Consider the following 258230-nt stretch of genomic DNA (forward strand, 5'->3'; position numbering starts at 1 on the left):
TTTTGGTTACTTTCTGTTGGAAATATTGTATTGCTGTGCAATATTTGCTTATGAATTCTCCACACTAAATGCATTCCATCATTGTCAACATTAAGATTTCTATCAAGGAGTAGGTTTGATAACTCCCAAATATCGGCCCTATTTCTAGCTAAATTTTAAATTAGGATTGTTTAGCCTTTATCACAAGGAATCATAACTAAAACAGTTACATTGTACCAATTATGAACATATGCTATGAATGGTGCATATATTTATTTAGTAACTCTGAATTTTCAAGCATACAAAATTGACCCTTACTAAAATGCACATTATGTATTAACAAAATGAAATTAAACAACTGAATGAATAGATTTCAATAAAGACATGATAGTCACTTACTTATTACAGAACACCATTGTAAATGTGTAGATCAAACTCATTTGCAGTGATAATTTGACTTAGACAATTAATATTTATACACATGTTTTATTTTCTAAAAAGTCTAAATCTTTTTAAGGATGAAAAACTACGTCTAAATGATATAATGACTTTTAACTACTTGTTTGACTTGAAATTATAATTGACCTGTAAATTTGAAAACAGACAGTGTTCAACAGGCATAGAATCTGAGGGAGTATATTACAATTTTGTGTGACCTGAAATAGTTATTTTAGAAAGAAAAAATATCTTTTTGAAGTATGTACTTTTCTTGTCTTGTGAATGTATGTTTGAAAATGTATGTGAATGTTTCATGATTATTATCTTTTTAGCTCATCTGGCCCGAAGGGCCAAGTGAGCTTTTCTCATTACTTGGCGTCCTTCGTCGTCCTTCGTCCGTCGTCGTCCCTCGTCAATAACTTTTAGAAAAATCTTCTCCTCTGAAACTACTGGGCCAAATTAAACCAAACTTGGCCACAATCATCATTTGGGTATCTTGTTTAAAAAATGTGTCTGGTAACTCGACCAACCAACCAAGATGGCTGCCATGGCTAAAAATAGAACATAGGGTTAAAATGCAGTTTTTGGCTTATAACTCAAAAACCAAAGTATTTAGAGCAAATCTGACATGAAGTGAAATTGTTGATCAAGTCAAAATCTATCTGCCCTGGAATTTTCAGATGAATCGTATAACCGGTTGTTAGGTTGCTGCCCCTCAATTGGTAATTTTAAGGAAATTTTGCTGTTTTTTGTTATTTTCATGATTATCTTGAATATTATTATAGATAGAGATAAACTGTAAACAGTAATAATGTACAGCAAAGTTAGACCTAAAAATAAGTCAACATGACAAAAATGGTCAATTGACCCCCTAAGGAGTTATTGCCCTTCATAGTCAATTTTTAACAATTTTCATAAAATTTGTAGACGTTCACTAACAATTTCCACTGAAACTACTGGTCCAAGTTCCTTATAGATTGAGATAATTGTAAGCAGCAAGAATGTTTAGTTAAGTTAGATCTACAAACACATCACCATCACCAAAACACAATTTTATCATGAATCCATCTGTGTCCTTTGTTTAATATTCACATAGACCTAATATTCACATAGACCAAGGTGAGTGACACAGGCTCTTTAGAGCCTCTAGTTTATGTTTATTAAATGAATGTTTTGTGCAATTTTATTTTCATACATCTGTCAACACCTCACATATGGTATCCTCTTGTCATAATTTCAGTTATTTCTGTATGGCATATACTTATAATGAATTAATTTGTGCATGTCTTAGAAAAATTTACTTCAACCTTTATCAAAATAAACTCATCATAGATACCAGGATTGAAATTTTATATTTGCACCAGACGTGTGTTTGGTCTACGTCTGACTCATCAGTTACACTCAAATCAAAAAGTGTAACAAAGGTCAAATAAAGTACGAAGTTGCATAGCATTGAGGACCAAAAATTCCTTTAAGTTTTGCCAAATTATTAAAAATGGTTGTTTTAAATTTCATTCTAGACTGCCTCAAGAAGTATTCTTGATACTAAAAAATTATTGGATGTTTAAATTATTAAAAAAAATGCTGACTACCTAAAACATGCTTTGAGTGATTTACTGACATGAGTTGGTTGACCATTATGGAATATCTGTTTCACATAATATAGAGGATATGATTCTTATGTTGTTACTACAATCCCTCCCCATATTCCAAAATTTGATCCACTAAATTAGACTTTGTACTAACATGAGCAACATGCAGCATGACCGGTAACACATGTTGAGCAGGATCTGCTTACCCTTCCATAGCACCTGAGATCACCTCCAGTTTTTAGTGGGATTAGCCTTGCTAGACTTTAGTTGTCTATGCTGTGTTTTGTGCACTTTTGTTTGACTGACGGTCTTTTTCTTTTTTAGCCATTTCATTGTCAGTTTATTTTTGACTTATGAACTTGAATGTCCTTTTGGTATCTTTTGCGTCACTTTTACTTCAAATTTTACCAACAAATTAACAGTGGTGTCCTCAGGGTCAATAAATACTTTTGACAATTTACAAATACTTTACAATTATTTCATGACTTTCTTATGGATAGGCTAATCATATGCCTGTAGTTAAGTTTGTTTATTAGTCATGTCTTTTATACACCATTCTTTTACTTTGTACACCAACGAAGGAAATAAAATGTTTTCAGTATTTTTTGGTTAATATCATTACAACAGTTCAACATCTAGAAAATGTATGTCAATGGTGATAAAGTTTTAGGACTTGTTATTAGTTTATTTATACGATATACATAAATTTCAAAGCATTTCATTTGTAATTTTGTGTTATTTGCATCATTTATGTAAAAAAAAATGTAAAATTGTGAAAAATACAAGCATAAGAAAAAAGTAAAATTACAAAAATACTGAACTTAGAGGAAAGTCTAATCGGAAAGTCCATAACCGCATAATCAAAATCAAACAACAAAACACATCAAAAACGAATGAACAAGAACTGTCATTCGTTTTAGTGTAAAAGAGACCTGGTTCTTGTGGCAAAGAAAGCCCATACTGCATAGTCAGCTTTAAAAGCCGCCGAAAAGACAAATGTAAAACAATTCAAACGAGAAAACTTTCGGCCTTATTTATCTCAACAACAAAAAGACGCTTAGTACTGATCTGAGAATACTGAGAGCCCTCGTAGTTACTGACAGCTAGTTCAAAGCCACTACCAACTTATACAAAAAGATCATTCATCGAAGACTAAATTATGAATTAGTACAAATCCAACATCCAATGGTTTTTGTGCAAAGACGTCATAAACAGTCAGAGAAAAACATGACCTTTGTAATGCCAAAATACAGGTACCGACAGGTTGTAGATCCATGAATGTGTAAATGTATATAACGATAAGAATTAGTTTGTTTTTAATTTACTGATAACAAAATCAATATTAATACCAATAAAAACAATATTCAATGATCTAATTACAGTGTTGAATTGGTAACTTTTTAGAATAAGTTTATTTAAAGGATCGATCAGTTTACCAGGATCGTGTATAAGTTTCCAGGCACGGTAAACAACATTTCAGTAAAAATGCGGATGCGCTAACCCGTTTGAAATAAGTTTTGTACATGTACAACCAAACTTCAAATCCAAATCTATATATATATGAAAGAAGTTAATAGTAAAGGTTTTAAGTAATTTTTTGTAACTAAAGCCTGTAACTCTGTACCTGTTACCCTCGAGTATACATTAGTTACATTGACGTTGATTTTAATTTCACAATTTTTTAGTTTGCTTTTCATTTAATATGACAAAGCCTTGCATGATGAAGGTTGCAAATTCAGATGTATGTCTATGTTATATTAGATCAAAGTAGAATAATGAAGTAAATCGGAAAAACAGGTATACTAATTACTATGTTTACTTAAGAAGTTGTCTTAGTTCTAATTAATTTTATGTTTTTTGGATTAACTATAGCGATCATTATACTGTCTATACTGGACAATTGATTTGTCAAATTAATTAACTCAACAATAGTTTTTAAATAGAACAAAATTATTCAATGATTTCAATGCACATTTTTATCAAATCTTTTAATATTGAAAAGGCAAGTTCGATTAACCGGTTACCGTTTTTGGTATTCGATGTTCGGTCCGTCCGACTGTTGACAACCCTAATTTAATTACCTATATCCTAATGAATCATAGCTAATACAGTGACTAGATAGGAATAAGCTCTTTTGTTGAAAATTTATGTTCCTGCGTTTTATTTATTACGTCACAAATAGTTAATAGAATTACAGTGTTCTCCCCAGGCCGTTTTAGCGCCGCGATTTTCAGCGCTATTTCAATTTCCCGCTGTCCTATTGCACTGACCGCGTCGCTATCCCGTTCAACCGCGTCGCTATATTTTTTTTTCGTATTTTTTAAAATTTCCCGCTTATTTTTCTTTTCGGATCACGTGATTGACTGGTTAACGATTTTTGAAAGAATTATTTCCGTTGTATTAAAGTAACTCCGCGGGACCAGTCTAATAAATTTTACAAAATGGCGTCGTGGAGAGATCAAAATAAACAAAGATTTCAACATTGACATCTATTTAATGAATATATAGAGGCATATATGAATGAAATGAGAAGAAATAAATTGACCGCATTTCCCAACGACATTCACAAACTTGTTTAACGAACTTTGAACAAACACTGATTTTAACAACGATCAAATTGGCTTCAATGAGCTAGTCTTTGAAGTATTAATTATCACCCAATCGAACTAATAACTGTTTAATCAGCAATTCTACAGTAATGAATTTTACCCTTTGAAAACAATTAAGAGGATATGATTAGAAAAACAAACCCCAAGCTGATACTAGACTGGAGAAATTCACTTTCTCGATGTCCAGCTTGGGTGAAGCCAAGTTAAACGTCGCAAGGTTAACAGAACACTGCTACATTTTTTCGCTTTATAAAGATGCCGAAACGTATGAAAGGAATGGACAGTGCTAACAGAGACATATAATACATGTCTCGGGTGCTGAAAAGTTCATTTCTAAATTATATAAGGGAAGTTTTACCCCCTTCTCTGACAACGTTGTCTCGACCATTTTTTGAACCATCTACGATTATATCATTACTTTTTTTGCGTTTACAACCGAACTGTCGAACCTGTATTGCTTGAAAGAAGCATCCCTGTTATCAAGGGATTCATTATAAGCCCGTATTTTACGATTACTTGACCATACATGGCTCTTTTTCAAATGGATAAGGGAATAAAACAAAACGAAAATTTTGTGTAAATATATATAAAATATCGATATTTGTCAACCAATCATCAATATATCTTAATTAAATATTGCTTTAAATTTAATGTAAACAGAGGATGGCTTTGATAAGGAATAGTATTTAATGCTAAAAAAAGACACAGGTGTAAACAGGAAGTTATGTCAGCCAGTAAGGGAGATAATTTGGGAGGGAAAGACCTAAAAGAAGTATTGTCAAACCTTGACAAACTTATCTGGTGGCATGAATTCAAATGTTTATAAAATTATCAAACAAAACCTTTAAAGGTGGTAGTTGTTTCAATTGCCATACATAATGTATTTGATTGGTAATTCACCTTTGAAATAAAAAAATCTCTTTAAAATATTTTTAAAGGATTTCTTTCATATTCATAATTGGAATATTCTAGCCTTTTTTTTAAGCAAGTCTTTGATAAGATTTGAATATTATTAAAAGGGCAATTTCATTTCTTCCTTTGAAATACTATACTCATTTTTATTGAAAAGTTGTACTTTGCTAGAAATGTTAATAAAAGTAAATGTAAAAAATACCAATCTTGTCATTGAAAACTTTCTCACAGAAGCTGACAATGACTTTATTGTTGGTCCTACATGTTCTGCAACATCACCTGTTAGTGATAAGAAATCTTCACATCTAGGTAGTCTGGTATATACCCACCATGGAAAAGACTTCTCCTTGGGTTTTATAGACATATGATATGAGGATTATATGTAATACTATTTACAATGGAGACAAAAAGACTTCTTCTATCATGTCTATATCCAGACAATAACATTAGCAAACAAAGGGGTAACTTCCATGAGCATGATGAGGACATCATTACAAGAGAAAACATCAATAGCATTATATAAGAAAAACACATAACAAATCAATTACAAACCAACCACGCGCCGCGACAAAAGTTACTGAGAATTGTCGAAAATCATGTGCTTACCACAGCGCTATCCAAAAATCCTGGGGAGAACACTGGAATATATATTATATTTCGACATATTGGAAAGCCAATAATATCAAGGAATTGTATATTTAAATATTCAATTCCTTGATATTTAATATACAATTCCTTGATAATATGGAAATAACATACGGATTTTATTTTAAAAGGTTAAAATGCAAAAATTGGAGAAAATATGAAAAATATGAAAATACAAAGTTGTCTCTTTTGTGTAAATTAGGGCCATAAAAAATGAAATTTCTAACTGGATACCATATATAACTGTTGAGCATAGCCAATTTTTGCCAGATTATACTTCAGTTGCCGTATTTAATTTGTTCATTTGTTATGATGTACAGTTTATAGATTAATTTTTGGGAGGTGTTCCAAGTTCTTTAATTTGGCAATCATAACCTTAGCTCTATATCAGAAACTGAGATATCAGCCGATTACTCTTACAAATAATGAAGTTTACGCCAAGTAAACCATATTTTTTTTATACAAAATAGTATGGCAACAACAATTAAAATCCAATTGTTCAGAGAACAGTTGAAGGTCTTTCCACCAATAAGGATCTATTTTGATATGAAAATATTAAAATTCAGTTGAAAATGTCAGTTCCTATGGCTTAATGATGTATAAATATGAATTTTGAGCAGAGGTCAAAATCTAGAACGTCAAATTTACTGATGACCTTGACTTATATTTCAAGGTCATAAACCAGGGACCCCAAATAAAAAGACCCTAGGTCTGTAATATGTATAGTTAATGAGTTATATCACTTTACGTTTAATTCTTAATATAGGAGGGGCAAAAACTCCCATTTTATGTCTACACACCCTTTTAACCAAAATATATAAGTTACAACATGTCGCAACTAACAATTTAGTAAAAATAATTTGTCGGTATCTTATAAGGTTAATGAAAATTAGTGAAAATAGGCCAAAATCAAAATTTAGAATATGACCTTGACCTTTGACCTTTACCTAATTTTCATTTTTTTGGACCAATGATCTCAAAACAAAAGCCCTAGGTCTCTATCACTTATGGTTTTCCAGTTTAAAATACATTTCAAAATTTCAAATACAAAAGGGGAACTAATTCTCATATGGAGTCTCTATACGGTTTCGGTCAAAATAAAACAGAACATCCTGAGGATGTAACGAGCAATTTGGTAAAATAAATTTGTCGTAATCTTTTATGGTTGCGAAGGAGTAGTGGCCACAAGAAAAACAGTGTTTGGGGAGATAACTCTTACAACGTAAAGTATTTGGTTACACAGTGGTTAGTTTTAAAAGTGCATACGCTTTACGATATCATATTCCAAATATTTAATAAATAATTTTGTCGTAATCTTTTACGGTTGCGAAGGAGTAGTGGCCACAAGAAAAACAGTGTTTGGGGAGATAACTCTTACAACGTTAAGTATTTGGTTACGCCATTGTCAGTATTCAAAGCGTATAAACTATATGATATCATATTCCAAATATCTAAGCGACATCTTTTGAAACATCAATATTACGCAAGAAAAGAATTAGGCGGAAGAAAAAAAAAAAAAATAATAATAATTAAAAACCAATTGTTCAGAGAACAATTGAAGGTCTTTCAACCAATAAGGATCTATTTTGATATGAAAATATTAAAATTCAGTTGAAAATGTCAGTTCCTATGGCTAAATGATGTATAAATATGAATTTCGAGCAAAGGTCAAAATCTAGAACGTCAAATTAACATATGACCTTGACCTCAATTTCAAGGTCAAAGACTAAACATTTCAAATCAAAAGACACTAGTTCCTTAATATGTATGGTTCATGAGAAATATCACTTTACACATAATTCTAAATATAAGAGGGGCGAAAACTCCAATTTTTTGTCTACGAACCCTTTCAACCAAAATTTATAAGTTACGACATGTCGCAACTAACAATTTAGTAAAAATAATTTGTCGATATCTTATAAGGTTAATGAAAATAAGTGAACATAAGCCAAAATCAAAATTTAGAATTTGACCTTGACCTTTGACCTTGACCTAATTTTCATTTTTTTGGACCAAGGATCTTAAATCAAAAGACCCTAGGTCTCTATCACTTATGGTTTACCAGTTAGAAATGCATATCACTTATATCATATACAAAAGGGGGGATAACTCTCATATGGAGTTTCCAGATAGCTTCGGTTAAAATTAAAATCCTAATCCTGAAGATGTAACGAGCAATTTGGTAAAATAAATTTGTCGTTATCTTTTACAGTTGCGAAGGAGTATTGGCCACAAGAAAAACAGTGTTTGGGGAGATAACTCTCACAACGTAAAGTTTTTAGTTGGGCCTTTACCAATTTTTAAAGCGTATAAACTTTACGATATCATATTCCAAATATCTAAGCGACATCTTTTGAAACATCAATAATACGTAAGAAAAAAGTTAGGCGGAAGAAAAAAAAAAAATAATAATTAAAAACCAATTGTTCAGAGAACAATTGTAGGTCTTTCCACAAGTAAAGATCTATTTTGATATTGAAATATGAAAAAATCAGTTGAAAATGTTAGTTCCTATGGCTTTATGATGTATTTATATGAATTTAAAGCAAAGGTCAAAATCTAGAACGTCATATTAACCTATGACCTTGACCTCAATTTCAAGTTCACAAACCAAGGACCTTAAATCAAAAGACCCTAGGTCTTTAATATGTTTGGTTTATTAGTAATATCACTTTACGCGTGATTCTAAATGTAAGATTGGCAAAAACTCCCATTTATTGTCTGCGCACCCTATCAACCAAAATATACAAGTAAGGACATGTCGCAACTAACAATTTATGAAAAATTATTTGTCGATATGTCATAAGATATTTGAAAATAAATGAAAATAAGCCAAAATCAAAAATTTAGAATATGACCTTGACCTTTGACCTTGACCTCATTTTTATCATTTTGGACCAAGGACCTCAAATCTAAAGACCCTATGTCTTTATCACTTATGGTTTACCATTTAGAAATGCATATCACTTAATTAAATGGAAAAGGGGGAATAACTCTCATATGGAGTCTCCGTAAAGCTTCGGTCCAAATGAATATCCTAATCCTGAAGATGTAACGAGCAATTTGGTAAAATAAATTTGTCGTAATCTTTAACGGTTGCGAAGGAGTAGTGGCCACAAGAAAAACAGTGTTTGGGGAGATAACTCTAACAACGTTAAGTATTTTGTTATGCAGTTGTAAATTTTTAAAGCGTATAAACTATACGATACCATATTCCAAATATCTAAGCGACATCTTTTGAAACATCAATAATACGCAAGAAAAAAAATTAGGCGGAAGAAAAAAAAAAAAAAAAAAAATAATAATAATAATCAGAACAAATTCAATAGGTCTTTCCACGGAAAAGTGGAAAGACCTAATAATCAGAACAAAACCTATAGGTCTTTCAACCGAAAAGGTTGAAAGACCTAATAATCAGAACAAAACCTATAGGTCTTTCCACGGAAAGGTGGAAAGACCTAATAATTAAAAACCAATTGTTCAGAGAACAATTGAAGGTCTTTCCACCAATAAGGATCTATTTTGATATGAAAATATTAAAATTCAGTTGAAAATGTCAGTTCCTATGGCTTAATGATGTATAAATATGAATTTTGAGCAAAGGTCAAAATCTAGAACGTCAAATTTACTGATGACCTTGACCTATATTTCAAGGTCATAAACCAGGGACCCCAAATAAAAAGACCCTAGGTCTGTAATATGTATAGTTAATGAGTTATATCACTTTACGTTTAATTCTTAATATAGGAGGGGCAAAAACTCCCATTTTATGTCTACACACCCTTTTAACCAAAATATATAAGTTACGACATGTCACAACTAACAATTTAGTAAAAATAATTTGTCGGTATCTTATAAGGTTAATGAAAATTAGTGAAAATAGGCCAAAATCAAAATTTAGAATATGACCTTGACCTTTGACCTTTACCTAATTTTCATTTTTTTGGACCAATGATCTCAAAACAAAAGACCCTAGGTCTCTATCACTTATGGTTTTCCAGTTTAAAATACATTTCAAAATTTCAAATACAAAAGGGGAACTAACTCTCACATGGAGTCTCTATACGGCTTCGGTCAAAATAAAACAGAACATCCTGAGGATGTAATGAGCAATTTGGTAAAATAAATTTGTCGTAATCTTTTATGGTTGCGAAGGAGTAGTGGCCACAAGAAAAACAGTGTTTGGGGAGATAACTCTTACAACGTAAAGTATTTGGTTACGCAGTGGTCAGTTTTAAAAGTGCATAAGCTTTACGATATCATAATCCAAATATCTAAGCGACATCTTTTGAAATATCAATACTACGCAAGAAAAGAATTAGGCGGAAGAATAAAAAAAAATAATAATAATTAAAAACCAATTGTTCCAATTGTTCAGAGAACAATTGAAGGTCTTTCCACCAATAAGGATCTATTTTGATATGAAAATATTAAAATTCAGTTGAAAATGTCAGTTCCTATGGCTTAATGATGTATAAATATGAATTTTGAGCAAAGGTCAAAATCTAGAACGTCAAATTTACTGATGACCTTGACCTATATTTCAAGGTCATAAACCAGGGACCCCAAATAAAAAGACCCTAGGTCTGTAATATGTATAGTTAATGAGTTATATCACTTTACGTTTAATTCTTAATATAGGAGGGGCAAAAACTCCCATTTTATGTCTACACACCCTTTTAACCAAAATATATAAGTTACGACATGTCACAACTAACAATTTAGTAAAAATAATTTGTCGGTATCTTATAAGGTTAATGAAAATTAGTGAAAATAGGCCAAAATCAAAATTTAGAATATGACCTTGACCTTTGACCTTTACCTAATTTTCATTTTTTTGGACCAATGATCTCAAAACAAAAGACCCTAGGTCTCTATCACTTATGGTTTTCCAGTTTAAAATACATTTCAAAATTTCAAAAACAAAAGGGGAACTAACTCTCACATGGAGTCTCTATACGGCTTCGGTCAAAATAAAACAGAACATCCTGAGGATGTAATGAGCAATTTGGTAAAATAAATTTGTCGTAATCTTTTATGGTTGCGAAGGAGTAGTGGCCACAAGAAAAACAGTGTTTGGGGAGATAACTCTTACAACGTAAAGTATTTGGTTACGCAGTGGTCAGTTTTAAAAGTGCATAAGCTTTACGATATCATAATCCAAATATCTAAGCGACATCTTTTGAAATATCAATACTACGCAAGAAAAGAATTAGGCGGAAGAATAAAAAAAAATAATAATAATTAAAAACCAATTGTTCCAATTGTTCAGAGAACAATTGAAGGTCTTTCCACCAATAAGGATCTATTTTGATATGAAAATATTAAAATTCAGTTGAAAATGTCAGTTCCTATGGCTTAATGATGTATAAATATGAATTTTGAGCAGAGGTCAAAATCTAGAACGTCAAATTTACTGATGACCTTGACTTATATTTCAAGGTCATAAATCAGGAACCCCAAATAAAAAGACCCTAGGTCTGTAATATGTATAGTTAATGAGTTATATCACTTTACGTTTAATTCTTAATATAGGAGGGGCAAAAACTCCCATTTTATGTCTACACACCCTTTTAAACAAAATATATAAGTAACGACATGTCGCAACTAACAATTTAGTAAAAATAATTTTTACCAATGATCTCAAAACAAAAGACCCTATCACTTATGGTTTTCCAGTTTAAAATACATTTCAAAATTTCAAATACAAAGGAGTAGTGGTCACAAGAAAAAGTGTTTGGGGAGATAACTCTTACAACGTAAAGTATTTGGCTACGCAGTGGTTAGTTTTAAAAGTGCATACGCTTTACGATATCATATTCCAAATATCTAAGCGACATCTTTTGAAACATCAATACTACGCAAGAAAAGAATTAGGCGGAAGAATAAAAAAAATAATAATAATAATAATTAAAAACCAATTGTTCAGAGAACAATTGAAGGTCTTTCCACTAGTAAAGATCTTTTTTGATATTGAAATATGAAAAATCAGTTTAAAATGTTAGTCTCTATGGCTTTATGATGTATATGATGAATTCAAAGCAAAGGTCAAAATCTAGAACGTCCTTTTAACCTATAACCTTGACCTCAATTTCAAGGTCACAAACCAAGGACCTTAAATCAAAAGACCCTAGGTCTGTAATATGTATGGTTAATGAGTTATATATTTTTAGGCATGATTTTAAATATAAGATGGGCGAAAACTATCATTTATTGTTTAAGCACCCTTCCAAGCAAAATTTATAAGTTACAACATGTCGCAACTCACAATTTAGTAAAAATAATTTGTCAATATCTTGCACGGTTGTTGAAAATAAGAGAAAATAAGCCAAAATCAAAATTTAGAATATGACCTTGACCTTTGACCTTGACCTTATTTTCATTTTTTTGGACCATGGAACTTAAATCCAAAGACCCTAGGCCTATATCACTGATGGTTTACCAGTTAGAATTGCATATTACTTATATCAAATGCACAAGGGGAAATAACTCTCATATGGAGTCTCCGGATAGCTTCGGTTCAAATGAATATCCTAATCCTGAAGAAGTAACGAGCAATTTGGTAAAATAAATTTGTTGTAATTTTTTAGGTTGCGAAGGAGTAGTGGCCACAAGAAAAACAGTGTTTGGGGAGATAACTCTTACAACGTAAAGTATTTTGTTACGCAGTTGTCAATTTTTAAAGCGTATAAACTAGGCGGAAGAAAAAAAAAAAAAAAATAATAATAATAATAATAATTAAAAACCAATTGTTCAGAGAACAATTGAAGGTCTTTCCACTAGTAAAGATCTATTTTGATATGGAAATATGAAAAATTAGTTTAAAATATTAGTTCCTATGGCTTTATGATGTAATAATATCAATTTAAAGAAAGGTCAAAATCTAGAACGTCCTATTAACCTATGACCTTGACCTCAATTTCAAGGTCACAAACCAAGGATCTTAAATCAAAAGACCCTAGGTCTTTAATATGTTTGGTTAAAGAGTAATATCACTTTACGGGTAAACCTAAATATAAGATGGGCAAAAACTCCCTTTTATTATCTGCGCACCCTTTCAACCAAAATATACAAGTAAGGACATGTGGCAACTAACAATTTATGAAAAATTATTTGTCGATATGTCATACGGTATTTGAAAATCAGTGAAAATAAGCAAAAATCAAAATTTAGAACATGACCTTGACCTTTGACCTTGACCTTATTTTCACTCTTTTGGACCAAGGACCTCAAATCTGAAGACCCTAGGTCTCTATCATTTATGGTTTACCAGTTAGAAATGCATATTACTTATATCATTTACATAAGGGGAAATAACTCTCATATGGAGTCTCTGAAAAGCTTCGGTCCAAATGAATTGCCTAATCCTGAAGATGTAACGAGCAATTTGGTAAAATAAATTTGTCGTAATCTTTAACGGTTGTGAAGGAGTAGTGGCCACAAGAAAAACAGTATTTGGGGAGATAACTCTTACAGCGTAAAGTATTTTGTTACGCGGTTGTAAATTTTTAAAGCGTATAAACTATACAATATCATATTCCAAATATCTAAGCGACATCTTATGAAACAACAATACTACGCAAGAAAAAAAATTGGGCGGAAGAAAAAAAAAAAAAAAATTAAAAACCAATTGTTCAGAGAACAATTGTAGGTCTTTCCACTAGTAAAGATCTATTTTGATATTGAAATATGAAAAATCAGTTTAAAATGTTAGTTCTTAAGGCTTTATGATGTATTTATATGAATTTAAAGCAAAGGTCAAAATGTAGAACGTCGTTTTAACCTATGACCTTGACCTCAATTTCAAGGTCACAAAGCAAGGACCTTAAATCAGAAGACCCTAGGTCTTTAATATGTTTGGTTAATGAGTAATATAACTTAACACGTAATTCTAAATGTAAGATGGACAAAAACTCCAATTTATGGGCTGCGCACCCTTTTACCAAAATATACAAGTAATGGACATGTCGCAACTAACAATTTATGAAAAAAATATTTGTCGAAATGTCATAGGGTATTTGAAAATAAGTGAAAATAAGCCAAAATCAAAATTTAGAATATGACCTTGACCTTTGACCTTGATCTACTTTTTATTTTTTTGGACCAAGGACTTCAAATCTAAAGACCCTATGTCTCTATCACTTATGGTTTACCATTTAGAAATGCATATCACTTAATTAAATGGAAAAGGGGGAATAACTCTCATATGGAGTCTCTGTAAAGCTTCGGTCCAAATGAATATCCTAATCCTGAAGATGTAACGAGCAATTTGGTAAAATAAATTTGTCGTAATCTTTAACGGTTGCCAATGAGTAGTGGCCACAAGAAAAACAGTATTTGGGGAGATAACTCTTACAACGTAAAGTATTTTGTTACGCGGTTGTAAATTTTTAAAGCGTATAAACTATACGATATCATATTCCAAATATCTAAGCGACATCTTTTGAAACATCAATACTACGCAAGAAAAAAATTAGGCGGAAGAAAAAAAAAAATAATTAAAAACCAATTGTTCAAAGAACAATTGAAGGTCTTTCCACAAGTAAAGATCTATTTTATTATCAAACTATTAAAAATAAATCTAAAATGTCAGTTCCAATGACTTTATAATGTATAAATATGAATTTAAAGCAAAGGTCAAAATCTAGAACGTCCTATTAACCTTTGACCTTGACCTCAATTTCAAGGTCACCAACCAAAGACCTCAAATAAAAAGACCCTAGGTCTGTAATATGTATGGTTAATGAGTTATATCACTTTAGGCATGATTTTAAATATAAGATGGGCGAAAACTCTCATTTATTGTTTACGCACCCTTCCAACCAAAATTTATAAGTTACAACGTGTGGCAACTCACAATTTAGTAAAAATAATTTGTCAATATCTTTCACGGTTGTTAAAAATAAGAGAAAATAAGCCAAAATCAAAATTTAGAACATGACCTTGACCTTTGACCTTGACCTCATTTTCATTTTTTTGAACCAAGGACCTCAAATCTGAAGACCCTAGGTCTCTATCACTTATGGTTTACCAGTTAGAAATGCATATTACTTATATCATTTACATAAGGGGAAATAACTCTCATATGGAGTTTCTGGAAAGCTTCGGTCCAAATGAATTGCCTAATCCTGAAGATGTAACGAGCAATTTGGTAAAATAAATTTGTCGTAATCTTTTACGGTTGCGAAGGAGTAGTGGCCACAAGAAAAACAGTGTTTGGGGAGATAACTCTTACAACGCAAAGTATTTGGTTACGCAGTTGTCAGTTTTAAAAGCGCATACACTTTACGATATCATATTCCAAATATCTAAGCGACATCTTTTGAAACATCAATACTACGCAAGAAAAAAATTAGGGGGAAGAAAAAAAAAAAAAAAAAAAATAATAATTAAAAGCCAATTGTTCAGAGAACAATTGTAGGTCTTTCCACTAGTAAAGATCTATTTTGATATTGAAATATGAAAAATCAGTTTAAAATGTTAGTTCCTATGGCTTTATGATGTATTTATATGAATTTAAAGCAAAGGTTAAAATCTAGAACGTCCTTTTAACCTATGACCTTGACCTCAATTTCAAGGTCACAAACCTAGGACCTTAAATCATAAGACTCTGGGTCTTTAATATGTTTGGTTAATGAGTAATACCACTTTACGCGTAATTCTAAATGTAATTGGACAAAAACTCCAATTTATTGTATGCGCACCCTTTCAACCAAAATATACAAGTAAGGACATGTCGCAACTAACAATTTATGAAAAATTATTTGTCGATATGTCATACAGTATTTGAAAATAAGTGAAAATAAGCCAAAATCAAATTTTAGAATATGACCTTGACCTTTGACCTTGACCTTATTTTCATTTTTTTGGACCAAGGATCTCAAATCAAGAGACCCGAGGTCTTTATCACTTATGGTTTACCAGTTAGAAACACATATCACCTATATCAAATACATAAGGGGGAATAACTCTCATATGGAGTCTCTGGATAGCTTCGGTTAAAATTAAAATCCTAATCCTGAAGATGTAACGAGCAATTTGGTAAAATAAATTTGTTGTAATGTTTTACGGTTGCGAAGGAGTAGTGGCCACAAGAAAAACAGTGTTTGGGGAGATAACTCTTACAACGTAAAGTATTTGGTTACGCAGTTGTCAGTTTTTAAAGCGCATACACTTTATGATATCATATTCTAAATATCTAAGCGACATCTTTTGAAACATCAATATTACGCAAGAAAAGAATTAGGCGGAAGAAAAAAAAAAATAATAATAATTAAAAACCAATTGTTCAGAGAACAATTGTAGGTCTTTCCACTAGTAAAGATCTATTTTGATATTGGAATATGAAAAATCAGTTGAAAATATTAGTTCCTATGGCTTAATGATGTATTTATATGAATTTAAAGCAAAGGTCAAAATCTAGAACGTCGTATTAACCTATAACCTTGACCTAAATTTCAAGGTCACAAACCAAGGACCTTAAATCAAAAGACCCTAGGTCTTTAACATGTTTGGTTAATGAGTAATACCACTTTATGCATAATTCTAAATGTAAGATGGACAAAAACTCCCATTTCATGTATGCACACCCTTTCAACCAAAATATACAAGTAAGGACATGTTGCAACTAACAATTAATGAAAAATTATTTGTCAATATGTCATACGGTATTTGAAAAGAAGTGAAAATAAGCCAAAATCAAAATTTAGAATATGACCTTGAACTTTGACCTTGACCTCATTTTCATTTTTTGGGACCAAGGATCTCAAATCAAAAAACCCTAGGTCTTTATCAATTATGGTTTACCATTTAGAAATGCATAATACTTAATTCAAATGGAAAAGGGGGAATAACTCTCATATGGAGTTTCCGTAAAGCTTCGGTCCAAATGAATATCCTAATCCTGATGATGTAACGAGCAATTAGGTAAAATAATTTTGTCGTAATCTTTTACGGTTGCGAAGGAGTAGTGGCCACAAGAAAAACAGTGTTTGGGGAGATAACTCTTACAACGTAAAGTATTTTGTTACGCAGTTGTAAATTTTTAAAGCGTATAAACTATACAATATCATATTTCAAATATCTAAGCGACATCTTATGAAACAACAAAACTACGCAAGAAAAAAATTTAGGCGGAAGAAGAAAAATAATAATTAAAAACCAATTGTTCAAAGAACAATTGAAGGTCTTTCAACCAATAAGGATCTATTTAGATATGAAAATATTAAAATTCAGTTGAAAATATCAGTTTCTATGGCTTAATGATGTATAAATATGAATTTTAAGCAAAGGTCAAAATCTAGAACGTCCAATTAACCTATGACCTTGACCTCAATTTCAAGGTCATAGATAAAACATCTCAAATAAAAAGACACTAGTTCCTTAATATGTATGGTTCATAAGTAAAATCACTTTACGCATAATTCTTAATATAAGAGGGGCGAAAACTCCCTTTTATTGTTTACGCACCCTCGCAACCAAAATTTATAAGTAACGACATGTCGCAACTAACAATTTAGTAAAAAAAAATTGTCGATATCTTATAAGGTTAATGAAAAAAGGTGAAAATAAGCCAAAATCAAAATTAAGAATTTGACCTTGACCTTTGACCTTGACCTAATTTTCATTTTTTTGGACCAAGGATCTTAAATCAAAAGACCCTAGGTCTCTATCACTTATAGTTTACCAGTTAGAAATGCATATCACTGATATCATATATAAAAGGGGGGATAACTCTCATATGGAGTCTCCAGATAGCTTCGGTTGAAATGAAACAGAACATCCTAAGGATATAAAGAGCAATTCGGAAAAATAAATTTGTCGGTTTCTTATACGGTTGCGAAGTAGTAGTGGCCACAAGAAAAACAGTGTTTGGGGAGATAACTCTTACAAGGTAAAGGTTTTTGTTACGCGGTGTCAGTTTCAGAAGCGCATCAACTGTTCGATATCATATACCAAATATCTAAGCGACATCTTGTGAAACAAAAAAACAGCAAAGGAAAAAAAAGTTGGCGGAAGAAAAAAAAAAAAAAAAAATAATAATAATTAAAAACCAATTGTTCAAAGAACAATTGAAGGTCTTTCAACCAATAAGGATCTATTTAGATATGAAAATATTAAAATTCAGTTGAAAATGTCAGTTCCTATGGCTTAATGATGTATTAATATGAATTTTAAGCAAAGGTCAAAATCTAGAACGTCCAATTAACCTATGACCTTGACCTCAATTTCAAGGTCATAGACTAAACATCTCAAATAAAAAGACACTAGTTCCTTAATATGTATGGTTCATGAGTAAAATCACTTTACGCATAATTCTTAATATAAGAGGGGCGAAAACTCCCTTTTATTGTTTACGCACCCTCGCAACCAAAATTTATAAGTTATGACATGTCGCAACTAACAATTTTGTAAAAAAAAATTGTCGATATCTTATAAGGTTAATGAAAAAAGGTGAAAATAAGCCAAAATCAAAATTAAGAATTTGACCTTGACCTTTGACCTTGACCTAATTTTCATTTTTTTGGACCAAGGATCTTAAATCAAAAGACCCTAGGTCTCTATCACTTATAGTTTACCAGTTAGAAATGCATATCACTGATATCATATATAAAAGGGGGGATAACTCTCATATGGAGTCTCCGGATAGCTTCCGTTGAAATAAAACAGAACATCCTAAGGATATAACGAGCAATTTGGAAAAATAAATTTGTCGGTTTCTTATACGGTTGCGAAGTAGTAGTGGCCACAAGAAAAACAGTGTTTGGGGGGATAACTCTTACAAGGTAAAGGTTTTTGTTACGCGGTGTCAGTTTCAGAAGCGCAGTAACTGTTCGATATCATATACCATATATCTAAGCGACATCTTGCGAAACAAAAAAACAGTGAAGGAAAAAAAATTTGGCGGAAGAAAAAAAAAAATAATTAAAAACCAATTGTTCAAAGAACAATTGAAGGTCTTTCAACCAATAAGGATCTATTTAGATATGAAAATATTAAAATTCAGTTGAAAATGTCAGTTCGTATGGCTTAATGATGTATAAATATGAATTTTAAGCAAAGGTCAAAATCTAGAACGTCCAATTAACCTATGACCTTGACCTCAATTTCAAGGTCATAGACTAAACATCTCAAATAAAAAGACACTAGTTCCTTAATATGTATGGTTCATGAGTAAAATCCCTTTACGCATAATTCTTAATATAAGAGGGGCGAAAACTCCCTTTTATTGTTTACGCACCCTCGCAACCAAAATTTATAAGTTACGACATGTCGCAACTAACAATTTAGTAAAAAAAAATTGTCGATATCTTATAAGGTTAATGAAAATAAGTGAAAATAAGCCAAAATCAAAATTTAGAATTTGACCTTGACCTTTGACCTTGACCTAATTTTCATTTTTTTGGACCAAGGATCTTAAATCTAAAGACCCTAGGTCTCTATCACTTATGGTTTACCAGTTAGATATGCATATCACTTATATCATATAAAAAGGGGGGATAACTCTCATATGGAGTCTCCGTATAGCTTCGGTCAAAATAAAACAGATCATCCTGAGGACTTAAGGAGCAATTTGGAAAAATAAATTTGTCGGTTTTTTATACGGTTGCAAAGCCTTAGAGGACACAAGAAAAACAGTGTTCGGGGAGATAACTCTTACAAGGTGAAATTTTTTGTTACGCGGTGTCAGTTTCAGAAGCGTATTAACTGTTCGATATCATATACCATATATCTAAGCGACATCTTGTGAAACAAAAAAACAGCGAAGGAAAAAAAAGTTGGCGGAAGAAAAAAAAAAAAAAAAAAAATAATAATAATAATAATTAAAGTTCAATTCTTCTTGAATAATTGATAGGTCTTTCCTTCCATTTTCTTTTAATTATACTGTCATAAATAAATATATCATATATATCGATTGATTAATTTATTGATTAGTTGGTTGGTTGGTTGGTTGGATGATTGGTTTATTAATTAAACACTTGATATAGGGTCTCTTGAAACAAGCGAAAAAAAAGAGACCTTGGATTCCGTATTAAACACATGAAACGGAAACATGCATTGATTGATTGGTTGGCTGGTTAAACACGTTGGTTGGTTAGTTAAATACGTTTGTTAAAAATGTTGGTTAAACACGTTGGTTAAACATGTTGGTTAAACACGTTGGTTGGATAGGCTCAATTAAAACAAGCGAAAAAAAACCTTGGATCCCGTTTGAAACACATGAAACGTGACATGCATTGATTGATTTTTTGGTTGGTTGTGTTAAACACGTTGGTTGGTTAGTTAAACACGTTGGTTAAACATGCTGGTTAAACACGTTGGTTGAATACGTTGGTTAAACACGTTGGTTGGATAGGCTCAATTAAAACAAGCGAAAAAAAAACCTTGGATCCCGTATGAAACACATGAAACGTGACATGCATTGATTGATTGATTGGTGGGTTGGTTAAACACGTTGGTTGGTTAGTTAAACACGTTGGTTAAACATGTTGGTTAAACACGTTGGTTGGATAGGCTCAATTAAAACAAGCGAAAAAAAACCTTGGATCCCGTATGAAACACATGAAACGTGACATGCATTGATTGATTGGTTGATTGGTTAAACACGTTGGTTGGTTAGTTAAACAAGTTGGTTGGTTAGTTAAACACTTTGGTTAAACATGTTGGTTAAACACGTTGGTTAAACACGTTGGTTGGATAGGCTCAATTAAAACAAGCGAAAAAAAAAACTTGGATCCCGTATGAAACACATGAAACGGAAACATGCATTGATTGATTGGTTTGTTGGTTGGTTAAACACGTTGGTTGGTTAGTTAAACACGTTGGTTAAACACGTTGGTTTAACACGTTGGTTAAACACGTTGGTTAAACACGTTGGTTAAACACGTTGGTTGAATAGGCTCAATAAAAACAAGCGAGAAAAAAAAACTTGGATCCCGTATGAAACACATGAAACGGAAACATGCATTGATTGATTGGTTAGTTAAACACGTTGGTTGGTTAGTTAAACACGTTGGTTAAACATGTTGGTTTAACACGTTGGTTAAACACGTTGGTTAAACACGTTGGTGAAACACGTTGGTTAAACACGTTGGTTAAACACGTTGGTTGGATAGGCTGAATTAAAACAAGCGAAAAAAAACAACATTGGATCCCGTATGAAACACATGAAACAGAAACATGCATTGATTGATTGGTTGGTTGGTTGGTTGGTTGGTTAAACACGTTGGTAAAACATGTTGGTAAAACACGTTGGTTAAACACGTTGGTTAAACACGTTGGAAAGTGTCAATTAAAACAAGCGAAAAAAAGAGACCTTGGATCCCGTATTAAACACATGAAACGGAAACTTGCTTTGATTGATTGATTGATTGATTGATTAATTGATTGATTGATTGATTGATTGATTGATTGATTGATTGATTGATTGATTGATTGATTGATTGGTTGGTTGGTTGGTTGGAATTCAAACACACATAAAACTGTTTAAATAGTGCCAAAAAACACATAATTTGATGACCTTGACCTTTGACCTTGTGACCTTCGTCAAGGTCATTGCTCCACAAGGTCATTGCAAAAGACCGTATGGGTCAAGGACCTTTTGTTAAAGAGTTTTGCCTAAAAATGGCTTTTTAAAAACCATCAATGGGAGTTATGTCCCTTACATGATGGTAAAATCAGTATAGTCATAATGTAAAAAAGTTGCCCCTTGAAGTACCAATCATTTTCAACTGCTTAATTTTTCTGTATCTATAACCGTTCAATAGTTATAGGGAAATGAAAAACTTTTGAAAATCTAAAATATGACCTTGACCTTTGACCTTGACCTATATTTTCTAGTTTTGGTCCAATGAACTCAAATCTGAAGACCCGCAGTCTTTATGACTTACGGTTCATGAGATTTATATGCATATCGAAAATTTAAATATTCAAGGGGAAATAACTCCTATAATAAGTCACCGGATCGCTTCGGTTAAAATTATTTGAACTTGTATCATTTGGCAAGGAACATTTAAAAAAAAACCATTTGCCGCTAAGTCTTATAGTTTATGAGATATAGCGATAACAGTGTTTTTTGTAATTAGGGAGATAACTCCTATAAAGTAAATAGTACACTTCGGTGCCCCTTTTACAAGATAGCTTTTATTAACCCGATACTTGATACCAAAGATCATTTTGATATCTTGCGTACTTTTATCACCGATTAACTTTGAAAAACGGCGGAAGAAAAAGAATAATAATAATAATAATAATAATAAACAAACGAAATACAGTAAGGTCTTTCCATTTAAGAAAGGAAAGACCTTAATTAAAAACCAATTGTTCAAAGAACAATTGAAGGTCTTTCAACCAATAAGGATCTATTTTGATATAAAAATATTAAGATTCAATTGAAAATGTCAGTTGCTATGTCTTTATGATATAAAAATATGAATTTCGAAGAAAGGTTAAAATCTAGAACGTCCAATTAACCTATGACCTTGACCTCAATTTCAAGGTCATAAACTAAGGATCCCAAATCAAAAGACCCTAGGTCAGTATTATGTATGGTTTATGAGTAATATCACTTTACGCATAATTCTAAATATAAGAGGGGCAAAAACTCCCATTTATTGTCTACGCACCCTTCCAATCAAAATTTATAAGTTACGACATGTCGCAACTAACAATTTAGTAAAAATAATTTGTCGCAATCTTATAAAATTAATGAAGTAAGTGAAAATAAGCCAAAATCAAAATTTAAAATTTGACCTTGACCTTTGACCTTGACCTAATTTTCATTTTTTTGGACCAAGGATCTTAAATCAAAAGACCCTAGGTCTCTATCACTTATGGTTTACCAGTTAGAAATGCAAATCACTTATATCATATATAAAAGGGGGGATAACTCTCATATGGAGTCTCCGGATAGCTTCGGTCCAAATAAAACAGAACATCCTGAGGATATAACGAGCAATTTGGAAAAATAAATTTGTCGGTTTCTTATACGGTTGCGAAGCTTTAGACATAACAAGAAAAACAGTGTTCGGGGAGATAACTCTTACATGGTAAAGGTTTTTGTTACGCGGTGTCAGTTTCAGAAGCGTATGAACTGTTTGATATCATATACCATATATCTAAGCGACATCTTGGGAAACAAAAAAACAGTGAAGGAAAAAAAATTTGGCGGAAGAAAAAAAAAAATAATAATCAGAACAAAAACAATAGGTCTTTCATCCGAAAGGTTGAAAGACCTAATAATTAAAAACCAATTGTTCAAAGAACAATTGAAGGTCTTTCAACCAATAAGGATCTTTTTTGATATGAAAATATTAAGATTCAGTTGAAAATGTCAGTTGCTATGTCTTTATGATATAAAAATATGAATTTGGAGCAAAGGTCAAAATCTAGAACGTCCAATTAACCTATGACCTTGACCTCAATTTCAAGGTCATGAACCAAGGATCCCAAAACAACAGACCCTAGGTTTGTATTATGTATGGTTCATGAGTAATATCACTTTACGCATAATTCTAAATATAAGAGGGGCAAAAACTCCCATTTATGGTCTACGCACCCTTCCAATCAAAATTTATAAGTTACGACATGTCGCAACTAACAATTTGGTAAAAAAAAATTGTCGAAATCTTATAAAGTTAATGAAAATAAGTGAAAATAAGCCAAAATCAAAATTGAGAATGTGACCTTGACCTTTGACCTTGACCTTATTTTCATTTTTTTGGACCAAGGATCTTAAATCTAAAGACCCTAGGTCTCTATCACTTATGGTTTACCAGTTAGAAATGCATATCACTTATATCATATATAAAAGGGGGGATAACTCTCATATGGAGTCTCCTGATAGCTTCGGTCAAAATAAAACAGATCATCCTGAGGATATAACGAGCAATTTGGAAAAATAAATTTGTCGGTTTCTTTTACGGTTGCGAAGCCTTAGTGGCCACAAGAAAAACAGTGTTCGGGTAGATAACTCTTACAAGGTAAAGGTTTTTGTTACGCGGTGTCAGTTTCAGAAGCGCATAAACTGTTCGATATCATATACCAAATATCTAAGCGACATCTTGTGAAACAAAAAAACAGCGAAGGAAAAAAAAGTTGGCGGAAGAAAAAAAATAAAAATAATAATAATAATAATAATAATAATAATAATAATTAAAAACCAATTGTTCAAAGAACAATTGAAGGTCTTTCAACTAATAAAGATCTATTTTGATATGAAAATATTAAAATTCAGTTGAAAATGTCAGTTCCTATGGCTTTATGATGTATAAATATGAATTTAAAGCAAAGGTCAAAATCTAGAACGTCCAATTAACCTTTGACCTTGACCTCAATTTCAAGGTCATAGACTAAACATCTCGAATCAAAAGACACTAGTTCCTTAATATGTATGGTTCATGAGTAATATCACTTTACACATAATTCTAAATATAAGAGGGGCGAAAACTCCCATTTATTGTCTACGCACCCTTGTAACCAAAATTTATAAGTAACGACATGTCGCAACTAACAATTTAGTAAAAATAATTTGTCGAAATCTTATAAAGTTAATGAAGTAAGTGAAAATAAGCCAAAATCAAAATTTAAAATTTGACCTTGACCTTTGACCTTGACCTAATTTTCATTTTTTTGGACCAAGGATCTTAAATCAAAAGACCCTAGGTCTCTATCACTTATGGTTTACCAGTTAGAAATGCATATCACTTATATCATATATAAAAGGGGGGATAACTCTCCTATGGAGTCTCCGGATAGCTTCGGTCAAAATGAAACAGAACATCCTGAGGATATAACGAGCAATTTGGAAAAATAAATTTGTCGGTTTCTTATACGGTTGCGAAGCCTTAGTGGCCACAAGAAAAACAGTGTTTGGGGAGATAACTCTTACAAGGTAAAGGTTTTTGTTACGCGGTGTCAGTTTCAGAAGCGCATTAACTGTTCGATATAATATACCAAATATCTAAGCGACATCTTGTGAAACAAAAAAACAGCGAAGGAAAAAAAAGTTGGCGGAAGAAAAAAAATAAAAATTAAAAACCAATTGTTCAAAGAACAATTGAAGGTCTTTCAACCAATAAGGATCTATTTAGATATGAAAATATTAAAATTCAGTTGAAAATGTCAGTTCCTATGGCTTAATGATGTATAAATATGAATTTTAAGCAAAGGTCAAAATCTAGAACGTCCAATTAACCTATGACCTTGACCTCAATTTCAAGGTCATAGACTAAACATCTCAAATAAAAAGACACTAGTTCCTTAATATGTATGGTTCATGAGTAAAATCACTTTACGCATAATTCTTAATATAAGCGGGGCGAAAACTCCCTTTTATTGTTTACGCACCCTCGCAACCAAAATTTATAAGTTACGACATGTCGCAACTAACAATTTTGTAAAAAAAAATTGTCGATATCTTATAAGGTTAATGAAAAAAGGTGAAAATAAGCCAAAATCAAAATTAAGAATTTGACTTTGACCTTTGACCTTGACCTAATTTTCATTTTTTTGGACCAAGGATCTTAAATCAAAAGACCCTAGGTCTCTATCACTTATAGTTTACCAGTTAGAAATGCATATCACTGATATCATATATAAAAGGGGGGATAACTCTCATATGGAGTCTCCGGATAGCTTCCGTTGAAATGAAACAGAACATCCTAAGGATATAACGAGCAATTTGGAAAAATAAATTTGTCGGTTTCTTATACGGTTGCGAAGTAGTAGTGGCCACAAGAAAAACAGTGTTTGGGGAGATAACTCTTACAAGGTAAAGGTTTTTGTTACGCGGTGTCAGTTTCAGAAGCGCAGTAACTGTTCGATATCATATACCATATATCTAAGCGACATCTTGCGAAACAAAAAAACAGTGAAGGAAAAAAAATTTGGCGGAAGAAAAAAAAAAATAATAATCAGAACAAAAACAATAGGTCTTTCAACTGAAAGGTTGAAAGACCTAATAATAATAATAATAATAATAATAATAATAATAATCAGAACAAATACAATAGGTCTTTCAACAGAAAGGTTGAAAGACCTAATAATCAGAACAAATACAATAGGTCTTTCAACAGAAAGGTTGAAAGACCTAATTATCAGAACGAATTCAATAGGTCTTTCAACAGAAAGGTTGAAAGACCTAATAATCAGAACAAAAACAATAGGTCTTTCAACTGAAAGGTTGAAAGACCTAATAATCAGAACGAATACAATAGGTCTTTCAACAGAAAGGTTGAAAGACCTAATAATAATAATCAGAACAAACCCTATAGGTCTTTCAACTGAAAGGTTGAAAGACCTAATAATTAAAAACCAATTGTTCAAAGAACAATTGAAGGTCTTTCAACCAATAAGGATGTATTTTGATATGAAAATATAAAGATTCAGTTGAAAATGTCAGTTCCTATGGCTTTATGATATATAAAAATGAATTTCGACCAAAGGTCAAAATCTAGAACGTCCAATTTACCTTTGACCTTGACCTCAATTTCAAGGTCATAAACATAGGATCCCAAATCAAAAGACCCTAGGTCTGTATTATGTATGGTTCATGAGTAATATCACTTTACGCATAATTCTAAATATAAGAGGGGCGAAAACTCCCATTTATTGTCTACGCACCCTTGTAACCAAAATTTATAAGTAACGACATGTCGCAACTAACAATTTAGTAAAAATAATTTGTCGAAATCTTATTATGTAATTGAAAATAAGTGAAAATAAGGAAAAATCAAAATTTAAAATTTGACCTTGACCTTTGACCTTGACCTAATTTTCATTTTTTTGGACCAAGGATCTAAAATCAAAAGACCCTAGGTCTCTATCACTTATGGTTTACCAGTTAGAAATGCATATCACTTATATCATATATAAAAGGGGGGATAACTCTCATATGGAGTCTCCGGATAGCTTCGGTCAAAATGAAACAGAACATCCTGAGGATATAACGAGCAATTTGGAAAAATAAATTTGTCGGTTTCTTATACGGTTGCGAAGCCTTAGTGGCCACAAGAAAAACAGTGTTTGGGGAGATAACTCTTACAAGGTAAAGGTTTTTGTTACGCGGTGTCAGTTTCAGAAGCGCATTAACTGTTCGATATAATATACCAAATATCTAAGCGACATCTTGTGAAACAAAAAAACAGCGAAGGAAAAAAAAGTTGGCGGAAGAAAAAAAAAAAAATTAAAAACCAATTGTTCAGAGAACAATTGAAGGTCTTTCAACCAATAAGGATCTATTTAGATATGAAAATATTAAAATTCAGTTGAAAATGTCAGTTCCTATGGCTTAATGATGTATAAATATGAATTTTAAGCAAAGGTCAAAATCTAGAACGTCCAATTAACCTATGACCTTGACCTCAATTTCAAGGTCATAGACTAAACATCTCAAATAAAAAGACACTAGTTTCTTAATATGTATGGTTCATGAGTAAAATCACTCTACGCATAATTCTTAATATAAGAGGGGCGAAAACTCCCTTTTATTGTTTACGCACCCTCGCAACCAAAATTTATAAGTTACGACATGTTGCAACTAACAATTTAGTAAAAAAAAATTGTCGATATCTTATAAGGTTAATGAAAAAAGGTGAAAAAAAGCCAAAATCAAAATTAAGAATTTGACCTTGACCTTTGACCTTGACCTAATTTTCATTTTTTTGGACCAAGGATCTTAAATCAAAAGACCCTAGGTCTCTATCACTTATAGTTTACCAGTTAGAAATGCATATCACTGATATCATATATAAAAGGGGGGATAACTCACATATGGAGTCTCCTGATAGCTTCCGTTGAAATGAAACAGAACATCCTAAAGATATAACGAGCAATTTGGAAAAATAAATTTGTCGGTTTCTTATACGGTTGCAAAGCCTTAGTGGCCACAAGAAAAACAGTGTTTGGGGAGATAACTCTTACAAGGTAAAGGTTTTTGTTACGCGGTGTCAGTTTCAGAAGCGCATTAACTGTTCGATATCATATACCAAATATCTAAGCGACATCTTGTGAAACAAAAAAACAGCGAAGGAAAAAAAAGTTGGCGGAAGAAAAAAAAAAAAAAAAATAATAATAATAATAATAATTAAAAACCAATTGTTCAAAGAACAATTGAAGGTCTTTCAACCAATAAGGATGTATTTTGATATGAAAATATAAAGAATCAGTTGAAAATGTCAGTTCCTATGGCTTTATGATGTATAAAAATGAATTTCGACCAAAGGTCAAAATTTAGAACGTCCAATTTACCTTTGACCTTGACCTCAATTTCAAGGTCATAAACATAGCATCCCTAATCAAAAGACCCTAGGTCTGTATTATGTATGGTTCATGAGTAATATCACTTTACGCATAATTCTAAATATAAGAGGGGCGAAAACTCCCATTTATTGTCTACGCACCCTTGTAACCAAAATTTATAAGTAACGACATGTCGTAACTAACAATTTCGTAAAAATAATTTGTCGAAATCTTATTAAGTAATTGAAAATAAGTGAAAATAAGCAAAAATCAAAATTTAAAATTTGACCTTGACCTTTGACTTTGACCTAATTTTCATTTTTTTGGACCAAGGATCTAAAATCAAAAGACCCTAGGTCTCTATCACTTATGGTTTACCAGTTAGAAATGCATATCACTTATATCATATATAAAAGGGGGGATAACTCTCATATGGAGTCTCAGGATAGCTTCGGTCAAAATGAAACAGAACATCCTGAGGATATAACGAGCAATTTGGAAAAATAAATTTGTCGGTTTCTTATACGGTTGCGAAGCCTTAGCGGCCACAAGAAAAACAGTGTTTGGGGAGATAACTCTTACAAGGTAAAGGTTTTTGTTACGCGGTGTCAGTTTCAGAAGCGCATTAACTGTTCGATATAATATACCAAATATCTAAGCGACATCTTGTGAAACAAAAAAACAGCGAAGGAAAAAAAAGTTGGCGGAAGAAAAAAAATAAAAATAATAATAATAATAATAATAATAATTAAAAACCAATTGTTCAAAGAACAATTGAAGGTCTTTCAACTAATAAGGATCTATTTTGATATGAAAATATTAAAATTCAGTTGAAAATGTCAGTTCCTATGGCTTAATGATGTATAAATATGAATTTTAAGCAAAGGTCAAAATCTAGAACGTCCAATTAACCTATGACCTTGACCTCAATTTCAAGGTCATAGACTAAACATCTCAAATAAAAAGACACTAGTTCCTTAATATGTATGGTTCATGAGTAAAATCACTTTACGCATAATTCTTAATATAAGAGGGGCGAAAACTCCCTTTTATTGTTTACGCACCCTCGCAACCAAAATTTATCAGTTACGACATGTCGCAACTAACAATTTAGTAAAAAAAAATTGTCGATATCTTATAAGGTTAATGAAAAAAGGTTAAAATAAGCCAAAATCAAAATTAAGAATTTGACCTTGACCTTTGACCTTGACCTAATTTTCATTTTTCTGGACCAAGGATCTTAAATCAAAAGACCCTAGGTCTCTATCACTTATAGTTTACCAGTTAGAAATGCATATCACTGATATCATATATAAAAGGGGGGATAACTCTCATATGGAGTCTCCGGATAGCTTCCGTTGAAATGAAACAGAACATCCTAAGGATATAACGAGCAATTTGGAAAAATAAATTTGTTGGTTTCTTATACGGTTGCGAAGTAGTAGTGGCCACAAGAAAAACAGTGTTCGGGGAGATAACTCTTACAAGGTAAAGGTTTTTGTTATGCGGTGTCAGTTTCAGAAGCGCATTAACTGTTCGATATCATATACCAAATATCTAAGCGACATCTTGTGACACAAAAAAACAGCGAAGGAAAAAAAAGTTGGCGGAAGAAAAAAAATAAAAATAATAATAATAATAATAATTAAAAACCAATTGTTCAAAGAACAATTGAAGGTCTTTCAACCAATAAGGATCTATTTTGATATGAAAATATTAAGATTCAGTTGAAAATGTCAGTTGCTATGGCTTTATGATATGAAAATATGAATTTCGAGCAAAGGTCAAAATCTAGAACGTCCAATTAACCTATGACGTTGACCCCAATTTCAAGGTCATAAACCAAGGATCCCAAATCAAAAGACCCTAGGTCAGTAGTATGTATGGTTCATGACTAATATCACTTTATGCATAATTCTAAATATAAGAGGGGCAAAAACTCCCGTTTATTGTCTACGCACCCTTCCAATCAAAAATTTTAAGTTACGACATGTCGCAAATAACAATTTAGTAAAAAGAATTTGTCGAAATCTTATAAAGTTAATGAGAATAAGTGAAAATAAGCCAAAATCAAAATTTAGAATTTGACCTTGACCTTTGACCTTGACCTAATTTTCATTTTTTTGGACCAAGGATCTTAAATCAAAAGACCCTAGGTCTCTATCACTTATAGTTTACCAGTTAGAAATGCATATCACTGATATCATATATAAAAGGGGGGATAACTCTCATATGGAGTCTCCGGATAGCTTCGGTTGAAATGAAACAGAACATCCTAAGGATATAACGAGCAATTTGGAAAAAAAAATTTGTCGGTTTCTTATACGGTTGCGAAGGAGTAGTGGCCACAAGAAAAACAGTGTTCGGGGAGATAACTCTTACAGGGTCAAGTTTTTTGTTACGCGGTGTCAGTTTCAGAAGCGTATTAACTGTTCGATATCATTTACCTTATATCTAAGTGATATCTTGTGAAACAAAAAAACAGCGAAGGAAAAAAAAGTTGGCGGAAGAAAAAAAAAAAAAATAATAATAATTAAAAACCAATTGTTCAAAGAACAATTGAAGGTCTTTCAACCAATAAGGATCTATTTAGATATGAAAATATTAAAATTCAGTTAAAAGTGTCAGTTCCTATGGCTTAATGATGTATAAATATGAATTTTAAGCAAAGGTCAAAATCTAGAACGTCCAATTAACCTATGACCTTGACCTCGATTTCAAGGTCATAGACTAAACATCCCAAATCAAAAGACCCTAGGTCTGTATTATGTATGGTTCATGAGTATTATCACTTTACGTATAATTCTAAATATAAGAGGGACGAAAACTCCCTTTTATTGTTTACGCACCCTCGCAACCAAAATTTATAAGTTACGTCATGTCGCAACTAACAATTTAGTAAAATAAATTGTCGATATCTTATAAGGTTAATGAAAAAAGGTAAAAATAAGCCAAAATCAAAATTTAGAATTTGACCTTGACCTTTGACCTTGACCTAATTTTAATTTTTTTGGACCAAGGATCTTAAATCAAAAGACCCGAGGTCTCTATCACTTATAGTTTACCAGTTAGAAATGCATATCACTGTTATCATATATAAAAGGGGGGATTACTCTCATATGGAGTCTCCGGATAGCTTCGGTTGAAATGAAACAGAACATCCTAAGGATATAACGAGCAATTTGGAAAAATAAATTTGTCGGTTTCTTATACGGTTGCGAAGGAGTAGTGGCCACAAGAAAAACAGTGTTCGGGGAGATAACTCTTACAAGGTACAGTTTTTTGTTACGCGGTGTCAGTTTCAGAAGCGTTTTAACTGGTCGATATCATTTACCATATATCTAAGCAATATCTTGTGAAACAAAAAAACAGTGAAGGAAAAAAAAGTTGGCGGAAGAAAAAAAATAATAATAATAATAATAATTAAAAACCAATTGTTCAAAGAACAATTGAAGGTCTTTCAACCAATAAGGATCTATTTAGATATGAAAATATTAAAATTCAGTTGAAAATGTCAGTTCCTATGGCTTAATGATGTATAAATATGAATTTTAAGCAAAGGTCAAAATCTAGAACGTCCAATTAACCTATGACCTTGACCTCAATTTCAAGGTCATAGACTAAACATCTCAAATAAAAAGACACTAGTTCCTTAATATGTATGGTTCATGAGTAAAATCACTTTACGCATAATTCTTAATATAAGAGGGGCGAAAACTCCCTTTTATTATTTACGCACCCTCGCAACCAAAATTGAAAATAAGCCAAAATCAAAATTAAGAATTTGACCTTGACCTTTGACCTTGACCTAATTTTCATTTTTTTGGACCAAGGATCTTAAATCAAAAGACCCTAGGTCTCTATCACTTATAGTTTACCAGTTAGAAATGCATATCACTGATATCATATATAAAAGGGGGGATAACTCTCATATGGAGTCTCCGGATAGCTTCCGTTGAAATGAAACAGAACATCCTAAGGATATAACGAGCAATTTGGAAAAATAAATTTGTCGGTTTCTTATACGGTTGCGAAGTAGTAGTGGCCACAAGAAAAACAGTGTTTGGGGAGATAACTCTTACAAGGTAAAGGTTTTTGTTACGCGGTGTCAGTTTCAGAAGCGCAGTAACTGTTCGATATCATATACCATATATCTAAGCGACATCTTGCGAAACAAAAAAACAGTGAAGGAAAAAAAATTTGGCGGAAGAAAAAAAAAAATAATAATCAGAACAAAAACAATAGGTCTTTCAACTGAAAGGTTGAAAGACCTAATAATAATAATAATAATCAGAACAAATACAATAGGTCTTTCAACTGAAAGGTTGAAAGACCTAATAATAATAATCAGAACAAACCCTATAGGTCTTTCACCTGAAAGGTTGAAAGACCTAATAATAATAATCAGAACAAACCCTATAGGTCTTTCACCTGAAAGGTTGAAAGACCTAATAATAATAATAATAATCAGAACAAACCCTATAGGTCTTTCACCTGAAAGGTTGAAAGACCTAATAATAATAATAATAATAATCAGAACAAACCCTATAGGTCTTTCACCTGAAAGGTTGAAAGACCTAATAATAATAATCAGAACAAACCCTATAGGTCTTTCACCTGAAAGGTTGAAAGACCTAATAATAATCAGAACGAATTCAATAGGTCTTTCAACAGAAAGGTTGAAAGACCTAATAATCAGAACAAACCCTATAGGTCTTTCAACTGAAAGGTTGAAAGACCTAATAATAATAATAATCAGAACAAATACAATAGGTCTTTCAACTGAAAGGTTGAAAGACCTAATAATAATCAGAAGAAATCCAATAGGTCTTTCCACGGAAAAGTGGAAAGACCTAATAATAATAATCAGAAGAAATCCAATAGGTCTTTCCACGGAAAAGTGGAAAGACCTAATAATACAAGACTAGTCTAACAAAGGCCAGAGGCTCCTGACTTGGGACAGGCGCAAAAATATGTATGTGACTAAAACTTTAAAATTATTTTTGAATTTTGGCATCACAGTAAAAAAATATTATTGGTCCAGAAAAGTTATTATACAAACTTTAAAAATTTAGATAAACGTAATGTAAAAAAAGTATAAATTATCTGCTAAAAACATCTAAGATTGAGGACTGTCTCTTCATTTTTACACCTTAATTAACATCAAAGAAATCAATCAAATAATTAGCGATTGTTGATTACATGTTCATTGTATAAACATACCTGTCAAAGTACAAGTCATGTATTTACAATGTAGCCTTAAGGTAAGTAATGACAACTTTATGACTGGTGATTACGATAGACAAATTGATTTGATCGACGAATTTATTTTTCAAAATGTTCAAGGTGCACCATTTTTTGGTACATGGTGCACCATTTTTGCAAACCCAGGGGGTGGTCACCGGCACCGGGTGACCACCCCCTGGATCCGCCTCTGATATTAATAATTTTTTACTTACTAACAAGTATATACATATAACAAAATATTATAATATCAATTTTCTTCTTTAAAAAGGTATTTGATGCGAAATGAATTTATAACAAGCGATAAGGAATGTTAGTTTGCACTTGATGATGTCTACGTATTCATCATGTTTATAGATCGGTTTAAAACCCAAAACTAAAGTTAGGTAATGGAAATCTAGGCGGTCATCCACTGTAAAAAGTCTAAAACAAACTTTATATATATCTCGTAGCTATTCGGCAATCCTCGGTAGAATCCGCTACTATCCTTCTATCTTTAGACGAGGGTACGGAATCGGCCGAGTTGAGACGAATGATTTCGTAGCTAGTGACCCTTTAACATATAAGCGTGCATTGAATGATGAAAACTGAAAGAATAAAATCATCTACGACTGTATTTACCTGTTTTAACATTGTCTGAATTTTAGAATCTTCTGACGTATCTAGAGAAGAATCAATGAACATATTGTTGTCAATCTGTAAATAAAGGAGACACACTTTAATTTTAGATATCAACATGTGTTCTTCAAATTTCTAAAATTTCTAATTTTCAATGATGATAAATACTCTTCTCTAGGGTTATGAATTCATACAGATAAAAAGTTAAATAAATAGGAAACGAAATATATTAAAATTAAAAACCAATTGTTCAAAGAACAATTGAAGGTCTTTCAACCAATAAGGATGTATTTTGATATGAAAATATAAAGATTCAGTTGAAAATGTCAGTTCCTATGGCTTTATGATGTATAAAAATGAATTTCGACCAAGGTCAAAATCTAGAACATCCAATTTACCTATGACCTTGACCTCAATTTCAAGGTCATAAACATAGGATCCCAAATCAAAAGACCCTAGGTCTGTATTATGTATGGTTCATGAGTAAAATCACTTTACGCATAATTCTAAATATAAGAGGGGCGAAAACTCCCATTTATTGTCTACACACCCTTGTAACCAAAATTTATAAGTAACGACATGTCGCAACTAACAATTTAGTAAAAATAATTTGTCGAAATCTTATTAAGTAATTGAAAATAAGTGAAAATAAGCAAAAATCAAAATTTAAAATTTGACCTTGACCTTTGACCTTGACCTAATTTTCATTTTTTTGGACCAAGGATCTAAAATCAAAAGACCCTAGGTCTCTATCACTTATGGTTTACCAGTTAGAAATGCATATCACTTATATCATATATAAAAGGGGGGATAACTCTCATATGGAGTCTCCGGATAGCTTCGGTCAAAATGAAACAGAACATCCTGAGGATATAACGAGCAATTTGGAAAAATAAATTTGTCGGTTTCTTATACGGTTGCGAAGCCTTAGTGGCCACAAGAAAAACAGTGTTCGGGGAGATAACTCTTACAAGGTAAAGGTTTTTGTTACACGGTGTCAGTTTCAGAAGCGCATTAACTGTTCGATATAATATACCAAATATCTAAGCGACATCTTGTGAAACAAAAAAACAGCGAAGGAAAAAAAAGTTGGCGGAAGAAAAAAAATAAAAATTAAAAACCAATTGTTCAAAGAACAATTGAAGGTCTTTCAACCAATAAGGATCTGTTTTGATATGAAAATATTAAGATTCAGTTGAAAATGTCAGTTGTTATGGCTTTATGATATGAAAATATGAATTTCGAGCAAAGGTCAAAATCTAGAACGTCCAATTAACCTATGACCTTGACCCCAATTTCAAGGTCATAAACCAAGGATCCCAAATCAAAAGACCCTAGGTCAGTAGTATGTATGGTTCATGAGTAATATCACTTTACGCATAATTCTAAATATAAGAGGGGCAAAAACTCCCGTTAATTGTCTACGCACCCTTCCAATCAAAAATTTTAAGTTACGACATGTCGCAACTAACAATTTAGTAAAAAGAATTTGTCGAAATCTTATAAAGTTAATGAGAATAAGTGAAAATAAGCCAAAATCAAAATTTAGAATTTGACCTTGACCTTTGACCTTGACCTAATTTTCATTTTTTTGGACCAAGGATCTTAAATCAAAAGACTCTAGGTCTCTATCACTTATAGTTTACCAGTTAGAAATGCATATCACTGATATCATATATAAAAGGGGGGATAACTCTCATATGGAGTCTCCGGATAGCTTCGGTTGAAATGAAACAGAACATCCTAAGGATATAACGAGCAATTTGGATAAATAAATTTGTCGGTTTCTTATATGGTCGCGAAGGAGTAGTGGCCACAAGAAAAACAGTGTTTGGGGAGATAACTCTTACAAGGTAAAGTTTTTTGTTACGCGGTGTCAGTTTCAAAAGCGTATTAACTGTTCGATATCATCTACCTTATATCTAAGCGATATCTTGTGAAACAAAAAAACAGCGAAGGAAAAAAAAGTTGGCGGAAGAAAAAAAAAAAAAATAATAATAATAATTAAAAACCAATTGTTCAAAGAACAATTGAAGGTCTTTCAACCAATAAGGATGTATTTCGATATGAAAATATAAAGAATCAGTTGAAAATGTCATTTCCTATGGCTTTATGATGTATAAAAATGAATTTCGACCAAAGGTCAAAATCTAGAACGTCCAATTTACCTATGACCTTGACCTCAATTTCAAGGTCATAAACATAGGATCCCAAATCAAAAGACCCTAGGTCTGTATTATGTATGGTTCATGAGTAATATCACTTTACGCATAATTCTAAATATAAGAGGGGCGAAAACTCCCATTTATTGTCTACGCACCCTTGTAACCAAAATTTATAAGTAACGACATGTCGCAACTAACAATTTCGTAAAAACAATTTGTCGAAATCTTACTAAGTAATTGAAAATAAGTGAAAATAAGCAAAAATCAAAATTTAAAATTTGACCTTGACCTTTGACCTTGACCTAATTTTCATTTTTTTGGACCAAGGATCTAAAATCAAAAGACCCTAGGTCTCTATCACTTATGGTTTACCAGTTAGAAATGCATATCACTTATATCATATATAAAAGGGGGGATAACTCTCATATGGAGTCTCCGGATAGCTTCGGTCAAAATGAAACAGAACATCCTGAGGATATAACGAGCAATTTGGAAAAATAAATTTGTCGGTTTCTTATACGGTTGCGAAGCCTTAGAGGACACAAGAAAAACAGTGTTCGGGGAGATAACTCTTACAAGGTAAAGTTTTTTGTTACGCGGTGTCAGTTTCAGAAGCGTATTAACTGTTCGATATCATATACCTTATATATAAGCGACATCTTGTGAAACAAAAAAACAGCGAAGGAAAAAAAAGTTGGCGGAAGAAAAAAAATAAAAATAATAATAATAATAATAATAATTAAAAACCAATTGTTCAAAGAACAATTGAAGGTCTTTCAACTAATAAAGATCTATTTTGATATGAAAATATTAAAATTCAGTTGAAAATGTCAGTTCCTATGGCTTAATGATGTATAAATATGAATTTCAAGCAAAGGTCAAAATCTAGAACGTCCAATTAACCTATGACCTTGACCTCAATTTCAAGGTCATAAACCAAGGATCCCAAATCAAAAGACCCTTGGTCTGTATTATGTATGGTTCATGAGTAATATCACTTTACGCATAATTCTAAATATAAGAGGGGCGAAAACTCCCATTTATTGTCTACGCACCCTTGCAACCAAAATTTATAAGTTACGACATGTCGCAACTAACAATTTAGTAAAAATAAATTGTCGATATCTTATAAGGTTAATGAAAATAAGTGAAAATAAGCCAAAATCAAAATTTAGAATTTGACCTTGACCTTTGACCTTGACCTAATTTTCATTTTTTTGGACCAAGGATCTTTAATCAAAAGACCCTGGGTCTCTATCACTTATGGTTTACCAGTTAGAAATGCATATCACCTATATCATATACAAAAGGGGGGATAACTCTCATATGGAGTCTCCAGATAGCTTCGGTCAAAATAAAACAGATCATCCTGAGGATATAGCGAGCAATTTGGAAAAATAAATTTGTCGCTTTCTATAACGGTTGCGAAGCCTTAGTGGCCACAAGAAAAACAGTGTTCGGGGAGATAACTCTTACAAGGTAAAGGATTTTGTAACGCGGCGTCAGTTTCAGAAGCGCATTAACTGTTCGATATCATATACCATATATCTAAGCGACATCTTGTGAAACAAAAAAACAGCGAAGGAAAAAAAAGTTGGCGGAAGAAAAAAAAAAAAAAAAATAATAATAATAATAATAATAATAATAATTAAAAACCAATTGTTCAAAGAACAATTGAAGGTCTTTCAACTAATAAAGATCTATTTTGATATGAAAATATTAAAATTCAGTTAAAAATGTCAGTTCCTATGGCTGTATGATGTATAAATATGAATTTAAAGCAAAGGTCAAAATCTAGAACGTCCAATTAACCTATGACCTTGACCTCAATTTCAAGGTCATAGACTAAACATCTCGAATCAAAAGACACTAGTTCCTTAATATGTATGGTTCATGAGTAATATCACTTTACGCATTATTCTAAATATAAGAGGGGCGAAAACTCCCATTTATTGTCTACGCACCCTTGCAACCAAAATTTATAAGTTACGACATGTCGCAACTTACAATTTAGTAAAAATAATTTGTCGATATCTTATAAGGTTAATGAAAATAAGTGAAAATAAGCCCAAATCAAAATTTAGAATTTGACCTTGACCTTTGACCTTGACCTAATTTTCATTTTTTTGGACCAAGGATCTTAAATCAAAAGACCCGGGGTCTCTATCACTTATGGTTTACCAGTAAGAAATGCATATCACCTATATCATATATAAAAGGGGGGATAACTCTCATATGGAGTCTCCGGATAGCTTCGGTCAAAATTAATCGAATCATCTTGAGGATGTAACGAGCAATTTAGTAAAATAAATTTGTCGGTTTCTTATACGGTTGCGAAGCCTTAGAGATAACAAGAAAAACAGTGTTCGGGGAGATAACTCTTACAAGGTAAAGTTTTTTGTTACGCGGTGTCAGTTTGAGAAGCGTATTAACTGTTCGATATCATATACCATATATCTAAGCGACATCTTGGGAAACAAAAAAACAGTGAAGGAAAAAAAAGTTGGCGGAAGAAAAAAAAAAATAATAATAATAATAATAATAATAATTAAAAACCAATTGTTCAAAGAACAATTGAAGGTCTTTCAACCAATAAGGATCTATTTAGATATGAAAATATTAAAATTCAGTTGAAAATGTCAGTTACTATGGCTTAATGATGTATAACTATGAATTTTAAGCAAAGGTCAAAATCTAGAACGTCCAATTAACCTATGACCTTGACCTAAATTTCAAGGTCATAGACTAAACATCTCAAATAAAAAGACACTTGTTCCTTAATATGTATGGTTCATGAGTAAAATCACTTTACGCAGAATTCTTAATATAAGAGGGGCGAAAACTCCCATTTTTTGTCTACGCACCCTTCCAATCAAAATTTATAAGTTACGACATGTCGCAACTAACAATTTAGTAAAAATAATTTGTCGAAATCTTATAAAGTTAATGAAAATAAGTGAAAATAAGCCAAAATCAAAATTTAGAATTTGACCTTGACCTTTGACCTTGACCTTATTTTCATTTTTTTGGACCAAGGATCTTAAATCAAAAGACCCTAGGTCTCTATCACTTATGGTTTACCAGCTAGAAATGCATATCACTTATATCATATATAAAAGGGGGGATAACTCTCATATGGAGTCTCCGGATAGCTTCGGTCAAAACCAAACAGAACATCCTGAGGATATAACGAGCAATTTGGAAAAATAAATTTGTCGGTTTCTTATACGGTTGCGAAGCCTTAGAGGACACAAGAAAAACAGTGTTCGGGGAGATAACTCTTACAAGGTAAAGTTTTTTGTTACGCGGTGTCAGTTTCAGAAGCGTATTAACTGTTCGATATCATATACCTTATATCTAAGCGACATCTTGTGAAACAAAAAAACAGCGAAGTAAAAAAAAGTTGGCGGAAGAAAAAAAATAAAAATAATAATAATAATAATAATAATTAAAAACCAATTGTTCAAAGAACAATTGAAGGTCTTTCAACCAATAAGGATGTATTTTGATATGAAAATATAAAGAATCAGTTGAAAATGTCAGTTCCTATGGCTTTATGATGTATAAAAATGAATTTCGACCAAAGGTCAAAATCTAGAACGTCCAATTTACCTATGACCTTGACCTCAATTTCAAGGTCATAAACATAGGATCCCAAATCAAAAGACCCTAGGTCTGTATTATGTATGGTTCATGAGTAATATCACTTTACGCATAATTCTAAATTTAAGAGGGGCGAAAACTCCCATTTATTGTCTACGCACCCTTGTAACCAAAATTTATAAGTAACGACATGTCGCAACTAACAATTTCGTAAAAATAATTTGTCGAAATCTTATTAAGTAATTGAAAATAAGTGAAAATAAGCAAAAATCAAAATTTAAAATTTGACCTTGACCTTTGACCTTGACCTAATTTTCATTTTTTTGGACCAAGCATCTAAAATCAAAAGACCCTAGGTCTCTATCACTTATGGTTTACCAGTTAGAAATGCATATCACTTATATCATATATAAAAGGGGGGATAACTCTCATATGGAGTCTCCGGATAGCTTCGGTCAAAATGAAACAGAACATCCTGAGGATATAACGAGCAATTTGGAAAAATAAATTTGTCGGTTTCTTATACGGTTGCAAAGCCTTAGTGGCCACAAGAAAAACAGTGTTCGGGGAGATAACTCTTACAAGGTAAAGGTTTTTGTTACGCGGTGTCAGTTTCAGAAGCGCATTAACTGTTCGATATAATATACCAAATATCTAAGCGACATCTTGTGAAACAAAAAAACAGCGAAGGAAAAAAAAGTTGGCGGAAGAAAAAAAATAAAAATAATAATAATAATAATAAATATAAATCAATTGCTTTTTTAAAGCAATTGTAGGGGGTCTTTCCCCCTTTAAAATTAATTGAATTTGGGGGGGAGGGTTTGTTTGTTTGTTTGTTTGTTTGTTTGTTTGTTTGTTTGTTTCTGTATGGGGTCTATATTATTGTTACCGGAGAAGTTTCATGTTTAGTTTGGAAAGTTTTTCTTTTATTTTAGGTACAGCGCGCGCGCCACATCACGTGACACGGGTTTATAATAACGAAAATATAGTCTTTTTATTCCTTTTTAGGTGGGGACTTTGAACAGACAACATGTATAGAGACGGAATGCACACAATGTAATTTCTTTTGTCATTGTAGGAAATTGACATTTTGATGACAGTTCACAAGCAGTGCATGTTTTGGATTTAATTGTTCCGGTGTAACTTTAATACACATTTAACGATTATTTTCTTAAAATGTACATTTTTCAGCACCAGTTTGTAACACAGATTAGTATTTTAATCTAGGAGCGGACATTTTATTGTAGGATGTCACTGAGATTTACGGACCTAGCAAGCGATTTTTACAGCATTGCCATTTTTTTTCTCTAGGAAAAGTCTTGAGAGATATCCGCACCAAGTTTTTTTATGAACCTTTAGTACATGTATGCCCTGCTGCCTGCAAATTTTCAGGTCGATTGGACTTGTAGTTTCAGAGTACATGTGGATTTTTTTTTCAGAAGTTACGCAAGAACAATATTAAATTTCAATTTTTTATGAAACATGATTGATTGATCATGATCATGATTGATTGATTGATCATGATCATGATTGATTGATTGATTGATTGATTGATTGATTGATTGATTGATTGATTGATTAGTTGGTTGGTTGGTTAAACACGTTGGATAGGGCCAATTGAAACAGCGAAAAAGAAACAAAGAAGATCTTGGACCCTATATTAAACACACGAGACGGAAACATGATTGATTGATTGATTGATTGATTGATTGATTGATTGATTGATTGATTGATTGATTGATTGATTGATTGGTTGGTTGGTTGGTTGGTTGGTTGGTTGGTTGGTTGGTTGGTTAAACACGTTGGATAAGGTCAATTGAAACAGCGAAAAAGAAACAAAGGAGATCTTGAACCCTATATAAAACACATGAGACGGAAACATGATTGATTGATTTATTAATCATGATCATGATGGGTTGATTGATCATGATCATGATTGGTTGATTGATCATGATCATGATTGGTTGATTGATCATGATCATGATTGGTTGATTGATCATGATTGGTTGGTTGGTTGGTTGGTTGGTTGGCAAACACACATAAAATTCTTCAAGTCGTGCCCCAAATCACATATGTACATGACCTTGACCTTTGACCTTGTGACCTTTGTCAAGGTCATTGCTTCACAATGTCATTGCAAAAGACCCTATGGGTCAAGGACCTTTTGTTTAAGAGTTATGCCTAATAATGGCTTTTTATAAACCATCAATGGGGGTTATGTCCCTTACATAATGGTAAAACCAATACAGTCATAGTGTAACAAAGTTGCCCCTTGAAGTACTCAACATTTTTCACTGCTTAAATTTTCTGTATCTATAACCATTCAAGAATTATAGGGAAATCAAAGACATATGAAAATCTAAAATATGACCTTGACCTTTGACCTTGACCTAATTTTTTAAGTTAGGACCCAGGGGACTCAAATAAAAACATTCCAGGGTTATACGGTTAACCGTTTATGAGTTAAAAAAACATACCGACAAATTTATTCCGTAAAGGTACATAACTCCTATAAAATTTCATCGAATCGCTTCGATCCAAATTAGCCAAAAATTTCTGAGGATGTAACGAACAATTTGTAAAAAGAATTTTGTCGCTTTCTTATTTTGTTACGAAGGAGATGCACACACATGACAAACAGTGAATAGGGAGATAACTCTTACAAAGAAAATGGTTCGGCTTAGCAGGGTGAAATTTAAAAGCGCATAAACTATACGATACAATATGAAAAAAATCTAAGCGACATATTGCGAAACAAACATTTATCGCAAGAACAAAATTTGGCGGAAGAAAAAAAAAAAAAAAAATAATAATAATAATCAGAACAAATACAATAGGCTTTCCACAGAAAAGTGGAAAGACCTAATAATAATAATAATAATCAGAACAAATACAATAGGTCTTTCAACAGAAAGGTTGAAAGACCTAATAATCAGAACAAATACAATAGGTCTTTCAACAGAAAGGTTGAAAGACCTAATAATCAGAACGAATACAATAGGTCTTTCACCTGAAAGGTTGAAAGACCTAATAATAATCAGAACAAATACAATAGGTCTTTCAACAGAAAGGTTGAAAGACCTAATTAAAAACCAATTGTTCAGAGAACAATTGAAGGTCTTTCAACCAATAAGGATCTATTTAGATATGAAAATATTAAAATTCAGTTGAAAATGTCAGTTCCTATGGCTTAATGATGTATAACTATGAATTTTAAGCAAAGGTCAAAATCTAGCACGTCCAATTAACCTATGACCTTGACCTCAATTTGAAGGTCATAGACTAAACATCTCAAATAAAAAGACACTAGTTCCTTAATATGTATGGTTCATGAGTAAAATCACTTTACGCATAATTCTTAATATAAGAGGGGCGAAAACTCCCTTTTATTGTTTACGCACCCTCGCAACCAAAATTTATAAGTTACGACATGTTGCAACTAACAATTTAGTAAAAAAAAATTGTCGATATCTTATAAGGTTAATGAAAAAAGGTGAAAAAAAGCCAAAATCAAAATTAAGAATTTGACCTTGACCTTTGACCTTGACCTAATTTTCATTTTTTTGGACCAAGGATCTTAAATCAAAAGACCCTAGGTCTCTATCACTTATAGTTTACCAGTTAGAAATGCATATCACTGATATCATATATAAAAGGGGGGATAACTCACATATTGAGTCTCCGGATAGCTTCCGTTGAAATGAAACAGAACATCCTAAAGATATAACGAGCAATTTGGAAAAATAAATTTGTCGGTTTCTTATACGGTTGCAAAGCCTTAGTGGCCACAAGAAAAACAGTGTTTGGGGAGATAACTCTTACAAGGTAAAGGTTTTTGTTACGCGGTGTCAGTTTCAGAAGCGCATTAACTGTTCGATATCATATACCAAATATCTAAGCGACATCTTGTGAAACAAAAAAACAGCGAAGGAAAAAAAAGTTGGCGGAAGAAAAAAAAAAAAAAAAATAATAATAATAATAATAATTAAAAACCAATTGTTCAAAGAACAATTGAAGGTCTTTCAACCAATAAGGATGTATTTTGATATGAAAATATAAAGAATCAGTTGAAAATGTCAGTTCCTATGGCTTTATGATGTATAAAAATGAATTTCGACCAAAGGTCAAAATTTAGAACGTCCAATTTACCTTTGACCTTGACCTCAATTTCAAGGTCATAAACATAGCATCCCTAATCAAAAGACCCTAGGTCTGTATTATGTATGGTTCATGAGTAATATCACTTTACGCATAATTCTAAATATAAGAGGGGCGAAAACTCCCATTTATTGTCTACGCACCCTTGTAACCAAAATTTATAAGTAACGACATGTCGTAACTAACAATTTCGTAAAAATAATTTGTCGAAATCTTATTAAGTAATTGAAAATAAGTGAAAATAAGCAAAAATCAAAATTTAAAATTTGACCTTGACCTTTGACTTTGACCTAATTTTCATTTTTTTGGACCAAGGATCTAAAATCAAAAGACCCTAGGTCTCTATCACTTATGGTTTACCAGTTAGAAATGCATATCACTTATATCATATATAAAAGGGGGGATAACTCTCATATGGAGTCTCAGGATAGCTTCGGTCAAAATGAAACAGAACATCCTGAGGATATAACGAGCAATTTGGAAAAATAAATTTGTCGGTTTCTTATACGGTTGCGAAGCCTTAGCGGCCACAAGAAAAACAGTGTTTGGGGAGATAACTCTTACAAGGTAAAGGTTTTTGTTACGCGGTGTCAGTTTCAGAAGCGCATTAACTGTTCGATATAATATACCAAATATCTAAGCGACATCTTGTGAAACAAAAAAACAGCGAAGGAAAAAAAAGTTGGCGGAAGAAAAAAAATAAAAATAATAATAATAATAATAATAATTAAAAACCAATTGTTCAAAGAACAATTGAAGGTCTTTCAACCAATAAGGATCTATTTAGATATGAAAATATTAAAATTCAGTTGAAAATGTCAGTTCCTATGGCTTAATGATGTATAAATATGAATTTTAAGCAAAGGTCAAAATCTAGAACGTCCAATTTACCTATGACCTTGACCTCAATTTCAAGGTCATAGACTAAACATCTCAAATAAAAAGACACTAGTTCCTTAATATGTATGGTTCATGAGTAAAATCACTTTACGCATAATTCTTAATATAAGAGGGGCGAAAACTCCCTTTTATTGTTTACCCACCCTCGCAACCAAAATTTATAAGTTACGACATGTCGCAACTAACAATTTAGTAAAAAGAAATTGTCGATATCTTATAAGGTTAATGAAAAAAGGTGAAAATAAGCCAAAATCAAAATTAAGAATTTGACCTTGACCTTTGACCTTGACCTAATTTTCATTTTTTGGACCAAGGATCTTAAATCAAAAGACCGTAGGTCTCTATCACTTATGGTTTACCAGCTAGAAATGCATATCACTTATATCATATATAAAAGGGGGGATAACTCTCATATGGAGTCTCCGGATAGCTTCGGTCAAAATGAAACAGAACATCCTGAGGATATAACGAGCAATTTTGAAAAATAAATTTGTTGGTTTCTTATACGGTTGCGAAGCCTTAGAGGACACAAGAAAAACAGTGTTCGGGGAGATAACTCTTACAAGGTAAAGTTTTTTGTTACGCGGTGTCTGTTTCAGAAGCGTATTAACTGTTCGATATCATATACCTTATATCTAAGCGACATCTTGTGAAACAAAAAAACAGCGAAGGAAAAAAAAGTTGGCGGAAGAAAAAAAATAAAAATAATTAAAAACCAATTGTTCAAAGAACAATTGAAGGTCTTTCAACCAGTAAGGATCTATTTAGATATGAAAATATTAAAATTCAGTTGAAAATGTCAGTTCCTATGGCTTAATGATGTATAACTATGAATTTTAAGCAAAGGTCAATATCTAGAACGTCCAATTAACCTATGACCTTGACCTCAATTTCAAGGTCATAGACTAAACATCTCAAATAAAAAGACACTAGTTCCTTAATATGTATGGTTCATGAGTAAAATCACTTTACGCATAATTCTTAATATAAGAGGGGCGAAAACTCCCTTTTTTGGTTTACGCACCCTTGCAACCAAAATTTATAAGTTATGACATGTCGCAACTAACAATTAAGTAAAAAAAAAATGTCGATATCTTATAAGGTTAATGAAAAAAGGTGAAAATAAGCCAAAATCAAAATTTAGAATTTGACCTTGACCTTTGACCTTGACCTAATTTTCATTTTTTTGGACCAAGGATCTTAAATCAAAAGACCCTAGGTCTCTATCACTTATAGTTTACCAGTTAGAAATGCATATCACTGATATCATATATAAAAGGGGGGATTACTGTAATATGGAGTCTCCGGATAGCTTCGGTTGAAATGAAACAGAACATCCTAAGGATATAACGAGCAATTTGGAAAAATAAATTTGTCGGTTTCTTATACGGTTGCGAAGGAGTAGTGGCCACAAGAAAAACAGTGTTCGGGGAGATAACTCTTACAAGGTACAGTTTTTTGTTACGCGGTGTCAGTTTCAGAAGCGTATTAACTGGTCGATATCATTTACCTTATATCTAAGCGATATCTTGTGAAACAAAAAAACAGCGAAGGAAAAAAAAGTTGGCGGAAGAAAAAAAAAAAAAAAAATAATAATAATAATCAGAACAAACCCTATAGGTCTTTCAACTGAAAGGTTGAAAGACCTAATAATAATAATAATAATAATAATAATAATAATCAGAACAAATACAATAGGTCTTTCAACAGAAAAGTTGAAAGACCTAATAATTAAAAACCAATTGTTCAAAGAACAATTGAAGGTCTTTCAACCAATAAGGATCTATTTAGATATGAAAATATTAAAACTCAGTTGAAAATGTCAGTTCCTATGGCTTAATGATGTATAAATATGAATTTTAAGCAAAGGTCAAAATCTAGAACGTCCAATTAACCTATGATCTTGACCTCAATTTCAAGGTCATAGACTAAACATCTCAAATAAAAAGACACTAGTTCCTTAATATGTATGGTTCATGAGTAAAATCACTTTACGCATAATTCTTAATATAAGAGGGGCGAAAACTCCCTTTTATTGTTTACGCACCCTCGCAACCAAAATTTATAAGTTACGACATGTCGCAACTAACAATTTAGTAAAAAAAAATTGTCGATATCTTATAAGGTTAATGAAAAAAGGTGAAAATAAGCCAAAATCAAAATTTAGAATTTGACCTTGACCTTTGACCTTGACCTAATTTTCATTTTTTTGGACCAAGGATCTTAAATCAAAAGACCCTAGGTCTCTATCACTTATAGTTTACCAGTTAGAAATGCATATCACTGATATCATATATAAAAGGGGGGATAACTCTCATATGGAGTCTCCGGATAGCTTCGGTTGAAATGAAACAGAACATCCTAAGGATATAACGAGCAATTTGGAAAAAAAAATTTGTCGGTTTCTTATACGGTTGCGAAGGAGTAGTGGCCACAAGAAAAACAGTGTTCGGGGAGATAACTCTTACAAGGTCAAGTTTTTTGTTACGCGGTGTCAGTTTCAGAAGCGTATTAACTGTTTGATATCATTTACCTTATAACTAAGCGATATCTTGTGAAACAAAAAAACAGCGAAGGAAAAAAAAGTTGGCGGAAGAAAAAAAAAAAAAAATAATTAAAAACCAATTGTTCAAAGAACAATTGAAGGTCTTTCAACCAATAAGGATCTATATAGATATGAAAATATTAAAATTCAGTTGAAAATGTCAGTTCCTATGGCTTAATGATGTATAAATATGAATTTTAAGCAAAGGTCAAAATCTAGAACGTCCAATTAACCTATGACCTTGACCTCAATTTCAAGGTCATAGACTAAACATCTCAAATAAAAAGACACTAGTTCCTTAATATGTATGGTTCATGAGTAAAATCACTTTACGCATAATTCTTAATATAAGAGGGGCGAAAACTCCCTTTTATTGTTTACGCACCCTCGCAACCAAAATTTGTAAGTTATGACATGTCGCAACTAACAATTTAGTAAAAAAAAATTGTCGATATCTTATAAGGTTAATGAAAAAAGGTGAAAATAAGCCAAAATCAAAATTAAGAATTTGACCTTGACCTTTGACCTTGACCTAATTTGCATTTTTTGGGACCAAGGATCTTAAATCAAAAGACCCTAGGTCTCTATCACTTATAGTTTACCAGTTAGAAATGCATATCACTGATATCATATATAAAAGGGGGGATAACTCTCATATGGAGTCTCCGGATAGCTTCCGTTGAAATGAAACAGAACATCCTAAGGATATAACGAGCAATTTGGAAAAATAAATTTGTCGGTTTCTTATACGGTTGCGAAGTAGTAGTGGCCACAAGAAAAACAGTGTTTGGGGAGATAACTCTTACAAGGTAAAGGTTTTTGTTACGCGGTGTCAGTTTCAGAAACGCATTAACTGTTCGATATCATATACCACATATCTAAGCGACACCTTGTGAAACAAAAAAACAGCGAAGGAAAAAAAAGTTGGCGGAAGAAAAAAAAAAAAAAAAATAATAATAATAATAATAATAATAATAATAATAATAATAATAATCAGAACAAACCCTATAGGTCTTTCACCTGAAAGGTTGAAAGACCTAATAATAATTAAAAACCAATTGTTCAAAGAACAATTGAAGGTCTTTCAACCAATAAGGATCTATTTAGATATGAAAATATTAAAATTCAGTTGAAAATGTCAGTTCCTATGGCTTAATGATGTATAAATATGAATTTTAAGCAAAGGTCAAAATCTAGAACGTCCAATTAACCTATGACCTTGACCTCAATTTCAAGGTCATAGACTAAACATCTCAAATAAAAAGACACTAGTTCCTTAATATGTATGGTTCATGAGTAAAATCACTTTACGCATAATTCTTAATATAAGAGGGGCGAAAACTCCCTTTTATTGTTTACGCACCCTTCCAACCAAAATTTATAAGTTACGACATGTCGCAACTAACAATTTAGTAAAAAAAAATTGTCAATATCTTATAAGGTTAATGAAAAAAGGTGAAAATAAGCCAAAATCAAAATTTAGAATTTGACCTTGACCTTTGACCTTGACCTAATTTTCATTTTTTGGGACCAAGGATCTTAAATCAAAAGACCCTAGGTCTCTATCACTTATAGTTTACCAGTTAGAAATGCATATCACTGATATCATATATAAAAGGGGGGATAACTCTCATATGGAGTCTCCGGATAGCTTCGGTTAAAATAAAACAGAACATCCTAAGGATATAACGAGCAATTTGGAAAAATAAATTTGTCGGTTTCTTATACGGTTGCGAAGGAGTAGTAGCCACAAGAAAAACAGTGTTCGGGGAGATAACTCTTACAAGGTACAGTTTTTTGTTACGCGGTGTCAGTTTCAGAAGCGTATTAACTGTTCGATATCATTTACCTTATATCTAAGCGATATCTTGTGAAACAAAAAAACAGCGAAGGAAAAAAAAGTTGGCGGAAGAAAAAAAAAAAAAATAATAATAATAATCAGAACAAACCCATTAGGTCTTTCAACCTTTGGTCTTTCAACTGAAAGGTTGAAAGACCTAATAATAATAATCAGAACAAACCCTATAGGTCTTTCAACTGAAAGGTTGAAAGACCTAATAATAATAATAATAATCAGAACAAATACATTTACAATAGGTCTTTCAACAGAAAGGTTGAAAGACCTAATAATAATAATCAGAACAAATACAATAGGTCTTTCAACAGAAAGGTTGAAAGACCTAATAATCAGAACAAAATCAATAGGTCTTTCCACGGAAAAGTGGAAAGACCTAATTAAAAACCAGGTCTTTCCACAAGTAAAGATCTAATTTATTATCAAAATATTAAAAATCAATCTAAAATGTCAGTTCCTATGGCTTTATAATGTATAAATATGAATATAAAGCAAAGGTCAAAATCTAGAACGTGCAAATTACCTATGACCTTGACCTTAATTTAAGTTCATAAACCAAGGATCTCAAATCAAAAGACCCTAGGTCTTTATTATATATGGTTAATTAGTTATATCACTTTACTCATAATTCTAAATATAAGATGGGCGAAAACTCCTATTTATTGTTTACGCACCATTTCAACCAAAATTTATAAGTAATGGCATGTCGCAACTAACAATTTAGTGCAAATAAGATGTTGATATGTTATAAGGTTTTGAAAATTAGTAAAAATAAGCCAAAATAAAAATTTAGAATATGACCTTGACCTTTGACCTTGACCTTATTTTAAATTTTTTGGACCAAGGATCTCAAATCAAAAGACCCTAGGTCTCTATCACTTATGTTTTACCAGTTAGAAATGCAAATCACTTATATCAAATACATAAGGGGGAATAACTCTCATATGGAGTCTCCGGATAGCTTCGGTCAAAGCCAAACGCTGAATCCTGAAGAAGTAACGAGCAATTTGGTAAAATAAATTTGTCGTAATCTTTTACGGTTGCGAAGGAGTAGTGGCCACAAGAAAAACAGTGTTTGGGGAGATAACTCTTACAACGTAAAGTATTTTGTTACGCAGTTGTAAATTTTTTAAGCGTATAAACTTTACGACATCATATTCCAAATATCTAAGCAACATCTTTTGAAACATCAATACTACGGAAAAAAAATTAGGCGGAAGAAAAAAAAATAAATAATTAAAAACCAATTGTTAGGTCTTTCCACTAGTAAAGAGCTATTTTGATATTGAAATATGAAAAATCAGTTTAAAATGTTAGTTCCTATGGCTTTATGATGTATTTATATGAATTTAAAGCAAAGGTCAAAATCTAGAACGTCCTTTTAACCTATGACCTTGACCTCAATTTCAAGGTCACAAACCAAGGACCTTAAATCATAAGACCCAAGGTCTTTAATATGTTTGGTTAATGAGAAATACCACTTTACGCGTAATTCTAAATGTAAGATGGACAAAAACTCCCATTTATTGTATGCGCACCCTTTCAACCAAAATATACAAGGACATGTCACAACTAACAATTTAGGAAAAAATATTTGTCGATATGTCATACGGTATTTGAAAATAAGTGAAAATAAGCCAAAATCAAATTTTAGAATATGACCTTGACCTTTGACCTTGACCTTATTTTCATTTTTTTGGACCAAGGATCTCAAATCAAGAGACCCTAGGTCTCTATCATTTATGGTTTACCAGTTAGAAACGCATATCACCTATATCAAATACATAAGGGGGAATAACTCTCATATGGAGTCTCTGGATAGCTTCGGTCAAAATTAAAATCCTAATCCTGAAGATGTAACGAGCAATTTGGTAAAATAATTTTGTCGTAATCTTTTACGGTTGCGAAGGAGTAGTGGCCACAAGAAAAACAGTGATTGGGGAGATAACTCTTACAACGTAAAGTATTTTGTTACGCAGTTGTAAATTTTTAAAGCGTATAAACTATACGATATCATATTCCAAATATCTAGGCGACAACTTATTAAACAACAATACTACGCAAGAAAAAAATTAGGCGGAAGAAAAAAAAAATAATTAAAAACCAATTGTTCAGAGAACAATTGAAGGTCTTTCCACTAGTAAAGAGCTATTTTGATATTGAAATATGAAAAATCAGTTTAAAATGTTAGTTCCTATGGCTTTATGATGTATTAATATGAATTTGAAGCAAAGGTCAAAATCTAGAACGTCCTATTAACCTATGACCTTGACCTCAATTTCAAGGTCATAAACCAAGGACCTTAAATCACAAGACCCTAGATCTTTAATATGTTTGGTTAATGAGTAATACCACTTTACGCGTAATTCTAAATGTAAGATGGACAAAAACTCCAATTTATTGTATGCGCACCCTTTCAACCGAAATATACAAGTAAGGACATGTTGCAACTAACAATTTAGGAAAAAATATTTGTTGATATGTCTTATGTTATTTGAAAATAAGTGAAAATAAGCCAAAATCAAATTTTAGAATATGACCTTGACCTTTGACCTTGACCTTATTTTCATTTTTTTGGACCAAGGATCTCAAATCAAGAGACCCTAGGTCTCTATCACTTATGGTTTACCAGTTAGAAAAGCATATCACCTATATCAAATACATAAGGGGGAATAACTCTCATATGGAGTCTCTGGATAGCTTCGGTCAAAATTAAAATCCTAATCCTGAAGATGTAACAAGCAATTTGGTAAAATAATTTTGTCGTAATCTTTTACGGTTGCAAAGGAGTAGTGGCCACAAGAAAAACAGTGTTCGAGGAGATAACTCATACAACGAAAACTATTTTGTGACGCAGTTGTAAATTTTTAAAGCGTATAAACTATACGATATCATATTCCAAATATCTAAGCGACAACTTATTAAACAACAATACTACGCAAGAAAAAAATTAGGCGGAAGAAAAAAAAAAATAATAATAATAATAATAATAATAATAATTAAAAACCAATTGTTCAGAGAACAATTGAAGGTCTTTCCACAAGTAAAGGTCTATTTTGATATTGAAATATGAAAAATCAGTTTAAAATGTTAGTTCCTATGGCTTTATGATGTATTTATATGAATTTAAAGCAAAGGTCAAAATCTAGAACGTCCTTTTAACCTATGACCTTGACCTAAATTTCAAGGTCACAAATCAAGGACCTTAAATCATAAGACCCTAGGTCTTTAATATGTTTGGTTAATGAGTAATACCACTTTACGCGCAATTCTAAATGTAAGATGGACAAAAACTACAATTTATTGTATGCGCACCCTTTCAACCAAAATATACAAGTAAGGACATGTCGCAACTAACAATTTAGGAAAAAATATTTGTCAATATGTCATACAGTATTTGAAAATAAGTGAAAATAAGCCAAAATCAAATTTTAGAATATGACCTTGACCTTTGACCTTGACCTTATTTTCATTTTTTTGGACCAAGGATTTCAAATCAAGAGACCCTAGGTCTCTATCACTTATGGTTTACCAGTTAGAAACGCATATCACTTATATCAAATGCATAAGGGGAAATAACTCTCATATGGAGTCTCCAGATAGCTTCGGTCCAAATGAATTGCCTAATCCTGAAGAAGTAACGAGCAATTTGGTAAAATAAATTTGTCGTAATGTTTTACGGTTGCGAAGGAGTAGTGGCCACAAGAAAAACAGTGTTTGGGGAGATAACTCTTACAACGTAAAGTATTTGGTTACACAGTTGTAAATTTTTAAAGCGTATAAACTATACGATACCATATTCCAAATATCTAAGCGACATATTTTGAAACATCAATAATACGCAAGAAAAAAAATAAGGCGGAAGAAAAAAAAAAAAAAAAATAATAATAATAATAATCAGAACAAATTCAATAGGTCTTTCCACGGAAAGGTGGAAAGACCTAATAATCAGAACAAAAACAATAAGTCTTTCCACAGAAAAGTAGAAAGACTTAATAATCAGAACAAAACCTATAGGTCTTTCCACGGTAAGGTGGAAAGACCTAATTAAAAACCAATTGTTCAGAGAACAATTGTAGGTCTTTCCACTAGAAAAGATCTTTTTTGATATTGAAATATTAAAAATCTGTTTAAAATGTTAGTTCCTATGGCTGTATGATGTATTTATATGAATTTAAAGCAAAGGTCAAAATCTAGAACGTCATATTAACCTATGACCTTGACCTCAATTTCAAGTTCACAAACCAAGGACCTTAAATCAAAAGACCCAAGGTCTTTAATATGTTTGGTTTATTAGTAATATCACTTTACGCGTAATTCTAAATGTAAGATGTGCAAAAACTCCTATTTATTGTCTGCGCACCCTTTCAATCAAAATATACAAGTAAGGACATGTCGCAACTAACAATTTATGAAAAATTATTTGTCGATATGTCATAAGGTATTTGAAAATAAATGAAAATAAGCCAAAATAAAAAAAATTTAGAATATGACCTTGACCTTTGACCTTGACCTCATTTTTATTATTTTGAACCAAGGACCTCAAATCTGAAGACCCTAGGTCTCTATCACTTATGGTTTACCAGTTAGAAATGCATATTACTTATATCATTTACATAAGGGGAAATAACTCTCATATGGAGTTTCTGGAAAGCTTCGGTCCAAATGAATTGCCTAATCCTGAAGATGTAACGAGCAATTTGGTAAAATAAATTTGTCGTAATCTTTTACGGTTGCGAAGGAGTAGTGGCCACAAGAAAAACAGTGTTTGGGGAGATAACTCTTACAACGCAAAGTATTTGGTTACGCAGTTGTCAGTTTTAAAAGCGCATACACTTTACGATATCATATTCCAAATATCTAAGCGACATCTTTTGAAACATCAATACTACGCAAGAAAAAAATAAGGGGGAAGAAAAAAAAAAAAAAAAAATAATAATAATCAGAACAAATTCAATAGGTCTTTCCACGGAAAGGTGGAAAGACCTAATGATAATCAGAACAAATACAATAGGTCTTTCCACAAGAAAGGTGGAAAGACCTAATAATAATCAGAAGAAATCCAATAGGTCTTTCCACGGAAAGGTGGAAAGACCTAATAATAATAATCAGAAGAAATCCAATAGGTCTTTCCACGGAAAGGTGGAAAGGTGGAAAGACCTAATAATCAGAAGAAATCCAATAGGTCTTTCCACGGAAAGGTGGAAAGACCTAATAATAATCAGAAGAAATCCAATAGGTCTTTCAACGGAAAGGTGGAAAGACCTAATAATACTCATTTCACTTGTCAGAATGTATGACAATATTTATCAAAAGTACCAGGATTATAATATGTCTATATGAGACAATTCATTTTTGAAATTATCAATTTCTCCCACTTGAGTAGCAATATACCAACTTCACCTGCATATGGTTAATACATTTCCCAACTTATTTGGTGTTCCAGAGCTTGCAGCTCCTACTCAGACTTTGTCAAATATCACCAGTGTCTGAGCAGAAAGTTGATTAACCAGTGGTATGTCAAGGAACGTCTAGTCCTTCTAATAAAACAGTTCATCAGTAGGTACCAATACCTTGTTAATAAATATTCCGTATCACCTTCACAAATAATACACGATGGTCTTGAAGTATCGATTCTGGGTACTGACGTTGTTTATCGTCCTAATAACTTGTTATATTATTCTTATATTTGTCTTTATGTATATTTCTTTAACTGTTTAATTTGTTTTTGGTGTTATCCATTAGACGTAACTCTGTACTTCTTTATTTCTCATTGTGTTATTGTTCTAATAATTTTTGAATTCTTGTCTTTCATTTTTGCTAATATGCCCATGTGAAATTTAAAATTATTTGTATATACATTGAACGACAAATATATGTGACGTATGAAATTTTCTGACGTCAGACACGCGAATCAACGAATGTGTTTGTAGATAGATGTTTTTGTGTTTTTATTCAATTGTTCCTTTCAAAATTGTTACACGATGATGACTGCTGTACCCATATTTTGACTATTTTATTTATTATGTCTGTTTAGTTCACGCATTATTGTAAATATAACGGAATATGATGAGACTGTCATCAAGCACTTTAAAACCAGGTTTTATCCACCATTTTCTACATTTGAAAATGCCTGTACCAAGTCAGGAATATGACAGTTCTTGTTCATTCGTTTTTTATGTGTTTTATCATTTGATTTTGCCATGTGATTATGGACTTTCCGATTGGATTTTCCTCTGAGCTCGGTATTTTTGTAATTTTACTTTTTGTCTACATGCTTTTTTGTGTTTCTTTGATACAGATGACGTGGCTCTGTACTAATACATCCAGTAATGTGTTATTGTGCTACTGTGATTTTTTGTTAATGTGCTTTGTCTATATGCCTTTTTGTGCTTCTTTGTACCATATTTGTTTGTTTGTATAGTGATTAAGGTTATAACACAATTTTGACTGCTGTTCCCCTATTTTTGACATTTTTACCTATTATGTCTGTTTGTTTTGTTCACACATCGTTGTGAATATAATTGAATTTGATGCGACTGTCTTACAAGTGAGAGGTTATAGCAAGCTATAAAACCAGGTTTTATCCACTCCTTATTACATAAGAAAATTACCATACCAAGTAAGGAATATGACAAATATTATCCATTCGTTTGATGTGTTTGAACTTTTTATTTTGCCATTTGATTAGGGACCTTCCGTTTCAATTTTTCCTCGGAGTGTAGTTTTTTTATTTTAGTTTTTTTCGCAAACATTGATTATATTTTATCTAGATTGTTCAAAGAATTGTCATAGCCAATGAGAAATAAATAATTGATATGGGTCTGCACAATCAATAATTTACAATAGTCATTTCTGGATTATTTATTATAATTATGTACATCTAAAAAAATAAATTTTATCATAAGCAAACACTATGAACTAGTTACAGTATGAAATGGCATAGTATATATACTAGACTGTACTGTTTTTTTACTCTACCAGTCTGAATTGGTCTGAATTATATTTGTCATGAATCAAACCCACTCTTAACCAGACTCGACTGTGTATAATATGACGTATTTTTATGCCCCATTTATGGGCATTATGTTTTCTGGTCTGTGTGTCCGTCTGTTCGTTCGTCTGTTTGCTGTTCGTCCGTCCGTCTGTCCCGTTTCAAGTTAAAGTTTTAGTTAAAGTTTTGGTTAAAGTTTTTGGTCGAGGTAGTTTTCGATGAAGTTGAAGTCCGATCAACTTGAAACTTAGTAAACATGTTCCCTATGATATGATCGTTCTGATTTTAATGCCAAATTATGGATTTTATCCCATTTTCACGGCCCACTTAACATTGAAAATAATAGTGCGGATGGGTCATTTTTGTACTTGGGACACATTCTTGTTTTTTCAAAGTTGATGTTTTTCTGAAACTGTTTTGCATTTCACAAATACGGTATAATACTTTTACTTTAAATATTCATCCCTTAATCTTGTTAACTTTGTATTCACATTCTATCATAGATCACTTTTAATCGTTCAGTGTATGTTAATCTGTGTTACCACGTTTTTTTGATTGAGTTAATCCATTCCAATTGATATTTTATAGTGTGTCTTTCTAGCTTGTGATGTTACACTATTATTTCAGATAATGGAGACGGTTTGGTACCATTAAAACGTTTAATCCCGATGCAATTGTTTGCACCTGTACTAAGTCAGGAATTTGATGTTCAGAAGTTGTTGATGTGGTTCATAAGTGATTCTTGTTTCTCGTTTTTTTATATCGATTAGGCCGTTGGTTTTCTCGTTTGAATGGATTAACTCTAGTATCTTTGGGGCCCTTTATAGCTTGCTGTTCGGTGTGAGCCAAAGCTCCGTGTTGAACACCGAACCTTGAATTATAATTATTTTCTTTTATTTATTATGACTTGGATGGAGAGTTGTCTCATTGACACTCATACCACATCTTCCATTCTCGATCTGTACTCGACCTATTTTTTCAGTCTAAACCATACTGGTCGAAATAATACTCGACCAGTCTGAACCATACTTGACCAAATAACCTCTACTTTTTTAAATATTAACTGTTAAAAAGATTTTCTTTTACCTTAAAAACACACATATACTGAGGCAATTAAACCTTATTAAGGTGTTTCTTGTTCGGCATGTGTTTTTTTTAAACTTAATTTCCCTTAATTCCTGAATAAAACTACAGTTTTACAGTTTAGCAGTTTTAATTAAGACCTCTTCTGATAAACTTTGGTAAAATGTGCATTAGAGGTTCCATGGAATAATGGTTCTCGCCGGCGATTACTGCTGTCAGTGTAAAAGTGCGTCTATTTTTCAGTAAAATACAGAATTTAAAAAAAATCACAAATTTTCATTGGACAATCTCTCTTGGTCTTGAATGTTGGCTACTGTCAAAGTTTCGCAAGGTTACAAATTCATTATATCAAAAACTTTCATCCCAGAATGTCGAAGTCCATTCTTTCAGAAAAATACATTGCTTGAGACATAGTTTCAGACGACTCTACGAAGGTCTGACGAAGTATTTGTTGTGGGACAAACTTTATCCCCAGACTCCATGTACTTAAATACCTTTTGAAAAAGTCAATTTATCAGCCAACTGAAAATATTTTCAGAATATGGCTCTGGATACTGTCTTTTGGTAATACTAAAATTTCATAAATTTCAACGAATGTTTGAGTTATTGATGACTGAAAAACATTAACTTCAGACTTAGACTGAAAGTTTACTGTATGAAAACCTAAAAAAGAACTCAGTTCAATACAGAAAAATCAAAATAAATATTTACAAAATTTCGTTCTGGATACAATTATTTGAAAAGTAAAAATTACAAAAGTACTGAACTCCAAGAAAGATTCAAATCGGAAAGTCCCGAATCAAATTGCAAAATGATTCACAAAGTTCTGTACAAATTTCATTAATTTCCAATGGGTTTGCAAATATTGGATATTGATGACTATAAAAAATTATCACAGTCTGAAACGAAATGTTGACAGCGGCTTTATCGATGCCTCGCTTTTACTCGCTTTCTCGCAAAACGTTTTGCAGGCTGGACAAAAATAACTATATCTATCATGAAAAACACACAAAAAAAAACCAACAGTCCGATAAATTGATGAGATTATATTGATATTGAAAAAATATTAGCTATTCGACAAAAATATGACATTACTGGGCTCACTTTCACTTATTTGAGCCTTTATACACAGCTACTTTTGCATTGGTACTATTTCTGTACTAAAAATTTGTAGTACTGGAAATCTACTTTTAATATTCAGTACCAAAATATTTAGTACAAATCAAGTACTGTACAATACAAGTACCTAAATATTACAATAGTTTTAAAGTAAAGAAATAGTACTAAATATAAAATGTAAATTTCCAGTACTGCATTGTTTTAGTACAGAAATAGTACCTATGCAAAAGTAGCTGTGTAGCACATGTTTATATGTATATTAAAGTTAAATACCATATACAATATAGATTGATATTAACAGATGTTTTGTTATCTGGATAAAAGGTGAAAAATATTAAAACACTTAGTGTATTTAAACTTTATATATATAATTGATAGTTCCTTATATTTTTTTATTTTATTTTTCACAAACTAATATAGATCTACAAATTATCTATCAATGCCAACAACTTTATCTTCACAATGTTATATACTGAAATATATCCTTAAATGAAAAAAAGATTATAATTTTATGAAAATAGTATTTGCAAATATTGACCCCAAACAGGATCAAATACAAATTTAAAACATTAACACACACAACAAAAATAAAATACCACATACTAACTGTGACTTCTACCTTCAAAACTAACATGACTAAACAAAATAAATATCAATTGATTATATACAATCTTTGATAGACTATCTATCTATATATACGTATTTATTACACAATTTCTGTACAAAGGGAAATAACTTAACCAAACAATTATATTGCTTTATGCTGAAAGGTCTACAACTCAACAATGAGAAAAGCCAAAAGGGTGAATTTGTAATAGACCTTCATTTATTCCTAGGACACAACATATTGATTGAAAGACTGATTGAAAGTATTTGATCTATTAAAAATATTGAATGCATAAGTAAAATGTAAACTAAAATGTTTTAAACATATGCAATATTAAATTTATAAAACATGCAAAACATTCAATAAAAATAACTACTATAAAGTAAACAATATTTTAGAAAGAAAACCAAAATAACTCGTCAAGGGAAAAGTAGAAAAAAAAGTACTAGTATATCAACACTGAATTAAAAAAATATATATCACTAAAATAATCTGTCTGAACTTAGGTTTTACCTTTTGATTTTGTCTGTGTAACTTTGAAAGTGTGGCATTCCAACTTACTTGATTCCAGTGTCATTTACAAGTCTTACCAGAACAAACGCGTTCATCATGTAATAAATCAAAGGCTGCTATCTTTAATTAGCTTTTGCATATATTTAAAAAAAAAATCAATATATTTTGACAAACTAACATGGCATCAAATTAGGTAATTAGCATCAGAATAATTGTAAGGTAAATTATGTTTATTGACGATAATGAGTATCTGCTTAGTGATAATATTAAGAAATATAAAATAGTACCCTTTTCATGAAATGCTGTATTATACTAGTAATCAAACAGTAATGATTTTCAAGTTTCAGGAATTTTGCACTACTTTTTGAATTTTTGAATGCTTTATATTAACACTCGGTTAAGCCTGCTTATACACTTTGTTTTATGGTTAATTTTTCAACTTTCTTAATTATGATTAAACACTGAAACTGAAAACCAAGAATTTAAACAACTAACAAATAAATTATCTTAAAAAGTAGGTTCCAAACTCTTCTAATATCAAAGAGTTAACGCATGCACTACATATTAATAATTAAGAGGACCTAACTGCGTAATTTACAATCATTATAAACAAATTTTTCTACAGAATTTTCGAATACCAGACACGCAGAATTAAAATATCTCACATATAAAATCAGATGAGGGAAACTTCAAAATTGTACGGTAAGGTCTGTATGGTTGTTTTTTCCGCCCACGTTTTTATTTTTTTTTGTAAATGCATGGTTCGTACAAAGACTCACTTAATCTTCATCTGGAGCTTCCAGATTGATATTCTTTCTAAGGTCGCTAAGAACCTTTACAGCTGAAGGCCGCATATTAGGATCTGAATCCCAGCAATTGTCTATCACACTGACCAAAAGCGTTTGAGGTAAAGGTTTTAAAAACATAGGTCGGTCCCCTCGCATTATAGAGTCTATGAAGTCGTCATATGTAGTTCCCCCGGTCCATTTTTCATCACAAAATGCACGTTTTTTATACCATGTTTCCCAAATTACAACACCAAATTGAAACATATCAGATTCACATCCACAGTATGACTCCAAGTAAACCTCTGGTGCTCTGACGATAGGTATTCCTTCTATAGTACCACGAGCGACTTCTTCAATGATTCCACAGCTCGATAACTTCGCATCCTTTCCTTTAATCTTTAAATAGATTTCACATTTTTTTATTCGGATTTTATACATTTATATTTTTAAATAAATCAAAAGACAAAAGATGAGTAAAGAGTATGAAGAAATGTGCTATATTTTAAAGACAATATGAGATGGAGAAAAAAATTGCGATCTACTGGTGCTTTCACAAATAATGTTATTATCAAATTAGATAAGGAGGCATTTGGAAAAAATGTCTCACTTCCGGGAAAATCTAAAATGGCGGACATCATACTTAAATTAGCCCAATATCGAAGGTTAGTATATGAAAAGGTGTTATAAACATGCTACTATCATAATATTTGGTACAAACCTTTATTATGTACTACTTTCGGATATATGATATAGATTTGATGTCTTCAAAAACCCTACTTCCGGTAAAATCCAACATGACGGACATTGTACTAAAATAAGCTTATTTTTAGGGAGGGTAATTGAAATGTGTTTTAAAGTTTTGCTACTATCATTATATTGTGCAGGAACCTTTCTTTTGTGATTTTTATCCATACAATGTATAAGACATATGTCTTAAAAACCCTTACTTCCGGTGATATCCAATATGGCGGACATAGAAATATTGATATTTTTATATTTTGATATTGAGCTTTTTTCAAATTGGAAAGAAAATGATTTGTTTTTTTAGCTGGTCATTAAATTTTTGGCTTTCAGTCATCCTCAAAACCACTAATGCTATTCAGCTTTATATGATTAAATACAAAGTTAATAACTCCGGTACAAAAAAAACCCAATATGACGTAAATTTCAAAGATGAGTCCTCAATCCATATATTCGATGTTGAGTTCTGGATAGATTGATTAAAACAAAATAAAATCACAAAAGTTCTTAAACATCTTAAGAATGTCTAATTTATGGCCGCAAATACATGTTTATTTACAATCGGAGAGCTTATTTTCCAAATTTAAAAAAATCGTGGTTTTGTTTCTTGCATCTATAATGTACAAGCTCCTGATAAAGAGGCCTCACAAAGAGTTGTCCAAAAGGTTCCCATAGATCATACTTTCCCTTCGCCATTTATAAGCATCTGGACTAGTTAGCATAGGAACCAATACTTGCTGAAAAAGACTAGACCGAGTAGTGGGAATAGCCTCAATAAGTATTTCCTCTTCCAAAAACACAATGCTTTCTTGCTTCGTTAACCACATCTGATAAGTTTGTTCGATCTTACAACAAGACCAAGTATTGTTCGATCTTACAACAAGACCAAGTATTGTTCTATCAATGACATTGTCAAATCCATATCTGGTGATGTTAGCTGATCAATCATCATTTTTAATCATAGAGTCACATCTTCAAACACCATGCATGTCACCAACGCAGTTCCTTTTCCAGCAAACGTGTAATCTCTCAATGCCTAGTGTATTTGAAAGGTCATGGATAGATATATATCTGAAGCTTTTTTTTCACTTCAAAATGCAAGCCAAAGTTTGTCTGCCCCTATGTCACTGAATAGTGAAACAGCAATGACAGCAACATCAGTATCTACTGTTCGAGTCATGACTCATTAAGTCTGTGTTTCACTGCATCAGGCACATGCATCTTGATTCAAGTTCAGCCTCTTTATGTAAACATAGTGCTAAGCTTGAAACATCATCATGTGGTGGTTAAAATCTATTGAGCAAGCTGTTGCGAATGAAAACTTAAAAGTTCTTTCTTATTGTCGTCATCTCTCAGCAAACTTTGCCAATTTGAGGATTTTGTTTCGACTCTGGATTCGTCTGTGTATTCCATTTCCCCTAAATCATGTACATGTGGCTCTTGCTTCTTATAACACATGATCAGGATATTCTATCTTATCTACCTCGTGAAGTTTATCACCATGTTCACATTAAGAGGCTGCCAATAGAATCATGGTGCATGTGTCTGATGCAATGAAACACGAACTTGCACGAGTCATGATTCGAATAGTCGTTACTGATGATGCTGTCATTACTGTTTCGCTATTCCATGACATGGGTAGAAAAAACGATGGATTGTGTTTGGGAGGGCAAAAAACTTTGGATAAATATATATCTATGACCTTTCAAATGCACCTGGCAATGAATGATTACACACACTTATTGTGATCTATGTCTTTACCGGTTTTGATATGGTTCTCTGATTGCTTGAAAAGGAAAAAAACAAAAACTACGTGGGAGACATTGATGGTATTTGAAGATATGACTTTAACATAAAGTATGATGATTGATCAGCCTAAATCACCGAAGTTTAACTGTAAGATCACACAAACTTATCAGATGGGGTAACATGGTTAACGAATCAAGAAAATAACTATTTGCGCAAAAGAGAAGACTAATTGAGGGTATTCCATCAATTTGGTCTAGTCTTGTCCAGCATGTAAAACGTGCAAAATACTAAGGCAGTTGTTTAGGGTGGCGAGCTTGGAATGGGCTATTATGCTACCCAGTTCAGGCAATAATAAGGCCTCATCATTTTGTCTGAAGCTTGTGCATTGTGGATGTTCTAGGGAATGTGGTCCAATGCCAACAAAATGCTTCATCCTAAGCATCAGAAACAAATTCCATAAAATCAACAGTTTAAATGACACGTACTTCAACAAGTCAAGCATAACCTGTACCTAGACCTACAAATTTCGAAAGACCTCAAATGGACCACCCACATATTAAACGTGGCAAAGAAAGCAAATTCATCACTAGACTTTCGAAGAAGAAATTTGAAATACGATTACAAAAAAAAAACCAGCTTACATCTCGATCGTCAGATCAACGATGGAATATGAAGCCATAGCACGGGACCTCTACATGGTAACACACACAAATAAGCTAGAAAGGATACAACGTCACCGTCAAGATTTATCACCATAGATTACAAGTCAAGGGAGGACGGGTGTGTCTCCAATATGCTTGCCCACCTGGAACTACAAGACCTCCAGAAATTGCAAGACAAACAAGCTAGAAGTTGATATTTATGTACAAAGTGGTTTAGGTGCTGATTCCCGCTATTGAACCAGACGAATTTCTTTAAAAAGCACGTCCTAAGAGAAACATAACTGTCAAGAAGTTCGAAGAATACCACGCAACAAATATTGTGGAAAAGCAAGTAAAGAATTACTCTAAGTGTTTTGCCATTCCACTAAGCAAAACATCACAATACTCAAACTCATTCTTTGTAAAGATAGTGATCGCGTCGAATCAGGTAGACGACAGTGTAGTGCGCGCATCAAATCTGCTGTTACGCCTCATCAATAAATCGGCGGCATTCTCTCAAAATGTTATATTAAAGCAAGAATTGTTATCGACAACGTATTCATCAGAATACAGATACAGAGGATGTCGCGGTCGTTGTTAATGCGGAAAATCGGGTCTTCCGTGCACTGCTTTGTTTGCATGTGGTGGTGACTGTAAATAAACATGTTTTAGCTAAATAGTAGTAAATTGAAAAAAATGTTTTAGTACTTTTAATTAGTAATTTTATATTGTTTTAATCAATCTATCTAAAACTCAAAATCAAAGATATGGATTGAGGACTCATTTTTGAAATTTACGCCATATTGGGTTATTTTTACCGGAAGTGTTATTTAAAAATTTACAACAGAATAAAATAAGTGGTTTTGAGGATAACTAGAAGCCAAAAGTTTAATGAAAAATCAAAAAATCAAAAAAAAACCAACATTTTCTTTACATTTTTAAAAAGTTGAATATTAAATAGAAAATTGATATTTCTATGTCCGCCATTTTGGATATTACCGGAAGTAGGGTTTTAAAGAGATATGTCTTATACATTGTATTCGAGAAGCACAAAAGAAAGGTTCCTGCACAATGTAATGATAGTAGCAATACATTTAAAGACATTTCAATTACCCTCCCTAAAAATAAGCTTATTCTAGTAGAATGTCCGCCATGTTGGACTTTTACCGGAAGTAGGGTTTTTGAAAACATCTTATCTATATCATATATCCAAAAGTAGTATATATAAAGGTTGTTACCAAATATTATGGTAGTAGCATGATAATAACACCTTTTCACATACTAGCCTTCGATATAGAGCTTATTTAAGTATGATGTCCGCCATTTTGGATTTTACCGGAAGTGAGACATTTTTTTCAAATGCCTCCCTATCTGAAATAAAAGAGTAATAGTTGAGGAAGGTCTATGTAAGATTTCATGCTTGTAGCAGGATGTGCACAATTCGTCTGAAATATGCTTGTAGCCGCCGGACTAAATAGCATGTTGTGCCTTTTCATTCAAAACTCAGAAGAGTAAATCTCACGTATAAATTATCCTTTCTTTAAGTCAAGTAAACAAATGTTACAAATACTATTTAATTATTTTAGCGGATTTCGTATGGCTGATGCATTCGCCTGACGTATTTTATTTCGCGGTATTTCCGAAAATATCAAACATTAAGTAAGGAATAAAAGTATTCAGTTGTTCATAACTAGGTTTTCATTAGTTTAACAAAAGAAACAAACTAAAAAAAAAGATTAACCAATCATTAAAACAATCTTATTTTCGATATATTTTATCATCTGATTATGTTGTTATTTACACAAAAAAAGATATGTCGTATTACTTGAGGCATTATTTGTTAAATTTATCCAGTTTTTCTTACTTGGTTTTCTGCATGGATCGTTTTTGCTGTCTTAACATTTGAGTACAATTGAGGTTATGTAATGTCAAACAATCAACATGATATTAATGCAATGGTTTTTTACTGCATTTGTTTAGCGTGTATATATAGAAAAAGAAGATGTGGTATGATTGCCACTGAGAAAACTTTCCACAAGAGACAAAATGAAATAAACAACTATAGATCACGATAACGTGATTTCAGTTTTCCAATGCCAAATCCTTTTCTATTATCAATTTTACGTCATCGGGAATCTGATATTCTGAAGTTGTGGTTTGTTGATGTGGTTCATAAGTTTTATAGTTTTTATACGCCCGTCAAAATTTTGACGGGACGTATTATGGTATACAAATGTCCGGTGTCCGTCCGTCTGTCTGTCCGTCCGTTTGTCCGTCTGTCCGGCGTAAACATGTCGCACCGTAACTTGAGAACGACGTATCCAAATTTCATGAAACTTAATATAGTTGTTTCTTATGATGGTCAAATGATCTGTATACTTTTTGGTGAAAATAAGATTTAAACTTTTTGAGTTACAGCACTTTGTAACTAAAACAGGGGTGTGTTTTTTTTTCACATGTCGCACCGTATCTCAAAAACGTTTCTTGATTATTGCTTAAAACTTTACACACTTCTTAGTTATATTAATCTTAATATCTGTATTCTTTTTGGTGATGACTCAAAATTTTATTTTTGAGTTATTGAGTATTTTGTAAAAAAGGGGAGGTTTTTTTTTACATGTCGCGCCGTATCTCAAAAACAATTTATGATTATTGCTTGAAACTGTACACACTTCTTTGTTATACTAATTTAAAGATCTGTATACTTTTTGGTTTGATTCAAAATTTTATTTTAGTGATATTTGTAAAAAAAAACAGGGTGTGGGGTTTCACATGTCCCGCCGTGTCTCAAAAACAATAAATGGTTATTGCTTAAAACTTCCTCAGAAACTATTTATGATTATTGCATAAAACTTCCACACAAGACGTCGGGCGTATCATGCGCTCATGGCGCAGATGTTTATTTATATGGATAAGACCGCTGGTTATCTCGTTTTAATAGTTTAACTCTAGTTATTTTGGGGGCCTTTTTTAGCTTGCTATTCGGTGTGAGCCAAGGCTCCGTGTTGAAAATGCCTGTGTCAGGAATATGACAGTTTTTATCCATTCGATTGATGTGTTTAATCATTTAATTTTGCCATTCGATTAGGGACTTTCCGTTTTGAATTTTCCTCGGAGTTCAGTATTTGTTTGATTTTTCTTTTTACACGAATACTTAAACTCCCCGGCAGTTCAAGTTCCGAATGAATGAAATCGATACTACGTAATTTTTTCCTTCTTTTTCTTTAACCCTTTCCCTTTCAGACCGGTACAGCTTACCGGTAAAGCTAAATTTTAAGATGTTTTGGGGCATTTAATCTCGTTCCATCGCCATTTTCTGACGTACAGATGTGGTTAAGCTCAAATTAATCCTCAGAATACCAGCAATGTGATTTAATGTGCATCACACTTCTATCATTATCAGTTTATAGTCAAGTAGCCTCTTACTGACATGTGATTTTTCTGTAAAAAAAACTTTTTTTTCTTCGAATTATAAGGAATATTTTAAAAAAAAGTGCATTTGAAACTGTTATTATGGGGGGATTATGATTTTTTTTTCAATAAATGTGCAGTGAGTTTTTGAAAACTAGTATTAAAATAATAGTTCTTACTTGTACATTAGTTAAAAATGTAAATTTAAGTGTACCAGCGCAATCACAAACTTGAAATGCGCTAAAAATCATAGTCATTTCTTTTAAAGATTTTATCGTAAAAGAGACAAAAAACACTAAAATATCCTGATTTTTTTTTTGTAAAATTGACATAGATGTAACAAAATATGATTTGTTTAAAGGAACATGCATATTTCAATGACAAAATTACAGACTAATGAGTGGATTCCTCCAATATATGCGTAAAAATCATGCATTAGGCACAAACATATATCATCTGAACACATCATTTGTAAAAGAAAACTAGCTGGGGTGAGGATCTTCATACGTTTTTTTTGGTTGTACTTTTCAAGTCTTATATTTTGGTATTTGATTTGACCTTTCAAGTGTTTTGAGTCAAACATCACTTATTTTTCTCTTATATATGCATGGCTAACAAAATTATAATTCTGATATGTGTATGTCTTTTTTGACAAGCGGCATTATTAATATATTTAGATATTTACCAAAATATTGCTCAATCTGATGTTCTTATGAACAAATCCTGTTTGATGCAGGTATTCAATACCATTTAAGACACCCACAAGGTATCTCTGTCGAATTCGCCATGTAAGTTGTTTACACAATATTTCATCTTCAAGTTTCTTATCACACACTTCTGTAAAAACATGAAAACTTTTTCCAGGACTTTCATCAACAACTGAAAAACCATAAAGGGCCACTATATTCTGGTGTCGTAATTTTCTGAAATGAATATTGAAAAAAAGTTTAGTATCTACAATATTCTACCTCGTTTATTAGAATACACTAGTCCTGGTACATCAAATGAAGACCTGATGCTAGTAAAATAACTTGAAGATAGTCATTTCTATTTATGGGGGAGCTATGCATAACCGTATGTCACAGTGGATTCATACACGTAACAGGTTTAGCTAGCTTTGAAACCAGATTTAATCCACAATTTTCTACATAAGAAAATGCTTGTACCAAGTCAGCAATATGACATTTGTTGTTCATTCGTTTGATGTTTTTGAGCTGTGGATTTTCACACTTGATCAGGACTTTCCATTTTGAATTTTTCTCGGAGTGTAGTATTTTTTTGATTTACTTTTTGTTACATCCGTACTTCTATTCTGCATATAGATTACAGTTTTTATATCAAAACCTAGAAAAATAAGATTTAAAATCAATTTAAGTGTTTAATTTTGTAAAGGCAGATCACTTAGCGCAAATCATTTTCATGTGATTGGATCGTGAAAGCTCTTGTATGGGATTGTGAATGTAATTAAATGTTAATTTTACTTCAAAATATGTGAAAAAAATTGCTAAATTTTCAAAACGTGGAACAAATCCGAACAAACAAATATGTCTGTCAAAATGATTCAACATTACCGTGCTATAAAATAAAGAAAATATGCAGTACTTGATGAGAAAACACAAAAGGCGCAATACATATCTATGGGATTCATATAAAAACACATATGACTGGCACGTTTTTTGTACCTATAATGGGCATATTCAAATATATCATTTGAAACTTAATCTTTGGTGTGTCCGATAGAACAGTCAAATGAAAGTATGCTCTTCATTGAAATCGTTCATATGCTTATAAAAACCTTGAAATTTGTTGACTTTTCATCAAACGTGATCGTGAAAGATCAGGCAACGCATTATTTTGATCGTGAAAGTCAATGCATGACCACTTTATGACCAGCAATCAATATTGCTTTTACCACTTGATGTACTCGCAAATGATTGAAGCGTGTAACTTTTTTGATAAGAACGAACACTGAAGCTATAAAGTTCATAAGAATAACTAAAAGCGTGTCTTGATTAGTTGATTTAAAAAATAGAAGGACATCCAGTAGCGCACGTTGTCGAAAAGAAAAGGTATATATGTATCTTTAAATGCATCGGTGTAGATTTCCTATGATAGCTTTTTCTTATATTTTTTCAAAACATAAATTTTATCATGCTTTTTTTCAAAAATATAATAAAAACTATGAGTCACCGTGCTTTTTAAAGCTTCTAAAGAGTCGTGTTCAAAATTGCCAAAAAAAAAAAGAAATAAAATATGAAAGGATAGGTTTTATGCTTTTAGAAAATGAAAAGAAAAAAAAAATGGTGTTACAGAGATTGAAATTGAAAGTTTCTTTAACATTCCTTTATTAAAATTGTTTACTGTTAATGTTATCTTCCCTTACATGGCATGCTGAACAATTGATTCGAAGAAACACAGTATTAATTGTGTTAAAATATTCTAAATAATGCAATAAATCTCTTATAATTCTATGTTAAAATTAACATCTCACACATTAATTGCTACTCGTTTTAAAAATTTGCAGATTTTTAAAGCAAAGAACTAAACCGATTGTGTCTTGCTATTTTACATTCAAAGGTGGTGATATACAGTTAATCTACCATACTCTGTTGGTTATTGTCTGCCCTAAGACTTAACGTGGTTAAAAACTTATTCATCTGTACAGTATGAAATGATTGAATAACTATTAACTGCATAGTTTATTACATACTATATTATCAGAACTTAATTGAAAGCCGAATTATATTTTCACAGCAATCAATTTACATGCGATGTAAATTTCGTTCTTCTTGTAAACTGTTATTACTGCGACGGCGTTGTATTCAAATCAGTTTACAAAAATAATTGAAAAATTATGTAGCAAGAAAAAGGAATAAAAACTAATCATTTTAATTTCACATATTTTTTGGATCAAAATTGAAAACTATCATTTTCCCCCTTAATTTTACCAAAACTGTATTCAATAAACATTGACAATAAAATAAATTTAATTCAGAAACTGATATTTTGTATATTTCGAAATCACAGCACACTATTTCTCATAAAAAAAAATCAAACAAACACACTGTCAATGGGTTTGAATAAATCATTAGTTTGAATGCAATAAAATTTCGGTAAAGTTAATAATCAGAATCCTACTGATGTAATTCTGTATGATCATATTTTGCCTTATTGTTACAAGTATATATTTTAAACCTGTTAAAAAGGGAAAAATATATATAATATTATCGATTCACTTAAACAGAAATAAAATGAAATAAACCAAAAGATATAAAATTCACAACTCAATTGTTTTTATTTGTTTTAATATAGTGCAGCACTGAATGTTGTCAACGTTTTCATTCAGGTAAAAAAACCTTTTATTAGCTTATTTATTTTCATCTCACTTTATAATGTTGTCAACTCAGCATATAAGAAAATAAAAATAAAAACATGCTTAATTGGATGAAGGATGCCATAAACTATTTTCTCGGGGAAACAATCTATTTTATTAAACTTCACGTTAAAATGCCATATTTTTATTAAAGTTATTAAAGATAATACATAAGTTTCTACGTTTTGGCTCAGATTCTATAATTTGACTGTAAAAAAATAAATAAAACATCTTGCTTCACTTTTGATTTTTCTAATACCAGTAACGTAGTTAAGTACGTGACGTCATAGAAAATACTGTTCAATAAAATTCATCTGTAAAAGACAATAATGATGATAAATTTAATAATACATAGCTGGAAAGGGTGATAAAGAAGATTGGTACCCCTCAAAAAAGTAGTGTCAATCTTGGCTTCGCCACGGTTGACAACTCGGAGTAACAATATGCTCAATCACTCTCTCACCTATGTGTTACTTAAGAAATAATTCTTTCATGCCATGATCTATGCTCATTTTTACATGGGTAGGCATAAATATGTCAATATCTTAATACTGAGCGTTAGCGAGGTAATACATACTTACAAATATAAATTTTGAGAAATGATACCAGTATTATGTTAGAGGCTGGATGTAAAACAACCGTTTTTGATTTTTAAGATGCCATGAATTCACTGTAATGAACCAGTTTGATCCTGAATGTCACTTATGCTGCAATGTTTTGCAAATCACTACCGACTGTATTTTTGTTACTCTTAAAAAGTAAAAACTAATTCTTTCAGACAAGGAATAACTATTCCAATTTACAGAACAGGTTATATTATATGTCCTGTTTTGTCTACATTGAAATACCATGAGTTGAGGCAGTCACACAGAGTCCTTTTTTTATTTTTAAAGATAGAAAACCTTTAAATAGTTTTTTTTTTCATTTCACATGTCAAAATTTTACTTGATAAGTTATGCATATCTAGTGATTACTACAATGGTCATTATTTTCGAATAGGTGCTGCTACTTCTGCCCTTGAGGCCCGTCTTGAAGTTCTTTTAATTTTAATACTTGGTAGATGGTCTTTAAATTGCTACACAATATATATTCATACTTCCTCTAAGGATGATCAGACAGACTTAAATTCAGGTTAAAAGTATTAATTCAACTTACAACAAAGGTTCCGCTATTTAACTTAGGGCTACACCTACTTTGCACCTGTATTTGTATTTGGCCGATCCGATACAAATTCTACACATAAGTCTTTGTATCTTTTCCCCAAATTTAAATTTTTATATTGATATGAAAAGAAGATAACTCAATTTTAACTTCAAATTGCCAAACAGCTGTTAGTCTCCAGTTTTGTAATTATTTTGCATATATATTAGTTGTAAGATTATACATGTTTTACTTGTAATAATTGTTTTCATTTATCTTATTATTGTCGGTTTACTATTCAATCAAGGGATATATCCATTTTACATATGAATAAAGAGATGTGGGTATTCATCAGTGAGAAAGCAATATGCGAATAGAATACCGTACTCTTTATACATGAAATAGTATCAGTATAAACTTGGCAACTGGTCTATTAAATACAACAGAACCAGACACGATCACTATTCTGTTCCACATTCAATGTTTATTACATGTTTTCATATTTATCCGGAACAAATTGAACTGGGCCGATTTCTTAAATCACCGTATTTATCGACCACCTTTAATTTCTGTGACACCGTCCGCATCAATATTTCAACTCATGGAAAATGGACGACATTTCTACTTTTTGAGGAAACCGAGACATACCACTGTCAAGTACGTTTGATTCATTCATAAACTGTGATAAATTAATCTGTTTTTTAACTCCGATATTTTTGGTTAAGTGATTTATAAATACATAAAAACTGTAAGTTATCTATTTCCGAGAAATTCGAACTGTAAACTCTACTTTCGTTTTTGACTCGATTAATCATGTTAATAATCTTGTATTTAACTTTCATATTTAATTTGTACACATTGCAAAATATTGTATTTTTATTTCTTTCAGTTTACTAAAATACTACTTTGTAAACCTTTCTGGTGGAATTTATAATTACAATTTCCATACAAGTTGTGTTCGTTATATATTCATCGAGATTGCGATTGCAGTCACCTGGTTAAACTAGTTGAGTCCGGCTCAGCATAGTAAATTGACAACATCTTGTCTACACATCTCCTGATCAGGAAATACAACGGAGCATCGTTCGTAGCTGTTACATCGACACTACGCAACACAGCTTGTGCGTCATAGGCAGCAAACCAACAACGTTGAACAAACATTGCCGATTTACATCATGGATCCCAGTCACGCGGAACAGCAAGAAGAGGTTCAGCTCCCAGAGGGAAATGTCCCAGATCTAGACCTACTACAAAATCCGTCTAACACAACACCTTCAAATGAAAATGTCGAGACTAGGCGAGTGCGTTACCGCACAGAAAAAGGTAAAGGAGTTTACACAGAAAAACGTAACAAGTTCTGTGAGGAACTAGAGGCCCTTTGGTCAGATATAACAACCCAGTTATTGGAAATCACCACACCTCCCAATGAACTTCAGCAAGTCTTAACAATTCAGGACAATTTTGTAAAAGCCTGTACAAATTATCGTAGGCTCACAGACGACTATCTGGACTTCCTAAAAAGGACAAGAACTTTGGACAGTCAAAAAGACATAGACGCATGTAACCTCACATTGGATCTTCGTCTGTCCGAAGTGGAACTGGCCATGGAATCTCTACACGAGCATCGCCTTGCCCTCACTAAGGCTAAATCAACTAAAACAAGGACCCCAGGCTCAAAGGGTAAGAAAACCTCCCACAGCGGTAGCTCTAACGTATCGGATATGTCAAGCCTAGCACGGAGGAAGCGTGCCAAAGCAGACGGAGGCCGCTAAATCAAAAATAGCCTTTGTTGAACAACATTCACTTATCCTACAACAAGAAGCAATGTTAGAAAAACAAATCAAACAAGAGTCTGCACGTGTAAGCCGAGAAAAATCCGAGCTGAAGGCCAAGTTAAACCTTATAGAAGCACGCAAAGAGGCTACAGCCGCAGAAGCCGAGGCTCGTATCCTGGAATACGATGACAGCCAAGCGTTTAGCGATCTCCCTGACGAAAAGAAGGACCCGCTCCAGCGTGTGCAAGATTTCGTCAATAAACTTCCTGTATCAACTGCTGTAAAGGAAGTAGCAGGACCTCAAAAGAAAAAACAAATTCCTGTTAAGATTGAGCTGAGTTATGAAGCACCAGCGTTCGTGCCATCCGTGGCACTGAACTTACTGTCAGACATCTGCTGTCTTGCCTTCCGATACTAAGTCACCGGAAGTTACCTTAATCTGGGATTAGTAAATGGCATACAAAAACTAGGCCTTTCAGGTGAGATCCCTGCTGAACACCAAAACAGGGTGTTAAAGAAGCGATCCCTGTCTTATACACAAAACAAGACGTTATAGAAGAGATCTCTGTTTCACACCAAAAATAAGGCGTAATAGAAGAGATCCCTGTTGCACACCAGCGTCAAATCAACCTTACATCGGAGATAACTAGATTCCTCTTACGTAAGGACCTGCTTTTCTCCCGATTAACAAGCTTTAACGATCGGGCAGAATCCTTCCATACTTGGAAAGCAAGCTTTAAGAACGTGACTGATGAGTTTCAAGTCTCTGACTCAGAACAGATCGATTTACTGATCAAGTGGCTCGGTCCAGAGTCTGCTAAACATGCCATTAGCATAAGAGCATCGAACGCCAACAATCCTACCCTAGGTATTCAAAGATTATGGAAGAGGCTTGACGAGCGGTATGGTGCTCCAGAAATGTTGGAAGCCTCTCTCATGAGTAAACTTGCCAAATTTCCAACCTTGACGAATAGGGACAACGCACGTCTCTATGAACTGTCAGACATTCTATCAGAAATAGAATATCACAAGGAAAATCCCAAGCTGGGATGTTTGCTAGCATATTTTGACTCTTCGTCCGGGATAAATCCTATTGTTGAAAAATTACCGTACGGACTCCAAGAAAAGTGGATAACGAGGGCTACAAGATACAAGTCAAAATATGAAGTTGCCTTTTCACCTTTCACAAAATTCTCTGCATTCATCAGGGAAATAAGCAAAACGAAGAACGATTCTGGGTTCGTCTTTGGGTCAAAAGCAACACCAAATACAAAAGGTGCTGCGCCAAAGGCTACGTCTTACCCCTAGACTAAAGTTGGTGCTCATAAAACAGCGGTTGAGCAGCAATCTGGAGACGCCAGCAAACAAGGTCTTTGTATTCTGCACAATACAAAGCACTCACTAAATGAATGTCGAGCGTTCCGAACCAAGTCAATAGAGGAACGTAAAGGACTTTTGAAAGAGAGCAATGTCTGTTACAAGTGTTGCGATTCTATCACACACAGGAGACGGGAATACAATGCACGCATAAGTTGTAAAGAATGTGGGAGTAAACAACACACTACCGCACTTCACATCACTAGACCACAGCAACCTGCAAGTTCTCAGTCTAGCTCACCTAAGTAAGCCTACGGCGGGGAGCCTACAGAATCGGCTGAAACTAAGACAACCATCTGTACTGAGATCTGCAAAGATACATATAGCGGGAAATCGTGTGCTTAAATACTTCCTGTGAATGTTTATCACAAAGATAACCAGTACAAAGTTATTCGCCTGCACGCCATCATTGATGACCAATGCAACCAGTCACTAGCATCGCCCGAATTCTTTAATCTTTTCGACGTCAAAGATAAACCGGAGAACTATACTCTATCAACATGCTCCGGCAAAGTAGTCACTTCCGGGAAAAGAGGAAGAGGTTTCGTCATGGAATCAATCAATGGTAATGACAAGTTTGACCTTCCTGTACTGATTGAATGTGATCATGTTCCCAATAATAGGGACGAAATACCTACTCCTGAAGTAACAATGCATCACCCTCATTTAAAAGAACTTAGGGGTAGCATTCCACCAATAGAGGAAAATTGCCAAATTCTTCTCTTAATTGGCAGAGACCTTATAGAGGCACACCATGTCCTTGACCAACGCATAGGACCACCCAGAACTCCATATGCACAACAATTGAAACTGGGTTGGGTAGTGATAGGAGAAACTTGCATTAACAAACAGCATGTGCCTCTTGAGTTAAATGTCAAAATAACTAACATTTTACCTACAGGACAACCTTCAACGTTTCAACCATGTACAAGCTAATTTGACATTCGGGAAAACTACACAGACCCCGTTAAGAAAGATTTACAATCGCCACTCTTTGAAAAAACAAGGGACGATGATAAGCCTGGACAGTCATATGAGGACAAAATGTTTATGAAGCAGATGGACAACGAATTTGTGAGAGACTCGGAAGGAAGTTGGTAGCACCGTTGCCGTTCCGAGTGCCAAGACAGCCATTGCCAAGCATAAGACAACAAGCTCTTCATCGTGCTAATATGTTAGACACCAGTCTGAATAGAAACCCAGTTAAACGGGAACACTTTCTTACATTTATGAGTAAGATCCTAGACAATAATCATGCAGAGCTCGCTCCACCATTGCACGAACATGAGGAGTGCTGGTATTTGCCATTGTTTGATGTTTATCATCCGAAGAAACCCGATCTTCCGCCAAATGTAATGGAGTTTCACTCAACAGCGTCCTGCTAACAGGTCCAGACTTGACCAATGATCTTTTGGGAGTACTGCTGCGTTTCCGGAAAGAAATGGTCGCAGTAACTGCAGACGTTCAACACATGTTTCACTGCTTTGTGGTGAGAAAAGACAACCGAAATTATCTGAGATTTTTATGGCATAAAAACAACGACCTACAAGAGAACCCTGTCGAATTCCACATGAGAGTTCATATTTTTGGAAATAGTCCGTCGCCTGCCGTTGCTACGCTTGGACTCAGAAAAGCAGCTCAGGCATCAAGACAAGAGTTCGGCAGTCACGTGACTAGCTTTGTTACAAGAGACTTCTACGTCGACGACGGTCTTACGTCATGTCCTACTAAAGAGGAAGCTGTTAAGCTCATGAAGGACACATAGCAAGCATTAGCAAAATATGGAAACTAACGCCTTCACAAGTTTGCCTCTAATTGTGCGGAAGTTATGTCTGCATTTCATGCCAGTGATTTGGCTTCAAATCTTAAAGATTTAGACTTAGAATGCGATAGCAAACCCTTACAACGTAGCCTTGGACTCAGTTGGGATTTAAACACTGGCAACTTCTTATTTCAATTATCATCTGAAAACAAACCAATAACTCGAAGAGGAATTTTATTGACGATAAACAGTCTCTACGATCCTCTTGGATTTTTTGCTCCTGTGATTATAAAAGGGAAACTACTATTAAAGAAAATAGTATCAGAAACCGTCGATTGGGACCAACCTCTCTCTGATGACACAGAAGCTGAGTGGAAATCTTGGAGAGATACTTTAAATGCTATCGAAACATTGCGCATTCCACGTACTAACGTGCCGTATCTCAGCAAAACAGCCACAAAGGAGTTGCATCAGAAAAAGCCATAGCAGCTGTTGCATATCTACGCACGACCGACAGTAGGAGTGAACCTAACATAGGGTTCATTCTTGGGAAAGCTAAAGTTGCACAAACAAGTGGTCACACTATTCCACGACTTGAATTATCTGCTGCTGTATTAGCAGTTGAGATTACACAAACCATTGAGGATAATTTAGATTTACAAATAGACACCGTGAAATTCTACACAGACAGTAAAGTGGTCTTAGATTACATCAGTAATGAGACAAGAAGGTTCTTTATCTATGTCGCTAATAGAGTAGAGAAAATAAGGAAATTTAGCTCTCCAAGTCAATGGAATAGACGTACCAACTAACCGTAATCCCGCAGATTCGGGAACAAGGTCCGTACCAGCCCACGAAATTCATAGCAGTGAATGGTTATTGGGACCAAGACAACTTTTTTCCTCAGAACAGAAGAATTCTGAGGACATATATCAGCTAATAGATCCAGAGGAAGATGGAGAAATTCGTGCAACTGTCAATGTTGCAAAAACATTTGCCACATTTGAGCATAAAGGTATCGGAACTGAAAGATTCAAAAGATTCTCCAACTGGACATCACTTGTGCGAGCGATAGCCTTTTTAGAACGTTTCTCCCGTTTACACGGGTCAAAACAGGCAGCACCAGTGACTTCTCTGGAAGACTTTTCGAATGCCGAAAATTTCATCTTAATATCTGCTCAATATGAAGTTTACGGCGATGAAAAAGATTGCATTAAACGTCGGGAACAAATTCATAGCGGAGCCCTATAGCCAACCTCAATCCGTTTGTGGACGAACGAGGACTATTACGAGTAGGAGGCCGTATTGCCAAATCTGACTTAGACCTCCGTGAAAAGAAACCATTGACCTGGACGCCATCATATAGCGACATTATTAGTTCGACACTACCACGACACGATAAACCATCAAGGTCGCTATTTTACAGATGGAGCGATTCGTTCCGCAGGATTCTGGATCGTCGGAGCTAAACGCTTGATCTCTTCTATCATTCACAAATGTGTGACATGCCGCAAACTAAGAGGAAAAACTGAGTGTCAAATCGTGTCTGATTTGCCAGAGGACCGTCCTGAACCGTCACCTCCTTTTACCAACGTTGGAATAGACACATTTGGACCCTGGACAATTGTTTCGCGTAAAACACGTGGTGGATACATAAACTCAAAACGTTGGGCAATTCTTTTCACATGCTTAGTGACTAGAGCTGTTCACATCGAACTAATCGAGGAAATGAGCTCTTCAGCCTTCATAAATGCCGTCAGAAGATTCGCCGCTATAAGAGGTCAAGTTAAGATTTTCCGATCCGACCGTGGAACAAACTTTATTGGCGCAATCGACGATTTAAAGATTGACTCAATCAACGTTGAAGATGGACCCTTCAAGAACTTTCTGTACAATTCTGGTACAACTTGGATCTTCAATCCGCCACATTCTTCCCACATGGGTGGAGCCTGGGAAAAAATGATTGGTATCGCAAGAAGAATACTCGACTCTATGCTTATCAACGCCGCTGGAAGGAATCTAACGCATGACGTGCTAAATACATTCATGGCAGAAGTTTCAGCAATAATCAATTCAAGACCTCTGGTACCAGTATCAACAGATCCAGAGAATCCGCTAATCTTAACACCAGCTATGTTATTGACCCAAAAGACCGATTACATCTTCACTTCAGCATGTTCAGATCAGCTTGGAGAATTCGACAAACGGGACCTATGTCTAGCCGAATGGAGACGTGTACAGGCTCTGGCCAGTGTTTTCTGGTCCCGTTGGAGAAAAGAGTACCTGCCGTTACTACAACCACGACGAAAATGGATCGAAGATCGCCGTGATCTTATCAAGGGAGACGTCATTCTCCTAAGGACAAAAACCTTTGCCGCACTCAATGGCCCATAGGAGTTATATTAAAATCGTTCAAAGGTTCCGACGAACATGTCCGGAAAGCAGAAGTATTAATAATCGTAAATGGAAAAACATCCGTCTACACACGACCGATCGTGGACATGATTCTTCTCATCGAGAATGACTGTGTATAATTAATATTATAGTGATACTTTGGATTTATATAATCAGATATTCAAGTGTGTGATATATTTAAAATATTGATATCAGTTAGACATCAGACGGGGAGTATTCTGTTCCACATTCAATGTTTATTACATGTTTTCATATTTATCCGGAACAAATTGAACTGGACCGATTTCTTAAATCACCGTATTTATCGACCACCTTTAATTTCTGTGACACCGTCCGCATCAATATTTCAACTCGTGGAAAATGGACGACATGATTATCGATGTTTATAATCAATTTCCTTACATTAACATGAAGGCTACAGGAAAATTACAGAACAGGTCTTTGCAAACGTCTGTCTGTAGAATTACGAGGAGAACAACCTTGTTGAACATGGTCTTTAGGTATAACGGCATATTCATACAATTAAGATTGTTGCATTTATTCTTTGTAGTAATCAAATTGATTTTTCCCATAGTTTCAACTTTAAAAACTCACAAGCAATCTTTGAAAGAGAACCCGTTTCATATTTCGAAAATCCAGAAATTCTATTTGTATTTATTTAGGAAAGTACGGTCCTGGAATATTATCAGAATAAATTTGATATGATTAAGGTATAGAGAAACCTAATCAAACTATGTTACCTCAGAAGATATATTTCAGCAAGTTCAGCACATTTATCTTTGTCATCAGGTTTACACTTAATTGTAGAAAAACGAACAGGTATCCATTGGTCATCAAGTTTTAGCTGAGCTTGGAAAAGATGTATTGGATTTCTCGATCCTGTCAGTGAAACTCTTACATCAGAAGTTGGAAATACTTTTTCGTCAAAAAGGTCTGTATATGCCAGAACTAAACGTCCATAAATCGGCATAATTTCCTTCTCTACTCGATGGCACTGCTTGCGGATCTCACAAGGAGATCGAATATCTCGTTCGATATTTTTAATGAGCAATTCGCCAGCTGCAATTCTCTTTGGAATGACATCACTGAAACAGATATCTATTCTATCTTTTATATTCTTCAAAATACCATTTTGTATCAGAGACATCAAATTATCAAATGTTATTTTCTTTAGATATTTTTCAGCTCTTTCATTTGCATATTTGATCCTATTTTTATTATACATGTTATATTCTTCAACTTCGTTTTTGTTTTCCATTATAGTTTTTGCAATCAAAACAGGGCCAATGAAGATTGCACCTAGTAAAGGTCCTATTAAAGGTCCCAATAGATATCCTACTGGTGCCCATATAGGTGAACTGACAACCAACGCAACGTTTTGTGCGATTTCTAAGCGCCTGTTGACGGTTAGACTATACATAGCTTGTTCAGCGAACGTAAATGTAATATCTGTTTCGCCTTGAAATACCCGGTCAAGTTCTCCACACTCCAGTCCTATAGCCAGCTGCTGCCACTTAAATAAGTCTTGTACAAAATCTGATAGACTTTCTATTTCGATACTTTTCATTTTGCTCTTTATTTCAGCTGAAACATGGTCTCTAATCTGCGAATCTATCTGTGTTTTAATTTCACGTATGTTGTCGCCCCGAGGTAAATCCTCTTCAGTCCAATTTAACATCTTAGAAAATGTTTGTTTGTTATGAAGATGGTTAAACATCTCAGAACCAATTTCTCTACACTTCTTTTTTGCCATGTTGTAAAGAGTTTTCCGTAGCTGGAAAGGAAAGAATTATTTTCAGTATTATCATGTCAAAAAATATTGCGTTTTTTATTTGTTACTATCATACCTTATTCTTCAGACATAACAGGAGCTTACACAATTTGTTTTCAATTGAGTAAAGCACATTATTTCTTTTTTGATATTTTATCAATCTTACAGAATTTTAAAGTGGCTTCAGTTTTCTAATTTTCATCCAACATTCAGCCAACTATTGTACAAAAAACAGGTCAACAAATATTTGGTTGGTTAAAAATAAAGAGTCCTCTTACTCCGCTTCCATGTTGAGTAAGCGGTAATGTGGGAATTTCTGTTTGAGTAACATTTATTTAGGAGTTCTCTTCGTGATTTGCGTTTAAACTATGTCAATTTAAAAAAAACCCAGAGATAATGATTTGGATTTAAACAACTAATTTAAAACTTAAAGTGCCGGGTGTATTTTGAAGGATAAAACAATATCTGTACATTGTCAGATATGTACAGTTTATTTGCTCGAGCGTTAGAAAGAAGATGAAAAGTGATGCTCTCAGAAGCACTTTATATATAAAACGTGCGCACGATCAATGCATTTTTTATACATATACAATTATAAAAAGAAACATTTCATTCTCATTATAGCATTTTGTATGTTTCAATCATGAAATTAAGCTGTGCGCGTGATTTTTAACGCACTATCAAATAATCAATGAATGTTGGATGTAACACGTCTTCTACTTGGCTGAAAGGTTTATGTCTATCATGTGTGGTGCACACTATAAAATTTCAATATACACCAAATTTTTCTATTTTATTTCTTCATAGGCATACAAAATAGCATTCTTTTGCAAAACGAAATTAGAGAACACAAAACAATGCATAGAGCACAATTAAGGGATAACAAATTAAAGCCATCTAGAATCTATAGTTTTTTACACAAAGAGTTTTGACTGAATGTAAAGACTAATCATATTTCAATAGTTAAATTTATAAAGACAACCATACTGGCTGATAAAAAGGATAACTATTCTAAGATTAAAGAAAATGAAACAAAAACTTCACAGAAACCAAGCTTTTATAATTTAGCACTCCAGGCGCGTGTTATGTCTTCATGAGCGTAATTTATTGACACTCAAACAGTTGGAATGCAACTATTAGTATAAACATGAAATCAGTTCTTCATATGGGCTGATTAGTTGGCATCATCACATTATCTGCATAGAATAATGTAAGTACTTTACAAATGGCGTGCGTCTAAAGCGCCTTCGGGTTACCTTCATTAGAATCAGTCAAAACCAAACAAAACAAAAATGAAAGCAAAAGATGTATTTTAAAATAAAAACACAAATCTACGCTAGCCTGAGGGGATGGAACCTTAGTTTCTTTAAAAACTACAAATAGTTTTAAAATGATATCAAATACTGTTTACCTTGTTAAAATTATATTGCAGGTTTTGGCAACAATATTACACATATTTTTAATGTATATATAAATTTCTTCATCAGACAAGTTTAAAAACATACCATTATGACACAACATACCAATAAACAAAGCATGTCTAATACTGAGGCTTTTCTATCTCAGGAATAGATTGCTTTAGCTGTATATGGCAAAACATTTAGGAATTTTGATTCTCAATGCTCTTCAAATTTTTTGGGCCTTTTTAACATTTTTTTTATTCGAGCGTCACTGACGAGTCTTTTGTAGACGAAACGCGCGTCGGGCGTAAATATGAAATTTCAATCCTGGTATCTATGATGAGTTTATTTAGATCTTCATACAATGGACAATTTAAGACTGCATGTTTTTCACATCCTCTAAAATATTGCAGATAAAACAAACTCTTTCGTCTAGATTTTTTTTCCTATCGACCAGTTTCAATTTTTAATGGTGCTACACCATATCTCAATATTGAAAAAACACTACGATTACGCATAGGCATTTTCTGTAGCAAATATTGGTGAGTGTTATAAGTATGTTTTAAAAGTTTATTTGTTCTAAATTTACAACCAGTACTATATGAAAAATTCTTGTACAACAGTCTTTTTTTTTATATTAATCAAACATTTTCTCTTCTTACTGAAATATACTATAACTATCCAAAACAAACCATTTTGTTTACAATTATCTTTCAAAATCAAAATATTTTTAATATCTCCATAACTTTGTAAACACCAATTTATCAATATACAACTGCCTTTCATCACTGACCATTTGAAAACTTTAAATTTAATTCTATTATTGTCCATTTTTGTACATCTGGACCAGTTTCTAAAAATATTTGTCAACTGTTTAATACATGGTGGCTTCTAGCCCATATCACCCGAAACAGCATCGTTCGGGGTATATTTACCAACACCCATGAAAAAATGCTTGGTGCAATTCTGTACTGCCGTAATGCACGAGTAAGTTATCTCTATTGCCCAAGATAGATGAGCCATAATTTATGACTGACCAAACCATCGTAACAAATAGCATTGTGTAGATATTGTGCTGAAAACTACTATGTGCTTTACATTTAGCAATAAATAAACCTAAAACCCTACTTGCTGACATGGCTACAGCTTTTGCCATTAACTGGAAGTCTAAAAATTCTGGTATCAATAAACCTAAGTACTGGTTACTTGAAAAATTATTACACCAGGGTTTTCGATATCACATACTAGTCAAAACATTTACTAAATTTTATCATCGGTATAAGGACATCATTCGTAAATATAGCTCAACATGCAGACTTCTTATACGTTCAGGTATTTCACATCCAATTTTTTATGGAAATATTCTTTTTAAAGCACAAAGGCGTCAGTATTCACATCAAAAACTTACAAAACCTTTGAATAGACTTATTAAAAAGGGATATAGTTACGATACTGTTGTCAGGTCATTAAAGATTGCATATTTTGGCGTTAATATTGATTCACTTATAGGGTCTTTGCATCGGAACTAAACACATTTATTCAAAAACCAGTTGTTGGCATGACACGGGTTATGTTTTTCTCATATATGTTATGATGGTATGATACTAAACCCCTAACGGGAAGGATTGTGCCTGATGTTCATATAATGAAATCATAATCTTTCAGTCAATTTAATTGAAGTCTGGAGCTGGCATGTCAGTTAACTGCTAGTAGTCTGTTGTTATTTATGTATTATTGTCATTTTGTTTATTTTCTTTGGTTACATCTTCTGACATCAGACTCGGACTTCTCTTGAACTTAATTTTAATGTGCGTATTGTTATGCGTTTACTTTTCTACATTGGCTAGAGGTATAGGGGGAGGGTTGAGATCTCACAAACATGTTTAACCCCGCCGCATTTTTGCGCCTGTCCCAAGTCAGGAGCCTCTGGCATTTGTTAGTCTTGTACTATTTTAATTTTAGTTTCTTGTGTACAATTTGGAAATTAGTATGGCGTTCATTATCACTGAACTAGTATATATTTGTTTAGGGGCCAGCTGAAGGACGCCTCCGGGTGCGGGAATTTCTCGCTACATTGAAGACCTGTTGTTGACCTTCTGCTGTTGTTTTTTTCTATGGTCGGGTTGTTGTCATGGTTGTCTCTTTGGCACATTCCCCATTTCCATTCTCAATTTTATCAATATTTCATCACATTTTAAACTGAACTGAAAATCTGATCTGGCTACAGGAGGATTTCTAAATTGTATAACATTTGATTTTCTTAAATTTACTTTTAAACTATTATGATTACACCATACATTTAAAACATCTAACAATTTTTGTAAATCCTCAGCATTTTCTGCATATAAAACTATGTCATCGGCATACATCAAGATAGACAATTTTTCACCATCAATATTAATACCAATGTCTAACAACTTAATATCATCAATTAAATCATTAATAAAGTTTGTACTTCCACCAAGTTTTTCTGATTTATTAAATAACAAAACTCTATCAGTAGAATCATAAGCTTTCTTAAAGTCAATGAAAGATACAAATGTTGACAGCTTACATTTTTCCAAGTTTCATTAACAGATATTACTCTACTGATATGATCTATTGTACTTCTACTTTTAATAAACCCATTGTGTTCATCATTTATTATCTCCCTTTGGTCTAACCACTCAGTTAACATTTTATTTAAAACTCCACAATAAAGCTTATATGCACAAGGTGCTGAGGTAATACCTCTATATGATAAAAGATTTCTAGGATCTGTAGTTGAATATTTAGGTATAGGAGTAATAATACCTTTATTCCACATATTTGGAACCTTGCCAAATTTAAAACAAATATTAAACAAGTCAAAATAACTGTATAATTTTTTGCATAAATCTGCCTGAATACAATCGACACCTTTTTCCCATTCTTGGCTATCATAGCTACACTATAAACCTCATCAAAAGATATATTAGCATCTAAATCATTACAAACTATATCATTCTTTACAATTAATTTTTCAACACTATAATTCTTATTGTTATCTGGATTGGAATTCAACAAACAATGAAAACGGTCTTTCCATTTTTTTAAAACATCGCCCATATTATTTGTAACAGATCCATCACTTTGCAACACCCCATTTGGAATTTTCGACTATCTTTCATTAACAATAACAATATTGCCTTTTTCACGCCAAAATTGTCTGGGATAATTTTTGTTTAAATTTACAAGTTCCTCTTGACGACTATGCCAATACTGTCGATTACTTTGTTGGACTAGTTCATAAATTTTTTTTCGCTTACTAACATAAATTTGTCGTAAATATGTGTTACTTTTTATTTAGGTACAATGTGAATACTGTTTTTTTTCTGCCAGGCATACCTGATTCCATTTTACAGTTAGTTCATCGGTTCACCCTAGATTTTTAAAACGGCGCTTTTTGTTATTTATACTGTAAGTTCATAATTTTTATCTTTATCTCCAATTTATCTTTCATCTCATTATGCATAATATTAACAAAATCATTATATATATTATCTTATTCAACTTAAATTCGTTACAGCTTTCTATATTAGCAATGCATGAATTGATAAGATTAATACTATTTTCATCATTCATCTATGTTTAAGGAATATTTTTCACATTATTTCAACATGATTTCTTCCATTATCACAACTATTTAAACTTTGCTTATTGGTATATTCACATATATAATATTTTTTAGTGGACTTATACTGACTTAATCACAATACGGTCATAAATTCACGAAATGTACAGAAAAATCACGTTCATATGCCTTGTTCCCTTAGTTTAGAAAATCGGATTCAACTTGATAGGTAAACAGTATTCAGACTTATATTTACATAATAGTTATTGAAAAAACTGGTCGTAATCGTGATATTTGGAATGCCCAAAGGACAGGGGTATTGACTAAGACAGCGATAATGACTGATCCGTATGTGATGTCATTATCAATGTCACAATCAATACAACTGTCCTACAGGCAGTCCATGTATTACGATAATGGCCAGTTCTTCAATAACTTTTATGTTTGTTTCATTGGGGAACCATGTTTTTAATGATTCTCATACATTTAAATTGTTCGAAACAAACTAGTTATTGTACGTTGTCCATAGGAAAGAGTGAATACCAGTCATAGTGTACTTTAAGTCACTTTCATTCATTTAAGTGTAATTTTTCAGGATATGAAAACAAAATAAAGTTTTCCATAATTTTATAGTTAATAAAAACATGTGGTCAATTGATGGTAAACAATTCAACAACTTTAATATAAAATTGAAATCAGATAACTTTTTATTAAAGGGACATCTCTCTAATCAGAAAAATTCCGCCCATCGCTTATTAACATGTTAACGTTTAATAACGACCGGTTTTCTGGTCCGTGTTTTCCTGTTCAAAACCGATAGAAATTATTACTGAAGAATAAAGAATGTGATATCAAATAAGAGAAGCTAAATCTTTACCGATATGAAATGAATACAAAAAACAATCACTAAAGATCGGAAACATACCGCTTAAATGACTTGCATGAGTTGACGGTAAATTTTTAACATTTAAAACTTCAAATAAATCGTCTGTAAGATAACTTTTTTTTAAAACTGAGGGGTACATTATCAAATTTTCAAAATAATATATTTTTTCTTCATTTTTGTAATTATTATTTGTTTTTTTTTTATCAGTAAATAAACCTCTTCAAATAATAGCATAGACCTAGCGAAAGGTGAAAATGAATATTTTGTCAATCGAAAGTCCTCGATTGTGATATAAAATGTTGATGTTTATTTGATAATATGTATAATCATTGTTTATCAAACAATTACATTGAAGTGTGAAATAAATAATACATTTAAATAAACAGTTTTAACAGGTAATTTCAAGTACTTACTAAATATGCGTATGACCTAAAAGTTCAAATAAAAACATGTTTTTGCTTTCAGAATAGTTTATAACTGAATTTATTTATATATGTTTTATATTTTTGACTTTACAAATTTTTTTGATCGAATGTTCTAAATGACGGTTTGTACAATCACGTGTACTTTAATGGATCCTCAATGCTCTTCAACTTTATACTTGTTTGGCTTTATAAAAACTTTGATATGAGCGTCACTGATGAGTCTTGTGTAGACGAATGCGCGTCTGGCGTACTAAATTATAATCCTGGTACTTTTGACAACTATTAATAAGACTTTTAGAAATACTTCTGTTTAAAACATCAATATCAACTATATATTTATAGTCAATGAGCATCATTCACATGAGACCATATTTGCGCTATTTTAATCAATAATTTAGATATTTCCTGTTTGTTTAAAACAGAGTCGACAGTCATGACTCTGGAAGGGTATCACGAATGGATACATGCCTCTCTATAACTATCAGTGCTTTTTATTCAATGTTGTCTAATTTTAATAAGAAATTAATGGCGGAAATATGTTAAAGATAGAAAAATGTTATCATAGTTCCTTGAATCTTCATAGTAATTTTTTTTCACTAAAATATTGTTTTCTAGTTACTCTAATGTCATTCAAATATGCGTTTGTCCTAATACCTTTGTAAATATGTATGGTAAATTTTCGACCATGTTTGAAAATAATCAAGAGTTTTTTTATTCTTTTTGACCACATATAAAAATCGTAATGACGTTGCGCACGATGTTGGTACCAATTCCATTTTGCTATAGCTATATATTAGCATGATAATAAAACTGTAAACTGGTCAGTTCGATAAAAATATAGTGATTTCTGATTTAATTCATTACATTAGACTTGAAATTAAAGAAAAAAAGGAACCGGAATTTAAAATACCAGGAATTATAACACTTAATTTTCCCATTTTTACGCAAAAACGTAATGTCCAACGTTTCTTTCCTATGGTATTTTTTTCTCTAATCATCGTAAAACTTCACAAGAATATTGCTATTGTTATAGTTATTCGCGTAATAAGCAAAATCAATATCACTGAAACCGTAATCCGGAAAAGGTTATTTTGTAAACAGTCTGAAAAATCTCCAAGCATATGAAAGGTGGGTATATTTCGGTTTTGCGCATTTATACCGTGAAATTGAAATAGCTGAGAGGAAAACTATTTATAATATTTTGAAAGTTTTTTACTTTTCTCATAGTTCATGATTTTTTTTTTGCCGCAGACCATGCGTATAGTTTCTATTGCAATGACTTCAAAAAGTATAGCCATCTTGTCCCAACGACAAAAACGCTGTATTTTAATCAGCTGTTTTTCGAATAAGCATAATTAGATCATAGAAAATAAAACTTGACGGTAAAAGTTTTTCTGTTTTTCTTTTTAAACAATATAGTGTTTAATATTTTCCCGTTAGGCAGCAAGGTTTTGATATCGTTTTAGAAAGTATAGCCGTTTTGTCCCAACGTTCTCAAAATGTTATTGATGTCAAGACATGCTCTGGTTTTTAATTTTATATCGTAATTATTTGTTTCCAGTTTAATTAGAATGAAAAAAAAATACAGGTATACATTAAAATACAATAAATGTATGAGAAAAGAATAGTTTGAGTTTAAATTTAAATGTTGTCCAAATGAGATTGACATGAAAAAAATAATCGGGATCTTACAATGTAGGTTTTTTTAATAGCATATTTGTTTTGTATAAGGAACATTGTCTATTTGCAAGTTTTAAATCGTCAAAAGTAACATGTATATATTTTTTTTATATATAAAATAGAGAAAAAACATTACTGGCATTTATAACAAACAAAGGATATGCCACAAAAATACGAAAATTTAAAACATGAATCCAGAATATTTAACTTCCTGGTTTTTTTTTGCGACAAAGGAAGCATCTAGAAATGATAAATAAGCTCATCATAGATACCAGGACTAAATTTTGTACATACGCCAGACGCTCGTTTCGTCTACAAAAATATAGAAATGCAACAACAATAGTCTGTACAAATGTAAAAGATATGCAAAAATAGGAGAATATGAATTCAAAATCTAATTTCTATTAAAAATAAATCTGCAAATTTGGAAATTAATGTATCGGATTCATAAATGCGAATGCTGCCGAAAGGAAACTTATCAATTATGTCCTAGGCCTGGAAAGACTGACAACTCTTGTAAATGAATATTCATTAAAAAATATCTATATGAACACTTTGAATTTTATTTGAAAAACTATGCAGTTTTTCAGACAAACTAAATCGTTTACCAAATTCACAACAGTTAATTGACCACATCCTTATTTTGCTTGAACGCCTGAAACTTTCTTAGAATCGTCGAAATCACCTTTTTTGGATGAACGTCGTGAAACGCTCAAGTAGTACCAACATCGTGCGCAACGTCAATAGATTGATGATTGATTGATTGTTGGCGATCTTATCTTATAAAGTACTCATGAAATCATCATGGCGACTAGTTTTCAGAAGCCAAATAAGAACTATTCAATTTGGCAGAAAAACTGTCAACTCCAGTCAATTCAGATCTGAGTCGTTTTTTAAAGCAATCTCGTATTGGAATCAGTTTTATTTATCATTAAATACAAATATTATAGGTAGAACCGTGGTACTTAAACCGAGGATATTAACTGCATTTGAAATATCTTATAAGAAGTACTTATTGGAGAAGCAGATAATGTCGCCATAACTTCATCGCATATCAGATCAACACTAACATTTTTACTTATGTTGTATTCTGTAAACACATTTTGGCACTACGAATTGTTTAATATTATTAAAAAAATACAATATGAAATGTTGAAAATCTATAAGAAAAGATATACATGAACAAAAGGAACTTCAAATACAGTTAAAGAAAAATTGTTTTACAGATAAATAGAGTCAAAAACGAATTCGAATAAGCTTGCATATACAGGGTGATGTCAGTGATCTTATCGATAGAAGTATTGGGATTTAGGTAATCAAACACAAGGTTTAAAAGGAAAAACGAATTATAATTTTCACCAAGTTTTCAAGAAAAAATAAAGGCACAAAGTAATTCTTATAATGTTTTTTTCTTTTCTTACAAAAGCGACGATTTTTTTTTCTTATAAAAACAAGGGTATTTTACGGAAGCGTATAATGGACAAAGTAAAAATAAAATTTGCTGTGAACATGTTTTCAAAGTCGAAAGTTTAGCATGTCAAATTCTTAAATTTGCTGCTTATATGTTTTCAAAGTCGAAAGTTTGGCATTTCAAATCCTAAAATTTGCTGTGAATATGTTTTCAAAGTCGAAAGTTTGGCATTTCAAATCCTAAAATTTGCTGTGAATACGTTTTCAAAGTCGAAACATGCGAAAGTTTGGCATTTCAAATCCTAAAATTTCCACTTCAACTCGAAATTTTAACTTTTCAGATATCGAATTTTTTACTATAACTTGAAGTTTTGAGTTTGAAAAAAGCGAAATTTTGAGTTTATAAAGTCGAAATTTCGAGTGTAGAAAAAGTCGAAATTTGCCAAAATGTGCGTATGATGCTTTAATAATACGAGTCCATGCTTCCTCCTTCTAAAATTGTAATAAATGTGTTTGAATACCAACATCAAAGTTTAAATACTGAGGAAAAATAATGTTGAAATTTTTAGTTTTAAAATTTAAATTTTTAGTTGAAGAAAAGTCGACATTTCGAGTTTTATAAAAGTCGAAATTTTTACTTTTTAAAAAGTCGGAATTTCAAGATTTTAGAAAGTCGAAATTTCGAGATTTTAAGATTTGAAAAAAAAGTTCACTCCCAATTTAATTTTTACTATGTCCCTAATACGCTTTCGTACTATTTCCAAGGTAATATTTATATTTTGAATATAGGTCGTTGAAAGAAATGAAAGAAAATAACCCTTAAAATGATAAGCTAAAAAAAAGTTAACTTAGGATACAACGCAGGGAAATCAAATGTTTTAAGTTTCTTTATTTTACACAAGAATAAACAGTTTTCAAGTTAAAATTGTAAAATAAACCTTCCCGAAATTTCTCTAAAACTTCTATTTCATCTTTTAACAAAACTGTATATATTGTAGTATTTCTAATCTTCGTTTCACAAATTGAAAAGAAATGTTTTCCTATTTCCCAATCTGTTTCCAATGTTCTCAATAAATCAAGGAATATTTACCTTCAAGTATAGTTTACAATAATTTAACCACACTGATGCCAACGATAAGCACATTACTTAAAACCTTTATTAAAATTTTTCATAGCTACAAATATTTGGTTTTGAAGTTTGTCCGTCCCAGTAGAAAACTTCAAACGGCATACCCTTACCGAAAAAAAAGCCCTGCGGCAAACATTTGCCGCAAGTTTGCAGCAAATGTTTGCTGCAAACTTGCGCCAACCATTTTACCATGCAAATGAAGTTTGCGGCAAGCTTGCTGCAAACATAATTATGCAAATTAGATTAGCTTGTATCACTGTAACTGGATATTTAAAAAAAATTGTATTGATATGGATACTGATTTTGTTATTAGTAAATTAAAATCATCTTAATATTATTATAATTAGGTCTTTCCACTTTTCTGTGGAAAGACCTATTGTTTTTCTTCTGATTATTAGGTCTTTCCACTTTTCTGTGGAAAGACCTATTGTTTTTCTTCTGATTTTTTTTTTTTTTTTTTTTCTTCCGCCTAATTTTGTTTTTGCGATAAATATTGGTTTCGCAATATGTCGCTTAGATATTTGGTATATGATATCGTACAGTTTATGTGCTTTTTAAATTTACCCTGCGTAACTGAATAGTTTTCTTTGAAGGAGTTATCTCCCCAAACACTGTTTTCCTTGTGTCCACTACTCCTTCGCAACCGTAAAAGATAACGACAAATTTATTTTACCAAATTGCTCGTTATAATCCTTCGCATGATTTGTCCTATTTCGACCGAAGTGATATGAACGCTCCATATGAGAGTTATTTCCCCTTATGCATTTGATATAAGTGATATGCATTTCTATCTTGTAAACCATAAGTGATAGAAACCTAGGATCTTTTGATTTGAGGTCCTTGGTCCAAAACAATGAAAATTAGGTCAAGGTCAAAGGTCAAGGTCATATTCTAATTTTTGAATTTGGCTTAATTCCACTTATTTCCAGAAACCGTATAAGATATTGACAAATTATTTTTTCTAAATTGTTAGTTGCGACATGTCGTAACACATAAATTTTTATTGCAAGGGTACGTTGAACGTAAAAGGGAGTTTTCTCCCCTCTTGTATTTAAAAAATACGTGTATGGTGATATAAATCATTAACCAAATATAATTAAGACCTATGGTCTTTTGATTTGAGGTCCTTGGTTTATGACCTTGAAATTGATCTCAAGGTCATAGTTTAATTTGACGTTCTAGATTTTGACCTTTGCTTTTACCTCATAGTGTAATTTTTTGTTTTTATAACAATGAATAATTACCACGTGAATCACAGTTTACATTTACTCGGAAGAAATTGTTCCGAGTATTCCTTATTTTGATTGGTCAATTTGTTACCTGGATACAGGACGCTCTTATATATTTCTTTGTTTCGGGATTCGCGGTACATTTGAAATTTTTCAATGAAATTATTTACATGAGTAGCGCTAACCAGGAATTCCGGGCAGTTTTACCCAGGCGTGTCAAGAAAAGTTTTAATTACAGAGTTTTCGACCAACTGGGAATGCAGTTCGATACACTTACCGCAGAATCAGAGGTTGGTGACGAGCTTGTGTACGGTGCGACTGGTGGAAATGACAGTATGTCAAAGTTGGATTTTGAAGATCTGAAAGATCGTCTTTCGATTTATATGGATTCCGAGGAGTCGGACACTGATGAGGAAACAAAAGAATTGGTGAGGAAACTCAAGGAGGTTAAGAAGAAGGAGAAAGTTATGAAGAACAAGAAGAGAAAGGTGGAATTACGACAGGAAATAGAGAAGAGAATGAAGGAATTGGAGGAGTTGGAGGAGCTCGAGTTAAATGGGGCTTCTAAGCCGAAGAAGGAGAAATACGACAAGAAGGTGAAACAGGCCAAGAAGAGCAAAATTGGTAAAAGCAAAGATACAGATAAAGATAAAGATAAAGGTAAAGATAAAGACAAAGACTCAGTAAAAGATAGCAAACTTTCTAATTTAAATATTAAACATTTGAGAAAAGATACAAAGACTAAGAAAATTGTAGATAACATATGAAGCAAATGCTAGCCACAGAGTCTAAATCGGAGTCTGATTCTTCTATAAGTAGTAGTTCAAGTTCTGATAGTAGTACGGGTAGTGGGTCAGAGCCAATTTTTTTGTCTAGTTCTGATTCTGATAGTGAAACAACACATAAAAAGACAAATAAGCATAAGAAAAAGAAGGTCAGATCAGGTATCAAAGATAGACCCCATGATAAAGTTAAAATTAAGATGAACTGGCCTCAATCTGAGCTTAAATATGAGTTTACAAATAGAAAGGCTGTGGAGTTTAGACAGCTAACTATGAGTCAGTTTTGTCCTGGAGAACTAGAAATTATAAGGCATTGTAAAATTAGTAAAAAAGAAAGAGAAGGTAGATTATCATTATTGAACAAAATTTGTTATTATGCCAGTGAATTTGAATGGTCTGTCCTGTTAAATTTTTATGCAGCATGGGTGAAGCTAATTGAGAAAGGTGATAATGTATGGTCAGATGATACTTCTCTGTTAGAGGTTAGAATGTTAATAGGAAAGAAAGTGTTGAATAAAACAGCAAGTAAATATTCAGATAAATCGTCTGAAAAGAATTTTGATAGAAAAGTTTGGTATTGTCCTTTGTATCAGAGAAATAAATGTAATATTTCGAAGGATGGACATAATTTGGATATTGCAGGCAAAAGTAGATTTGTCCAGCACATTTGTGCCACATGTTTAAGGGAGGAAAAGGCTAAAATGAAACATCCAGAGAGTTCATCGGCTTGTCCTCATATGTCATGACTAGAATTAGAAAAAGCTGTTAATAGCATTGGGAATTTTAATTCAAAAGTGATAGATACTTTTTATCCTGAATGGTTACTGTTAGATTCAAATAAAGAAATGCTGATTGATAAAGGTGAAATCTCTAAGTCAATGGAGGTTTCTAAATAAAGGCAACAGTAGTATACCGCTGTTCAAAACTCATAAATCCATGGACAAAAAACAAAATCGGGATAACAAACTAAAACCGAGGGAAACGCATTAAATATAAGAGGAGAACAACGACATAACACTAAAATGTAAAATTGATACTTGTACAGTTAATAATGAAAATTATAGAATTTCTAGTAAACGGGTGGTAAATAAATCTTTACCAGTTCAATCAGCTTTGAATTTAAAAATTGATGAATTTTGTCATAAACACAAAAAGTGTTTAATTTGTGATTTGAATGTTAATTCTTTAGATTTGCAGTATTTTGTGGATATTCAGAGAGAAATTAAATTGTCAGGTTTACCGAATTATCAAGGTTGTAGAATACCAGTGTTTTCAAAGTTAAAAATAGATTTTTTTTAGATCTATGTTAGTTGATTATAATGCTTATTTTTTGTACTTTATTAATATAAAAGTATATAGAACCAGATATTTTTGGAATCAGTGTCAAGTAAATATTCAAATATTATTGGAAGTAACATTTTTCAAACCGGAAGTAACAAATTATCTCCCTTATTTAAAAAATATTGTATAGAAACCATATATTGTTGGAATCAGCGCACTACGATCTGTAAAAAATGCAAATTTTGATGATCGTAGTGCGATCGTGCAGATCGCAGTAAGGTCGTAGTACGGTCGTGGTGAGGTCTTCATGATCGTGATGAGCATAGCCAACTTTGAACATGTTCAAAACAATCGTGGTGCGGTCGTGGCGAAATCAGGTCGTAGCAGATGCGTAGTGAGAACGCAGCAAGGTCGCGGTAAGATCGCAAAGGCCTCCGTTCCATCGTAGTGAGAGTGTAGTGAAAACGCGAATCTTTTCTGAGATATTGCGCTAAGATCTCACAGCGACGTTATTACGACCTTTCTACGACTATCACGTCCTCACCGCGACCCAATCACGCTTCCACTACGACTATATCACGTTTATACCACGCTGTTCAAGACCAAAGTACGATTCTAGGACGTCCATGCTGTCCTCATCACGCTCTTCTTACGACCGGACTACGTCCATACAACGACCACCATGTTCATCTTCGTTGTCACATGAAATATATAAAAGCTCTCCAGGTTTTGTTTGTCTGTATGTAATTTGGACCTCTTGTCCTTTTTCTCCAACGGCTCAACCATGTTTGACAAATCTGTATCATCCCTACTATTGTTTTCTTAAACATCGTCATTTGATCTGGATGTATCAGCAATAAATTGTGAAAGCGTTTGTATTTGTCAGTCCGACATCTCTACTGGACACAGACACTTGTCTCAGAAAAAAATTCCTATATACCTGTTGTATCAAGGTTCATAGGATTTTTTTTTCTGAGACAGGTGCCTGTTTCTTCTAGTTCAGGATTCGTTACTGCATGGCTATCAGAGCTCCCTCTGCCTCTATCCCAACCCCTACCACCACGCCCACGAGTTCTGTTAGATTTTGGTGACATGACTGTTTCTTTTCGAGAAATCTAGGTACGTATTAATAAGAAATAGAAGGAATGGAACAGTATTCATATATGGAACTCGACGTTATTGCTGAGAGCGTAGTATGATCGCGGTATGAACGTTGTACAATCGTGGCAAGAGCGTGCTATGATCGCAATAGAAGCGTGGTAAGATCTTGTTGCAATAGGATAAATCGTGGTATGGTCGTAGTGAGAACGTAGCAGGATCGTTGTAGAAGCGTAATGAGAACATAGTAGCATCGTGAAAACAATAAAAATTAACATTTTCATTCCGCTCATACCGCAACCTCACCACAATCTGAATTTATTTTAGATCGCAGTGAGCGTGGTGCGATCGTGGTGTAGTGGGACTGGGGTTTAACGTCAATATCGTGTTCCGAATCATTCCTTCTATTTCTCATTGATACGTAGAGTTTGTCGGAAACAATGCAGTCATACTACCAAAAGTGTAAGGGTAGACGTAGTGGCAGAGGAAGATTTGATAGTTACGAATCTTGATCCAGAAGATATATGTCGGACCGACCAATCTAAGCTCAATCACAACTAATTGCTGGTCCATCAAGTTCAAATGACGATGCCTTAGTGAGCGATAAAAGGGATGACACAGATGTGTCAAAAAAGATTGAGCCGTTGGCGATAAATGACAAGATGTCCAAATTACATATAGACAAACAAAAGCTGGAGAGCTTTTATAAATTTTATATGACAATGAGCATGATGTCATGAATCTAAAATTTACATTTTGATGCCGCTCGTATTGCGAGTCCACCACGATCTGAATTTCTTTTAGATTGCAGTGAGCGTGGTGCGATCGTGGTGTAGTGTGACATGGGCTTTACTGGGATTTTAGCAATTAGAACGTTATTTAAATGACATTAGGGTTGTATTGGTGGTGTTTTAAAAACAAATACTCGTTTGTATTTTTATATTGTAACTAATGTTGGGTTTCGGATGGAGGATTATGTTTGTAAGAAATTCCGGAACATGCGTCATACAAAGAAAAGTAAGGCAAAGTTAGTTGAATAAGCTAATACTAATACTAGTAGTTTGAAAACAAATTGTGATACAATGTTGAAATATATATATATATATCTGATAGCTCTTGTATTACGGGATCTTATAGTTTATAGTTTATATGTCATTTGGTCTAATTAGCATTCATTGTCTTATTTTTATAAGCTGTTTGATGCACATTGATTTAAATGTAATTGTAAAGCATTCAATTTTTCATTGACTTTATCCCTTTTATATGCGTTATTATAAGACGGTGTTCGTAATCGGTTATTGTTTAAAATATATTGTGTGTAGATTAAATTCAGAGTTGGTACAGTGTTTAAGATGGGGAAAAAACGACACTAGGGACAAAGGAACTTTTCAAAAATTAATGCGTCTGAAGCTCTTTTCTGAATGACGCTCAAAGCTAAAATAAAAAAAGCTGGAAAACTGAAAGCCAAGGATGTTAAAGTTTCAAAGCATGTGAAGCATGATATGACAAAAGGCACAAGGCAGTCTTTATAGTAATCTATTTTTTTTCTAATTTCAAGGGTGACTGGGGAATAGAAATATGGTCCCTATCCAATATACCCTCATTTTCCATTGGCAGTCCAAATTTCCCCGACCATCATCCCAAATGGCCTCTATTATGACGAGACCTACCTATTGTATTTATTGTGATCTTGTTCTCGTCCTGAATATGCATGAACTATTTGCCACTGGACGTTAAGCAACAACAATCAATCAATCGAATTATTTTCACATGTTGTTCGCATTTCGTCCACATCAGAACAATCAATGTCGCTAGGAAATTTGAAAGGGTAAATCAATATAAAATTTGAAGAGCACTAAAAATCATAAATGAAAAGATGTTGTGTCATATAATAATATCATTTTAAATAGTTTCTTCAAATAGGATAACATTAGTTAGTACATAATTAATTAATTTTTCTTAAGGCCCTCTTCATAACTCAAAGTTTCAGTTGGAAGAACAGTAACTATAGTTATTCGAACAATAAAACAGGACATTCGGCATTCGATGATTTTTAATTATTGTCAAATTTTTCTGTCCATATACTTTCTATATTAGGGTTTTGTTAGGCATACAAATGAAAAAACGCAACTCTTTTCATAATAGCTGTCGCTCTAATAAGAAGAAATCAAGATGGTAAAAATATAACAGGAGGTAAGTTATGGTTTAGATAACATTCCTATTTCATGTGTGGGAAATGAGAGAACGCAACACGTCGTCTTTTTTTCTGATTTCTTTTCGACACGCAACTCTTCACATTTATTTTTTTGTCACTGATCTAGTTACGATAGAAACGATGCATTATACCTACCACTGACTGAGCTCTTTTAATTTTATCCACACGCTTTGCTATAATCTGTACCAAATCCTGTTTTTCTTCTTTTGACCTATAAGTGTTTCGGATACGTGTAGACAGTTTTATGAGCACTCTGTCAAAGAAATGTTGTTGCCATCTACAAAAGAAAATTGGACTAATGTGATCACTAATTCATTCCTGAATATAAATAACATTTCATTCTGTAGTATCGTCTAATTGTTTCAATTGTCAGACATCTAGCCCAACAGAATTTTATACCATTATCTTAAATGTTTACCCGTCTGCCGTCAACAAATTACATAAAATTCTAATACGACGTGCTTCTTTCGCTTTGTGAATAAACCCATGATCTAAATCCAATAAAATTTCTTTGCACATGCGTATACTGACTACTGCAGAATAATGAATTTTATCAAATTGGCATGCATTTGATATATTTCATTAACTTAAAAAACTTCCAAACTCTTTTAAATGATGCACATGTTGTTACTAATTCATTTATTATGACTGTAATGTGTTGCAATTGGAAATTGACATATTTGACCTAGAAACAACACCCGTTCATGCTGGCTATCCAAACTCCTCCCTCTGAAAAATCACAATGCCAGTCGTTTGCTTGTTTACAAACAAAAAAGAAAGTTTCATGGAAGAACATACACAAACCTTCTGCACTTATACACATCGGACATAGAAATTACCTTAATTGTCCTAATCAGAATCGAAATAATTGATGCAAGCTATTCTTCATTGTAGTTTTAACATGGGTAAGTTTCATATTCGTGTCATTTGAGCCTTCACTATCGCTCGGGCAAAAATAATCACGAATATAATGCCTACCCATGTTAAAACTACAATAAAGTATAGCTTGCATCAATTTTTACTTTAAAATATTGGTTTGTCATTTCAGTCGACTTGCAAAGACTCGGCGCAAAACGGGGGAAGGGCTCGGTAGAACCTCGCTCTTCCCCAGTTTCTCAGTCTCATACAAAAAAGTTTATTATTTTTCCTTCATTGACCTAATATTGTATATTTATCGTCCCCTTCCGACGGACTATCATCGTTTCTTCAAGACCATACTTGCAAATGGTGTCAAGGAAGAGCCGAAAATTCAGTCTCTGAAATTTTCATCCCGAACCTTTGAGTTAGTAGGCCGAAATACACTAAATATAGTTTACTATTGCTTATAGTTCCTAAGAATCAGACTTAACCAGGAAAAATAAACATTGACCAATGAACCATGAAGATGATGTCAAGGTCAGATGAACCATGCCAGGTAGACATGTACAACGTAAACGTCTTCCATACAACACATATAGTTGACCTATTGCTTATAGTTTAAGAAAGACGGACCAAAACACAAAAACTTAACACTGAGCATGAACCGTAAACATGGGTCAAATAAAACCTGCGAGACTGTTATCATAAAATATTTCCATTCACCTAATATAGTTCACCAATTGCATATCGTATTAGACAAAAAGACTAAACTCTAAAACTTTACCTTGTTTACTAAAAACGAGGTCAAGGTCAGATGGCACCTGCCAGCTAGACATATACACCTTACAATCATTCCATACACCAACTATAGTAGACCTATTGCATACAGTATAAGAAAAAAAACATGCACCAAAACACAAAAACTTAATTGTAACTGAACAATGAAAATGAGGTCAAGGTCAGATGTTACCTGCCAGTTGGACAAGTACACATTAGTCCTTCCATACACCAAGTATACTAGATGTATTGCTTAAAGTATCCGAGATATGGACTTGACCACCAAAACTTAACCTTGTTCACTGATCCAAGAAATGAGGTCAAGGTCAAGTTAAAACTATCTGACGGACATAAAGACCTTGCAAGGTACGCACATGCTAAATATAGTTATCCTATTACTTATAACAAGAGAGTTTTAAAACATTACAAAAAACAGAGTTTAACATTACATTGTGCGTTTTACTCTTAACAGACGCATAACCAACCCGATTAACAGACCAACCGCCGATATAGCCGCATACTCAATATAGTTTTACCGACCAATCCCTCGGTTAGCCGAGTGTCGACCGTGAATTAGAACGTCGTTGGCGATCAAATTTCCAATCTGTTAAGAGCTCTACTGAGCTCAGATTTACTATGCTAATTTGTATATATCATGTCCGACTCTAAAGAAAATGTACTTACTTACTAAAGACTATCATAATATGACTTAAACTTCGTATTTACTGGAGTAACAATTATTATATCGGCAAGCTGATAAAAAGTCCCATGTTCGCAGTTCTTTTAGGGAAGGAATTATATGTAAAGTAGTGTTTAGTCAGTGGTTTACCATAATTAAAAGGCAAACATAAAATGAATTGTGATAAAGTGATCAAAATTCATTTACGCAGTTGATCTTAAGTGAGATACGACATGATTAAAACCACATAAAAATGCAATATCTCAACAAATTAAAGTACAATACATTACATTTTATGAAAGAAGACGAGAAAATATACATACTGCAAATGCCGGTGAATTTTTTCGTCGACTGATGCTGGCAACATGCTTTCAATACTGCAAAGGATATCTCTAAAATCGTCTGATATCATAGCATTCTTCATTTCCTGCAATTTTATGTTTAAACTTTGATAACACAGGAAAATCAACAGAATCAATTCATTTTGATAACTTATATATATTGGGTATAAAAACAACGTTGGATATACATCAGCAAGACAACGATAAAATGATACATTATCAACAGAAATCTAGATGCTATATTTCTGAAGTAAATAAATGTTTACTTATATTTAAGATAAGCAAACGCAATAATTTTGAGTTCATTTTGATATTACTCAATTAATTACTCTGTATGTGCACGTACACTATTTGGATACGTCTTAGGGTAAGGAAATGCGCATATGATGAAGATTGATTACTTTGGTAATGCCAAAGGGCTAGACTAGAGACATTTACAAATTTTCTGTGGGTGTACCTTATAAACACATTATTTCACCAACAAATTTACCAGAAGTTCCATGACAGGTATCATTAGTTAAACAGAGACTATGACTTGATGACTTTCAAGGATTAGGACGATGTACATTTCCTCCATAGCAACAGTCATTTATGATCTCTTCTAAAGCATACAAAATACTCACACTTTCCACCCGAACAACTTGTTTACAACAAAAGAGTTTATCATAAGAGAAATAGGTTTAGCAACTCGTGATAATTGGATATCGCTTGATTTAATAATAATAATAAAATCGCCACTGGCTCGTTTGTCATCATATTGAAATTAAATAACCCGAGTTGATATCAAGCGATCAATATATAAATAACACATAGCTGAGAGGGTGATCGAGCAGATTGTTACCCCGAGAAAACATTGTCAACCGCGGCGAAACAAATATGTCGAATCGTTACATATTTTTTTTCAAATATCTTAATCTTTGTGTCCCATGTTCTTAAATCATACATTTTATTTGATTTTTTTTATCATTAATAAATAATTATGTAAATCAACCTCATAATGATTACGTAAGGGATAAACTGCTGTTATGTCCGGTTTAATTCTATAAAATGAAAGGCCGCATTGCAATTTTGTTATATCAAATGCATATTGTAGATCTGACATTTGATTAAAGATAAGCAAATCTGTATTTTATTATGTACCTCTCTTGCACTCAGTTTTAACAATTTATTCTTCTGGAATCCAGACCATGTATTCTTCAGAGTTTTTGTAATGGTGGCAAATACTTCTTGATTGTCTTCATATATAAGATCCCATTTATTGCAGATGAATACTGCTCGTCTAGAGTCGAACACTGTTTTCTTTTCTTCGTCCCTTATTCTCACTAATTCCTCCTGTATCTTTAATAACTGCCATAAAAAAAAAATCCAAAAAGTTTCAATTAAGTCATGGAATGAGATTAAGTATATGTAAGAGAATGATAACCCCTTTCTTTATGGTTAAGTAGACAAGACAAGACAATATTCTATTTAAGTCTAACCTCTTCATTATATAAAACACTAGAGCACACCCGTGATATCGCGGGTCCGTGACTGAATTAAAGTATATAACTATGCGCAAGCATTATTTTAGTATTAGTATTGTCATCTGATATTTTTTAAGTCATGCCGATTATAAGATACACAGTTTTCTCTGCTTTCAAATCTTTCTGTTTGAACCCGTCAAACTGGAACTTATCAATTATTGGTTATATTAATTATTTGGAAAACAAAAGGTCCTGGAATGGAGTATTTTTTTAATCAACAGCATTGTCCTATATTAGTTATAAATAAAGTTGAATTCTTTGATTCGCTGTTTTATGTCATGCCCGCTAACAAATTGAAAACTGTACACCTATACGCTTTATTTTTAGTCGCAGATTTTTAGTATTCGTATTCTTATCTTAGAAAGTCTTACTGATTAAAATACTACAATAGGTAACAATTTGACAATTTAGTAGTGTCAAACCTGTGATTATGACCCGTGTATATAGCATATTAATCCTGAATACACCGTTTGGTGGTGCGCCTGTCAGATGCGGAACGTACAGATAAGGTAATCGGTAACAGGTGAATATACTATTGGTATCGGTATCGGACTCGACCCGGAACTTCTTAATTATTGGCAATATTAATTACGTGGAAAACAAAAGGGCCTGGAGTGGTGTAATTTTTAATCTACACCTTTGTACTATATTAGTTATATATAAAGTTGAATTCTTTGATTCGTCGTTTTTACGTGATGACGGCTGACAAAATGGACCTCGTAATTTTAGTATTATAGATTGTTAAAGTTGATAGATGGTCTATGGTACTGCGACTCTTTCTGAAACCATTCTGTTCGTCATTGAAACACTTCAAGATCGGTAAGTTTTCCGGTCAGACGCCACAGTATAGTTTATACGCCACTGGTGCTAGACTTATTCCTCTATAGGACATCGGATCTCTGGGATCTGCCGTGGATGACTTTGGGATCGGTGTAATGATACATTTATTCCACATAGCTGGCACTTTACCGGAACTATAACATATATTGAAAACACGGATAAGCGCATTCAATGCCGTAGGATTTTTATATAATCCAACTGGAATATCATCAACGCCAGGAGATTTGCCTCATTTTGATATTTTCACTACATTATACACTTCGCTACTGGTAATTTCACCATCTATAATTTCATCACAAATTATATCACTATTACAATTTTCTATTTCATTACTTATACTAGTATCGCTATTTTATTTAACATTTCTTCAAAATCACATTTCCATTTATTTATAACTATATCTTTATCATCACATATTGATCCATCATTTAATTTAATCTCCAATGGAATAGTATTTTGACGCTCGCTCCCTACTCCGAGTCTGCCAATTTTCCGCCAAAATTCTTTCAGGTTTCCTTGTGAATTAATTAATTTCTCTTGCATTGAATGGCAATATTGACGTTTTGATCCTTGGACACCTCGATCAAATAGTTTTCGGTTTTGGACAAAGATATGACGCAGTTCCCTTTTTTTGTTACTAAGAAGACATTTATTCCAATTTTTTTCCGCTTTACAAACATCATTCCACAACAAATTAAGCTCGGAATTCCACCACGTTTTTTTTAATTTTTTTTTAGCTTTGTTGTTAAACGCATTACTAATTCGAATTTCTTTACTTGATAACTTTTCGGACATTTCTGTTTTCAGTACCGATACAAAATTTTCATACATTTTATCGATATTTTGTTGTGAAGATTCAGATTGTTTCAACTGCAATATCACACGATTAATTTCTGTTACAATAGAATCACCAAGCGTTTGCCTTTCAAAAAGGCTATTCGACTCTTAGCTGATGAAAATGGAAAGTGCTCTAGCTTTGTAGATTAATTCATTTACTAGAATAGCCACGTGCATCAATCAACAAATTTTACCACACACGTGAGGTCACACGCTATGAAGTAGTATCGTTTAACGTTTTTGTTTACTCCAGAAGATTCCACTATTTATAGATAAAGGTTACCTGTGTAAAATCCAATTGCTAAAATAGAGAGGAAAATTCCGATACTCTACGGGATTGAAGGACATTTACGTGGTTTGGATTGTCCTAATTAATCAATAAACTTTGATTACTCACGTCTCGTAATATCTGCCAATCAGGTAGCAAGAAAAATTCACGCACTAACTGTCCATCGTTCAATTCTTAATCTCGAGTCGAGAACAATAAGCCAATTTTCCGGTAAACTTTTAGTTTCATATTTGATTTTGGTAACAGTTTGATGTTTGTCTTTATTTTTACTGACTTGGTCTTCAATTGGAAAATATAGGCACATATTCCATGTCAATAGTGAATGGTTAGGTACTATTTTACGAAGGTCATATCTACCGGGCTCGCCAAAACTTTGAATGATAGTAGTAGCTCTTGTTACGATAAAAATTACAAAAACTGTTCCCATACCCGTTTGTCTGAAAATCGACTTTATCGCGCTCTGGTAAGCACTCTATTCCTTCGATTGAATCCGAGAAATCAGAACAACGCCTGTTAAAATCACCACACAGATAGAACAAATTACCTTGTGGGATTGTGTATAAATGTGTCATTAATGTTTCCATAAATTCGTGTACATTGATTGCTCTAGTTGAGTTTTCTGGTGGCAGGTAGACGACGCAAACGTAAAACATATTGGCATTACAACGTTTATCTTTAAACTGTACCCACATTATACCATCAGTGTTATCATCAACGATTTTAATGTGAAATTGTTGATCAAAGTCATTGCGGACCAAAAGTCTTACCCCACCCGATCCATTCTTAGCTCGAATAAGTATATTCCGTCGGCTATGGCCGTACCAGCAGTAACCATCCACGTTTACAGAATTAGACCAATCAGGTGTGTTTCGGCAATACCCAGTATATGTAGATTGCGTTGCAGAATACAAGAACTTAAATTTACATATAGAACGAGTGATAGCGAGTACTTACAAATGTATCATGAAGTAAGGGATTATCATTCTCTTACAAACTTAGAATATTGTAAAGTGCTGAGGCGCAAATGATCTCTTCAAGAATTTGTTTCATTGTTGGTGTAAATTATATATTTTTAATTAATGCATGACTTCACTCTGCAGTATTTCATTTATGAGCTAGTTTTAGTGATGTAGGTGTAACATAAAATATTATCCCCCATTAAATATTGTCTGTCGGACAAAATTTCATATAAAATATTGTTAACTGACAGTATTTCATAATGAAATAGTGTCCTTGTCTATGAAATTTTGTCATCACCTTCTGGACAATATTTCACTATGCAATTCTGTTCATGGCAATACCTCAATTAATTAATTAAAGTTATTTATTATTATAACATTATGGGCACAAATTTTACAGCAGCAGTAAACTTCAACTTAATTTGATTTTTTATTTGTTTCACAACGCAACTTTTAGTCAAATCCAATCACTGTCATAAATCCTTACAATCTGGTAAATGTGCACCAGGGCAGCAGTTGTAACTCATTTATAAAATCTCTTCGTTTTAAATTGTAAGTAGGTCTGCACAATAGGATAATCCCTTACTAAGAACATGATTTGCATTCATTCTTCACAATTAAGAGACACCAAATTCTACAATTTCGTTGGTCGAGAGCACTTTGCTATATTCTAATAATACATGTACATGTTCAGAATAAATGATTAACGCTTACATTGATTCAAATATCCTCGGGTCCTTACAACCAGATGAATTCATTGATTAGAAAATGGTATGATTCATTGATAACTCAAGGCAACCATTTTATTTATAATTTATGCATGACTTCATTCTGCAGTATTTCATTTATGAGCTATTTTTAGTGATGTAGGTGTAACATAAAATATTGTCCCCCATTAGATATTGTCTGTCGGACAAAATTTCATATAAAATATTGTCAACTGACAGTATTTCATAATGAAATAGTGTCCGTGTCTATGAAATTTTGTCATCACCTTCTGGACAATATTTCACTATGAAATTCTGTTCATGGCAATACCTCACTATGAAATACTGGCTTTGAAAATATTTTTTAATCGAATTATTACACAAAAAGAAATACTACACAAGCATGCAGAATGCACATTTTTAGATTTATAACTGAAATGGTTTTGTCTAGTAAGGGATTTATATTATTAATAATTGTGACTTTCAAATTTTCATAGATACATTACAAATGGTTTATTATAGATCAAAGAATTGTCTAACGTATGTTTCATTGTATTACATTATACTGTACAAATATAAGTAATATACTGCATGGCAATCACTTATTTTGTAAATACTTCGAAGTATAATAGTCATGATAGTAATTGTAAATACTTGATTGACGAATATTTGTTTTTAATATAGGTATGGAAGTACACGAGAACATGTGACTGGGATAATAATTTGTCTTCATTTGTTATTATTAATAAAAAAAATATCAATATCTTACATGAATATATGTTAATAACCTCCCCTTCATGAGACAAAATCCCATGACAATATGTCTATGAAATATTGTCTCATTACTCACAAAATATAACCAAAATATGACCTCGCTTTAACAGGACAAAATTTCATAGTATTCATCTGTAAGATTATTGTCTCAATTCACACAAAATATAACCTCCTTTTTAACAAGACAAAATTCCATGGTATTCATCTTTGAACTATTGTCTTAATACAGACAAAATTTCACTATGAAAATTTGTCCTACTCTGGACATTTTTCCATAGACGAGGACAATATTTCATGATACACAGTTATGCAATATTGTCTTTTGGTACAATATTTCATAGGACAATATTTTGCTTTACATAGGGACTTTCTTTTAATTTGGGAAGTATTAAAAATAATGTGTTATAGACAAGATGTAAGGTGCATGACACAGCAGTACAAAGTAAAGGTTTCTTTACTATGTCTGGGAAATGTTCTAATAAAATGCCTTTAAAAGTTTTAAACAAAAATCAAATTTCTGGGTTTTTTATCGGAATATTTGAAATAATTATTCTCTATTGTTTATTATTTAGATAAACTAATTAAAGTTATTTACTATTATAACATTATGGGCACAAATTTTACAGCAGCAGTAAACTTCAACTTATTTGGATTTTTTATTTGTTTCACAATGCAACTTTTAGTCAAATCCAATCACTGTTATAAATCCTTACAATCTGGTAAATGTGCGCCAGGGCAGCAGTTGTAACTCATTTATATAAACTCTTCGTTTTAAATTGTAAGTAGGTCTGCACAATAGAATAATCCCTTACTAAGAACATGATTTGCATTCATTCTTCACAATTAAGAGACACCAAATTCTACAATTTCATTGGTCGAGAGCACTTTGCTATATTCTAATAATACATGTTTAGAATAAATGATTAACGCTTACATTGATTCAAATATCCTCGGGTCCTTACAACCAGATGAATTCATTGATTAGAAAATGGTATGAATCATTGACCATTTTAATCATGCAACGTATACTTCGTCTTATGCAGAATATGTAATGTCATTATGGATCGATAAATAAACATATATTTATTAACAACAAAGTTAACATAAAAAAGTGAGAAGTTTTTTGGATACCGTTTTGTGGTCCGTATGATATATATTTATTAATAGTATCAGAAGCACATGTCTGTGTTTGTTCATGTTCAACACGTGTTGATGAGCACATGGTTGCATACCTGGTTTGTTATTATATGATTTGATTGGCTATTGTATGTCGCAATGCAGGTATCCTACCCCATGACAATATGTCTATGAAATATTGTCTCATTACTCACAAAATATAACCAAAATATGACCTCGCTTTAACAGGACAAAATTTGATAGTATTCATCTGTAAGATTATTGTCTCAATTCACACAAAATATAACCTCCTTTTTAACAAGACAAAATTCCATGGTATTCATCTTTGAACTATTGTCTTAATACAGACAAAATTTCACTATGAAAATTTGTCCTACTCTGGACATTTTTCCATAGACGAGGACAATATTTCATGATACACAGTTATGCAATAGTGTCTTTTGGTACAATATTTCATAGGACAATATTTTGCTTTACATAGGGACTTTCTTTTAATTTGGGAAGTATTAAAAATAATGTGTTATAGACAAGATGTAAGGTGCATGACACAGCAGTACAAAGTAAAGGTTTCTTTACTATGTCTGGGAAATGTTCTAATAAAATGCCTTTAAAAGTTTTAAACAAAAATCAAATTTCTGGGTTTTTTATCGGAATATTTGAAATAATTATTCTCTATTGTTTATTATTTAGATAAATTAATTAAAGTTATTTACTATTATAACATTATGGGCACAAATTTTACAGCAGCAGTAAACTTCAACTTATTTGGATTTTTTATTTGTTTCACAATGCAACTTTTAGTCAAATCCAATCACTGTTATAAATCCTTACAATCTGGTAAATGTGCACCAGGGCAGCAGTTGTAACTCATTTATATAAACTCTTCGTTTTAAATTGTAAGTAGGTCTTCACAATAGAATAATCCCTTACTAAGAACATGATTTGCATTCATTCTTCACAATTAAGAGACACCAAATTCTACAATTTCATTGGTCGAGAGCACTTTGCTATATTCTAATAATACATGTTTAGAATAAATGATTAACGCTTACATTGATTCAAATATCCTCGGGTCCTTACAACCAGATGAATTCATTGATTAGAAAATGGTATGAATCATTGACCAGTTTGTACGAGGGTAGGATCGCGATTCTCGTGCAGAATCTTATTATAAATAATAGATATTTTTATAACTAGTTATTCGACGTACTGCCTTTCAGAGTAGCATACCTCCGTTTCGTTATACGTCCCACCCCACCCCTCCCATTTGATAGATTTGAGTTAGACAGTTTAATGATGTGACAAGATAAATTGTAATAATAATGTATTTATTGTGTTTTGTAGATTGTTGTTGATTTTGATTTTTAGTTGGGATGGAGTCCCGAAACGGACTTTGTTGTATTGAGGAAACTTGTGTGATTTTCTTGGATGAGTTATTAGATGCAGATGGACGTTTGAATGAATATTGAAATATGAATATATGAAATGGTTTTGATGTTTGAAGAAAGAATAAAGTATTAAAGTGTGCTACTCACAAGGAGAGCTCATTCCTATAGTATACATGTGTTGAGTTTTATTGACTAAATAATATATATTCGGTTAAGCTTGGCGAATTAGACCATAATTAAAAAAGAATATCACCAGTGTAGTTTCGATGTTTGATATACAAATTATATAATTCATCCGTCGTCGTAGTATTGTTAACCAAGAATATTATTTTAAAAAATAAAAATTATAGCATTTATAACTGTAGTGTAATAAACAATTATGGTTTTCTTTTCTTTTACGGTCGAATTTGGTCATATAGCTCATAAAAGCGTTTATACTTATTTATCCTTGGCTTTCATATATGTCTGTGTTTCATAGTTCCCGATGAAGGTAAATCCCGAAAAATGCTTCCAACGCATGTAATCTCATCTATCAAGCGTATTTTCATGTCATACCACAAAAGGTTCCACAAACGATTGGCCTTGTATTGGGATTTTAAATTATATCAATGTTTTACACCAGATATATATGATACGTTCATAATCACTGTGTATCATCGCCACCGGAAATTGGGTACTAACGAAGCGGAGAGAAATAGAAAAAAAAGTTAACAAGTTAAGAATTCATTCAATTTAAAGCATTTCCACTCATTTGATGAGGGTGCCGCTTAAGAAATGATTTTCTGATATATAATTCTTTAAATTATTAGGCCGATAAGTACAAAATTAATACAACATTTTGTGTAATACTCCAAAACTTGCCACTTAGTACCGGAAAATTTCGAGGTCGATCGTCCTCTGTCGCCCCATTCTCAAGATATTGAACTGTTTTTCATTATTTTTCCAGACACGTTTTTAGATTATTATAGTGTGGCATCATATTTACTGAAATTTGTTGTCAAAAACATGTTTTTTAAAGAATATAGACCATAAAAAATAAAGTTTAGGGTACGGCAACTTGCTCGTGTTGACAAATTTACTGTATGGCAACTTGTTTTCAACTGTATGGCAACTTGCTAATTTTAGAATAGTTATTTACTGTCCTTTCAAAGAAAATAAAGTATTAAGTTCAAATATCTAAGGGGGGTACTCTTTTATCTTAAACTGTTTTTGTCCTTTTCAAGGTTTTAATTTGTTTAAAACTATTATTTGACTGATAAATTTTAAAAACTGTTAAAAGAGGGACGAAAGATACCAAAGGGACAGTCAAACTCATAAATCTAAAACAAACTGACAACGCCATGGCTAAAAATGAAAAAGACAAACAGAAAAACAATAGTACACATGACACAACATAGAAAGCTAAAGAAAAAACAACACGAACCCCACCAAAAACTAGGGGTGATCTCAGGTGCTCCGGAAGGGTAAGCAGATCCTGCTCCACATGTGGCACCCGTCGTGTTGCTTATGTGATTACAAATCTGGTAAATAGTCTAATTCGGTAGGTCACATTCATGAAATGAAGGGGATTGTAGTTACGACGTAAGGAACATATCCGATATCATTTGTGAAACGGTTATTCCATAACGGTCAACCAACTCGTGATGGTGTCCGTAAAATTTACGAAGGGATGATTTCAACTTCATCATTTGGAACTCTTGAATTAAAAACTTCCTTGTGAGCAGTAACCCTCTATCAAGAAAATCATGATAGGAAATGCAAGCACGGGAATATCGTATCAATTGGGAGATATATACCCCGCATGCAGGTGCTGCTGGAATGTTGCTACTTAGAAATGGAAAGTTCACAATTGGAAAGCTGAAATCATCTCTTTTGTCGTAAAGTTTTGTTTTCAACCGACCCTCATTGTCAATTTCTAGATGCAAGTCAAGATATGAAGCCGACTTAACTGTATCTGTAGCATCCTTTATCTCCAATTCGATGGGATAGATGCGTTCCACATAGTCACCAAATTTTGAATTGTTTAGCGAAAGAACGTCATCTATATAGCGGAAAGTAGAGTTAAAGGATATTGCTAGCTTCTTACCTTTCTTCCTAAGAAGTTTCTGCATGAAGTCAGCCTCATAATAATAAAGAAACAAGTCGGCAAGTAGAGGGGCACAGTTTGTTCCCATTGGGATGCCGACAGTCTGTTGAAAAACACGTCCTCCGAACGTTACAAATATGTTGTCAATCAAGAAATCAAGCATCTTGATAATATCGGTTTCAGAGAATTTTTTGTTTGAATCAGATTGATTCTTTACAAAGTATGATTTATCCCTCCCTAAGACAAGATACTTGTATCTACGTTGGCCATTCTTTTTTATGAAGCAAAGTAATACCAACTCTTTCAATTTGTCTTTTAGTTCTTTAACTGTTTTCGACCCACTGTCTGTAATCTGTTTTGTTAAAATTTGCAATGTTGTTAACTGTTTATTTGAAATTGAGATTCCTGTTATCTGTTACTTAATACTTAAAGTGTTCACTGTTTTTGACATTATTTACTCTGTTAACTGATCTTAACTGTTATTTACAAGAATCACATTAACATTTGCTGTCTATCTCTTTCTTTACGTTGCTTCCGCAAAGGAGTGACATAAACAGCATATATATGTAACTGTACATGTCTTTAAAAAAAATTTGAGAATAGTAAATCCTTGATAAAATTGAGTCCATTTTTCCATTATGAGGAAAATGTCAAAGAAACAGAAGCCCGACCAAATAGAAGAAACAACCCAACGCAACGAGAAAATTATGCACTAGGGTGGGGTGTCAATTCACAGATAGGAAAAAAACTTAGAATTGACACTCATGATTTTTAAACACCCTCTTTCCATTCCTTCCTAATAAATAAGGCTTTTTATTTGAGTTATGCATGTGTATATTTATGGAAAGAGAATCGTCCATAGATTTGATTTCCAATAGTTATAATGGTGAAATATAATCTTTTTTTTTGTGTAACCATGGCAACAATCAGCATTTATTCGATACCAAATATTGCAAAATAGGGGGTTGAACATGTCACAAAGATCTCAAAAAATTAGTCCAAAGGAAAATTTCAATCAATAAGAGTGATACCTTTCCTGAAACTATAGAAACATATATCTATCAAAAGGTAATCAAATCATATGCATTTCTGCTGTTTATTCCATAAAATTGAATTGAAAAGATCGAGCGTCAAATCTTTGTTGAAAAACAATACAAAATTTCTAAATCTATGGCGGTACGGATAGGAACGTTTGTACGTTCAAACTGAAAAATGGCTTATAAAACATGCTAAAAACAATCTAAATGTTCATATAAACCCACTTGGAAGGCTATATTATTATTCAACTATCTAAAAATCAATTCAGTTGTACAAAAACTTTCATATTTAGAAAATTCACCATGGCTATAATGCAAAACTAAACTTGTTACTGAGTATTGATATACCTGAAGCTGTCTCCTTAGTGAGCAATCATTTAACTACAACAGGGGGTAGAAGTTCAATGTTTGTTTCTTGAAACACATAAATGAACCAAAATTTAAAACATGAAATAAATACAAGACTATATACAAATGAAGCAAAGGTTACGGACTCAAGTTGGGTCATGCAGGTGCAACAAATGCGACAGTGTTAAACATGATTAGGGATATCTCATTCCCCTATTTATACGTCTAACCAATGTAGTTATATCTGCCTTCTACTTGTAATGTATCTAAAACGTTAAAAGGAAAGGCCACTTCTTATCCAGCTAAAACCCTGGTCAGTCCTATGATGAAAATAATTCAGATGTATATGGAATGTTTGATAAGTTATATTGACCCAGAGTACCTGAACGGAATTGTGAAAAATAAAGTACCTTTTCAATTTGCAATTCGTAAAATAACTGAACAGTGTGGCCTGGTAGAAGAGGCCGAAAAATGAGGACTTGGTTCTCAAATTGATGTCAAATTTGCTAGTCTAAGACTTCAGAAATGTAAAGATAGACCAAGGCTTTTTTTATATATCAGCTCAGAGTTCTTAATTTGGGACTTGGAGATGAAAGAGCGCTTCAACTTGTGACACCTTACATGTTACTTTCTGATTTATACACTGGTTTTGATGATTTAAAATAAAAATCAGTAAACCTTCGTATTCCTTTTAATAAAATCTTGTAAGCAATGAGTCGTATGAATACCCTGACTGAGATGTAACCATAATTTATAAGAAACCCCGCCATAAAAAAATAATGTTCGCGCCCTATTGTATTCACTCATTCTATCTGTTTGTTACACTTTCCTACGTCATGACGATAACCCAAGTTTGCTACGACTGATTGACATAAAACATTTACTCAACAATATACAGAACCAGAAGAAGCCTCCCTTTTGCTGTTTGAAGCATTTTTGATTATTCATGACATAGTCCTTTTTTTGGAGTCAATCACTCCGTCTGCTTTTCCATCCGTTCAATTGTCTGTCCATGTGTCAATAAAAAAATATGGTGTACTTGCGTGTGTCTTCTGAAAATTAGTCAGCTTTATAAAAGATTCCTTATGGAGCTTGGCATTTCTGCAACTTTGTACAGTGGTTTTCAAACTTTTGAATACATTGAAGATTTGCTCTTCCCCTTTCCATTGCTTTTGGGTTCGTTTGGAAAAAGGGTAAATTAAAGTTGCTGTTAACTCTTATCAGAATTTAAAATTTGTTGTTAACTGTTTTTGCCAAATTCGAGGTGTTGTTAACATGTTAACGGACCCCCTCCCCCATCTAATTATGCATTTAATTTAGATAAAATGCATTAGATAGAAAAACCATTTGCTTGACAGCATTTAAGATGTATACAAATTATATATTTTCAAAAAGAAACTGACAAGAAAATTAATTCGAAATGCAATTCACGATTTATTTCTTCTTACTTTCGATGAAAACAAAGTATTTTCTTAATTTTGTCTGTCCGAATTCTCGATCCTGTGGTTCGGTGGTTGTCGTTGCTTCATCTCTATCTTATTTGTTGTTTTCATAAATTGTTTTGTTACACTGTATATGAGTTAGGCCGTTAGTTTTCTTGTTGAGTCCTTCCACATTTTTCTGTCGGTGCTTTTTATAGCCGACTATAAGGTACGAGTTTTCGTTGTTAAAGACCGTACGATAGCATATAATTGCTTGCATACACTTTATTTTATCCTGATGATAGTTATCTTATTTGCTATCATACCACATCTCCAGTTTTTATCTAAAAAAAATCTAGCACCAACAAAGGATGAATGGACGGTTTATTTTATTGAACTTACACAATTTCAACCTAACAACAAATAAGACAACAGTCGTCAGTAGTTTAACGATACATAAATGTATTTAGGATAATATGGTTGAAAAAAATCTTTTTGTACAAAATCGAAAAGCGGTACCCAACGAGGCCTTCTGAACTGAATTAACGGCATATATTTAATGATATATGATAAGTAAGACATTTTGTATATTTGTAAGCCTGTAAAGCTTTGATATCAACAAAATATCGTCATTTGATATTATCTAAACAGTGATTAATTTCCTCTTAAAATTATAATATATTACAAGACGCCGTACAGACAAAAGTTGTTATTTTGCAATTCGCCGTACAACGTCCTGCAATTCGCCGTACAACAAACAAACAATGTTTTTGTCCATATTCTTTAAAAAAAAACATGTTTTTGACAACAAATTTCAGTAAATATGATGCCACACTATAATAATCTAAAAACGTGTCTGGAAAAATAATGAAAAACAGTTCAATATCTTGAGAATGGGGCGACAGAGGACGATCGACCTCGAAATTTTCCGGTACTAAGTGGCAAGTTTTGGAGTATTACACAAAATGTTGTATTAATTTTGTACTTATCGGCCTAATAATTTAAAGACTTATATATCAGAAAATCATTTCTTTCTTAAGTGGCACCCTCATCAAATGAGTGGAAATGCTTTAAATTGAATGAATTCTTAACTTGTTTACTTTTTTTTCTATTTCTCTCCGCTTCGTTAGTACCCAATTTCCGGTGGCGATGATACACAGTGATAATGGTTTGAAAAGTCTCTACTGATACAAAACAACACTTACATCATGCCACTAGATTTCCATTCGATTTTAAAATATTTAATATTTAACGCTATATGCGGATAGGGTGAAGAACATTTAGACTCTAAAATTACCTGAATCAATCTAAAAAAATCTGAATGAAGAAATCTGTTATGATCCAAACGTAATGGATCGACTTTTTCTTATTATTTGTATTTATCTTAATTTATTGTGGTAAAAAAAGAATTTAAACAATATGCATTTACATTTGTCTCGTGTAATTTATGTCTGCAACACTGACTTACTATGATGCTTTAAAGAAAATCAATCAAATCCATATTTTGGGTCATTTGTATTATTAAGTATGAAAACGATAGTTTTTGTTTTGTTTTATCATTATTCTTTTTTTTTATTACTGAGCTATAATTTTTATACTTTTAACCAAGTAGGACAAAAAAAGATCCTAAGGGTCATGGTATAATAAAAAAAAATGATTTCTACATGAAAATTTAATTTCGTGTCGGAATGCAAATCAACATTGGTATTAAAGTAAACGATCAGATTTTAAAATGATATATAAAGATATCAAGATATAAATGAGTTTAGAAACTTTAAAAATGTGCTTTCCATTCGTGTTATTGTCTTTTTGACCCATTCCTAATTTCCATTCTCAATTTCATTTCCATTGTCATGTGTGACTCAAAATTACCTAAAGACAATGTCTAAAGTCGATTGTATCGGGTTTTTTTTAATAAATATTATGTTTTTAAGTTTGAAATTCTAAATTTGACACTGTAGCATTCACGCCTTACCAAGGCTTTTTGTAATTTTTGTATTATAGAACAAATCCGTATTAAAAGAACGAACTTGATTCGACATTGGCTGATCATGCAATTTCTTTTTATCGTTGCAAGATTAATTTCAAAATGTCGAAAAGAACAAAAATATTCAATTTATTAGTGATTTAGATATAAGATGTTGACTTTGATCTCAATAAAACCAGCCACCCACATGTATATCAGAAGTTGTACATGTATCATCGTTCCAAAGAAATATATCTACAATATTTACACAACTTTTTTTTTTTTTTTTTTTTTTTTATCTAACTGCAATGTTCCTTTTAAAGAGAGTCACTTGTGTTTGTGTTTGTTATTTTTTTACTTTCCATTTCCGATCTATTTATATTTAGTTATGTCAAGGCTGATGTACTCATCTACATTTGAAATAGTAGCAGTATTGTTCATGAGACAGTATCAAAATCGTACATCAACCAGATAATCAAGCTTAGTTTTGTCCACATTAAAATTTCAGTTTTTAAGCTACCTGTCATTGGCTTTATTTTTTGGTGAGCTTTGGATAAAACGATAGGTAGTATATTCTGCATTGTCGTGCCCTTCAAATGTTTTGAAATAATTATTTTAAGACTTTTTCATAGTTTGATTTTACCAATAATTATTCTTACCCTATCGCTCTGCACTCCTCCACCATTTGATGCATTTATAATATATATAAATGCAAGAGCATTTGGCAGATACTGAAATAACCTTTTAGTTAGATTAGGGTGGTCTGGACCAATTCCTGGTGTATCAACAATGACTATATTTTCCTTGAATAAAACATTCATACATTTGAAATTTGTTAAGACATTTGATAAAGACGTTGAACGTTTCCAAGTCGAAAATTCTTAAATATAAGATAACTGATATGTTATGACAAGAGGCTATCGCTGAACAACAATTTGACTGTATTTGGCAAAAAATTTACCTGTGATGTTACTTTTTGTGGCGTTGATGCATTCGGGCGAATGCCATTTGCGCCGATTTAAAAATTGTTCGATCTTTCATTTGCGCCGATGGTGCAATGGTAAATTACAAGTGAGTATTATTTTTTTATTTATCAATATAAACCTCTTCCGTTAGCTATTGGTACACATGATATGAATTATCATTTATAACATGTATATAACTATTCAGTCTATTGTACCAGCACATAGATTGTTGTCATTTTCATCTGGCTCAGAACTGGTGGAGGAAAATCCGGTCTGTTTAACTTATTACATTAAAACATCTTTATATACTAATTGATACTATTTACATAAAGACAAACACGCGAATTGGCAGCATGGCCGTCGTTTGTACCATTACCCTTCCTACATATGTTTTTTTTCAAGATCTATAAATATCCTCTTTTCATACGGCATTATATTTTAAGATCGTTTTAGTAGTCACTATGGTTATTTTCTTTAATTTTGGTTAGTGTATGAAAAAATATACAATTATTTCAGTGTTCTTGAATACATACCAAACTTCAATATTGGAAGTTCTAGGTTTGTTCTTTGCGAATCATAACATGCTACATAGACAATAATAGTGCATCGACTTGACATATCAACGATATAAGGATGAGGCTTAGAAACGAGGAAATGCGAGGCTGTGCCGAGCTATTTCCCCGTTTCGGGCCGAATCCTTATATCGTTGATCTGTCAAGTCAATGCACTACTATTGTCTTTATACTGCAATCTAAAAAAAAATTTCAATTGCTGTTTAATGCGTTAACTTATTTGGGGAAATCCCCTTTAAAAAGGCCTCATATCATGCTCACGGAGAAATTTTCAACACAATGAAATGTACATTCACCTGTTGTAACCCGCACTCGATGGTGAACGAAATCATTTGAGTATGGACTAAAATATCAACCATACGCATAACAAATTAATGATTTATAGGTTGCAAACAAAAAATATTAATAAATGAAATATGCTTTTTCAATAATTACAAAAGAAACAAGGTTGAGTCGTTCCACGCATCGTTGTATTATGCATTGAAAACAAGAACAGATTGAAGAGGTCGTATGAATAATTAAATGTTATTTCGGCAACTTCTATTTGAATATTCATGAGGAAAAGTAATATCGGGTCAGTGACTGTATATGACATAGAAATATACAGTCAACGCATTTTGACTGCTCAAATAGAACGAGTGCAGTATAAATTAACATATTGTGTATGCGCTTACCTGTAGAAAAGGGATTGGCCAATAGATATCCACGAATTCATATTCTTCCTCTTCAACCATATCAATTTGACTCTCAGTAGGCTTTCGAATAGTTACATATCTTTTCAATAATGTTCTAACTGAATCTGCATCTAAATCTTTCTCCAAAGGAATTGCATGTGGCCTTTTTGTTTTTCCAGTTACCTCTATTTTCTTCTCTTTCGAATTATGGATTCTACATATGGTTGATGTACAAGCCAGTGCCGAATGAGGTAAAAGATCCACGCCAAGAAGAAGATTGATGAAAGTACTCTTTCCGCCACTTGTTTCACCTGTATTATGAAAACACATGCTTCGATAGCACTTTTTTTTTATTAATAATAAACACCCTATATCGTAGTGTATTATAACATGTTTGCAATTTGTATATATGTTGTAACAGGACAAATTGTTGATTCATTAAAATGTTTACCAAATAAAAGTAAATCTGTTTTTAAAAGTTTTCAAATGTATACTATCCATGAATGAAGTTTTTGGTCGCAAGAATCGAAACAGGTTTGATCTAGAAATTACTTTTTCAACATATACGTATGTATATAATGCGTTCCTACATCTGTACTATGTTAGAATATTCTTCAATAAGAATAAAGAAGGACAAAACCATCAATCTTGGTTGTTTTATATTATATTTGTACCTTTGAAAAATACATTACACAATTAGTTAAATTGGCAATTTTAGGTAAAAAACACCCTTGATTTGCTTGAAGGGGGTCGTGTTTAACCGTCTTTCTCTAATGTCTTGTTTTTATCTTTTCGTCATGTTTTGTCATAGCTTTGTCAAATTCTCTTCGACTTATTAATTTTTAATGCTTTATGTCAAAATCTTTTATCTACTATCAAACATAATTAAAGAAAAACTTGAACTTGAATTCAAAACAATATCACAAACTTGAAAATAAAACTTTATGAAGTTCCAAAAATGAAGATAATTTTAAATAGACCAATTTTGACACAATTTTAAGAATAACCTGTTATAACAATTGGACAGGAATCATCCAATACGTCGGAGATTTTTTCTTGAGGTACTTCCTGTACATCTCCAAATTCTATAATAATTTCCTCTTGCAAATCTGGGAATACATTTTTGCTTTTTGTAAACACACAAATGTCCTTGTAAATTTCTATAAGCTGCTCATTTGCACGTCGTTTGAAATTTGTTATGTTTTCAAGCAGGTTAGCAGTATGTTCCTATGAATGAGAAAAAATATAAAGTGTATACAGCTTGGGTAATTTAATATAAAAAAAATAGATGATTTGGTATAATTGCCAATGAGACAACTCTCCACAAGAGACCAAATGACAGAAAATAACAAATATAGGTCACCGTACGGCCTTCAATAATGAGCAAAGCCCATACCGCATATGCGCCTGTTAAAGTCCAGGAAATGAATAATGTAAAACAATTCAAACGAGGATCTAACGGTCTAATTTATGTACAAAAAATGAACGAAAACAAATATGTAACACACCAACAACGAAAACCACTGAACTACAGGCTCTGACTTGGGACAGTCCGGGTACTTGTATATCCAAACAATAAAAAGACACTAAGTACTATCTGAGACAGTAACAACTGATAAAAAGTTTAGTCTTTAAAAAGATATTGTTATGGAAGCCGTTTAATGAATTAAGGCGGAATGAATTTCTTGACATAGACAAAATGTAATTTTTTCATGCTAAAAGAAAAGATCTGAAGGTCCATTCAGTCGGCTTATTACGACTGTTGAGTAAATAAAGTTACTTGCATAAATGTGTTAAAATGTGTCAACAGAGTAAGAACCGCAATATATAGTTCTAGTACGAAAGTTAGCTTTTGGTTTTCCAGAAGTTATTTCCACTGCTCTTCAAAAATACGCCTTCAATGTGACGTAACTATTACGTGACGTCATATATCGAATGAAGTAAACGTCCAATTACCGTATTTACTGGATCACGAATTATATAAACCATATTAAATTAGCGACAGCAAGAGCGATATAAGTGTATAAATCTTTGTTGACAAACGATGAAACCTATATCATCTTTATCGCTTTTTTGGGCGAAAATAGGTTTTGACAATCAAGTACTCTTTAGTGATGCACCAGGCCAAATTTTTTGAAATCCAAAGCTAATTAAAAAACCAAAATAGACAACAACAAAAAAGTATGGCTAAAGCCGGTAAAAGCCACGGTCACAACGAACCCACGACACAGATGCAGCGCCACAACATGAAAACGTGGGTCATTTGTGATGATCGTACGACAGTCGCATGATATTTTGAGCATCGTGGCGCTGTCGTATGTCGTGAGACGAAATTGGACACCGCCTACACTGCGTCAAATACACTAGACCACTCGGGACAAAGTTCAGTCTAGATGGCCATTTATCTTGAGCACTGGACACAGTACAGGCCGTGTTGTCACGATATCACACATTTGTCAATATCCCTAATGCGCATCAAAATCAGGAACTCAAAAGTTGTGTGTAAACAAAAAATATCTGAAATAGTTATCCCACGAGGACGCGGTGTGTCAGTGTAAGATCATCCCGATTACTGGAGGACAGAGGGTGATTTAACACTGACTCACCAAGTCCGAATGGGATAACTATTTTAAATCCCAGCTGTTTTAGATAAGAAGAAAAACCATTTACAATTCAGAAAATCTAGATTAGAACGACACACAACCATTATAATATACTTTATACATTACTATATAATTACATTAGATGTATGTTTCATTACAATACGTTATTCTGATTGGTTAACTGCACTGCAGTTGGACGGCAAACGTTTTAATGGCTTCTAAGGTCAAGACATTGGTCACGTGATAAAAGGTCGGAGTTTACGATTTTTTGGTAAACGTGCATGCCTCGTGGTTTTTGGACTCGTATTGACTTATTTGTACACGTACATTAATAAAAACCAAAGTGGTCAATTCTAGATTGAATTAGCTTCCTTATTTTATATAATTATTATTAAAAAGTGTTGTTAAAATGTTATAAATTCACGAGTGAAGTGAAACTTTTTTTCTGAAAATTTGCGTAGGTCCACGGAAAATCCTTAATAATTCCTTAAATAGGTTTGGTAACGTGTTGAGGGATATAAAATATGAAGTAAAACCATTTTTTGGCTATCTAATTACTCTATCAGATCACAAAAACCCCGGATACGCAATTGTGTAAGCTTATTCGTGGCGAAGCGGAGATCAAAGGGAGATAACTCGGTACGCGCATCGTTGGATATTGCAAGTTCACAACAGTAAATTCGAGTAAAATTAATGATTGCAGATATATTTCGACGACTTCTTGAATAACTTTTCAATGTTCCATGTTCCTCTACTGTTGTAACATTCAAATAGTCATGGAAAGGTTGAATATGACATTTTGTTCAAGTACTTACAGGTTATTGAACACTTCCAAAGAAGAAAATTATACATTTAACTGACTTTTCTCTGAAACTTGGACTTATTGTATATTCTCAAACACCTTTTGGTAGATAGAAGGATACAAGAAGGGTTTATCAGTCATTTGTCAACAGAACCTGTGTTACAATAGAATTGAACTTTTCATTACATTAAAACAAAAATATGGAAAAAGGAAATATGGTCTTCACAATTGTGAACATTACCATTGAATGAAAATAAAATCAATTTGCAGTGGACAGAAGTACATGTACAATTTTTGTTTTATCATACCTGCTTTAAGATACAGTGGTGGATCCCAGGGGGTCTGGAGATTGGAACCTCCTCTTTTTATGGAATATTAATGCATTTGAATGGGATCATATAGTTGGAACCCTCCTTTTTATCCTTGGTTGAGAATACCACCACCCATGTTTAAAATTGTCTGGATTCACCCTGAGATAAGAAACTATATAAGATGTACAAGTTCTATAGCTTGCATTAATCAAGAGAAAAAAATCTGAACACCCAATGAACCAGAAAGGGATTTAAAACATAATACAAACACAAAGATAACTGAAAAAAAAGCTGTATTGCAATCTGAGATCATGCAGATCTCATAATTCCTATTATTTGTATTATTTTAAGTTTTGCTTTATTTTTTTCCCTTCTTACATTTGAATTCAAAAGTCCTGCAATTAACCAACTGTTGAGTCCTTTCAATTAAATTATTGATTGAATAATAAGCCAAGCTGAACAGTAAATAAAGTTTGAAAATGCTTTGTTAAAATAAAATAGTGGTATTATGTCATAAAATATACTGAATCAACTTCAAATTTAATCCAAATTCATATTTTCCTGCCCTAAAATGCATAGTCAATTGAACTACAAAAACAAAAACCTGAGACTACTACAATGTATAACATAGAGATTGGTCACTTCCCATGTTATAGTAGTCTCAGACAAAAACAAAACTGACTTAAATACAGTATGTTCAGAATTTTTTTTTAAAAAGGACAACAATGAGATATTTATTATTCTGATATCAGAAATAATCTCATAGTATCAAATCACAATTTCAGTTCTTAGAATTGAGATAATCAATTTAATCACATTATTTACTTTTATACTGATGTGTTATTCCTTAAGCAGTTGTATCACTCAATTAAACTTCTCATTCATGATGACAATAGGTCCCACAATAAAGTGCACAGGTAAATGAAATAAAAGGCGTGTTTTCATAATCCTATAGGTAAAAATGTAATTATAAGTATTAAATGCTTTTTTTGTAACTTTATAGGGTTGTAAAAGCGTTGACCGTGCGCACATTTTAAGTATGAAGCGCTCCCGCGCTTCATACAAAATGTACTTCGGTCAACGCTTTTACACCCCAATAAATTTACAAAAAAGAGCATTCAATTCTTAAATGGTATACCTTTTATGACCCCCGAACAATTACAAATACAAAGTTTTTTATTGTCAATTATGACGCCCGATGATTTCAGCAGTACAATTAAGTTCAATTTCATACAAATGATTACATATTGATTACATTGATTTATTAACAATTAAACAAAGTCAAGTACACTATGAGTAGATACCAAACAATGACAATTCGCCCCACTGGCCGATCGGCCCACCCTATATCGCCACTTTATATAAAAAAATCGCCACACTCTTGTTTACCGACTCGCCCAACAAAGTGTAAAATCAAATTGAACAATCAGTCTGACCACCTATCAAAATTACTTAAAAAAATCACTTATTAACGAAAAGGGTTTAAACCCCACTGAATAAAGGTCTGCCAACTCGCCCGACTTATAAAAATATCTTGCTTCCTTTAAGTATGTTAAATTACTGATATCCAGTCGTCATGGTGTAGTGGTATGTGTCGTGGCTTCATATGCTAAAGGTCTTGAGTTCGAATACCATCATATACACTGGATTTTTTCTACGTTAATTTTGATAGGTGGTCTTTTTCGTATACTTAATTATCAGTTTTAAAGTAGATTTGACATTCCCGCCAAAATGTTACAGAACAAAGGAAAGCATGCATAACAAAGAAACTCAGGCTGGGGTGATCTGGTAAGGGTGATCCGGCTCAGATCACCCCTATTAGAACAAAGGAGCTGGGATGTAAGTGTAGTGATATTTGACATTAAACCACATGTGAAAATGTGTCAGCTTCAATATGAGCCATCATATATATCCTAGTTTCCGATATGTACTGAGCTACAGGAAAAACAACGTTACCATTACCGCCTATGAGAAATCAATTAAGAATATTGACCCAAATGCATGAGATCGAATCCCGACGAGGTAATAACATTACATTTGCAAATTTTAAAAAACAGTGTTGTCCTGTTATTTAAAATAATTATGAATATGGTATGTATATATATATATATATATATATATACAACTATATATATATATATATATATATATATACAACTCGTCTAAACATCAACCCAACAATGTTAGATCTGTAAATTTGCTTTCGCAAATTTTTGGTTCTTCCCTCGCCGGGATTTGAACCCATGCTACTGTGATATCGTGACACCAAATCGCCTGCACTGACTCAGACGTACTTATATATATATATATATATATATATATATAAGAGGTAACACTTTGCGCATTACAAGTAAAAAAGTTGTTTTCTGTTCTATCCATTCGAAGAAATCAGATTCAAAATAACCATTTCTTGAACGGAGAGCTGTCTCATTGGCACTCACACCGCATCTTCCTATATCTATTTAAATATCTACAAGATATTGTATTGGTTTAACTTTGAACGACATTTTGAAAAAAAAAGTAATCAAATATGCAAGTATTTGCATATCCTTCGCTCTGTTCAATGTTTGACAGTAACATTGTAAAGTTAATTGTTTGTAATCGGTTTGCAATTTTCCTCCAGACAGGATGAGCTATAGAATACTAGTGAAAAGCTATCACTGATTTAATAAACAACATATTTACCGATGCAGTAACTCCACTTGACATTCGGCTTGCTTTCCGTTTATCTGACTTTCTTTCCATCTAAAATATAAAGAATAAAAAAACTCTATGTTATATACAATTAGAATCTTTACTTTAGATAAAGCACACACCATTAATGCAGAAACGAATAGTCTTTACAAGCCCTTTGAACGTAGTTAATCTCCACAAAACAGCATTAGGATATATTAAAACAAAATGTAAATAAAAAAACAAACAATTCAAAAACCTACTTGTTGACACTTTTTCTCACTGGTCTATATGTTGCAGGTTATTATTGTTAAGGTATAGCGATGAATTAAGTTATTTAAGGTATTCCCGTAAGGTGCGTCTTTTATAATTTCTTAAAGATGTCCGTTATTTTTTTTTATTCTTCTTCTTCTCCTTCCGAATACGGGAGTAGACTCCTAGGTAGGAGTGTAAAACTTCCCGGAACTTGTGTGCTATGTACATATGGACTTAATTTAAAAATAATATGACAAAGAAAAATAGTTAACAATAACATATATACATTATGTACAGTGGCTTTGTAGTTTAATCAGTTGTTGTCGGATCCTTCAAAGGTTAGAGTGGATATGCCACTTTTGAAGAATTCCAGGGTGTCAGACATATTGCTTCAGGTAGTGTGTTCCAGTCGGAAATAGTGCGGGGATAGAATGAAAATTTATAGAAATCTTTATTTGTTGGTATTTGCCTAAATTTATGTTTCCCCCTAGTGCGTCTATCAGATATTGTTAAATTGTCCTTAGGAACTTCAACTAACCCCCAATTTATTTTATACAGCATAGTTAATCTAGCTTTTTTCCTTCTTAATTCTGAATTTTCCCATTCCAGTGACTTAATTAAATTTGAAACTGCTCCAGGTGATCTGTCTTTATTATCATTGAAGACAAACCTGGCTGCCTTACGCCGTACCTGCTCAACCTGAGTAATGTGTTGTTTTTTGTACGGATCCCAGACAGGGGAAGAGTATTCGACGACTGGACGGACAAGTGATGTGTACGTAAGGTTTGTGCAGTTTTTCAAGTTCCTACGTAGAAAACCTAAGGTTTTATTTGCCTTACATGTAATATTGTTTATATGTGTTCCCCAATCAAGATCATGGCTTATAGTTACGCCTAAATATTTACTGTCTGTTACTGCTTCTAAAACATGATTGTGTAATATATAATCAAAAGCGGAAGGTGTAATTTTTTTTAGAAATATGAATTACATAACACTTCTCAGGATTAAAATTCATTTGCCAGTCCTCTTCCCATTTTACTAAACTAGATAAATCTTTTTGAAGTAATTGTGCATCAGAACTATTATTTACATTTCTATACAATAAACAGTCATCTGCAAAAAGTCTTGCATTGCAAGTTACATGTTCGGGTAGGTCATTATTAAAGAGTAAAAATAATGTTGGGCCTAAAATTGTTACGTGAGGCACACCAGAGTCAACAGCTAATTTTGAAGATTTAACACCATTTAATAGTACTTGCTGTTGCCTGTCAGCTAAAAAGTCATTTATCCATTTTAAATTTTGATTTCTAATACCATAAAATTCTAATTTCTGGGCTAATCTTTGATGGGGGACTTTATCGAAAGCTTTGGAAAAATCTAAAAGTATGACATCTATTTGGTTACCATATCCCAATGATTTTGCAAGATCTTGTATGCTGATGATAAGTTGGGTCTCACAAGATCTTTTACTTCTAAACCCATGTTGACTATCATTTAATATGTTATTAATTGTAAGATGTTTCCTTATGTTGCTTGTTAAAATGTGTTCTAGAATTTTGCAACATATTGCAGTTAATGAAACTGGTCTATAATTAATAGCGTTATGCTTGTCACCTTTTTTTAAATATTGGCACAACATTAGCCTGCTTCCAATCATTTGGGATTTTACCAGTATCAATAGATTTTTGGAAAAAGAATGTCAAACATGCAGACAATTCTTCTGCAAAATTATGTAAAAAATATGCTGGCAGATTATCAGGGCCAGTAGCTTTGTGTGGATTTAAGTGTTTAAGTAACTTTAATAAGCCATTATTAATAATAAATATGTCTGGCATAGTGGGGTGGGGACTTGTACCTTTATTTGGCATAGAGGATGTATCTTCGGTAGTAAAAGCCTTTTTAAATTGTTCATTTAGGATGTTAGCTTGTGTATTCGGTTCACTATATAATAAACCATCCTTTCCTCTTAATGGTGACACTCCAGATGTTTCTGTTTTTTTGCTTTTTATACATTGCCAGAAAGATTTAGGTTTTTCTTCTAACTGGGGGCTAATTATTTCTTGCATGTACGTGCTCTGTGCTCTTCTTATTTCTCTTTGAGCAGTAGCTTTTAACTTTTTATATTTATCTTTATGTTCTTGTTTACCAGTTTTTTTAGCTTTGTTGTAAGCTTTACGTTGTTTTTTTACATAAATGGTCTATATCCCTATTTGCCCAGGGGTTGGTGTACTTAGATTTAGTTATTTTGCTTGGTACATTATCATCTATTATTTTATTACTACCTTCTTTGAATTTATTCCATATTTGGTCAATATTTGAATTTTCATTAGCCTGAGATATAAGTTCAGATATAAAATGAGATGTTATGTCTTTTATCTTTTTAATATCAACCTTTTTCCATAAATAAATTTTATGTTGTGATTGTTTAGATCTTTGGGGCTTGCAGATTGCATCCACTAATACAATATCATGGTCAGATATACCTGGTATAGATTTAATTTTTTGTTACCAATGCAGGTTGGTTTGTGCAGAAAAGGTCAAGGATATTATCTTTCCTAGTTGGAAAATCAACCATTTGTTCAATGCCTAAGTTGTTCAGCATATCTATAAATGCTTCATTCAACTCCTTAGTATACATTGAGCCAGATATATTTTGCTCTGGCCATTTTATGTCTGGAAGATTAAAGTCACCACCAAGCCAGAAGGTGGAATTTTTAAATTTTAACTTAAGTTCATTAATTTCAATGATCATTTGTTTGAGATAGTCTATATCATTTTTATTTGGTGGTCTATATGCAGAAATAATAACTAAGGATTTGGTATCAGTTATATTAATTTGGGCAGCAATAAGTTCTACATTTTTGCTTTTATATACTTTTTGGCAAATAATACCTTTTTAAATGGCGATTAATACACCTCCACCTTCTTTTCCGACCCGGTCGTTTCGGAATACATCTTCAAATAGTGTGTTTGGAAAAATTTCAGAAGATAATACATCTTTGTTTAGCCAAGTTTCATTACCAATAATAATATCTGGTTTAGATGACGTTAATAAATTTTCAATTTGAGGAACTTTATTTTTACAACTTCTAAAATTTATCTGAAGAACTCTTAATGAGTTTTGTCTATTAATATTCTTATTTTTTAATTGCTTAGTCACTGGTGGTTTTGGTGATGATGTAGCAACTGGGTCTCCAAAATTTTCATGACTATCATTTATATTGAAGCTTAAGGAAAAAGCTGAACTATCTAAAAGTACTGAATATGAGTTAGGGTTCAAAATCGAATTACCTGATGAGAGGTATGATTGAAAATGGTTCTAGAGTGATTAGGAGTATCACATATCGGGCATATCCAAAGTGCTGATGAATTTCCAAACTTTTCATACATAGATGGACTTGTATTTACACATCCAATATGACACCATTTATCGCAATTATCACAAACAATAGCATCACTGTCCCAGGTACACTCATGCGAGCAAATAGAGCATGGATAACTGGAGTCATCAAGTTTGATGGGCCAGGGTTGGTTTCAACTTGGTTGCTTAAAAGAATTCTAATCAAAAGATGAATGTGGCGATCTGATTTGCCAAAACACATTTACTTTTAAAATTGGACACATGTAAGTGCCAGTAATAAATCTGGGTAGATACCTCAATTGTTGTGTCACATTGAAGGCTGATAGTGATACCCTCATATTGTTGGAATCTAGTATATTATTTTGTATATTAAACTCATTGACTGTGCTCAGAAAAATAAAAAAAATGTTGAGCAAATCACGACTAAGCTATGTTTAAACATTTTGACAGAGTCTAAGTGTCACAAAAATATAATCAGTGAAGAGAAAGATGGTGACTCTCATACACATTCATAACACATTTAATACGACAGTTAGTAGTTGATGACAAATTAGATCTTCGTTCCTTGGGCGACTCAAGGACACAGGATAAACACACTAGGTAGCCATATTATATAAGGTGTAAAAATTGATAGATAGGATATTTTTACCTATTTAATCACAGAGACTCTGTTTGCCGATCAAAACAAAAACAAACAAAAAAGTAAACCGGAAGTGGTTTCACAGGCACTTGTTTCTATCCATTGGAAGACCCACTATCAACGTATGTTTACGAGAAGGTACCCAACTACGTTTTTCACCTCTCCGCTTAAAACCCTTATTTCCCTGTCAATTCAGTCTCAATTTTTTTGTTCCATACACAATTTGATTCGTGAAAAGTTTATCTTTCAGTTGATATGCATTGTATTTACCCTTAGAGTACCCCTTACCCCCAGTCCACTAGATTTGTCAATGAATTTTCGTGTGATCGTTTTTAGTCCTCCTACAAAATACAACTACTTCCGTTTTAGATAATTTGCATAAAACAGTGAAGGATAAGTCTAAAGAGTTTCAAATGATTAATGTAAAATCTAGAGAGTGAATGACACTATGAACCGACCAATCACAAGCGGTTTAGAATTTTTCTGCTTTAAACCGGTTGTTGTTGTATTTTGTAGGAGGACTAAAATGATAACATGAAAATTTATTGACAAATCTTGTGGACTAGGGGTAAGGGGTACTCTAAGGGTAAATACAATGCATATCATCTGAAAGATAAACTTTTCACGAATCGAATGGTGTATGGAACAAAAAATTTGAGACTGAATTGACAGAAAAATAAGGGGTTTAAGCGGAGAGGTGAAAAAAGTAGTTGGTAAATATACGTTGATAGTGGGTCTTCCAATGGATAGAAACAAGTGCCTGTGGCTGCAATTTAGACGTCAATTTCCTCGCACATGCGCACACATAACTTGGGACAATGATTTCTTTACAATAGGTAAATATCAAATGACGGGTAGAACATTCGAAAATTATTTCCCTTTCCCATACCGGTACTCTTTTTATCAAAACTGAATAATGAAGCAAAGAATGCAAATAACACTGTTTATTCTGATTTAGAGTAGTTTCTCGCAATTTGATTGGATGGTATTGTCCTAATAAATTTCAGTACATTTTTTTGATTACGTAAATTGGAATTATCTCCCTTATACCATTGACCTAATAAAAAAAAATTGAGTTGCTTTATAGTCCTAATATTTTTATTTTTTCACAGTTTGAGATTAAATATCTAAGATATATTTGGTTGCTATTATCCTAGTAATATTAAATTTGAAAATAATGATGTGTAATATAACAAAATTAGGATAAATTCGTTACACAGTGTTCATTTTTCCTAATTCGGAATTTATCAAGTCAATAAAATTCAAATCGGGTATGGCTTCGCCTCACCCGATATGAATTTTATTGAGCCGATTAATTCTCGTATTAGGACAATTAAAGACTGTGTAACTAATAGTATTCTACTTTTATAAGTAATAATAATTAATTAAGTCTGATAATTTGATAAGACACACACACAAATATGTATCGTCTTTTAGTATTAATGGTTAGTTTCAATAACAAAATAGAAGTATATGCTCATAAGCAAAACTGAAATATCTAAGCATTCCCCTGTCCTGTTGTTTGACGTTTTTACTCCTATATTAAACCGTTATGCGCATGCATGTTAACACACTTTATGTGTTCCGGACCATATGTGTATCTGAAAAAATTATTGTAGCTATTTTGAGAACAACATTTTGTTGATTGTTGTATTTTGAGAGAAAAGCGCGGATTGGTAGGGCGGGTTATGCGTGCATTACAGGAACGCTTACCTATAGTCACATCTAGACTAGAAGAAACTAATGATGATCGGTTGAAATAAATTCAGAAATCATATTTAAAGCTAACAAGTTATTATTGTTTTTGTACAGACCAATGGAAGTATGTTCTTTTAAATTATACTAACGGTATTGAAGACTTGATCACCTTGATAGGCCACTGGTCTTAATACAAAAGGTTAAGATAGTCGGTAAGATAAATTTGTTACATTGTGTGCTATAGACCTAAAACATATATGGGGTCAGTAAATTCCATAAGCTCTCACTCAATATGGAATTTATGGACCGCGTATGTACCATATTAGTTCACTAGCACACTATGTGTAATACTATTAGCCCAAAATGATATAAAGCAAAGTTACCGATCCTAAAACTCTACTGGTGGTTCCGCTGGCTTCTGGTTTGTCGGACTCTCTATCCATCTACAATAAAATGCACACCACTAAAACCATAATCATATTCTGGGAATGTACATTTTCTTGAGTTTTACTAGATGTTGTTATCATAACTAGAGGCTCTAAAGAGTCCGTGTCGCTCAACTTGGTTTATATGCATATTCAACAAAAGACACCTTCGAACATTGTAGACAATAAGAGAATTCATAAACAAATTCTCTGTTTTGTTGATCTCGTATTGCTGATCGTTTAGTCAGTTTTGTTTCTCTATATCTTTTTTAGTTTTTGCTCAAAACACAAAACACGGTAAAAAAAATTACAATTTGAGTGCAATCACTCCTATTAAGAGTGACAGTCTACTTTCTATTTTGGCAAAATTTGACTTGTTGGTAGATCTTGACTTGCTGATCAATTTTGTAGTTTGAAGTTTCGATCAATCTATCATAATTTTTATTATTTACGGCAAAACGCAAAACAATGGTGAAAATCGTTTTGAAAGAGCAATTACTCCAATACCGAGTCGTCGGACGAATTCTGTTTTATTGTCGATCTTGTCTTGCTGATAATTGTATGCTTATTCAAGTTAAAATCTATCTTTTACAGTTTTTAAGGTAAAAGGCAACTACGAACAAAAAAAATGGTCATCAAGGGCATAACTCTAACAAGGAGTCGACTGACGATTTCGACCATTGAATTTATCTGTAATATATGTCTTGCTGAGCATTTTTGCTTTTTAAACTTTCTTTCTATCCTTCTATTCTAGCGTTCTAGATTACAGGAAAAATTGAAAAAAAATGGTTAAATTGTCATTTAACTTCTATGATAATAGTCTGACAGTTTTGTCGTCTATGGAGAATCTGTACAACTCAACTTTCTGAATATTTTTGCATGTGTTATATTTTTCCGATTAATAACGGCTTTCATAATAATAGACAAAAATTGCATTTAATCCTTATGTTTCATTTTTAGTCATGTAGGCCAACTTGGAAAGCAGGTAGTGTCATTGTTCACATCTTTAAGGGTAGATAAATAAAGGCAACAGTAGTATAACGCTGTTCGAAACTGGTTATAAACTAAAACTGATCAGCATGATGTTCAAATGATGATTGTGGCAAAGTTTGATAAAATGTCGTCATAGGTTCAGAGGACAAGAATTTTTAGATAGTAAACGGACGACGATGACGAACGACGACAACGGCAGACGACAGAAGCCAAGTGATGAGAAAGCTCACTTTGTCCTTTGATCCAGATGAGCTTAAAAGTTTAAATCTGTTTAACGGATAATAAAGAAGGAGTTATCATTGACAATTTGCAGTCATCAAATCGTTTTGTCCACATGATTTGGAATTGTGCTATATTTTCAAGAAAACGTCAACAATCTAGTAACAATTAAATCAAAATAATCTAATATTTAAACAATAAACGTAACGCGTCTAGAAATATGATTTTTTTTAATGAGGCTTCTACAACGCATTTCCCCCCGTTTCATGCCCAATACAAATGCATTTCATATTTCAAGACACTATACGTATATTGTTTTTATACTGAAATCGATTAAAAAAAAGTAACAAATATTGTTTAAAAAAAGTGTTTGAAATTCCCTCTTGGGGTACCATTTTGAGGTATTCCCCTTTAAGCGTATTCCAGGCGGTAAGACATTGACATTTTAAGGAATTAGAAAGGGAAAATGAACTTAACTAATAACATTTAATAAACATGGTATATAAATTAACAATTTGAAGACATAACAAGACTAAATATATTAAAGTTTAACAATTGTTGCTACACGTTGTCATGGTTGTGACGTGACATTATAGACCACTTTCGAGTTCATCCGTCTCCGGAAAAAAACTCGTCAATTATACGAGCCTTTATGACGTCATTTACCAGAAAGAGGGGGTCGCCTGTATTCCTGTACTATTAATGTTCAACAAGCGTCTTAGTGATCGTCATTGTGCAGGGTAAACTAGAAATAATGGTTGTTCTGTAGGTACTTAATGACAATTCCCTTATGACAGCAGTGCTAATTGTCAATTTTGAGAATTCAATTTGCGGAATAATTCGTACAATATAGAAATATAGTTTTCCAACCACTCGCTCAACATTGAAATTGAAGTGACGACGCCCCTAAACGCACAAATGACGTTCACTAAAACCAGAGTTTTAGACGGAAACGTATCGAACTCGAAAGTTGTCTATTGATTAAATACAGTAGTTCCGGTAAGTAGACGGGGCAAATAGGTTAGTTGATGTCATTGACGAATAAAGCTAACGTTTATACGTATAGCTTTATCTGTATAGTAAAATAGCTGATTGCAGTATCAAAATTGAGAGTTATCCGAGGGAATTCATCAGTTAACATCAGCCGTAATCAGCACAAATCTTCATTATCAGTGAAGCCATAATAGTTATTATAAACGCGTTGGTAAGAGCATGTAAACACTTCATTCGAAAGCAAACTGACCACACCATGACAAAAAAACGAAAAAGAAGAAAATGACAAACTAAAGTCTGCAAAATACAACACTCAAAACTGAAGACTGAGAAACATGAATCCAACCTACAACCGGGGGTAATCTCGGTTTTGAATTCTATTTTTTTGTATATCATTGTGTGTTTAAGAAACGGTCGAATTGCTGCAATGTAACTTTATACAAGTAAACGACGATCTAAATTAAATTGCTCTTAACAGTTTACAGTGTCCCTCAAGACAAAAGCAGCACAAAAACTTCAATACCGTTAACTATTAATTAGTAATCTTTCTCAAGATGTATAAAACATCTTAACGTCATATTATTATTGATTTATCATTTTATTTTCACTGAATTCACTTCACAGATTCGTCAATTGTAAAGAAGAAGAGATAAATATCACAAATGATGAAATATTTTTAAAGTAAGTAAAAGCCGTATCACCTCTGATAAAAAAAAAAAATCTTTTAAAACATGTTTATGTAAGTTGTACTATCCTTCTTCCCGTGTCATTTATAATGGGTACGAAACCTATTATTGAAATCATATAATATGATAACTTCAAACAAAATCTATGTCACAAAGAACAAATTGAAAGAGTAATTGGTCTATATTTTCTGACAACTTTTTTCATAACAGCAAATTTGTTGATTAAGTGGTAAATTAAGGTTTTAACGTATCGAAAACACGAAGTAATTGCGGGCACGATGTTTTAATTAATATGTATATTCGCATTATCGACTGAAGGAAATGCCTGTCTAAGTCAGGAATATGACAGTTTTTATCAATTCGTTTGGTGTATATAGATGAAAGAACATGTGGTATCAGTCCCAATGAGACAACTCTCCATCCAAGTCACAATATGTAAAAGTAAACCATGATAGGTCAAAGTGCGGTCTTTATTTAACACGGAGCAATGGCACACTCCGAACAGCAAGCAATAACGGTGTTTCAGTTTTTTGATTTTGATTTTGCTATTTGATTTTGGATTTTTCCCATTATGAATTTTCGTCGGAGTTCAGTTTATTGTGATTTTATTTTCTGATACATTGCACGGCTAAATTACAAATATTAATCAATTTTGTCTCATTCATTTGTTATGGACCCAATTTTGTTATTCCGCTATCATTTCTGAATTGATGCGTTTCAATTTATAGATCTTTTTTTTGTCAAATTGTATTCCCTTTAATGAAAGTCTGTTACACATTTTTGTTTTAAATATATTTCATTTTTCATGGTACTATAACTTGTGACACTGATTTATTTAAAATGAGTAAAAATTAGATGACGAGAAGAAACATTCGAAATTACTCTATTTCCATGGCGGTATTCTCTTTATCCAAACTAAATGTAACACACACACACACAGAAACGGACTAAGCATTAGACAAAATCCTATGAGAAAAACAAATTTAACATCAAAACCAAATACATGAATTAGGGATAGATAAGTACCGTGACACGTCTTATAGTAAATAAACGACACAACGGAAACACAACGTTAAAATGTAACACACACAGAAACGAACTGTAATATAACAATGGCCATATTCCTGACTTGGTACAGGACATTTTTAAATGAAAAAATGGTGGGTTGAACCTGGTTTTGTGGCATGCCATACCTCTCTCTTTTTTGGCCATGTGAAATATAACATTAAAATGACAACACAACATTACAGGACTACAATATAAATAAATAGGAGAACACAATTGACAAATAAACACACAAATAATAGCTAACAAAAGGCAACAAGTTTTAAAAAAAATATTTAATACGCTAGAAGTGCATTACGTTTGGTAATTAAAAGATTAGACGACGCAATGGCAAACCACAATCTACCATGTAGTAAAAATGTCCTTAGCTAGTTTGGTCAAAGACACATCGTATGGATCCACCAATTGGTGGTGGTGTTCATAAATTTACAGAGTGTCAATTTTAATCTGTCCTCCTCATAACTTTGTTGGAGCAGTTTCTGCGTAAGGAGCACACTCCTGTATATGAGGTTCGTATAGTGTGAACAAGCACGAGAATAACGTATCAATTGTGATATGTAAACACCATACGAAGGGGCAGAGGGTATGTTACTACTGAGAAATGGGAAATTGATAATTTGGAAGTTGAAATCGTCCCGTTTATCATAGATTTTCGTGTGAAGTCGTCCGTCTGCGTCAATATTAAGGAAAAGATCAAGGTATGAAGCAGTCCTTCTAGTATTAGTAGTATCCTTAATTTCAAGTTCACTGGGTTATATGAGATGTAAGTATTGGCTGCAAAACGAACGGAAATATTTTTAAGTCTACCTAAGCCCCATTGTATGACGTTTATACTCCTCAATTGAAACGTTACTCTCGCCACATGTTGACAATATATGGACTTGTTAAGCAAGGGTATAAAAAGGCTGCCCTTACAGAGGTATAACGGATCTTACGGTTGTCATCAATAATTGGTCAAAGATATGATTGTGTCCCTACTCATTAGCAACATGTTTTTGCAGATCTTTAGGTACCACAACGGTCATCTTATCTGTAATTTTGATGATCGTCACATTTTGACAGAGTGTCGATTGGTATGGCCGGTTATGAGTGCATGCTTACCCTACAGTCGAACCTAGTTTCGATCCTTTTTCAGTTCATGTGAGTCCTTTAGTTTGTGTGTTTTAACTTAATTTGTCTTCTTAATTGATTGATAACATTAAAATTACTGTCAGTTTAATTTCTTTATATTAGCCCAAGATAATTTGAATAAAATAATTACCGATTCTGCAACTGCACTGGTGGTTCCGCTGGCTTTTTGTTTGTCAGACTTTCTATCCATCTACAATCAAAGGCATAAAACTGTGTGACGTTATCACAATCAAAATGCAGGAATGCCATCTTTTGATGTTTTTTCTAGAAGTTATTATCATAACGTTGTGTTTAACGTCAATAAAAAAAGGAGTGATCACTAACACTTTGCAGCCAACAATTTGCTTTAGCCACATGTTTTGAAATTGTACTTTAATTTTCAATGTTACTTAATTACGTACTGTCCGTGTACGCCATTGGCGTGTAGGACAGTAACGAAATTAATTCCAAGGTAAAGTCCACAAACTGATAACAATAAAAAGCTAATCTACAAAAACAGCCAGATAATTCATAGATAATTCTTAGGTAAACATCAGCCTAAATCAGCTAAAAAAGGCCATAAGTAAGCCATTATAGTAAATATAAAGGGTTTGTTTGAGACATATATAATCACTGTTCAAAACAAACTGACCACATAATGACAAAACTACATATTCTAGTCTAGTCTGTCTGACTTAATATTCATCTACAATAAAAAGCATTGCACTGGTGTACCCAAAATCTTGTTTAAAATCAACAAATGTCATTTTTTAAAGATTTTCCACATACTGTTTATATAAAAAGAGTGTTAATATGATACATGTTTAGTAAAGAAAGAGTGTTCATTGACATTAGCTTTGCAGTCAATGAATCGTTTCGGTCACATGTTTTAGAATTGTTCTTTGATTTTAGGAAATTTGTTAAAAGCATACCAGTCTTTAGTTTTCTATGTTGTGTCTTCTATACTATTATTTCTCTGTTTGTCATTCTATTTTTAGCCACGGCGTTGTCAGTTTGTTTTCAATCTATAAGTTTGACTGTCCTTCTTGTTTATTTTATCCCTCTTTTATAACTGACTTGACGGTAAGGCATTGTGGGATGTATGAAAGAGTGCGCAAAACAAGCAAATTTGGTAATTTTCCATCTTTAAAGGGGCTTAAGTTTTAACCTTATGGCATTGGTCTCTGGTAGGGAGTTTTCTCCTTGATTAGCATGACCCATTTTTTAAATTTCATATCTTAATACAGGGAAAAACAGATTAACAATTGCAGGAATCCGCAGCACTTTTCTGAATTAACCTTCACCATGAACACTCAATGCCAAATATTTAAAAGCCAAGGATGAACAAAATTGAAACTGTTAATAAAATTTGTCGGAAGGATTTGCAACATAAGTTTCTAAATATTTAGAAAATTTATAACGGACAATTTTAGAAAGGTTTGTTATCAAGTATGTCAGTACCGAAGAACTGGCTATTAAACTGATGATACCCTCGGGAATTGATAGTTCACCAGCAGAGGTATCAACCAAGTGCTGTAAAAAATATTGAAAAACGTTATAAATGGCTTACGTCATATGAGCTTATATGGATTACCTTCATTAGGAATGCTAAATGCCAAATACATGAAAGCCAAGGATGTTTAAGAATCGAAACTGTTGAAGAGCTTAACGACCAAAAATTCCAAAAAAACATAGCCAAATCCCTCAAAAGTCAATTATGCCTGACGGAGTTGAAATCTTAGATTCCAATAATTTCTAAATCTATAAATATATATGTTGCATATGATATTACGCAAGACACTCGTTCTTTCTTTTTAAAACTCATCAGTGGTGATCGAAATGTGTAGGTTTTATTTAAAAGAAATGAACGCAAAATAGTTTAAACATGACATGAAGAAATTCTTACTATAGTGCCTAACAAGATTTTGAGAGGTAGACGAAATTGACCCTAAAACGATCGTTTTGACTTTTGATATCCAAAAATAGGCAGATCGGACATATTTTTAACTTTATTTACTTACTACTTAAGTTTGGGATTAATTGTAATTAACATATTCCAATGAGACTGAAAAATGTTTTTTTTTTGTTATGATAAATAATAATTTGACCTGCCGTAGCCGTGCGTAAAATGTATTTCGGCATTTCTCTTAAGAAAATGACTTTTTTAATGGAACAAAACGTCTTATTTGTAAACTTTCTCTTTTATTTCCACAATAGGCTTTTAAAAAATTTTGTATTCGGAAGATTTTGTGAAAATAGGAGAAGTGGCAATTCTTACCTTTCATACCTTAACTTTCATTGATAAAACATAAAATTGACTCGTCCAGTGTCCAGTTTGAAGATCATTTAAGTAACCGTACACATGCATGCACGTTCTTATTATCAATAGTAATGTATGAAAAGCATAAACAAGTCTGAAGGTAAACTAATAACAAGTTAATCCAATCAAATTGCCTACGAATAAATAATAATGACCAGTCCACATCATGAAAAATAATAGGGGTAAACTAGGTAGGGAGAAAATGTCAGATATTTTAAGTTCATTGTTTTGCAATAACGAATACAAATTTGTAAACCAAAGTATTTGTTATAATTCCATAAACATGTCGTTTTGTATTGGTATAGTTTTTTTATCTTTTATTTGCGTATTAAGGCTGTAGAAAGTTTGGGCTTCAAGAGTCAACATAATTATTGACTTTATACAAAATATTCGCCTTTTTAAAACATTGAATGTTTCACAAATAATACGCGACAACAGAGTAAAATCATTTTTTAAAACACTGCAAATAAAATCATACAGATTGATGCAGTGGTATTGTCATCAATTACGTTGGAGTGAACAGTGGTACAGCAAACGTTGAATTCCCTATCACAATGTTATCACACACTATAATGGACTCGGAAACGAAACATTTACCAGCAGTCGTATCGTCTCGGTGATTGTAAAACTCATTTAAGATGCAAGGTTTATAAATTTGTACTTGCGTTACGTTTACATTAAGACTTTTAAGTAACATGATAGCAAGGTATGTTAAAAATTATATTCTTTATTTTTAATCAAAACCGTCTTTTCTTTTCATTCATATGAACCGATTGATATGAAATTTTAACGTTATCGAAAATATTCAACCAGTGCAAGCAAATATACTAAACTAAGTATTGTATGCACGTTCTTTTTTTATATTTATTACAAATCTCAAACGTATTATGAAAAATAATATTTCATTCAGTGATGTTGATTGCAAACTTATTATCTTACTAATTTGTTTCCGAAGTTTATTGTATCGTGACATTTATAAACTAGAGGCTCTAAAAAGCCTGTGTCGTTCACACTGGTCTATGTGCATATCAAACTAATGACACTCTCCAACACTGTAGATTAGAAGTGGCTTCATGTTCAAAATCTCTCTTTTGTTTGTCAAAAGAGAGTTAAAAAAAATCCTCATTTAAGGACAATTACTCCTATGAAGAGTGACAGTCTACTACATAGATCGGCATTTTTTGTAGATCTTGCCTCGCTGATCATTTTTGTGATTAAAGTGTTTATGTATCTATAATAAAGCAAATCATGTGAAGCAAAACAAAAACGAAATGTAACTCTCTAAATATCATAGTTTTCATGATAATAGGCAACACAAGACCCATTGAAGGCCTTCGGTTGTTTTCTGTTCTTCATTTTACTTCTCAATTATATACTGAGTGCCAATGAAAACGCAACACTTTTGTTTTTCAAAAAAATCTTATAATTTTTATTTTATTTATATTAGAACTTTGTAACTACAATCCCCTTCCCTTTCATGAATTTGACCTACCGAATTAGACTATTTACCGGATTTGTAATCACATAAGCAACACGACGGGTGCCGCATGTGGAGCAGGATCTGCTTACCCTTCCGGAGCACCTGAGATCACCCCTAGTTTTTGGTGGGGTTCGTGTTGTTTATTCTTTAGTTTTCTATGTTGTGTCATGTGTACCATTGTTTTTCTGTTTGTCTTTTTCATTTTTAGCCAAGGCGTTGTCAGTTTGTTTTTGATTTATGAGTTTGACTGTCCCTTTGGTATCTTTCGTCCCTCTTTTGTATAGTTGGTTGAAAATGACTTTTTAGACAATTGTCGACAACTTTACGGTTGAGTGATTTTTGGAACAAATGCGAAGTAAGGGTTATTTTGAGCGGACATAAACCGAGTTCAACGCTTTTCAACATACTCACCAGTTTCACGATTTTGTCATTTAAAGCTTGGCTAATGTCAAGAATTTTCCCGCCCTTATTTTTAAGAAACTGCAATAAAAATCTGAGTAAATGCCAGGACTTTCTGACAACCAGCGACATGCAGTTTTGCGCATGATCCAATGAAGCCTTTCACAACATACAATTACGAGAAGACTGAAGTTGTAGCCTCTACAATAACCCAAATCATCCACAAATTCTACCAAAATGGATCGTTTAATGATAAGCCACATCCCGGGGTACAAAAAGCAAGAAAAGCTCAGCAAGACCGATACATTTGGTCTTTAACATATCCGATATCGACTCTGATGGCTGTCCAAAGGTCACGAGAGTTCAATGGTGGTCACAGTAGAACCTTATGAGCAATTTCATTAAAGCAACATTTGCGCAGAAATTGGTAAAGAGCACCACAGTCTTTCCTTAGTGACATCTGTGAGTTTATGATTCGACATTAGATGTTTCGTTTACCTATTCCGCCCGAAAGATGACAATGAAACATTTTTGTTTGATATCGATCTATTGTTAAAATTGTTAATTTTCAAGAACAATTAATTTTGAAATATTATCGTTTCTAATATAAATTTTATTTTTGAAAAACCAAGTGTTGCGTTTTCATTGGCACTCAGTATATAAGAAATGAAGGGAAAAAAAATGATAAAGTTGGGCAATTATGGACAATAACTTCTGTAAGAGTTTGTTTAACAGTTTTGATGTATGTGGACAATTGGTAAAAGACATTATTCTGAATATTTTTGCTTTTCAGATTTTATCTCTATTTATTACGGTTAATAAAATAATAGATAATAGACAAAACTTGCATTTAACCCTCTAAACGATTTACACCACTGGGTCGATGCCACTGCTTGTGGACGTTTCGTCCCCGAGGGTATCACCAGCCCAGTAGTCAACACTTCGGTGTTGACATGAATATCAATAATGTGGTCATATTTTTTATAAATTTCCTGTTAATAAAAGTTTAAATTTTTCGAAAAACTAAGGATTTTCTTATTCCAGGCATAGATATCCTTAGCCGTATTTGGCACAACTTTTTGGAATTTTGGATCCTCAATGCTTTTCAACTTTGTAATTGTTTGGCTTTATAAATATTTTGATATGAGCGTCACTGATGAGTCTTATGTAGACGAAACGCGCGTCGGGCGTACTAAATTATAATCCTGTTACCTTTGATAACTATTTAGCCATGTCGGCCATGTAAGTTTGTAATCGAGATAATCGGACACATCGTTTTTAAAAATAATTACCTGTTTGATAATTGTGGCCAAGTCGTTTTAAATCTCATTAGTTTTAAAGGAGAGTATAAAAGATAGCAACAATTTGCAAAAAATGATAAAGATTGACTATAAAGAGCAATAACTCCTTAAGTGGTCAAATGACATTTTTAGTCATGTTGACCTATTGAAGATCTTTCTTTGCTGAACACAATGACTGTTTTCAGTTCATCGCTTACTATCTATCATAATATTCAAGATAATAACCAAAAACTGCAAATATCCATAGAATAGCCAAAGATGGGTTTCAACCATACGGGTTGTCGGATTTGTCTGAGAATTTCAGGGCAAATAGATTTTGATCTGATGAATGGTTTATCCCCGTTTATATCCACTTCCCCATTGTCAGATTTGCTCTAAATGCTTTAGTTTCAGTGATATAAGACAAAATCTGTATTTTACTCCCATGTTCAATTTTTAGCCTTATCGGCAATTTTGGTTGGTAAGATTGGTCATCGGACACATTTTTTAAACTAGATACCATAAATAATGATTAAGGACAAGTTTGGTTAAATTTGTCTCTGTAGTTTCAGAGGAGAATATTTTTGTAAAAGATTACAAAAAAATTTACTATAAAAGACAAGAACTCCTTAAGGTTTTATTGGTTATTTTGGTCATGTTGTCTTATTTGTAGATCTTACTTTATTGTACACTTTTGCTGTTTACAATTTATCTCCATCTATAAAATATTAGGTAGCACTCCACAGTTAGATGTGTAGTTTCGCATTTTGGCCCCTGTGGATTTTTCAAATATGAGTGCAATTAAATTCATTTTTGGATAGCTGAGTATTAAAATAGCCTTTGTATTGGGTTTATATGAACATCAAGGTTATGTAATATATGTAATATAGGCTGTTTTCTGAATGTTTTTTCCAACTTTTTATCGCACGAACTTTGTGATTGAATTTTACGAAAAAATGAGGCGAAAGACACCCATTTTTTATTTGATCATTAGGAAGATTTATGAAAACAGTTTCTAAAAAGGTCTCACTCAAAGGCATTGAAATTCTAGTTTGATCCAAATTTTAGGGGGAAATGTGACATGTTCACCCCCTTTTTGCAATATTTTATGGTAAATAAATTCAGAATGTTGCCATGGATACACACAAAAGGAAATAATTTTCACCCTTTTAACTTTTGAAAATCAAATCTATGGAAGATACTGATTATATACATATGCACATGTACAACACAAACAGTTAGGTTAATGTATTAGAAATCCAGGAATAGGAGATGATAAAACATTTTGTGGCTCATTTTTAATTTTATTTTCTAACTGTGGATTGCTACCTTAAACGAAATAATCCAAAACTGCAAAATTTTCTTAAAACTACCAATTGAGGGTCAGCAACCCAACAACAGGTTGTCTGATTTGTCTAAAAAAATCAATGCAGATGAGGATTGAACCCCTTGTCAGATTTTTCTCTAAATGCTTTGGTTTCAGGGATATAATCCAAACTGCATTTTATCCTTATCTTCTTGTTTTAGCCATGGCTGCTATCTTTGTTGGTAGGGCGGGTCATTGAACACATGTTTAAACAAGTTTACCCAAATAATGATTGTAGCCGAGTTTGGTTAAATTTGGCCGAAATGTTTTAAGTGACCGCATCACGTAATGAAGAATTCACATCAAGTCACGAAGTAACCACATCACGCAAAGTTGAAGTTTTCACATCATGTAATGAACTTTAATAGCAGGTAATATTAGTTACATGGTGTTCTAGTGACCTTATACGGTATATATGGGGTCAGTTAATTTCATTTGGTGTAAGAGCGAAGCTCGAATCCCCATATATACCGTATTACGTCACTAGCACACTATGTAACGAATTTATCTTACCGACTATCTTAACGTGTGAAATTTAGACTTGTGACCTATCAAAATGAGCAAGTTTTCCATACTGTTGGCATTAAGAAACTACTTGCATTGATTCTACAAAAACAGATGCCAACAATAACAACTTGTTAGGTTTAAATGTGTTTTATGAATTTATTTCATTCTTAATCATCAGTTTCTTCGTCTGTTGAAACCTTAAAAAAATTCTCAGTACCGTTTTGTTTTTATAAAGGAATGTAACACCACTACTAACCGAGTATGAAATAAGCCCCACCTCCCTTCTAACCTAATATGGAATATAAAGGGACGTAACACCATTACTAACTGTGTATGAAATAAGCCCCGCCTCCCTATTATCCTAATATGAAATATACACGGTCTCCACGCGGATGCATTTAACCAATCATATTCTTAGAAATGTATAAGAGGTAAGATAAAGAAGTATCCACATCACTTAATAAGAATATCACATCATGTAATGAAGTATTCATATCATGTAATAGTCTTTTGACATGATATAACTAACACTTGCATCATGTCATACTAGTTTCTTCTTTTGAGACAGAAATGACGTTCCATACTACAAGGTTTCAGTAAATCTAGATACAAGAGAGTGCAAATAACTCATCGATGATCTCATGGAAATGCTAAGAAGGACAAAATACCAGATTTTTTTCTCCTTTTTGATTTTTAAAAGGTGTTTGACATATTTCAATGGTCTTACATGGAAAATAAAATTCGTTTCTTTTATGTTGTATTATTACTAATAGCTGGTCGGATGTTCCTTAAAAGAATGACAAAACGAAAGTCCTTCAAACATTATGAAGTGAAACTGTATTCTGTATCTCCATCTTATTGGAATGACGAGTTTGTGACTCAACAAAACGCCCAAATTATCTTTTTTAATTCTTCTAAATCACAATGTAATAAAACTTAATATATTTATTGACCAACATAAGTATTCATTTTGTATTTCATAAAATAGTAAATGAATCAAACAAAATAAATCTCAGATTGGTCCCTATATCTATCATACATCATACAAAAATATATGGTTATTTTCATAGTTCGTTCCAATTTCATATGTTGTACTGTTATACCACTGTCCCAGGTTAGGGGAGAGTTGGAATCCCACTAGCATGTTTAACCCCGCCACATTAGGTATGTATGTGCCTTTCCCATGTTAGTTTCCTGTGATTCAGTGGTTGTCGTTTGTTTATGTGTTACATATTTGTTTTTCGTTTATTTTTTGTACATAAATGAGGTCGTTAATTTTCTCGTTTGAATTGTTTTACATTGTCATTTCGGTGCCTTTTATAACTGACTATGCGATATGCTTTGCTCATTGATGAAGGTCGTACGGTGACCTATAGTTGTTAATATCTGTGTCATTCTAGTCTCTTGTTGAGAGTTGTCTCATTGGCAATCATACCACATCTTCTTTTTTATATTCTATATAAAAAAACTTTAGACATTGACTTTGAATGATTTATATCGTTTTTTGTTGACAAAGAACAAAACTTACATGATTTGATGTCGAAGGAACCTGTGCGTTATTCACTCCTGACACTATAGAACGAGGCATGACATCACTCATCTCCTGAAATGTCTGAAAAGCAAAACAAAAACGAAATGTAACTCTCTAAATATCATAGTTTTCATGATAATAGGCAACACAAGACCCATTGGTGGCCTTCGGTTGTTTTCTGTTCTTTGGTCGGATTTTGTCTGTTTGACATATTCTCCATTTTACTTCTCAATTTTATAAGAAATGAAGAAAAAAAATGATAAAGTTGGTCAATTATGGACAATAACGTTTGTAAGAGTTTGTTTAACAGTTTTGATGTAGGTGGACAATTGGTAAAAGACATTATTCTGAATATTGTTGCTTTTCAGATTTTATCTCTATTTATTACGGTTAATAAAATAATAGATAATAGACAAAACTAGCATTTCACCCTCTAAACGATTTTTAGCCATGTCGGCCATATTAGTCTGTAAATGGATAATCGGACACATCGTTTTTAAAAATAATTACCTGTTTGATAATTGTGGCCAAGTCGTTTTAATTCTCATTAGTTTAGAGAAGAGTATAAAAGATAGCAACAATTTGCAAAAAATGATAAAGATTGACTATAAAGAGCAATAACTCCTTAAGGGGTCAAATGACATTTTTAGTCATTTGACCTATTTGAAGATCTTTCTTTGCTGAACACAATGACTGTTTTCAGTTCGTCGCTTACTATCTATCATAATATTCAAGATAATAACCAAAAACTGCAAATATCCATAGAATAGCCAAAGATGGGTTTCAACCATACGGGTTGTCGGATTTGTCTGAGAATTTCAGGGAAATAGATTTTGATCTGATGAATGGTTTATCCCCGTTTATATCCACTTCCCCATTGTCAGATTTGCTCTAAATGCTTTAGTTTCAGTGATATAAGACAAAATCTGTATTTTATTCCCATGTTCAATTTTTAGCCTTGTCGGCAATTTTGGTTGGTGAGATTGGTCATCGGACACATTTTTTAAACTAGATACCATAAATAATGATTAAGGACAAGTTTGATTAAATTTGTCTCTGTAGTTTCAGAGGAGAATATTTTTGTAAAAGATTACAAAAGAAATGACTATAAAAGACAAGAACTCCTTAAGGGGTTATTGGTTATTTTGGCCATGTTGTCTTATTTGTAGATCTTACTTTATTGTACACTATTGCTGTTTACAATTTATCTCCATCTATAAAATATTAAACGAAATAATCCAAAACTGCAAAATTTTCTTAAAACTACTAATTGAGGGTCAGCAACCCAACAACAGGTTGTCTGATTTGTCTAAAAAAAATTCAGCCAGATCAGGATTGAACCCCTTGTCAGATTTTTCTCTAGATGCTTTGGTTTCAGGGATGTAATCCAAACTGCATTTTATCCTTATCTTCTTGTTTTAGCCATGGCTGCTATCTTTGTTGGTAGGGCGGGTCATTGAACACATGTTTAAACAAGTTTACCCAAATAATGATTGTAGCCGAGTTTGGTTAAATTTGGCCGAGTTGTTTTAAGTGACCGCATCACGTAATGAAGAATTCACATCAAATTACGAAGTAACCACTTCACGTAAAAGTGAAGTTTTCACATCATGTTATGAACTTTAATAGCAGGTAATATTAGTTACATGGTGTGCTAGTGACCTACTACAGTATATATGGGGTAGGTAGATTCCATTCGGAGTGAGAGCGAAGCTCAAATTCCCATATACATCGTATTACGTCACTAGCGACATATGTAACGAAATTATCTTACCGACTATCTTAACGTGTGAAATTTAGACTTGTGACCTATCAAAATGAGCAAGTTTTCCATACTGTTAGCATTAAGAAACTACTTCCATTGACCCTACAAAAACAGATGCCAACAGTAACAACTTGTTAGGTTTAAATGTGTTTTATGAATTTATTTCATACTTAATCATCAATTTCTTCGTCTGTTGAAACCTTTAAAAACAATTCTCAGTACCGTTTTGTTTTATAAAGGGATGTAACACCACTACTAACCGAGTATGAAATAAGCCCCGCATCCCTTCTAACCTAATATGAAATATACACGGTCTCTACGCGGACGCTTTTAACCAATCATATTCTTAGAAATGTATAGGAGGTAAGAAAAAAAAGTATCCAAATCACGTAATAAGAATATCACATCATGTAATGAAGTATTCATATCATGTAATAGTGTTTTGACATGATGTAACTAACACTTGCGTCAAGTCATAGTAGTTTCTTCTTTTGAGACAGAAATGACGTTCCATACTACAAGGTTTCATTAAAAAATAGATACAAGAGAATGCAAATAACTCATCGATGATCTCATGGAAATGCTAAGAAGGACAAAATACCAGAATTTTTTCTCCTTTTTGATTTTTAAAAGGTGTTTGACATATTTCAATGGTCTTACATGAAAAATAAAATTCGTTTCTTTTATGCTGTATTATTACCAATAGCTGGCCGGATGCTCCTTAAAAAAATGACAAAACTAAAGTCCTTCAAAACATTATGAAGTGAAACTATATTCTATATCTCCCTATTATTAGAATGACGAGTTTGTGACTCAACAAAACGCCCAAATTATCTTTTTTAGTTCTTCTTAATCACAATGTAATAAAACTTAACATATTTATTGACCAACACTGAATAAGTATTCATTTTGTATTTCATAAAATAGTAAATGAATCAAACAAAATAAATCTCAGATTGGTCCCTATATCTATCATACATCATACAAACATATATGGTTATTTTTATAGTTAGTTCGTTCGAATTTCATATGTTGTACTGTTATACCACTGTCCCAGGTTAGGGGGAGAGTTGGAATCCCGCTAGCATGTTTAACCCCGCCACATTATGTATGTATGTGCCTGTCCCATGTTAGGAGCCTGTGATTCAGTGGTTGTCGTTTGTTTATGCGTTAGATATTTGTTTTCCGTTCATTTTTTGTACATAAATGAGTTTGTTAGTTTTCTCGTTTGAATTGTTTTACATTGTCATTTCGGGGCCTTTTATAACTGACTATGCTGTATGCTTTGCTCATTGTTGAAGGTCGTACGGTGACCTATAGTTGTTAATATCTGTGTCATTCTAGTCTCTTGTGGAGAGTTGTCTCATTTGCAATCATACTACATCTTCTATTTTATATTCTATATAAAAAAAAATTAAGACATTGACTTTGAATGATTTATGTCGGTTTTAGTTGACAAAGAACAAAACTTACATGATTTGATGTCGAAGGAACCTGTGCGTTATTCACTCCTGACACTATAGAACGAGGCATGACATCACTCATCTCCTGAAATGTCCATAAAGCATGTAAACATTAAGTAGAAACCTAAAACTATCAATCTATTCTACAAATTATCTATTTCATTGACGAGGTCGTACATTTTGTTTCGTATGCAATTATATTTCTAGGGAGTAGTTTGTTTTTGAGGGTATCAAGAAGAAGTTTTGTATGCACAATTTTGACTATAACTCAAGCAAATGGAACCTTATGCAGGCTGGGTTAAGTCTTATATACACGATTTTTGGTATAAGTTGTTATTGGCTTGAAATAGCTGTCAGTAACTGCCAGTAATCTCAGATATATGTGTCTTCTTGTTATTGGGATGTACAAGTACCCTGCAACGTCCGCATTGTGTTTTTGTAAGATGTATTTCTATTTGTATACATCTAATGAGTTAACTTTAGCCTTTTTAAACTGATCAGGTTCCTTACGTAGGACAGGTGCAACCGAATGCAGCGGGTCTAACCGTTTTATTAGATGCCAACTATTACTCTACTCTAAAACAAAAGTGTAACATCACATAGAAAGACACACTATAAAATATCAATTGAAATGGCTCAGCCAAATCAAAAGAAATATTTACAGAAAGAAGTGAACATAGACTAAACGAATAAATTTGTCATGTTTGAAATAAGTTTATGAATAATACAAATACGGCTTTCATTATCAACTGACTCACTTTATCTACATTTCTGGAAAAGTCGTCTTCATCATCAAAAGAAAAGTACTCATCAGAATCTGAACTGCTTTTATTCTTCTCAGGACGCAAGACTGGAAAAAGTAATAATATATTATATTATAATTAACATAATAACATTTAACATAATGATTTGCACAGCATTAAAAACGATAACATTTTACACAAAGTTATGCGTAATACCTACCACATAAAACTCTCGTTTTTGCGATGATGGTTACGAAAGTATCAAGATATCCTTAGCACCTTTGTGTAGTACCTAAAAGTTGGACGCATGTGCTTGTATACATGCGTGTGTTGTGTCTGTTTTGTTTCAATGTCTCACGGACATTTTGTTTAATAGATAATGTGCCACCGCTAATTCAATAAAAAATTGTATGATATGGTTTTCATGCGTACAACAGTTTCTTGATTAACCATTTTTCAAAACGAAGGAGAAAAAACATGAAAGCTGAAACTATAAAATGCTTTGAGAGCATTCGAACCAAAATTGTATTCTTAAACTGTTATGCTCTTTGATAAACAAATAAACTACGAACTATAATTTTGACGTCGTAAAATGTACAAGAATACAATTTTATTTTCAATTAAATATTATGATCACGTTTGTAACAAATTGGAAGAAATAAATGTTAAATGTCATTGATAATTTAACTACGAGCTCTTATTGGATGTATGTGCATCGGCTTTGTACTGTTAATGTTATTTCAGCTATGGACACTCTACAACATTGTAGCCAGAATATAATTCAGGACTTGACATCTGTTTTGTTTATCATGTCTTTCCGGTCTTTTTACTTTTTACATTTTCTCCCTATCTAATATAGTAAATACCCGAAATACAAAAAAAAATAATCAGTAAAATCGTCTCCAAGGGCAAAAGAGTTGACTGACTTTATAGAAATAAGAAGGTTTGGTCTGATTGCAAATAAGACAACTTTCCGAATGAGTCTTTTGTAGACGGTGCGTCGGGCGTAAATACAAAATATAATCCTGGAACCTATGATGAGTTTATTTGCAACAACTGGTTCGATGGCACTGCTGGTGTTGTTTTAATTCCCCGATGGTATCACCAGCCCAGTAGTCAGCACTTCTGTGCTGACATGAATTATCATTGATATGGTCATATTAATAAATTAACTGTTTACAAAACTTTTGAATTTTGAAAAACTAAGACCTTTTTACCTCAGGAATAGATAACCTTAGCTGTATTTGACAAAACAGTTAGGAATTTTGGTCCTTAATGCTCTTCAGCTTCGTACTTTTTTGGGTTTAACTTTTTGAATTCGAGCGTCAATGATGTGGCTTTTTAAGACGAAACACAACTTTAATTATCAACTTAACCATATTTTCTTATTTTTATATTTGTTTATTAACTCGTACGTTTAAAAAAAATCAGCAATGTTAAAATTGCAAGCAATGATTTGCAATGTCTAGCTAAAGATCAAATAACTCAACATTTGACAACAAATAGATAATTGCCATTAAATTCTCCCTCATAAATTCGTCCGAATTTAAAACATTTCTAACCTATCTACATGGTAAAGTTAGAGGCAAGTCAAAATGTAGGCTTGGTTTGCCCGCAGTAACTTATTTCTGTGTGATACAACATTTAATTATGATAATAAAACATTACAAATATATCCCAGCAAATACACATCTAGCTATTCTAAACTAAATCATTATAAATAAATAAAAATAATATACTATGCAGAACGTGTCGTTACTTTGAAGTTACTGTGAGCACCTCGATACAAATAATCCAAGTATCGGACTTACATAATACTATAGATTACCCCGCCAATATTCCCGCCTAAAAAATGACCGTGCAGTACTTACTAGACTTTTATACTGCACTCGTTCTATTTGAGCAGTCAAAATGCGTTGACTGTATATATTTCTATGTCATATACAGTCACTGACCCGATATCACTTTTCCTCGTGAATATTTAAATAGAAAATGTCGAAATAATATTTAATTATTCATACGACCTCTTCAACCTGTTCTTGTTACCAATGTATACAACGATGCGTGGATCGACTCAACCTTGTTTCTTTTGCAATTATTGGAAAAACATATTACATCTGTTAATATTTTTTGTTTGCAACCTGTAAATCATTATGTTTCATGCTTATGGTTGATATTTAAGTCCATACTCAAACGATTTCGTTCACCATCGAGTGTGAGTTCTTCAACAGGTAAATAAGTACATTTCATTGTGTTGTATATTTCTCCGCGAGCATGATATGAGGCCTTTTTAAAGGGGATTTTCCCCAATATTTAAATCAAATAAATAACATCAACGCATTAAACAACCATTGAAAATGTTGTTTTTGATTGCAGTATAAAGACAATAATAGTGCATTGATTTGACATATCAACGATATAAGGATTCGGCCCGAAACGGAGAAATAGATCGGCACAGCCTCGCATTTCCCCGTTTCTAAGCCTCATCCTTATATCGTTGATATGTCAAGTCAATGCACTATTATTTTCTATATATATAGATAATATCCAACCAGTTCTTCAAACTTGTTTTACAAACTTGTTCTACAAACCACAGTTACTAAAGACAGAAATAGATAAGGGAAAACCCAAATATAACGGAATAGAAATAAATCTATAAAGTCTCTGTTTCAGGTATTATTCTTATATAAAATGAACCATATACATGATATATCAGAATGTTACACGGAGCATATTTGATATTTGTAACTAAATTTGATAAAGCTGTGTTGATAAAAGTACTGTACATCAAAAGAGATGGCAAACTTTTGATATCCTTACGGCTTCCGGAATAGAGACTGATCCGTAACGATAAAATATATGCTAATATCTTTATCAAACGGTTCCATTATAAGAATCAATTACCATACACAAAAGATTTCTACTAGTTTACCTGCTAACGGTAATATTTGATTTTGCATGATTCTCGAAATACCCAATATCATTTATATATGTAGAGTATAAAATAAAAATTGTTCCTTCATGCGTAAAAATATTGACACAAACCCACCTTCATTTCTCGGAAGTACCACTGCACGGAGTTCGTTGCCTCGGATCAAGTCTCTACCATCGGATATCTGTATTGCATCTTCTAGAAAATTACCAAGACTCTGTGGAAGTGAACCTGTCTGAAAGACTTTATTCTTAACCTGAAGATTTAAAACAAGTGAATCTTTTCCAGATCCATCGCAGGATGATTCCATCGCTACCTCTTTCCCAGTGGAGGATACCGAATCTACATTACCTAATATATATGGGAAAAAACATATTGATAATAACTGGACCACATCAATTGTTGTAATCAACCTTTAATTTAGTATGCATTTTATTCTTTTTTACTGCATTCCTGTGTTTATGGGATATAATTCCGGTTAACAACATTGAGTATTAAATGATATGAGCAAATCACTATGTGATCCGTGTAAACTCATCGGACCTTTAAACAAACTTATAAGTAAGGGTTATCGTACCAATATTGTAATTAGATCTCTGAATATAGTTTACATTGGCACTAATATCGATTTTGTCATTAGTAAATGAATACACAACTAAATTGTACATCTTCTTTTGAGGCAGGATGTATAGAGACACAGACACGTTAATTTTTATCTCTATAGAAGTCGCTCCTCCTCACTATCCTACTACCTGTCGATACATTTATTTTTGGCATTGCACAAGTCATGTCTTCTCTGACTGTTCATGACGTTAACATACTAAATCCCTGGGATGTGTTTTATTTGATTTTAGTCTCTGATGCATGATTTTTTATTATTAATTGTTTTTGGCTTTTAACTAGCTGTCAGAAACTGCGAGTACTCTCAAATCTTATTTTCTTGTTAATTCGACCTGTTGATACTGTTTATAATGTTTTTTTGTTATTTTATATTAATATGGATCTTGTCTATATACCAGCTTTGATTATTTGGAATATCTTCTAATTTTCACTTCTTCTTACTACATTTGTATAAACTTCAAGATTTACCTGTATTATTAAAACCGGTTTATTTTCAAAAGTGATTATTTTCGAAGGGTTAAATATTTCGCAGTGGTGTCTTGTCATGGCTTTGTTTGGACTTGTTTGTTTGCTTTTTGGCCTTGAATGTTTGTCCCTAATATTTTATTAACTGTGCATTTGCATTCAAATATCGCAGATCAAATTTATTCGTTCATAGTGTATTAATTTACGTTTTTTGATTTAGTTAAGCCTGCCAATTGATATTTTATCGTGTGTTTTTCTATGTTGTGATGTTATGCTATCGCAGATCAAATTTATTCGTTCATAGTGTATTAATTAACGTTTTTTGATTGAGTTAACCCTTCCAATTGATATTTTATCGTTCTATGTTGTGATGTTATGCTATTGTTTTAGAAAAAGGGAGAAGGTTTGGTACCATTAAAACGTTTAATCCCGCTGCAAATGTTTGCACCTGTCCTAAGTCAGAAATCTGATGTACAGTAGTTTTCGTTTGTTTATGTAATTTATACGTGTTTCTCGTTACTCGTTTTTTTATATAGATTAGACCGTTGATTTTCCCATTTGAATGGTTTTACACTAGTAATTTTGGGGCCCTTTATAGCTTATTGTTCGGTGTGAGCCAAGGCTCCGTGTTGAAGGCCGTACATTGACCTATAATGGTTTACTTTTTTAAATTGTTATTTGGATGGAGAGTTGTCTCATTGGCACTCACACCACATCTTCCTATATCTACTTATACGCATAAATTAGCCAGTGCGATACTGGTAACATTGTCCTGTTGCTACAAAATAATAATTCGGAGTTAATATTGGTTAATGTTGGTTTTCGGACATGGCCAATACAGTGGTCAATACGGAAATTAATACGGAAAAAGGCGTAAAGCCCGTATTGACCATGAGCTTATACGATAAATTAACTTCCGGTTTCAATTTGCACACGTCTAAGCTTACTTAACAGCTAACTTTGGGTGTATCGTTATGCATAACACACATTTGTATTCATATTTCAAACTTAATATCATAAAGAAAAAGTTTAAATGATGTTCAGTGTTTTGTTACGTCTTTAAGCGGAAAAATTTCTCAACCTTAACGAGTACGACTTCCAATTATTTCTACTGTTTCATTTTCGTTGATCAATCATCAGAACGCAGACAATTCTAAAGCAAGAATAGTTGAACTGTCCGATTACCAGCCCAGTAGTCAGCACTTTGGTGTTGACATGAATATCAAATATATGGTCATTTTGATAAATTTACTGTTTGCAAAATTATGTATTATTCGAAATACTAACAATTTTTCATATCCCAGGCATAGATTTTTAACAATTTTGATCTGAGCGTCACTGATGAGTCTTATGCAGACGAAACGCGCGTCTGGCGTATCAAAGTATAAGCCTATGATAACCTATGATAAGTATTTACACCACTGGGTAGATGCCACTGCTGGTGGACGTTTCGTCCCCGAGGGTATCACCAGTTCAGTAGTCTGCACTTCAGTGTTGACATAAATATCAATTATATGGTCATTTTTATAATTTACTGTTTGCAAAATTATGAATTATTCGAAATACTACGGATTTTTCTTATCCAATGCACAGATTATCTCAGCCGTATTTGGAATTTTCGGTCTTCAATGCTCTTCAACTTTATACTTGTTTGGCATTTTAACAATTTTGATATTAGCGTCACTGATGAGTCTTATGCAGACCGATGGTAAACATTCAGTAAATGTTTTAACTATTTTGTGTTATCGAAAACCCTGGTGAGATAATTTTTCAGTAAAACAGAGATTTCTTTCGTTAAAATCAAATGCGTTGTTACATACACAAGCGAATTGAACAAGTTGAGATATCTAAACAAAATAAGATGTTGAAAAGGGAATACATATGACAAAAAATGGAAAAACTTATACCAATTTCTTTAGTTTGATGTATATTTCCATTTTTATCTTTGTTTGGTGTTCTTTGTTTCTTTTATTACTATATTATATAAAACAGACTGTTTTGACTGGGCGAAATGGATCAAAAGTAATCCCATTTTTAGCAAGAGTAATGAGTCAGAGACATATTTGAGTATTATTAAAAAACAAATTACCAGTCTAATCGATTATGGTTTTAATAGTTTATTATCTATTAAATGCCAAATTTCTTATATGACGTGCTTCTTTCGCTTTATGAATAAACCCATGCTCTAAATCCAATATTTTTTTTTGCACATGCGTATATTGACTACTGCAGAATAATGAATTTTATCAAATTGGCATGCATTTAACATGTTTAATATATTTCATTTTCTTAAAACACTTCCAAACTCTTAAATAATGCACATGTTGTTACTAATTCATTTATTATGACTGTAATGCGTTGCATTCCGAAATTGACATATTTGACCTAGACACGACAACCGTTCATGCTGGCTGTTCAAAACCTCCTCCCTCTGAAAAATCACAGTGCCAGCAGTTTGCTTCTTTACAAACAAAAAGGAAGGTTCATGGAAGAGCCTGCACAACGATTTACCCTTATACACATCGGACATAGAAATTACCTTAATTGTCTTAATCAGAATCGAAATAATTGATGCAAGCTATACTTTATTGTAGTTTTAACATGCATTATAATCGAGTTATTTTAGTCCTCACTATCGCTCGGGCAAAAATAATCACGAATATATAATGCCTACCCATGTTAAAACTACAATAAAGTATAGCTTGCATCAATTATTTCTTAATTTTTGTAGGGTGTCAATTTTTGTCTAGGAAATACTTATCTGTAAAATTTGTTTACGTTAACGAATGATTTTTTTTTTTGGCTGTAGAATTGAAGATCGTGTTTATGATTTCAACAAACTCGGGGTATACCGAAAATAGTCTTCATGGCATTACGAAAAAGAAATTTATGAGATCTTTTGAAGTAAAACGTGGCCATAAACTATATAATCAAATTGTAAGAAAGAGAGTTCAACTCCTTCAATCATGTTTCTTTAGTTTATAGTTAGATTTTCATATATCGATTTGGTTGTGTACTCCGTACAATTTCTCCTATATGGATTGATATGAGCATACTAGATGATACATTTTATTTGATCATACAATTCCAGCATATAATGCAACTCATAATTTAGTTTTAGTTGTAGATGAATTGAAATTAACTAAATTTAATTGTAAATAAAATTGGAAACTAAATTTACCTTCATCTGGTAGAATCACTAAAGTTGGTTCTTCTTTATCATTGTGGATAAACTTGTGCATTGCAGTTATACTGTGAATAAATTTCACGACCGTCTGTACCAATGACCTCCTTTTCTGTAGTATTTTGTTCTTGATTCTTACTATTAAAGTAAGTGACCCTTTCTCGGCACTCTCTAATTGAATATCTATTTGGTCAGCATTTATATTTGCCTTCAGTTCATTAATTTTTCTAATTTCTTCATCAGTGTCTACTATTCCTTCAATGAGGAATTTTATTGGTGTGGTACTTTCAGCTTAAAAACAATGTTAAATGTTATTCTGCAAATGCTACACATGAAGGTACAGGTGAAACACGCTAATTTATATATCCCAGTATGAAGGTAAAAAAAAAATATATAAAAATCATTTTACGGAATAACTCAACCAACTGACAATTTAGGCTTTTCGAACCTATTTGCAGATCTTATGATCTTGACTTAATGATTTTTTTTTGTTGATTTTAGTTTTTTCTCTACTCTTCTGCAGTTTTGTCAAAGACAGGCAAAACTCATAATTGAATGGCGATTATTCCTATCGTAAGTTGACATACAATTATAACCATGTCAAAATGGAAAATGGAAATGGGGAATGTATCGATGAGACAATAACACGGCCAAGGAGCAGAAAACAGCCGAAGGCCACTAAACAGATTTGTTTAACCTTTGTCCTGTTGTTTGTTTGTTTTTATGCCCCACCTACGATAGTAGAGGGGCATTATGTTTTCTGGTCCGTCCGTCCGTCCGTTCGTTCGTTCGTTCGTTCGTCCGTCCGTCCGTCTGTCCCGCTTCAGGTTAAAGTTTTTGGTCAAGGTAGTTTTTGATGAAGTTGAAGTCCAATCGACTTCAAACTTAGTATACATGTTCCCTATGATATGATCTTTTTAATTTTAATTCCAAATTAGAGGGTTTACCCCAATTTCACGGTCCACTGAACATAGAAAATGATAGTGCGAGTGGGGCATTCGTGTACTGGGGACACATTCTTGTTCTTTCTTTTTTTTTCTTTCAGATTCTTTTTATAAATCAAGTAAAGTTTACCAGTATATATGCAACAACGCACCAAAATGCTAAAAATTGTCATTTAAGGTCAAGGTTCAGCAAACATGTGTATAGAAAGCAGGAAATTCGGCAAAAAACGATCGGAAAATTGTATAAAATTCTTCAAATCTCAAATTTTACACTCATAAGTTGTTCTAAAAAAAAAGGAAATTGTATTGTTTATTCACAAATTGATGTAAATATTAAAAGGGTCACCGAGTTAAACGGTAAACAACACTGAAAGACATCGCGTTGTAAACCGTAAAACGTCGGTTTTGTATGTAATTCACGACAAATAAGGTTTCTGCAACCTAAGTCCGTATTCTAAATAAAAATCGATATAAAAATGACCGATTTGAAGATTGTTAAAATTTCATAGCAAAATATTCCCACAAAAAGGTAATTTTTGATCGTCCAAGGTTCTAATCACAACTTCCTTCGCGAATTTGATGAGGCAAACATAGGTCACGTTACGGCATTGAACATCAAGAAAAACTCATTTAGCTAGCAAAAGCCCTTACCTTACATAGTATAGTTTTAACGGAAAAACTAACTGTTTAATTTATAACAATATAATTTCAGATAAAGAAATATGACATATTTGAACCAACCGTAAAATCTAAAGAATTCAATTATCCTTTACAATATGCGACACAAAAATTGTAATAGAACAAAATAAGCATGTTTTCCTACAGACTTGTTTACAGAATCATATACATACATTGTAACAACGTAATTTGTCTGATTCCTTACGTATATAACATAAACTTCAATCAAAACAATTATATATAAATTATATAAAAAATCTTTATGAAAATAATTTTGATGTTTTATGTATAAGGTTTTTTTTCTCATGCAATTTTTTTAATGCATGTACATTTTCTTTACTAATATGCTTATTTTAAAATGATGCTAGAAATTCAGTGATGACTCAGAAAAAAATTTGTTATGATTGTAAATAATTAAAGGCAACAGTAGTATACCAGTGTTCAAAAATCATCAATCGATTGAAAGAAAACAAATCAGGGTTACAAACTTTAACTGATAGTAACACATCAAATATAAGATGAAAACAACGAAACAATAGAAACACTGAAGTGCTACAAAAAAACAAACAACAATGCAACACACACAGAAACGAACTATAAGATAACAACTACCGTTTGCCTGCCTTGAATCAGGACATTTTAAGAATCACATAAACTATAAGAGGAAAACAAAGAAACTACAAACTAAAACCGAGGGAAACACTTCAACTATAGGACGAAAACAAAGGAACTAACTTCAATAAGATACTTGTCTTTATCTTATTCATTAAAATATAACATATCCGTAACCTAGTTGTCGTCTTTAATATAAAACAACACAGACCTTCTTTATAAAATATATCACATATTAAAGTAAAAAAATACATTTTAAAATGATGAGCCAAAATAAAAAGAATTATTCAAAAAGTTGGACAATCGTGAAAACACCATAATATCATCTTCTTTAAAAAAAGAAAATTCCATGCAGATTTTGACATTAAGATAACAAATATCAACTAATTGCAATACAAAAAAAAATTAAGTTATTACATTGATTTCAAAAGTTTCCATTTCGCTTAGTTAATAAAAGCTGAAGTTGAAAATTTGATTTTTATTTGTCGTTGAATCTTTTTCTTCTTTTTGGTAATGCATTTAGCAATGCATCTTTGCTAATTGATATTAGATTTCCCAATTGATGTTTTTTTTAATACCGGTATATGAGATACCGGTATACGGACTAGAACCCAACTGTATTTACATTGAAATTATACAGTTACATTTATGTAATTATTTTCAAATACAAATGTATGTATCATTTGATAGCAGTTATTCCCTTTACATATTGTGTATGTGTGTGTGTGTGTGTGAAAAGTCAGGTCAACTGGGTATGCATTTCTTTGATTTCATACATTTTTTTTTATGTAACTATCTAGAGAGAAAAACGTGAATTTGTATCTTTTTTATTTTTTATCTTTCATTTTAAATATTAATTAATAAAATTTCTTTTAAATTTCTTTCATTTTTTTATTTGAATATAGACTACATTAATTTAATCGAATTATAGAATTCTTGTTAAAGATTTGTATTTATTTGACGTATGTATAAAAATGTTCAGTAGCTCTTTTCTATTCCGAGCAAAATAAACTAGAGGCTCTAAGAAACCTGTGTCGCCCACCTGATATTCTATTTACAATTGATGGATGAAATATTGCAACCGTTATACTTTTACTTTAGTTTCACAGATATAAGTCAAAAACTGCATTTTCTGTCTAAATTCTATTTTTAGCCACGTCGACCATGTTGGTTGGCAAGCAGGGTCACAATTTTTTAACTTGATACACTAATGATAGTTGTGGCCAAGTTTGGTTAAATTTGTCTCAGTTGTTTCAAGAGAAGACTTTTATAAAAGATTACAAAACTTTACGAACAATTGTTAAATTGTCTTTAAAGGGCAATAACTCCGTACAGGGTCAAATGACCAATTTTATCACGTTTACTTATTTATAGATCTTACTTTGCTGACGTTATTGCTGTTTACAGTTTATCTCTATCTATAATAATATTCAAGATAATAACAAAAATCTGCAAAATTTCCTTGAAATAACGTTTTCAGGACAGCAACTCAAAATGGGAGTGTCTGATTAATCTGAAAATTTCAGGGCAGATCGATCTTAACCTGATTGCACAATTGTCCCCATGTCAGATTTGCTCTGAATGCTTTAGTTTCAGATATCTAAGCCAAAAATTTCATTTTACCCCTATGTTCTATTTTCAATCAAGTCGGTCATCTTGGTTGGCAAGCTTGGTCATTGGACACATTTTTAAGCTAGATACTCTGGTGATGATTTTGGCCAAGTTTGGTTAAATTTGGCCAAGTAGTTTCAGAGGAGAAGATTTTTGTAAAAGTTAACGGACGACGACAGACGACGGACAACGATGGACGACGGACGACAGACGAAGGACGCCACATAGCCAGAAATTAGTAGTGGTTTCGCTAATTAATATTCATAATATGTAAATGAGAATTGTACCACGTGATAGTACTTTGAACTGGACTGGCTTGATAGGCTTGATATCATTAAAATCTTTAAAACACGGATATTATAAGTTGCCCGTCACAGAGTCCTTATTTACAATCACTTTGATATTTCCGTAAAGTTGTCAGGCGGTCAAAATCAAAACAATGAATTTTTCGTGCTTTCGTGAGTTTATTCTTCTTGAAATAGTGACATTTTAATTTTACGTGGGAACCTAGAGTTCAACGACTACACATACAAGGTTTGGACTTGCTTATTCTTTGGAAATTCAAGTTTCATATTTCACCCCGGCAACCTGTTTTTGTAATGACCTTGTAAGCCAATTTTCAACACGAAGTTTGCAAATTTGACGTTTCAGCCATTTTAGCCTGTATTTTATACTGCAATGTTAAGAGCCTCTCGCTTCGATTTTTAAAATAGCTCAGGAACCTGTATTTTTGCAACAACAGTCATTGTGTTTCGTTTAAATGGTGTATATTGTTGTGTATATTCATTTTCTGCCCCGGCAACCTGTCTATCACTTAAGTTTAAATTAAAACAGACATTTTTTCAAAATTCCCTATCATTTTAATGCAATTTCCGTGACCCGTATCCGATTTCTTTAGTATAATATTCAAATAAGCAAAGTGGCGTTGATTTCTGGATATGAAGTGATGATGAAAATTCAAAACGAAAAGTCCTTAATCAAAAGACAAAATCAAAACCTCAATCACATCAAACGTATGAAAAACACATTTCAATATAACTTACGATCATTTTATTCGATTATTTTTGAAAAAAATGTCGCAGAACTGTAATATGTATATTGAAGTAATAACTACATGAAATATTTACTAACCATCAAGAGTTCGAACCTTTTCTTTTATCTCATGAATGCTCTTTCCTATGTAAATGTGTATGACTTTACCTTGGCTGGTCATAACAGAAAGTTCCTCTGAAAAGAAAAAACAACATGGTAAAGAAGAATGCATTAAGGTTTATGTACCCTTCTGTAGCCATTTTTGTACTAATTTTTCAAACCTAAATTGTATCAAAACTAAAGATGTAATAAATAATAGAGATAGGCCATTTAGTACATGTTCCAAGGGGAAACTTGATGCAAAGCATTATTTTTTACTGTTTCATTGCATTTGATAGAAAAAGAGGACTTTGTGGCAAATAAATCAAGATTTTTATAGAAAATCCACAGCCTTTAATACAGAGATTTTTGTTATAAAATTTGAAACATAAATTACTCACTTGATTTTCTATGATGTGCTAGTGTTTATGTTTTACAAAAAGTTCTAAGTAACCTGTAAATTCCAAAACACCTCGTGCTGAGTCACTAAAGTCGAGCACACCCTAAAAGGTGTACTTGATTTTGGCCATATTTATACTTGTCTTAACCAATAACTACATTTATAAACTTGTTTTAATGAAATCAATGCTAGCACTGCATGCAATAATCCTATATCTATCAGTCATCAAATTGCCAAATATGAGAGTACAAGGATAAAGGCTGTGGATTTTCTATAAAAATCTTGATTTATTTGCCACAAAGTCCTCTTTTTCTATTAAATGCCATGGAACAGTAAAAAATAATGCTTTGCATCAAGTTTCCCCTTGGAATATGTACAAAATGGCCTATCTCTATTATTCATTTTGTCTGTAGTTTTGATACAATTGAAGTTTGAAAAGTTCGTACAAAAATGGCTACAGAAGGGTACATAAACCTTAAAAATCCTAAGAGAACATGTAGCGTTGTAAGCCTTGTAAGCCATGATACAATTAACACATGAATTCTTACATAAATGGATAGTTTACCAAATCGTGAGATTGATAAACAATCGACACACAGCACGTGGAACATGTGACAAAATTATAACTGAATTGATCGTGCCTATTTTTTCTACATAAACACTGTGTATCATCGCCACCGGAAATTGGGTACTAACGAAGTGGAGAGAAATAGAAAAAGAAGTAAACAAGTTAAGAATTCATTCAATTTAAAGCATTTCCACTCATTTGATGAGGGTGCCGCTTAATAAATGATTTACTGATATATAATTCTTTAAATTATTACGCAGATAAGTGATAAATTAAGACAAGATTTTGTTTTATACTCCAAAACTTGCCACTTAGTACCGGAAAATTTCGAGGTCGATCGTCCTCTGTCGTCCCATTCTCAAGATATTGAACTGTTTTTCATTATTTTTCCAGACACGTTTTTAGATTATTATAGTGTGGCATCATATTTACTGATTTTTTTTGTCAAAAAGATGTTTTTTTTACAGAATATAGACCATATAAAATAAAGTCTAGGGTACGGCAACTTGCTCGTGTTGACAAATCCACTGTATGGCAACTTGTTTTCAAATGTATGGCAACTTGCTAATTTTAGAATATGTATTTGCCGTCCTTTCAAAGAAAATAAAGTATTAAGTTCAAATATCAAATTATACATTAGATAAAAATACCATCCGCTTGACAGAATTTAAGATGTATACACAATCTAAGGTCAGGAGCGGACTTAGGCGGGGGCGTGGCGGGCTAGAGCCCCCTCTAAAATTTGCAAGGCATGGGTTGTCTTCAACTTATTTGAGTATCAGAAAAGACCATTCCATCTTTTTTCACATTCAAAGTATAAAAATTTGTCAGTTGAACAAAATCAACGTGATTACTTATCAACTGACTACGATTGATTAAAGTTCTAAAAATGTTATAGACTTCAAAGGAATGTGTCACACGCGGAGCTCAGCGTTTGTTGAAAAATGAAATAGGATTTTAGCAGTTAAAGTACAAACAATTGTTACATTGTATTTGCAGTTTTTATAATCAATTTCTTAATAATCTAAGTTCCAAAATATCCCTAGAAAATAAATATAACTTCGTAAATGCATCTCATTCTGATTTTAGTGGTTGGTGCAACACCACAGTAATGTAAAGTTTGTTACGAAAATCAAAAAAGTAAAAACAGATATTATGAAAGGACAATAAAAAATCACGGCAAAAAGTAGAAATTTTCGTTTGAAAAATCTAATACTATTATTGGTCAGGTGAGCTGTTGCGATCTGTCTCGTCTCACTTTGCTTCCGTCGGTCCGCTGGTCTATCCGTCAACTCTTCACATTTCTCAAGTTAATGTCAAATTATTGAAACCATATACAATTGGGTTAGACACATTGAGGATCTGCAAACAAGGGTTATTTTTTTCGGTGACGTTTCTGTATTTCTTTATGCATGTCACAACTACCAGCACCATGTCTTTAAAGATTTGGTTGAGATATTTATTACCTGATATTGCTATATAGATCATTTTTCAAAAAGTGAGGGTGTCTTGATTGTAGATTTGTTTGCTAAGAACACAGAATCAAAATAAATTTTTCGCATAATCTTCATCTTCTGCTTTTTGGGCTGCACCTTTATAACTGTAGCTTTATAAACTCATATGTATGCAATATAAATCTCTAAGTGCGTAAATTAGGGGTGTTAGGAGATTGTTGTAGATTTTTCTAATTTGTAGGCGAACTTGCCATCATAACTCGTTACACCTCACATTGTTACACCTCTGTCCGTCCATCCGTCAGTCAGTCACTAGTGGTTGTAGATTGTTGTCAGGGTAGATTTAAGCGGTTCCTGCTTGAAACTTTAATTTTTCGCTAATTTAATCTCACAATAGTTTGAAATACCTTCATTGCAACCCTTTAGAAGAATATTTCAATGATTTTACCTACAAAAATGTCATATCAGATAGCTATGCGAATAACTACTTGGCGCCCCCCTCCTAATCTGAAATCCTGGATCCGCCCCTGAAGGCTTGAACACAGTCCTATTACATCTTTAAAACCAGATGTATATAATTTGAATACGACATATACAAACGCAGGTAAATGTTGTAACTTTCGAAAAGGTATGTCACTGTTTCACTGACCTGTTTTTATGCTCTGACGTAGCGTTAAGTGTAACCCATGTCCGTGCGACCCGTCAAATCAAATAACATGAAATAAGGACTGTTTGAAATATTTTTCAATCCTGACGATGCATACTCATAAATTCTTTTGGAAAAATCCACGAAAATGTAACAGTTGATTTGATAGCATTCATTTATTTATTTGCCCTGGTAAACAGTTTTGTTTAAAAAAAAAAAAAAAAAAAAAAAAAGTAATCGGTAAATTCTTAGTCGGGTACACCTTTTTATATCAAGGCGTACCTAAGTTGCACTTTTTTTCTCTTAATTAAGAAAAATGGTTTTAGCATCTATCTAAAGATTAGATTATTTACACACACACACACACAATTGGGGATAACTGTTTATTTTGAAACACAATTAATTCACATTTGTATTCAACCAAACAGATCAGACCGAGATCCATACTTTAGTTTCAAAACAGAGAAGGTGACTTTGTTTGAAAACAAATAATCACGTGCTACTATATCTTTTAACGCAAACGCAAGTCTGAAATTAATTCGAAACACAATTCAAGATTTATTCCTCCTAACTTTCGATGACTGAAACAAAGTATTTTCTTAAATTTTTACAAATGAATTATTTCAGAAATTAAAAAAAATAAACAATTTAACCCAGCACATACTTTTATGTGTCTGTCCGAATTCTCGATCGTGAGGTTCGGTGGTTGGCGTTGGTTCATCTCTATCATATTTGTTGTTTTTCATAAATGGTTTTGTTACGAGTTAGGCCGTTAGTTTTCTTGTTGAATCCTTCCACATTTTACATGTCGGTGCTTTTTATAGCCGACTTTATAAGGTACAAGTTTTCGTTGTTGAAGGCCGTAGGATAGCATGTAATTGCTTTCATACACTTACGATGGACTGTTATCTTATATGCTATTACACCACATCTCTACTATTTTTATTAAAAAAAAAACAACAGCACCAACAAAAGATGAATGGTCGGTTTATTTTATTGAAATTACAAAGTTTCACCCTAACAACAAATTATAAGACAACAGCCGTTAGTAGTATAATGATATATGAATATATTTAGGATAATATGGTTGAAAAACCGGAATTAACGGCGTATATTTAATAATATTTGATAAGTAATTTATTTTGTATATTTGCAAGCCTGTGAAGCTTTGATATCGACAAAATACCGTCAATTGATATTATCTAAACAGTTTCCTCTTAAAATTACAATATATTGCAAGACGCCGTACAGACAAAAGTTGTTATTTTGCAATTCGCCGTACAATAAACAAACAATGCTTTTGTCCATATTCTATTAAAAACATCTTTTTGACAAAACAAATCAGTAAACATGATGCCACACTATAATAATCTTAAAACGTGTCTGGAAAAATTATGAAAAACAGTTTCATATCTTGAGAATGGGGCGACAGAGGACGATCGACCTCGAAATTTTCCGGTACTAAGTGGCAAGTTTTCAAGTATTATACAAAATCTTGTCTTAATTTTATACTTGTTGGCCTTATAATTTAAAGAAATATATATCAGAAAATCATTGTCTTCTCTCAGTAGATTATTCTAAATTTTCATTGAGGATAAGCATTCCCGCCAAAATGTTTCGAAAACAAAGGAAAGCATGCAAAACAATAAACTCAAGCTAGCGTGATCTGGTACGGATGATCCGGCTCAGATCACCCCTGGTAGAACAAAAGAGCTGTGATGTAAGTAATTTACATCAGAATGAGACGCGGTGTGTTAGTGTAATATCATCGCGATGGCCGGAGGGCGGAGGTCGATCTTACGCTGAAACATCAATTCTGAATGGGATAACTATTTTACATCCCAGCTGTTCCAGATTAGATAAAAACCGATATATGCCTCCTAAAATCTAGTTTAGATCGCCACACAATCCTTAAGGATGTACTTAGGTGAGGTATGGTAAAAATTAAGAAATTAAGAAATTAAAATTGATACTAAAGCTGGTAGAGCATCAATTAAGGATAAAGATAAGCTAAAAATATTGATAGGTCATGGACCTCCTTTTCGAGATATTTGAGAGATTTAAAATATGGCGGGAAAAGGCTGACTCGGACTTTTACCTTATATTTGCATTGGTATTATTTGGGTCTCAAAACAAAAAGAAAGAAAATCAAGAATCTTCTAAAATTTTGGTAAATGACCTTTCATGAGCTATTAAGTCTTGTATGAAAAAACAAATGGGTGTTATGGGGCAAAATATTTTACATTGTATTGTATGGAAAAACACCAAGGAGTCCGAACATTTGACACAAATTCCAAAACCTCACCTAAGTACATCCTTAAGATATACTTTATATATAATTATATAGTATATACCTTTTGTGAGCCCTGGACACAATGCTTAAATATGTTATATTACCAGTGAATATGCATCCAGTTGACCTTGTGTAGAATTTTTTTCTCATTGTTGAAGACCGTACGAATGCCTTTTGTTGCTATTAAGTCCACTTTACATAAACTTTGTTAATAGTTGTATCATTGGCTATCATACCACATCTCCTCATTTGTATAGAGAAGTCAAAATGAAATATAGATGTTTGATTCCATTGAAAAATGACGAATAAAAGCATAACAACCACGGTAGGACTCAGCACGCTCTCGTGAATACTTAAGAAGAAGTTAAAAATAAATTTATCGGCTTTGCTTTGAACTATATGATCCACGAACATACATAAACAACCACAATAACGTTGTTATCAAAAGGATCTTACTTCATATCTATAATTGTGATAGTTCATAATAAAAGTTTTGATTACTTTAAAATACTATATTTCTACTGTAAAGGTAACATTATTTCATTCATTCGAATTTAAGAAGACTCTTAAAAACACGAAAACAGTAACACCTATGAAATATACTTTCTTTAATAAGGATTCAACGAAAATTCAACAAAACTATGAAGAAAAATACAGGAATTGAAAGTCTAGTTTATCTCAGTTTTTTACGGAGCCCCGCTAGGGACATACAAAGAAAAAAAATATATTGTGCGCACAAAATAAGTAAAACAGTTTTCACTTGACCATGATCTCATTTCATGGATCATTGAACAAGGTTAAGTGTTCGTGGTTAAGTCGAATTCTCAGATACCATATGCAATAGTTCTTCTATATTTGGTTGTGTTAAGAATATGGTATTCAGTACACCAGTAGTTTATTTGGAACTAAATGTACTTGGCTTTATCGTTATCCATTTACACTACGACGTCTTACAAAGGAATTCCGGGATTCCCCATGGATTATAGGGCAGTCATATTATAGTTGTTATCCTGATCGGACGTCCCCATTTGATGAGCGGCCTAAAAGATAACAATTGACTCAAGCCTAGGATTGTGATATTATAGGTAATATATTGCATACACTATCCCTATAAAAATCATTACAGTGGGGTCAGAAGTCGGCACGATTCCACTGATTTCCACTGCGGTTTATCGGTGACATTTATTCCCGCCGAATTTCATTTTTTTTCTTTGTTTTCGCGAGAGGAAAATCTTTGTTTCTTCTCTCCCGCGATTGTATTATTTCATGGCGCGCTGATTTATCAATACTATTGATATTTGCGCGAGTGATATATTCGTTTCATATTTATATTGACTGTGATTATCAGACTTTCCGTGTGATAAAATTCCCATCCCCCTTTTTGTAACACAGTTATAAAATACACAGATTTGCATACACCTAGAGAATAAGACAAAATAACCTTATAAAACAAACTACTAGTGGATATTATTGATTATCTATTTGGTTTATTTCAGGTTTTGTTTCTTTATATTATACAAATCAACACATTTTTTTTTCATTCATTGATATTCCGTTGAGCGTCAGATCTTCTGATGTCAGATATCATTTATATGTTTTTCTTTTGTTTTTCATAAATTATTGATACAACTGTGTGCGTCAGATCTTCTAATGTCATAGTTGTTATCAATTTTTTTTTTCATTTTGTTTAATTGTCTTGTCGGTTTTACCGTGTGAAAAGTGTTCACTCATTAAAGAATGTGTTGATAATAAACTTGTACTAATCAAGTATTTGCTGGCGTATCCGAATCGACGTATCGTATAACACGTATATGAGGAAAGGATAAATTAAGGCTAGTTGGTCCCGATGAAAATATTTCATAATGCATTTAATTTTTATTGAGATCGGGGTAAAATCATTATTGTAAGCAAATCTACCCGATACGTATACGTCGATCCGTGCACGTTTCCTGATACGTGAATAATGCAAATGCTCTAATATTAGAGGTTTCCAGATTTGCTACGTATCAGGTACGGTTGGTACGTAACACAACCGTTGGTGTTGTTTGGGAGGTTGACTTAATGCATGAGATTATTGTATGTATCATGATGAAAATAAAGAAACAAAATTGCATATCAGTGATAAAAACCTTAATCTTTTATTTTATAACGATTTCTCTGCTTCTAGAAAACCTTGCACGTGATAATAGAGTTTTTTCATTATTCACGTATCTATATACGTGCACGGATCGACGTATACGTATCGGGCAGATTTGTATAAAATAATATTTTAGTCCCGACCTCAATAACAACTAAACAGATGTAAAAATACGAACCAAATATTGATGAGATATAGTTAAAACACTAAATAGTCATTGCTTTTATAAGATCAAGAACATACATGCTTCGTATTTAAGAACTGTGTACGACAATTGTAACTTTTTCATATACAAATATGAAAGGATCAAATCGAACAAACCTGCCGAGTAAAATTAACGAGAACAGTATGTACTAATAAAAGTGTGTTAATCGAGGCGGGTCAAGAGGGAGAATAAGGGGCCCTTACCTAGGATATATTTATTTTAAAAAAAATCATTGAATTTTGGCAGAATATGGTCCCGGTCCCATTATCAAACTGCTTATAAACCCGTAAACTTAAGCGAGACTATCCCCATCTCCATCTCACTTCTAAAAAGAAATCTGGATCCACCACTGATTGCTACACAAGTTATGTTTGTTGATTTACTACCACAGTTTATATCTAAATTTGTTGGAACTTCCAGTATGTATTGCCCCTAAATCCCAGCTTCTTAAAGTTATTACGACACAAAGATATTGATTTGGGTATTTGGGGATGCATTTTTGTAAGTCCGAGATTATTCTGACGTCAAACGGCTGTTTTGTCAGACAAACTGGGGCCATGGGGCTATAACATCATTTGTGTATTCTACACATTTTTTTCGGAATTAAGTGTACTTTTATCAAATTCTCCATAGTTTGCAGCTATTCAGTATAAAAAGGAAACACATTTGATGATATTATCTAATTGAGGTCTGGATCTGAAATATCGATGCAATAGTAGTCCTTTGTTAATGTATGTTAATATATTTAGGGGGTGGGGGGGGGGGGGGGGGCGTTGATGACAATTTCGCCGTGTCCAAATAATGAGATCGTCCGTTTTATTGCTGTAACTGGCACATGTTGCTTGAATTGTTCAATTTTCATGTTTTCTACATCCCTTTCAATCACAAACTTAAATCTTCAAGAAATATTCATTTTCATCAGATTCTCTTTTATGTATTTTTTAATCGTAACAGTGTAAACACATGAACTACTTTTTGATACCCAGAAAGGAGCATTGAGGGCGTGAGCGATCCGCTTGGCATACATTTGATTAATTTTTTTTTGTGGTTTTTATTGGGTTTTATTATTTCCCTAATTTGTTTAATCCTATATTTTCCATAGACGCGCACCTCTAGATAGCAAATCATACATCCTCCCCTTGTATGCTATTTCGAGGATCAGGGTTTTTAGAAAAAAAATGCAACCAACCCCCTTTAGAATGATATGACTTATAAAAAATGATTTATTTGTAGAATCGTTTTTAGTTCCTCGATAATGAGAGACGCTAGAGACAGAAGATGTTTTTTCAATGTGTTTTAGAAAGTTAAAATAAAACATGAAATACATGTAGCCGAAAAAAGGGTTAGGGTTGCTAATTGCTTCGGACTGAGAGTATCAATCAAATCAATCACACCTTTTCATCACTGGCAACTGTGTTTAGCATCAATTATGTTATGAAGTATTTACATTTATATTGTCACGTATAATACATCTAAAAATCGTAAATAAAGTACAGTAAACAAATTAAATACATACTCATATCTTTATTCAACATGTTTTCAAGTTGTCTACATCTGTAAGGTGCACTCGTGCTAACGGTTTGTGATACGTGTAAAATAGGTGCACGAGGATAGTTTCTAACTTTTGTCAAACACTTCCATAACTCAAGGATCTTTCTTCAGGAAAAAAATAGTTAAAGTATATATCTCAATTGAAATATTTTTTTGATATAAAGTCGGATATTATAACTTCTTTGATATAATTTGATCAACTCAAACAATTAGACACAGTCAACACTCTAAGCCTCATATATCTGATTAAAGAATGAGGGGTGTACTCGATTCAAAAAAACGTAACCAAAACGTTCAATTTTAATGATTCATTTTTTACAACCTTCACCTTTGGGAACAAAACTATATTTTGATCAGAGAGATTAAGAAAATAAAAGCTATTTTTTTTTTTATAGACTTCTTTTAATGTTTATTTATATTTTCCTGACTGTTTTAGGATCAACGTAGAATTGTATATGTTATATTTTGGTTCCTTTTTCAATTTTCTTCTAGAATTGATGCAAGCAGGGGGGGACCCAGCCATTTTAAAAAGGGGGGTCCTTAACCAGGCTAAGGGGGGTCCAACTTCATGTCCCCATTCAAATGCATCGATCGGCCAAAAAAAGGGGGATTCCAATCGCCCGAGGAACGAAATACAACAGACGTGGTCATCGTCGTTTTCAGTGCAAACATACGCAAGTTGTTATTGACAAGGAATTGCATATATACAACATGTATAGTCAGGAGTTTTAGGACATACCAACGATGCTCAACTATTTGAATTAAGTTATTTATCCGTCATTGATTTTTATGTCTGCCCTTAGTATTATAGGTATGTGAGTTTTAATATACGTTTAACTATTCTTCTTGTATGTTTTGCATTAAAAATATCTTTATCGGGACAACCTTGCTTAATTTATCCTTTCCTCATATACGTGTTATACGATACGTCGATACGGATACGCCAGCAAATACTTGATTAATGCAAATGCTCTAGAGGTCGGTCATTTACAAACGTATCGACCGTATCGTATACGTTGACGTATCCGCATCTGCAGATATAACAAAAAACAGTATGTGATCCCGAGCTTTGATTTTATGTACTTTCAATAATGCAAATTGGCAACTGATTAATTTCTAATGCAAGTTTTTAATTGTGAGTCGAAGGAATCGTAGTTAAGTGCATTAAAATAAAGTAAACTTATCAAGGTATTTTTTTAAAAACATGTCGAACACAAACAAAGCAAATGTATAACTTGGAACCATTTCAAACTGCCGACCTTGATCATGATCAATGTAAATATCTTCTTACAACTGTGTACGTGAAAAAAAATAGTAGGTGAAATTGTCTGTGGTCGCTGCATTGTAATATATTTACCAAATTATACATGTTCGTTTTCTAAACAATCGAACCCTCAAATTTCTAGAGTAACTTGAAAAAATAAATAAGTAGCCAAATTGTTAAATACTGAGTACATAGAATAAAACAAAATATTTGATATTGATATATGACTTTAATCAGAAGAAGACGATGACTGAGATGAAGACGATGAAGATGAATCATCATCCAACATTTTTCTTTTGTTTTTAACAAGATACTTAAGTATATTGTTTTTCATTTTTTCATTTTCTTTGATCAAAGTTTTGGTATCATTCTTTTCTGATTTTCGTTTCCTTTTCCTTTTGGATATTTTTACTTTTTTTACTTTTTCACATTTTTTGGCAATTTTTCTGGCCTACATCAGTCTCACGTCCTCATCAACGTCGTTTTCTGTTCTGGTGCGACCAGATTACCAGGAACTTCGTTGTCTTCTCGAGTTGTAGTTTTTGATGGTTTAAGGGTGGTACACGGGCTTGGCGGAGAATCAATGGAGTGGTCTGGAATTGAAGGGTCTGACAGAGATGAATCACTATCTATAGTGAGGAGGTTTTAGCACTTGTGACTTTTAATTTAAGATCCGAAACTTTTTGGCATTTATAAGATGAGGAAATATTTCTCGTCTCCACCTGGTACAAAACATCTAACTCTTCCCTAAAATTTAAATATGATATAATTGGTAAATTATTGACGACATATTTTCAAAGATATATAACATGTTTTCTAACTATAAATAAATTTGTCAACTTATTCCAAGAAGATCTATAAAAAACCAAACTTATCGATGTAAAGAATATTCACGATGCGGAATGTAATATTTTATGTTTACGGGCTTTGAAAAGGTGCAAATATCATGGATAGTCCGTTTTATCTCCCGTTTCGTAGCACAAATATGCGAGAGAAAAAAATCCATGTATTGTTATTTTTCTGAATTACAGTCCTTTAGTGTAAAAAAAAGATTATACGTGAAGTTCACAAGAACTGATTTGATTTAAGTTTCACGACGTGACACTCACACTTACGATTTTTCACTTGAATTTTCAAAATATTGAAACAGCACCTTTTTGTTTAGATAGTTAAAATTTAAATCATACAAAATACCATTTGACAGATTTTCCCAATCTGTTTAATTTATTTCAATATAAAGCACAAAAAAGTTAATTTTTTAGCAGCATATTTTAAGTTCTTAATGATTTTAAAGCACATAACTTTCAACCAGACACCATTATATAATGCAGTTTTACCTAATTTCCAAATTAGTTTCTTTAAGACGATTTGCAGATAGGCGGTGAAATTTTTCCCTCAGTCTTTGCTTTATATTTTTGCCATCATTTTGTAGGTAGAACTCTCTTGTCGATTGTTGCATATGGTTTAAATTTTCCTTCATCTCGCCCATGATAGAATCAAAGTCCCTGGATGGGCAATATAAGACCTTAAAAGGAGAAGTGTCTCATTCCTACTGAAGCGACTGCTCCCCCTTTTATCTGGAAAAATATAAATATGAAGCTTGATTAAAGATGATAACACATAGACATAGGACGAGTTGTCGAGACGACACGTGTCTAATCTACAGTTTGTGCATGTGTGTGTGTGTGTGTGTGTGTGTGTGTGTGTGTGTGTGTGTGTGTGTGTGTGTGTGTGTGTGTGTGTGTGTGTGTGTGTGTGTGTGTGTGTGTGTTAGCCAGCGAGAGAGTTTGTTTATTTTTTGCTTCTTTTAACAGACACGTGACAACCACCCCCACCTTAAGTGTTGATTTTTAACATCTCCGTAACCATATCGTGTGCACGTAACGTTGAGCCATATATAATATAGAACAAGTCTAAGTCACAACGCCCGATTTTCCATATATATTTATGAGTTATTCACACATATATTTAAAAAAAAGTTTAATAAAAAAAAACAAAAAAAAAAACAGATACATGTATCGGACAATTTTCTTATCTTTGAGTATGACTTTTAATCAACAATAGTACTGTAAATCAGAAATTATTGCGTGCATTTAAATTTGGCAATGTTGAGCCAGCAAAATTTTAAAATGCAAGTTGAATGATTGCACTTACAACCCTGGTGCATTTTTCGCAATAAATAGATTTCTGAATGTAATGTATAGAATATTAAAAAACCTACCTTTAGCTTTTTCTTGATCCATGATGTCCCATAAGAACTTTTTATTCACAGTGAAAGCAAATAAAAAAAAACTAATATATAGACGAAAAATTACCGTTCGTGAAATTCGTGCTTGAAAACATAAATAAATTTACTGTCAACCAATTCGGTGTACCGTAAATATTCAGTAAAACATATATTTGCTGTTAGCATTGTCAATGTATAGATTTTAACTATTTATTGATGCATCAATGGAGATACTGGCAATGCCATGGCTAAAAAACAGACAAACAGACAAGCAATAATACACCATACACGAGAGAGAAAACTTCAGACTGAGAAACTTGAACCTGACATAAAAAGGGGGATGATCTAAGGCATGTCCTGTTTTTAGAAGGGGTATTACAATCTTCTAAACGGTTCAAATGGGGTTCTCGAATTTAAATTAATTTGACTTTTATTATCCCTCCCCCGCGACTATACCAGTAATTGGCGTTTTTAAATTTCGTTTCAGATTTCTAGAGAAATCCTGTTTATGCTTTTGTATGTTTTGTTTGACGTTTCGCCTGACTTATATAATAGAACAGAGGAACTTAATAATCAGCTGATGATGCTTTTATTTGTTGTTCTCGATTCCTATCCCTCCTCTATTATGAGGTCGAGATTTATTTTATTTATGGACGACGATGTTGATGAACATCTTGGAAGAGACATTTTTACGCAATTGTCACAAAGACGACTCCAGTTTTATGACGCAACTGGTGAAACACCAGAAACCTTTTTGGTTTTATTCCATAACTTTGACAATCTTTTATACCAAGCACCAAGAGCTCGCGGGATTCACTGAAGACTTAATCGACGCAACATGCTTTTATTGACCCTTATTTGGTTAAAATGTTACCCGACATATAACATTCTGTCCATTATGTTTGACATTTTACCGAGACAAGTTTCAAGAATTGTAAATGAAGTGTGGCCAGTACTGTATGCAATGCTCTGCAGTAACATAATATGGCAAATTCGACGCCAGTGGCGACATAAACGTGGGAAATGGAACAAACTAAAGGAAGCAGTTGGTTGTATAGATGGCACATCGCATGCAATTATAAGACCTTCTAATGAACCCCAAAGGATGTACTATAGTGGAAATAGAGGTTTTCACAGTATACATACACAAGTCATTATTAAAAAACAACAAAACTATTGTGCATGTTGAATCAGGATTCTTAGGGCACAATAATGATGCAAACACCTTTGAAATGATGACACCCATCGGCGATAGGCGCACCCTTGATATTCCAAGAAATTGCTATATTCTAGGCGATTGCATATACCCTTCACGCCATCCTATCTTTACACTATTTACGCTAGCACAATTACGCCGGATGCCAAGGAATCAGCGTAACGTACAGAAAAAGATTAACAAAACAATTAGGAAATATAGAGTTTTTGTGGAACATGTAATCAGACTTTTAAAGATATTCCGTATAGTTGCAACAGTTTATAGACATGATAGGGGTGAATACGGTAAAATCGTTTGTTTGTGTGCTAATTTGTGCTCACGTAGAACCAAACTGTTATTTGACAAATAGAGTGATACTCAGTACGTGTTTTTTAAATGTATTTATATAACATATGAAGACAACTCGTGTTTCTATTACCTTTTATGATAAAGTCGCAAATGAACAATATTCAAAGTTCCTTACATGTATATTATTAGTACATTTGATTTGTTTTTGTGTTTATGCATGTAAGATCTTCATATATTTTTTAAATATATTATTAAAAGTTTTTGTACGATATTCGTGAATCTGCCCTCCATTGGCTCCTTTTTAAGGTCATGTTGTAAAAGTAGTTGATAGGCCCCCTTATTTTTTTTTAAACACCACTATCGCAAATATTGAAAGTGAATGTTTGATTGTTTGTAACAGATTTCAACTAGTAAAAAAAAAGTAAAAAAATAATATTCTTAAGCTCGGGATCACATAATATTTTTTGCTATATCTGCAGATGCGGATACGTCAACGTATACGATACGGTCGATACGTTTGTAAATGACCGACTTCTATTTGTTGTGAATTGTGTATACATACGTCATTGTTTACAATTTCACACCTCTGTTTAAATAGTAAAAAACAAATCTGAGTTTCAGAATTTGTATATTTGATATTGAAAAAAAAGACAAATATAAACATATTTGATTGTGTCACTTATATGTTTATTTACATTTATGCATATAAAGTTTTAAATATTTATGTCCTTTAACTTAGATGATTATATAAACAGGTTTATTGAAATTAGTTAATTTCTGAAACAGCTTTGCGCGTCAGATCCTCTGATGTCATAGGTGTTTTCAGATTGATTTTTGTTCTTTGCTATACTTGTGTTTTCATTGGCAAATCAGAATAAAATCAATATACCAAATTTTCTGAAATTGTGATTGTATGTAAAAGTGTTTGTGATCTAAAAAAAAAATTGTTTGTGGTGTTGTGTTTTTGTGCTTGTGTTTAAAAAAAAAAGAGCTTATTGTTTGTGATAGTGCTTCTGTCTGTATTGTAATAGCCTATGCGTACATATTACTTTTGTTATTCATCCTGACATTATTCAAGACACAAGTAGTAATATACATAGATTTTTTTATTTTTTTTTATATAAAAAGTTTATTAGATTTTGGCCATTATGTCGCAACCTATCAATATAAACACAGCTTCATTGGAACAACTTAAACAAATATCAGGAATAAGTGACAGAAGAGCACAAAAGATTATTAACAAAAGAGAAGAGAAAGGCTCCCCTCTTATTTTGGAAGACCTAAAACTTATGACGGATATTCCTAATACCATGTGGGATCCACTGATGAATGTAACACAATTGTGTTTCATATCATTAATTATCAAGGAGTATTAATTAGGAAATTTATTAAAAAGGAATTAAACAATTCAATGACAATCATGTACGCTTTGGACACTTAATAACGATCTGTTCAAATATTATAGACATATAACCTGCAGCCAATAAATGACCATGTATACTGTGAAATAACATGTATCCTTCAGGGGTTAATTGCAGTTTGACAATTAACCACAGACAAGAATTATTCACCATCCAGACTAATACGTAACCGGCCATCAGCTATGGGCCGATGTTTATGGACACTAGACTATATAAGATCCAGCTTTGGACTTGGACGAGGAGGAGAGATTGGTACAAGAGATTAGTACCGGAGATTCCGCCAAGGTCTCCCCCTCGTGGGTAGGCTGGAACATATGCGCTTAATATCCGAAATACTCTAACAGGAATGAACAGTTACACTATAAGATCACGTGCCCGTGTGAGATATTGAACATTCGAACAATTCAACTTAAAAGACAGTTTGTAAACATTCGAACATTTGAACTTTAGAATATTTCTTGACTTTGTAATTACATAATAATAAAATATATTTAATCATTATTGACTTCGTCACATGAAGACTTGGGTTATAATATTGGAACCATCCTGAGAAATCCAAGAATGGATCCAAGAAAATGTTACGGGGAAAGCAGAAGAAAATGCCAAAGAAATTAAGAAGATGGCAGCAATGATTGAAAAATTAAAAACTAGTTTTTCAAATGCAGAGAAAGACAAAGCACTAATGAAAGCAGATTATGAACATAGGATTGCAGCTGTAAACCAGGACTTCACAGTTAAGATGAAAAACAGAGAACACGATTACGAACAACAGTATGATAAACTTGCCCAGAGACATAAGGAAGAAATGGAAGAATTGATTAACAAAGTTAACAAAAGAGAGCTGAAATTAAATCAATCTATAGAAGAACGAGACGAACAGATAAAAACAATACAGATGACTATGAAGACGGAGACAGATGATAAAACGAAGTTACAGGAGATGATTGAAAAATGGTCATTACCAAAAGAGAAGGCTAGCATGAAAATAGCCGAAACTAAAGATGAACCTAGTTGGAAAACCAAAACCAATACACACACAGGACAAGGCAGTAAACGACAAGTAGGTCCATTGCCACCTAAGATGAGCACATATGATGGTAGGAGTGACTGGCGACCGTACCTTGTTCAATTCAATCATATTGCCAATAGATATAACTGAACGAATCAAGACAGACTGGACAAGCTTATTGAATGTTTGAGAGACAGAGCACTAAAAATTTTTACCACAATGCCAAAGTCAGTCCAGGAAGGATACCAAGCTGTTTGTAAAAAGATGGAAGACAGATTTGGAAGAAAGGACTTACCTCATGTTACAAGGAGACAACTGCAAGACCTTCGTCAATTGCCAGAGGAACCTCTTGATGAGTATGCAGAGAGAACACAGGATCTTGCAACTGATGGGTTTCCAGGAACACCTGATGATTTTATTCAGATAGTTGCCACTGATGCTTTTCTGAAAGGATGCATGGACAAAAAGGCAGCTTTAACAGCAATGGATAAGGATCCTGATAGTTTGGACAAAGCGCTTAAGTATGTGAAGAGTGCTATTACCAATCAGAAAGTTATTTTAGGAAATAAAAAACCTGAGGTTAAAAGGGTGACCTTCCACGAAACAGAAACAGACGTGTATGACTCACATGGGGATCATGAATCTATAACAAGTGTAAGAGCTTTGTACAGAAAAGGAGGAAGTGATACTGATGTAATTAGCAGATTTGAGTCAAGACTTAAAAAGACAGAAGAAGATGTTCAGGACACAAAGTCAAGCATCAAACAGATACTGGACATTTTGAAAAGAGGTAATTCAACCAATAGATTCGGACAATCACAAAGATTATCCAGTCCAGGAAGAAGTCCTATTAGAGATAATAAATGCTTTAAATGTGGTGAAGAAGGACATTTTATTGCACAATATGAAAAACCAAAGAGTTGATCGCCACAAAGATATGGAAACAGGTCAAGGTCACCATCACCAAATGTAAACAGGGAGTCTTTAAACTCCAACGGGTTGAAGCAGTAGGCCGACCTTCAACCCATCCAGGTGATACTGGAAGGCCACCAACTCTCTCTTCAGACAAACAAACTGAAGTCAATTTATATAAGACAAATATCCCAGACTCAGACGCCAAAACATTATATATTCCTGTAGTGGTGAACAGTAAGAAAACTTTTGGAGTAATAGACACAGCAGCGCAGGTGTCGGTTATAAGTAAGACATTTTTTGGCCAGTTAACTTACAAACCCAAATCAAAGGTAACATCGTACTTAAAGGTGCTGGAGCTTGTTCAGAAATAAATGCAGGAATAGCAGAAAATGTAAACTTGGACATAGGCAGTTCCACAGTAAAATGGGATATGGTTGTAGCTGAAATAAAAGATAATCTCATTCTAGGTATAGATTTTCTTGAGAGCCAAAAAGCATTTATTGACTTAACAGACTATTCTATCAAACTTAAAGGTGAAAAGTTCCATCCTTTATGACTTCAAACAGACAGGACCAACAAATGAAAATATACAGAATAAAGATAAAAAAGAACACAGTCATACCACCTGGCTCTAGTAAAGTCGAGTTAGATGAGAAACCGATGAATGATATTGTACTTCAACCAACCAATTTCATGAAGGGCCTTGTTAGTTCCAAATATGCTCTGTATGGGTAAAAAACAAGTTCCTGTAATGCTAAGAAATTCAACAGAGCAATTTGAAACTCTAAAAGAATTTTCAGATTGGTATAGGATTAGAGATTAATGCTGTAATGGAGGAAACAGACAAAAATAGCTTAAAGTTGAATAAAATAGATATTGATCCAAAACAGTCCTTTGGCCTGAACCAGCTAAGAGAGAAGCTACCAACACATTTAAAAGAACTATTCAACCGATCACCCAACAGTCATTGCAGCTAGCCACATTATTACTGAAGTTTTAAGATATTTTCGCTTAGGATGACCTGGATATTGGACTTTTCAATGGAGATATCCAACATAAGATTGATACTGGAAATTCCCATCCTATAAAACAGAAAATGCGAAGAACACCCCTGGGATTTGAGAAAGAAGAAGAGGAACACTTACATCAATTGTTAGATAAAGGAATTATACAACCATCTACTTCGGAATGGGCATCGCCACCAGTCTTAGTAAGGAAGAAAGACGGAAAGCTCAGATACTGCATAGACTTCCGGAAGTTGAATGACGTCACTATAAAAGACGCGTTCCCGATTTCGAATATAGACACTTGTTTAGACACCTTGAAAGGAACCGTTTTCATGTCAACGCTTGATATGGCCTCAGGATATTATCAGGTGAACTTAGACGAAAAAGACAGACACAAGACAGCGTTTGTTACTAAATACGGTCTATTTCAGTATACAAAACTTCCATTTGGTCTATGTAATGGTCCTGCAACATTCAGCAGAGTAATTCAGCTTGTTCTTCAAAGCCTTACCTGGAAAGATTGTCTAGCATATCTTGACATCTGTAGTTTAAGTGAAGTGTTTTCGAGGTTCGAGGTTCCAGAAGTATAACTTAAAGTTAAAACCGAGCAAATGTCAGCTGCTGCAAACACAAGTGAAGTTTTTGGGGATAATAGTAAACTTTAAAAATATTGAAGGACAACTGGCAAGATGGATAGAAGAACTGTCTCAGTATAACATGATTATACAACACAGAGCTGGAAAGAAACACATTAACGCAGATGGATTGTCAAGAATACCTGATGACATTGAAGCATACCGTAACTACAGACCAGATGTCAATTTAGAAGAGTTACCTTGTGGAGGTTGCAAGTTTTGCACAAGGGCACGGCAACAGTGGCAAACATTTGAGGAAGAAGTGGATTTTGTCGTCCCCTTAACCATAAGAAGACTTGTTGACGACGGTTCATATAATACAAATTGGACTCCGTCATACTCTCCAGTAGAACTGCATGAAGAACAAATGAAAGATTCTGATTTAAAAACTTTAAAGAGATGGATCGAGGTTAAATATGAGCCAACTAAAGCAGAACTCAAACTGTGTAGTGAAGTAGTCCGACATTTTTGGTCATTACGACAGCAAATACAGATAAAAGACAATATTTTACTTTACAAATGGGAAGATCCTATTTCGCCAAGACTCCTTTTCATGACACCAAAACAGATGCAAAAGGAACTTTTACATGGTTTTCATGATGTCGTCTCGTCTGGTCACATGGGACAATATAAACATTAGAAAACTGAAACAAATAGCTGTTTGGTTAAACATGACGCAATCATGCAAACTGTATGTGAAATCATGCACTACATGTAATCTTAACAAGAAATCAACACGAACTGCCAGATCGAAGCTAGGGCAATACCATGCTGGTTTCCCAATGGAACGAGTACACATGGACATCTTAGGGCCTCTTCCTGTTACAAAAACAGAAAGTAAATATTTGCTTATGGTAATTGATCAGTATACAAAGTGGTTAGAATGCTTCCCAATTGCAACACAGACAGCTGAAGTTGTGGCAAGAACCCTAGTGGATCATTTCTTTTCTAGATTTGGCTGTCCTATTGAGCTCCACACAGACCAAGGAAAAAACATGGATGGAAATTTAGTAAGACAGCTCTGTGAACTACTACAAATAACCAATATTACGACCAAGAATGCTACAAATGTCTACAGCATCATTTAAGTCATGGCGGATATTTTGTATATAGTACTCATTTTGTACATAGTTATGTATATAGTTTATTGTGATCATTTTGTGACATTCCAACGTTATGGCTACATGTATCTATTTCAATTTACGGACAACTGTATTCCAAATTAGGGATTTATTTTCCTGCATCAAACTTCAAACCGTTTGTACCATTTAGTGTTAAGTGAAAGGAATACCTATAACTCTATTCTACAGAAAGAGTTCATTTCTACGAAAGAGGGAGGAATGTTAAGAATATGGTATTCAGTTATACCAGCAGTTTATTCGGAACTAAATGTACTTGGCTTTATCGTTATGCATTCACACTACGACGTCATACAAAGGAATTCCGGGATTCCCCATGGATTATTGGGCAGTCATATTATAGTTGTTATCCTGATCGGACGTCCCCATTTGATGAGCGGCCTAAAAGATAACCATTGACTCAATCCTAGGATTGTTATATTATAGGTAATATATTGCATACACTATCCCTATAAAATCATTACAGTTGTACGGAACGATTGTAATGTTTACATGTTCACTTGACAGTTGTTATCTGACGGCTTGACCTCATTTTCAGGGTTGAATGGACCGGCAAAGTAAAATGTTTCTGTTTCGGTCTATTTCTCGGATACTATAAGCATTTAGTTAGATATATTTGGTGTATGGAATGTTTATTTGGGGTAATTGTCTATCTTGCAGTAATGATCTGACCTTGATTTTATATTCATGGTTCATTGGTCCATGTTATTTGATTCTTGTTTGGTCTTTTTTTCAGATACTATAAGGAATACGTGAGCTATATTTGTTTGATGGAATGATTGTAAGGTATATATATTTGTCTGGTCGATATTAACTGAACTTGACCTTATTTTCATGGTTAAATGGTCAATGAATGATAAATTTCTCAGAATTGGTTTATTTTTTTTCAGATACGATAGTAAAGGTATATTTTAACTCTATTTTATGTACAAAATAATTATAAGGTGCGCATGTCGTATAAGGTTTTTTACTCAGATTCTTTTTTCAATTGGTTAACTAAGTACGTTGCTTGCAATAATTGCTATATTGCTGTCTGTAGGAGTTTATCTCACCTTGCCACCATGTATTACCAATGTCATTTCAACTGATCGGGTGGAGCTTACGTTTTAATTTGCATAAAGACAGTCTATTTGAAGATGTGTGTGATTAGGATGATTGCCGTTATAATTATTACTGATTTCTAATCACCTATCAGTGTCATCAAAGGAATTTACACAAGAATGACTGGACACTTCATTGATGAGTTTATCCTCTAACACCTATCTATAGATGGACTGGTTTGTTATGAGCGAACCGGTTGAACTCCGCCCAGTCAAGTGAAATAAATCGAGTAATACATTGGACATTAAATCTTTATGGTAATTCAATGTAATGATTGGGGTATAAACTTCAATTATGAACACAAGAACAGACGAGACATTTCAGTGTGTTAACTCTTGTTTGTTCAGTTGTATATGGGAAGTCAATTGGATGTGTATTGTGTGTGATTATATCCTAGACTAGGGAACACGATTTCCATTTTTTGCAATTGAATTTAAACTAGCTTTCAGTATTCAAACCGCGATACTTTGGTTTTTTTAACTAACAGTTTTGTGTCTTTAAATTTCTTTATTTTATGAATATATACATTTTCAACTATTTTTACACCTTTATCTTTTTTTGTGTGTTGTTTCAGCTTTGTCACAGTTTTGTGAATGATTCTCGTTCATAAGTTTTAGTTATTGACCAAGCAAGTTGGTATATACGATTTAATCTGCACGGCTTGGGTGACCCTTATTAATCCAAACGACGTACCGATTTGATTGGCCAATAACTGTTTTAACACATGACGTCATCAATTTACGCGAACGATTTAGAAATATGCGCACAATACTCTGCAACCCACGGCTCCTATAAACGTTTCTTGTAAGATGAAGAAAGGGGAAAATACGTCTTTATGTATTAAAAGGTTTGTAAGTTGTAAATTATTAGGGTTTTTTCTTAGATTAAGGCATTCTTCCTAAATTGTTACTTTTAATTGTTGCGATTTAATGGTATATTTTTTTTTGTATCGTTTCTGCTAAATTTATTCAGCATTTTCATTTTAATTAGTGACGATTAAGACATTGACATATATTGTGTACTTGCAACTCGGTGAATGAAAAATCATAACTGAAAGGGTTGCTGAGTATAGATCAATTGCATTTCTTTCTCTCAATGATACATGTATGCTTAGAGAAAGACAAACCGAGTAAGATGTAAGTACTTAAATTTAGAATGTTGAATAAACAGGAAAAAAAAACGCTTCTCATTCCAATCTTTTACCCCTCCCCTAACCCCCCGATTTTTTTTCTTTACTGTATTAATTTTTGAAGACATGTCCATCTAAACAATGTCTGATTGATCTGCAGGTAACCCCCCTCCCCCTGTTTTGACACCAACTTAAATATGATCCTCTGACATTAAATTCGATCCCAAACTTTATCATGTTTAGCAGAAATTACCAAAAATCGTTATTATCTGTTCTGACTTTTAAACACTGATTTTAGATTTACATTGTACATAAAATATTAAATTCCCTGTTTAGATATTAAAAAAATGAATGAGAAACCTTTCTTTTTTTCTTATTTTGAAAACAACTGCTATGTTTGTACGTTGTTAACTAATCAACTTTTTCGTAACTTCAAGGCAGATGATGGATTTGGTGATTTGGGGTGGGGACGTGTCGTGTTTTAGCATAAAATATATTTATTTTTATAATTTGTTAGAATAACACCCCTTTCAAAATTCAGGAACCGCCCCAAAAGCTAAAAATACATTTGAACTGTGAAGTATATCTGAGGTAGTTAATTCACTCCGTAGCTGTGCATTATTCAGATTATAGCACGGTAAGAGCAAAGAGATTTTACCCATGTTATGTGTTAATCATGTTTAAACAAAGACATTTTATGTTTTTCTGTTTCAAGTCAGGCGTCCGTAATTCAAGGCTTTCATCAATACCCTCCTGTCAAATTTGTTTTCATTGATTGTTAAAATTGAGAATGGAAATGGGGAATGTGTCAAAGAGAGAACAATCCGCCAAAACAACATAAAACAGCCGAATGACACCAATGGGTCTTCAATACAGCTCGAAAATCCCGCACCCAAAGGCGTGCTTCAGCTGGCCCATAAACAAAATATGTTTCAGTTCAGCGATAATCGACGTCATACTTAACTCCAAAATATATAAAAGAAACTAAAATTTAAAATCATACCAGATTCACAAAGGCCAAACGCTCCTGACTTGGGACAAGCACACAAATGCGGCGGAGTTAAATGTGTTTTGTGAGATCTCAACCCTCCTTTTATACATTGTACCTCTAGCCAATGCAGAAAAACACACAGCAATCAGCACAGTAAAATTCAGTTCAAAAGAAGTCGGTGTCCGATGTCAGAGTAAGTAACAAATGAAACTAAAAAAAATGACAATGATACATAAAATAACACAGGACTACTATCAGTTATACCTGTTATGAAAGTGATTTGACTTACTTTCACTTTTACAATGATATCTTTAGAAAACCACATAATTCATTTAAGTTGATGACACTAAATCTTCATCATAAACTATGACCAAAACATTTATCCTAAATAAACAGAGACGGGCGGATGAACGGACGTAAAAACTTTTAAATATAATTACCATCTATATCGTCGAAGGGGCATAACAAAACCAAAGTCGTGAATTGAGCAACATGTCGGTCTTGTATCAATCAACATAAACAAAATCTTGAGATTTGCAGACATGAAGTATAATGCATAAGTGCAAATAGTAGTTTTAAATTTGTTACAAGAAAACAGGTAAAATCATATTATCAAAGTTTACATAAGTTCGATAGTGTCCTCGCTCTATTGCCAAGTCTGTTTCTACGGGGCGCCGAACGGGACTCTTGTGGTTTTGTACTCGAAACTCATTTTTTTACGGACAAAAGTGAGTTTTGTTCAACAAAAACGAGTTCAGTTTAACAAAATTTGTAGTATTCTACAAATGTAAATTTTGTCATATAAAATTATCTTTCAGTGGACAACAGTTACTTTTGTCATGACAAAATTCATTTTTGTATCACAGACTTGATTTTTGTTACCTAATTTGAAAATCGGGCGACAAAAGTCAATTCTGTATGCAAATTAGTTTAGTTTGGATTCTGTGAACTAATTTGATTACCTTAGCTGTATTTGGCAAAACTTTTAGGAATTTTTGGTCCTCAAATCTCTTCAACTTCGTACTATAACATTTTTTATTCGAGCGTCACTGATGAGTCTTTTGTAGACGAAACGCGTGTCTGGCGTAAATATTAAATTTTATTCCTGGTATCTATGATGAGTTTATTTGCATACAAAATCGACTTTTGTGAGACAAAATTGACTTTTGTGAGACAAAATTGACTTTTGTGAGACAAAATTGACAAAATTGAATTTTGTCTCACAAAATTGAACTTTGTGTCACAAAATTGAATTTTGTCTCACAAAAACAAATTTTGTCGTCACAAAATTGACTTTTGTGAGACAAAATTTACTTTTGTGAGACAAAATTTACTTTTGTGAGACAAAATTTACTTTTATGAGACAAAATTGAATTTGTCTCACAAAATTGATTTTTGTCTAACAAAAGTCAATTTGTCTCACAAAAGTCAATTTTGTCTCACAAAAGTCAATTTTTTTGACAAAACAGTTTTTGTTTTACGGATTATCATGATATTTTTTTAAAGGACTACGAAGGATACAGTTCACTTTTAACATCGTTTTTTTTTGTGATTGAGTTGAACTATACATGTTTTCATTTGTATCTATCATCAAACATATCAGAATTGATTAAATAAACAGAAAAATCTCTTTATAGCTATCAAATAGTGTGAAATTAAAATTATTGTATACTTTTAGTTTAAGGGTGGTTTGCTTGCTTTGTTTGAATAAACAATTGTAATTAACATTTATACAGACAAAGCAAGCAAGCGGATTCTAGCCAACCAAACCTTTTAACTACATGCATTATGAAGTTAGCTCTAACGGATGCATATTAATTTTTAAATAACATTTACAAAACGATTGTGTGAGTGGAAACGTTTTCCTTTTGCAAAAAAAAACCCAAAACAATCGCCTTACATTTGACGCTTGGATGACGACAATCACTGAACAACAACCTCCTGTCATAAAACTATTTCATATTTTTAAAAAGTAAACAAACGCAGTGTTTCCCCATTATCCTTTATTTTATTATAGCCATACTCGCATACGACAGTGAAAATGAACTTAATGGGCACCGAGTACCCAAAGTGCACCTATTTAGCAAAAAGAGCAGCGGAAATCTTACAAGATTTCCTAGAGACTAAACAATTTGTATTTTTATGATTTGATACTATGCACGTCTTTCGACATAGGTAAACAATTTAAGATATAAACAAAACGTTGACAGTACTTATCAACAGATACAGTGTTTAATGAAAAATCAAAATGTACGGAAAGGTCGTCATGCGACGTCATAAAACGTTATATTTTTAAAATTAACAAATACAATATATTACAAGTATCCATTTCTTAAAAAATGAAGAGTAAGCATGAACTAATATCTAATTGTTCAAAATATTCGAAGAAATTAAACAAAAGTTCTGTTATTAGACTTTTGACGATACGAATTTAAGCATGGATGCAATTTGGGTACTGCTCATTACAGAATCGTTGATGGTTTGGAGGTCAGTTCAGACCAATTTTTCTATAATTCCATATGGATTCAAAATTATATTGGTGATACCATATAGTAAATAATGCTACATCTACAAAATAAGCACATGATAAAAACTTTTGTTTGAAGCATAAATAAACGTAGGTTAAAAAACTGTCAAAATAGGCTTAATTTTGGTACCCTCACGTTATATACCGGTTATTTATACATATCCGTTTTCACATATTTTAATGGAGAAAAAAATGATAAGTATTGAAATTGTTTTATAAAAAATATAACAAATGCATTCAAAATGTAAAAAAAAAATTATTAAAATAAATGGTACCTTGAAGATCTTCGACTTTCTGGCGAGCCTCTAGATACCTCTCTGCTTGATCTGTTGACAATGGCGTTGTTTTCAAAGTTTTCATGGCCTGTTGGTGTCCATATATTGGATTTTTATTGAGTTGCTTGTCTAGTCGTACACACATGTTTGTGAAATCCGTAAAAAAATCATCAAATTCGCCTTCGTCCGTAATGGCCCTTGTTTTGTGACAAAATCTATTTCTTGCAATCCTCATTCTCTCAACGTCATCGCCTATGTTTGTTTCATTCTCTGACGGATATTTTCCCCAACCATTGGTAGGCTTCGGGACAAACTTAACTGCTTTGAAATGCTTGAAAATCTTATAGATTATGCTTAGATCTAAATTTTCGAAAGTCCCTTTCCTTAACGCATTTACCATATTTAACTCTGTCCTGTTTAGAGGTTTGAAAAATGTAGGGTCATTCATCACTAGTTCGTATACTTCGTGTGGTGTTTTCCCGTGCATACTGATCAAATCCTGCATTATTCTTGAAAAGACATCTGCTATGGCCATATAACATCTGGCACATCTTAAATTATCTTGGGTTGCCATTTCTGAAAATCTGTATCGTTCTTCAAATCGTCTTATAGTGAATCCATTATCATATACATTTCAGTACTATTTACCGAGTTGTTCATTCCTTCAATTAAAAAAAAAAATGCTTCAATTATATTCGGATGAAATTAATCCTCTTTTAAAAGAATCCTTTAATTTGTCTCAAAACTTACACTCTACAGGAATTTATTCTTAGTTTTCATATGGTAAACATAAAGTAGAAGAAACTGGTATGGATTTGGACACTTTGAAGACATATTACTCACAAAAGATAACTAAAAATATAAGAGAACAAATAAAATTAAAAGCATTTTTGTGAAAAGCTAGTAAATGATAAATTATCAGATATAAAGGATAACAGCAAACACTATTTATAAACATGTAAAAATATATAATACAGAAGAAAAATTGTTAACTTGTTCAAAATTTGAATTTAGAAAACTGATAACGAAATTTAGATTAAGGGACCAAAATTTATTAATAGAATAAGGAAGATACCTTAAATATCCAAGAGAAGAAAGATTAACAAAAACTGCAAACAAATTGAAGACGAAATTCATTTCTTTTTATATTGTAACAGAAACCATAATAATAGAAAAGTTTATTTTGATTTTTTGATAAATGAGAATGTGCACTTTATAGATTTGAATGACATAGATAGAATAACATGTATACTTAACCCAATATCACACATTCAGGTAAATAAGCTAGGATCCTTTTTAAAACAATCTATTGAACTGAGGACAGGGGACTCTTGAAATATTTACTTTCATTGTGTATGTTAATGATCTTGTTGTTATTTTATTTTTATTTTGGTTATGGTGTGTCACATACTATAAATATGTTGTTTTATGGCAATACAGATTTGAATTTAATTGAATTGAATTTAATAAATAGAATATTTTAATAGGGAAATAATAACAGCATGTAAAGGAAATATGAGTGCAAATCTGACGTAAAATGAAAGTAAATTGAAGCCCCCTGCCTTGATTTTTGTCAATTCTGATAGGACAAAGACAACATTTTTTAATCGAAGCGCTCTAGGTAAGGACGAGTATTTGCAGTTCCCGTGACTAATAACACTATCAATACAAACGTAAAAGACGAAGACAATTAATTAGTGGCATGCTTAAACGATTTTCAATAAAATACTAAGACAAATTTGAATGAAGTTGAATGATTATGCAAATGACATTTTGTATGTATTCATTTTATGGTATTCCAAGTCTATTATAAATGTAAAGTAAAGGCTGTTCAAGTGTTACGAAGTATTTTATTTATGGATTATTTCATAGGAAATTTCCTCACAGAAAACACTGTTTAACATCCAAAAATACCTGTGTTAACGCTTGTTCTTTAGGTAAGAAATATCTTACAAAGTTAAAAAAAAAAAAAAGGTTGGATGATTATCGATTAAAAGTTAATTGTGTCAAACCACACAATCATATTATCAATCTATATATATATATGTATGTTTTCTGTTTAGTATTAAAGTTATATTAAGATCCATTTGTTACATCTTGTGATAAATTTTATTTGGCAATCGTCAATGGCAGCAAGCAGGGTTAAAGAAAATCAGTTGTTCGACCTGTTAGTCAAATGCGTTTTGTTTGAATATACTTTTTTGACTTTTTTGGTCTTTTGGAAAATGTTGGTTGTGCTGTATTTAGACCCTTCTACAACGAAATTTGTTTTACATGCACAAGTATAAAAATTGCGGTTTTTATCCAACGCAATCATAGGTTTGAACATAGTTTTCAATTTAGACTTGTTTATATTTTTTAGTTTGGGCTTGTATCATATTTTCCCTCCGGTTTATATGATCCGTTCATCCTATTGACACTTAAAATTCAAGGGTCTATCTAAAAATGAGGGTACATTATATATGGCCTTTCAAATACCGCTTCGATCCCTAACATCACTGAAGAGACATTTATTGTCGAAATCCGGATCTGGTGTACAAAAAATATTGACTCCTTGCGTTTGTGGCATAACATCTTAGCCACTAGTTAATTGTTTTCTGTTTAGTATTAAAGTTATATTAAGATCCATTTTTGTTACATCTTGTGATCCATTTTATTTGGCAATCGCCAATGGCAGTCAGCAGGGTTAAAGAACATCAGTTGTTAGACCTGTTAGTCAAATGCGTTTTGTTTAAATATACTTTTTCACTTTTTTGGTCTTTTGGAAAATGTTGTTTGTGCTGTATTTAGACCCTTCCACAACGAAATTTGTTTTACATGAACAAGTATAAAAATTGCGGTTTTTATCCAACGCAATCATAGGTTTGAACGTGGTTTTCAATTTAGACTTGTTTATATTTTTTCGTTTGGGCTCTTATCAGATTTTCCCTCCAGTTTATATGATCCGTTCATCCTATTGACTCTTAAAATTCAAGGGTCTATCTAAAAATGAGGGTACATTATATATGGCCTTCCAAATACCGTTTCGATCCCTAACATCACTGAAGAGACATTTATTGTCGAAATCCGGATCTGGTGTACAAAAAAATATTGACTCCTTATGTTTGTGGCATAACATCGTGGCTACTATTTAATTGTTTTCTGTTTAGTATTACAGTTATATTAAGATCCATTTTGTTACATCTTGTGATCAATTTTATTTGGCAATCGCCAATGGCAGTCAACAGGGTAAAAGAACATCAGTTGTTCGACCTGTTAGTCAAATGCGTTTTGTTTAAATATACTTTTTTCACTTTTTTGGTCTTTTGGAAAATGTTGTTTGTGCTGTATTTAGACCCTTCTACAACGAAATTTGTTTTACATGCACCCGTATAAGAAATGCGGTTTTTATCAAACTCAATCATAGGTTTGAACGTAGTTTTCAATTTAGACTTGTTTATATTTTTTCGTTTGGGCTTGTATCATATATTCCCTCCGGTTTATATGATCCGTTCATCCTATTGACTCTTAAAATTCAAGGGTCTATCTAATAATGTGGGTACATTATATATGGCCTTCCAAATACCGTTTCGATCCCTAACATCACTGAAGAGACATTTATTGTCGAAATCCGGATCTGGTGTACAAAAAAATATTGACTCCTTATGTTTGTGGCATAACATCTTAGCCACTAGTTAATTGTTTTCTGTTTAGTATTAAAGTTATATTAAGATCCATTTTGTTACATCTTGTGATCAATTTTTGTTGGCAATCGCCAATGGCAGTCAACAGGGTTAAAGAACATCAGTTGTTCGACCTGTTAGTCAAATGCGTTTTGTTTAAATATACATTTTCACTTTTTTGGACTTTTGGAAAATGTTGTTTATGCTGTATTTAGACCCTTCTACAACGAAATTTGTTTTACATGCACAAGTATAAAAATTGCGGTTTTTATCCAACGCAATCATAGTTTTGAACGTAGTTTTCAATTTAGACTTGTATATATATATATATATATATATATATATAACTCGTCTAAACATCAACCCAACAATGTTAGATCTGTAAATATATATATATATATATATGAGTCTGAAAGATTGTGTAACAATACCGATAAATAGATGGAAAACAAAACACAAAAAAGTGTTGAATATCATTGCACAAAGATGGAAAAACTGAACAGATGATATAAATTATACAATAATTGCAAATATTTCGGCTCAACAAATGGCCTTCTTCGGTGACAAAAGTTTTAACAATAATAAGATATAATGTATAAGGTGTAAACATAGATCACTAATAATACAGGTAAAATTTGGTCGATTGATTTTAATCCAAAATCCTGAATATAATAATATAAACACTAGACTGTAAATTTAATTATTTCTTTCTATTGATTCCATCTTTAATAGTTATCCCATAAGGACGCGGTGTGTCAGTGTAAGATCATCCCGATGGCCGGAGGCCAGAGGGTGATCTTACACTGACACACCAAGTCCGAATGGGATAACTATTTTACATCCCAGCTGTTTTAGATTAGACCGAAAACCATTTACAATTCATAAAATCTAGTTTAGAACGCCACACAACCATCATAATATACTTTATATATTACTATATGATGTATACCCTTTATGAACCCCTAACACGATGAGTAGATATCAAACAATGTCAACTCGCCCCACTGGCCAATCGGCTCACACTATATCGCCACTTAATGAAAAAATCGCCCCACTCTTGTAACCGACTCGCCCAACTTTAAAAAAGTGTAAATTCAAATTGAACAATCAGTCTGACAACTCAATTATTTAACGAAAAGGGTTTAAACTCTACTAAGTAAAGGTCTGCCAACTCGCCCCAGTTATAAAAAGATCTTACTTCCTTTAAGTATGTTAAATTTCTGATCGTTCGTATCCAGTCGTCCTGGTGAAGTGGTATGTGCCGTGGCTTGATATGCTAAAGGTCTTGAGTTCGAATCCCAGCATATACACTGGATTTTTTCTACGTAAATTTTGATAGATAGTCTTCTCCGTATAATTAATTATAAGTTTTATACTAGATTTGACATTCCCGCCAAAATGTTACAGAACAAAGGAAAGCATGCATAACAAAGAAACTTAAACTGGGGTGATCTGGTTGGGGTGATCCAGTTCAGATCACCCCTGTTAGAACAAAGGAGCTGGGATGTAAGGATGGAGGACACCCAGTGTTTTTATCCAAAACCTCTCCCGATTTTCTCTTTGCCTATTTTGCCATGTACAATCCTGTTCGATCATATATATATATATATACAACTAGTCTAAACATCAACCCAACAATGTTAGATCTGTAAATTTGCTTTCGCAAATTTTTTGTTCTTCCCTCGCGGGAGACGTTTGGTTGATGTTTAGACGAGTTGTATATACATTATGTACACAGCCATGTATCACCATCATTGCTGGTGATCCGATGGATACATCTGTTGTAGAGTTGTCACTGACTCAGACGTACTCAGAGGTAACATTACAAAATATCTTATAGTTGTTTTCGGTTGCCTTACTGTGAAATGTTGATGTACTTCTGGAGAATGTCGTTCGTGTGAAGAAAAACGCTGCAAATGCTGCCTACAGATGCAGCATTCATCAACATTTCACAGTAAGGCAACCGCAAACAACTATAAGATATTTTGCAATGTTACCTGCAAAAGTATGAATGTTATTTACATACTAGAATGTTCGGTGTGTGGCCTCCAATATGTTGGTGAGTCAAAGCAGCCTTTCCACAAACGCCTCAATGGCCATAGGAGTGATATCTCTAAGAAGCCACTTCTCCCAGTTTCTCAGCACTTCAGACAGTCGGGTCACAAACCTGATGACTTTAACCGCATAAAAATTCTAGTGATTGAACAGAATATTCACTGGAGTGATGCCCAGCGACAGGTTCGGGAAAGCTTTTGGATAAAGGAACTTAATGTACATCATCCAAACGGCATCAATAAGAAATACTAACAGTTTTGTTTTTCACTCATTTTTATTGTTAATATACACAGTCACGTATATTGAATTATAGTGTTTTGTTTATATTATGATATTCAGGATTTTGGATTAAAATCAATCGACCAAAACTTACCTGTATTATTACTGATCTATTTTTACACCTTATACATTATGTATCAGTATAGTTAAAACTTGTGACACTTGAAGAAGGCCATTTGTTGAGCCGAAATATTTGTCAACACGATTTAATAACAACATTTTCGTATTATAACATCTTATATCAGTACCGTTGTGCAAATCTTTAGACTGATATAATTTTTTCCTTATCTGCATAGTATCGCCTATTCTAGACGATCCGGTACATAGTAAATTTGCTGGTTGGTCTTTTTTATAGACTTATATATATATATATATATATATATACAACTCGTCTAATATATATATGTAGGACTCGGAGGTGCGATGGTGACGCTGAAGTGCGATAGTTTCACTGAAGTGCGATGGTCTACACCGAAGTGCGATGGTCCGTACGCTGACGTGCGATGTCTGTTTGACGCATAATCGCTAGTTTAACCTCCTGTCTACAGACGCTCACTTATCATTATAAGTAGATTTTTTAATAATTTTTTTAAAATTTAAATTCATTATTGTTTATGGCTGTCCATACTAAACGAGATCGTACTCTTCGACTTCCTACAATGTACATGTAGACATAATTCTAGATTATCATTGTATCTAGACCTATACGTTGTATCTCTCATGAGTGCCTCGTTTATAACATTTTAATAAAGAGAGTTCGTCTGCAGACCCAAATGTATTGAGAGAATGTCACGCACCATCGTACGTTAAACAGAACCTTTTGTAGATTCCCCCTATCCACAAAAAAATCCTCCCCGTTTCGCATAGTATTAAAAGTTTACAAGACCATTATCATGTCAGTAACTGCTAGTAGTCCTTTTTTATTTAGTTTTTCATTGTCATTTTGACTGTATAATTAGTTACTTTTGTTACCTATTCTAATATCGGACTATAACTTCTCTTAAACTTACTTAAACTGTGCGTATTGATGTCTTTTCGTTTAATCGGGATGACGGGGTTGATTTCTTACTAATCATGTTTAAACCCACCGCAATTATGCGCCTGTCCAAAGGCAGGAACATCTTGCCTTTGTTGATACTGATTCTACAACTCAAGATCATCTAAAACATATAATGACGTTTAACACAGATGAGGCTTCACAGGATGGATTGCTTTCTAAGAGGGAAGGACAGTATCGGGTCTATTGGAACCACCCTTGTTAGAGGACCACATAAATTTTCTAGAAATGAGTGCAGTGCTACTGTCATTGAGATACTTTCAACAGGTGATTCCAAGACAAGAGTTTGATGATAGCAACAAATATTTCAACCGTAGTAGCTTATCTGTAGAGTGGGTCTCATTCCTTCTCTCTTTACCCTCTGTGCAGAGAAATTCTCTTGTTCCGGGACAGTGTCCAGTCGATTTGGTTATTGAGTCATATCCAAAGCAATCATAATATATGTATGACTGGATGCCTTATTTCGATTCTGTGTTCCAATGATAAAAGACTGGGAGTTACATCCAGTTGTTTTCATGCTATCACTCTGAAGTGGGATCACCCCTATTATAAATCTATTTGCAACATATTTGAATGATAAACTGGACACGTACTTTTTACTGATTCCTAGACCAAAAGGCACAGGCAGTGGTTATAATGTTTCTCTCTAAGAAAAGAATGTTCAATTGTTCAAGTACATTTGCCCACCCTCTCGACTTTTCAACAAAATTGTATAAAAATTAAAAGATGATTGGTGTGAGACCATTCGTTTTGCTCAAGCCGGGTTTCGTGATTTTCTTCAATTGCCTAAAGCAAGACCGCATGTGTTTCTGGTAAGACGATATGTTGTCTCAATTCAATGGGAAAAGGCTGAATCTGGCTGAAACTCCATTCTCATACTAGGTTGCTGTCATGTTCAACAGGGAAAAGGAAGGAATCTGTTTTCTAGTAGAACTTATGTCTAAAGAATTCTACAATGTAATAGATGACGAAAAAATTTGGGATACTTTTTTGTGACAGGGCACGGTAAAGAAATTCATTGAAGACACCATGCTTATACTAATTATACCACCAACTTTGTTCACAAGAAGCACCCACAATCAAACCCGTGGGAAGGCATAATCAAGTACAATGTTAAAGAGCACTGAAAACTTGCGACAATTATGGGTAAGGTTATCAGTTTCAGAGATCACCAAACTTATAGTGCTTCGAAAAACAATTATCAGAAGATTACCGTTTCATTTATATGTCTTGTCAACACAAGTTGTTAACTACTAGACTGGAAATACCGTCAGGGACTATTTAACCACCAGCAGTGGCATGTATCCTGCTGCTGTAAACGTAATTCAACATGTATTTTACTCTTTTTGGTAAAATTCCAAGCGATTCTACAATATACCACTATATTACTCTAAAAAGGATTATGTTTTGTTTATGTTAGAGCCAATTAGTTTACATAATACGATAGACGGTACATTATTAGAATCCAAAATTCCCCCAAAGAACATCAATGTATAACTATAAGTACATGTACAGTTACAATATACTAAACATGAATCATAGAATGCCAAAAAATTCGTTGGACATACTTGCATTGCATAATCAAAACGTATTTTACTTGATTGTTTAATTGTTTGAATTATAAATATAAACTGTGGCCATGTATATAAAAGAAAATAACAAAAATACCATACTCCATGGAAAATTCAAAACTGACAGTCTTTAGCAAATGGCAAATTCAAAAACTTACATCCAACGAATGGATAACAACTGTGCCAGTGGTACAAAACAGTGGTGATTACTTTATCTACCGATGTTTTGATTTGAGCACTCTGAAAAGGGTTTGACCAATGCCCCTTTATCGTGATATTACCTGTATAGAGTGATTATCCTTATTAATTTTAAAGCAGATCATGGCAAATGCATATTTTGTCTACTTATCATAGCAATTAATCTGCAGTATTGGGTGCACCAAATGTGCTTAATCTTATATGCACATGTATAGTTTCTGCTTAAGTGATTATAAAAAATACAAAATATTCTTTTTATTTGTTATTGAAATGCACATTTATACCTGAGGTGTTGAAGGCATATAAACGATACAATACAAATATTTATCATATACTTAGCATTAATATGATAGGTTTTGCATATGTGTAATGGGCGGAAGTGCACAAGCCATATCTTCCCACCCGGGCTGATAACCCATATCAAGTGCCTCTCGTGCAAAAAACCGATATCAGTGCCTCTCGTGCAAAAAACCGATATCAGTGCCTCTCGTGCAAGTTACTTCCGGTGTTTCCGGTATCGGTTGTTTACTTTTCCATTGTGACGTCAGATGTTTTTATGACGACGTCAAAATTTACGGGAACTTTTGTGGGGATAGTTTAATACTTGCTAACAAATGCCATTGACAATTATGAATCATTTTATAGTACAACAAACATGGAGTAGTAATGATCGTAAAACTCTTCCAAATTTTCAATGTTTCAAAATGCCTCTATAGGAAATGTTACCATAAATATATAAGGAGTATAATGCTGTTGTTGGACAACTATAGTATATTTGATTCATAATTTTACTTTTCTTTATAAAATGTTTGACTGTTTTAGTTATTGCATTAGTTTATTTGCCTTACATAAAACTATTGTCGGAAGTATATGATAAAGCGATTAATACATGGCCTTTTCCATATCAGCCTGGGTATCATCCCTCGACCCATATCAGCACCTCGACTCCGTCTCGGGCTGATATGGGGGTCTTGGGATGATACCCAGGCTGATATGGAAAAGGCCATGTATTAATCTCTATATACACAATGCAATTACTATAACATATTAAGAGCCATTCTCTGTAAGGACCAAAATTAGTGTTCACACCTATGTCACAGATTTTTACCATTCTTTGTACACATACTACATAACTAATATAATTAACAACTAACACTTTAGAAATTAATTTTGGGCTTTGTTACTATGGAAATGGCGGCCATTTTGATTTTGGGCTTTTTTTTCAATGAAAATTCTAAAAAAATTTCCTAAATATCAATGCTTATTTTCCCTTAATCCTAACTGTAAATGATGCAGACAATTATCACATCTAAAAGCTGTTACCTTTGCCTTTCTAAAAATATATCACACATTTGGCTGACAATTGTGTACATATGCTTATTTTCTATTGGAAAAGGGGGTAATTCTGACATCTAAATGAAAACCAAATTTCACCAAAATTCATTGAAGCTTTGACAAAATTTCCGAGATAGTTTATAGAGAATATTGCCAAAATCATAAAGATAAACCCCCCATTTAGAATTTAAAAAAAAAATCAGGGATGTGTTTTTTGATTTAAGAAAAAAAATGTGGATTGAAAACTGAAAAAAATCAACTAATGTGTCTATGCATTATCTCCCCTTATGGTTCTTCTTCATTGAAAACATAAAGGAACAACAGGAAGTACAAGGGTTAATGCCCAAAATAAAGTGCAGACGAAATGCAGACACTGATAAAACCATCATATTGTTGGTAAAAATAAGATATATCAAGGAAGATACTATGTAGTGCAGTTTCTCTCCAAAGTTTGTGGGTTGTGATGAACTCATCAAGCTCTTGCCAAACACTGAAACAGTGAAACACAGGCAGTGCATACCAAATATTTGCTATTTTGTCTGAGAATGGTCTAAAACCACTAGTAGCTCTAGATCTTCACATCAATATTGTATTTTTACCAGCCGTTTCAATTAAATAAAAAAAACAACAACAATTCAAATTGTGCACGTCGCATGTTATGCCAACAAAAAGTTTTCATCTAGATATTGACCACATCAAGGATTCTGGACTCAAGTCGGTACCTTACAGAACTAGCCTTAAACTAGCAAGTAGCGGACCAAAGGAAAAGGATTTTATTCATCTTATTAACTAGACAGAATGTGAATAACTTGACATGACCTCCCCCTTTTTCCCCTTTTATAGTTTTGATTATTTTATGTAATATTTAAATTTTCATTATTATCATTCATTATTGATTATTTGTTAAAACATCCTCAATTACTAAGACAATGCAAATGTAAGACATAATAGTGTCCTATGAAAAAGTGTCCACATGGACACTTTTTCATTGAAATTTGGTATTTAATAATGTCCATTGCCATGGAATGGTGTCCCTCAAAAGGACAAATTTTTACTGCTAACAATATGAAATAGTGTCCACTCACAGGACAAATTTTCATAGTAGTTGCTATTAAATTGTGTCCTCTAAGGGAAGTAATACAAAGGTCATTACAAAGTTTTATTATACTTAAATTTTAATTAAAATATTAAGGATTGGTGAGAAATTGATCAATATACAAATGTAATTTGTATATTGATCAATATACAATTTAACTATTGTCAGTTTATTGTCTTAATTTTGTACAGTGGCGGATCCAGGGGGTGGTCCCACGGCGCACCGGACCACCCCCATGACGAACCTCAATTTTTTTTTAAAGTGTCTATTTTTTCAATAACTAGCTAATTAACAAATTAACACTTAAGATTAATCCTTTCATCGCACTAATTGGTTATGGATTACCTAGATACCTGGAGGTGTCACAATGATAGAATACGGATCAATGCGTTTCACCAGTATACATGTAAAATTAAATTGTCAAAACACAATGCGTTTGAGGTTTTTTTATCCCGCTATTGAAGCATCTTTAACCCAAATGAAGTCGTCGCGCAACAATTGATGAAATTAAACATTTTGTAGACTTTTACCATACTGATTTGACGAGTCCATCTACAATGCTGTCCGAACTGCGTTTGTGGCAACAGACTTGCGAGTCAATGCTTTCAAAACCAGAAACTGTAGCCGGTGCTCTAGCAGTATGTTGCAAAACAGACTTTCCAAATATTTCTGTTATCTTAAAAATCATAGCTACCATGGGACGACGAGTTGCGATTGTGAGCGATCCAACAGCGAGTTATCACTTTTAAAAACCTACCTGAGAACAACTATGGGACAATCGCGCTTAAACGGACTTGCGTTGATGCATGTGCACTGCAGTTTGGAACTAAACATAAAACAAATTATAGATAACTTTGCAAGGAAATACCCGCGACGCATGATGTTGAATGATCTGATAAACGACTCTTTGTTAAATAAGTAAATTATGAACAATTTTACGTTGAACTGTTTTTTACCGATTCGAAACATTTTAGCTCAACTTTTTTACAGCTTGCCTAATTCAGATGACAATTGTGCTATTTTATATTGCAAGATATCGTATAGAGTCTTAAATAAAAATCAGTTTTACATGTCTTAAAATTCCTTTATCTTTATCCTTTATCTAGGAATATGTGCATTGCATGGTGTTGTCCAAATTCATGATCTTCCATAATGTCGAAGGTATTTTTTAACCTTTTTCATACAATTCAATATCCATTTGGGACCACCCCCAAATTTTTTTCTGGATCCGCCACTGTTGTATGCCATAACCATTTAATGTAAATGTGTTTGTGCGAATAAAATATTGTCTATTGTCTATTGTCTATTGTCTATTGTAAACAAATAAATAATGGATGGAAGGAAGGAAGTGAATATAGAGAAATTTAAGTTCTAAGAAATTCCAAACAAATGGTTATGACAATGAAAGAATAACAATAAGAAGGGAGTGTAAAATCAAATATGAAGAATTTTGTAATATTTATTATGTCAGATAAGAAGGCAATAGAAAATAAATAATGTCCATTGCCATGAAATATTGTCTCCTAAGTGGACAGCATTTTACAGCAACAGTTATGAAATATGGTCCATCTGCTGAACAAATGTTCGTAGTGAATGTTATTTAATTGTGTCTTCAAAGGAAAATAAAATAGAACAGCATCTAACATGTATATATAATTATATTAAAAAATATAGATATGAAGATTAGGATGGTATGAGTGCCAATGAGACAATTTTTATGTCAAAGTAACAATTAATTCAAGTTCGTAATTAAAGTTACAATGCGTCCAGTAATAACAAGACAATGGAATCATTTAATACTTTAATCATATCAAAAAGTGCCCTGGCGGACACAATGTCCTGTGAAAAAAATGTCCACCTGGACAATATTATGGTAGTGAATAATGTCCATGTGCATGGACACTTTTTCATACCTAAGGACATGTTTTCATAGGAAATTGTGTCCAGGACACATTTAAATAAGTAAATATTGTCAAAATGTGTCCGGTGGACATTTTTTCATGGAGGACATTATTAAATCCTACACAAACATGTCTTTTAATGAAAAAAGGAGCACTTTCTATGTATTAAATAAGTTTCAAAACAGATATTTGATTTACCTCCTTTCATGAGTGTAAGAATTGGGGTCATATAATATTTATGTATTATTTACTTTGTAAACATTTTCTATATTTTTAAAACAAATAATTATTCTGTAAAATTCTAAGGAAAATGATTTTATAATTAAAATTTAGATTTCTGTAATAATTTGATTTCTTTTTAATGTTTGTCCTCCATTCTGTGATTTATAATCTATATTGTATTTAAGAAATAATTTATGGAAGCCATAGATTGTTGGAAATTTACACATGGCCTGGGCCGTGATATTCGAATTTTATCCTGAGCGTTAGCGAGGGATAAAATTAACGAATATCACGGCCCAGGCCATGTGTAAATTTCCAACAATCTATGGCTTCCATGAATTATTTCGATTCTAATAGGACAAATACGGTCATTAAAAAACTAAAGCGAGGGAGGGTATGCTGTGTGTGTGGCTGTTCTTTTTTACTCCCTGTTAGATAAAGCTCAAATATCTTTATAAATATGTAGCTTGCGAAGTTTATTTCTGGAATAACTGCTGGAAAAAATCATTTTAATTCTTTAAATTCTCAAACCCAACATTTGCCATTTTTAATTTACATGTTTTTCTCGTAAGCTTCCGTCAAATCCAAAGTCGACATTTTGTAACTAAGGAGCCGCCATGTTGACTTGCTGAAATGAGTAAATATGCGAAAAATGCAATAGAATAGAAAATAAAACAAAACCTACCTCAAAAATTAGTTTTAATACAATAGCATACGAATTCCGATGGTTCACGTAACAGAAAACATTCAACTTTAGCGGTTTCATTTGTATGACGTCATGTTTTGAAATGACTTAAACGCGCCAAAAAGATTAATAAACTTTCGCGGAATTTTATTTTATTTTTATTTTGTTGATTTCCCCGAGCTCTTGTGCATTACTTCCTTTTATTATGCATACGAATAAGAATAAAAGTTATTTTGTCTTTTTTTAATTGCACTTTTTAAAACAATAAAATCGGCAAAGGGCCTGCAAATAGGTTCCAATACATGTAGATTTACGTGGGAAGTATATTGTAACAGCCATTACTATGTATATCTCTGAGTCTGCGCTAAGTATATTTTATCGAGAATTTTATCACAGTGTTGTTCACAAAGCTAAAGAAGCACGTCATATTAGAATTGCTGTTTAAATTTATATCTTGCTATTTAATTTTTATTACAAGCAAATATTTCAGCTTATTATAGATGCTGTTAGTATTTAGATCCTGTTAGTATTAATTAAAATTTATTTTAAAGGTTAAATCATGAAGAAGAAAAGGGAATCTGCCAACAAATCTAGAAAAGATGGAAACAACAGAAGATGTATGTTATCAGACCACATCAACCCACTTTAGTAATTTTTTTATTCTTCCAAAATTTTTTGGCAAAAAATTTATCCCTGTATTTCCCCAAAACAATCAATTTAAGAAAATTCTATTTATACTATGAACTATAATTAACTTTGTATTTTATGCAATTGCTGAGCAATGCTATCTAACATCAAGACAGATTCAGATTCAATATTTTATTATAGTCTCACTACTTGAAATTCATAAATATACAGTACATACAGAGTATATACACAATATAAGACAGCCAATATACAAATATAAAACACAAATACCAAGACATCTAACATAAGGGATATTTTCCAATTAACAAAGTTCCATAACTCATCAGTTGAAAGGTAAAATTTGTCACAATCAGAAGTGCTGACATCCATTATTCCTAAGGTTGTGTAATCATTGTAATAAATATTCCATTCTCAATTTTATTCATTTAAAGAAATTTTATCAATGCAAACTGTTATTGAAAAGGTGTACAGAAAGCAAATGTTATATCAAAAATAATCATAAAGTTATTGCATAGAATTGAACCCCTAGAAACTATTACTTGCAAAAATGAAATATTTTTTTGCTGTATTATTGCCAATGAATAATATCGCTACTAGAGATCAAAGAACATAGAAGTAAACAGTATAGGTCAGCCATGATCACTCAGAGTCAATATTTTATGTGCCACTAACTGAGTTATATTGTAGTGACAAATGTTCCTCTTTTTTTTTTAACTTTTCAAAACCAGATTTATTTGACATATTCCTCAGAATTAACCAGGGGAAATAGCAATTTAACATGAATTCATCAGAAACCTTTTATTTTTCAGAGTGATGTAACACAGGCAAGAATTTAAATGAATGAAACAGCATCACTTCTATAAGTAGCATCATGGAATTTTTATCACAGGTATTATTTAGACAGACAGATTAAAAAGTGTTTTGCCTTGTAAATCAACAACAACAGTTTCTCAATCAATATTTTAAAATTGTGTTTAAACGTTTTACTCAACCCCCACAAACTAGCTATATATAGGATCTCCCTTTTTTTGGCAAAAGCGGGGGGTGGGAAGGGGGGTTCATTAATCTAATAAAAAACCTTTTGTCCAGTTCCAGTCAACATCATTTGGGAATCTATACATGCTATACTTAATACCAATTTTAATGGTTACAAGTGATTATAACATCAATAGGCCAAAATTAGAGCCAAATTTTTCTTTTAATCAGAAATATCTATGCAATAGGGAGAAACATGACTCAGACACAATACTTTTCTATTACTTTTTTATAAATTGCTTATTGCTTGAACAATTTCAATGCAGTTTTATTCTTGAATTTTGGGGCTTCTTTAATGTGCTGAATCTAAACATGTATTACGTTTTGGGATTTTGGGTACCTTTTTTAAATTGGTCCATTGAGGGTCCCAAATTAAACTTTTAACTTGTTTTAACTTGTTTGATTTTATCAAAAATTGAATTATTGGGGTTCTTTGATATGTCAAATCTAACTGTCTATTTAGATTTTTAATTATCGGTCCCGTTTTCAAATTGATCTACATTAATAAGGTCCCAAGGGTCCAAAATTAAACTTAGTTTCATTTTATCAAAAATTTAATTCTTGAGGTTCATTGATAAGCCCAATTTAACTGTGCATTTCGATTTTTAATTTTGGGTCCCGTTTTCAAATAGGTCTACATTAAGGTCCAAAGGGTCCAAAATTAAACTTAGTTTGATTTTTACAAAAAAATAATGTAAGGGGTTCTTTTACATGCTGAATCTAACCATGTATTGTGATTTTTATACGACCGCAAAATTTTTCAAATTTTTCGTCGTATATTGCTATCACGTTGGCGTCGTCGTCTGCGTCGTCGTCGTCGTCCGAATACTTTTAGTTTTCGCACTCTAACTTTAGTAAAAGTGAATGGAAATCTATGAAATTTTAACACAAGGTTTATGACCACAAAAGGAAGGTTGGTATTGATTTTGGGAGTTTTGGTCCCAACATTTTAGGAATTAGGGGCCAAAAAGGGCCCAAATAAGCATTTTCTTGGTTTTCGCACTATAACTTTAGTTTAAGTAAATAGAAATCTATGAAATTTTGACACAAGGTTTATGACCACAAAAGAACGGTTGGGATTGATTTTGGGAGTTTTGGTTTGAACAGTTTAGGAATTAGGGGCCAAAAAAGGGCCCAAATAAGCATTATTCTTGGTTTTCGCACAATAACTTTAGTTTAAGTAAATAGAAATCAATGAAATTTAAACACAATGTTAATGACTACAAAAGGAAGGTTGGTATTGATTTTGGGAGTTTAGGTCCCAACAGTTTAGGAATTAAGGGCCAAAAAGGGACCCAAATAAGCATTTTTCTTGGTTTTCGCACCATAACGTTAGTATAAGTAAATAGAAATCTATGAAATTTAAACACAAGGTTTATGACCATAAAAGGAAGGTTGGTATTGATTTTGGGAGTTTTAGTCCCAACAGAATAAGGGGCCCAAAGGGTCCAAAATTAAACTTTGTTTGATTTCATCAAAATTGAATAATTGGGGTTCTTTGATATGCCGAATCTAACTGTCATGACTGTATATGTAGATTCTTAACTTTTGGTCCTGTTTTCAAATTGGTCTACATTAAGGTCCAAAGGGTCCAAAATTAAACTTAGTTTGATTTTGACAAAAAATGAATCAGTTAGGTTCTTTGATATGCTGAATCTAAAAATGTACTTAGATTCTTGATTATTGGCCCAGTTTTCAAGTTGGTCCAAATCGGGGTCCAAAATTAAACTTTGTTTGATTTCATCAAAAATTGAGTAAATGGGGTTCTTTGATATACCAAATCTAACTGTGTATGTAGATTCTTCATTTTTGGTCCTGTTTTCAAATTGGTCTACACTAAAGTCCAAAGGGTCCAAAATTAAACTTAGTCTGATTTTAACAAAAATTGAAATCTTGGGGTTCTTTGATATGCTGAATCCAAAAATGTACTTAGATTTTTTATTATGGGCCCAGTTTTCAAGTTGGTCCAAATCAGGATCTAAAATTATTATATTAAGTATTGTGCAATAGCAAGTCTTTTCAATTGCACAGTATTGCGCAATGGCAAGAAATATCTAATTGCACAATATTGTGAAATAGCAATTTTTTTTTTAATTAGAGTTATCTTTCTTTGTCCAGAATAGTAAGCAAGAAATATCTAATTGCAAAATATTGTGCAATAGCAAGATTTTTTTTTAATTGGAGTTATCTTTCTTTGTCCAGAATCAACTTAAATCTTTGTTATATACAATATACAATGTATATTCACTTTTTACTACCAACTGATAAATTAAAATAATCTTTACAATTCAGTGATAACAAGCAGTTTTTTTACATCTTAATATTTTATGATGTATTTAAATGAGTAGTTATTGTTGCAAACTCCATTAGAAATTTTAATTGAGATTAGTTTTGGAATAAGGGAAAGGGGGATGTGATTAAAAAAATTGGGTTCAATTTTTCTCATTTGATATTTCATAAATAAAAAAGAAAATTTCTTCAAACATTTTTTTTGAGAGGATTAATATTCAACAGCATAGTGAATTGCTCTAAGAGAAAACAAAAATTTTAAGTTCATTAGAACACATTCATTCTGTGTCAGAAACCTATGCTGTGTCAACTATTTAATCACAATCCAAATTTAGAGCTGTATCCAGCTTGAATGTTGTGTCCATACTTGCCCCAACCGTTCAGGGTTCAACCTCTGCGGTCGTATAAAGCTACGCCCTGCGGAGCATCTGGTTGGGCCCTGTTATCAAATTTGTCCATATTGAGGTCTAAAGGTTCCAAAACTAAACTTTGTTTGATTTCATCAAACAATTGAATTCCTGGGGTTCTTTGATATGCTCAATCAAACTGTGTATTTAGATTTTAGATTTTGGGTCCCAAATTGGTCTACATTAAGTTCCAAAGGGTCCAAAATCAAACTTAGTTTGATTTTAACAAATATTGAATTGAATATTGGGTTTTTAGTTATGCTGAATCTTAACATGTGTTTAGATTTTTGATAACATGTGTTTAGATTATTGATAACATGTGTTTAGATTTTTGATAACATGTGTTTAGATTTTTGATTATGGGCTTAGTTTTCAAGTTGGTCCACATCAAGTTCCCAAATTTAACTTTGTTTGATTTCAACAAAAATTGAAATCTTGGTGTTCTTTGACATTCTGAATCTATTTAGAGTTTGGATATTGAACCATAATAGCTTAATTGTCAAATGTTTAATCACAATCCAAATATAGAGATGTATCAAGCTTGGTTCTATCTATGCAAATTGGTTAAAACATTTTTATATGCCCAGGACGTATTATGGTATACAAATGTTCTCCGTCTGTCTCGTCTGTCTGTCTGGCAGAAACATGTCGCACTGTAACTTGAGAAAATGTTTTGGTGATGATTCAAAATGTTTATATTTAGAGTTATTGAGTTTTTTGGTATGCAAGTTTTATTTTCCACATGTCGAGCTGTATCTCAGAAAATATTGATGATGGCATAAAACCTACACACAAGACGAAAGGCGTATCATGCACTCATGGCGCAGCAGTTTATTGAGTTCATGTCCGACATGTTGATGACCGATAGACAAACGGACAACGGTATGCCATAATAGTCCTGTAAATGATGTATAAAAAGTGCATCTTTTGAATTTTGTGTAAGCATCAATCATTATGAAAAAATTATCTAAACTAGTAAAAATTGCTTTATACCTCATATTTGATTAAGTTTGTAAAATAAAATACTTTCTTTTTTAACCGGATTTTTGTGACAAAAATGTCGGTTATTGATTTGGGGATGTACGGCGGGCGGGCGGCAATCAAATGTTGTCCGTGCATTAACTCATGAACCGTTCAACCAAAGCTTTTAAAATTTTAATATGTTATTACTGACAACTAACTATACGAAGGTCAAGTTCAATAATGGCGATTTTGACTTTTACCGTTCAGGAGTTATGGTTCTTGAAAGATTGAAAAATGGAGTTGTCCGTGCATTTACGCATGAACTGTTCTACCAAAGCTTCCCAAATTTTAATATGTTGTTACTAATGAAAGAATGGAGGTCAAGTTCAATAATGATGAATTTGACTTTTACCGTTCAGGAGTTATGGTTCTTGAAAGATTGAAAAATGGAGTTTCCAGTCGTGTCCGTGCATTTATGCATGAACTGTTCTACCAAAGCTTCCGAAATTTTAATATGCTGTTACTGATGACAAAATGGAGGTCAAGTTAAATAATGACGATTTTTACTTTTACCGTTCAGGAGTTATGGTTCTTGCAAGATTGAAAAATGGTTTTTCCCGTCGTGTCCGTGCATTTTCTCATGAACCATTCAACCAAAGCTTTTGAAATTTTAATATGTTGTTACTGATGACAAAATAGAGGTCAAGTTCAATAATGACGATTTTGACTTTTACCGTTCAGGAGTTATGGTTCTTGAAAGATCGTAAAATGGCGTTTCCACTCAGGTTGTTGCATTTACTCATGAACCATTCTATCTAAGCTTTTCAAATTTTAATATGTTGATACTGATGACAAAATGGAGGTCAAATTTGATATTGACGATTTTCACTTTCACCATTCATCAGTAATGGTTCTTGTGATATTGCCAGGACACAAATAAATGTTAATAAATCCGGTTTGCTGTCGTTGTGACAGCCTCTTGTTTAGAAATAATCCAACAGTTTCCAGATCATGAATTTCACCATGTTAATGAATTTTTACAAGCAGTTAGGATGAGGTGTTTTTCAGAAGAAGAAAGGAGTTCCTAGAATATGTATTCTAAAAGTTGTAATAGATTACTTGAAAGAATGAAGAAAATTATTACAACTGTTTTTCCACAAAATATAGAAGATGTCCTTCATTCACTAACAATGTAATTGAGTTCTAATAACCATGAACAGAAACCTCAAGTATTACCAAAAGGTTCATTTGGTTCTTTTGTTGATTCATTGGAAAAGGCTGAATCTTAGCGCCACAAACAACATATACTTTCATTCTAGACACAGACCATGTTGTATAATTGAGTTTCTCAAATGATTCCAGACATAACTGAGAATAAATCTTATGTGACATCTAGCTGCAAAATAAAACTGATTTCAAGTTTTCTGTTAATCTCTTTGTTAATGCCAATTATTTTGTCATAGTCGCACCTCAAGTTGCATGTTTTACCTGTAACATCTAGAAATGTATCAAACTGTCATACAAGTGAGTGGTTTAGCTAGCTATAAAACCAGGTTTAATCCTCCATTTCTACATTAGAAAATATATGTACCAACTCAGGATATGACAGCTGTTATTCATTCCTTTGACGAGTTTTAGCTTTTGATTTTGCCATTTGATAAGGGATATCCATTGTGAATTTCACCTTACTTTCATTTTGACCAAATCACTACTTTCACTTTAAACAATATTTTTTTTCACATGTTTTACTTATTTCAATATATATATGCAACTGATAGGACCAATTAGATAGTAAACATTTTAAACAAAACAGTAGCCAGAATACTTAGGACGAAATACCCCTTATGATAATTGGGAACTATATTCAAAGGCCATGGAAAAAGGGATTTAATTGTGGTCTGAAGCCAACTGCAATGTTCTTTGTAATGTGTTTCCATAGCAACTGTTATTGATATTTATTTTAAATAATATTAGTTGTGTATCAAAACAATTCCTAATCAGTATGGTTTTACAGAGTTAAATAAGAAAAACTTTGAAATTGACGAATATAACCACTTACTTTCCTTTAATCTGCACAATGCAATTTCAAGTTTTGCCAAATTTCAGAAAATTTTGAACAATTTTTTTTTTTAACAACAAAAAACACACACCCAATTTTTTTCTTGGTAAAAGAGTGATATATGAAGATTATTTTGGAGGCATAACAATAAAATGTGACGTTGGGGAAAAAAATAAAATCATTTTGAAATTTACTAAAAAATGCCTTTTTCAGCAGTTTGAAAAAATGCAAAATCGGCACTTTTCAGATACAAGTTTTAATGTTTTGAATGGGTTCAAGACAATGTCTGTTTACTTTAATGTGTTATTCCAGACCTTTATTTGTTCAGTATACCTATGATTTAGGCTAAAACAGTGTATTTGTTAAAAATAATGATGTTGAAAAATGATGCATTTTGAGATTTTGCTACTCTGTTACTGGGCTTATATATATGGGACCTGTAACCATGGCAACAAAAACCCCAAAAACAAAAATGAAAGTTATTTTTGTTATCAGGGCATCATATGGGCTTAATATTGAAAAGATATTGAAAATCTGTGACATTGGTGTGAACAGTCCCATGAATTAAAATTTTCTTTGGTTTTTACAGAGAATGACTCTTAAACAACATATGTAGTATAGTAAAGCAGCAATATTATTTATGCAGGTGTTGTGTAAACTCTTCTTAGTGCAAATTACTGCATGATATCAAATGAAGATAAAAGTAATTGTAATATGTCTGTTTCAGACAATTTCAGGAGTTCTGGACATATATTAATAATGCCTTCTTCAAGCTGATTACGTAAAGATTCATCTTCAGCCTCATTACTATTACAATGTTTACATATTCTCTTTTCTCTTTGAATTCTTTTATATCTACCCCTCTCTATTTCGCAGAAATGGTCACTTATTCGCATTTAGCATAAAAAAAATCTTTTCAAAACGATTTTTCAAAAATGTATTTGTCTAATTCATATTTTGTCTTAATTTTACTGCACACGAACATTTTACTTATTTCATTAGTTGATTTTAATTTTTCAAAGAACATATTTTCAAAGCTGTCTTTTAGTTCTTGTTTAGTTTGTTTTTTTAGAATGAACTCTTTTTGATATCCTTTATTCTATTAATGTCTAATTTATTTGTATGGGCTATATTTTCTTCATATGAGAAACATGAAAATGTACCGTTTGTGCTAAGCCGTTTACATAAACAGAAAGCATCAAATAATAAAGGGTTATTTTCATCACTGGACTTTCTTGCTAAGTATTTCAATGATTGTACTTTAATAAAGATATCTATTGTAACAATACAACATACGAATGAACTATAAAACAAATTGAAAAAGGCTTAACTCATCAAATGGATACAAATACAAATACTACACATAGTTTATATAAAAAAGAAAATCTGGTATTATTGCCAATGAGACAACTCTCCACAAGTGACAAAATGACACGAAAATTAACAACTTTAGGTCATCGAACGGCCTTCAACTATTGAGTTCTTTTAAACTTCAGGAGTTTCAGATAATTTCATAATGGCATCTGCAAAAATAAGGCAGTTTATTAACATTTTAAGCAGAGTCACTGGTTTACAGTTTTCATCACGTATTTATGGTAGATCATTTATGTAAACATTTGAACTCAAAATGTTCATAAAAAATGAAATCTGTGATGATCAGGTAAATTCCAATCGTTAATGCCGCACTGAACAGATTTTTATGTATAGGTAAGACCATGAAAATGTATATCCTTTGAAATTTAGAGCTCGGGGTAATCAGTTCCATAGTATTTACCTTTTCATTGACTATCCAATTAGCAAATATTTTCAATTCATTTATCTTGTAATTGGTCTAATGATAGTTGAATTGACTGAGTACTTGTATCAGAGGTGGTTGTAAAACGGAATTCATACACCTAGTTTTAGGTTTAGTAAACTTACTCACTAGTGTCATACATATCATTTTTGTTTTCAATTTGTGACAGAAATTTACCAGATCATAAGTTTATAAATGCTATGAAAGAATTCATGATGAAATGGAACAAGTGACGTAAGAAAATAAAGATAAAGATTATCATCAAATTGCATTTATAATTTGTTCACAATGTTTCATATTACAATTTGTGTTGTGTAAAACTATAACATTATAGGATTTGAAGTTCATCTAGCAATGAAACCAGATTTTATCAACAATTTTCTTCATCAGAAATTGTCTCTATCAAGTCAGGAATATGACAGTTGTTATCCATTCATTTGATGTGTTTGTGCTTTTGATTTTGCCATTTGATTAGATACTTTCTGTACTTAATTTTCATCGGTATTTTTGTAATTTTACTTTGTGCTCTAAAAAATCATTCGTATACGAAAACCGACGATTAACATATGTTTTGAATCTATAATATGCAATTTAAACAGACCCTAGAAAATAACAATTGCACGAGTTCGTTCCTATTGATATCTATATTTTTGTTATAAATTATCGTTAATATGACCATAAGAGGTCTTCGGAAGTTCAACTCGATAGTTAATAAAATGGCGTCAAGACTAAAATACACACCAAACGAAGCTACATATTATCAAACCCATGCCATGTAAATTGTTTATTTTAGACTTTTAATAAAAAAAAATTACATGGTTATAAATAAAAATATTTGAATTTGAGTCAAATCGGTCAACATGAATTTGACAGCTAGTATAAAAAAAAGAAGATGTGGTATGATTGCCAATGAAACAACTGTACACAAGAGACCAAAATGACACAGACATTAACAACTATAGGTCACCGTACGGCTTCAACAATGAACAAAGCCCAAACCGCCTAGTCAGCTATAAAAGGCCCCGATAAGACAATGTAAAACAATTCAAACGAGAAAATTAACGGCCTTATTTATATAAAAAAAAAATGAACGAAAATCAAATATGTAACACATAAACAAACGACAACCACTGAATTGCAGGCTCATGACTTGGGACATGCAGATACTTACATAATGTGCGGGGTTAAACATGTTAGCGGGAACCCAACCCTCCCCCTAACCTGGGACAGTGGTATAACAGTTCAACATAAGAACGAACTATAAAAATCAGTTGAAAAAGGCTTAACTCATCAGATGGACAAAAATACAAGTGGACGTGGACGGGTACTTGTACATCCCGACAAAAAAGACACTAGAAACAGATCTGAGAGTACTCGCAGTTATCTGACTGCTAATTCAAAGCCACTAACAACTAAAAAAAAATCATGCATCTAAGACTAAAATAAACTAAACTAGTGCCCATTTAAAAAAGTAAGATTATTTTTTTAGTCTAGGTTTCTAATAAAATAAACTCATCATAGATACCAGGATTAAAATCTTATATTTACGCCAGAAGCGCGTTTCGTCTACAAAAGACTCATTAGTGACGCTCGAATCAAAATATGTTTTAAAGGCCAAATAAAGTACGAAGTTGAAGAGCATTGAGGACCAAAAATTCCTAAAAGTATTGCCAAAATAAATCTAAGGTAATCTATTCATGAGATGGAAAAGCCTTATTTTTTTTCAAAAATTCAAATTATTGTTAACAGTTATTTTAATTATGAATATATCAATGATAACTCAAGTCAGCACAGAAGTGCTGATTACTGGGCTGGTGATACCCTCGGGGAAATAAATCTCCACCAGCAGTGGCATCGATCCAGTGGTTGACAATAAACCCATCATAGATACTAGGATTAAAATTTAATATATTTACACCAGACGCGCGTTTCATTTGCTAAAGACTCATCAGTGACGCTCGAATCAAAAAATGTTATAAAGGACAAATAAAGTACGAAGTTGAAGAGTATTGAGGACCAAAAATTCCTAAAAGTATTGCCAAATACATATAAGGTAATCAACTCCTGGGGCAGAAAAGCCTTATTTTTTCAAAAATTCAAAGTTTTGTTAACAATTAATTTATCATCATGAACATACCAATGATAACTCAAGTCAACTCAGAAGTGCTGACTATTGGGCTGGTGATACACTCGGAAAAAATAAATCTCCATTAGCAATGACATTGACCCAGTGGTTGCAAATAAACTCATCATATATACCAGGATTGAAATTTAATATTTACACAAGACGCGGGTTTCGTCTACAAAAGACTCATCAGTGACGCTCAAATCAAAAAATATGGAACGCCGGAACTGTCTTATAGTGTAAATATTTAATTTGTTTTGTCGATTTGCCTTTACGTCCTGTCATTTCTTCTTTATGTTATGTGCAGATGCCTTTATTTCCTGACACGGGATCTCTTTGTTATGTAAAATTAGCAATTAGTTTGGTCAAACAATTGTATGATATGTCATTACTAAACTTTGTTGTGTAAAATATGCATTACATTATGCTGTAACTACTATATATGCTGTGAATACTTCGAAACTTACGATCAACCACCTATACATTCTCTCATATTTTATCTATGCTGTGTCTATTCTTCTTTTACGTAAGTCAGTTAATAATTGCATCCTGTCTCAAGTGTGATTGTTATGTCAAATGTTCTAAAGCTTTTGTTTTGATACACCTTTGTTCTATGCAAATCTCATGATATTATAGTCTTTTGGCGTTATGTTGTGTTTATACATATATATCTGCGGTGAAACACAATACATCATGGTATAATTCATATGCGTTTTGCCGAACAGTTGATACTCTCTGTGAGCATTCATTACGTCATGTGCAAATGCCTTTTACATTATGTGCAAACAGCTAATACGTTTTGTGCAAACCTCGTTTACCTTATGTGCAAACATCGTTTACCTTATGTGCAAACATCGTTTACCTTATGTGCAAACACCTATTACGTTATGTACAAATACCTATTAAGTTATGTCTAAAAACTACATCATTATGTGCAAACACTATTACGTTATGTGCAAATACCTATTACATTATGTGCAAACACCATGTAAGTTATGTGCAAATGCCTATTACATTATGTCCAAACATCTATTACGTTATGTGCAAACACCTATTACGTTATGGCCAAACACCTATATTACGTTATGTGCAAACACCTATTACGTTCTGGTAAACGCTTTTTTGACACAGATTAAAACAAAACGCATCAATGATATGCATTTTGAAAATGAAGAAAATTAAAAGTTTGACCTTTCTAACAAACTGTGGATTTTTATATTAATTATATTGATTGGTGTAAAAATGCTATATACATACAATGTATCTAGTTTTATGGGAAATTATTTTGCTCTACTTAAAGAGTGTGCGTTATGCATCCATGCTTCAAAAATTTGTTTACTTTTCTTGTTGAAAATTGTAACAAATATATAGACACGACTTTAGTTTTCAAGAGGTGCAACCGAAAGGAACAATACGATATAAAAAGGAAGATGTGGTACGAATGCCAATGTGACAACTCTTCACAAGAGACCAGGATGATTTGCTATTACCCTCCCAGTAGGGTTTTCATCTAGCGAGAAACGTGTACTAGATTAATGCTACAAATGTAATGACGTCTCCCACGATTCATGTAGCAGCTAAGGAAACAAACGTTTAAGATTTTATTTTCATTTATTTCTTTAACAGTTGTGAATATTATTCTGAATAACCTTCCTAAGACTTATTGTTTCCTCCGTCCCTAACAAGGCGTGTTAAGACGGTGGGTGTCCTGAAAGGGGGTGGTCAGATGACCCGCCCCTCTAATCTGACAATTTTTTTAAAACTAACAAGGAAGTTGGAAAAATTTGATTTGATTTTGGATCAGACAGGTAGAAGGGTGCAACAAAAAGCTGCATTTTCTCAAAAACATCTATTTTTTTCATATTAAAAACTGCATCCTGTAATCTACAAAAATGACGCATACACATAATATTTTTTTTAATGAAAGGGTTATCAGCCTTGTTTCACTTTCGCTGGCCATACTCGAAATTAAATCCCGCAACTTCACTGGTATTAAAGAGATAATAGTAACTGCAATTACGATTATCCCAATATGGCGACGGTAGATATAGGTAAAATCTTTACACTCGTTTTTCTTAAATGTAGCATGTTTTTGTCAATAGTTACTCAGCTGCAAGGTTTATCTATACCATTACATCATATTTGAATCGTTACGGTACACTGGCATTGTCTAAGAGCTGTGAAAATAGCCCTTGAAAAATTCGGGATGATAATCGTAACTCTATGATATTTTTCTTCTTTGATAATCGTAATTTTCTTTATATGATAATAGTAACTGAAACATAATAAATGTGTCTTTCAGCATTTCAATGGTATTTTGTGTGTTAAAAATGTAAATGCCCAGTTAAACGATGACATTAACGCATATAAAAATAAATGAAGAAACTTACAGGTTAATATCTAGGATAAATTTACCTATATATCTCTAATTGATGAGAAAAATGATGGATTAGCTATATCCCATATTCCAAAAGTGCAATCCTTTCAATTTATTGCTCAAAATGAAAGTCACGTATACCACATTTTCATATGTCAAAAAAGATATATGCCTGTTTCATTGATTTCAGAAAGGCATTTGATACTATTAACAGAGATGCCCTCTTTTACTAATTGTCTTATTACAACATAGATGGTCCCTTTTTTTAGTATAATGAAAGATATGTATAAAGAGGTTTTGTACTTGGTAAAGATCTCGGAAGGTATCACTGATTTTTTTAATTCCTCAGTTGGGGTAAAACAAGGGTGTATTTTAAGCCCTACATTATTTTCTTTATATATTAATGATTTACCATCTATTTTTGACTCAACATGTGAACCACCCAAGTTAAATGATAATGATATATCATATCTGTTATACGCTGATGATTTAGTTCTTATCAATAAATTCAGCCGTCCATATTTTTCCTTTGGATTCACTTTTTTCTATTTTATACTGATATATGATTTTAAAAATTAAATTCAAATGTTTTGATCAAATTCCCATGTATTTTAGGACGTTTCTTTAAACAGTGTGGATGGTAAAGGATCTAGAATAGTTACCAGTTTATTGTTACTATTGTTTATTGTCACTTTTGTTTTTTGTTACTTTTGTTTATTGTTACTTTTGTTTATTGTTACTTTTATTTTTTGTTTTTATTAGCCTTACTTATAGTCTTACGAAGCATTTGACAGACGAAAAAAAAACACACAAATATGTATATTGATAAATTACATCAAAGGGCCAAACATGTAGATTATCACAGTCGGAACTGGTTTAATTACAAAGATTTTTATAGATTTTAAAACAAATATTTTGTGCTTCAGAAAAATGCATGAAAATTAGGAAAGGCTAATTTATGTTTTCATTTAATAGAAAAGTACTAATTATATGGCAAGTATGCAAATACAAAAATGTTCCTTGTTTAGTACCTTCAATATTTTTCTCTACAATATCTTCCATGCATATGTATGCAGCATACTTTTCATATACCGAGTATTTATGAATTTTTAATAAGTTTGTTTCTAATTTTGCGGAATATGCGTTATTTTATTCTCATCTTTGCAGTCATTCTTTGAATAAGTATTTCTTGTAAGAAAATTTAAAGCTACATCAATTTTATTTTTCTATTTTCGGGCTTTTGGCCAAACTATAAAAGAACACAAATCCATGTTTGTCAATGAACTCCACGTTACTTAATTTCATAATACACAAAGAATCCCATTTAGGGCCAAACATTCTCTAGTCTTATATAGCATTGAATGTTTTAAGGATGTCATATTATCATAATTCAAAATTGAATTTGTGTTGTTTATAGTTTATATCTGAGATACTGAAATTTCAGTGACAGTCATGAAGTAGCTAATATGAATAAAAAGATGTGGTATGTTTGCCAATGAGACAACTTTCCACAAGAGACCAACATGACTCAGAAATTTAAAAATATAGGTCACCGTACGGTCTTCAACAATGAACAAAGCCCATACCGCATAGTCAGCTATAAAAAAAAATGACACTGTAAAACACTTTTCAAAGTTATCCCTTGTTCATCATAACTTTTAAGTTGTGATATCATCCATGAAAAATGATCGAAGTGACATGAAAACTGTAGCCACTAATTTCTCGTCAAACGGTTTTTGACGAATACTAAATGTCTTTCATACTTCGTTATGGCATAATAGGGTATGTTCTAGAATTAAATCAGCAGTGGCTTCCCGGGGGCAGAAATAGCACATATAACCACCTACAATAAAATAATTTAAACAATATTAACTATATTTACTATTTACTTCAGGATAAATTATTTTTTTGTTTACTGTCTTAATCAGAAATCTGATGTAAGGTGACACATGCGTGTCGCCTGACAATTATTGTCATGTATCATAATTTCCATCGCTCATTCACATATTTTGTGGCATACCTAGTTTAATAAATTTCTGTATATTAACAAAGTTCGTGTTTTCCCATTTCCAAATGTCTTGAAGCTTGTTCACCCTTCCAATTTTATAATATACTAGTATGTAGCTGTTTTCATAAGAACAATTAATTATATATGCATAAAAAGAAATGTCATAAGATGTTGGGACGTTTCGTAAATAATTCATCGCCATAATTTCATAATATGCTATCAGATATACGTTTTTAGTGTCAATATCAATAAAACAGTTTCCAGTTACGATTATCTTTTTTATTTTTAAATACCATAATTACGATTATCTTTTTTCCGAGTTACGATTATCATCCCGAATTTTTCAACGGCTATTTTCAAAGCGCTTAGACAATTCCAGTGCACCGTTACGATTCAAATATGATGAAATGGTATAGATAAACCTTGCAGCTGAGTAACTATTGACAAAAACATGCTACAATTAAGAAAAATGAGTGTAAAGATTTTACCTATATCTACCGTCGCCATATTGGGATAATCGTAATTGCAGTTACGATTATCTCTTTAATACCAGTGAACTTGAAACTCCAGATAATGACTTTCATTTATCCGTATTTGGTCCGATAACTTTTCGAACCGTGTCATCAAGAACGATACAAAAAAATACATATGATAGTAAATTGAAATGTTTTCTTCTATTATTTCTTTTATAAGTGATATGCATATCGTTTATTTTGTTGTCTATAAGAATAAATAAATAATTTCGTTGCTAAAATGGTCATCATAACATAATTTTCCCTTTGAATTTCAGAAAAAACCTGACTATCTATAAAAAAAAGATGTGGTGTGAATGCCAATGAGACAATTCTCCACGAGAGAACAAATGACAAAGAAATAAATAACAATAGATCTTATTATGGCCTTTAACAAAAAACCCATACCGCATAGTCATCTAATCTTTTTATTTTTCTACCCAATTTAATTTTTCACCAGTTTTAAAAAAATGGTTACAGTTAAGTAATTCGCTTTTATCCTGCAATTAGCTAGTTATTGTATACAAATAACAGATAAACAACATTTTTTTTGCTTTGTTTGTACATGTACAAATAAATTTTCCTGCTACCCGTTTCCATGTTGATCAATCGGTAATATGGATATTTCTTTCTGGGTAATAGTTCATTTTGGGTTTTCTTCGAGTCCGCGTTTCAATAATTATAAAAAAAAGACAATGGTTAAGATTTAAACAACTTATGCTCAAATACCAGGTGTAAATTGTAAACAATATATGTACATTGTCAGAAATATAAAATGTATTAGTTCTCGCTGCGAAACAGGAGAAAATTCGGTAAGCCTCGCTTTTCGTCCTGTTTCTAAAGCTCGTACAAATAAATTTCACGTTTACCGACAAAGTACACATTATTCCACAGTTGTTAATATGAATTTATCTTTTTGTTCAATATTTCAACGAATATAGTCGTATGATTCAATGAATATTATTGCGAAATATACGGTATAAACGGTAAGCTTCGATGCGTTTAGTTATGAACGCGAATGGTTCGATAAATATAGCTAAATACACAATTAAGCCAAATGTTCATAAAAGGGATTTGCTGCACATCATTATTTTGAGAAATCTTATGTTAAACAATATAAAATTTCATACAAATATATTCTTTTGGATCTAATGTTATCATTCTAAAATATGTTTTGACAGTTTCCGTTAAATATTGCCATTTTTAGATATATCGGTCCCCCTTTTCTCGGCTACTGTTAAAGCGAGACGTTTTTTTTTTATTATGATAGCTAGAGAGGCATGAAGTTCATATGATTCAATCCAAATTATCCTCAAAGTGCGGTAAAAATCTTGAATTGATGCAATTACTTCGCCTTGAAATCGACGGAACATATTTAGTCAAAATTCTTATAAATTAAGAAAGTTCACTTGTCATGTTTTGTATTGTTGGAATTTCGGAACCCTCTTATTTATCCGTTTAAAGCACCATGAAACAATTGCCAGCTAACTCCCAGTTTTCAAAAATCTTTAAATGTGCAGTATGTCATTGATACAATTTGAGTTCACAAAATGAATCAAGATAAAATAAGAATAATAAGACATTTGTAAAGAATATAAAACCCTTGTTATTTTTTATTAGTTTCAGGGCCGTAACTAAATTGAGGCAAATGAGGCAAATGCCTCATGTTGGAAATTTCAAAAAAAAAAAAAAAAAAAAGAACTGAAACAAAAGATTGTCTTCATATCAAATTGTTTTCACGGAAAGTGTCTTGCAAGACGCAAGTTCTCTTAACTCTCAGATGTCGCCCTTGCATGTTTATCGTGGTCCATGTTTCTATTTTATTTTTAGTTTTCAGATTTGATGGTCTATTGTTTTTACTTCTGTGTCCCGAGTTTGTCTTTTGTTCATTTATCGTCCTACTTTAAAACTATAAAGATATAGGAAGATGTGGTGTAAGTGCCAATGAGACAACTCTCCATCCAAATAGTCTGAGTGTTGATTTTCATTTGTAAACGTGTGGTTTTGCAATTTTGCATGTCCACCAATGTTCAGACATTGTACGAGAAAATATTTTAAGAATGTTAACGATGCTACTGGACACAGAAAACTATATTCGTTTCTGCGTGGAGAATTGAACTTGATATCAAAGAATACAAAACTGGCTCTTTTTGTTGTAGATAAAACTAGATAGCTGACATAGTTTAAATTAAAGTAAGACCACCAATTTCCTGGTATCAAATCATCTATAAAACATCAATGTATTGCCATATGATCTTTTACATTAAAGGGTTAAACTTGCATTAAGTCGTGTTCAGACCCTTTAACAGAAATAAAAGAAGATGGAGTAAATGTGCACGGGACCTAATCTCACACAAAGTTAATGCATAGTAAAAATACAAATGATCAATGGTCAAAGTTTTTATTCTTGTTCTTCATCTTGATAGTTTCTGGAGGGTCTTCAACAATAAAAGAATCATTAATACCGTAAAACAAGGTCAAGGTGATCCTTAGTGTCGACTTAAGCAGTACTAGTACTTAAAATATACCACTGCACTGTCACTATATATAAATCTAGTCACAAAAAAATCACCAAAGTCTAAGAACAATACGAGACAAAGAACAGACAGACAGATGCGATTTTAATGATTGTGAGAATTACGATTTTTGATTTATCCTTCATATCGGTCTACTTTTAATGTTGTCCCCGTAAGACCCGTAAAAGTCTTAAATTACAATGAATCTATGTTTTTCCTTTGAGACCAGAATATTGTCAAAAAAAAAGCGCTAAAAAAAATTGCGTTTCAATGTAAGAAAGAGTCCGGGAAACGCTCAGAAGGCACGATTTTTCTTTATTTTTCTCAGAGCTTCTGGGGCCTTGAGCGGCCACCAGACCCCTCGCCAAAAACAATTTCGCCTCGCTAAGCTCGGCGAATATATTTTGCCTCACTATTAAAAGAGGCTAGTCTGAGTTTTTGAGAACATCTTTATGTTAAAGATATTAATCAAAGTACTGAAGTACTGAACATCGGATGACCGCAAGTTCTAGTGGACGGTCACAAGCACTTGTCTCAGAAAACCAAATCACATCTCTTTACCTGTAAGTGACGTGATAATTTCAACCTCTTCGTAGAAGTGATACAAATCAGCAAACTCTGTTTTTTTTTTGTTATACATTATTTTAATATTTGTAAATTACAGTTTATAATTTTTATCCATTTGTATATCAGTCTATTGCACTATATTAATTATAGTGCTGTGCAAGTGCATGGTGGACACTCTTCTGTACTAATTCGATTTTTCTGATAGATTGAATTTGAGTGGGCATTCATATTTTCCAGCAAAACATTCAATGTCCCACGCAGAGAGAGTTAGCAAAGACAGATAACTCTGCATGGGAGATGCAAACGTTTGTGACCAAGGAAAAATTCAGCTTCGTTTATTATTTTGGACTTTAATTTAAAATTCTCAAATTTGATATTTTAGACTTTAATTCTCTGTGTTTTATAATTCATATTATTTTATAATTTTGTTTCTATTTACATTTCGTATCCAGGACTTAAAATCAACATGCTTTGCTATGCATTTAATTCTCAGTTTGGACATTGAGTGACATGTTATACTCTGTTAGCTAATTAGTGACATTTTACCTTTTTCATAATGTATGTTCTTAATTGTCTTTTTGTTTGTTGTTGGTATAAGCAAATTCTTTTTATACATATAAGACAGTAAATTATGATCTAATTTATCAAAAAGTATCTAAATACGTTATTGTGAATAATCTAAGAATTTCACTACTTCAGTTTGCTCCGTACTTATAAGCCAATTTAAAAGTTCGTTTATTATTGGGAACGGCAAATATTTGCCTCTACCTAGAGTGCTTCGATCTAAAATAATTGCCGTATTTGTCCTATTAGAATCGAAATAATTCATGAGGGCCCGAATATATCGTGATTTTACCATGGTTTGTCCCTTTATGCCGATATTTTACCCCTCGCTATCACTCAAGGTAAAATACTTGTCATAACCAGGGCCAGCCCGTGGTAAAATCACGATATATTCAAGCCCCCATGAATTGTTTCTTAAATACCCTACAATACGTAAGCAATAAACTGTACAAATAAAGGAAACATCGATTTCATAGTTACTTCCGCAAATTGCTGTCGATTCATAATAACAGTTGTTTAAACTTTTCAAAGTTTTACAAACCATCTTTTATGTTAATAGTATGAAATTCAAAACAGTGTAGCTGTGGCCATTGATTGACCCATCAAAATCATTCATTGACTGGGACAATTTACGTGAACGTTTGTCTGTAACAACCACTGTTCATGACGTACCTACGATAGACATTTAAACTGTGGGGTCAACAAAGGTTTCTTAACGCCTTTAATTATAAAATAATTCGAAAAATTAATCAGGAATAACCTTTGTGTTTTGATTTATATAATTGATATAAATCAAAATATCGTGTTATTTCTGATTAATTTTTCGAATTACTTTATTTAGGTGTTGAGAACCTTTGGTGACCCCATAGTTTAAGTGTCTTTAAAAAGTACATAGTGAGCATTGGTCGTTACATACAAACGTTCACCTAAATTGTCCCAGTCAATGAATGATTTTGATGTGTCAATCAATGGCCACAGCTACACTGTTTTGAATTTCATACTAAATAAATATTAAAATATACTTACACAATATCAGAGAACTTATTATTATAATTGGAAACATCTTTCACAATTGAATATGTTTTGAGTAAGTAATTAGCTGAAAAATCACATGTACAACACGTTTCCGTCCTCCTATGCTGTTGAATTAACGGAAACTGATCACTTTAGGAGATAACAAAAAAACTGTACAATCGTGTAGCCTTTTCAATAGTCGTCTGGCGCGAAAAGGACGATAACTCAATTTTAGAATTTAATATTTTTGGAGACGGTCAATTTCCGGGCTTGATCATCCCGATTTTTTCTTTGGCCGTTGACAACAGAATTATTGCTGCATTCTTTGACAATAAGGTATATTTAAGAAGGCAGTATTATCAATGTATTATCGTGGTATCAATATATGTTAAAAATGTTAGATACCTGAATTATTTGTAATTTTGGCAAGGACAATTCATCACGTCCCCTGAAAACATGATTTTGTAAAATATCACTTATCGGCATCTCCGGGCGGCAAGCCAGATTAATTTCCTGATAATCTTTACTACAGCATTCTGATTGTTATTAATTGCTACATATTACCGCTTTTTTGTAAATCGATGTTTGTTTACATTATCAACAAATGTGAGTAACATTCTAGGTCGAGTTGTCGTTCGTGGTGTATAGTTTGTTCCAAACCATTGTTTGTTTCTGGTACAGGTTGGCAGTTGTTTATCAACAATAAAGTTGTTGCAACATAAACACATGTTATTTTCAGTGTGTATGTGTGTTTTTTCTTTCTTTCTAATTAGTTATGATTGTTTATAAAAACAAAATGTTTTTAAATTCATTTGGAAGACAGGATTGTCATGTAATTGTTATTTCCCTTGTTTAAAAATAGAAATTGCGTGTTTCTATATTTAACGATTTGCATGACACTATTTAGTACATATTTGTTAAATAATATAGATATTGCTGTTTTGAATTCATTGTTAAAGAGAATTATTTATGTTCTAAAATTCAATATTTGCATCGTTGCTTATCATTTATAACCTTTGTTGAAAGACTTAATCATTTTAGATAAGATGTTTGAAAATATTGTTGGTTACAAAGGAGTAGGTCCGGTAAGGGCTGATTTTGGCCCCAAATTTAAGTTTCATCTAACGAGATAGTTAGGACGCTTTTTAAACATTTAAGTGTCTATTTTTATTGATTCGATTAGTTTATGCTAAAGATTTTAACTGATTCAGTCATTAAAAACACTCCGATTGAAGCTTAAATATGAAAAATCTATAAAATATGCCAAAAAACGTCACTTTTCAGATGGTTTTCGTCAAAAATGAAAGTGGCCGCATCCGTGTTCATCCTCAACCTTTATATATGTTATGTATTATCATCAAATACAACTTACATTTCAATATTATGAATGAACACGAATGCGGCCACTTTCATTTAAGACGGAAACCGTCTAAAATTTAACTAAAATGCTATAATTGTGAAGATTTCAGTAATTTAGCATGACTTTATGATGCTAGTACACGATATATGTGCATTGTATTGTCAAAAAACAGCACATATTTATGTAGCAGAAGCATTCTACTTTCCAAAAAATAGCTAAAAGATTACATTTTCACAATTTTGCAAAACTGCTTAATTGTGGGGCCAAAAAGGGGTCTTACTGAACCTACTCCTTTCCTTCTGTTGTTTGATTGAAAGCAGTCAATGGCGCTTTTAAAGGACTGCGTAACGCTAATACTGTATATGGTTGGTAACAACATTGAATGATTGAGATGTTTATGAACTGACATTCAGTCCGACCATGGGAAGCTGTGCTCTGCCGGATGCGTGCTCAATTATTGGAGTCATTCAATGCTACATTTCTCTACTTTAGGTCTACATAATAAAAATTGTACTTATTGAAAAAAAATATATATTGTTTTCATTTATTTTATTTAGATAGCGCTATCACATTCGGCATCCATCGTATTTAAATACATTCTCAGGATTTTTAATAAAGTTTACTTTGCGAGCACAAAGTGAGGAATTAATTATAAAACAATTTGGTAAAGCAAAACAAATATCTAAAAGATGTTTTAAAAATAGACTATAGTGGATGAGCTACCCCTTCGTGTAACAAGATTTATCTCTCCTGGGATTTAAACACATTGAGATTGAGATTGAATTGTTTCCCTTTGATAACAACCAGTTCCAAAGCAAGATTATTTGTTTGATGATTTTTAATTGATTAACAATATTTTGATAAAGGAAAAGGATAATACTTTCAATTTCGAGGTCTCACAAAGGCTTTTTCACCTTCTATTCTAATTTTACATTAAAAACCCAAATTTAGATGAAAAGGCTAAATTATCGTGTGAAAGGGTCCTTACGGTTAAATCCATCATACACTTGAAGAAGATACAAGTAGTTGTCTGTTAGTGTCAAAATTAATTTATATGGCTGTATGAAGTATAAGATTTCTACTCTGAAAATGTATTTATCTAGATGAACTTTTTTTTAACATTCATAAATTCTTTATTGCACTCTTTGCTGTTTTAACAAATTACTTAATGTACAGCATTCCATCAAGTATCCCTGTTACATACAATTATAACTGATATCCAGGGAGAATATACAGTAAAACTTATCTTATTTTATACATAGCCATTTAATACATTTCTATTTTCTATCATTACTTTATAAATAAACATAATATCATAGAAAATCTTATCGAAGTACTTAAAGATGTTACAGATAATGTGTCGTGAAATTTACGGAGAAAAATCCGTTATCGGTTCTTTTAATAGAATTTTGAAACATGAAAATATGAATGAGATACAGCGTGGTTACTGTTTCTGTTAACTTTTGTTAATTCATGTTCTTAATTGTCATAATCAGATTATCATTTAATATCTATTCTTCAAGTTCTAAAAATATCTTTGTCAGTGAACAATATTACTGAAATTAATTGTTATTTGTTATGTCTATACTTGTCAATTCAATTGTGTATAAATACTTGCTTATAATTTTGATAAGCAAGATTCGGACTCAGGACTTTACACTGAACACAGTCCATCTGTAATACAAGTATTAGTATTCCATGCTGAATTATTGGTTTATTCATCTCTAGTTCCAGAGTCTCAGTAGTTAGTTTTCACCAGATTTTCAGAGTTCAGAGTTCTCATTGCTATTCACAGCAATCGTGCGTTGTGTGATCAGGTGCATCACACAGTTTCAGTAACAAGAGGCCATTCAGTCAGGCTCTTGTTACACAACATCACAAGTCACCTTGTTTCTCCGGTGACAGATTCTTGAGATATTCTTCCGCATGCGGTAACACACTTTTTCTGTACGTGTGTATAAATATTAAAGATTTTTTACTTCATTTATGTTTCTAACGAGTTTAACGACATTTTCATATCATTAATTTATGTTAAAAAATGTATTTTTAGGAGTATCCATTTGAAATGAATAAGAACAAGTGATAAGGCATGTAATTTTGCACTCGATAATGTCCGCGTATTTATTATTATCATGTTTATAGATCGGTTACAATATCAAAAAGAAGGTTACGTAATGGAAATTTAGGCGACAGCAATACACATGAATGCCCTCACGGTCATCCGATGTAAAATGAATAGAGAAGTTGTTCATTAAGATATCATTAGATAAACAAACAAACGGACCTATTTTTTTTTCTCTTTTTGATTTCTCATTCAATGACCAGTGACGGAACCAGAAGTTTTGAAAATGATGAAGCTGCGTTTGTTGGTTCTATAAGAAGTTTGATTAAGAGGGGATCTGGACAAAGTTTTGCCAAAACTCCCTGCTAATTAAAAAAACAAATACAAGATAAGAGGTGGCGGGAAAATATTTTCGTCATCAGTCAATATAATCAGAATAGACGCATATATAATGTGTTGACCTTGTCAAAAGTATATAATTCATAAATGTAATTCGGCGCATCCAAAACCATATGTTATGAATATGTATGCAAGAAATGGCGACCTATGAAATGACCCGCTTGGTGCAATGAAAGAGAGCATTACATAAATAAGGCCGTTAGTGCTCTCGTTTGAATTGTTTTACATAATCTTTTCGGGGCCTTTTATTGTTGACTATGCGGTATGGGCTTTGCTCATTGTTGAAGGCCGTACGGTGACCTAAAGCTGTTAATTTCTGTGTCATTTTGGTCTCTTGTAGAGAGTTGTCTCATTGGCAATAATACCACGTCTTCTTTTTTTATATCAACTTATTTTCGGTTCACATTTTCCGTAAAGATATGAGGTTGCATTTTGATTTTTACATGTAGCTTTTTTTGCTTCAAATAACAGATCAGAGCTTTTAGTTTCAGTCGATATACACGCCATCTTGAAATAATTACTTGTCACATATAAATTCTGTTTGTTTGCTTCATGATGTGGCTGATATTCAGCAACAACTATTGGCTTAAATCAGATAAATAATTACAGACTGTTCTCTTCTGAGGATATTAAGCCATCAAATGCCGGAAAATTAACTATGTGTATTACATTTCAGATCAAATGTTATTAATTCATGGTCGTTTTATTATGCATATATATTACACACTGAAATTGAAAATTGAAATATCAATCATTAATACGTCTTTATTTGCATTGCTAATCTGCAATATACACGATTTGTTTGCTAAAATATGTTCCAACCCCCAGGAAACCCCCCCCCCCCCCCCCCCCTTGGATCCGCCACTGATATTACCTTGAAAAAGAATACAGCGAAGTAGTTCAGAGCTTTTTAGAAAGCTAAAACTTATAATTTTCTTAATTTTTAAAGTGTATATCACTGATGCGTTTTGTTTTGATCTGTGTCAAAAAAGCGTTTACCAGAACGTAATAGGTGTTTGCACATAACGTAATAGGTGTTTATAGAGAGCAATTTACCATGTCAGAAACATATTTGAAAGATATAACTTTCAAATACATGACTGATTTTAAATTATCGAATAGTAAAATTTGAACCTGGACGCGGGTGTTAAGACAATATTGAACTTTCTTCAACACGTACAGAATCTGACAAACGAGGCAATGATATGACTTATACTTATACAAAGTAATTGTATCAAAACACTTTTTTTCAAGTATATATTTACCAACTACACTATAGATTTCGATAGGAATGCTTTGAAAGCCAGCCTAAAATAAATACTCACAAACGTAAGCTGCTGTATGACCAAAAGGGACTTAAAAGTTATAGCAAAATGGTCAACTTTTCTGAGGTTGTTGTTTGAACTTAACTTTCATGACAATTTCTTAAAAGACAATGTTTACAATATTAAAAATCATGTTGTTACTGAAGCACAAATTAGGCACCACAATGTCATTATTATTGTTTTGTTTTCATATCATATAAATAAATGTTAAGAAAACATCAAAATCTGCAGGTTTACATAACTAAATAACTTGGATGTGAATAACGAACCAATACTATATTTCTAACACTTTCAATAAATTTATTCAAGAGAAATTATTCAATGTTTTCAATTTCTGTGGAAAACAATGTTGAAACATATTGCAAATTTTACATTTTTTGTTGAATTTGGCATTAAAGGACATCCATTACCATTGTTTGAACAACAATTCCAAAATTCATAGACTTATGTTTTTTAAGAATAAAATGTCAAATCACAATATACTGAACGGCGAGGAAAATTAAAACAGAAAGTTCCTAATGAAATGACAAAATCAAAAGCACAAACACTTCAAACGAATGGAAACAACTGTCATCTTAATAATTTGTTAAATGCATTTCCTTATGAAGAAAATGATGGATTAAACCTGGTTTTAAAGCTAGTTAAACCTCGCACTAATATTACAGTCGCATAAAATCCGTTATATTGACAATGATGTGTGAACAAAACAAACAGACATATTAATAGGTTAAAATGTCAAAAATAGCGGTAAATCAGTCAACATTGTGACGTTACGCACGTTATTGCGTCAATACCGTGAAATCAACCAGTTCACACTAATAAACAGCATTTCTATAAAATCATATCAGTTTATCTATATAAAATTTATATCCATAAACTAGACAGGTAAGTACTATTCCGAAAAAATCAACAAATATACAGTGTAAAATCCTCGAAAATTTGCATGAATGGTATGATTCATATATAAAGTATTACAATATACTGAATATGCGACCAAAGCTATTTTTTTACCAAAATAAATAGTCTTCACTATGGTCAGATTTAGGAAAATGGTATGTTATCAAAATTGATATGTTTTTAAAATATAAGATAATATAAAATTTCGTTTTCATAAATAGTGCTGACAAAAGATAGACAATATCAAAATCGAGTTGTCGCAGCACTCACACCACATATTAAAATGCAACGGCTTCTGGCAAATGTCTTGGAAGAATTCCAATGTCGAAATTCGCCGCTTTTTACATGTAAATTCTCAATTGCGACGTTATTTATTGAAAATATTGATTTGCTGCATATCATCTTCCTTTTAATTTAAATAGGAACATTGCATTTTATTACGTTTTTTGTCAATTGGTCGCTGCTAGAGAGTTGTCTCATTGACACTCATAACGTATCTTCTTTTTATATTGACGTATGCATTACCAAAATACGTATATTGTGTTGTTTGTTGTTTTATTTACTCCCAGTGGGAACTATTTCATGCATATCAAGTACAACCAAACATTAAGAAGTGTCGGTATTGATATGCCAAAAACACAATTGTCAGCGAAACAAAAAACATCCTCAACAATCGGCATAAAATTGCAAATTTTGACGTTACCAATTGAGACGCAATATCATGCGTAACGTCTGTGTTATATAATCTTAATCAATATAAAAACAAATAAGCATGTAACAAAGAAACACAAAAAGGCATAAAACAAATTACGTTGCATATCGTTCAAAAATGGTTATTCCTACGCCACTGCAAAAATGTATCTTTCAGGCGTTAATTATAAGTTGAAAATGATTAATTGGAATGATAATAGCAAATCATTCATTTTGGCAAAAATGTTAAAACGTATACAGCGTCTGGATAAAAGAGTTGATTCAAGAAATATTTTTAGTGTTGATGTATTATAACTGCTTATTAATTCTTCACCATGTTTGTGATTCAATTTATTAGACAGAACTGTTTAGGGCAGCATTTGCTTTGGACTTTTTTTGATTTATGAGAAATGAAGAAATGAAATATGTTAACAAAAAAGCTGATAATCAGGTTGTAAAAATTTCAGATAATAAATTTGATGATTATAATTCTGAGCTTTGAACGACAACTCAGTCTTCAAAAACTTTAATATTGTCTTTAAATGATAATGATAACAAACTTAGTTTGTAAAATCGTTGAAAAATTACTTACAGCTATGTCTAGATTGTCAAGGCCGACTATAACTATAACTATTAACTATAATTAGTTTGAATCCTGAAGAGTTCAAATACGCAATCATTCTAAATATGGGCTGCAAATACTGCTGCAAACATCCCGCTTTTTTTTTTTTGTGTTCTTGTCTTTCTTTAGTACTTTAATTTTGTCGTTATGCAATTTTGTGAGTTTTTTCTTTGTTGATATATATTTTGTTTTGATAGTGACGAAGATAATATGACGATGTTATGTATGCTTGTTTTTTCAACCATTGTTGTTAGTATAATAGAATTTCATACGACTGTCATACAAGCTATCTACACAGGTTAAATCTACAATTTTTCACAAAATAAAATGGATTTACCAATCAGGAATATGACAGTTGTTTTCCATTAGTTTGATGTGTTTCAGCTTTTGATTTTGCCATTTGATAATAGACATACCGTTTTGAATTTCCTTGGAGTTTTTTTTACTTTTCATCGTTTCAAAGATCGTGGTAAATACAGTACCCGTGATTAGGTGACAGTTTGACAAAGCATTAGGTTTATGCAAATATTGTATTCTATTTCCGCAAAAGGATTTTAAACTTAACAATCGGTTTTTAAAACTCGTCCATTCGGGAAGTTGGCAAAAGCTACTGGCAAAATTGAAAATCATTTGAAACATTTTGCAGACAATATTGAAATTCCACAACAAAGAATCCAAAATAATCGCAAAATATTACAAAACATATTGAAAATAATTTCTTTATCGTAAATTAAACATTTATCTGCGAGGGTATCGCGATGATAATACAAGCGAAGCAAAGGCAATTTTGTCTTTGATAACCTGTAAAGTCAAATGATATTCTACGTTATCATTTACAAAATTCAAGCAAAATACTAGACATACACGAAAACAATTCAAAATGAGTTCATTGAAATCATCGGCTAGAACATAAGAAATAAACTAACCGAAAGGCTTGGTGTTTACCGTGATAGAGGACGAAACAACAGATTTTGCCAAGAAAAAATTTGTTCGCCAAGTCTACGCTTTATATCATCAAACTTATCATTTGAAATAAAGAATTTTGTGCAATTACACAGAATATCGGGCGAAAAAATAACTGAAGCTATCATTGAATCACTCAGACGGAATGACGACCGTTACGTAAACGTAACAAAATAAACAGGTCAAGGTTATTACAGTGCTGGAATACTGTCTTCTCTTAGAGGTGGTGTTCCGGCTAGAATCAAAGAAATATCTCCCGCAAAATTATACATACATTGTAATATTGCTCATAATCATGTTTTTCAGTGATTATTTATGACGTCATTACATAAAATCCATAGGATGTTGGATGTGTACTGATTGATAATTAAGTCTTATATGCATGCTTTTTTATTAGTTGTTATTGGCTTCGAAATAGCTGTCAGAAATTATGAGTACTTTTAGATCTGTACTTAGTGTCTTTTTGTTGCTGAGCTGCACAAGTACCCGTCCACGTATAATCAGTATTTTTTTTTAGATGTAATTCTTTTTGTATCCATCTAATGAGTTAAGCATTTCTCAACTGATTAATATAGATTTTCTTATGTTATACTGTTACGCTAATGTCCCAAGGTTAGGGGAGGCTTTACGCCTACAAACTAGTTTAACCCCGCCACATTCTGTATGTTCCTGTCCCACGTCAGGAGCCTGTACTTCATCTATTTTTCATTGGTTTTCTCATTTGAATTGTCTCACATTAGTCATTTCGGGGTCTTTTGTAGCTGTCTTTGAGATATGGGCTTTGATCATTGTTCAAAGCAGTTTGATGACCTATAGTTGTTAATTTCTGTGTCATATGGTCTCCTGTGGAGAATTGTCTCATTGGTAATTATACCATATGCATATGTACATACACTTACTTTTACTATTGATCAATACGGTTTGTAAAATACCCACTTTTCGCAATATGATGTACTAGTTGCCTCTGCACGCTAATCGCCCGTCTTTTCATGTTTAACTGTCGGCCTTTAATGCATGCCATCAGTTTTAATAGATAAGCAGAGCTGTGTTTTCTATATTTCATGATTAAGTTGTGAGGTAATTTTGATAATGAATTAGCAATATGATGTAATAGTTGCCGCTGTACTAAATCGCCCATCTATCCATGTTTCGCTGTCGACATTTTGATTCATGCGCTGTAGTTAGTATATCAGCAACGCTAGTTGTTTATTTTAATGATTTTGTTGTGAAGTAGTTTTGATGATCAAATATGATTTTGTGCTATCATTATGTTTATGTGTGTGTTGTTGTTTGAGAAGGTATTGAAAAAAACACAGCTATTTTTTGGTAAATTCCGACAAAATATGAAATATTGAAATATTCTGAATCTGATTTGAAATTTTGGGTCCTCAATGCTCTTCAACTTTGTACTTGTTTTGGCTTTGACTATTTTGATCTGAGCGTCACTGATTAGTCTTATATAGTCGAAAAGCGAGTCTAGCGTATTTTAAAACAAGAATGTGTCCAAAGTACACGGATGCCCCACTCGCATTATTATTTTCCATGTTCAATGGACCGTGAAATTGGGTAAACAATCGAATTTGGCATTAAAAGTAAAAAGATCAACCAAAAAGGAACATGTGTACTAAGTTTCAAGTTGATTGGACTTTAACTTCATTGAAAACTACCTTGACCAAAAACTTGAACCTGAAACTCACACTTTTAATTTCTATGTTCAGTGGACCATGAAAATGGGGTCAAAAGTCTAATTTGGTTTTAAAATGAGAAAGATCATATCATAGGGAACATGTCTACTAATAGTTATCAAAGGTACCAGGATTAAAATTTACAAGTTGATTGGACTTCAGCTTCATCAAAAACTACCTTGATCAAAAACTTTAACCTGAAACTCGCACTTTTAATTTCTATGTTCAGTGGACCATGAAAATGGGGTCAAAAGTTTAATTTAATTTTTTGACTTCAGCTTCATCAAAAACTACCTTGACCAAAAACTTTAACCTGAAGTGGGACGAACGGACGGCCGAACAGACGGAAGGATGCACAGACCAGAAAACATAATGCCCCTCTACTATCGTAGGTGGGTCATAAAAATAAAAGCCTAGGATTCATAAACAAGAACAAAGGCACACGGTCTATTAAACACAACTTTTTCAGCTGGTTCATTCCGACCAAAACTAATAATATTGAAGGTATTCTGAATCTTATTTTACAACATTTCATGAAACTTGGATTCATAAACAAGAACAAAAGCACACGGTCTATTCCTTTTTAGACATCAATGAACATCGTTGCATGTGTGACCATGCAAAATTGCCTTGAATCCGTTAAATCTAGGTCTCGGGCAATGAATAGTTTAAGGATTCTGTTCTACTAGTGGTCGTCATCATGTTGATCTTGATAAACACAAATTCGGTCATGTCACAATATGAGGAAAAATAAGAAATAAATCAGTTGACATCTGTGACACATTATGTCACACATATATTCATTAAGTTTTGTGTCATTCGAAAAACTTTCGACGGGATTACCTCAACTTTACAATTACACATCAAGAAACAAAAACTTATAAAAATCTATATTTTTATTAATAAGAACATAACACACTTAATATATTCACCGTCAAATCATCAGTGGTGTATATAGAAGGGAATGCAACAGCAGATTTCAAAAATATTACATATATTCGAAAATCGTTCATTTATCAAAAATTTGCTTGCAAATAATTTTAATATCTTAATATCATCTTAATAATATTATTTTAATATCATCGTCAAATAGAGACTTTAGTGTACCGTGGTTTCATTTTAAATCAAATTATTGCTGAAATCAATTATAGCCACGTTAGGGATATCGATAAAACTTGAAAGGACTTATATTTAAGACACACGGCATTTACCGAGAGTTATGTTTACTTCCTGTTAAACGTCAACGGTTAATGGTTTACAGTGGATGGGGAAGATAACTAATATTGATAATGAAAAAAGTAAAATCACAAAAATACTGAACTCCTGAGAAAAACTCAAAACGGAAAGTCCCTTATCAAATGGCAAAATCAAAAGCTCAAACTCATCAAACGAATGGATAGCAACTGAATTGAATGCAGTTTTTTTAAGAAAAAAAACATGATAGAATCAAATGATTCATATTCCATCCAATAAGACAAGGTCTTACTGTAAAAATTATAATTTACTACAATGAAACCTCATTTATTTCACGAAAGTAATGCCTGTTGGCATGTTGTTTATAAGAAATCACCAAAACTTTCGAAATAGGATTTTATTTTGGTAGCAACACGGTAACTTGTGGATAATTATCTTTTTTTTTTTAATTTTTTACTGCCACGTCATTTACTTGCTGTACATTTATTTGTGAAATGAAAATACACGAATTAAATTTGGTAAAAGTATAACCTGTTCAAATCAACAAAAATAAAATCATAAAAAAAACATTTTACAATAGAAATGAAATTCAAATTAAATATAGAATTTGGTGAAAATCTTTTTAAGAAGAGATCGGACAAGCATTTGGACAAACAATATAACCAAATTCAAAACATATGTTTTTGTTAGTTCTATTTCTATATGTATCCATCTGATGAGTTAAGCCTTGTAACATATTTGTTTTTTGTTCATTTCTTTTGTACATTAATTAGACTGTTAGTTTTCTTGTCGTTTAGGTACCCTTCATATGATTATTAGCTTTGCTCATTGTTGAAGGCCATACAGTGACCTATAGAGGTCAGTTTCTGTGTCATTAAGTCTCTGGTGGTAATCATACAACATCTTCTTTTTTATATGAACATAAAGACTTAAAACGAAGAGTTGAAAAATTGATATTTAAATTACACAATTGTTAAAATCTTGCACACCACACACAAATTAAAAGACGGAGGAGCAATAAAATCGTGTTTTCATAAATATGGATGTAGAAGGCGTCCTAGAATGTGATTTTAACATTTGGTTACTGCTCGAACTTAAATTTAAATAAAATCTTGATAAATAAGTTTAGAAGGGCTTATGAAATCATGTAATTTTATTGTAATTTGGTGAATTAAAAATAAAATACTAGACAGTTTACCTGGCGTAGGTAAGATAGGACATACGCTATTAGAATTTACTATGCATGGTTTCAGATTGAAAATAGAAATAAGGGATGTAAAGCTAGACTGTTGTAATAGATGTGTCACACTAAAGGAAGACTATATGAATGTTCTGGAAACAAATAGGGTAAATCATCTAAATAATGGAATAAATAATAATATTGACATAAACTAAAAAACCTATAAAAAGAAAACAGATAGAATAAAGATGTCAAAATAAACTAAACATTTTACCGAAGAAGCTCATATTATGTCAATACATATTAAACAGACAAAATGATATACATAAGGACACGCGTACGCTAACTGGTCCGCGTTGTTTTAAAAGGCTAATCACAGATACTGGATACCAGGACTAAAATTGTGTATGCCAGACGAGCGAGCGTTTCGTCTACAAAAAACTCACCAAGGCTGTCGAATAACAAAAGTTAAAAGGGTGAATTAAAGAACACAGTAAAAGAGCGTCGGGGACACCTTAATACTTTGTCAAAAATATGCTAATTTTCAAGATCAATCTAAGTTAAACGAAGGTACTTGGAAACTAAAAAAATAAAAACAAAAAACAATTCACCATTTTCTAGCAAGAAATGATACAATCATTGATAATTTTGAATGATCATAAGGGTACACAACTTTTTGACATTTTTAATGCTCTTCAACTTTGTACTTGTTTGGCTTTGTAACTATTTTGATCTGAGCGTCACTAATGAGTCTTATGTAGACAAAACGCGCGTCTGGCGTATTAAATCGTAATCCTGGTACCTTTGATAACTAATATCAAATAATGTTTATTTTGAATTTAATCACTTGCTGATATTAATGTTGATCTCCGTTTATAAAACACCTTTTATCGGTAATAATAAGGCCATACAAATAGATATATTAAAAATTTTCAAACATAAAATCTAAAATACAAATGAAATATATTGTACATCAAATACAAAAAAAAGCAATAAGATTTTTCATATTTTGAACTAAACTTTATTTAGTTTTTGAAACAAATTTCCTCAGACAAAGTCTGATGTTTTGATTAAAGTCAAAACCTCCACAAAGTAAACCTAGACCTAGACCAGTCAAATTGACTGGTCAAGTTTAAATTTTCCCTTGACCAGTCAAATTGTAACCTTGACAGTCAAACTGACTGGTCAAGGTCAAATTTTCGGCTGTTGTCTGCACTATGGTCGGGTTGTTGTCTCTTTGACACCTTCCCCATTACCATTCTCAATATTATGGTAATAAAGTTATAACTTGCTGTACAATTTAAGGAATGCATCTTTTTTTTATTTCAACTTTTTTTTTATAATTTTATAATTCTCAAGATTGTTCACAAAATATTTCAAATTCTAAAAAGTAAGATACGTGGTTTGTCCTCCCTTATTTGGCATGGAACAATCATCATTCCCGTGTTTCTGTGTATATCAATTCCGATAGGTTTAATCATTCCTTCAGCTTCTTGTCGTATTGTCTTACTTGTTGTAGCATCTGGTGACACGACTACTATTGTACTTTTCCCAGAAGAAGCAATATAAACAAAGCCATTAATGTCCAATGCAAGTCCACACGGATTGTTGATTTCATTGTCCATAAATGTCCATATATGTTCCCCCGTCCTTTCGTAGCAATTTACTTTGTGCTGTTTGCTGTCAATGCAATAAATCTTGTCTTTGTAAAGCAAAATGCGATTTCCCCATACTCCTTCTAAGATATTTTGAGACATATCTTTTAAATTTACCATAGTACTTTTTTTGGAACCAACACCGCTGATGACCAACATTTGGAAATCACAAGTTACTCCCAAGCAGTCATGACTTATTTCAATTGTCTTACTAATTTCATTCTTTTCCATGTCCACCAGCGCTGTCTGGTTTTTCACATTTGATTCGAATGTGACAGCTACGGTATTGTTTTCAACTAAGCATAAATCCCCTGTAAATTCATTGAATGTAACCACAGTCTTTATGAAGATACCATCATGACTGAAAAGCAATAGCTGTTTTTTATGATTATCAAGGATTATAAAATTACTATCAGGTAATATGTGACACGCAAATACATTTATAGGTCCAATTTCCTCTGTAAGTGTTCTCACCAATAGTGGTTGAATTTGTTCAATTCCAGGAGCAGTTGAAACTAAATCTTGTGCTTGGTCTTTCCTTCCAGTCTTAACTTGAATCGAAAAACACCTAGCAGTGATATTTATTTCTCCGAATGATTTAATAACCTCTGACATTGATTCAAGATGAAACGATATTTCAATTTCTAAGGTGTGCTCATTCAGGTTGCAGCCACTCTTTAAATCTTCTATGTACATTTTGTACATTTTCACTTCAGAAGTTGCTTTCTCCATTTCCCTCAAACCTACGTACATTTGTAACTCGGTAGCATATTTGGTCATTTTAGATAACTTTTCTTGAAGGTTGCATATCTTATTTGATTGATGATCAATGTGTTTTAGAAGAGTGTTCATATTTGATTCCAGTGTCGAGTGCTTCGTTACTAAGTCAACAAGAATGTTTTCTTCTAATTCATTTAGGTAATCATCTATTGCCCTTCTCATTGCATGACTTTTTTCTATGCCATCCATTTTTTTAATATGGTTTTTATCTATTCTTTGTTTCAAATAATTCAAAATCACTTCAAAGATTTCATTCATATCGTTTAATTCATTTTCACAAAGTAGTACAGATGCAGATGATTTTATCTGTGAAAGGATATCTGACAATGGTTTGATGTCTTGGCACTTCTGGTGTTTATATACACAATGGACACAGCAGGGACATGCATGGAAGGGACAGTAAAGTTCAAACCTCATGTTATGGTCTTTGCACTGGCTACTTATTTTTTTCATGAACACAGGCAGTTTGTTAAAGTCTTCTGTAGATATTGGTTTGTGGTGTTTAGACAATGGTGCCTTCCTATGATGTTTATCACATTCTTGACAAAGGAAAACCTCACATTCTGTGCACCTTGTAACTGCCTGGCTTGAAACATTATCATCTTGGCAAAGTGAACAGACGTCGCTACTTGATGACGATGCTGTTGTCTGTGTTCTGTCTAAAATTTAGTATTTATTGACAAATAAAATGATTGAAATATGAGTGCAATGATCGACAATACCTATCTATTGTTTGTTTAGATATTATTGAGGTTTTTAGAACCATAGTTGTAAATACAAAACACTTAAAAAGTGGATGCTTTGCAGTTGGGTATTTTCGTGTTTTTAATGCATTACCCTTTGAACAGAGGTGAGTTTGTGTTACAGTGGATAAATTGCACATCACATCCATTATGTTATTTTCTACCAAAAACTATGAGTATGTGCATGAGGAATAGTTGACATTATCGCAGAATAAGCAAAAATGACGCCCTGGCGGGAAATTTTTATGTTATAGTAGTTGGTTAAACTTTTGATATTGAGTGGGTGTATCTTTTTCAATCAACCACCATTTTTATTTATTTCCAATTCTGATTTTTTACTCCTATATAATGCTCCAAATAGTTATTTGTGGAAACAGAATTTCGAGTTTCTCAAGAGAGAGGCTTTGTTTTATCTCCAAAACATAAAATGAATTATATTAACATTTGGAGCCTAGTTTTACGGGTTAATGATTAAAACGACCATTTAAATTTAAATTTAACTGTCTACTTTAATTTATCGAGTCAATATTTGAGATAATCTATTAACATACAAAATAATTTTATTAAAATATATTCCTGATTTATAGATTTTATTTTCTAAACGCTGATTAGTAAAACAGATAGTTTCTCATACTATGTGGTACCGTTAATTTTTCTTAACAAAAAGTCATTTACTACCTTAAAAGTAACATCAAAATCTTGTGCTGAGTCACCAAAGATGTGCGCATCCTTGAAGGTGTATTTGAACAGATTCAAGTTTGTACGTTTTACTAGTACTTAAAAACTTGTTTTAATAAAATCATTCGTAAAACTATTATTGCACGCATTAATCCTCTATATATGTATTACCGAATTGTCAAATATTAGAAAAGAAAACGAAAGATTCTGGATTTTCTATAAAATTTCTATATATTTAGTATTACAACTTCAAAAAGGTACATAAACATTACCTAGAGAAAAAAAAAACTAATTGATATTCGGTAGGTGCAAATACTGTTGTATCTTAAAGAGGAACTTGATGTACAGTGATTATCGTCTGTTTATGTAGTTCATACATATTTCTCGTTTCTCGTTTTTATATAGATAAGACCGTTGGTTTTCCCGTTTGAATGGTTTTACATTAGTAATTGTTGAGGCCCTTTATAGCTTGCTGTTCAGCGTGAGCCAAGGCTACGTGTTGAAGGCTGTACCTTGACCTATAATGGTTTACTTTTATTTATTGTTACTTGGATGGAAAGTTGTCTAATTGGCACTCATACCATTATTATTATATTTTAACGATGCATGTTGATATTGTAACAACTAAAATTGACATCATTAGAAAAGTGTAATGTTCGCGTAGCATTTGTTCTTTTAACATGACTAATAAAAATGTGCAGACGAAAAACATTTAATGTTTTAAAGATACATAACTCCACAAAAATCTCTTTTCTTATATTTTGTCTGTTACTGTTTGTGTTCAATTTGAAAAATTACATATTAAATAGAAATGTTTATATTTTTATTTTGGAGGGTCGGGTTGTTGAACTGAATTTTACACGTTCAACAAATCTGACAATAATTTTAAGTAGTATAAACAAATGATGCTGATATAAAGGCAGAAGACACACCTGACTTTCAGAATATTACTTTTAAGAAGGGATTGTAATGAGGCAATGTGAAAAAAGTTTTAACTGATATCAAAGGTTATCTTGAAAGCGCGACACTTGTACAATGACAATTTTTTTTTTTTATTTTATCAAAAAAATGTCGAGTAATTTTTTTAATAAAAATATCAAGGCATTATCGGAAGACAATTTAGGCGAAGTCCAAATATTTATAACAATGTTTTATCGATATAAAGTTTTTATTTTACTTTTCTGTGGGAGAACATTTTGATTTTGTTAATATGCAGGTTTTTGTTCTTTTTCTTCCACCGTTGTTGTATGATGTCATACATGTCTATTAGATATGCTGTACATACTATTATATATGCTCTTTTGCAACTCATGGCTTTTCAATATGGAAGTCACCTCCCCTTTAAACTATTTTTCATTTATCGCCTCTCCTCAGAAACCGTTAAACATATAGCATTCATGTTGTTTTCAAAATCATTATTACTACCTCGAATGATCGGATATATTTGATTTGATATGAGTACTTAATATACAGACATTAAATTGAGGTCTAGATCATGTTCTCAATTTTAATTTTTGCATGTAATCGCAACTCCTCAGAATCCGTTAGAATTATGAACATATGACTTTTTTTTTCCAACTGCGACTTGGAGCAACATCAATAAACTAGGTTTGGAATGATCTCGAATCTTTTTAGAGAAGTATTCTTCCCTAAGATATTTAAAATCAGTTTATTGATAAGACAACTTCTTAACCAGAAGGTTCTTGGGATACTGTGGATTTACAGCCCGTAACAGAGAAGTGATCGAATTGATGTTTCTTTACCGTCAAAATTAGCTACGTTATCGACAAACTTCATTGAGTAGTGACCGAACTATTGGTACTTTAACGTTAAAAAGATTAACAATGCTGACAAACTTTCATGTGTCGATAATCAAGTTTAATACCGATAATATTGAAAATAATTCTAATAATATGAAACAATATATGTCCATGCACCATTTCGATTGGGCGAAAAGTAGTCATTTCTTCAAAGTCAGAACAGAAAAAAAAAGATTTATGGAAGGACGTCTTGATAGTATTATTTCCTTTACAATTTTACCCAAAACTAAAAGAAATAAACTGATAAACAATTAAATAGTGTTTGATAGGAATGAAGTTCTTTTTTTTCGGACTACAATGTGTACCGTATGTGTGTTGGATTGGAATTCAATCAATAACTTTGAAATGTTTTCTCATATGTATACACAAAAAGGAGGACTGGTATTTGTATTTCTGTTAGAATATGTCTTCGTCCGTTTCACATGCCAAACTTTTTTTCTAGTACAGTTTAAACGGGAAACTTTTGTTGAGAATTTTTTTGATATGACAAAATAACGGGCAAAACTATTTCTTGCAATGGCACACACAGAGAATATTTTTTTTAGTAAAAATCATTAAAAAAATATTTCTCCAAAATATACCATGGCCAGGACCTAACAGTTTTTAGCAGTGTACAAATGAAAATCGTCCGGAAAACTGCGCTTGCTGTCATTTTGAGGGATCATGCAACATTTCACCTATTACCCATAAACAACATAGGTTCTCAATTACTAAAAAAAGTTCTAAAAGATAATTTCAAATCAGAGTAAACATATTAACTTCCTTATATCCAGTCGAATTTGTCTATAGGTTACACAAAGCTGGTTCTTAAAACGTTTGTATCCGGGAAAACATTTTTCTTTGACTTTTAAAACATGTAGGGGAAACGGATTTCCTAACCATTCACATATAATATTGAATTCCGTATTTCTGATTTTTTGTTCGATAACGTAAATTATACGACTTTTTTTTATGACTACGTGAACTTGTGCCATTTATTTTTGCTGGTCTTTAGGAAGACAATTTACAGTTGTGCAGTGAACGAAGGCACTTATACATAACCTTATAAATCTGTTTGGAAACAAAAATAAATTCCCAATATACAAATATACATGTATGAATATACATGTATTATATGTCGTGTACATGATTGGATTTTGCAGATATAACTACCGCACAGAAAAAGTATCATGGATTTCGAGGCTTTCATATTCAAGGTTTTGAATTTTACCCTTGTTGAAAACCTGTGGAGACCTCTACAGTTCCTTAAACATCAATTATTTTTTTGTAAATTGAGTGCCGTCTCCCTGAACATGCTAACACTTAAGTCATATCTTTTTCGTGATTTTCATATTTTTTTCCCTGTTTGTCTCTGTTGTCTTGATTGTTGAAACGATTAGTGGTATCTAACAATATTTATGAAAACTTTCTGAGAATTATGAATATTTCTTCTCTGTCAGATATGGATCATTACCAATGATAAAATGAAATGCCGTACATCAAATCTTATAGAGGTTTAAATTTCAAATATTCGTCAATAACTTAAGATATAGAGCAAATTTGTCTTCAACATTTCAAATGTTAAAGGGCACATTTGTATTTTTTACTTCGATTTGAAGGAAATTTATTTCAGTTTTTTTCTGTAACAAAGTACAAGCATGTCGGTATTGCAACAATGAATGATTGACATAATCCCGGGGACATAATAAACAGATAGGTATGAAAAAGAAAAGACATGGGGTACTCTGTATCAGACGAAAGAAAAACTATTACAGTGTTGAATCCCATAAATATTCACAGTGCAAGCAGTATATAATATCTACATTGAAAAATTTCCGTACATTAAATCTTAGGACGGTCAGAACATTTTAAGGACGCAACAGATCGAAGTACAATTTTAAGTAGTGCATAGATGTGCAATAATTCCGTTTCCTGTACATGTTCATGAAGTTCTAAATTTTGAATGTTGATTTCTTTAAAAATCAAAATGTCCGTTAACAATGAAAAAGTTTGACCATGAAAAATCACATATCTAAGAAAAGCAGTCGTTTCATTGATTATAAGAAAGTTTCAGTATATCATGTCAAATTTCTTTAATTTGAGAGTTTTCCGTTAGTTACAAATGTAGCTCCATGTCTGATGGTGAAATAAAAATGAATGTCTCAGAAAGTGGTGAATTAGTTTCCATAAATGACAGATGACAGCCATTTTTAAAAGGGGGGGTTCCAACTATATGTCCCCATTCAAATGCATTGATCGTCAAAATAAAAGGGAGTCCAGCCCCCGGAACCCCCCTCTGGATCCGCCACTGTATAATGAAGTTAACCGAACCACATGATATAAGATTACATGCATATAATATAATGACACAACCACATCATATAAAGATGTTTGCACATACAATAATGTAATATAATGGAAAATGCACATCATATAAGGATGTTTGCACATCATATAAGTATATTTGCACTTAATATAAGTACATTTGCACATTATATAAGAATGTTTGCACATCATATAAGTATGTTTGCACATCATATAAGTACATTTGCACATCATATAAGTATTTATGCACATCATATAAGTATATTTGGACATAATATAAAGATGTTTGGACATCATATAAAGATACTTGCACATAATATAAGCATATTTGCACGTCATATAAAGGCATTTGCACATCATATAATGACAAGTGCACATCATATAAAGGTAAATGCACATCATATATTGAAAATGGTCATAACAAGACAGTTTTGGCGTTCCATAGTCTGGTATCAATTACCTCATGTGATGGCTCCAGAAACCAGTCATCAACTAGGGCACTTCTGAAATTCCCATGAGCTAAAACATCATAAACTGAGCTTAAACGGTTATCGCCAGTTGGACCATTGTCACTAAAACCAGACTCCCAGTAGTCTTTCATATTTGTATTTGTTTCTTCATTCAACACCATCAAGTTATAAATTTTACTGACATCTGAAATGAAATGTTAAAAACAGTTTCTCCGGTCATAACATGCATAACATGGATTGGAAAGAGTGAATATAAATATATGAAGTGTGCCTGCTGCCGATATTCAAAAACAATATTTCATTAATAACATCTTCATCAATAGATTTTGTACAATTCAAAAAATCATATAATAAAAAGATAGCTCCGTGTGTTTTCCTTTACGATACAAGTATTTGAAACATTAGAATTTTTTTCGAGAAAAATATGTCTTTTGATTTTCATATTATGAGGAAAACGATTTTTAACGCTATCAAAATATGCATGACAAAAAAAAAGGTTCAAATATTTTACAAGAAGTCTATTTTCGAGAATATTGAGCAATATCGGAGTTGCTGAGGATATTTATGAAAGTTCAGTCCTTTTAGACAAAAGTAAGAGCTTTTGATATAGTTGATAATTGCTTTCAATTGTATACCATCGAATATAACCATATGCAAAGATAGCTGTTATACCGATTCGTCATACGGCATAGAATAAACTGTAGTTTGTAAACTTAGTTCTTTTAGTTTCTCGCTTTCGAATTTCATAGAAAAAAGTTTAGGTTAGAATATTTTAAGCAGACATTGAAATGTTTTAAAATTCCTAGTTTCTTCTACCCTAAAATAAAGATCCAGTTTTACGAAGAAAATTGCTTTTTCAAAAATGAAAAATCGCAGGACAAAAACTAAGGTAGTAAAAATGTTTTACATTTAATCATTCTTTTGAATATTCGTCCTTTTTTAGAGCAATAGATGCTTAAAATGTTTGATAAATCGCCCCCTAGCACAAATATAGATCATTTCTTTGAATAATTTATTAGTTTCAACGATCTAAATGATGAAACAAAATAGTATTTAAGCATACCAAGAATTACCTGATACGACGTCCGAATATTTTCACAATAAACACAAAAATATAATATTCCTGTTCATTCCAAATGTGTAACAACATTTGCAGTATGCACAATTCAAGCTCGTTTAATAATTTAATTAATTGATTTCGTTTAATTTCCCGTCGCGTTATATTTCACGTTATTTGTAAATTAAGTTTGAACAGTTCTTTTTACTTTCCAAGTATGTTACTGCAGCAGTAAAACTGCAATTGATCTGTAGAATAAAATCTATCAAATCTAGCAATTATGCAGTGCTATTATAACAATCGATGTTACAACATTAAAATCGCATTTTAAACAGATTTCAGTCGAATAGAACATAAGATAGAAATGTTAAATTCCTTTTTGGCTTAAAAAACACATTATATTGGAATTCAAGATACATGAGATATTAATGCATGACGACAACAAAAAATTAAAAAATTACGCAACAGTATTACTGCAGTCGGAATTTGGATACATTTAAATTAAAATGATAGTCCATGAAGCCTACTGTCATTTCATGCACGATATGGAAATTAATAAAAGATAATTCTCATTATTGTTGCTCGTATAAAGTATTTGATACTGGGCAGGGCACAATGACCCCCGTGAACTTCCACTCCACCAGCAGTGACATCGACCAAATCAGTTGCAATACAATTTACATGGTATTAATTTGATGCATCATATGCGCATTCAGAAGGGAAAAATAATTTTGAAATTGAAACTTTAGCGGTGTTGACTATTGAAGAACCGGCAATTGCAGTATGTCAATTGGATTAGATGTGCCGGACCGATTAGAGAAAAGTTCTGTCGTACCATTCAATACACTCCGGAAAAAGATATTAACAAAAATACGGAACTCCAAGGTAAATTCAAAAAGTGGAAGTCCATTAAAACTGACAAAATCAAACGTTAGACTTTATCAGCAAACGGAACGAATGGAAAACAGCTGTCGTATTCCTTCCTTAGTATCGGCATTTTCTGCACCATTTTATGTGGCAGAAAAGTAACTGTGGTTTATTTATATACACCGGTTACAACTAATATCATCTTTAATGTTAGATTTATTTTAATTGTATTTGAATACAGTTTGAGTCATATTTTCTGTGTAAGGGGTCTCAAAAATATTCAAGATCATAAAACATGTAAAATGTGTATGAACATTCTCAGTTGATAACAACAGGGACTATTATACTAGTATAATAGTCCCTAGTATAATAGTCCCAGATAACAACGATTTATTTTTTTTGGTTGTAAAGCATTTATAAATTAAATTTGCTTTTACTTTTATTGAGTGAAAAAACTAAGGGGTAGTACTATGCTTCATATGTTAAATACATGTTGAACTGGTACACATTGTGTAGGGGTCAGCTGTAACCCGCCTTCCGGTGCGAGTTTTCTCGCTGTGTTAAAGACCCATTGGTTGACTTCGGCTGTTTTCTGCTCTTTGATCAGTTAGTTGTCTCTTTGACACATTCTCCATTTCCATTAACCAGACTCAAGCTAGCGAACAATAAGCCAGCGAACAATAAGATGCATCAAGCAAGCGAACAATAAGCCAGCGAACAATAAGATGCATCAAGCTAACGAACAATAAGCCAGCGAACAATAAGAAAACGCGCCAACATGATCATGCCTAAAAACCGAAGACCTGCAATAACACGAAACGTCCTTTTCAATCTGATGACAATAATTTCCAGTTGGAAGACGAAATGCAATTCCATTTTAACTCAGACAAAGTTAATAAGTTATTCGTGTATTTAATACAATATTTTTTTAAGCTACATGTAGTTTAACTTGTGAACTATTGTTATTAATTGTTTCATTATTATAGACAGCAAACCCATCCTTTTATCAGAGAACACTAAAAAGAGAAAGGATTAGCTAAAAGGAATTTTTGAATTAGATGTCTGACTTAAAAAAAAATATTGTTTGCTGGCTTATTGTTCGCTAGCTTGATCTGGTTTTCCATTATCAATTTTATTAAATTGTTATCATGAATTTAAGATCTTTTAATTTGAATTGCCTCCTTATGAAATATACCCTTTGACTACTTTTTATACAAACCGCTTACAGTTTACCTGTCTGTGTTGTTACAACAGTAGGTGCAGACAGTTAATATTGAATCATAAATTATAAATCTAGTTCGACAATCTAATGATAACAACATGAACAAGTAGTACATCGTACTAGTCTCGGTATAATTATGGTTATGCAAGTCGATAAATATAAAGAATACATAGTAGGCCGCATTCAAGATAAAATACACTTTTAAAGTCTACTGTAATCTATATCTAGCTAAAATACACAGGTACATCATTTTACATGTACAATATTACCAGTTAGGTCTGAAGCTCTTTCGAAGCCCGGTAAGTATGTATTTTTTTTTTATATTGTTTTGTCTTACTAAACGCATAATGCTCTCTCTATGTATAAACATTGGATATACGTACATTTGCTAAAAAAGTAAAATTCTTAGATATTTCATTTCTTTTCAACCTCAGCGTACAAACTTAGTAGTGGGGGAAGTGGGGGTTCTGGCGACTTTTGTCTAATGTTAACCCTATATGGAAAATGTAGCCTCTTGAGAGGTAGCCTCCCGATGTGAGGCTAATATTTTTGACGTCATTTTCAGGTATTATGACATAAATAAATTGTTTTCATTGAATAAAGTGCAGATGTTTATCATTTTTCAGGTATGTGTGTGTATGTGTGTGTGTGTGTGTGTGTGTATCGATTCAAGGTTTTGCTCATGTAAATATGAGCAAGGAATTATCCACTTTGATTCTCCTTTTGAATGATTGTATTCCTTTTTTTTTTTTTTTTTTTTTTTTTTTTAACGTTTCGGCTTCTTTGTACCACACTAGTAATAAAAATAACAATATTAGTATGTATAATATTTAATATCCCCGTCAATTCAGACAAACATGGGTCGGAGAGCCATCCACATGGTGCCTTTACAATATAACAAAATTATATATAACTATTTTATACATCGAGATAAAAGGATAAGAGAATCGTCTACCACTCAACAGTATCTCTAACCTCACGAAAGGGCCAACAGTATGCTTTCTTTCGTGCAGGGGTGTAAACTGTCGAGACTTGAAGTTAGTCTTTCTGGGATAGTTAACTCTCTCAAATATCGCGAGCTTTAATCCAAGAGTTGAATTTCTTTGACCAATGTAACCATTTCACATGATATTGCTTGTTTCGATATGTGGAAAGTATAGTTTAGCTTTCATCATCAACATCCTCCTCATCTTCATCCTCCTCTCCTTCCTCTTCCTCGTCATCATCACCGTTACTATCTTCGCTTTCATAACTATTGTTAGTCTCTTTGTCAATTACTTCATCTAGATAAATTTCCAACTGAGGTTTATATTTCCTAATAGCTACTTTGATGGCTTTCTCGTAATCCATGTCATCGTTAACTAGCTCTGTGATCTTATTCATGACTTTGCCGTGCATTTTACCATTTTGTAACTGTAGCAGATACTGCACCAAACTGCTATATCTGGACAAAAACTGATCTATATCCTCGTCTTTTAGTTTCCGATTGGCCTTACGTCTGGCACGGTCTTCACTCATGTTACCATCGATGTATTTATCAAGTTTTTCTTTCCATAAATCTTCATTTGCCTCTCTAGCAAGTCCGGCTAATTTTATAAAAACCGTATCCTCCCCATCTTCAATATCAATTTCGTTTACACGAGACTTCTTCGATGGTATGTCTTCATCCTCATCCCCCCTTTTTCTTTTTAAATCATTATCTTCTGGGCACCACCTATTCATGTGTCTAGCTAAATCAGAGACGCTTTCAAAGACTACACCGCAATCATCACATGAAGGCATGATTTCTCTCTCGTCTGGTAAATAGGTCTGTTCACTTTGAAATAATTCTTCAAATTGAGGTGGATTTGGTTCTTTTCTGCTTATATACTCTTCAGTCACACCTCCACCTATCAAGTTCTTGTTTTCGAATATATTAATTTTTAGTCTGTCGTCTTCCGGTGTATTCTGTTTCAGATCAATGAATAGGCTCCCATATGGCCGCTGTGTTCCCTCTCTGTACTTGTTCATAAATTTCTTTGGATTATTAGGATACATCTGTCTAGCAAATATGGCTGGTCCAACTTGATCACGTGGGTTTTTAAATAGGACTATATATTGGCTATTGATGCTCATGGTTCGACTTTCCTTTCCCTTCGAGAACGCATTCTGCATTATACAGGCTACACTTAGGTTTCGATGATGACTTCCCTCGACAAATAATTCACACACATCCTTACTATTGGTGACGTCTCTCATTAAATCGTCTAGAATGATTAAACTTGGAAATCTAGAGTCTATGAAGGAGTCATCGTTCAAATTTTCAGGTAAACCTTGAACAAACAAAATGTTTTTAATGGTCTGTTGCATTTCACTAAATAATGGCTGCCATCGTTTATAACACCATATTATCCTCCCTGGTGATGGTGTAATCATAGTTCGTGCTCTCTCCAATAATGTTTTCATCCAAGACGTCTTACCTGAACCAGTAGGTCCAGCAAGCATCATAGTGAACGGATGATGTAATATCACATTATGTGGCGGCTGTGAGCTATTTCCCTTCTGCGGAGGTGGAGGTGGAGGCGGAGTAGGCGGCGGTAGAGGAGGAGGCCTGCTACCTTCCTTTTGTGGAGGCGGAGGCATGCTACCTTCCTTTTGCGGAGGCGGAGGAGGAGGCGGAGACGACAGAATCGACTGTGGATATACATCTTTGCTCTGTAGATATGATTGACTAATTCCATGTTTATTTCTATGATGTCGCAACATATTATGTTTTCTTGAAAATCCTATCTTACACACGGGACAAATATTTATATAGAGTTCTCTAAACACGTCCGCTTCCTTCAAATGATAGACGTAGAGTGATTAAAATATTGATTTTCATCCTTATTATATTCTCCAATGTCCATAGGCCAAACTTTGTATCCCATCATCTAGTAAGTATCTTTTATCATCATAAGGGGATAAGCCCAGTTTGTTGATTGATATATTATATAACGTATGGTCATATGAACGGATCTGTGTCATAGTAGACATGTGGATCTCTTTATTGAACAAACATTGTTTATAATGTTCATGTCTTTTGTCATGTTTAATCACACTCTTCTTTATACCCTTCGCTGTCTTCTTTTCGCAGAGTGTTTTATTCTCCTCATATATCAATGAGTACATCTTTGACTTAAGACCAACAAATTCTTGTATGGGAATACCATGTGTTTCGTCCTTCATCTTTCCTAACACCTTTTTATTTAAAGTGCTATAAAGCCGATGTTCGGGGTTATACTCTGACGTATCAAACAAGTCTCTGTCTTCCAACATATCTTGATATATATCATCAGTGTTGATGCTGTAGCATAGCGAGTCGGTGTCCGTAAACAAGAGTGTTGCTCTATATCCATATTTATCCTTCATGTAATTATAATGGAAATCGTACATAAGTGTCTTTGACAAATCGAGTATAGTGAATCCCACGTAGATGGGTCTGTTTAAGTATAATCGTTGTTTCAACATGTGAACAGCAACCAAGTCGTCGTTGAATATTTTGAAGGCATGAAATGTTGGTTTGCTGATTAATTTTCTGGCCTTTGATTGGTCATTCAAAAGTTTTATATCTGTTCTCTTCCTTAAATTTTCCATCGTCTTTCCAAAGACTGCATTATTCATGAGTTTAAAAAAATCCTTCTCGAACTCATTATGTGCAAGCTTTCTCTTCTCTGTATTGAAATCAATATATGTCTTTAACCAGGGTCGTTGTTCAAATGTCATGACTCTATGAATCTGTGTAAGTCTCATTCCAAGTGATAAGTAGAGTTTTATAAGTGGATGTAAATTTAGTATCAATTTTTCTGTCGATGTTCCTCTTAAGTTTAAATCGTCCATTAGCTTTTCTGCATAGGGCGATAACATATCATTTGTAACTTTTAATTTTTCTGGAGCTAATGGATATTCGTTGTGGTCGTCGTGTAGTTCCCTAGGATATTCTAAGTCAACTTCTAATATAAAACCATTTTTACTGTCATCTTCAACGTCACTTATGTTTAGGTTCTCAATTTCAGAATCGTTTAGCCATCTGAAACCTTCAACTGGAAGCGCTTGTGACATGGCCCATCCGTATAGGTTGTTGGCATCTAGGTACATCACGTGATTAATGGGTTGATTTGGATCGTAGTTTGGTACATGTTTATTGTTAGCTTTGGCATAACGATGGGATATCATTGATACCCCTCCTCTTAATCCTTTCTCTATAAACAAATGCATGTCTATGTCAGTTAGTAATTCCAGCTTGACACCTGTCATTTTCAAGGCAGCCTGCCAGGCTAAACCGGGAGATGTATAAAAATGTGCAGCATCCAGTCCATAGTAGTTGAGGCAGATCTCCCTGAAATTTTCAAAGACGTCAGCTAATGCAAGGACATCTGATAGAACGTATAAATCGTGATACTGTCCGAGATTCTGCATGTTAAACAATTGCCATACGTGTTGTGCATGTGCATAGTCCAGTGTGGTTATACCTTCTCCCGAAAGTGTACTGTAAAAATCTTCAATCGGTGGTAGTTGAGTTTCCACAAACTTTGCCTCAGAATCAAAATACTCATATGGGTATACCTGTTTTCGCAGAAGTAGCTTTATCTGTTCTTCTCCAAAGTGGCTTGTCATGTGTTTAAATTTACTCGAACCTTCTTTTGCAAGGTTTTCCACTAGCTTTTGTAATGAGGAAGACATAAACTGGAGCGAGTCTATAAAATCCATACATCCTAATGAAAAAGAAATATACTTTTCCATATTATTAGCGATACAATTAAGCTGCTTTCCTTCAACTTTTCCAATAGCTTGCATAATTGAATGACTATCATATCCTCTCAGATTGTGAAAAACAACTGTAATCCGACCTGTTAACTTATAGTTGATGTTACAGTCGTTATCAGCTGCCCCTCTAAATTTTCCAGTCACGTGACAATGATCTCGAACTCTAATGTCTGCTAGTTCCTTTTTACATATGTGACACAGGGTTGCCTTCTTAAAGGATTGCCAATCACTCCCAGTCATAATCATGGGTTCGCAATGCTTAAATTTCTGTTCAATATTATCTTGTTCTTGTACCATACACTCCACAAATTTATCAGCAGCATCAGCACCCCGATAAACTACTGGTTCATTTGATGTTTCAGGTGTCAGACCTACCACTTTATAAGCAAAGCCACATGGTATGTGTTTTGTAGTCTTTTTCGTCTTTGAGTCATTCTCGTTGTTATCCAGGATTGGTTTTTGAAGACATTCAAAATCTGCATATATGATATATGGTACCTTTAGCTGTTTACGAATGTCTTTATACTGTAACCACTTATTGTCTCCAGTGGGTAGTTCAATTGTTTGGGGTCCGTGGGTCTGGCAGTTTGGTAAATGACCGTTTAAAAGTTTTTCTTTGGTAAATCCGTGTAAGCAGTATGGACAGTGAAAATGTCGTGCGCGATGGCTATGCTGGTCCCCCAATAATCTATTGAGATCCTTAATCCAGCAGAAATGTGATTTTTTGCTATCTGATATCATAAGTAGATTAACATGTTGTTCAAAACGATATTTTGAAATATGTATAGGGAATACTTCGCCTTTGTTTAACCCAAACACGTTGATAGATATTTCATTCTGCATTTCAAACTTTGGTATGTCGGCTAATTTCACAGGAAACATGATGGTATCAAACTTTAAACTTGAAGTGTATTCCTTGTATTTCCAAACTCTTTCTGCATCACGTTTTGCTGGGTTCAATGCTGCTAAAACCGACCACATAAAACATTTGCTGTCTTTGTTTTTTACATTGATAATGGCATGTTTTGATCTGAGTTTAATTGGAAGTGGAATATAACTTGAGCCTTTCAAGGGTCTGTACCGTGCCATGTGTATGGTAAGATCTACCACTTTATCCACCGTCCAATTGCTCCCTTGTCTCTGGTATTCAATGAAAGACGTATACATCTTTTTGATAGATTCCTTTAATCCGGCATCGATATCCTCCAACTTTAAACTGGTCTGGCATTTTCCCCGGAAATGCGGCTCTGCAGTTTCTATAGCATCTTCTTTTCGTCTGCTCATTTTAACCTTCATGGATAGATACCACTTCAATCCACCTCTTTCTTTAATTTTACGCTTGATGACATCTTTAACATCATCATACTTGCTTTTCAGGAAAGACATTGGATCAAATTTATTCAAACCGTTTGCATCGATCGTATGTGTTTCAACGGTTCCATTGAGCGCTTTGAAGTTGCATGGATCGTCTTTTCATTTGTTTCTGCACTAGTCGTAGTAACACCACCACCATTTTGGACTGTTTGTTTATCATGGTTTCGCTTATGACGTTGGAAGTTGTCTCTTCTTGAAAATACCATATTACAGGTGGCGCAATGCCATTTCGTTCCAGTATGATCCAATCTCTTATGGCGCATTAAACTCTCTCTATGGGAAAACGATTTTCCGCATACACCACATTTAATTGGAGATTTTGCCATCTTGATTTTTTTCGAAGCTGGTTCCATCTTTTTTCTGAAAAGTGAAAGTGTGCTCAATATTGTTAAAGCATTTTTATTTTTATTATTTTTATTTATAATAATAAGATGATACGGACAACCAGACATTATTCATATCAAAGGAGCCTATCGCCACTGGTACTCGCCCACGGGTCGGAAAAACGACTCCTCAGTCTACCGACCGTATGGGTTCCCAGTCTTGATACTGATATGAATAAAGATCTGATTGATATTCAAGAATGTTTGACTAAGGCTTTCGCCAAAGTAGTCACCGCCCGTCAACATTTCCATCACTGGAAACAGAGCTGCTCTCGCAGTTAAGCAAGACTGCAAAGGTTTTGGTCGGAGAGGGTTTCCTGACTATAGCGGGGCATGCCACATGACACTTCCTCTCCATTGTTAGCTAAATGACACTGCCCTAAGTCAGTACACCTTACCAGTGCAGGAGACTACTTCAAACTTTCGAGAATTTAAAATTAAAATACGGTATCCCCCCTTTTTCCCCCATTATTTTGAAAATAAGCATATGTCTATTCCATTTATTTGTAATTCGTTAAATTAGTTGGTAATTTAAAAATAAAATTATCAAGAAAACTTTAATTTATATCATACAATCCTTTACTATTAAACGTTAAAAGTTGTTTAAGATAAACAAATTATTAGCCATACCAAACCGTTAAATCGTTAAGATACTGTTAATGTAAACTTGATTTCACCTTTAGAATGTCATCGATAAGACTGTACGAGCCCCGCAATTCACAGCGTTTATATAGCAGAATTTTCATGAATTGTGGAAATTCCGTAATTTACGTAATCTGATTGGTTAATTTCAAATCTGGCAAATTTTTTCGATCGATAATCAGTTCATTCAAGGATTTGTATATTGTACTATACAAATCCTTGGTTCATTCTAATTTACTTGTTGGAGCGATCAGACGTAGTTTTCTTTGCTAGCAAGGCAAATTTATTTTTTGCAGTCTGTCCTGATATAATACAAAATAATTTGAAATAAAAGCATTTATCCTCAGTAAAGGACCTAAATATCGTCCCCCGTCAATTATTAATTGGAATGAGTGTCGTAATATCATCCACGACTCACTCCATACTTACTGTATGAAATGGATAAAACGGGAAAAAGCTGACAAAAAATCTTTGGACTCTTTTTTTAATTCAGTAATGAAGATAGTTGATATACGTATTCAACATTTTAAAGAACATTTTACTATAAACCCTTACAACAATAAACCTATTTCTCGTATCAAACATAAGAATACATCTCAACTTGTACGATTCGCTCGTGTATGTAACAATGTTTTAGATTTTAACGAGAGAAATTTATGTATTACTGAAAAATTATTACACCAGGGTTTTCGATATCACAAACTAGTCAAAACATTTACTAAATTTTATCATCGGTATAAAGACATTATTCGTAAATATAGCTCAACATGCAGACTTTTAATACGTTCAGGTATTTCACATCCAATTTTTTATGGTAATATTCTTTATAAAGCACAAAGGTGTCAGTATTCACCTCAGAAACTTACAAAACCTTTGAATAGACTTATTAAGAAGGGATATAATTACGATACTGTTGTCAAGTCATTAAAGATTGCATAATTTGGCGTTAATATTGAGTCATTGATAAGGTCTTTGCATCGGAACTAAACACATTTATTCTAAAAACAGTTGTTGGCATGACACGGGTTATGTTCTTCTCATATATGTTATGATGGTATGATACTAAACCCCTAACGGGAAGGATTGTGCCTGATGTTCATATGATGAAATCATAATCTTTCAGTCAGTTTAGTTGAAGTCTGGAGCTGGCATGTCAGTTAACTGCTAGTAGTCTGTTGTTATTTATGTATTATTGTCATTTTGTTTATTTTCTTTGGTTACATCTTCTGACATCAGACTCGGATTTCTCTTGAACTGAATTTTAATGTGCGTATTGTTATGCGTTTACTTTACTACATTGGTTAGAGGTATAGGGGGAGGGTTGAGATCTCACAAACATGTTTAACCCCGCCGCATTTTTGCGCCTGTCCCAAGTCAGGAGCCTCTGGCCTTTGTTAGTCTTGTATTATTTTAATTTTAGTTTCTTGTGTACAATTTGGAAATTAGTATGGCGTTCAGTATCACTGGACTAGTATATATTTGTTTAGGGGCCAGCTGAAGGACGCCTCCGGGTGCGGGAATTTCTCGCTACATTGAAGACCTGTTGGTGACCCTCTGCTGTTGTTTTTTATTTGGTCGGGTTGTTGTCTCTTTGACACATTCCCCATTTCCATTCTCAATTTTATAAATGAATAAGTTTATCGAAAATGAATAAAAGTTTAAGTACAGCCTAATAAAAAATAAAAGGTTGAAATAATCATTATTTGATAGGATTTACTTGACATGTTTACATTAATGGTCATTCATCCATGTACCACTTAATCACACCAGGTTATTGAGGTCAACAGAAAATGCTGAAATGTCTTGTTTATCAGTTTGACATTTTATAGTAAAAGGATTTCAGTTTAAAAGTGAATATGATCGAGGAAATAATAAAATAAGTTTTCAATTCATACAATATATTATATGATCAACGGAGGGATGATAGTTGGATATTAAAACAATAAATAACAGTATGTATCATCGAGCACATTAAAATTAACTACTTGATAAATCTCATCTTTGTAAGAATAATACTATATAATTCAATTAATATTATGATTTACTTATTTCAAAAGACTGCATAACTATGTTTATAATATTTTCAACATGGCGATTATACATTTAAATCGGATTATTGACAAGTCTAAACTTGATTATGACACAGACAAGTTAACGAACGCTTTCAGTGATTTAGCAATTACATTAAAAAATCACCCCATAAATATAAAGAAATATTATTCTAATTGAATTGAAAACTGCATTTTTTCCATGTGAAACGGGTGTTAGACAAGGAGAAAAATTATCTCCATTTCTTTTTGCACTATACTTGAATGATCTAGAAGACTTTTTAGGCCAATATTTGACCCATGGTTTAGAATATCTAGATTCAGAATGTATACACAACATAGGTATTTATTTGAAAATGTTTATATTACTATATGCAGATGATACAGTTATTTTTGCAGATACTGCTGAAGATTTACAAAATTCTTTAAATGTCTTTGAACAATATTGTAATACTTGGAAACTTACTGTCAATGTCTCAAAGACAAAAATTGTAATTTTTTCTAAACGTAACTGTAACAAGAAATTCAAATTTAATCTATGTAATGATGAAATTGAGATCCAAGATACATATACATATCTTGGTTTGTTATTTAATTATAATGGTAATTTTTGTAAAGCCAGAAACAAATTAGCTGATCAAGCTCAAAAAGCTTTATACAGTCTGTACCAAAGAATTAATAATATTAGTATCCCTTTAGATTTACAGATAAAACTATTTGATTCTTTGGTAGCCCCAATTTTGACTTATTCCTCTGAAATCTGGGGATATGAAAATAAGATGAATATTGAGAAGATACATTTACAGTTCTGTAAAAAAATTCTTGGGGTGAGGTCATCGACCGCAAATTTCATGGTCTATGGTGAACTTGGCCGATTTCCTATCGAAATTAGCATCAAGATGAAAATGATTTGTTTCTGGTATAAGCTTGTAACAAATGTTGATAAACTGTCTGGAAAACTCTACAAGCTTATGTTTAATTTATGTGAAAATGGAAATAATTCTTTTAAGTGGATTAATTATGTAAAATCTATATTTGATGAAACTGGCAACAGCGAAATATGGCAGGTACAAGAAAACGTTAATTTGAATTTTTTAAAATTTAACGTTAAACAAATACTCCATGACCAGTCCATACAAAAATGGTTTTCGGATATCGATAACTCATCAAGGGGGAAGTTTTATTCAAAATTTAAGACTGACTTTTGTATGGAACCATATTTAATTAGACTTAGAAAATTTAGTAGACTTTATATTTGCAAACTTCGTACTTGCAATATCAAATTTCCGATTGAAACAGGGAGATGGAATAGAATTCCAGAAATTGAAAGAAAATGTAAGCTTTGTAAAACTGGTCTTGGAGATGAGTATCATTACATATCACTTTGTAACAATGCTGATGTTGTTAAAATAAGAAATGCATATATTCCTAATTACTACAGAATCAACCCAAATATCAATAAACTCTATGGAATGCTGAAATATTGCAATTTACATGTATTAACTAACCTTTCTATTTTCATACAAAAGGTTGAAAAACTACTGCTCTCTCTGTAAATCAGCACATATGAATATATTTATATATGTTACACCTTTTGTTACTATCCACTATTATTTGATTGTGTTCATGTGATCACGTGGTTATTTAAGCTTACATATTGCACGGACTTTGTGTGGTATGGTCAATAGATTTTGTATACATTTAGCTTTGTAAAAATGTTTCATTGTATGTATTCTACTCATTTCACTTCTACGTTATTTGTAAATGTATGTGTATTTGTCGCTCCTGTTACGCAGGAAATCTGCGTCTGAGTGTATTTTGAATAAACAGTTAAACAGTCTAATTAGTGCCAATAAAATAACGATTAATGATTTCAAAAGAACGACGCAATTTTTCAATATGGCGGATTTATTGACACGTATCAACATGTTAAAGGTCACTACGTACACTACTGGACAAGTTTAAACATGATGATGTGTGGTTGTTTAGAGTCCGACTATCCTGTCTGGATATCGCGGACTGTATCTACCTATTCTATAGACTGGAGTCTGTCGGTCTTTTTGCCTTCATTTTACTCCGACTGCGTTGGTCTTGCTGGTACGGAGTATCAGGACGTGATCCTTTTATGGCTGATTGTATTGCCAAGTTTAAACACGCTTTCAATATTGATTTAATAATCACAGATAAATAGCCTTAGGTGAATAAATAGTATGTAATACCAGAGACATCTTATACAATAATGGTTTGTTAATACTAAGGTGGGATTTTCCTGTCTATCTATTAATAGACAAATTAAAAAAAAAATATATATATAAATACCTATCCATAATAAAAAAAAAAAAAAAAAACGTAATTAGTAACACTTTATAAAGACCTTATCTCCACAGAAATTAATTAATTTAATTAATTAATGTCATAATACATAAAATGACGTCATAGAAATTAGCCTCACCTCGGGAGGCTACCTCTCAGGAGGCTACATTTTCCCCATAGGGGTAACATTAGACAAAAGTCGCCAGAACCCCCACTTCCCCCACTACTTGCTGTCACGAATATCTTACAGACATATTTGATATGACAATTGACACGTGTTTGTGTGTGTGTGTGTGTGTGTGTGTGTGTGCAAAAGGCCACAGCATTATTCAAAAAGATTTTTATCCACATCAAAAATTAATCTTTCCTTAATATCCACGTGTTAATATCATCTCTGAATCAAAATAGTGAGCTGCTTTTGTTTTTAAAAGCACTTGAGTCC

At 32.5% G+C, this 258230-nt stretch overlaps 4 protein-coding genes and 2 long non-coding RNA genes across 6 annotated transcripts; 1 reads left to right on the top strand and 5 right to left on the bottom strand.

Annotated features, from left to right (window-relative positions):
• Nucleotides 1-60258: 60258 nt before the first annotated feature.
• Nucleotides 60259-222475, bottom strand: LOC139516107 (dual serine/threonine and tyrosine protein kinase-like). Its single transcript, XM_071305960.1, has 20 exons — nt 222283-222475; nt 187331-187992; nt 160933-161028; nt 155954-156247; nt 151804-152037; nt 148770-148861; nt 148022-148096; nt 144781-144864; nt 136052-136111; nt 130793-130852; nt 124468-124527; nt 119074-119293; nt 118067-118377; nt 116515-116658; nt 101684-101890; nt 100526-100629; nt 98024-98165; nt 79731-80764; nt 67834-68071; nt 60259-61002 (listed from the first exon to the last, which is right to left on the bottom strand). Exons 2-20 carry the CDS (start codon nt 187902-187904, stop codon nt 60598-60600), a joined length of 4434 nt encoding a protein of 1477 aa, XP_071162061.1. The 5' UTR covers nt 187905-187992; nt 222283-222475; the 3' UTR covers nt 60259-60597.
• On the bottom strand, nt 172863-173743 carry LOC139516117 (uncharacterized). Its single transcript, XR_011662913.1, has 2 exons — nt 173672-173743; nt 172863-173027 (listed from the first exon to the last, which is right to left on the bottom strand). It is a non-coding gene; the product is annotated as an uncharacterized lncRNA (long non-coding RNA).
• Nucleotides 201941-207837, top strand: LOC139516116 (uncharacterized). The gene is made up of 3 exons (XR_011662912.1): nt 201941-202008; nt 202849-202928; nt 207721-207837. It is a non-coding gene; the product is annotated as an uncharacterized lncRNA (long non-coding RNA).
• Nucleotides 222476-236023: 13548 nt separating the features above from the next.
• LOC139515131 (uncharacterized) lies at nt 236024-237271 on the bottom strand. Its single transcript, XM_071304692.1, has one exon. The coding sequence runs from the start codon at nt 237269-237271 to the stop codon at nt 236024-236026; it is 1248 nt and encodes a 415-aa protein (XP_071160793.1).
• A 9789-nt stretch (nt 237272-247060) lies between these two features.
• On the bottom strand, nt 247061-248988 carry LOC139516111 (uncharacterized). Its single transcript, XM_071305964.1, has one exon. It carries the CDS (start codon nt 248986-248988, stop codon nt 247405-247407), a length of 1584 nt encoding a protein of 527 aa, XP_071162065.1. The 3' UTR covers nt 247061-247404.
• Nucleotides 248989-249111: 123 nt separating this feature from the next.
• On the bottom strand, nt 249112-252414 carry LOC139515132 (uncharacterized). The gene has a single exon (XM_071304693.1). It carries the CDS (start codon nt 252412-252414, stop codon nt 249112-249114), a length of 3303 nt encoding a protein of 1100 aa, XP_071160794.1.
• Between the last annotated feature and the right edge of the window lie 5816 nt (nt 252415-258230).

The sequence above is a fragment of the Mytilus edulis genome, chromosome 3, assembly GCF_963676685.1.
Source record: "Mytilus edulis chromosome 3, xbMytEdul2.2, whole genome shotgun sequence".
NCBI classification, from domain to species: Eukaryota; Metazoa; Mollusca; class Bivalvia; order Mytilida; family Mytilidae; genus Mytilus; species Mytilus edulis.

Bases quoted from the DNA above. Each gene is read 5' to 3' on its own strand.
- LOC139515132 (XM_071304693.1), bottom strand. From the start codon at position 252,414: ATGTCTTTCCTGAAAAGCAAGTATGATGATGTTAAAGATGTCATCAAG.
- LOC139515131 (XM_071304692.1), bottom strand. From the start codon at position 237,271: ATGGATGGCATAGAAAAAAGTCATGCAATGAGAAGGGCAATAGATGAT.
- LOC139516107 (XM_071305960.1), bottom strand. From the start codon at position 187,904: ATGGCAACCCAAGATAATTTAAGATGTGCCAGATGTTATATGGCCATA. The intron at 136,112-144,780 runs GTAAGTTTTGTT...CTTTGATTGTAG, and splicing joins TTCCTTCGACATCAAATCAT to ATGGATAGAAAGTCTGACAA. The intron at 68,072-79,730 runs GTAACATAGTTT...TATTCATTTCAG, and splicing joins GCTGAAATATATCTTCTGAG to AAAATTACGACACCAGAATA.
- LOC139516111 (XM_071305964.1), bottom strand. From the start codon at position 248,988: ATGTTGCGACATCATAGAAATAAACATGGAATTAGTCAATCATATCTA.